The sequence below is a fragment of the Oncorhynchus clarkii genome, chromosome 5, assembly GCF_045791955.1.
Source record: "Oncorhynchus clarkii lewisi isolate Uvic-CL-2024 chromosome 5, UVic_Ocla_1.0, whole genome shotgun sequence".
NCBI lineage: Eukaryota > Metazoa > Chordata > Actinopteri > Salmoniformes > Salmonidae > Oncorhynchus > Oncorhynchus clarkii.
This window is the reverse complement of record NC_092151.1, coordinates 14646652-14869730: the sequence shown is the minus strand read 5'-3', so window position 1 is coordinate 14869730 and position 223079 is coordinate 14646652. Positions and strand designations below refer to the sequence as shown.

The window sequence follows — 223079 nt, the reverse complement described above, 5'->3', positions numbered from 1 at the left end:
GTACTGTGAGATTAGGATATCAGGATTCAAGGTTGCTATGATATTAGGACATCGGGACCTGCTTAGACAAAGCAATTTCAACAGTAGAGGAAAGGGTTGCAATGTATGGGGAAATGAATGGCTGCAGTATTTCCGTTATAATAAGTACATGATAAATGGAACATTAAGGCATAAATGTATGAAAGACTATTCTTATTTTAAACTAATGTTGTTCTGTCCTTGTGGTGCACTGTCTATTCATGTCATGTAGTGTTTCATGGTGTGTGGAGCCCAGGAAGAGTAGCTGCTGCTTATGTAACAGTATAACTTTAGACCGTCCCCTCGCCCATACCCGGGCGCGAACCAGGGACCCTCTGCACACATCAACAACTGACACCCACGAAGCATCGTTACCCATCGCTCCACAAAAGCCACGGCCCTTGCAGAGCAAGGGGAACCACTACTTCAAGGTCTCAGAGCAAGTGGCGTCACCGATTGAAACGCTATTTAGCGCGCACCACCGCTAACTAAGCTAGCCGTTTCACATCCGTTACACTTAGGCAGTACCTAATAAAATATTAAATGTCAATAGTTAGTTATTCTGTACGGTCTTCAGACCACAAAAAGCTGAATCAGGTATGTTAGTGTTGGGCTAGTACTAAAGCCTACACACTGCAGCTCTTCAGGGGACAAATTGACCAGCCCTGCCCCTGATCCACATGTAATGCCAGTGAGGTGGTTTAGTATGTTGTGTTGGTGTGAGTAACCTGGGACCACGTTGTCCCACTGTATGGTGACGTATTGGTCACGGTCTGGCCGTGTGTGCTCGTGGTGCAGGCCCAGGGCATGCATCAGCTCATGGCACAGGTTCCCCACGTTACAGGCTCTACCGAAGTACAGAGACTGGGCCCCGCCTTGAAAACCTACATACGACGCACAGCAAGAGTTAAGTGAAGAAAGAGAAAGGTGAGAGAAGGAGGAGAAAGAGGGGATATGACAGGAAGAGAGAAAAATAAAGGATTGAACACAGGAAAAAGGAGAGGTTGTGAGTTAACTGTAAACTGCTGGGAAGGAGATAATGTGTTAATGTGCCCACTTTGGACTCACCCTGTCCCAGAGATGATGTCTATGTAGTTAATCTCATTGGTGTATCTTCTTGAACGCTGCTAGTATAGTTACCTTTCTGTCCACTGTGTGGATCAGAGACAATCTACCATTAGACGGTGCATATCATTCTCACTGTATTAGAAAACATCTAGTGTTAGTGTTCATCTCTCCTACTGTATTCGACACTCACCCAGATAATCGTTGACCTTGTAGGGGATAGAAGTGACGCCATCTTTCTCAGGCCAAAGTGACTTCACAGCTAATCGGTCTTCCTGTAGGACAAAACACCTCATCTTAAATCCAGCTGTCGCGAGACAGCATAGGCCTCCGATTAATTCAATTGTTATTTCTGCGTTTCCCCTATGAATGTTTTTAAATTCTAAAATGGTAAAACTATTTCAGTATTAACTTAAATGACTAAAACCAGACCAAGTATGTAGAAATAAAGGAGCAATATACAGTGTACTTTCCATGACAGACTGACCAGGTGAATGCTATGATCCTTACAGAGGTCACCTGTTCAGTGTATATGAAGAGACCGGTTAAAGGAGGATTGTTAAGCCTTGCGACATGGATCATGTATATATGCCATTCAGAGGGTGAATAGGCAGGACAAAATATTGAAGTACCTTTGATCAGGGTATGGTGGGTACAAGGCTCACCAGTTGAGTGTGTCAAGAACTGCAATGTTGCTGGGTATTTCACACTCAGTTTCCAGTGTGTGTGAAGAATGGTCCAGCACCCAAAGAACATCCAGCCAATGGCAGTCCAGTGGTCGAAAATGGGTGACACGAATTGTGCAGAACAACAGACGGGCTACAGTTATATTCAATTGACCGTCCAGTAAAACATTTGTGCCCAAAGAATGCTCAACTCGTAGAATCTTGACACAAATGGGGTATGGCAGCCGACAACCTTACAGAGTACCACTTCTTTCAGCAAAAAACATGTTGCAGTGGACTAAGGAAACACTGCACACAGGAGATTTGGAAAAACGTCTGGTCTGATGAATCCCGTTTTTTTTGTTGCAATTTCACGCTGATGGGAGGACTAGGGTATGAAGAAAACCACATGCAGCCATCATGATGTTTGTCAACATTGCAGGCTAGAGAGTGGCAGTGGTGGAGTGATGCTGTGGGGTGCCTTTTCATGGCACACGTTGGATAAAAGTTGCACAACGTTTGAATGTCTGAACATTATTGAAAATCAGGTGCATCCCTTCATGGCAGCAGTGTATCCATCTGAATTTATTTTTTCAGCAGGATAATGCCCCAAGCCACAAGGCTAGGATTGTCCAGGAATGGTTCCACAAAAATGACAGTGAATTCAGCTTAGTGCAGTGGCCTGCCCAGTCACCAGATCTCAATCCAATTAAGCATCTGTGGGATGAGATGGAACGAGCTATTTCGGATTAGAGATCCACTACCAGGCAACTGGGCACAATGGTGGGAAGCATTGAGGACATCATGGGGCCAGTATTCCTGTGGAATGCGTGACACCTTGTAGAGTCCATGCCCTGGCGAATTGAGGCTTTTCTGAGGGCAAAGGGGGGTGCAACTCAATATTAAGTGTTCCTAATGTTTTGTAAACTATATCTATTTTAAGATCTTTTAGAAGAAAATTCAAATCAACTAAAACCGTGCCACTACGATTTAAATTGAGATTGTCGTCACTGGCCGACACACAAATATTATTTGCATGACTTACTGTGCAATAGTATTTACACTAATTTTGAATGACTACCTGATCTCTGTAACCCACACATACAGATAATTGTAAGGTCTCAAACAAGCAGTGAGTTTCAAACAGATTTAACTACAACGTCCTGTTGGTTTCAAAAACTTGCATAGATGGGTAAAAAAAAGCAGACATTGAAGATCCCTTCGAACGTGGTGAAGTTAATTACACTTTGGATGGTGTTTCAATACACCCAGTCCATACAAAAGAAACAGGTGTCTTTCCTAAGTCAGTTGCCAGAGAAGGAAACCGCTCAGGGATTTCACCATGAACCCAATAGTGACTATAAAACAGTTAGACTTTAATGGCTGTGATAAGAGAACTGAGAATGGAACAACATTTTAGTTACTCTACAATACTAACCTGATTGACAGTGAAAAGGAAGCCTGTACAGAATCAAATTATTCCAAAACATGCATCCTGTTTGCATCAAGGCACTAAAGTAATACTGCAGAAAATGTTGTGGTTTGTGGTGGATGCATCATGTTATGGGTATGCTTGTAATCATAGCGGACTGGGGAGTTTCAGGATAAAAAAAGAAACGTTATGAGCTAAGCACAAGCAAGATCCTAGAGGAAATCCTGGTTTAGTCTGCTTTCTACCAGACACTGGGAGCACAATTCACCTTTCTGCAGGACAATAACCTAAAACACAAGGGAAAATCTGCACTGGAGTTTCTTACCAAGAAGACAGAATGTTCCCGAGTGGCCAAGTTACAGTTTTGACAAATCTACTGCAGGACCTGAACATGGTTGTTTAGTAGTGATCAACAACCAATTTGACAGCTTGAATAATTTTGATTAGATTTTGAGAAGTTACACAATCCAGATCTGGAAAGCTCTTAGACTTACCCAGAGAGCCTCACAGGTGTAACTCACAGGTGTAATCGCTGCCAAAGGTGCTTCTACAAAGTATTGACTCTGGGATGCGACTAGTTGAGATATTTCTGCATTTCATTTTCAATAAACTAGCAAACATTTCTAAAACATTTTCACTGTCATTATGGGTTATTTTGTGTAGACGGGTTAGAATTTGTATTTAATCCATTTTGAATTCAGGCTGTAACAACAAAATGTGAAATAAGTCAAGGGGTACGATGCTTTCAGAAGGCACTGTACCAGCTTCTACACAGACTGAAATTAATGACTGCAAAATCACTAAAGGTTTCTTTACAAGACAGAATGTTAAATAAAATGACATTGAAACTTACTCTACTGGTGGTCCGTGGTGTTGATCCTTCAGATGGTTAAAAATATCCACAGGAAAGTACTGTTAAAACAACTTTTTAGAGTGGCGGTACTGAAGTTGGAATTTCTATCACCTGGCACTTCAGTTATTATGCATGCATTGTATATTTTCCTGTGGATATATAGGCTCAAATTGCAACCATCTGAAGGACAAACACCATGGACAACCGGTAGAGCACGTTCAAATGTAATTCTGTTCAACAATCTGGCTTGAATGATTTTGGAGTCATTAGCTTCAGGCTGTGTATACCAGAAGGTGGTATCAATTGGCTTCAGCCTAAAAAAGAGGCAGCAACAGGACAGAAAGCAGGGATAACAGACTCACCGAAATCAGAATGTCTCCCTCCATGATAGCAAGGTCGAACTGTAAGTCCTCTGTAACAGAGAGAGATGGTCTGAAACACTGACATGACATGTACTAGTTACAAGTCACTACCTCCAGTGCCATTAAAGTCCAGACCTCATGGTAGAGGTCCAGGATTGTGCGCTTCATCTAATGAATGCGTTACCTTCTCTGGTTTCAGGTGTTTTAACCCAATCATTTTGTCTGTGGCGTGTCCCCATTGAGGCAGTAGAACCTAAAAGAAATTGTGAGCAAACTTATTTTGTACTATACTTTGTAATATCATGTCCATTGATAAACAAGACATAAACTTGAAGACAACAGATTGAATTGTTTCTTTAGGCCCCATCACCCCAAGAGATTACTGTGATTCTCAAGTCAGAGTTCTACCTGTGGCAGTGAAAGTCACATTTGTAGAATTGTTGGGGTTTGTAGAATTGTCCACTGAAATACAGAAAGCAAATATTATAAAGAGGAACAGAACAACAGTTTTGCAGTGGGGCTGGCCTACATTAAATATACATGGAAAACAGGCCTAGCTTTCAGCCTGTCACCTAACAAAATGACTGGTCCCAAATGCAGGCCTGCCTACCTGTGGCAGGGAAAGTAGCATTTGAAGTAGTAGCATTTGTGAAATTGGTGATGGGAACACTGCCCACTGAAATACACAAGGGAAACATAATACATGTTAGATAATTACATGATGAACCAATTGGCGTCCGCAGTGGGGCCGGCCTGGCCTACCTCAAATGGAAAACACTCAAGAACAGGATGTCACATAACCAAAATGACTGGTCCTACCTTGGACAAACCAGATGAGAATCAGAAACCAAACCATGTTGCAACAACAATTGTCCCCCAAGATTTGGAAAAAAAACAACCAAAGAAAAAGCATAAACAATTGTGTGGAATAGCTTTCCTTCCAGTTAAATAGTGGGCAGGGCAGCAATCACAAAAGAACAGGTGCATTCTTCTTCTTCTGCTTCTGTGAGGTTTAAAGACGGTTGGCATCCAATATGTTGCATTATCGCCCTCTACTGAACTATAGTATGAATCCATTACCTTTGTGAAACAAAATTGGAAAGGGGAAATGTGAAAAAATAAATATATATATATCTATTAAATGACCCTTCTAACTAACCCTACACTCGTTAAAACCCATCACCTTATTCCACTACTTTAACCCTATCTTATCCTACCCCAGGCCAACGACCCGAGAGGACGGGACACTACAACTCAACACACCCTGTAACTCTTCTGAAATCTAATCTCATACCCCCAAGTACTTCTCTGCAGCTGCCACCACAACATCTATTTTCTATGACTTATGTGTCATCTCTGCGGTACAGCAGATAACAATGGCTATGAATGCTAAGCCAAACTCACTGAAACATATATCACTCATTGGCCTATCCCTCTGTTCTGGCAAAGATCTACTATTCACAGGGATCCTCTCAGAATCCCTCACCCTTGATCCACCCTCCACTTCCTCTGCATACAACATCTTCTTCACTACAATGACCCTGGCCACCTCAACCTGCCTCTCTCGCACCAGACACCTCCACTCAGGGTTACCTTCACCGACACAATGGCACCCACCATCTTTTCCACCCAACTTGAAACCGACCATGGATCAGACAAAAGGCCTGGTTCCACCTTCTTCAAAAATCTTACTCCCACTGAACCAATCGTATCTTTATCATAGCCATGCCCATCAATGGAAGGCTTGGGCTCCAAGCTCCTCACAATACCTTCTGCCCCTTCCATTTCACCTCCAGAACTCAAACTGGTGTCCGGCCCACTTTGTTTCAACTTGATACCAATCTTCCTCGACATTCCCTCTCCCTTGTCATTGCTATCTTCAACAGATACAAACCCATCCTCTGCCTCCCTCAGTCTTTTCAACCTCCTCTCTCTTTCCCTCCAATCCTCCTCCCTTAAACAATTACCTGACTCCTGAAAATATTCAACTTTTCCAAGTCAAAATCTTTTTTTAGCCTCCTTGAGGGACATACTAAGCCCTGTATTCCCTCCACCTCAAACTCCTGTGTCACCAGAACAGATGCAGGTGGAGCACTTAGTAAGTAATCAACCTCAACAACAGATTGTGCATTATAGACAGTGTTAATGTGCATCCATAGTATATAGTGAACAGTACTGTGCATAATGTAGCAGGTGCAGGAATGCCCTCATGCAGGGACACCCCGAAATGTGGGCTGCAGTTGCACACTATTGACAGAAAGACACATCAACCGCAGATAAAGCATCTGAGAAGGCAGAACAACGCTCCCCTGTCTTAGTATGTGTAGGCCATGTATCTGATGCCGTCTGTTCAAAAAGAGTATGGCATGTCATACAGCCACAGTTGTAGAGCGGTCAGACTTTCTGGATGTTTAGTTCAATCCTGTGTGTTCTCTGGACCATCTCTGATATCTTGTTGTGGATCTTGGCTATGATGGTGGGCTCCCCATTGACATAAAATAAATATCTGCTGTGGGAAACCGTGTAGACAGTGTTAGTGTTCATGTATAGTGCAGTATAGACAGTGGTAATGTGCATCCATAGTATAGAGCAGTGAATAGTACTGTCCATAATGTAGCATAGAGCCCATGTCGTAAGTCCAAGGTGTTCCCAGAGTGGTATACCAAGAAGCAAGCTAGATCTACCCAGGGTCTTTTAAATCTCAGGCTTCATCCGTACTGCGATGGTGGATTTTGCTCATCAACCTTCCGTAAAAGGCTGTCACATGCTTCCCAGTCAAAACACTTTAAGCTTATACATTTTGTGAAGTTTTTGTTCATTTTGGTGTTCGGTAGGTTATTTTCAACTGTTCGCATGCACCAGTTTTTTTGTTGAGGCAAGTGGAAGTTTAGTAGTCAAAGTCTACACCCCTTCATCAGTGATTGGTTTACAGTAGGGGTGGGAACTATGGACGGGATTCTTCAATGAAGTGTTTGCTATCATTCACTTGAGAATTACTGCACTAAACTGATGTGTAATTGCACGACTAAGACCTCCTCTGCAAAAACGAAAATAATTCAATACAGATGTCTTGATGTATCTATTTTGAGGAAGTGTTTCTGGCTATATTGTTACTACGGTGGCTCAAGAGAGACAAACAGTAATATTGCCTCTTTCTTCTAGTTTTTCAAGCGAAGGTCTTTAGGGAGTGTGAGCACAGAAGTTTGCATCGCCTAGCCCAGTTCTGCTTGGAGCAAACTGAACCTATATATGGGGATGTTTTTACTCTAGAAAAGTTATTGTAAATTTCATCAGGCTATGGTGTAAAATAGTCCAAATTAGAGCCATCTTATGGGCAAAAGTGACATATTTTATTACCTATTGTTAACTTATTTTGAGGTGCTTATCAATGCACAAGCCCCCTTTTCCCCCACTCCTATCGATCTGATTTCATTGGTCCTTAACTCGCAAATCAGACAATTCATTCAGGATATATGAGAAAGCTCAGAGTTAGCCTACCCCAGAGAAGGCTAGTTTTAGAGGATGTGTTGCCTTGGAAATGTACACTGAACAAAAATATACACACAACATGTAAAGTGTTTGTCCCATGTTTCATGAGATGAAATAAAACATCTCAAAAATGTTTCATATGCAAAAAAAGCGTATTTTCTCATTTTGTGAACAAATTTGTCTACATCGCTGTTAGTGAGCATTTCTCCTTTGCCAAGGTAATCCATCCACCTGACAGGTGTGGCATATCAAGAAGCTGATTAAATAGCATGGTCATTACACAGGGGCACATTGTACTGGGGACAATAAAAAGCCCCTAAAATGCGCAGTTGTGTCACAATACAATGCCACAGATGCCTCAAGTTTTGAGGGAGTGTGCAATTGGCATAATGACTGCAGCAATGTCCACCAGAGCTGTTGCTAGATAATTGAATCTTAATTTTTCAACCATAAGGTGCCTCGAACATCCTTTTAGAGAATTTGTAGCCACGCTGGGAGGGAGGCTGACAAGTATTTGCATATAATAATGCCTTTTTGTGGGGACAAACTCATTCTGATTGGCTGGGCCTGGCTGCAAGTGGGTGAGCCCTCCAAGGCCCACCCAATGGATGCACCCCTGTACAGTCATGTGAAATCCATAGATTAGGGACTAATTAATTAATTTCAATTGACCTATATATGGACTGTAACTCAGTAAATTCTTTGAAGATGCGTTTATATTGGCCTTCCGAGTGGTGCAGCGGTCTAAAGCACTGGGAGTCCCATAGGGCGACGCACAATTGTAGAAATTCTGTAATGTTGCAATTATACATTCATGTAGGAGGAAATACAATGATTTCACTAGTGCATATGTGTGAAAGTGGTCTGCACACAGCATATTATCCCCAGAGATGCCAAACTCAGGCAAAATGTCCACAGTGATGTCATAATGAGTGGGAGAAAAAAACACCTGCATCAGAGACAGTGCAAAGGTTTTCATACTCTGCCACATCCTGAAGAGTTACAATGTAGGGAATAGGGTCCCATCAGAGGACAGCCACTCATGATGCATCATGAACAGTAGCTGTGAAGTGATACACATTGCTACAGTGTGGTTTTTACTATGTTTATGAGCTTACTAGTACTAAATATACTGTATTTCAAACATAGAAGTGGATTAATTGGTTAATAGGCCTATGTGGCTCTGGTGATTTGTTGTCTGTCATGGTGGGTGTGGCTTCCCATGGCACCACATTACATCACAATTGTGATGTCATAAATGATTGTATTCTGGTATGATGACAGCCTAAATGGCTTGCCATATTACAGCAACACTTACAAGTTCAATTCAGGATCAAAATCATTGCTATATTTTGGATGGTTATTTTGGTGGTAAGTAGTTGTGACCACTTGTGATTTAGTTTAAAAAGGCCTACTTTGTGGCACAATTTAATTTAGATGATTTGAATAATATAATCATATTTTTAAGCCATATTGTATCTTTTTCAGGATTACTGTAATTGAAGGAACTATGGGAAAGTTCTCCTTTCCAAGGCTCATCATAAGAATGGTTAGAATCTCTTTTCTCTCACCACCCCCATAGTCAAAACTCCAGTGATTTAAAATCATCACTTTGACATATAGGCCTATGAGCTTTCTAAGATTGAAAATAACAAGCTTGTATCATGATAACCTCATTTCTGACTGCATGTTTGTCATCATTCTCATTTCTAGCCATGGGCAAATCGGACTGCACAGGATGATTTCTGCACAGGAACTACTGAACTCCACAGGCCCAGAACACACCAGCCTCACAACTCCTCACAACTCCCCAGCCTTAATGTAAGTCCCATCTGCAGGCTAAATCTACGACCCACTAAAGTGGTCCAGACTAATCATGTATGGCCAATCAGTGTAAACTTTGTACAAACTACGGCTTGATCTAGTGTCAACATTATACCTTATTGATATTCTATAATAATGAAATACAATGGAAGGCACATAATAATCCAATGAGTAAAATAAAATATACCATGTTCTATTCTCAATATCCCTACTGCCCCAAAGGTGTGTAGGCAGGACAAGGAGAACACTGATTCAATCCAGAAGAAGAGGAAAAAGAAGAGGCTAAATGAGAAGGGAACCCAGGTTGAACTAGGCATGCGGGAGGATATCCATGACCTTGACCTCGCCCATTGGAGATTGGCTAGAGAGACATGGAGAACTGAGCGAGGAAACATGAGGGAGATTAAGGCGCTGTATGGAGAAATATTTAGGCTGCACCAACTCTTGGAGGAGGTAACAAGAGCCGTTTTTCTTTAATCAGACTTTCATATAAGTAGATATACTGTAGTTGCTTTAGATGTTCCCAATCCTGATACACAGAAATTAGATCTAAATAGATAGAATAGTGAAATAAGAAGGCAAGAAAAAGAACTGCACACTGGAAGTATTCTGAGGAAGGTCTGCATTCTGCACTGGTAGTATTCTCAGGAAGGTCTGAATTCTGCACTGGTAGTATTCTGAGGAAGGTCTGCATTCTTAGAATAAAGTTGAAAAGGAATGGAAGAATTTCTGAATTGGAATGATTCCAAAAGTGTGGACCTTCCCATTTTCCTAATAGGCTAATATACAGTAATAAAACGTGTTTTCTCTATGATATTTATTACCCATACACATGTAATTGTTTTAAGATAGTAATAACAATAACCATCAAGCTATTAAGTAATAAAAGTGTGTCTGTCATCATACAGATTGGGGTGGATAAAGGGGTGATCAAGCAGCGCTCCACCTCCTCCATTATTTGTCCCGTCTCCCCGACACTGCCAGCTTTCCCCTGGTACAACCACCACAGGTACCTCGCCAACAGCCAATCGGAGCCTGACCAGCATGCTGCCGGCACCCAGAAGGACCCACCTAAGAAACACTCAATCTTTCCCCCTCTGGACACACAGAGCTGCACCTCCCCTGATAAATGGCCTCATTCTCCGTCCAAGACGTCACACCCACACGCTTCACACCGATTTGCTGTCCCATCCCACCTCCTGGCTCCCGGCCATCCTGCCCGGATGAGACAGACCCATCCGCAGGTCCACCCCAGGTCCCCATTGACTGGCCAGGCAAAGGTCAAGGATGAGGTTAAGAGGCAAGAGACTGCATCGTCTGAGGAATTGTCTGAGGAAGTTCAACGGAGAGGAGCAGAAATTGCAAGCATGTATAAAGCACAGCTGAAAGAGAGGATGGCCCAAAAGAGAAAGGAAGAGATTCTGAAGAAAATGGCAAACAGCGATGACAAGAACGATGACAGTGAGGCCTCCTGCTCTTCTGCAGTAAAACAATCTAATATCCCTGCCACAGCCCCCGAGCGCCCGGACAGCCCAGAGGCCACGCCAGTGGCCGCCCGAGAGGACACTCAGGGGGATACCCAGCAGGACCTGGCAGAGGTTGTGAATGTGCTCAAGAGGCAATCATCTGATCTATACCTGCCTGACGATGTTTGTGAGGAGTCACTCACATGGAAATCCATTTACGAGGAGCTGTGCCCGCTCGCTCACAGAGTGAACACAGAAGCTGACTACATCAAGGCGCTTCGCGTCATCACTGAGAATGCTGTGACTCCCTCGTGCTCGTCTGAGGATGATGTGTCTCAGAGTGTGAGTGAGGACACAAGTCAGGAGGGGAGTAGTGAAAGTGAGGAGAGCATGAGTGGACAACAGCAGAGATGTCTACACAGGGATCCTTATGGTAAGAGGGACAGGAAGGAGATTGATAGTGGTAAAAGGGAAGGGAGATTTGCAACCGCCAATGCAATGTCTATGATGGCGAGCCGAGGGATAGAAGAACTTAATGCCATGAGCTACGCAGACAGGATCAAATATTTCAAGTATGAGGCTAAGAGAAATGAAGAGATGATGAAGATTGAAAGGAGGAAGGAAAAAGCCAGGGACGAAGAGCTCAAAAAGTGGGAAAAGATACAGAAGAAATTGAATGAGGAGGAAAGGAAAAGGACAGAAAATATGGAAAAAAACAAGTTAGAGGAGCAGAGGAAAAGGGAGAAGGCAGAGATGAAACTAAAGATCGAACATGAGAAAAAGAGACAAGAGCAAGAGAAAAAGAGAGAGAAAAAAGAAAGAAAGCAGCAGGAGATGCAACAGAAGGCCCGTGCAAAAGAAGAGAAAAAGAGGGCAGAGGAAGAGAAAAAGATGGAGAAACAGAGGATGGAGGAGGAGAGGAACAGGGAAAAGGAGAGAATGAAGGTGTTGGAGATGCAGCAAAAGGCACGAGAGAAAGAAGAGAAGAGGAGGAAAGAGGAACAGAAAAGGAGATTGAAGATACAGCAGGAACAAGAGAAGGAGGAACAGAAAAGGCAGACAAGGATACGGGACGAGGATAAGAAGAGAGCAGAGCTTCAAAGAATAAAAGATCACGAGGCCAGGTTCAAGATGGAGATGGAGAAACTGTATGAGAGAGAAGAGAGGAATGCACAGATTGAAAGAGAAAAGAGGCGTGCGCTGTGTCAGAAAAAAGGACAGACACAGAGAGCAAAACAGGTGGTGGCATACGAGGTCACAGCGTCTACATCTGACGCCTCTGTGCGGAGGGAAGAGAGGGAGCAGCGTCCAGAGACCGCTCACGCACAGTCTGCAAAGAGGAGAACAAGGAAGAAGCAGAAGAAAGCGGCGGACGAGGCATCGACAACTTTTCAGTAGATGACAAAAGAAAGGGAGCAGACAAAAGAAGAAATGTACAAGTCAATGCTCCTAGGTATGTTGATAGATGTAAATAAACAGTTTTTTTTAAGAGAAAAAACAAACAAAAAAAACGAGAAAATAAGTAAAAGGAGGAACAAATTATAAGGAAGCCAGGCATGAGGGTGAAGAGGAGGAAACATGAGAGAGGAGGAAGAGAGACCAGAGTGGTTTATCAGGAGGGAAGTAGGAGATATAGAATTCAAGTTCTGATGGACAGAATCAGGAAGGACCATGGGATAAAAGGTCAAGTTAAAGTTGCTTTGGCTTCCTTTTGTCCTCTTTCTAAGCCTGTTCAAGTCTGAGATAGATGAAAAGAGCAGCCAAAGAAACAGATCTGTTGAAGCATCAATTGGAAAGGATGGGAGGGTTGGAGGAGGAGCACAGCTGGATGACTTCATTAGGTAAGTGTTTACTATCAAAGCCTGTTCTCTGTAGACAACTGTATTAGTGTTGATAGAAGTGCATTTATGCAACGTCTTTCAACTACACTTCAACACTACAATTCCTGATCTCATGTGATTATTCACTTCAAGTGAGTGGGCTTTCAGATGTTTTTTTCCTGAAACAGATTGTGGCATATGAGGTCTCTTTATCTGTTGAAGCATCAATAGAAAAGGATAAAAGGGAGGGAGGCAGGAAGAGGAAAACACAGAAGAGCAGGTGAGGTAAGTGCTTGGGCTTGTGATGAGAGGATAGGATAGGGGCTCCAGAACTGGGGTTCATGATCAAACATTTTCAGACTAATGTATTACTGTGAATCCCATTCGTTCAATGACTGTTCGACTAATTCCTGACGGGATAATTGTTTTACAGGACCACTCTGTTCTGCTTCCATGTGGATTGACAGCATTGCTTTCATGTGCTGCTGGAGGACATCATGGAGGAAGAGGGTCTATGATAGGCAGTTTGTCATGGCCCTAAATGGGCCTTTGGATGTTAATTCTTCATGCTTTATATCATACAACTTTACAATAAAAATGAATTGCAAGCATCAGCCTCTTCTGTTGTGTGATCAGTGCAGTAGTAGTAAGATTGGTGTAAACCCAAGGAATATTCTGGCAGTAGTGTTCAGTTGGTATAAAATAGTGTGATAAGAAATTACCAACATCTTATGAAAACAATATGGAGATAGAAATATCAAAAGAAGTGTTACATTTACTTAGTAATAGCAATTTTTCCCCTCATAGAGAACGATGTCCTTGTTGTGCGCACACACACCCACACCCACAGAGAGTTAGTCATGATTTCCCTGAGTCATCAGACTCTGGTGAAGGTTTCTTTGCATCTTGAGCAGTCTGTGTTGTATCCTTGCCGGACTCATCTATAACAATCTCGAAGGCTGCCTCTTCTTCTACCCTCTTCACTTTCTCCCCTTTCGCTGCAAGGATTTCCTCAATGTTCCTGTAGGAAAAATAACCAACATGAATAATAAAAAAGAATGATTCAGGAATAATACTCATCTTAAGGAGGCTACACACTTCATGCAAACAGAGCAAAGGAGCATCGTATATAGTTTGTTCCAAATCTCAAGTACCTAGAACTATGTGAGAAAATGATGCTGCATTTGCGTGAAGTGTGTAGGGCCCTTTAGTCCACACAAACGTTACAACCTATTAATATGGGATTCACTTATGATTCACTATGACTGCAGTTCCATTTCTCTTCTGTGCATATCACTATCAATAGGGATAATACATATCCTTGTAACACAGTCGTGGCCAAAGGTTTTGAGAATGACACAAATATGAATTTCCACAAAGTTTGCTGCTTCAGTGTCTTTAGATATTTTTGTCAGATGTTACTATGGAATACTGAAGTATAATTACAAGCATTTCACAAGTGTCAAATACTTTTATTGACAATTACATGAAGTTGATGCAATGAGTCACATTTGCAGTGTTAACCCTTATTTTTCAAGACCTCTGCAATCCGCCCTGGCATGCTGTCAATTAACTTCTGGGCCACATCCTGACTGAAGTCAGCCCATTCTTGCATAATCAATGCTCAGAGTTTGTGGGTTTTTGTTTGTCCACCCGCCTATTGAGGATTGACCACAAGTTCTCAATGGGATTAAGGTCTGGGGAGTTTCCTGGCCATGGACCCAAAATATCGATGTTTTGTTCCCCGAGCCACTTAGTTATCAATTTTGCCTTATGGCAAGGTGCTCCATTATGCTGGAAAAGGCATTGGTCGTCAGCAAACTGTTCCTAGATGGTTGGGAGAAGTTGCTCTCGGAGGATGTGTTGGTACCATTCTTTATTCATGGCTATGCTCTTAAGCAAATTTGTGAGTGAGCCCACTCCCTTGGCTGAGAAGCAACCCCACAAATGAATGGTCTCAGGATGCTTTAGTGTTGGCATGACACAGGACTGATGGTAGCGCTCACCTTGTCTTCTCCGAACAAGCTTTTTTCCGTATTCCCCAAACAATCGGAACGGGGAGAGAAAATGACTTTACCCCAGTTCTCAGCAGTCCACTTCCTGTACCTTTTGAAGAATATTAGTCTGTCCCTGATGTTTTTCCTGGAGAGAAGTGGCTTCTTTGCTGCCCTCCTTGACACCAGGCCATCCTCCAAAAGTCTTTGCCTCACTGTGTGTGCAGATGCACTCACACCTGCCTGCTGCCATTCCTGAGCAAGCTCTGTACTGGTGGTGCCCCGATCCCACAGCTGAATCAACTTTAGGAGATGGTCCAGGGGCTTGCTGGACTTTCTTGGGCGCCCTGAAGCCTTCTTCACAACAATTGAACTGCTCTCCTTGAAGTTCTTGATGATCCGATAAATGGTTGATCTTACTGACAGCAATATCCTTGCCTGTGAAGCCCTTTTTGTGCAAAGCAATGACGACAGCACGTGTTTCCTTGCAGGTAACCATGGTCAACAAAGGAAGAACAATGATTCCAAGCACCACCCTCCTTTTGAAGCTTCCAGTCTGTTATTCGAACTCAATCAGCACGACAGAGTGATCGCCAGCCTTGTCCTCGTCAACACTCCCACCCGTGTTAACGAGAGAATCACTGACATGTCAACTGGTCCTTTTGTGGCAGGGCTGAAATGCAGTGGAAATGTTTTTTGGGGATTCAGTTCATTTGCATGGCAAAGAGGGACTTTGCAATTCATCTGATCACTCTTCATAACATTCTGGAGTATATGCAAATTGCCATCATACAAACTGAGGCAGCAGACTTGGTGAAAAATAATATGTGTCATTCTCAAAACCTTTGGCCACAACTGTAGAATGCATGCATGTAAAATGTTCAGACCTATATTAACTTGGCTACCAACCTCTTTCCCTTCAGATCAGAGAACCAACCCAAGTTGTCAGCAATAATGTGGTGTTTTTCACATCCTGGGCAGGTCACTAGGACAACACCTTTATGATAGGCTACCTTGGATATCCTCTTCGTTGACCTGGTTGAGCACACCTGCATACAGATCATTTACAGTCAAATAATGATACAGTTCATTAGAAGAGTCAGGGTGAACCTGAACTTTATAAAACTATCCATATAATCGTATTCATTATTATCTAAAAGGCAAAACTGATCTTTTCAGTTTGCTGCAGCAAGAGACAGAAACAAGCTGCAAATAAACACTCAACCTGGACAGTTTGATCTCAATCTCTTCATTCAAAGACTCAATCATGGACACTCTTACTGACAGGTGTGGCTGCTTTGCGTGATGTATTGTTATTGCGATGTGTGTTTTGTCCTATATATATATTGCAATGACACAGGCAGGGAGCAGGTCTCGAACAATTGACCTTCTAACCCGAAGTCCAGCACGCTATCGTCCAGCACGCTCGTGCGGCAGAGTCGATTTCCGCGCTTAAAAACCCAGGGTCGTTACAATATATATAAATAAATATAGGACAAAACCCACATCACAACGACAATACATGTACATTTTCATATATATATTATATATATATATATATATTTATCCCAGCAGAAGGTATATTGCCTTTTGGTAGGCTGTCATTGTAAATAAGAATGTGTTCTTAACTGACTTGCCTAGTTAAATAAAAATAAATACAAAATAAAAATCCATCACACTCCTACTCTGATGTTTTGTGGATACGGGCCCTGAGTACCAGTGTTTTGATCACCTCACCAACCAAATATTGATTGCCAAATCATGCTACGACTGTCACTGTAGAAACATGATGTAAAAAATAACTTATCTTCCATTTAAAATCTCATCCATTACCTTGCATGTGTAAACCAAGTGGTAATGCGTTGAATGAATCTTCCCAATAGAATCGCTGCAGACGTGTGTTGTGGTAGAGAATTGGTTATGTAGAGGTACGTCTCTTCGATAATGCCTGAAAGCAACTGGCAAAATCGAACCACTGCTGTGTCTTTGACTGTGAAGAGGACCCATTGACTGGTCCCTGATGCAAGCGGTTGTACGTGCAGTAGTCTTTGTCCTTGATAACTGAGTCCATGATCTCGACAAAGTATAACTTCTATGCCAAAATATACGATTCGTAACCCGGATTGTATTCTGTTGAAACATTGAGGAAAATTGCTACGAAAATATTTTACATTCGGTACCGTCAAGCGTGTTGTCCTCAACGTGATTGAGTCGCAATCTAATGACGCGTAAGAAATGGTTGATTGGTTTCGAATAGAAGCCAATTGTTTGTTTCCATTTTAGTGACGGAACTCGCGTTACACCAATGAGAAACCACAATTTTAAGAAGGCGGGTCTATTGATCCGCACGTGAACCAATTAAATAATCGCAAACATTACCGCTTTAGTTTAGCTAGCGACATTTTTTGAATGTTTATATGTATTGGTAGCAGATTATAAATAAAAATGAGCGACGAAGCTGTATTTGAAACAATTGAAGAGGTCAATAAGCATATCTCACACGTGGAAGAGTCAACCTGTGTGAAATATATTTCTTACCGTGTGGACAAGCGATTCAATGACCAAGGTAAACTAGCTCTCGACGTTAGCCAAAGAGTGGCTTGCTGCCTGTAGGAAACGTGCATTGATCAAGCTGCAGAATGTGCAAACAATCACCAGAGTAACATGGCTATCGTTCAGCAGTTCCATACTATTTAGCTACCTACATTGATTGATTAATATTCTTATGTAGTGATGTAACCTCCACAAACTACTGGTGTATTCATTAGTCGGATTCGATTGCAAACGTTTTTGTGTTGCATTTTGCAACGGAAACAGTTTACTCCAAACAAAACGCTTTGCAACGAAAACGTAGTTTTCTATTGGACACATTCAGGTAAGTCCCTCCCCGTTTTAGTTCTGTTTGTTTCCTAGAAAGTAAACGGCTTCCGTTGACAAAACGTTTTGCAACAGAAAATGTTTTGCTGCAAATCAGACTAACATAATACACCTCTGGACTCATGGCTCTTTCAATGTGTTCTGCTAAACAGGTTGGAAACCACAGGACCACAAGAACCGGTTATACTGGGAATGGAAGTACGGCAAGGGTACTCCCTCTATCCCCTTTGACAGAGTACCCTTCATGTTCATCGGACACAAACTGATGGGATGCCACAGGGGCCGGGCAAAGTGTGGATTCAAGAAGAGGCAGGAACTTGAGGATCAAAGGGTGCTACTATCTATGATATTCTGAAATGGTTTGAGTGTTCCATGTAGCTACATACAGATTGTTACACCAGATAATGTGATGAACAAAATATTTTTGGTACCCATTACTGGGAGTTACAGGTTAGATACCGTTTGGTGTAGCACAGAGAATTTTCCACCAACCTTATATTGGCAATGCTGTCTAGGTCCTTAAATCTTTGGTTAGATCACATTATCAGGTGTAACAATCTGTAGCTAGGATGTATTTTGCATCTAGACCTGAAACAAATTCATTGGGGCACTATGGGAAAGCGTTAAAAAACATTGTGCAACTGAAAATGTAATGGAGCTTTTCTTATTGGAGTAAAGGTTGTCCCTCCCTATTTAATTACATTTTCTTCCATATGGTCCCTAATGAATACGACCCTGGTTCCATCAATGCTTCTAGGTAGTTGAGGTTCACAACCAATCTCAACAATTCCATTCTTACCTACCACTAATTTTCTCAAATCCTCAAAAAGTTCTACAGCTGCACCATTGAGAGCATGCATGCATCACGGCTTGGTATGGCATCAGCTTTGTATCTGACCGCAAGGCGCTACAGAGGGTAGTGCGTACGGCCCAGTACATCACTGGAGCAGTGCTACCTGCCATCCAGGACCTCTATACCAGGCAGTGTCAGAAGAAGCCCCTAAAAATTATCAGACTCCAGCCACCCATGCCATAGACTGTTCTCTCTGTTACAGCACGGCAAGCGGTACCGATGCAACAAGTCTTGAACCAACAGGACCCTGAACCGCATCTACCCCCAAGCCTTAAGACTGCTAAATAGTTAATCAAATAGCTACCCGGACTATCTGCATTGACCCTTTTTGCACTAACTCCTTTGACTCATCACATACGCTGATGCTACTGTTTATTATCTATCCTGTTGCCTAGTCACTTTACCTCTACCTATATGTACATATCTACCTCAATAACCTCGTACCCTTGCACATCGACACAGTACAGGTACACCGTGTATATAGCAAAGTTATTGTTACTCATTGTGTATTCATTCCTTGTTATTGTTTTTCTGTTATTTTACTTTGTTGTTGGGAAGGACCTGTAAGCACCAGTTGTTTACATGTGACAATTAACATTTGATTTTGATATTTCAGGAAAAAGATGGCAAGGAAAAAAGAAACCTGTTGCTGAAAACCAAGAAAGTAGCATGCCCTGCTGTGTTCACAATCAGCCGCATTGTGAAGTTCCCTGGATTCAAGGTACGTGTGAAACTGTGTTTATGTTTATATATGTTTATTATGTAACTCCAGTGACCGTGCACCACAGTCAACATTAGAATGCACATCAGACTAATATACATAATTATATCTGTGTGTGTGTGTGTGCGCGCTCGCTCCATACTGCATCAGTTGGAGAAGGACACATCGCGGTTGAGGAGGGTCATGTCTATTTCCATCAAACAAGCTCTCCAGACAGACCCAGCCTCAGTGCAGTGGAAGATACAGTATTTCCTCAAAATACCCAGTGTCACTGACCACAAGGGCCATCCTATTGGAAAGGTATTACTATGTTATTACTATACTATGACCATGGGATCTATTGCATTGGACTCTCTTTAGGCTACATAACTAGTATGTCTGTTCGGTACACAGATGTAATAAAACCTTGATCTCTTGAAATTCCCTGGGGAATACAAGTATCTGACCCTGTAACAGTGGTTAGGGGTATTTTTTCCCTACTTAACAAAAGCCACTCTCTCCTCGTTCCCTCAGGGTGCAGATCAGATGGACGACAGGGTCAAAGGTTACATCCGAGCGTTGGTGCAGCAAGGGGTGAGGAAGGTGAAGGAGGTAAAGAACCAGATGGTCCAGTACGTGCGGACGGAGCTGTTCCAAGACACGACCCCGCCGCCGCTGAGGCGCTTCTTCCCCACAGAGAAAACCATCCACGCCGTTATGGCTCAGGTCATCGCGGAGGAACACTACAGCAAAATAGACCTGGTCAACCTGCTGGTGAGAAGGCTGTGCTGCACTATCATTCCCACCTATTCATCAGATATTTGGATTGTCTTCTGAGATAAGGCCATTGGGGCTTGTGGTGTTAGCTGTATGTTTTCACTGCAATTTATGAACAGTTTGTATGCATGTCACACACCCTCTTTGAAACACTTGTTTAAAGGGGCATTTTACTCACTATTGTTTCATTAGTCTTTTTGATATAGTCCCAACACAGTCTGCATGTCAACATTCATGCTTTCAGTATATATTGCTTTCAGTCTCCTGATGCACAAAATCAAGGATAAACCGACAGTTGTGCTGAGCACATGAGGCATTTATACGTTATATTCTTCTAGAATCAATGGGTAAAGAATTGAAGAATTTAAATGACAATTGAATAGCTTCCCAAACCCCAGTCTGTTTGGATGATTGTGTGTCAGTGCCTGTTTCTGTGCATGATAGAAAGAGACTTGACAAGCCTTTATTATACAATTCAGGAACACACATGCATGAGTTTTCCACGGATTCAAGAAAAATGAAAATTCATAACATCTTTGTGGTGCGTTATCCTTACATGGGAAGAGCAGAAAGCCACTGAAAATGTTTGTCATCAGCCCAGATCCTGGAGTCTTTCCAGAGACTCCTTTCTCCACCAACAAAGGTTGTGTTTACTAATTGATCTTTACACATCAGATCTTTTTCAGAACTGATCTGATTGGTCAAAACACCAATTAGTGAAAAAAAAGATCAGAACTGGGCTGCCTGTCTAAACGCAGTCACTGAATTGGATACATAGTCATTGCCTCCATTGCGATTGTATTTATATTTTAGTAATTTAGCAGACGTTCTCATCCAGAGTGACTTACATGAGCAATTAGGGTAAAGTGCATTGCTCAAAGGGCACAGACAGATTTTTCACCTAGTTGGCTGATTCTAACCGGCAACCTTTCTATTACTGGCCCAACGCTCTTAACCGCTAGGCTACCCGCCACCTTACTTGTTGACATTAGATGCTGGCCATTATTATGTAAATCTACAACAACAACTGGGTTGAGTGATGTCATTCTCTCGGACCCCACCACTCTCTCCCTGAGCCCATTCCCCAAACAGACAGAACAGCAACACCAGCAGAGCTAAAGCACCCCTCATTCTGGAACTGCTTTTTAGAACGTATGTAGTCTGAAACTTCTACACGCTTGGTGTGGTGAATTAATACATGTGTGTGTGATGTAACAGAGCACAGATAAATATTACTCCATGACACGTCATTGGGGTTATTTAAGTCCATTGGGAATATCACTGCTGTGGTTTAGAATAAGACAGACATGTTATAGAAAAAGTCGAGGTGCACAACCATTTATACAGCTCACGCTGGCGCAAAAAGGAGTTTGGTTAGCACTGAAATAATTGGAAGGACGCAAAAGTTTCACCTCAGCTATTAATCATAACGACCCGCCCCCCCCACCCCCTCTTAGACATTGGCAGAGAATTGGAAGGCAGAAGCTCCTAGAATCAACTTCCTGCTTAGGGTTCAATCAGAGAGCGAGAACCTGTTGCTCTGCTATCAGACGGACTGGCAGCGGCGGCTGCTTCGGCAGTATGGCAAGGAGGTGTGCTTCCTGGACGCGGCCTATAAGAGGACGCGCTTCCCCCTGCCACTCTTCTTCCTGTGCGTGCGCACCAATGTGAGCGTGGCGCCGGTGGGCCTGTTTGTCGTGCAGTCGAGGAGCGCCGAAGCCTTGGGGGAGGCGCTGGGGGTGTTCAGGCAGTGGAACCGGGGCTGGAGTCCAGCCTACATCCTCACTGAACACTGCCCTGTGGAGATGAAGGCAGTGGAGGCAGCATTCACAGGTGAACAGTGGTGAGGTTTTAATGTTAGCTATGAGGTGGGAAAAACAAGTTAGCTTCATAATGTGCTCTCAGCACTGTTGGCTGTGAGTTTCAGGATTTTCTTTTGAAAAGACCTGTTGGTCAAGAAAATGTTTAATCTGTTACAATCTCTAAATACTAGAAGATTAGGGGGTTAGAGTTTGCTAATTACGGACTGTTTCTCATTCCAATCTCAGGTGCTCAGGCAGTCTTCAGCGATCACCTGCGGGAGAGGACCTGGACCAAGTGGCTGAGCAACCGGTCCCGAGCCATCACCAACCAGGAGGGGATCTTTGATATGATGAAGGCCATTGCTGGTGCCCTTACCAGAGAGCAACACCAGGGGGCAGTAGAACTACTACAGCAGAGCCCCATCTGGTTGGAAAAGAGACAACTTTTCAAGAACTGGTTCACTAACAAGTGGCTGTCAGAGGAGAAGGTTTGTAGTGCACATGTCAATTACTGAAATCATAGGGGCAATGGGGTCAGGTCCTGGACCTGCTGTGTCATAACCTGCGTATTAATGAAGGTCAGGCTGGTTAGACAGAAAGCAGATCTCAGACCTGTGCTTAGAGGTGCTTTCATCCTGAAGCAGACAGCATGTTTAAACCACACCTACTGTATGTAGACAGTCTGTAGAAGTAACAGTAGCAAGTGTGTTATGTTTTTGCTAGCTGAATCCGTGATACAGTATCTAGCTATAGATCCATAATATGCTAGCTATAGGTCCATAATGTGCATCCTAGTCTAATGATGGCGCATACAGAGTTAGCTACATGCTCTTGTTTTTGTTCATTCAGAGATGGGCGAACGCTGTGAGGGTTGATGTTGTCAACTTTGTGTCTATGGTGAACGGAGGTCTGGAAATGCAGAGCGACTTTTTCACACATAATAACATGAAGGTCCATAAAAAAGACACCCTGAGCCAAATGCTGCAGTTTCTGGTTGATGACTACTTCCCACAGATGCACCAAAGGTAAGTTCGTTTTAGAATAGGATTCAATGTCATTTAGAATAGTATTCGCTGTCAAAAGTGGTCTTCTGTTGAGATATCTGCAAAATTTATGGAAGATAAACACCATATCATTTACAGTGCTTATCTTCTGCATTGGGGTTAAGATGTAGGCTGTGGACTCATCTTTACATTTGACTACCTTTGTAAACTTTTATTTTGGAGTGTAATTCCCCTTTAATGTCAGTGTTTTGATGTTTGGTCAGTCTAAACCTGCTACACTCCCTGAACCTCTAGGTACACAGACCTCAACAGCCAGTCCTCTGGCGAGTACAGCCTCAACCCCACTGTGCCTCCGTTCCTGTGGCATCGCCCTTGGAGTGTGGTGGCCCTGGTGATGGACAACATGTCTGCGGCCCTGCAAGACCCCGACATCGTGGTGGAGCAGGCCAGCGACGCCGCCGACGGCACCTTCCGGGTGAAGAGTCGGGCAGAGACCACGGCAGCGCGGTCCTACGCGGTCAGCTTCGGTTCAGAGTCCACCTGGCCCTCCTGTGAGTGTGAGGTGTGGAGGGACCAGCGCCTGCCCTGTGAACACTTCTGTCACGTCTTCAGGTCTGAGCCTAACTGGACCTGGGAGCACCTGTGTCCCAAATACAGGGACCACCCTCTGCTCACGCTGCATTCACAGACCACTCACACAACAGAGGAGATGGAGGAAGCCCTCAATGGTCTAATGCATCTCTCCCCAGCTTCCCCAGTCTCTCTTCAGTGGGATGGGCCTGAAGAAACAGTGCCACTGGTGCAAACTCCTCAGTTACAACTGTATAGCATACAAACACAGTGGGTGGCCCCACAGGCTTCACAGGGTCTGCGGGAGAGGGAGGAACTGCAAAAGGAGGAACTGCAGAGGGAGTGTGTGGCCAAACTCAAATCCATCATGGAGAATGTGAGTGGGATCAACGACATTGACCACCTACAGGAGCTCAGGCAGAAACTGGACGTTCTCCAGGCTCAGAGTGAGGCCATGCTGGTTCAGAAGGACGCTAGCGTCAAAACAGTTACCACCCCCATGGGGAAGAGAAAAAGGGCAGGGATGGAGATTATCGTGGCCATGCCCAAACGCATCAAAGTGCTCTCCCGGGTTGATGTAGAAAATGTTCAGAAATAGCTTTTTTCTAAAAAGGGAAAATAAAGAATGTTCAGTATTAAAATGCAACTCTGCCACTTTTAACTTGTGGGTTGTTTTTATGTAGTATTTAGTGTTGTCCTACACAATTTGTATACTTTTTTAAATTGAATGTCTATTGCCTCTTTGTGATGAGCAAAACTGGAAATTGCTTGTCTGACGTTAAGTAAGATCCCTGAGATGACTAATAAAATAATTATAGTCAATCATTTATTCGTCTATATAACCCCCATGTAGTGTTCTGATCATCAACTCCTTGCTATATGTAACTCTGGTTGTCTTCATCTAACAAAGGTCTCTTTGTTAGGATGTGGTGACATTGTACCCAGTTCTGGGTCAGCTTGATTTAAGGCACTGCGCAGGTTCACAAATCTTCCCATAACAAATTAATAAATCAGTTATTGCATAGTGGTTTGGAAGTTAAGGTTATTTATTTTGTGATCGGATAATACGCACATTAGCTTGCTTAACCTGATGAGTAATTGGCATCAATCAACGAATTTCCCTTAAGTGAATTAATTGCGTCATTATTTCAGCTTTCCAGGGGCTCAAGTGTGTACGATGAAGCAGAGCCGTCTCAGCTAGCACCGGATTTTGTGATGGGCATATACACTAATGCACGTGCACATCATTTCGACGTTACAAAATTGTATGGATTGACCTCAAACGCCTCTACTATATGGGCAGTGGTTCCCAATAGTTTAGCTAGCTAGCTAGCTGTGCGCTGAGACCGCACAGTGTGAATATAGCCAGACAATTATTCGCCAATCGAAATCCCGATCACACTTGTAGGCGATGTCATGGCAACGTTTGCAAGCTAAATTCGTAGAAACCAATACAAACCCTGGCTGATGCTATGTTGTGGTCATTGAGAGGCTTTGAAGCCACCGATCGGCCATATTGGCACTCCGTAGTAGGAGCAGTCCTCCATTGAAATGAATGGAATTCTACAGTATTTCAATGACATGTTTCAAGGACAAAATTACATGTATTTCGTTGTAATGGGGACCGTGACATTGGTAATCTCTAAAAGTTAAGAGTTTGGGGTCACTTAAATGTCCTTGTTTTTGAAAAAAGCACTTTTGTCCATTAAAATATCAAATTGATCAGAAATACAATGTCGACATTGTTAATGTTGTAAATGACTATTGTAGCTGGAAACTGCAGATTTATGGAATATCTATGTAGGCGTACAAAGGCCCATTATCAGCAACCATCACTCCTGTGTTCCAATGGTACGTTGTGTTAGCTAATCCAAGTTTCTAATTTTAAAAGGCTATTCTTGTTCTGAGAAATTAAGGCTATTCCACGTGAGAAATTGCCAAGAAACTGAAGATCTTGTAATACTCCCTAAACAGAATAGCGCAAACTGGCCCTAACCAGAATAGAAAGAGTGGGAGGCCCTGGTGCACAACTGAGCAAGAGGACAAGTATATTGTCTAGGTTGAGAAACAGATGCCTCACAAGTCCTCAACTGGCAGCTTCATTAAATAGTACCCGCAAAACACCAGTCTCAACAGTAAAGAGGCGACTCCGGGATGCTGGCCATCTAGGCAGAGTTGCAAAGAAAAATCCATATCTCAGACTGGCCAATAAAAAGAAAAGATTAAGATGGGCAAAAGAACACAGACACTGGACAGAGGAAGATTGGACAAAGGTGTTACGGAAAGACTAATCTAAGTTTGAGGTGTTTGGATGACAAAGAACATTTGTGAGACAATGAAAGGATGCTGGAAGAGTGCTTGACGCCATCTGTCAAGCATGGTGGAAGCAATGTGATGGTCTGGGGGTGCTTTGGTGGTGGAAAAGTGGGAGATTTGTACAGGGTACAAAGGATCTTGAAGATGGAGGGCTATCACTACATTTTGCAACTATTCGAATCCAGGCTGCATCACATCCAGCCATGATTGTGAGTCCCATAGGGCGGAGCATTGTAAATAAGAATTTGTTCTTAACCGACTTGCCTAGTTAAACAAAGGTGCCATTTACTACAACTTTTTATATAAATAAATATTTGGTGGAAAGCATAGAGATAAATAGGACTCAGCTCTATATCTGTGCCATTATAGCGACAGCATGCCCATGCTAAAATGGCTTGTTGGGACGCTAAAGGCGTCTCGCGCCGAACTGCGCATTGACGTCTCAAACCACAACCCCCGGCCTGATCGGTCTCGCAAACGTTACCAGAAGCCTCGCGATGTTGTACCTCTGGGTTTAGAAACTCTGTGCTGGTACTTAGCTAGCTAGCAACATTATTTGAATGTTTACATGACTGTTTCTCTGCGTTGGTAACAGATAATAATCAAAAATGAGCAACGAAGCGGTCTTTGAAACAATTGAAGAGGTCAATAAGCATATCTCACACGTCGAAGAGTCAACCTGTGTGAAATATATTTCTTACCGTGTGGACAAGCGCTTCAATGACCAAGGTAAGCTAGCTAGCAAGCTAAAGAGCGTCACATATATAACAATGAGACAGACATTTCACCGGATGTATACATGTGATGCATCCTGTTGGCGTTTACTCTCTACCAAATATGGTGATGAGAGGAATCCCAGTGGCCGGCAGTGAGAGAAGATGGAGCGAGATGGATTTTCGCCCAAATTCTGCACATTTTCTCATCGATGAAACATTTGATCTATATACAGTTCTTTCAGAAGTATAATCTGTAACAGAGTGGACTGTGTTTTGTAGACTTCACCCTTTGCCAACGTTTAAAAAATATACGTTGTTTAGAAGGAGTACAAGGGTACTTCACAGAGTAGTCGTTCCCTAAATGAGATATGCAAATCAATGCGCCAATAGGATCTCAGTAGCTCGGGCTTGGCTCTGCCCACCTCCTTGCTTCTTCTGCTCACTATGATTCATTTGCTCCTATTGGAAACGACAGGCTCTAGTCTATCTTGGGTTAGTTATAAAAAATCTTTGAGTGTTCTGGAGCAAACTTGCATTGATCAAGCTACTGCTATCTTTTAGCCCTTCTATACTATTTAGCCACTGATACTACTATACTAAGTAGCCATTGATTGATTATTATTCTTATGTAGCTAGTGATGTATATTATGCAAACTACGGGGGTGTATTCATTAGTAAGAAACCGTTTACTCCATACATAAAATGTTTTGCAAAATAAAACAAGTTTCTATATGACAAATTCAGGTAGGTCCCTCCCTGTTTTGTTCTGTTTGCTCTGTAAGCTCAGGTTGGTACCTAGACTGTAAACGATTTCCATTGCAAAACGGTTTGCAACAGAATCCGACTAATGAATACACCCCTGGACTCATGGCTCTTTCAATGTGTTCTGCTAAACAGGTTGGAAACCACAGGACCACAAGAACCGGTTATACTGGGAATGGAAGTACGGCAAGGGTACTCCCTGTATCCCCTTTGACGGTGTACCGTTTGTGTTCATCGGACACAAGCTAATGGGATGCCACAGGGGCCGGGCAAAGTGTGGAATCAAGAAGAGGCAGGAACTTCAGGATCAAAGGGTGCTAATATCTATGATATTCTGAAACGCCTTTTAAGTGTTCCATGTAAATGATTAGGACGTATTGTGCATCTGAACCTGGATCAAATTCATTAGGACACATAGCAAAACTTTTCAAAACATTGTGCAATGGAAAAAGGAAAGGAGCTTTTCTTATTGGAGTTGAGGTTGTCCCACCTTATTTCAGTAAATTTTCTTCCATATGGTGCCTAATCAAAAAACATTTTATTGGTCAAATACACATATTTAGCAGATGTTATTGCAGGTGTAGCGAAATGCTTGTGTTCCTAGCTCCAACAGTGCAGTAATATTTAACAACAATATGCACAAATCTAAAAGTAAAAGCATGGAATTAAGAAATATATAAATATTAGGACAAGCAATGTCGGAGTCCGGAGTGTGTGTGTGTGTGTATACACTTCCATTCAAAAGTTTGGGGTCACTTAGATATGTCCTTGGTTTTGAAAGACATTTTTTCTTTTTTGTCCATTAAAATAACATCAAATTGAGCAGAAATACAGTGTAGACATAGTCATTTACAGCATTAACAATTGTAGCTGGAAACGGCAGATTTTTTTAATGGAATATCTACGTAGGCGTACAGAGGCCAATTATCAGCAACCATCACACCTGTGTTCCAATGGGACGTTGTGTTAGCTAATCCAAGTGTATAATTTTAAAAGGCTAGTTGATCATTAGAAAACCCTTTTGCAATTATGTTAGCACAGCTGAAAACTGTTGTCCTGATTAAAGAAGCAATAAAACTGGCCTTTAGACTAGTTAGGTATCTGGAGCATCAGCATTTGTGGGTTCGGTTACAGGCTTAAAATGGCCAGAAACAAAGAACTTTCATCTGAAACTCGTCCGTCTATTCTTGTTCTGAGAAATGAAGGCTATTCCATGCAAGAAATTGCCAAGAAACTGAAGATCTCGTACAACGCTGTGTACTACTCCCTTCACAGAACAGAGCAAAGTGGCTCTAACCAGAATAGAAAGAGGAGTGGGAGGCCCCGGTGCACAAGTGAGCAAGAGGACAAGTACATTAGAGCGTTTAGTTTGAGAAACGGATGCCTCACAAGTCCTTAACTGGCTGCTTCATTAAATAGTACCCGCAAAACACCAGTCTCAACATCAACAGTGAAGAGGCGACTCCGGGATGCTGACCTTCTAGGCATAGTTCCTCTTTTCTTTTTATCGGCCTATTCTGAGATATGGCTTTTTCTTAGCAACTCTGCCTAGATGGCCAGCATCCCAGAGTCACCTCTTCACTGTTGACGTTGAGACTGGTGTTTTGCGTGTACTATTAAAAAATCTGCTGTTTCCAGCTACAATAGTCATTTACAACATTAACCATGTCTACACTATATCCTGATCAATTTGATGTTATTTTAATGGACAAAAAAATGTTTTTCCTCCAACAACAAGGACATTTCTAAGTGACACCAAACCTGTGTGTGTGTGTGTGTGTGTGTGTGTGTGTATATATACAGTGGGGCAAAAAAGTATTTAGTTATACACCAATTGTGCAAGTTCTCCCACTTAAAAAGATGAGAGGCCTGTAATTTTCATCATAAGTACACTTCAACTATGACAGACAAAATGAGAAAAAAAATCCAGAAAATCACAGTGTAGGATTTTTAATACATTTATTTACAAATTATGGTGGAAAATAAGTATTTGGTCAATAACAAAAGTTTATCTCTAATACTTTGTTATATACCCTTTGTTGGCAATGACAGAGGTCAAACGTTTTCTGTAAGTCTTCACAAGGTTTTCACACACTGTTGCTGGTATTTTGGCCCATTCCTCCATGCAGATCTCCTCTAGGGCAGTGATGTTTGGACTTTCAACTCCCTCCAAAGATGTTCTATGGGGTTGTTATGAGTTCTATGAATGGTGAGTGGAGGAGTAAAGCGCAAAGAGCAGGTAATTCCGTACGTGGATCTTTTATTCCAAAGACAGCGGAGACACGGACATGCAAAACACAAGGGCGCATGAAACAACCCGTCCTAAATACACAGGACTAAAACTGTCCGGAAAAATAGAGATCACACTAATACACCAACACCAATAAACAGAGAACAAGCCCGCACAATACCCAGTGGGCCTAGTGCCCTTAAATAGCCTACAAACAAAACTAACTCAAAACAGGTGTAACCAATTAGACCCAATTAACAGAAACAAAAGGAAAGGGAATCGATGGCAGCTAATAGGCCGGCGACGACGACCGCCGAGCGCCGCCCGAACAGGAAGAGGCACCATCTTCCTGGCTAGGCCACTCCAGGACCTTGAAATGCTTCTTACGAAGCCACTAGTTCGTTGCCCGGGCGGTGTGTTTGGGATCATTGTCATGCTGAAAGACCCAGCCACGTTTCATCTTCAATGCCCTTGCTGATGGAAGGAGGTTTTCACTCAAAATCTCACGATACATGGCACCATTCATTCTTTCCTTTACACGGATCAGTCATCCTGGTCCCTTTGCAGAAAAACAGCCCCAAAGCATGATGTTTCCACCCCCATGCTTCACAGTAGGTATGGTGTTCTTTGGATGCAACTCAGCATTCTTTATCCTCCAAACACGACGAGTTGAGTTTTTACCAAAAAAGTTCTGTTTTGGTTTCATCTGACCATATGACATTCTCCCAATCTTCTTCTGGATCATCCAAATGCTCTCTAGCAAACTTCAGACGGGCCTGGACATGTACTGGCTTAAGCAGGGGGACACGTCTGGCACTGCAGGATTTGAGTCCCTGGCGGCGTAGTGTGTAACTGATGGTAGGCTTTGTTACTTTGGTCCCAGCTCTCTGCAGGTCATTCACTAGGTCCCCCCGTGTGGTTCTGGAATTTTTGCTCACCGTTCTTGTGATCATTTTGACCCCACGGGTGATATCTTGCGTGGAGCCCCAGATCGAGGAAGATTATCAGTGGTCTTGTATGTCTTCCATTTCCTAATAATTGCTCCCACAGTTGATTTCTTCAAACCAAGCTGCTTACCTATTGCAGATTCAGCCTTCCCAGCCTGGTGCAGGTCTACAATTTTGTTTCTGGTGTCCTTTGACAGCTCTTTGGTCTTGGCCGTAGTGGAGTTTGGAGTGTGACTGTTTGAGGTTGTGGACAGGTGTCTTTTATACTGATAACAAGTTCAAACAGGTGCCATTAATACAGGCAACGAGTGGAGGACAGAGGAGCCTCTTAAAGAAGAAGTTACAGGTCTGTGAGAGCCAGAAATCTTGCTTGTTTGAAGGTGACCAAATACTTATTTTCCACCATAATTTGCAAATAAATTCATTAAAAATCCTACAATGTGATTTTCTGGATTTTTTTTCTCATTCTGTCTGTCATAGTTGAAGTGTACCTATGATGAAAATTACAGGCCTCTCTCATCTTTTTAAGTGGGAGAACTTGCACAATTGGTGGCTGACTAAATACTTTTTTGCCCCACTGTGTGTGTGTGTGTATATATATATATATATATATATATATATATATATATATATAGTACCAGTCAGAAGTTTGGAAACACCTACTCATTCAAGGGTTTTGCTTTAGTTTGCAGAATAATAGTGAAGACATCAAACCTATGAAATAACACGTTGAATCATGTAGTAACCAAAAAAGTGATAAACAAATCAAAATATATTTTATATTGGTAATTCTTCAAAGTAGCCACCCTTTCCCTTGATGACAGCTTTGCACACTCTTGGCATTCATGAGGACTGCCACAAGAAAGGAAGACCCAGAGTTACCTCTGCTGCAGAGGATAACATTTTCAGAGTTACCAGCCTCAAAAATTGCATCCCAAACAGAGATCAAAAGACACATCTCAACATCAACTGTTCAGAGGAGACTGCGTGAATCAGGCCTTCGTGGTCGAATTGCTTCAAAGAAACCACTACTAAAGGACACTAATTAGAAGAGACTTGCTTGGGCCAAGAAACACAAACAATGGACATTAGACCTGTGGAAATCTGTCCTTTGGTCTGATGAGTCCAAATTTGTGATTTTTGATTCCAACCGCCGTGACTTTGTGATACGCAGAGTAGGTGAACAGATGATCTCCACATGTGTGGTTCCCACTGTGAAGCATGGAGGAGGAGGTGTGATGGTGTGGTGGTGCTTTGGTGACACTGTCTGTGATTTATTTATCATTCAAGGCACACTTAACCAGCATGGCTACCACAGCATTCTTCAGCGATACGCCATCCCATCTGATTTGCCCTTAGTGGGACTATCATCTGTTTTTCAACTGGACAATGACCCAACACACCTCCAGGCTGTATAAGGGCTATTTGACCAAGAAGGAGAGTGATGGAGTGCTGCATCAGATGACTTGCCCTCCACAATCCCCCGACCTCAACCCAATTGAGATGGTTTGGGATGAGTTGGAACACAGAATGAAGGAAAATCAGCCAACAAGTGCTCAGCATATGTGGGAACTCCTTCAAGACTGTTAGAAAAGCATTCCAGGTGAAGTTGGTTGAGAGAATGCCAAGAGTGTGCAAAGCTATAATCAAGGCAATAGGTGACAACTTTGAAGAACCTCAAATATAAAATATATTTTGATTTATTTAACACCTTTTTGGTTACTACATGATTCCATATGTGTTATTTCATAGTTTTGAAGTCTTCACTATTGTTCTACATGGTAGAAAATAGCAAAAATAAAGAAAATCCCTGGAATGAGTAGGTGTGTCCAAACTTTTCACTGGTACTGTGTGTGTGTGTGTGTGTGTGTGTGTGTGTGTGTGTGTGTGTGTGTGTGTGTGTGTGTGTGTGTGTGTGTGTGATGTATAGACATTATGGACAGTATGTGGATAGAATATTTAGTGTATCTGTAGAATACATAGGATAGAATAGTGTATATATACAGCAAAAGTTGAATAGGATGGCATTGACTAGAATACAGTATATGAAAAGAAAAGAAACGTACTCTCACTGTCAACTGCGTTTATTTTCAGCAAACTTAACTTGTGTAAATATTTGTATGAGCATAACAAATAACAACTGAGACATAAACTGAACAAGTTCCACAGACATGTGACTAACAGAAATTGAATAATGTGTCCCTGAACAAAGGGGGTTCAAAATCAGAAGTAACAGTCAGTATCTGGTGTGGCCACCAGCTGAATTATGTACTACAGTGCATCTCCTCCTCAAGGACTGCACCAGATATGCCAGTTCTTGCTGATAGATGTTACCCCACTATTCCACCAAGGCACCTGCAAGTTCCCGGACATTTCTGGGGGGAATGGCCCTAGCCCTCACCCTCCGATCTAACAGGTCCCAGACGTGCTCAATGGGATTGAGATCCGGGCTCTTCGCTGGCCATGGCAGAACACTAACATTCCTGTCTTGCAGGAAATCATGCACAGAACGAGCAGTATGGCTGGTGGCTTTGTCATGCTGGAGGGTCATGTCAGGATGAGCCTGCAGGAAGAGTACCACATGAGGGAGGAGGATGTCTTCCCTGTAACACACAGCATTGAGATTGCCTGCAATGACAACAAGCTCAGTCCAATGATGCTGTGACACACAGCATGATGCTGTGAATCAATCCTGCTCCAGAGTACAGGCCTCGGTGTAACGCTCATTCCTTCGACGATAAACGCGAATCCGACTCTCACCCCTGGTGAGGCAAAACCGCGACTCGTCAGTGAAGAGCACTTTTTGCGATTCCTGTCTGGTCCAGCGACAGTGGTTTTGTGCCCATAGGCAACGTTGTTACCGGTGATGTCTGGTGAAGACCTGCCTTACAACAGGCCTAAAAGCCCTCAGTCCAGCCTCTCTCAGCCTATTGCGGACAGTCTGAGCACTGATGGAGGGATTGTGCGTTCCTGGTGTAACTCGGGCAGTTGTTGCAATCCTGTACCTGTCCCACAGGTGTGATGTTCGGATGTACCGATCCTGTGCAGGTGTTGTTACACGTGGTCTGCCACTGCGAGGATGATCAGCTGTCCGTCCTGTCTCCCTGTAGCGATGTCTTAGGCGCCTCACAGTACGGACATTCTAATTTATTGCCCTGGCCACATCTGCAGTCCTCATGCCTCCTTGCAGCATGCCTAAGCCACGTTCATGCACATGCGCAGGGACCCTGGGCATCTTTCTTTTAGTGTTTTTCAGAGTCAGTAGAAAGGCCTCTTTAGTGTCCTAAGTTTTCATAACTGTGACCTATCGTCTGTAAGCTGTTAGTGTCTTAATGACCGTTCCACAGGTGCATGTTCATTAATTGTTTATGTTTCATTGAACAAGCATGGGAAACAGTGTTTAAACCCTTTACAATGAAGATCTGTGAAGTTATTTGGATTTTTACGAATTATCTTTGAAAGACAGGGTCCTGAAAAAGGGATGTTTCTTTTTTTGCTGAGTTTACATATGAAATGAGTAAAACAGCATTTAAACATTATTAGTGACCAGTGTTCCATTATTAAAGTGACCAGTAAATCCATGTCTATGAACATAGGACAGCAGCCTAAGGTGCAGGGTTGAGTAACCGGGTGGTAGCTGGCTAGTGACAGTGACAGGTCAGGGTACTGGGTGGAGGCCGGCTAGTGATAGCTATTTAACAGTCTGATGGCCTTAAGATAGAAGCTGTTTTTCAGTCTCTCGGTACTGACCTCGCCTTCTGGATGATTGCGGGGTGAACATGCCGTGGCTCGGGTGGTTATGGTCCTTGATGATAATGAATATGACCCTGGTTTCATCAATGCTTCAAGGTAGTTGTGGGGTTCACAACCAATCTCAACAATTCCATTCTCACCTGCCACTCATTTTGGTCTTTCAGGCAAAGGATGGCAAGGAAAAAAGAAACCTGTTGCTGAAAACCAAGAAAGTAGCATGCCCTGCTGTGTTCACAATCAGCCGCATTGTGAAGTTCCCTGGATTCAAGGTACGTGTGAAACTGTGTTTATGTTTATATATGTTTATTATGTAACTCCAGTGACCGTGCTCCACAGTCAACATTAGAATGCACATCAGACTAATATACATAATTATATCTGTGTGTGTGTGTGCGCTCGCTCCATACTGCATCAGTTGGAGAAGGACACATCACGGTTGAGGAGGGTCATGTCTATTTCCATCAAACAAGCTCTCCAGACAGACCCAGCCTCAGTGCAGTGGAAGATACAATATTTCCTCAAAATACCCAATGTCACTGACCACAAGGGACATCCTATTGGAAAGGTATTACTATGTTATTACTATACTATGACCATGGGATCTATTGCATTGGACTCTCTTTAGGCTACATAACTAGTATCTGTATGCCTGTATGTCTGTTCGGTACACAGATGTAATAAAACCTTGACCTCTTAAAATTCCCTGGGGAATACAAGTATCTGACCCTGTAACAGTGGTTAGGGGTATTTTCTCCCTACTTAACAAAAGCCACTCTCTCCTCGTTCCCTCAGGGTGCAGATCAGATGGACGACAGGGTCAAAGGTTACATCCGAGCGTTGGTGCAGCAGGGGGTGAGGAAGGTGAAGGAGGTAAAGAACCAGATGGTCCAGTACGTGCAGACGGAGCTGTTCCAAGACACGACCCCGCCGCCGCTGAGGCGCTTCTTCCCCACAGAGAAAACCATCCACGCCGTTATGGCTCAGGTCATCGCGGAGGAACACTACAGCAAAATAGACCTGGTCAACCTGCTGGTGAGAAGGCTGTGCTGCACTATCATTCCCACCTATTCATCAGATATTTGGATAATGAGATAAGGCCATTGGGGCTTGTGGTGTTAGCTGTATGTTTTCACTGCAATTTATGAACAGTTTGTATGCATGTCACACACCCTCTTTGAAACACTTGTTTAAAGGGGCATTTTACTCACTATTGTTTCATTAGTCTTTTTGATATAGTCCCAACACAGTCTGCATGTCAACATTCATGCTTTCAGTATATATTGCTTTCAGTCTCCTGATGCACAAAATCAAGGATAAACCGACAGTTGTGCTGAGCACATGAGGCATTTATACGTTATATTCTTCTAGAATCAATGGGTAAAGAATTGAAGAATTTAAATGACAATTGAATAGCTTCCCAAACCCCAGTCTGTTTGGATGATTGTGTGTCAGTGCCTGTTTCTGTGCATGATAGAAAGAGACTTGACAAGCCTTTATTATACAATTCAGGAACACACATGCAGAGTTTTCCACGGATTCAAGAAAAATGAAAATTCATAACATCTTTGTGGTGTGTTATCCTTACATGGGAAGAGCAGAAAGCCACTGAAAATGTTTGTCATCAGCCAAGATCCTGGAGTCTTTCCAGAGACTCCTTTCTCCACCAACAAAGGTTGTGTTTACTAATTGATCTTTACACATCAGATCTTTTTCAGAACTGATCTGATTGGTCAAAACACCAATTAGTGAAAAAAAAGATCAGAACTGGGCTGCCTGTCTAAACGCAGTCACTGAATTGGATACATAGTCATTGCCTCCATTGCGATTGTATTTATATTTTAGTAATTTAGCAGACGTTCTCATCCAGAGTGACTTACATGAGCAATTAGGGTAAAGTGCCTTGCTCAAAGGGCACAGACAGATTTTTCACCTAGTTGGCTGATTCTAACCAGCAACCTTTCTATTACTGGCCCAACGCTCTTAACCGCTAGGCTACCTGCCACCCTACTTGACAGTAGATGCTGGCCATTATTATGTAAATCTACAACAACAACTGTGTTGAGTGGTGTCATTCTCTCGGACCCCACCACTCTCTCCCTGAGCCCATTCCCCAAACAGACAGAACAGCAACACCAGCAGAGCTAAAGCACCCCTCATTCTGGAACTGCTTTTTAGAAAGTATGTAGTCTGAAACTTCTACACACTTGGTGTGGTGAATTAATACATGTGTGTGTGATGTAACAGAGCACAGATAAATATTACTCCATGACACGTCATTGGGGTTATTTAAGTCGGGGAATATGGGAATATCACTGCTGTGGTTTAGAATAAGACAGACATGTTATAGCAAAAGTCAAGGTGCACAACCATTTATACAGCTCACGCTGGCGCAAAAAGGAGTTTGGTTAGCACTGAAATAATTGGAAGGATGCAAAAGTTTCACCTCAGCTATTAATCATAACAACCCCCCCCCTCCCTCTTAGACATTGGCAGAGAATTGGAAGGCAGAAGCTCCTAGAATCAACTTCCTGCTTAGGGTTCAATCAGAGAGCGAGAACCTGTTGCTCTGCTACCAGACGGACTGGCAGCGGCGGCTGCTTCGGCAGTATGGCAAGGAGGTGTGCTTCCTGGACGCGGCCTATAAGAGGACGCGCTTCCCCCTGCCACTCTTCTTCCTGTGCGTGCGCACCAATGTGAGCGTGGCGCCGGTGGGCCTGTTTGTCGTGCAGTCGAGGAGCGCCGAAGCCTTGGGGGAGGCGCTGGGGGTGTTCAGGCAATGGAACCGGGGCTGGAGTCCAGCCTACATCCTCACTGAACACTGCCCTGTGGAGATGAAGGCGGTGGAGGCAGCATTCACAGGTGAACAGTGGTGAGGTTTTAATGTTAGCTATGAGGTGGGAAAAGCAAGTTAGCTTCATAATGTGCTCTCAGCACTGTTGGCTGTGAGTTTCAGGATTTTCTTTTGAAAAGACCTGTTGGTCAAGAAAATGTTTAATCTGTTACAATCTCTAAATACTAGAAGATTAGGGGGTTAGAGTTTGCTAATTACGGACTGTTTCTCATTCCAATCTCAGGTGCTCAGGCAGTCTTCAGCGATCACCTGCGGGAGAGGACCTGGACCAAGTGGCTGAGCAACCGGTCCCGAGCCATCACCAACCAGGAGGGGATCTTTGATATGATGAAGGCCATTGCTGGTGCCCTTACCAGAGAGCAACACCAGGGGGCAGTAGAACTACTACAGCAGAGCCCCATCTGGTTGGAAAAGAGACAACTTTTCAAGAACTGGTTCACTAACAAGTGGCTGTCAGAGGAGAAGGTTTGTAGTGCACATGTCAATTACTGAAATCATAGGGGCAATGGGGTCAGGTCCTGGCCCTGCTGTGTCATAACCTGCGTATTAATGAAGGTCAGGCTGGTTAGACAGAAAGCAGATCTCAGACCTGTGCTTAAAAGGTGCTTTCATCCTGAAGCAGACAGCATGTTTAAACCACACCTACTGTATGTAGACAGTCTGTAGAAGTAACAGCAGCAAGTGTGTTATGTTTTTGCTAGCTGAATCTGTGATACAGTATCTAGCTATAGATCCATAATATGCTAGCTATAGGTCCATAATGTGCATCCTAGTCTAATGATGGCGCATACAGAGTTAGCTACATGCTCTTGTTTTTGTTCATTCAGAGATGGGCGAACGCTGTGAGGGTTGATGTTGTCAACTTTGTGTCTATGGTGAACGGAGGTCTGGAAATGCAGAGCGACTTTTTCACACATAATAACATGAAGGTCCATAAAAAAGACACCCTGAGCCAAATGCTGCAGTTTCTGGTTGACGACTACTTCCCACAGATGCACCAAAGGTAAGTTCGTTTTAGAATAGGATTCAATGTCATTTAGAATAGTATTCGCTGTCAAAAGTGGTCTTCTGTTGAGATATCTGCAAAATTTATGGAAGATAAACACCATATCATTTACAGTGCTTATCTTCTGCATTGGGGTTAAGATGTAGGCTGTGGACTCATCTTTACATTTGACTACCTTTGTAAACTTTTATTTTGGAGTGTAATTCCCCTTTAATGTCAGTGTTTTGATGTTTGGTCAGTCTAAACCTGCTACACTCCCTGAACCTCTAGGTACACAGACCTCAACAGCCAGTCCTCTGGCGAGTACAGCCTCAACCCCACTGTGCCTCCGTTCCTGTGGCATCGCCCTTGGAGTGTGGTGGCCCTGGTGATGGACAACATGTCTGCGGCCCTGCAAGACCCCGACATCGTGGTGGAGCAGGCCAGCGACGCCGCCGACGGCACCTTCCGGGTGAAGAGTCGGGCAGAGACCACGGCAGCGCGGTCCTACGCGGTCAGCTTCGGTTCAGAGTCCACCTGGCCCTCCTGTGAGTGTGAGGTGTGGAGGGACCAGCGCCTGCCCTGTGAACACTTCTGTCACGTCTTCAGGTCTGAGCCTAACTGGACCTGGGAGCACCTGTGTCCCAAATACAGGGACCACCCTCTGCTCACGCTGCATTCACAGACCACTCACACCACAACAGAGGAGATAGAGGAAGCCCTCAATGGTCTAATGCATCTCTCCCCAGCTTCCCCAGTCTCTCTTCAGTGGGATGGGCCTGAAGAAACAGTGCCACTGGTGCAAACTCCTCAAACTCCACAGTTACAACTGTATAGCATACAAACACAGTGGGTGGCCCCACAGGCTTCACAGGGTCTGCGGGAGAGGGAGGAACTGCAAAATGAGGAACTGCAGAGGGAGTGTGTGGCCAAACTCAAATCCATCATGGAGAATGTGAGTGGGATCAACGACATTGACCACCTACAGGAGCTCAGGCAGAAACTGGACGTTCTCCAGGCTCAGAGTGAGGCCATGCTGGTTCAGAAGGACGCTAGCGTCAAAACAGTTACCACCCCCATGGGGAAGAGAAAAAGGGCAGGGGTGGAGATTATCGTGGCCATGCCCAAACGCATCAAAGTGCTCTCCCGGGTTGATGTAGAAAATGTTCAGAAATAGCTTTCTTCTAAAGAGGGAAAATAAAGTATGGTATTAATCAGGTTGTAGCTCTTATTTCTTGGGTGATGTACAAATAACTCTTTGTTATGATGTTATCACGTATCCAGTTCTAGAAAGTGTTTGGCTGCTTGATCACAAGGGTCAGCTTGATGTAAGATGCTGCGCACGTTCACAAACCTTTCCATAACAAATTAATAAATTAGTTATATTGCACAGTCCAAACTATTTAGAAATTAGCAAGTATCTCAACTCCATGCTGATTTCTTCTGCGGAGTTGAGTGGAGCCTAGAGTTTTTGGACTAAACCTCCAACATTCTTCGAGTTGCTGTATAATCGATACTTCAAAATTGTAAATTCTTAAACCCTTACAGTGTATCTATTTTTTTTCCCTCTCTGGCTTTCTTTGTTTGCTGAAATCCATACCTTTTAAATAAAAAGTTAATCAAATACAACCACTGACTGTTTCCTCATTGAAATTAATTTGGCATATTTGCTATGTGAGTTGCTATGTTAGAGCCACAGCCAGTGGCATCATGCCCATAGGGGGCAAAAAAAGCACGTGCCCCCTCAGATTTTTCCATTTGATTTATTTTTATTAAAAACAAAACTTCAGTTTTAAGCCCACGTTTTATCCTAATTATTTATAAAAATATCTGTCAGTGGTATTTTGCATCGGGAGCACACTGAATGGACCAGGCAAAGAGTACCACCAATGTGTTGAAGGAAACAACGTACAACTGCCGACTGTGTCAGTGTGCATGTGCCCAGCTCGCCACAGAAGTTGCTAGAGCGCGATGGACAAGGACATCCCGGCCGGCCAAACCATCCCCGAACCCGGACAATGCTAGGTCAATTGTGCGTCGTCTCAGTCCGGGACACAGTCCGGGATGGAACCCGGATCTGTAGTGACGCCTCAAACACTGCAATGCCTTAGACCGCTGCACCACTCGGGAGGCCAATTTCCTGGTGGTTTCACAGCCTTTAATGTCCAACAACAAAATAAATATATATTTACTGTATATATATATATATATATGTACACAATAAGAGTCAAATAATAGTGAAGATGTCACCTCTCCAAGCGAAGGTGGCTCCCCTGCCTGTTCGGGCGGAGCTCGACAACTTTCCGTTTCGTTTTGTCTTATTGGTTGCACCTGTTCCCTGTTAAGTTTATTGATTTATGTCTATTTAAGCCTGTTAGGTCCGCCTAGGTTTGTGCGGGATTGTTACTCTGTTGGTTGTGGATGTGTTTTCGTGTTTGTTTTCTCCAGACTGTTTGGTCCTGTGTTTGGGCTGGTCTGTTTTATGCGCCCTGTATTTTGGCGTGACCATTTTGTGCCGGAGAATAACGATTTACCGAACCCTCTGCTCTCTGCACCTGACTCCAACCCACCACTCCTAGTAAACTCTGACAGAATCCCGCACCATTTGAATGGAGTCAGCAGGAGCAGCCGCACCTCCTCTCCCATCGATGGAGGAGCGAGTCCATCATACGGCCATTCTCCACCGGATTGGGTCGGCAATGGACCAGCTGATGGAGAGGATGGACCGATGGGAGAGGAGTGGCCTCCCTAACTCACCTCCAGCTCCTCTTCCACCAGCACCACCTACCCCTCCTCCTTATTTATTTCACCTTTATTTAACCAGGTAGGCTAGTTGAGAACAAGTTCTCATTTGCAACTGCGACCTGGCCAAGATAAAGCATAGCAGTGTGAACAGACAACACAGAGTTACACATGGAGTAAACAATTAACAAGTCAATAACACAGTAGAAAAAAAGGATAGTCTATATACATTGTGTGCAAAAGGCATAAGGAGGTAGGCGAATAATTAAAATTTTGCAGATTAACACTGGAGTGATAAATGATCAGATGGTCATGTACAGGTAGAGATATTGGTGTGCAAAAGAGCAGAAAAGTAAATAAATAAAAACAGTATGGGGATGAGGTAGGTAAAAATGGGTGGGCTATTTACCGATTATTTTTACATGTACAGCTGCAGCGATCGGTTAGCTGCTCAGATAGCAGATGTTTGAAGTTGGTGAGGGAGATAAAAGTCTCCAACTTCAGCGATTTTTGCAATTCGTTCCAGTCACAGGCAGCAGAGAACTGGAACGAAAGGCAGCCAAATGAGGTGTTGGCTTTAGGGATGATCAGTGAGATACACCTGCTGGAGCGCGTGTTACGGGTGGGTGTTGCCATCGTGACCAGTGAACTGAGATAAGGCGGAGCTTTACCTAGCATGGACTTGTAGATGACCTGGAGCCAGTGGGTCTGGCGATGAATATGTAGCGAGGGCCTGCCGACTAGAGCAGTGGTGGGTGGTATAAGGTGCTTTAGTGACAAAACCGATGGCACTGTGATAAACTGCATCCAGTTTGCTGAGTAGAGTGTTGGAAGCAATTTTGTAGATGACATCGCCAAAGTCGAGGATCGGTAGGATAGTCAATTTTACTAGGGTAAGTTTGGCGGCGTGAGTGAAGGAGGCTTTGTTGCGGAATAGAAAGCCAACTCTAGATTTGATTTTCGATTGGAGATGTTTGATATGAGTCTGGAAGGAGAGTTTACAGTCTAGCCAGACACCTAGGTACTTATAGATGTCCACATATTCAAGGTCGGAACCATCCAGGGTGGTGATGCTAGTCAGGCGTGCTGGTGCAGGCAGCGAACGGTTGAAAAGCATGCATTTGGTTTTACTAGCGTTTAAGAGCAGTTGGAGGCCACGGAAGGAGTGTTGTATGGCATTGAAGCTTGTTTGGAGGTTAGATAGCACAGTTACCACCGGAGGGCCGAGCGGCGGGTGAACGGCTGTTTCACCTGCGACAGGAGACGAGGAGCGCGCAGGACTTTTCGCTGGAGTTCCAGACCTTGGCCGTAGAGGCGGGGTGGAACGACAGGGCACTGATGGGCCTCTATCGCTGTAGCCTCCGGGAGGACGTCCGCAGGGAGCTAGCTTGTCGGGACACCACCCTCTCCCTCAACGAACTTATTGACATGTCCATCCGACTGGACAATCTGCTGGCTGCCCGCGGGCGTCCAGAACGGGCCCTGTTGGGTTCACCTCCCGGCCCTCCCGCGCCTATCCCCATGGAGTTAGGAGGGCCGCATCGAGGGGGACCGGAGGAGGAGGCTCCTCCTGCACCAGGTGTGGTCGGAGAGGACACACTGCTGATCGGTGCTGGAGAAGCTCGTCTGGGAGTCGGGATGGCAGGCAGAGCACACCTCGTTCACCCCAGGTGAGTCAGCACCAGACTCACCCAGAGCTCCCTGTTGGCCATATGTTCTTACTAATTTATTTTTCTGAGTTTTCTCCCTCTCTACAGCATAAGGCGCTAGTCGATTCAGGCGCAGCTGGGAACTTTATGGATCGTGGGCTCGCATTAAGGCTAGGGATTCCCCTGGTGTCGTTAGACCAACCTTTCTCCGTGCACTCCTTAGCCCGACCATTAGGGTCAGGGCTGGTCGGGGAGGCCACGGTGCCACTGGACATGGTAATGCAGGGGGATCATAAGGAGCGGATCAGTCTCTTCCTTATTCATTCGCCTGCGTTTCCAGTGGTGCTGGGAATTCCCTGGCTGGCTAATCACAATCCTGAGATTTCATGGAGACAGGGGGCTCTCAGAGGGTGGTCAGAGGAGTGTTCAGGCAGGTGCATAGGAGCTTCCATCGGTGTGAAGACGGTGGAGAGACCAGACCAGGTTTCCACTGTACGCATTCCCTCTGAATATGCCGATTTGGCTATCGCCTTCTGTAAAAAGAGGGCGACCCAATTACCACCTCATCGACGAGGGGATTGCACGATAAATCTCCTGGAAAACGCTGCACTTCCCAGGAGTCACGTGTATCCGTTGTCCCAGGAGGAGACAGTGGCTATGGAGACATACGTCACTGAATCTCTGGGACAGGGGTACATTCGGCCCTCCACGTCACCCGTCTCCTCAAGCTTCTTTTTTGTGAAGAAAAAGGAGGGAGGTCTGCGTCCGTGCATTGATTATAGAGGTCTAAATTCCATCACAGTGGGGTTTAGTTACCCACTACCTCTCATCGCCACAGCGGTGGAATCATTTCACGGGGCGCGTTTCTTCACAAAACTGGACCTTAGGAGTGCGTATAATTTGGTGCGTATCCGGGAGGGAGATGAGTGGAAGACCGCGTTTAGTACCACATCTGGCCATTATGAGTACCTCGTCATGCCGTATGAGTTGAAGAATGCTCCAGCCGTTTTCCAATCTTTCGTAGATGAGATTCTCAGAGACCTGCACGGGCAGGGGGTGGTAGTGTATATCGATAATATACTGATCTATTCTGCCACACGCGCCGCGCACTTGTCTCTGGTGCGTAGGGTACTTGGACGACTGCTGGAGCATGACCTGTACGTCAAGGCTGAGAAATGTGTGTTCTCCAAACAAGCCGTTTCCTTCCTGGGTTATCTTATTTCTACCTTTGGGGTGGTGATGGAGTGTGACCGCGTTACAGCCGTGCGTAATTGACCGACTCTAACCACGGTAAAGGAGGTGCAGTGGTTTTTAGGGTTTGCCAATTACTATCGGAGGTTTATCCGGGGTTTTGGTCAGGTGACTGCTCCCAGAGCTTTCAGTCGTCTGAAGGAGCTGTTCACCGACGCTCCCGTGCTGGCTCATCCAGACCCCTCTTTGGCGTTTATAGTGGAGGTGGACGCTTCCGAGGCTGTGGTGGGAGCTGTGCTATCACAGCGCTCAGGCTCGCCACCAAAGCTCCGCCCCTGCGCTTTCTTCTCGGGGAAGCTCGGTCCGGCGGAGCGGAACTATGACGTGGGGGACCGGGAGTTGTTAGCTGTAGTCCAGGTTCTGAAGGTGTGGAGACATTGGCTTGAGGGGGCCAAGCACCCTTTCCTCATCTGGCCTGACCGGGCAGCGAGGAGATTGAATCCGCGTCAGGCCAGGTGGGCCATGTTCTTTACCCGATTTTGTTTTACAATTTCCTATCGGCCAGGCTCCCTTAATATGCAGGCTGACGTGCTGTCCCACCTATATGACACCGAGGAGCGGACCATCGATCCGACTCCCATCCTCCCAGCTTCATGTCTGGTAGCACCGGTGGTATGGGAGGTGGACGTGGAGATCGAGCGGGCGTTACGGTTGGAACCTGCACCCCCTCAGTGTCCAGCAGGTGTTCAGTACGTGCCGCTTGGTGTCTGTGATCGGTTGATTCGATGGGCCCATACACTACCCTCTTCGGGTCATCCTGGGATCGAGAGGACAGTGGCCCACTTTGGTTAAGGTACTGGTGGCCCACTTTGGTTAAGGACGTGAGGTTTTATGTCTCCTCCTGTTCGGTGTGCACTCAAGGCTCCTCGACACCTGCCTAGAGGGAAGTTACAGCTCCTCCCCGTTCCACAACGGCCGTGGTCGCACTTGTCAGTGGACTTTCTCATCGACCTTCCCCCATCTCAGGGAAACACCACGATCCTGGTCGTTGTGGATCTGTTTTCTAAGTCCTGTTGTCTCATCCCGTTGCCCGGTCTCCCTACGGCCCTACAGACTGCGGAGGCCCTGTTTACCCATGTCTTCCGGCACTACGGGGTGCCTGAGGACATTGTTTCTGATCGGGGTCCCCAGTTCACGTCCAGAGTTTGGAGGGCGTTCATGGAACGGCTGTGGGTCTCGGTCAGCCTGACCTCGGGTTTCCACCCTGAGAGTAAGAGGCAGGTGGAGAGAGTGAGCCAGGATGTGGGTAGGTTTCTGTGGTCGTATTTCCGGGACCGGCCTGGTGAATGGGCAAGGTACGTCCCATGGGCGGAGGTGGCTCAGAACTCCCTCCGCCACTCCTCTACTAACATTTTGCCGTTCCAGTGCGTGTTGGGCTACCAGCCGGTCCTAGCTCCATGGCATCAGAGCCAGACCAAGGCTCCTGCGGTGGAGGAATGGGTGCAGCGCTCGAAGGACACCTGGAGAGCCGTCCAGGAATAATTAAAACAAGCTAGTGGACGGCAGAAGAGGAGCGCTGACCAGCACTGCAGTGAGGCCCCCGTGTTCGCACCGGGGCACCAGGTCTGGCTCTCGACCTGAAACCTGCCCCTCTGCCTGCCCTGCCGGAAGCTGGGGCCGCAGTGTGTGGGGCCATTTAAAGTCATGAGGAGGATAAACGAGGTGTGTTATAGGTTACAGCTTCCTCCTTACTATCGCGTTAACCCCTCGTTTCATGTGTCTCTCCTCAGGCCGGTGGTGGCTGGTCCCCTGCAGGAAGGTGAGGTGCCGGAGGTCCCTCCGCCCCCTCTAGACATCGAGGGGTCCCCGGCGTACACTGTACATGCTATTCTGGACTCTAGAAGCCGGGTGAGGGGCCTACAGTACCTCGTGGACTGGGAGGGGTACGGTCCGGAGGAGAGGTGCTGGGTACTGGTGGGGGACATTTTGGACCCTTCATTACTGAGAGACTTCCACCGCCTCTACCCAGATTGCCCTGCGCCTCGTTCCCCGGGTCGCCCTCGAGGCCGGTGGCGGCACGCTGCGGGAGCCACGCGTCGGGGGGGGTGCTGTCACGACTCCCACCGAAGGTGGCTCCCCTGCCTGTTCAGGCGGCGCTTGGCGGTCGTTGTCGCCGGTCTACTAGCCGCCACCGATCCCTTTTTCCTTTTCATTTCGTCTCATTGGTTGCACCTGTTTCGTTTCTTGATTGATGTCTATTTAAACCTGTTAGGTCCGCCTAGGTTTGTACGGGATTGTTACTTTGTTGGTTGTGGATGTGTTTTCGAGTTTGTTTTCTCCAGACTGTTTGGTCTTGTATTTGGGCTGGTCTGTTTTATGCGCCCTGTATTTTGGCGTGACCGACTCAACCCACCACTCCTAGTAAACTCTGACAGAATACATCAAAGCTATGAAATAACACACATGGTATCATGTAACCACAAAAGTGTTAAACAAAACAAAATATATTTTATATTTGACATTATTCAAAGTAGCCACCCTTTGCCTTGATGACAGCTTTGCACACTCTTGGCATTCTCTCAACTAGCTTCACCTGGAATGCTTTTCCAACAGTCTTGAAGGAGTTCCCACAGATGCTGAGCAGTTGTTGGCTGATTTTCCTTCACTCTGCGGTCCAACTCATCCCAAACCATCTCAATTGGGTTTAGGTCGGGGGATTGTGGAGGCCAAGTCATCTGATACAGCACAGGTAGTCACCTGGAATGCATTTCAATTAACAGGTGTGCCTTGTTAAAAGTTAATTTGTGGAATTTATTTCCTTCTTAATGCATTTGAGACAATCAGTTGTGTTGTGACAACGTAGGGGGGTATACAGAAGATAGCCCTATTTGGTAAAAGACCATGTCCATATTATGGTAAGAACAGCTCAAATAAGCAAAGAGAAACGACAGTCCATCATTACTTTAAGATATGGTCAGTCAATCCGGAAAGTGTAAAGAACTTTGAACGTTTCTTCAAGGGCAGTCGCAAAAACCATCAAGTGCTATGATGAAACTGGCTCTCATGAGGACCGCCACAGGAAAGAAAGACCCAGAGTTACCTCTGCTGCAGGAGATAAGTTCATTAGGGTTACCAGCCTCAGAAATTGCAGCGCAAATAAATGCTTCACAGAGTTCAAGTAACAGACACATCTCAACATCCACTGTTTAGAGGAGATTGCGTGAATCCGTCCTTCATGGTTGAATTGCTGCAAAGAAAACACTACTAAAGGACACCAATGAGAAAAAGAGACTTGATTGGGTCTATAAACATGAGCAATGGACATTAGACCGGTGGAAATCTGTCCTTTAGTCTGATGAGTCCAAATGTGAGATTTTTGGTTCCAACCCCTGTGTCCTTGTGAGAAGCAGAGCAGGTGAACGGATGATCTCTGCATGTGTGGTTCCCATTGTGAAGCATGAAGGTGGAGGTGTGATGGTGTGTGAGTGCTCTGCTGGTGACACTGTCATTGATTTATTTGGATTCCCAATCACGACCGGATGTGATACAGCCTGGATTCGAACAATGGACTGTAGTGACGCCTCTTGCACTGAGATGCAGTGCCTTAGACCATTGCGTCCGTGTGTGTTAACTATTTAACTGTACTTGAATGCTTGAAAGGCCGCAAAAATGTTTAATATCGGTTATCGATATCGCTTTCTTTGTCAAGGAAAATATTAGATATGAGTATCGGCCAAAAATGTCATATCGGTGCATCCCTAGTATGTACATATCCCAACCAGAAGCCATGGATTACAGGCAACATCTGCATCAAGCTAAAAGCTAGAGCTGCCGCTTTCAAGGAGCGGGAAACTATTCTGGACACTTATAAGAAATCCCACTACGAACCATCAAACAGGCAAAGCGTCAATACAGGATTAAGATTGAATCCTAAAGGGAAACCCAGCCGCCAGTTTTCCAGTGATGCAAGCCTACCAGATGAGCTAAATGCCTTTTATGCTCGCTTCGAGGCAAGCAACACTGACGCATGCATGAGAGCACCAGCTGTTCCAGACGACTGTGTGATAACGCTCTTGGTAGCCGATGTGAGCAAGACCTTTAAAACAGGTCAACATTCACAAAGTCGCAGGCCGTGACAGATTACCAGGATGTGTACTCAAAGCATGCGTGGACCAAGCATGCGTGGGCAAGTGTCTTCTGACATTTTCAACCTCTCCCTGACCGAGTCTGTAATACCTACATGTTTCAAGCAGACAACCATAGTCCCTGTGCCCAAGGAAGCGAAGGTAACCTGCCTAAATGATTACCGCGCCGTAGCACTCACGTCAGTAGCCATGAAGTGTTTTGAAACGCTGGTCATGGCTCACATCAACAACCTCATCCTGGATACCCTAGACCCACTCCAATTCGCATACCCCAACAGATCCACAGATGACGCAATCACACTCTACACTGTTCTTTCCCACCAGGACAAAAATTCAACCTATGTGAGAATACTGTTCATTAACTACAGCTCAGCGTTAAACACCATAATGCCCACAAAGCTCATCACTAAACTAAGGACGCTGGGACTAAACACCTCCCTCTGCAACTGGATTCTGGACTTCCTAACGGGCCGCCCCCAGGTGGTAAGGGTAGGCAACACCACATCTGCCACGGTGATCCTCAACACTGGGGCCCCTCAGGGGTGCATGCTTCACTGTTGGCGTTGAGACTGGTGTTTGTGGGTACTATTTAATGAAGCTGCCAGTTGAGGACTTGTGAGGCGTCTGTTTCAGAAACTAGACACTAATGTACTTGTCCTCTTGCTCAGTTGTGCACCGGGGCCTCCCACTTCTCTTTCTATTCTGGTTAAAGCTCATTTGCGCTGTTCTGTGAAGGGAGTTGTACACAGCGTTGTACGGTTATCTTGAGTTTTTTGGCAATTTCTCGCATGGAATAGCCTTAATTTCTCAGAACAGACTGATGAGTTTCAGAAGAAAGGGCTTTGTTTTTGGCCATTTTGAGCCTGTAATCCAACCCACAAATGCTGATGCTCCAGATACTCAACTAGTCTAAAGAAGGCCAGTTTTATTGCTTCTTTAATCAGAACAATTTTCAGCTGTGCTAACATAATTACAAAAGGATTTTCTAATGATCAGTTTTCCTTTTAAAATGAGAAACTTGGATTAGCTAACACAACGTACCATTGGAACACAGGAGCGATGGTTGCTGATAATGGGCCTTTGTACGCCTACGTAGATATTCCATTGAAACTCAGCCATTTCAAGCTACGAGAATAATTTACAACATTAACAATGTCTACACTGTATTTCTGATGATAAATTGTATGTTATTTTAATGGACAAAAATGTGCTTTTCTTTCAAAAACAAGGACATTCAAAGTGACCCCAAACTTTTGAACGGTATATATATATATATATAAACACACTACCGTTCAAAAGTTAACACCCAATTGCCTTGTAAAAAAAAAATATTGCCCGCTTTCACTCAATAACCTTTAGCTAGAATGACTGCAAACAAATGCTTCCTGTAGTTGTTGATCAGTCTCTCACATTGCTGTGGATTACTGTTTATATATATATATTTTTTTTACCTTTATTTTACTAGGCAAGTCAGTTAAGAACAAATTCTTATTTTCAATGACGGCCTAGGAACAGTGGGTTAACTGCCTGTTCAGGGGCAGAACGACAGATTTGTACCTTGTCAGCTCGGGGATTACGAACTTGCAACCTTTCGGTTACCAGTACAACGCTCTAACCACTAGGCTACCCTGCCGCCCCTATTGTCCCACTCTTGCATGCAGAACTGCTTTAACTCAGCGACATTTGTGAGTTTTCAATCATGAACTGCTCGTTTCACGTCCTGCCACAACATCTGTTGTTCAACTATTGTTCTACGCACAGATGATTCAAAAGTATAACTTTTTGGACGACATTTTGGACGCCTATTGGGGAACCCTGGTGTAGAGTGACACACATCGTCTGATTTTATTTTAGCTGCTGGTGATGGACAGGATGAGGTATGTATGTAAATTAATTTGATCAAGCTATGAGCCTAATAATTCCTTCTTGATAAATAAATAGAAAAAAGAAAAAACAATTATCTGTAATACTAGCCTCCAAGAAATGTAATGATGTTGGACATTCATAGATAGTGAATTCAAATTCACTGAATTCATTGATATTATCCACTGTGAAATTCATAGACATTTTCCACTGGGAAATTCATAGACAGAGCTATGCAAAGATTGACAGACTGGCAATAAATAGATCCACAATTGATTCAAATTTATTTAATTCTTGGGTTATGATACTACACTGAACAAAAATACAGGGGCGTAACTTTCACTGGGGACAGGGGGACATGACCCCCCCCCCCACCCCCACATTCTGAAATTGCATTTTTGCCCCCTTCAGTTATATTATAATACAAAATGCAGCCTCCGTGTGCTTTTGGACCAAGTGGATGCATCAGAGCTGTCGGGTAGGCTGTTTTACGGTTTCAGCAGGCTGGATTTAGGACCACACGGACACCACAGAGCGTGGGGACAGGCTGTGTTAAGGGAAAGCTTCTCAAAGCCTGGCGTATAGGACCAGCATGGGAGAGATGATCAGAGGCAGCTGCTGTCTGTCGCTCATTTTCTCAGAGTTGTAAGCAGAGCAGAAACTGTCAACTCTTTAGTTGACTGATCTAGCTGGCAAGGTAACTGTTGTTTGAAAGAAAACAAGTTTAAAGTATTTATTCCTAGTGCTGAGCTAGTAGTGTAACTGTCATGTTACGTTCGCTAATGTTTCATCCCCTCTCGACTGAATTGAATTAACTACTAGCCGCTAGGTAGCTAGCTAGTAGCTACCACGACCAGTTCAGTACTAGCTAGCCTCTAGCTCTCTGTCAGGTAGCAGTGTCTAACAGCTTTAGTGTGTATGGTAATGTTTTGTATCCTTTGTTTGTCCCGTTTCAACAGAAGTAAATTTGTTAATGTACCATTAGTTAGCTAGCTCACTAAATTTAGCTATTAGTTTTGTCTCAATTACCCTAGACATGAATCAAACGATGAAACCAGCGGCCAAACCATTGAAAATCAATATAATTTTTTTTTAGTCAGTATAGCAGCGTAATGTTATTGATCTGTCCTTTTCCCTAGCTAATTCCCTACTTTTCACACTGAGATTGTATAAACAGCTTTACATGCTTCACTGTCATGGTGCATAGTCAGTACACAACACTACTCTGACACATGCCAGATGGATCAGGTGGTGACAGAGGTACCTGCAGGGTCAGACAGCCAGAGAAGACCAGTCTATGGAGCTCAGGTGAATTTTGTAGTATGTTATAACAAACAGTGAATGGATACAAAGTTCCATCGTGAGTTGGTGGGTATACCTACAGTAGCTACAGTACAGCAGTTTAAAGCTACAGTCTGGGATCTGGGAATAATGGGCATTTCAATTATTGAACTATTTCTATTCTTGGATAATATAATGTATAAATAAATGTACACCAAGGTAATTCTTTGTCATGTCTCCTCTGAGCAGGATCAGATGGGGGGTCTCATCAGGGTCAGGCAGCCAGGGAAGAACCGTCTGTATCCCTTGATACATTTTGGAAATCAACTTAAGGTTAAAGGCTTTTCTCGATGGTACAAAACATGTAAAACAAAATTTTGAGGAAGACCTGGGAGACGTTATTGATGAAGAATGGATACAGATATGTATGTATGTTCATATAATCCATAATGCCATATAATCTCAGGCATAAATTACTGCAGTTTAAGACCATCCATAGAACATACTACAGTGGCTTACGAAGTGGCTTGCGAAAGTATTCACCCCCCTTGGAATTTTTCTATATTGTTGCCTTACATCCTGGAATTAAAATTAATTTTTGGGGGGTTTGTATCATTTGTTTACACAACATGCCTACCACTTTGAAAATTCTAAATATTTTTTTATTGTGAAACAAACAAGAAATAAGACAAAAAAAATAAACTTGAGCGTGCATTACTATTCAACCCCCCAAAGTCAATACTTTGTAGAGTCACCTTTTACATCTGCAAGTCTCTTGGGGTATGTTGCTATAAGCCTGGCTCATCTAGCCACTGGGATTTTTGCCCATTCTTCAATGCAAAACTGCTCCTGCTCCTTCAAGTTGGATGGGTTCCGCTGGTGTACAGCAATCTTTAAGTCATACCACATTCTCAATTGGATTGAGGTCTGGGCTTTGACTAGGCTATTCCAAGACATTTAAATGTCTCCCCTTAAACCACTCAAGTGTTGCTTTAGCAGTATGCTTAGGGTCATTGTTCTGCTGGAAGGTGAACCTCCGTCCCAGTCTCAAATCTCTTGAAGACTGAAACAGGTTTCCCTCAAGCATCTCACTGTATTTAGCGCCATCCATCATTCCTTCAATTCTGACTAGTTTCCCAGTCCCTGATGAGAAACATACCCACTGCATGATGCTGCCACCACCACCATGCTTCACTGTGTGGATGGTGTTCTCAGAGTGATGAGGTGTTGGGTTTGCGCCAGACATAGCGTTTTGGCCAAAAAGCTCAATTTTAGTATCTTCTTCCATATGTTTGGGGAGTCTCCCACATGCCTTTTGGAGAGCACCAAACACATTTGCTTATTTTTTTTATTTAAGTAATGGCTTTTTTCTGGCCACTCTTCCTTAAAAAGCCCAGCTCTGTGGAGTGTACGGCTTAAAGTGGTCCTATGGACAGATACTCCAATCTCCGCTGTGGAGCTTTGCAGCTCCTTCTGGGTTATCTTTGGTCTCTTTGTTGCATCTCTGATAAATGCCCTCCTTGCCTGATCCGTGAGTTTTGGTGGGCGGCCCTCTCTTGGCAGGTTTGTTGTGGTGCCATATTCTTTCCATTTTTTAATAATGGATTTAATGGTGCTCCGTGGGATGTTCAAAGTTTCTAATATTTTTTTATAATCCAACCTTGAGCTGTACTTCATCCCAACGTTGTCCCTGACCTGTTGAAAGAGCTCCTTGGTCTTCATGGTGCTGTTTGCTTGGTGGTGCCCCTTGCTTACTGGTGTTGCAGACTCGGGGGCCTTTCAGAACAGGTGTATATATACTGAGATCACATGACAGATCATGTAACACTTAGATTGCACACAGGTGAACTTTATTTAACTACTTATGTGATGACTTGATGACTGGGCATTTTTGTTTACTTTTTGTTGTTCTAAATAGAGACAGCTAGAAGGGCCATGGGTCATATTAGATTGTGTAGGAATGAAGGAAATAAGCTTTAGATGCCCCAAAAAATGAGAGAACCCCCTGCCAAATTAAGTCTCCCCATTTCTAAAAACCAAAGTTGCGCATCTGAAAAAATATAAATGCAACATATAAAGGGTTGGTCCCATGTTTCATGAGCTGAAATAAAAGATCCTCAATGTTCCATATTGTTCAGATGTCTCCAGTTTTGAGGGAGCACGCAACTGGCATGCTAACTGCAGGAATGTCCACAAGATCTGTTGCCAGATAATTGAGACAGTGTGTATGTCACCATGTGGGAGAGTGGTTTGCTGATGTCAACATTGTGAACAGAGTTCTCCATGGTGGCAGGGGGGTTATGGTATGGGCATGCATAAGCTAAAGATAAACACAATTGCATTTTATCGATGGCAATTTGAATGAACAGAGTTACCGTGATGATCCTGAGGCCCATTGTCATGTCATTAATTTACTGCCATCACATGTTTTCAGATTGCAATAAATAGCTGTCCTCGTCACCCCCCTCATCCATCCGCATGTACTTCGTGCCCCCTCTCGGAATAATGTGCATGACGCCCCTGGCAACAGCATGGAGGAAAAATGTGCTTGTATTGTTTTTGTGTGCTTGTGATTGTTTTATTAAAAATGATGGATTTCAGCTAACAAAGAAAGGCATGCAACAACAGAGGAGAAAAATAGGTAGGTCCACGGTAAGGTTTAAACAAGTATTGACTGCGCAGAGGAGGTTCACTCCAAATACTGTAGTCTCCACTCAGTTCAGATACGTGGTTATTTAGAAATCAGATAATAAGCACATTAGTTTGCTCAGCCTGATTGTCATGAATAATTTGCATCATCAATACTTTAATCAACGCATTTCCCTTCCAGTGAATTATAAGCTTTATTACTACAGCTTTTCAGGGAGCATGTGAATGGGCGCGTTCAAGCGGATAACTTTTGTCAAGTCGGTGACAATTGTTACATGCTGACCAGACCTGACACATCGCAAAATACATTTTGAAATCCATGTTATTCAATTATTGCACCCACACTGCTCGCGCGCGCCAATGAGCGTCTGCGATCCAAGGGCTAAAATAGAACACCCTTTCCATTTCTGACACAGAAATGTATTTGGTCCCTCTACACCAAACTCGATCACGACACGCAGGTTAAAATATCAAACAAACTCTGAACCAATGACATTAATTTGGGGACAGGTCGAAAAGCATTAAACATGTATGGCAATTTAGCTAGTAAGCTTGCACTTGCTAGCTAATTTGTCCTACTTAGCTAACTTGCTGTTGCTAGCTAATTTGTCCAGGGATATAAACATTGAGTTGTTATTTTAGCTGAAATGCACAAGGTCTTCTACTCCGCCAATGAATCCACACATAAAGCGGCCAACCGAATCGTTTCTAGTCATCTCTCCTCCTTCCAGGCTTTTTCATCTTTGAACTTATATGGTGATTGGCATCTACACTTTTACCACGACAACCGGCAAAACATTTTGTCTTTCAATCACCCACGTGGGTATAACCAATGAGGAGATGGCACGTGGGTACCTGCTTCTATAAACCAATGAGAAGATGGGAGAGGCAGGACTTTCAGCGCGATCTGCGTCAGAAATATAATATTTTAACCCTTGGCATCGCAGAAGGTCGTTGGCGCGCGCGAGCGAGCAGTGTGGGTGCAATATTTGAATAACATGGATTTCAAAATGTATTTTGCTACGATCGCGTGTCTGGTCTGGTCAGCATGTAACACGGAACCCAAACCGGCTGCGCACGTGCGCAATCGTGCATAAATGTATTTTGCCCCCCCACACCAAACGCGATCACGACACGCAGGTTAAAATATCAAAACAAACTGAACCAATGACATTAATTTGGGGACTGGTCGAAAAGCATTAAACATGTATGGCAATTGAGCTAGCTAGCTTGCACTTGCTAGCTAACGTTAATTTGTTCTATTTAGCTAGCTTGCTGTTGCTAGCTAATTTGTCCTGGGATATATGCACTGAGCTGTTATTTTACCTGAAATGCACAAGGACCTCTACTCCGACAATTAATCCACATATAAAACGACCAACCACATCGTTTCTAGTCATCTCTTCTCCTTCCAGGCTTTTCATCTTTGAACTTATATGGCGATCGCATCTAAACTTTCATTGTATTACCATGACAACCGGCAACAAAGTTCGTCTTTCAATCACCCACGTGGATATAACCAATGAGGAGATGCAAGTGGGTACCTGCTTCTATAAACCAATGAGGAGATGACTTTCAGCAGATCTGCGTCAGAAATAGGAACGACTTCTATTTTAGCCCTTGGCGTCGCAGACGCTCGTTGGCACACCGAGCAGTGTGGGTGCAATAATTGAATAACATGGATTTCTAAATGTATTTTGCGACGTATTTTGCGACGCTCGCGCACGCGACGTGTCCGGTCTGGTCAGCATGTAAGACTTACAACTCAAACGAGCCCAGTGGAAACCCTCTGGTACCATGTTATTATGATCCAACTTCCTGGGTGGAGACAGCTGCCTCTCCCGAGTATTTTCTGTTGCTGCGAATGGTGTGTGAACGTAAATATGTCCAATCTGTGAAACATTAAGAAATGTATCACTTATGTGCGGAAGAGGCGAAAGACCGTTATTGTAACAAATTAGGTGAGTACAAACTTTAAAATGCTACATTACGACAGTCCATATCGCAGCATGTTCATAGCGAAATGTCGACTTTTGTGTATATACATCGTTTCTGCCGTCCTAGGAGAGACAAAAAATGTGCCACCCTCCCCCGCAAAACTAGAATAGTGTAGCCTACGGTGTGGCCCGCAATGGAATTTTATGAATACACATCAATGTAGTAGGCCTATCGTTTAAGTCGGCAGCTTCATTGGCTTTATTAGTCCTGATTTCCGTGGCTAATAATTTTGGCTTTGAAAATTAACTACCCAACTTTATCAGGATTTATCCTGAGAAACCATGAAATCAATGTACACATCAATTTACACAACGAGACATGCATAAGTATTTTTTTCTCTCGCTATGATGCAGTTCCTCAAAAATTGATAAATAGGTCTACAAACCTGAAATCACTGATTAACATGACAATTTAGCACACGGGGCGAATTTCCTGGACAGTTTAGCCGTTGTGAGAGTCCTGATTTATTTATTATTATTTTTAATTCCAGATATTGTAAATTTTACTTTGATTTGTCCTGTTTTTTTTTAGGATAGGCCAATATTGTTTGGTAACATGTCATATTCACAACTAAGCGCATTTTTATTGATTGGGCGCCGTTTAGGTTAGGCTATTTGATCGGATTAACGTGCATGATGTAAAACGTGTATCTCATGATATTGTGATTTAAATGTAATTCTCCAGCCAGAAGGCTACAGAAAACGATACTCTTCTACCGTAGGCTAGTAGGGGTTTTCAAACTTTTTGGGGCCGGGGATCCCTTTTGTGTTGGCGAATTCATAAACCTCATAATCAGCACAACTCGAGTGAGAAAGAAATAGCATACAGGGAAGGGAGTGCATCGCCGGAAGAACCAAGTCTCTCGGGCCCTGGGAAAAACATTTTTAAAGGCCAGCTTCGAGGCATTGGAGAGAGAATGTTGGTTTTCAAGCAAATTTCCTGCAATTCTACACATTTTGCCACGAAGCAGAGAGAATTTTGCCGTTTCAAAGCCCAAAGTAACTGTCCAGTGTTCCATGAAATATGACCTATAATTAGTTATAATATGAGTGAAATAGTTTTCCGCACAAAAAAATGCAAATAAGTATGATAAAAAAATGATATTTTCTGTTTTGGAATGGTGTAGGTGTACCCCAACAACATAATGGTGTGAACATATCAGTCATTCAAAATATTCATGCAGGTAGACTGCTGATTGGCCAGCATCCTCCTCAGTTAGGAAATGGAAAGCATTTTTTAAAAAGTCTGTTTGAGATAAGTTAGAGATGTAAAAATAATAATTCTCCAATTTATGATTTGACCACTAGGTATAGGATGAGCCAACAACATTGTTTGAGTTAATAGAACATTAACTTTTAAGTGAGATTTTCACTGGACAGTTACCTTTTAATTACAGTGCATTATGTATATATCAAATAAAAATAAATACTTTTGGGAATACAGAAAGTATTGTGTTAAAATGTATAACTGGGGGAGTACTGTGGATTCCAATATCCCTGTGAGCCTCACATGCCCATGATTCCCATGGTTACGAACATAAATTGTAGATTAATAATATTGTATTACTAAACTTATTCCATGAATCCCTTGGCCTGAATTTGTTTAATCTGTTAGTAACCTTCATTTGCAATTATTATTTTTTATTTTTTTTATTTTGAGATCTGTCCGCAGACCCCCTGCAGTACCTTGTCCGCGGACCCCACTTTGAGAACCCCTGGGCTATTGGCTACATGATTTATGTTTGATCATTTTTTTAAACAGTGGTGGAGCACAGCAGAGGTGCTTCTCTCCAACAGCATCCTGGAGAGGCATGCAGGAATGGACAATATTTGACAAAGTTAGTACTGCTTATCATGGGGTGGCATCAGCGTTCACCTAAATAGCCCATATGCCACTGGGTGAGAAACTTGCTAGTATTCATGTGAATATTCTAAAATCTGCATTAAACAAATTAGCATTTTCCTACCAGAGTTTAGCCCTGCTGCTGTTATTCCTTACTTCGTTTGTCATTTGCTGCACAGCCGGTAATGCACTCGTGTACCATGGTGACCGGTTCATACATAAAAGATCCTCCAATCAGGCTGCAAAGGCGTCGGTTTCTTTCCTTAACTCGATTTAATGGCCATTTGGTTGGAAAAAAAATCTGAAAAATATGTGTACTGTCTTTATTAAAACAAAATGTTCCACCACCATGCTAGGGTGGCTAATGGTACTTCCTGATGTTGCCCTAGGTTGAAGATAACAAAATAATTACATGCAGAAGTGTTCGAAAATAAACAAATTCATTGGACCAGTGCCGGACTTAAAAACGAAGTGAATGTTAGCAGTACAGAAAGTTCACCATCAAAGTGGAAAATAAACACAATCATAGTGAATTTCAGCGAACTACTCAACAAACTCGTACCATACCTGTTTTATTCATTTAACATCTTTTCAAAATCATCTACAGCCACTTTATTACTTGCTTTTCCGACCGCCGGTCACTTTTTAAATGCTAATCCTGTAGAATTGTATTTTACCTTTATTTAACTAAGCAAGTCAGTTAAGAACAAATTCTTATTTTCAATGACGGCCTAGTGGGTTAACTGCCTTGTTCAGGGGCAGAACGACAGATTTGTACCTTGTCAGTGCGGGGATTCGAACTTGCAACCTTTCGGCTGCTAGTCCAACACTCTAACCACTAACCACTAGGCCAGCTTTATCAGGAAAGCCTTAACTAATACCTGCCGCCCCATTGTATTGAGGGAATCTGCAACGTTGCTGGTCCTATGAATGTTTATTTTCTTTATGCTCCGTATCGAATTGTCACATTGTCTTAACTTGTGTGTATCCCCCCCTCCCCCCAATTTCGTGATTACAATCTTGTCTCATCCCTGCAACTCCCCAACGGGCACGGGAGAGGCGAAGGTTGAGTCATGTGTCCTCCTCCAAACCCCGCTCCTTAAAACATCACCTGCTTAACCTGGAAAGCAGCCGCACCAATGTGTCGGAGGAATCACCGTTCAACTGGCGACTGGGGTCAGCCTGCAGGCACCCGGCTCGTCTCAAGGAGTCGCTAGAGCGCGATGAGCCAAGTAAACTTTTTTATTTGGCCAAGCGTAAATCGTCATGTCACCAGAATAAGATACTCTCTTTTATTGGAAAGGATCATCATGCTCATCACGTGCACTTTCACCACCTTGTTAAGTTTGACTCCAAGTTTACTTCAATATGATGTTATGTGAATGTTTGCTCAGTCATTTACACTTCTGTTTTTCGGTTAATTTATTTTACCAACACAAAAAGATCCCACCATGTCGAATGAACAAATTGTCTGTCTGCATATATAAAATTTTATCGGCATTTCCTGTTTCCATCAGCCCGGTCGTGGCATTTTTCCATAGACATTAAAACCAGTAGATAGTGATAGCGCTGATGTCATCCAGGTATTCCTATGGAAAACTCAAGATCGCGTATGAAGCCGGAAGTATTTGAATTTGAAGCGTTCCATATTGCTGAATGGGGCTTACTGGCATAAAAAAAATTGCTAAGGATCATGGTGAAAGTGGTCGTAACTAGCAAAGGATCATGGTAAATGTAGTCATTTTTATCCTGCCTGAGAGTGTCAACCGGGAGCTAATCTAATTTAACTTGTGAGAATTTTACTTCTGGTTATCACGTCCAGTTTATTAACCGGGAGCTGACTTGTAGCCTGCCGGCATGTAATTGGTCTGTGTCAGCACGTGGTCCTGTGTGACGACAAATGTAGTATTCAGAATGGATCACTATGGATCACTATAATTAAATATTTTAGATATTTAATAACTATCATCAGAGTGGAAAATTAAATGGAAACACATTCAACTCATGTTTTATATTCAGTACATGAAAACTTAAGCGCAAAAGTGTTTTATTTGCACTACGTCATCACGCACAACTAGATATTTAATTATATAGATTTGTAGCAAACTTTCAAATAATTCACTGTGGGGATGGAACTTGATCATAATAAACATATTTTTGAGCCCAAAACGTCAGTCTGCGTTTTTAGTTTGACCTTCCTGCCGATTTGTAATTTACATAGGCTTTCTAGGGCAGACCAGGGCTTTTGGCACTGATAGTTTGCTATGCAGTAACCCACCAGCAGAGCTCATGACTTCGCTCTCCAGACCAGACACTGGGGGCCAGCTTTTTGGATGCGTCCACAATAAATGGAAACCTGGTTGGTCCATTGAATTTACCCCAGATTTTCATGCAAATATGATAAAATCTGCTTTAAAACATATGTGGATTTCCACATCAGAGGTGTTTCCACCAGACTGACTTTGTTGCAGCTGTGCGTGATGACGTAGTGCAAATAAAACACTTTTGCGCTTAAGTTTTCATGTACTGAATATAAAACATGAGTTGAATGTGTTTCCATTTAATTTTCCACTCTGATGATAGTTTTCTCAGACAAACTGTTGCGATAAATGGCGAACTTGCCCAATCTGGTTTTCGCGCATTCTCGTTAGACAACAGTATGCTGATTAAGTGGACATTGGACAGATTATATGATGAGATGGATAAGTGGCAGTTTATCACCGATCATCTTGTCCCTAGCATACAAATTTAAGACCCTTGATAGTTATTGGAAAGGAGCATCAAGCTCATGACTGTGCACTTTCACCACCCTGTTGCCTTAACTGTGCATGCTTTTCCAAGTCACAGCAAGTAACCCAGGCTGCCGCACATGGAACGGGGCGGAGTTGCTATGGGGGGGCATGTTTTCATTGGTTGAGGTGCATTCACATTCCACCATGCTCAAGAGAACATATCCTGGGTGGTGATATGTCAGCACGTACATGTCAGCTAGCTAAGTTTGCCACTCTTGCTAGCTAGTTAGCTGGCTAACATGATTTAAAAAAAGTTTGTCACATCGACTAAAATCAGTGTTTTCTAATCTATTTTTGGGTTAATAATTTCTGTTGCCTGTAAATACTTTTTATGCGTGTTGGATCACTTTGTATCAAAGTGCCGTTAAAATTGTGTCCCGTGATTTATCCCCTGTACCCCCATTTTTACACAAGGGCCCTTCTGTTAGTTTGCTTTCAGCTTGCTGCAGACCAGAGGATCAGATTACCTTGCTCAATCCACCTGGGGAATAACTTTAGTTAAGATTAGAGGTTGACCGATTAATCGGAATGGCTGATTTTATTAGGGTTTTCATAACAATCGGAAATCAGTATTTTTGGACCACCGATTTGGCCGATTTAAAAAAATTAAATAAAAAAAAAAAAATATATATATATATATATATATATATATATAATTATTTTTTTACAACTTTATTTAATCTTTATTTAACTAGGCAAGTCAGTTAAGAACACATTCTTATTTTCAATGATGGCCTAGGAACGGTGGGTGCCTTGTTCAGGGGCAGAATGACAGATTTTTTACTTGTCAGCTCGGGGATTCATTCTTGCAACCTTACAGTTAACTAGTCGAACGCTCTAACCACCTGATTACATTGCACTCCACGAGGAGACTGCTTTTTACACGAATGCAGTAAGCCAAGGTAAGTTGCTAGCTAGCATTAAACTTATCTTATAAAAAACAATCAATCATTATCACTAGTTAACTACACATGGTTGATATTACTAGTTTATCTAGCGTGTCCTGCGTTGCATATAATCGATGCGGTGCGTATTGTTGCTCCAATGTATACCTAACCATAAACATCAATGCCTTTCTTAAAATCAATACACAGAAGTAAATATTTTTAAACCTGCATATTTAGCTAAAAGAAATCCAGGTTAGCAGGCAATATTAACCAGGTGAAATTGTGTCACTTCTCTTGCGTTCATTGCAGTGTCAGTGTAGTCTGTGTATATGCAACAGTTTGGGCCGCCTAATTTTCCAGAATTTTACGTAATTATGACATAACATTGAAGGTTGTGTAATGTAACCGGAATATTTAGACTTATGTATGCCACCTGTTAAATAAAATACGGAACGGTTCCGTATTTCACTGAAAGAATAAACGTCTTGTTTTCGAGATGATAGTTTACGGATTTGACCATATTAATGACTTAAGGCTCGCATTTCTGTGTGTTATGTTATAACTAAGTCTATGATTTGATAGAGCAGTCTCACTGAGCGGTGGTAGGCAGCAGCAGGCTCGTAAGCATTCATTCAAACAGCACTTTCGTGTGTTTGCCAGCAGCTGTTTATGACTTCAAGCCTATCAACTCCCGAGATTAGGCTGGTGTAACCGATGTGAAATGGCAAGCTAGTTAGCGGGGTGCGCGCTAATAGCATTTCAAACGTCACTCGCTCTGAGCATTCTAGTAGTTGTTCCTCTTGCACTGCATGGGTAACGCTGCTTCGAGGGTGGCTGTTGTCGTTGTGTTCCTGGTTCGAGCCCAGGTAGGAGCGAGGAGAGGGACGGAAGCTATACTGTTACACTGGCAATACTAAAGTGCCTATAAGAACATCCAATAGTCAAAGGTATATGAAACACAAATGGTATAGAGATAAATAGTCCTATAATTCCTATAATAACTACAACCTAAAACTTCTTACCTGGGAATATTGAAGACTCATGTTAAAAGGAACCACCAGCTTTCATATGTTCTCATGTTCTGAGTAAAGAACTGAAACGTTAGCTTACTTACATAGCACATATTGCACTTTTACTTTCTTCTCCAACACTTTGTTTTTGCATTATTTAAACCAAATTGAACATGTTTCATTATTTATTTGAGGCTAAATTGATTTTATTGATGTATTATAGTAAGTTAAAATAAGTGTCCATTCAGTATTGTTGTACTTGTCATTATTACAAATGTTAAAAATTGGCCGATTTTTTTTTATTTTATTTTTTTTAATTTTTTTTAATTTTATTTTTTTTAATTTTTTTTTTTATAATCGGTATCGGCTTTTTTTGGTCCTCCAACTATCGGTATCGGTGTTGAAAACTAGAGGTCGACCGATTATGATTTAAGATTCTACAGTACCTTCCTAAACTTGAATACTAACCCAATTCCATGTCAGGCAACTGTCAGGGAAACTTTGAAATGCAGTTGCAGTTCTATCAGACATTCTTGGAGTTTAATTAAGTAGGTGTGCCAGGGGACCAGACAGATGGACAGAGAGGAGGGATATTGGGTGTACTGTTGTTGGTCAGATTTCCATATCTTTTATACTGTCTGAACCTGAACAGACAGGACACGTCTAGTTTACTCTGACCCACACGGGCAAACAGAAATTATTTATCAAGCTGCTATATAATGATCTGAGTGACGTACCTTTTAAAGTGTAAGAGCTGTCTGATAGTGCTCACTGTGAAGCTACTGTATGTGAACTGAAAGGGGTGTTTGAGTCACCCGGGCTTGCACACAGTATCGGTAATTTATGCGCTCTGACGCAAACGTGGAAGTCTATGACTGGAAATATGAGAACTAAAACGTCACTTTCTAGGCAACTTGATTCTGAGATTTAAAAAAATAAGAGTAGAGTGAAACAGACTAGTTTTTGTTCGGTCTCAGTGTTTTAACTAGATTTACTTCTGACAAACTGGCAGTTGCTGCATGAGAGGGCAGTGATCCAAAGAGAGAGAGAGGCAGACTTAAGATGGCTACATGGCTCATGCTCCTGCCTGGCATACTGATTTGGACTGGATGAGCCTCTGTTAGCGTCCATCAACCACATTGCATGGGGAGGGGCAGATGGAGAGTGGGAGAGACAGAACTGAAGAAGTTATAAACTAATATCTACACCACCCACTCCACCACATCTGACCTCAAGCATACAAAGAGGAAACAGGAAATGTTTTATTGCGAGGGTTATCTAATCAGCAGTATTACGGCCTCTGCTGAGGGTGGGCACTCTAAGCTTCAGTATATTCAGTTTTGGGATATTTTCATGAAGTAGTGTGTCTGGGTTAAACAGCAGTGTTTCCCCTATATGCATTTATGCCGCTGCTAAATCGTGGCAGCCACATATTTTGTTGTGTATACAGTTTTTATACAGTACCAGTCAAAAGTTTGGACACCTACTCATTCAAGGGTTTTTATTTTATTTGTACTATTTTCTAAAATGTAGAATAATAGTGAAGACATCAAAACTATGAAATAACACATGGAATCACATAGTAACCAAAAAAGTGTTAAACAATGTCTAATATAAAATATATTTTGAATTCTTCAAAGTAGCCACCCTTTGCCTTGATGACAGCTTTGCACACTCTTTGCATTCTCTCAGCCAGCTTCATGAGGTAGTCACCTGGAATGGATTTCAATTAACAGGTGTGCCTTGTTCAAAGTTCATTTGTAGAATTTCTTTCCTTAATGTATTTGAGCCAATCAGTTGTGTTGTAACAAGGTAAGGGGGTTTATAGAAGATAGCCCTATTTGCTAAAAGACCAAGTCCGTATTATGGCAAGAACAGCTCAAATAAACAGAGAAGCAACAGTCCATCATTACTTTAATACATGAAGGTCAGTCAATCCGGAAAATTAAGAACTTTCGAAAGCTTCTTTTAAGTGTAGTCGCAAAAACCTTCAAGCACTATGATGAAACTGGCTCTCATGAGGACTGCCACAGGAAAGGAAGACCTAGAGTTACCTCTGCTGCAGAGGATAAGTTCATTAGAGCTACCAGCCTCAGAAATTGCAGTCCAAATAAATGCTTCACAGAGTTCAAGTATCAGACACGTCTCAACATCAACTGTTCAGAAGAGACTGCGTGAATCAGTCCTTCATGGTTGAATTGCTGCAAAGAAACCAGTACTAAAGGACACCAATAATAAGAAGACTTGCTTGGGCCAAGAAACACGAGCAACAGACATTAAACCGGTGGAAATCTGTCCTTTGCTCTGAGTCCAAATGTGAGATTTTGTGTGTTTGTGATACGCAGAGTAGGTAAACGGATGATCTCCACATGTGTGGTTCCCACCGTGAAGCATGGAGGAGGTGTGGGGTTGCTTTGCTGGTGACACTGTCTGATTATTATTTAGTGTTCAAGGCATGCTAAACCAGCGTGGCTACCACAGTATTCCAACAAGTGCTCAGCACTTGAGCATGAAGCTCATGAAGTGTGCAAAGGGTGGCTACTTTGAAGAATCTCAAATATAAAATATACACTGCTCAAAAAAATAAAGGGAACACTTAAACAACACAATGTAATTCCAAGTCAATCACACTTCTGTGAAATCAAACTGTCCACTTAGGAAGCAACACTGATTGACAATAAATTTCACATGCTGTTGTGCAAATGGAATAGACAACCGTTGGAAATTATAGGCAATTAGCAAGACACCCCCAATAAAGGAGTGCTTCTGCAGGTGGGGACCACAGACCACTTCTCAGTTCCTATGCTTCCTGGCTGTTTTTTTGGTCACTTTTAAATGCTGGCGGTGCTTTCACTCTAGCGGTAGCATGAGACGGAGTCTACAACCCACACAAGTGGCTCAGGTAGTGCAGCTCATCCAGGATGGGACATCAATGCGAGCTGTGACAAGAAGGTTTGCTGTGTCTGTCAGCGTAGTGTCCAGAGCATGGAGGCGCTACCAGGAGACAGGCCAGTACATCAGGAGACGTGGAGGAGGCCGTAGGAGGGCAACAACCCAGCAGCAGGACCGCTACCTCCGCCTTTGTGCAAGGAGGAGCAGGAGGAGCACTGCCAGTGCCCTGCAAAATGACCTCCAGCAGGCCACAAATGTGCATGTGTCTGCTCAAATGGTCAGAAACAGACTCCATGAGGGTGGTACGAGGGCCTGACGTCCACAGGTGGGGGTTGTGCTTACAGCCCAACACCGTGCAGGACGTTTGGCATTTGCCAGAGAACACCAAGATTGACAAATTCGCCACTGGCGCCCTGTGCTCTTCACAGATGAAAGCAGGTTCACACTGAACACATGTGACAGTCTGGAGATGCCGTGGAGAACATTCTGCTGCCTGCAACATCCTCCAGCTTGACTGGTTTGGCGGTGGGTCAGTCATGGTGTGGGGCGGCATTTCTTTGGGGGGCCGCACAGCCCTCCATGTGCTCGCCAGAGGTAGCCTGACTGCCATTAGGTACCGAGATGAGATCCTCAGACCCCTTGTGAGACCATATGCTGGTGCGGTTGGCCCTGGGTTCCTCCTAATGCAAGACAATACTAGACCTCATGTGGCTGGAGTGTGTCAGCAGTTCCTGCAAGAGGAAGGCATTGATGCTATGGACTGGCCTGCCCGTTCCCCAGACCTGAATCCAATTGAGCACATCTGGGATATCGTGTCTCGCTCCATGCACCACAGACTGTCCAGGAGTTGGCGGATGCTTTAGTCCAGGTCTGGGAGGAGATCCCTCAGGAGACCATCCACCACCTCATCAGGAGCATGCCCAGGCATTGTAGGGAGGTCATACAGGCACGTGGAGGCCACACACACTACTGAGCCTCATTTTGACTTGTTTTAAGGACATTACATCAAAGTTGGATCAGCCTGTAGTGTGGTTTTCCACTTTAATTTTGAGTGTGACTCCAAATCCAGACCTCCATGGATTGATAAATTTGATTTCCATTGATGATTTTTGTGTGATTTTGTCAGCACATTCAACTATGTAAAGAAAAAAGTATTTAATAAGAATATTTTATTCATTCAGATCTAGGATGTTATTTTAGTGTTCCCTTTATTTTTTTGAGCAGTGCATTTAGATTTTTTTTATATATATATTTTTATATATATATTGTTTTTTAATGAGTAGGTGTGTCCAAACTTTTGACTGGTACTGTACATCTTGTTGAGTGCGGTCTTAGTGATAGCATCGGGTTGTGGTGGTAAATAGTAGAGGTTGACCGATTTTTTTTAATTTTTAATTTTTTAAATTAGGGCCGATTTCAAGGTTTCATAACAATCGGTAATCTGCATTTTTGGATGCCGATTATGGCTGATTACATTGCATTCCGCGAGAACTGTGTGGCAGGCTGACCACCTGTTACGCGAGTGCAGCAAGGAGCTCAGGTAAGTTGCTAGCTAGCTACGTTGCGTTGCATATAATCAATGTGGTCGCTGCCTGTTAATTTATCATCGAATCGCAGCCTTCTTCGCCAAACGGGGGATGATTTAACAAAAGCACATTTGCGGAAAAAGCACGAACGTACCTAACCTTAAACATCAATGCCCTTCTTAAAATCAATACACAGAAGTATCTTTTTAAAAAAAAACTGCATATTTAGTTAAAATAAATTAATGTTAGCAGGCAATATTAACTAGGGAAATTGTGTCACTTCTCTTGAGTTCATTGCACGCAGAGTCAGGGTATATGCAACAGTTTGGGCCGCTTGGCTCATTGCGAACTATTTTGCCAGAATTTTATGACATAACATTGAAGGTTGTGCAATGTAACAGCAATATTTAGACTTAGGGTTGCCACCCGTTCGATAAAATACGTAATGGTTACGTATTTCACTGAAAGAATAAACGTTTTGTTTTCGAAATTATAGTTTCCGGATTCGACCATATTAATTACCAAAGGCTCAGTGTTTCTGTGTTTATTATAATTAAGTCTATTATTTGATAGAGCAGTCTGACTGAGCGGTGGTAGGCAGCAGCAGGCTCATAAGCATTCCTTCAAACTTTACTGCATTTGCCAGCAGCTCTTAGCAATGCTTGAATCGCAGCGCTGTTTATGACTTCAAGCCTATCAACTCCTAAAATTAGGCTGGCAATACTAAAGTTAGAACATCCAATGGGCAAAGGTATATGAAATACAAATGGTATTGTGAGAAATGGTCAACGTGTGATAATTCCTGTAATAACTACAACCTAAAACTTCTTAACTGGGAATATTGAACCACCAGATTTCATATGTTCTGAGCAAGGAACTTAAATGTTGGCTTTTTAACATGGCACATATTGCATTTTTAGTTTCTTCTCCAACACTGTTTTTGCATTATTTAAACCAAATTGAACATTTCATTATTTATTTGAGGCTAAATTGATTTTATTTATGTATTATATTAAGTTAAAATAAGTGTTCATTTTTCATTCAGTATTGTTGTAATTGTCATTATTACAAATATATATTTGTAATAACCAAATATGATTTTTCAACACCGATACCGATTACTGGAGGACCAAAAAAAAACAATACCGATTTTTAATCGGCCGATCGATTAATCAGTATCGTTTTTTTTTGGTTCTCCAGTAATCGGTATCGGTGTTAAAAAATCCTAATCGGTCGACCTCCTAGACATCTTCTAAAAATATAGAAACTCTCTTGGTGAATAGTGTGGTCTACAGCTTATCATGAGATGCTCTACCTCAGGCGTGCAAAACCTTGAGACTTCCTTAATATTAGATTTCGTGCACCAGCTGTTATTAACAAAGACACAGACCGCTGCCACTTGTCTTATCGGAAGCAGCTGTTTTATCTTGCCGATGCACAGAGAACCTAGCCAGCTGTATGTTATCCATGTCGTTGTTCAGCAACGATTCTGTGAAACATAAGATATTACCGTTTTTATGTCCCTTTGGTAGGATAGTCTTGATCGGCGCTCATCTAGTTTATTAGCCAATGATTGCACGTTGGCTAATAGTACGGAAGGTAGAGACGGGTTACCCACTCGCAGTCGGATTCTTACAAGGCACCCTGACTTAGGTCCCCTATATATCCTTCTCTTCACTTGACCTTGTCAAGTGTGTAAATACTTAATGTCCGACTCGTTAAAGGAAAAAATCTTTGTCCAGTATGAGGAGACTAGTGATTGTTCTGATATCCAGAAACATGTACAAAACAAGTTACAAATAACGTGAAAAAACACAATTTCACAATTGGTTATGAGCTCGTAAAACAGCATCCATCTCCTCCGGCGCCATTAGATGGCATAAGAACAAGGCTAAGATTTATTCCCTCAAATGTTTTCAGTCACTGAGCAAATTTCAGGTCTGCTGAGTGCAAACTTGAACATTGTGAAATTTCTGTGCAACATCCGGCGCATGTTTACTGTGAACACTGAGGCTGTATCCGCTTTAAGTTAGTTTTAAGTGGTCAAGTAAGCTACCGTGGCTATTTGATCATAATGTAGGCCTGCCAGTGTGGCCTACCATCAAAAACGATGGAGAACTCCTGAGTGGCGCAGTGGTCTAAGGCACTGCGGTGCTGTGCCTCTAGAGATCCTGGTTCGAGTTCAGGCTCTGTTGCAGCTGGCCGTGACCGGGAGATTGGCCCAGCGTCGTTCGGGGAGGGTTTGGTTGGCAGCGATGTTCTTGTCCCATCACGCACTAGCGACTCCAACTCCTGTGGTGGGCAGGTGCACAGTGTTTCCTCCGACACATTGGTGCGGCTGGCTCCGGGTTAAGCGGGCATTGTATCAAGAAGCAGTGCGGCTTGTTTGGGTTGTGTTTCGGAGGACGCACGGCTCTCGACCTTTGCCTCTCCTGAGTCCTTACGGGAGTTGCAGCGATGGGACAAGACTTTAACTACCACTTGGATACCACGAAATTGAGGAGAAAAATTTAAACTATGGAGAAAATGCATCCCATTTTAACATTGAAATAGGTGTTGTATGGGTCAGCCTACAGTAGCGGCCAATGTGTGGTGTTCGATGTAGGCCTACGAGTCTTAACTAAAAAAACATGCAGGGCTTGACATTAACCTGTTTATCCACTTGCCCTTCAGACAAGGAAGTGACTGAAATTGTTGTTTGATGCAAGAAACCACTTTACAAAATAAAATGCGTCATTATTACCATACCCTTGTTCCAGCGAATCAAACCAATTATTCTACCCTCTGCCAACTGGTTACTTGGCTTATTCAAGCCTGGCTCAAAATACTGCCCCTTTAAGACAAAAAAAGCTATTTTACCTGACTTGCATTTCAAAGATGTCTAGAAATATACATGTTTTGTGCTCTTGTAGGAAGCAATTACTCCCCCGTTGCTGACTACAAATAATCTAAAGTTGGGTTAATAACTCACTAACTTGCAAAGGATATGAACAGAATTACACATGTGCACACGTCGCTACATGTAGCTCTCACTTTGATCTCAAAACAAGCACATTGACTCACGACCAGTCATGCTGTAAAAGCAGTCTAGTTCAAAGTGAATGGCACATCCATATGGCAATGGTCAATTTGCATATACAGTGCATTCAGAAAGTATTCAGACCCCTTGACTTTTTCCACATTTTTTTTACGTTACAACCTTATTCTAAAATTGATTCAATTGTTTTATTTTCTCAATCTACACACAATACCCCATAATGACAAAGTGAAAACAGTATTTTTTGATTTTTTTTGCAAATGTAATACCTTTTCATAAGTATTCAGACCCTTTGCTATGAGACTTGAAATTGAGCTCAGGTTCATTCTGTTTCCATTGATCATCCTTGATGTTTCTACAACTTGTTTGGAGTCCACCTGTGGTAAATTCAATTGCTTGGACATGATTTGGAAAGGCACACACCTGTCTATATAAGGTCCCACAGTTGACAGCGCATGTCAGAGCAAAAACCAACCTATGAGGATGAAGGAATTGTCTGTAGAGCTCCGAGACAGGATTGTGTCAAGGCACAGATCTTTGGAAGGGTACCAAAACATTTCTGCAGCATTGAAGGTCCCCAAGAACACAGTGGCCTCCATTATTCTTTAATTGAAGAAGTTTGGAACCACCAAGACTCTTCCTAGAGCTGGCCGCCCGGCCAAACTAAGCAATCGGGGGAGAAGGGCCTTGTTCAGGGAGGTGACCAAGAATCCGATGGTCTCTCTGACAGAGCTCCAGACTTCCTCTGTGGAGATGGTTGTCCTTCTGGTTCTCCAATCTCTGCAGCACACCACCAATCAGGCCTTTTTATGGCAGAGTGGCCAGACGTAAGCCACTTCTCAGTAAAAGGCACATGACAACCCGCATGGAGTTTACCAAAAAGCACCTAAAGCGCACTCAGACCATGAGAAACAACCTGACACAATCCTTACAGTGAAGCATAGTGTTGACAGCATCATGCTGTGGGGATGTTTTTCAGCGATCGGGACTGGGAGACTCAGGATCGAGGGAAAGATAAATGAAACGAAGTACAGAGATCCTTGAAAACCTGCCCCAGGGCGCTGAGGACCTCAGACTGGGGCGACAGTTCACCTTTCAACAGGACAATGACCCTAAGCACACAGCCAAGACAATGCAGGAGTGGCTTTGGGACACGTCTCAATGTCCTTGAGTAGCCCAGCCAGAGCCTGGACTTGAACCCGTTCGAACATCTCTAGAGAGACCTGAAAATTGCTGTGCAGTGACGCTCCCCATCCAACCTGACAGAGCTTGAGGGATCTGCAGAGAAGAATGGGGGAAACTCCCCAAATACAGGTGTGCCAAGCTTGTAGCGTCATACCCTAGAAAACTTGAAGCTGTAATCGCTGCCAAAGGTTCTTCAACAAAGTACTGAGTAAAGGGTCTGAATACTTACGTGAATGTAATATTTCAGTTTTTTACATTTGCAAACACTTCTCAACTTGTTTTTCCTTTGTCATTATTGGGTATTGTGTATAGATTTTTTTTGGGGGGGGGGACTATTTAATACATTTTAGAATAAGGCTGTAACGTATCAAAATATGGAAAAAGTCAAGGGGTCTGAACACTTTCCGAATGCACTGTAGGCCTAATGCAGCTCTGATTTGGTTATGGTGCACCGGTCTGTTTAGAGTACAGGCCTGAGTCGTGCCTGTCAATGCAATAGAATCCTACCCCGACGTGTTCTGCCTACCACAAAATCTCTTGCATAGTTATTTTTTGTTTTGGTATGTTGCCTTGGAAGAGGTTAAATATTGCGTTGATTCGATCACAATTCCCTCAGTAAAGAAACGTTGATGGTTAAACTAACGGGGAAAACTCTGAAGTTGAGTGAAGTTCAATCTTGTGCTTTTCTGCACGGGCTGATATTTCTTCTGTGCGGCAGTCCCAGGAGAGATGCATGCACAGCTTAGAGGGAGCATTGAACACTGGTCATAAGCCTTGGCAAAATGTGTGTAATTGCAGGAAATTTGCTTTAAAACACCAAAATGTCATCTGCGGCCGAGAGGCGGGCCCCTAAAACTGTGTCATTGGCCACGCCCCTAACGCTGCCTAAAAAAATACTAGGGGAAACACTGAAACGGTACAAATGCAGAGGACTTTGTGTACTTGACTGGTTCATCTCCCATTAAATGGGTGGTTTTCCCCATACACTGTAGTAGTAGGGCAATTCCACAGTCACAGAATTTGTTAAACTTTTTAAATCAATGGTCTCAACGTAAATCTGTTACCTTGGAATTGGCAAGTAGTAGTAAATTCTCAGGCCTGAAAGTTTTCCTGACCAGAAACAAATGCAAGTCCTTAGTAATAGGCTATAACTACAGCCAATCGTTTTTCCTGGTCAAATCACTTGATCAGAAAAAACTCCTGGCCCCAACAATGTCCTAATAAATGGGTTGTTTTCCTGTTACTCAGAGATCACTGGTGGTGATAGACTAATGCTGAGCTAGACATAACAAGTTAAACACCATGCCTTTTCTGGCAAAACAACTTTGCAGCCATGATCATGGATTCCTCTTTGGTTTTATTATTATTTGTGACATTTTGCTGTTGCCCCATTGAATACCATAATTAAACCTCGCTCATTGAGTAATGTTTCTTCAGAACGTAAACAAGAAGAAACATGTTCACTCTTGCAGCGAGTCACTGTTTTCATAATGGACTTTTAAATGTCAAAGTCCAGGAAAGCTCTCTTTCCTTACAATGTCAAGTCCTCCTACATGATGGGTTGTCCTTTTTTATTACTTTGATTTCACATTGTGAGGTGTCTTCACAGAACATTGATTCAGAGATGTTACTAACTTTAGTGTGTTGATGCGTGCTGTGTCAGGTTCTGTGCCCCTCTGTATCCAGCTTGCTCTGCATTCTCTGAACCACATGGTGTTCTGTCTGCTCACAGGATGTCCGGGTTGTCCCTGACGAGTAGCAGACTCTCCATAGCTGGGAAACATAACTGCTTTCCCTGCACCAACCTGGCAACCCACAGACATAATGCCCCTAGTCATCTGGGAATGGGTACAGAGTTCTGATCATATTTCCCATAATAAGCTTCCTAGGGTTTTGCATTCTGATATAAATAAGATGTTGGGTTACAGATGAGAATATATAATAATTTAAGCAATTGTGGAGTTGTTGTATTAGATATAGTTTAATGTAAAGAATGGTCTGTGTTTGAGGCACAGGTAACTGATTTGGTTCTGGGTGCTGAGATTAGCTGACTCACAACATTGCAAAGGAAGTCACATTTAATATACATAGGAGGTCTGTGGTTTAGTTCACTGGAACTGGAATAAAGTAACCACACACAGGCAGTCGGGTTTGTTTAGCTGTCTGCACTTGTGCTGAAAAATCAGTGTTTGAAGAAAGCTTATAAGTTCATTGAACGCACGCTGACATGACGTGTCTCCCCACGAGTATCTGATGAGCAGTGTCTGTGGTTCGATGAGCTATGTTTGTAGTTCAAGATAAAGCATGTTGGAGAAAACCTGTAAATATTTTGCTCTATTGAACTTTGAAATATACTTGTGACAATGTGAATGTCTTGTATTACATTTAGTCTCTGTCTTTCCCTCTCCATAGGTAAACCATCATGATCCCCATCACAGAGCTCCGGTACTTTGTTGACACCCAGCCAGCGTACCGCATCCTGAAGCCATGGTGGGACGTCTTCACAGACTACATCTCCATCGTCATGCTCATGATCGCCGTGTTTGGGGGCACGCTGCAGGTCACCCAGGACAAGATGATTTGCCTGCCCTGCAAGTGGGTGGTCAACAAGTCCTGTGAGTACCTCAATGTGAGCTTCCCAGACCCATTTGCCTCTGAGCCCAAAGGCATCAAGTATGAACTCGATCGGCACCAGTACAACTACATTGACGCGGTCTGCTACGAGAACAAGCTGCACTGGTTCGCCAAGTACTTCCCCTACCTGGTGCTGCTGCACACCCTCATCTTCCTGGCCTGCAGTAATTTCTGGTTCAAGTTCCCCCGGACTAGCTCCAAATTAGAGCACTTTGTGTCCATCCTGCTCAAGTGTTTTGACTCGCCCTGGACCACCAGGGCTCTGTCCGAGACGGTAGTGGAGGAAAGCGACCCCAAGCCCCTGGGGAAGATGAACGGTTTGGTGGACAAGAAGGCATCTTGTGTCAGCGAGGACGTGGAGGCCAGCATTCCTATGCTCCAAAGGACTAGGTCCCGCATCGAACAGGGCATAGTGGACCGCTCCGACACCGGTGTCCTGGACAAGAAGGAAGGCGAGCAGGCCAAAGCTCTGTTTGAGAAGGTGAAGAAGTTCCGGATGCACGTTGAAGAAGGGGACATCGTTTACCGGCTCTACATCCGCCAGACCATCATCAAAGTCGTCAAGTTCATCCTGATCATCTGCTACACGGCCTACTATGTGCATTACATCAAGTTCAGTGTGATCTGCAAGGTGGACATTGAGAAGCTGACAGGCTATAGGATGTACCACTGTGCTCACCCCCTGGCCACCCTCTTCAAGATCCTGGCCTGTTTCTATATCAGCCTGGTGGGGATTTACGGTCTCATCTGCATGTACACCCTCTGCTGGATGCTCAGCCGTTCCCTCAAGCGCTACTCTTTTGAGTCGATCCGTGAGGAGAGCCATTACAGCGACATACCCGATGTGAAGAATGACTTTGCCTTCATGCTGCACATGATTGACCAGTATGACCCGCTCTACTCCAAACGGTTTGCCGTTTTCCTATCGGAGGTGAGTGAGAACAAACTGCGTCAGCTGAACCTCAACAACGAGTGGACGCTGGACAAGCTGAGGCAACGCATCACCAAGAACTCCCAGGAGAAACTGGAGCTGCACCTGTTCATGCTTAGCGGAATCCCTGACACAGTGTTTGACCTCCTAGAACTGGAGGTGCTCAAGCTGGAGCTCATCCCTGATGTCACTATCCCCCCCATCATTGCCCAGCTGGTCAGCCTGAGAGAGATGTGGCTCTACCACACACCAGCCAAAATTGAGGCCCCAGCTTTGGCCTTCCTGAGGGAGAACTTGAAGTCCCTCCACATCAAGTTCACAGACATCAAGGAGATCCCTCTGTGGATCTACAGCCTGAAGAACCTGAGTGAGCTGCACCTCACAGGGAACCTGAGCGCAGAGAACAACCGCTTCATCGTAATCGACGGGCTACGGGAGCTCAAGAGGCTCAAAGTGCTCCGTCTGAAGAGCAACCTGACCAAGCTGCCTCAGGTGGTAACGGACGTCGGGGTTCACCTCCAAAAGCTGTCCATTAACAACGAGGGCACCAAGCTAATGGTGCTCAACAGCCTGAAGAAGATGATGAACCTTACAGAGCTGGAGCTGTTGCGCTGTGACCTGGAACGAATCCCGCACTCAATCTTCAGCCTGCACAACCTGCAGGAGATCGACCTGAAGGACAACAATCTCAAGACCATCGAGGAGATCATCAGCTTCCAGCACTTGCACCGGCTAGTAAGCCTGAAGCTGTGGTACAACCAGATCGCCTACATCCCCATCCAGATCGGCACCTTGACAAACATGGAGAGGCTCTACCTAAACCGCAACAAGATTGAGAAGATCCCGGGCCAGCTCTTCTACTGCCGCAAACTGCGCTTCCTGGATCTGAGTCACAACAACCTGACCAGTATACATGCCGATGTGGGCTTCCTCCAGAACCTGCAGTACTTTGCTGTGACTGCCAACAGGGTGAGTAGAGATCTAGTATTTGAGTGTACCTGAGAAAATGTTAGCTACACACCAGTGGCTGCTGCGGAGGAGTGAACGGCTCGTAATAATGGCTGAAATGGAGCGAATGGCATTAAACACATTGGAACCACGTTTGATGTAATTAATACCATTTCACGTATTGCGCTTCAGCCATTACCACAAGCACTTTCTCCCCAATGAAGGCGCCACCTGCCTCCTGTGCTATACACCTAGAACTAACACACTTTATCTTTCCTCTATCTAGCTATTTCATGGTCAGGTCAAATGGTCACCAAACACTTGTTAATAAGGCCTTTATCTGTGTGTCACAGGAACATTTTAGACATTTTTTTTGAAACACCCTTCTTTCTTCCTTCTTCTTTCACATGTGAATGGGGTCAAAAGGTCACACTGGGTAACAGGAAGGTAGGGGTTAGCATTATGAAGACAGTTATGTTGGGGTTAATGGCCCTAGGGTTGTTCCACCTCAAAGCACAAGAAAGAGGATTTTGAAACCCACCATCTGAGATTGAGCTGAAATTGTCTGTAGTTAAACAGATAAGATCAGCATTCCTGAAACATTGTGTTGAAATATAATTTGATCTATGTGAAATTAAGCTAATTGATTGCACCCAAATTGTCTAATTTAATTTATTGGATTCATATAATCGTCAATAAATATAGTACCTAACATCTGATTTGGACCATAATTCTTTCTAACAATGAGTGAGACCAATAAAAATAACATGGTGAAAAGCCACCCATGGACCCCAATAGCTTTTGCTTATGTGGTCACAATTCAAGCCAGTCAGTCATCCATCAAAGCAATTCAGTTTGTCCTTCTCTTATCCTTAATCTGTGTCCAGGAAACAGCTCCTCTGTGTGTGGTTTATCCCCTTCAAAAAAAAGGTCTGTATTAGTTAGACCATTCCTGGTAAATCCAGCAGTTCTAATGACTTCAATGTTATGGTCTCTAATGGTCTTTAATGGTAAACGACCCAAACACACAGTGGCAGTGTCCCATACTAGCCACTAAATATTATGCCATTTTTAAAAATAGTATGTCCAATTTCTCTATTGCGTTGACTCCTGCCATTCGTTCATTTTGGTACAGTGCATCAATTTATCAGCTCTTGTAAAACACTGTCGGAAAAGACGAGTGATTTCCACTAGATCAAACCCTGAAATTAGTATATGCAGTTTAAGTATGTAGTACGCTACTATGGGTGTTCATTCAATCAATCAAATGTATTTATAAAGCCCTTTTTACCTCAGCCGATGTCACAGTGCTATACAGAAACCCAGCCTAAAACCCCAAATAGGAAGCAATGCAAATCTACAAGCACGGTGGCTAGGAAAAACTCCCTAGAAAGGCTGGAACCTAGGAAGAATCCTAGAGAGGAACCAGGCTCTGAGGGGTGGCCAGTCCTCTTCTGGCTGTGCCGGGATGAGATTATGACAGTACATGGCCAAGATGTTCAAACGTTCATAATGACCAGCAGGGTCAAATTATTATCATCATCACAGTGGTTGTAGAGGGTGCAACAGGTCAGCACCTCAGGAGTAAATGTCAGTTGGCTTGTCATAGCCGAGCATTCAGGGGTCGAGGGGTTGAGTCAAAAATGGCATGTCCGGTGAACAGGTCAGGGCTCCATAGCCGCAGGCAGAACAGTTGAAACTGGAGCAACAGCACGACCCAGCTGGACTGGGGACAGCAATGAGTCATCAGGCCAGGTAGTCCTGGGGCATGGTCCCAAGGTTCAGGACCTCTGGGGGAAAGAGGGAGAATTAGAGGGAGCATACTTAAATTCACACAGGACACCGGATAGGACGGGAGAAATACTCCAGACATAAGACTGACCCTACCCCCCCCCCCCCCCCCCCCCAACACAAACTATTGCAGCATCAATACTGGAGGCTGAGATAGGAGGGGTCGGGAGACACTGTGGCCCCATCTGCTGATACCTCCGGACCGGGCCTATCAGGCAGGATATAACCCCACCCACTTTTCCAAAGCACAGCCCCCACACCACTAGAAGGATATCTTCAACCACCAACTTATTACCCTGAAACCAGGCTGAGTATAGCTCACAAAGATCGTTCCCACGGCATGAACCTGAGTAGCGCGCCAAACCCGGACAGGAAGATCACGTCAGTGACTCAACCCACTCAAGTGACTCACCCCTCCTAGGGACGGCATGGAAGAGCACCAGTAAGCCAGTGACTCAGCCCCCGTAATAGGGTCCGAGGCAGAGAATCCCAGTGAAGAGAAGAGAACTGGCCAGGCAGAGACCGCAAGGGAGGTTCGTTGCTCCAGTGCCTTTCCGTTCACCTTCACACCCCTGGGCCAGACTACACTCAATCATAGGACCTACTGAAGAGATGAGTCTTCAGTAAAGACTTAAAGGTTGAGACTGAGACTGCGTCTCTCGCATGGATAGGCAGACCATTCCATAAAAATTGAGCTCCTTAGGAGAAAGCCCTGCCTCCAGCTGTTTGCTTAGAAATTCTAGGGACAATAAGGAGGCCTGCGTCTTGTGAACGTAGCATATGTGTAGGTATGTATGGCTGGACCAAATCCGAGAGGATAGGTAGGAGCAAGCATTTAATGCTTTGTAGGTTAGCAGTAAACCTTTAAATCAGCCCTAGCCATTACAGGAAGCCAGTATAGAGGTTAGCACTGGAGTAAAATGATCAGTTTTTGGTTCTAGTTAAGATTCTAGCAGCCGTGTTTAGCACTAACTAAAGTTTATTTAGTGCTTTATCCGGGTAGGTGCAAAGTAGAGCATTGCAGTTGTCTAGAAGTGACAAAAGCATGGATGAACTTTTCTGCATCATTTTTGGACAGAAAGTTTCTGATTTTTGCAATGTCACATAAATGGAAAAAAGCTGTCCTTGAAACAGTCTTGATATGTTCGTCAAAAGAGAGATCAGGGTCCAGAGTAACGCGGAGGTCCTTCAGTTTTATTTGAGACGACTGTACAACCATCAAGATTAATAGTCAGATCCAACAGAAGATCTCTTCTTCTTGGGACCTAGAACGAGCATCTCTGTTTTGTCTGAGTTTTTAAAAGTAAAACATTTGCCGCCATCAACCTTATGTCTGTAACACAGGCTTTCAGGGAGGGCCATTTTGGGGCTTCACCATGTTTCATTGAAATGTTCAGCTGTGTATCATCCGCATAGTAGTGAAAGTTAACATTGTTTCGAATGACATCACCAAGAGGTAAAATGTATTGTGAAAACAATAGTGTTCCTAAAACGGAAGCTTGAGGAAGACCGAAACTTAGTTGATTTGTCAGAGGATAAACCATCCACAGAGACACTGATTTCTTTCCGACAGATAAGATCTAAACCAGCCCAGAACTTGTCCTTGTAGACCAATTTGGGTTTCCAATCTCTCCAAAAGAATGTCATGGTCGATTGGTGTCAAAAGCAGCACTACATTCTAGGAGCATGAGGACATGGCCACAGTTTTTTTGTAATGGTGTTGTATTTAATGGTAAATGTCACTAATCACTGCCTTGCAGTGCCTTGCCGTGGTTCATAATTGTATTATTTTATTAGGTTTGTCGCAACAGTTTTAGTCACTAGCCCATTCCTCCATCACAGTTTTGGGCTTGTAGGAAAAGTCTTCATATGGAATTTGCACCGTTGGGATAGCCATCTCATAAAGCTGCCATTTGTTAAACTGTTCAAGGAGAGTTGGCTTGAAGCATTAGGTTGCTAGAAGGACAAACTGAATTGCTTTCATGGAGGACTGTCTTGACTTGGGAGTGATCACACAATGTATTTTCATCATGAGCAAAAGCTATTGGTTTTCTACCCAAGGTTGCAAATTATTTTTTTTGTAGTCGATGCATTTAAAAACTCAAGAGCCCATCAAAATTGATAAAATGATGTAGCAGGAACAGCAGCATCTATTGGGCAAAACATGGTACTTTCAGAGTAATATATGGTAAATATTGACTAAGTGACTTTTAATGGCAAATTTTCCATAAAGGCCGGAAAAACATCAGATTCACAGGGAATATATTACATAGGATGAAGAAACAATACTCCAAGCCGCAGCTCCATACTACTTATCAGACATAGAGACCTAAGGACCTTGTGTACCTATTGTAGAGTTGTGTAGTAGACTGGAATGTCTACATAGTCGGTGCCATTGAGATAAACTGGTCACTTGAATAGTTCAATATTCTGAAAAGTAACCGCCTATCCTGCTAATAATGTTTCAAATTAGTTAAAATAGGGGAAACTGCTGGACCTACTGGTTAACTGAGACAATGTGCCAGAGTTCTAAAAGTACAGACAAGCAGTTATATTATGCTAATGAGTTTGTCACACTTCTGGCTTCAGATCAAGCGGTCCTGTCCCTGGGGTGATTTTTATGGCAAACTGTTTTCATTCTGTATTTTTTTGGTTTTATATGTACTATTCCCCACCCTGTTAGATGCAATTCATCTTCGCTAAGCAGATGGCTGGAAAAGGTTTAGTGTGTTCTGTACAGAATACCTCCGGGAGATGCAATCTTACAAACAATTCACAAAACTCCCGACTGAGTCTGAGATCATTTACATGAACTTTGACTTATGTGAATTCTTGTCTGAGTGCTGACTTCTAGACTTTTGAGAATAATGTAAGTGTAGGCTAACTCTTGTAAGTGTAAAGCTTGTAAATGAAAGTGTAACACTTTTGTGGAATGTATCATGTAAAATATAGTTTGTGTAATATCATATGTAAATGCATTATAGGATTTCATATATTTTAATCATGTACATGTGAAGTGACTCCGCTATAGCAATGGCCATTTTGTGTTTTTGCATTGGCCGATTTGTGCATTTTGCATCAACGACACTCTGACCATTGTGACTTCCTGTACATTCCTGACAGGCTGACTTCAGTCTCCTTACAACGAATGTGCTTGATTTTGGTGGACATTGTCTAATGCTGAGCCAGTTCATTAACTGAACACACCATTCATCCAATACATTTTTTAAGAATCAAGTTTAGTGTGAAAAATAAGGACTTACAGGGAATTCTAGGAGGTTATACAACATTTTCCCTATTGCGTACTGGTGGTCATCTGCTGTGTGAGGAATCAGATGGTTTGAGTAAACGATACTATTATGTTTTTTTGTTTTACTGCACTCACTCACCCATATACGTAGTTCCATACTGAGAATAGGCCACAAACAGGGTGGTATGCTGCTCAAAATAGCACCGTTTACAAGGAACCCCTCTGGTGTGTTCTGTGTTTTTACACCCTTCTCCAGAGTCTTCTCTTTGCCATTAGTACATTATCGACCCAAATGAGTTGTGAAATTTGTAAAACGTTATTCCCAGGTGGGCCCCTAACGAGGACCCGACGCTCACCACTGTACTCCAATGTTCTAAAGTGTTCTAGGTTTTTGTTTTTCTCTTGAAGAACAATGCCTGGATAGCTCCAGCTGCCTTACATCTTCACTGTTTTGAAGCTAAGAAAAGCATTTGTAATTTGATAAGGCTATTTTAAGCTTGGTGAATTAGCTTACTCTGATCATATTTTGGCTTAAATTAACAGCATTATGTAAAATGCACTCATTGTGCTGTTGCCTCAACAGATGGCTGAACTATTAATAACAGGTGTTGGTGTGAGCATAAGTAATTATACAAATATGTATGGTACTCTAAGACTGACTGTATGTCTGTACCTCTGGCTCGATTGGCTCCCTTCTTTCCTTCTTTAGGGCAGAGTGCCTAGGTTTGTTTCTGATTGGCTTAAAGTCCTGTGGGCTGGTGTGACTGTGTTTCGATTGGGTAGCTACGGTCGGAACAGTATGTACTGAACTCTCCTTTCTTCCCTCTTTTGCCAAGTCTGTTCTTGAGAACATAGCTGTTCACTGGGGAGGAGTTCAACTTTAAGCACCTTTCACAGCCTAAAGCAAGAAACAGTATGCCTGTTTAAACCATACACTATAGTATGCATAACCTATGCACAAATACAATTCAATTATATTTTATGAAGTCAAAAACAGACAAAATAAAAATGTATCCTATTTCAACATTCATCCTCACTCTGATCTCCCTCCTTGTCACTGTCAGATCGAGTCGCTCCCGCCGGAGCTGTTCCAGTGCAAGAAGCTGCGCACCCTGAACCTGGGCAACAACTGCCTGCATACTCTACCATCGCGCTTCGGCGAGCTGACGGGCCTGACCCAGCTGGAGCTGCGGGGTAACCGTCTGGAGTGCCTGCCCGTGGAGCTGGGGGAGTGCAGGCAGTTGAAGAGGAGCGGCCTGGTGGTGGAGGAGGACCTGTTCAAGACACTGCCCACAGAGGTCAAAGAACAGCTGTGGAGGGCCGACAAGGAGCTGGTCTGAGGAGAGAGTCCAGAGAGAGGGAGCCTAAGGAGAGGAGGAAAGCGGGAGAGAGGATTGGGCAGTGGAGGCTGATGTCACTTTCAATTGGAGGCCATTCTCAAATTTCTCCCTCCTTCCAGCCTCCACTAGTATGGGGTAGGAGAAAGGGGGGAGATGTGTCTGTATTGTTGGACACGCATCCAGAGAAGGATGGTTGGTTGGTTGTTGTCTTGGCTCTCCTGGCTAAATTTGTATTTTTTAGGGTAACTGGTAGGACTGCCACAATTACAGTATAACCGTGTAACCGATGAAGACAGTCATAACCATTTAAAAAAAATAATAATAAAAAAAAAAAAAAACATTTGGATGAATAACCACAATGCATCAGCACACAGAAATAGAACAGTCTAGGAAAATCTAATCTTGGTAATTTGACTGGTAAATTTGTAGATACACTTGCAATGGCTGCCTGATATTGTGATGTAATAATTTCCATGGTAATGTAGAATGTTCACTCAAATTATGTTAACTAATGTAGCTCATGCAATGTATTTTTTTGTAATGTGAGTTGATTGAATCAAATCGCAGCACAAATTACTTCCTGCTTTTAAACTATGGGTACACTGTCAATAGCTGCCACTCCACCCATTATGCCATAATTTACTTGAATTGGGTTGCCTGTTCTATTCATTATATTTCTATGGCAGCACATGCAGTCTGGAGGAGAGGAGAAAATGTAAATCTACCAAAAAAATTATACATTTTTTGCTATACAAACATTTTAATACGGTGACCGCAGTAATTTGGTTGCCCAATTACCATTATCCAAAATTCCATGACCATCACATCCCTAGTCACAGGGTCACAAGATGTTTATTAACAGACTAACCAGATGGAGACCTCTCCTCTCCAACTTTGTGGTTCTTTTCCCCCTTTTTCTTTTATGAAATGATGTGCAAAGTTGATCGTTGTCGAATGCTGATTAGGAGAGGATGAGAGACAGAAATGAAATGCTTGTGAGATTGAGGATTTTGTTTGTTTGTACGGAGTCATCTCAGTATGGGTCAAGGTTGTCAAACTCATTTTGCTCTGGGGGCTGCATTTGGTCTTTGAGGTCAATCCTCCCGGACTGTCTAGCTTCCATTATCATTTCTACACCGTTTCCATTTGGTTTTAGTCATTTTAAACTATATTGAGTATGTTTCCCCACAAAAGAAAAACAATATTTATATATATATTTTTTTCTCAAACAACTGACAGGTATGTTTTGACATTTCTGGTATAGACAGTGGCCACAGAAGGACTACATAAAAGAGTTGGTGTGGATGGTTCATGTAGCCTACAAAGCAATATATGTGTGTGTGCTCTGTTTTCCATCTTCACTTGGAAGTATACAGTCCACTAGGCTGTTTATCCAAACGCCAGTGAGAGGACGCAGGATCTGACTGGTGAATGAAACACTATGGCCGATGGAACCAAAGCAGGGCCCTGTTTTATTAGGCACCAAATAGTGGGAAATGGACTGAAACTACCTGGACTTGTCCAAAAATAACACCAATTTTTGTTTTCTGCAACACATTTAAAAATGTTCGTTACCGTGTGCCCTAATGAAAACAACCCACATATTTGCACTCCAAAACAGTGACCGTGGATACATCATTGGCTTATACAGAACACATTTGTGAGGTATATTCTGCATGAATATCGAAGAGATACTTTTTTATTGAATGGACTTGGAGTAGACAACATTAGAGGTCAATTGCCACCAAAGGTGATTCCTTTAAGACCAGCCAGGCAACTCTTGTTACTAATATGGCCTTCCCTTTCTGGTGCTGTAATGTATGTCCCACGCTGTGTCATTACAACCATCATGTTCATGATTTTGCTAAATATGCAGACAAATGTATAGCTTATAATGTTGTACATTTATGTTTCAAGAATTTACATGGTATTATTATTTTTACCAGCTGTTCCAAGTTATTTTCAAAGGAGAGGGAAGCCTCACTTTGGAGGAAAGTGAGCTGAATTAATCTTTAAAATGTAATAACTACATACATAACTGCCCTTTTTGCAAGGTTACCAATGGGTGTTTTGAGTCCAGCTCTGTTCTGAAAAGGCCTCAGTCTTGGATTTGTTAGTAAAGGCTAGTCCCCAGCTCTAAAAGGCTGGAGCAACGCTCACAGAGTAAGAGTGCATCAGAGAAGAACAAGCAATCCCAGAGCAGAGGCTCGCTGGTCGAGACTTGGGTGGTTGAATACAGACCTACTTTAATGTTGAAGTATTATTCTCTGACATGTTCCAAACTTTTTGAAACATTTGAAAACTGCAAACAGGTACCCCCCAGGTCATTCCTTAAACGGGCTGTTATGATTGATGTGGTTGAGCTATCTTAACACACTGTTTTGAGAGTACCATAGGACTATCTCAGGGCTTCACTGGAGAGCTCATTGATTCACAGCTTTAATGTGGCACAGATTTGAAGGGGTAAATATGGAAACAGTTAGTGCTGACTGAATCGGAGAAGAAAATTGAGATTCTGATAATAGAACAGGATAATATATTTCAGAATATATTGTTGTGTATATAATTGCTGTCACTCTTTAAAAGCCATATAGCGTCATAAAGAATAATGTAAGCCTCTTTCAGTTCAGCTGAGGTAGTGATTACATGCTATTCTTCTGTATCACGTCTAACTCTATAAATGTATTGTTTTTACACTGAACTATTTGTATCTATCCAGATCTAATGCTCCAGCTTTTTATCCTTTTCCATAGTCCTCCCCAACAAATTAAATATCTGTTTTTATCCTGACCTGTACTTGTACTGACCTTCAACACAGTGGGAACACTGTCACTTCCCTTAATCACAAGATTAGGCATTCCCCCCTAAAAAGCACATAGAGATTTCAAACTTCTATTTCACAACCCCCCCCCCCCCCCCCCCCCCCCCCCCCCCCTCCAGTATGTCGCCATGGAGGAAACCGGTGGAGGGTGAGGTCAGCAAAGTGTTTACAGAGCAGTGGAACTAGGAAGTGTGAACATTTTATTTGGATAGTCAATCTGTATATGTTCTACAGACTAAGTTACATTTCAGCTAACTATCTGCTAGCCCTAACCAATTACATTATATTTTAGTCATTTAGCAGAGGCTCTTATCCAGATCTACATACAGGAGCAAATAGGGTTAATAGCCTTACTCAAGGGCACATCAACAGATTTTTCACCTAGTCTGCTTGGGGATTCAAACCAGCGACTGGTCCAACGCTCTTAACTGCTAGGCTACCTGCCGCCCTAACCTTAACCCTTAACTTAGACCTAACTGTAACCTTCGCAAGCAGTTGCTTATCAACAAAGTGTGACCGGAAGTGTGTTTGACCCACAGAAAAGGCTTCCCCCGATCAAGTCACTGTAGGAACGGTTTCTGTTCGGCTCATGGTACATGTTGCATGGTCTAGGGTCAGATTGCAGTACCCTCATTATGAGCTTAGTCATTAGGAAATTAAATAATATCTGATCCTGTGGTTGGAGACAACTTCTATTGTACATCTGTATAGGACTGTGCCAGTATGTTCGGTACTGTAGGTAGTCATGCCATGGTCACAACAGTTGACAGCAAGGGTAGCAGGTAGCCAAGCGATTGAGCATTGGGCCAGTAACTGGAAGGTCACTGGTTTGAAGACCTGAGCCGACAAGGTGAAAAATCTGTCTGTGCCCTTGAGCGAGGCACTTAACCCTACAGTGCTCCAGAGGCACCATATTACTATGGCTGACCCTGTAAAACAACACCTTTCACTGCACACATCCTATCTTTATTTTATCATCCCATCAGCAATGTGACTGTTGTGAATGTTATTTTCCATGTATGCATCCCAACATTCCTTTTATTTAATGTGTTTTTTGCAGAGTTACTGAATGTTTGTTTTCATAAGCAACATTCAAGTTCTCAGACTGGTCAGAAATGGTGTTCAGTGCTCGAGCTATGCAAAGCTTGCCTTATTTCAACAGTCCTCCTGTGCATCCAGTGTGGGTGGAGCGCCCTCCTGCGGGAGGTCTGAGTAACAGAGGAAAGTGTTCACTGTCCTTTTCTCCATTTGTTTTGTAATGTAAAATAAAAAATGCTGTAAGGTTGTGTGTATTACCATCAAAATATTCGAATTTTCTGACTCTTAATGGCCAGTCATTTAACCACATTGTGTATCATTTGGGTAGCATACCAAAACTTTCGAAGCAGCATTGATGCTTCTCATTATGTATTTGACCTGTTTTGGGGAATCGTTTCTAGGTTAACTCTTATTGCATATGCATAAATAGGCAAGCCTGTATCTATCTATCTTTCTTTGATGTTTTGCTGGCTGGCATTGTAAGGGCCCTGATGTGTGCTGGCTTTTGTTCCTGTCAGGTTTTGGTTCCTTTCCATCTGCTTGGACAGTCTGGTCAACATCTCAACCCACACATTTTATGCCAGGTTCACATACTGTACGCCACCCACATTGGGTGGCACTATAATGTTGCTCTTGTTTCATTTAAGTGTAAAAACATGGACCTGTCAAAAGTTAATGGGCAAATGACAATCTGTATCTCTTCTACATCAGTGTTGCCCATGAAATGATAGGTTTTCACTTCGTTGCCAAAATGAGTAAACACTGGCTTTCTTAGTGGAGAAATGATGAATGCCCCAGACTCTTGTAACAATGGAATAATAGAGCCTTGACAACACCACAACAGTTGCTTTACTGTGCCTATTTTTTATTTTATTTTATTTTTTACCATTCTGATATAAATGATAAAGTAAGACACTTATCACTGTCTCCATGTATTTATTTCCATTAATGACTTGCCTGCTGATATCGACCCCAATTCTAAACAATTGTCAATGGAGAATCTCCATTCAAAGTACCTTTAAAATCTCAGCAACAGCCGATGTACAACAGTTTTAAAGAATGCCCACTATCCAGTTCAAGCGTTTGGATGGGATGGCTGTTTGAATGTTAAATAACGAGAGAGAGGCATTGATGCGAGTAACCAGTCTTGTTCAGTACATCACAACACATCCGGGTATCTCAAGCACCCCGGTAAAACCCAAGAGTTGCAGTAATGAACATTTACCAACAGATTGCATCACTGTGAAATCTTACACCCATAACAATGGCGTTTGGGGATGAATTGCAGATACAGTTAGGCCTAGGTCCTGAGCAGCAGCATCGAAATGGTTAACATCGAAAATCCTATTACTTCACTACTGTTACATTTTAATCGAGTTAGACGTCTACATCACGTGGTACTTCTAAGCAGTTTAGACCAGGAGAACCCGGTTAAATTGGATACGGAGCTTAATTTTGAGTTTTCAGCATGGACTTTCTAACAGATCAAGATGCGAAAAAGGTCAGCCTAAAATGTAGACCTAAGCGTATATATTTATAATAATTTTGTATTGTATTTAATGTCAATCCTGCGTAGTCATGGCTCTCATAGCGATGGCTATCGTCATTTATATAATTTCAGTAAATCCGTTACTTATCCTGTAGGCTGCACAGATATGAGAAGCATTTAATTTGTAGGCTACATTTTGTGCAACAATGTGACATTTTTGTCCATACAGTGAAAATGCAACTTGCATGCCCGTGATTCAAGTGATTTACAACGTAGCACATGCAGCCTACTCCCTGAATTAATTGTAGACCATCAGCAACCTTTACATAACTTCAGCTGCTGCCAAGACCTCGGCTACAATTCTAATTAAAAAACGAAACTAACGTAAACACATTTTGTGAAAATCCAAGTAACAGCCAAAAAATGTATTTCTATAGAACTCTAGTGTGCATATACTGTGGTGGTGAATACTTTCTGGACCTTTTCAACAGTACCAGGAGGACGGGTACCTGATCCTGGACGGGCTCCTCAGCCCGGCGGAGTGTGATGAGCTCCGGCTGAGGATGGGAGAGATCGTGGACCGGATGGACGTTCCAGAACATTGTCGGATCCAGTTCTCCACTAATCACGACGAGCAGTTGAAAACACAGGTTAACATCCCACTGGGCAAAACTGGTTGATTCAACGTCACTTCCACGTTATTTCAAGAAAAACATTAAATGTGTTGACATTGAATCAACTTGGAAAACTGATTTCGATTTGCAAAAAGTAATCAATGTAAGGGACGTTTTTTCTCATCCAACTTTTAACCTAAATCCAGTGAAAGGGTAAACAAAAAAATGGTGGTGGTGGGGGGTCGTGTTGAATTCACATTAGTTGACAACTCAACCAAATGTAAATCAAAACGAGATGTTGAGCCGACATCTGTGCCTGGTGGGATTGCACAGGAATTGATTATGTCTGCTGAAGCCTACATTGAGTGAACTGGTTTGCTTTCTGCACCATTTGACCCAACCATGTGTCTTCTCCATTCCTACCTATTAAAATGATAAAGATGCAGGTAAGGTTCTTTATTCCCTCCTATGCATTTCCTCCCTCTAGAATTATCTTTATAATAATTCCTTTGCCAATGCTCATGTGTGACCCTGGCTGTCACCTGTGTAACATTATCGCACTCCACACTGCCCTTCCCCACCTGGACAAAATGAGCACCTATGTGAGAATGCTGTTCATTGACTTCAGCGTTCAACAACACATTTGCCACGCGGATCCTCAACACGGGGCCCCCTCAGGGGTGTGTGCTTAGTCCCCTCCTGTAATCCATGTTCACCCACGACTGCATGGCCAAGCACGACTCCAACATCATTAAGTTTGCTGACGACACAACAGTGGTTGGCCTGATCACCGACAACGATGAGACAGCCTATAGGAAAGAGGCCAGAGACCTGGCAGTGTGGTACCAGGACAACAACCTTTCCCTCAACGTGAGCAAGACAAAGGAGCTGATCGTGGACTACAGGAAAAGGAGGGCTGAATACGCCCCCATTCACATCGGCGGTGCTGTAGTGGAGTGGGTTGAGAGTTTCAAGTTCCTTGGTGTCCACATCACCAAGAAACTATCATGGTCCAAACACACCAAGACAGTCGTGAAGAGGGCACGACAACACATTTTCCCCCTCAGAAGGCTGAAAAGATTTGGCATGGGTCCCCAGATCCTCAAAAGGTTCTAGAGCTGCCCCATCGAGCATCCTGATTGGTTGCATGACCGCCTGGTATAGCAACTGCTCGGCAGCAGACCGTAAGGCGCTGCAGAGGGTAGTGCGTACGGCCCAGTACATCATTGGGGCGAAGCTTCCTGCCATCCAGGACCTATATACTAGGGGGTGTCAGAGGAAGGGCCAAAAAACTGTCAGTGACTCCAGTCACCCTAGTCACAGACTGTCTTCTCTGCTACCGCACGACAAGCGGTACCGGAGTGCCAAGTCTAGGTCCAGAAGGCTCCTTAACAGTTTCTACCCCCAAGCCATAAGACTGCTGAACAATTAATCAAAAGGCCACCTGGACTATTTACATTGACACCCTCCCCCTTTGTTTTTACACTGCTGCTATTTGCTGTTTTACCCCTACCTACATGTACAAATGACCTCGACTAACCTATACCCCCGCACATTGACTCGGTACCCCCTGTATATAGCCTCGTTATTTTGTTACTTTTTATTTTATTGTTTACTTTAGTTTATTTAGTAAATATTATTTAGTAAATCTTGAACTGCATCGTTGGTTAAAGGCTTGTAAGTAAGCATTTCATGGTAAGGTCTACTACACCTGTTGTATTCTGCACAAAAAAAATGTGATTTGATCTTATAGCTGGAATACCTTATCCTTATCTATCTGCAGGGAAACGCTGACTACTTCATCACCAGTGGAGATAAGATCCGCTTCTTCTTTGAGAAAGGAGTTTTTGATGATAAAGGTGAGGCCTTATTATGAATCAAGGTTAATCTCTCATCTCACTGAAATGTGAAGCAATATAGAATGTGTTGGATTTATTTGACATTGATTGACAGCTAAGTGTCACTTGCTTTATAGGAGATTTCATCGTGCCAAAAGAACGCTCTCTCAACAAAGTTGGACATGGTGAGTTTCAAATCTTTGATTAGATGTGGTGCTTATCTTTCAAAAGTTTTGAAAATCATTTTTTTGCCAAGACTATCAGATAGAGTTAGTATCCAGTAATCTACAGTATTCATGATCCATTTTCATCTTCAATAGCACTCCATGCCTATGAGCCTTTATACAAAACTGCCACTCATTCACCCAAGATTCAGGTGAGAATTCCTTCAGCAGCTAGTCAGTAAAGGACACAACAGAAACTGTTACAGTTAGACTAACACTGAATAATACAGACTTAACTCTTATCTGTATTTTTTTTAAACTGCACTGTCGGTTAGGGGCTCATAAGTAAGCATTTCACTGTAATACCTGTTGTATTCGGCGCATGTGACTTATAAAATTTGATTTGATTGCTCTGTTTGTCTCCCAGGGTATAGCCAAGAAGCTTGGTCTGAAGAGTCCTGTGATTTTGCAAAGCATGTACATTTTCAAGGTAGAGTGCACACCAGCTTTTTACCTTTCACTAGTCTGACTGCTTCTTTAGAAAGTGTGGTAACTGGTCCTGACATTACTCGGTTGTGTTTTTCAGCAACCAGGGATCGGTGGAGAAGGTAAGAAAATGACTGAAACAACTGTTTACGAATACTGTAGAGTTTCTGTGTCTGTGATTTTGTGTGTGTGTGTGTATTTTGAACCCCATATGGCACTTTACCTGCTTGTTTGTCAGTGACGCCCCACCAAGATGCTACATTCCTCCACACGGAGCCCCTGGGCAGGGTGATGGGCGTGTGGATCGCCCTGGAGGATGCCACCCTGGACAATGGCTGCTTGTGGTTCATCCCCGGCTCACACAACAGTAAGGCACTAATGATGACCTTTGACCCATATTAAAAGTCCATTCATTATTCATTGGTGCCGAGACACGGGACTGGTTATTTATCTCAGCTCCTCCTTTGAGATTTCAAAACAAGTTCAAGTAAATTGAGAACCACTGCCTTCATCAGTCTCAACCAGGTTTTGAATAACAGGGGTGCCCCCCTAAGGAGTCAGCATGTAATTCAAACCATGATCTCCCCCTTCCCTCTAGATGGTATCACCCGACGTATGGTTCGGACCCCTGAAGGCACCTATCCCCTGACAGACTTTGTTGGGAGAGAGGCAACCTATGACGATAAGCTGTTCATACCTGCACCTGTCAAAAAAGGTATGTGGCTCATTTCTACTGCTAACTGTCAACTGGCCTGTAATGGTGGGTCGCATAATATTTACATAAAATAAACCAAAGTGTGCCTCGCTCTTGACATCAGGGACACTGACCTCAAAAGGGTTGGTTAATAACTGCAAAACAGACCTCAGTTTGTAGTGTCTGCACTGTTGTCTTTTCCACTGTGTGAGAGGGAGCAGGGTGGAGTGGGGGTCAAAGGGTACTGAGTGGTACAGACCGAAGCACACAGCCAGTTAACACTTCATTGACTTTTGAGTCTTTAGTAACCGTTAAAGCTGAGTTACAATCAGAAAGTATCAACATGCACAGTTGACTTGAAAACTGGTCTGTCAGGTTCATGACTGTTCCGTAGAGAAACATTGATAGCAGGTTAGTAAGTAACTGTCTATCTATTTTGTCTCTGCTCAGGTGGGGTGGTGCTGATCGAGGGAAAGGTTGTCCATAAAAGTGAGCAGAACGCGTCAGAAAAATCGCGCCATGTCTACACTTTCCACATCATGGAGTCTCAGGAGACAAAATGGAACCCTGAGAACTGGTGAGTGTATGACAATGTTCTCTTCCTATGAAGTCAAACACACATAATCCAGGAAAATAGGTAATAGTCAATGCTCAATTAGGAACTGGGTGGTTCGAACCCTGAATTTCTTATTGGCTGACAGCCGTGGTATATCAGCCCATATACAATGCATTCGGAAAATATTCAGACCCCTTGACTTTTTCCACATTTTTCTACGTTACAGCCTTATTCTAAAATGGATTCAATTGTTTTTTCCCCCTCATCAATTTACACACACTACCACATAATGATACATCAAAAACAGGTTTTTACAAGTGTATTAAAAATAAACTTAAATATTACATTTCCATAAGTATTCAGACCCTTTACTCAGTACTTTGTTGAAGCACCTTTGACAGCGATTACAGCCTTGAGTCTTCTTGGATAAGATGCTACAAGCTTGGTACACCAGTATTTGGGGAGTTTCTCCCATTCTTCTCTGCAGATCCTCTCAAGGTCTGTCAGGTTGGATGGGTAGTGTCACTGCACAGCTATTTTCAGGTCTCTCCAGAGATGTTCGATCAGGTTCAAGTCCGAGCTCTGGATGGGCCACTCAAGGACATTCACAGAATTGTCCCGAAGCCACTCTTGCGTTGTCTGGGCTGTGTGCTTTGGGCTGTTGTCCTGTTGGAAGGTGAACTGTCGTCCCAGTCTGAGAACCTGCTCCAGAGCACTCAGGACTTCATCAAGGATCTCTCTGTACTTTGTCCCAGTCATCTTTCCCTTGATCCTGAGTCTCCCAGTCCCTGCCGCTGAAAAACATCCCCACAGCATGATGCTGCCACCACCATGCTTCACCTTAGGGATGGTGCCAGGTTTCTTCCAGACGTGATGCTTGGCATTCAGGCCAAATAGTTCAATCTTGGTTTCATCAGACAAGATCATCTTGTTTCTAATGGTCTGAGAGTCCTTTAGGTGCCTTTTGGCAAACTCCATGCAGGCTGTCATGTGCCTTTTACTGTCGAGTGGCTTACTTCTGACCACTCTACCATAAAAGCCTGATTGGTGGAGTGCTGCAGAGATGTTGTCCTTCTGGAAGGTTCTCCCATCTCCACAGAGGAACTCTGGAGCTCTGTCAGAGTGACCATCGGGTTCTTGGACACCTCCCTGACCAAGGCCATTTCTCCCTATTGCTCAGTTTGACCAGGCGGCCAGCTCTAGGAAGAGTCTTGGTGGTTCCAAACTTCTTCAATTGAAGAATAACGGAGGCCACTTTGTTCTTGGGGACCTTCAATGCTGCAGACATTTTTTGGTCCCCTTCCCCAGATCTGTGCCTCGACACAATCCTGTCTTGGAGCTCTACTGACAATTCCTTCGACCTCATGGCTTGGTTTTTGCTCTGACACGCCCTGTCAACTGTGGGACCTTATATAGACAGGTGTGTGCCTTTCCAAATCATGTCCAATCAATTTAATTTACCACAGGTGGACTCCAATCAAGTTGTAGAAACATCTCAAGGATGATATATTCCATTTTAGAATAAGGCTGTAATGTGGAAAAAGTGAAGGGGTCTGAATACTTTCCAAATGCACTGTATACCACAGGTAGGACAAAGCATTTATTTTTACTGTTCTAATTACATTGGTAACCAGTTTATAATAGCAATAAGGCACCTCGGGGGTTTGTGGTATGTGACCAGGCACTCCGCGTTGCATCGTACATAAGAACAGCCCTTAGCCGGGGTATATTGGCCATAGACCACACCCCCTCGGCCCTTATTGCTTAATTATAAACTGGGTGGTTTGAGCCCTGAATTCTGAATGGCTGAAGGCTACGGCACATCATAACGTATACCACAGGTATGACAAAATATTTAGTTTTACTGCTCTAATTACATTTGTAGCCAGTTTATAATAGCAATAGGGCTCCTCTGTGGATTGTAATATGGCCAATATACCACGGCTAAGGGCTGTGTCCAGGCACTCTGCGTTGCGTGTAAGAACAGCCCTTAGCCGTGGTATACTGGCCATATACCACATCACCTCGGACCTTATTATTTAAATGTACACCTTTTTTATTGGTTAGTGAGTGTTCCAAATGGATCTTCGTCAGGTCTTTCACAGAATAGCACACATATGAGGCATTGGCGTCACGCTGTACACTTCTGATGCATTGAAATAAATACAGTAAGAGATTAGGGGGGATATAAGAAGGTGTTGAGGTAAAGGTGTTCCTCACTCTTTTTTGACAGGTTACAGCCCACAGAGGACCTTCCTTTCCCTGCCCTGTACACCAAGTAATCCTGGTTCACTCTGTCTGCCACTACACTGAATGGATGGACAGAGGAAGACACCTTCACTTGTCCCTAGAGAAGATTAGTGAAAACAATTATCAGAATTGGGCTGCCTGTGTGTGTGCACGTGCTTCAGGGTATTAGTCAGAAGACATGTAGTTAGGCTTTATAAGATTAGTGAACATTTAGTAGTAGCACACTGAAGTGAGCAATGAACCAATGTGTTTGTGTGTAGAACAGTTAATTCAAATCACGTGTTTTAGCAGTTAATCTCATTCAGATTCCCTTAAGTATCCAACATATCTTCTCTCTGATCAGAAACAGGTTTGCCTCATCAAGGTATGTCTTCCTGATAGATCAATGTGAGACATTATGCCCACAAATATACCCTGCTATCTCTGGATGAAAAACAGACAAACATGTAGCATAAAAGGCCTTTAATGATGCAACAATCTGCCATGCAATACAAGTGCTTCCTGTCAAAGGCAAGAACAAGCTCATAAATTATCATTACGGATTATTGGAAAAGGCAACAAACAAAATACTACTTATTTATTACAGATTCATCAAATACTGTCAGTTCCATGCTGAGAAAACAAGTAAACAAACATTATAAAAAGAGAAGGTCTCTCCAGAATGCACAGTAAACTGGAGGAAGGGGAATTGGAGCCTGGCTGTACCAGACTCAATGTGCACTGTATGGTTTGAGTGCCAATTTCGGTCTAGTTTAACTAGGCTATGGGAACGCAGAGGCTCCTATGGACCACAGGAGGTTGGTGGTACCTTATTTGGGGAGGGTGGGCTTCTGGTAATGGCTGGAGCGGATTGGTATCATATACATGGTCTCCATGTGTTTGATGCCATTACATTCACTCCATTCCAGACATTGAGTCATCCTCCCCTCAGAAGCCTCCACTGCTATGGACAGTTGTAGTTTAACGTGACATGTCTGACTCAGAGGCGTTTACACAGGCAGATCAATTCTGATATTTTGCCCAATTATTGGCAAACAAGCTGATCTGATTGGTCAAGACTAATTAGTGGAAAAAGATCAGAAGAATTGGGCTGCCTGTCTAAACACAGCCAGATTGCGAAAGATACATCTACAGATAACTAGTATAGCATCTCAATGTTAGCTGATTTAATTTTAAAAAAAGGTACATGTAGTTACTTTCATTACACCATAAATACATACCTTCCTGCAGCTTATAAACACTATCAGGAAATGAATTTAATCACTTCAAAATTGAACAAAACATGAATTCAATATGTTCATGACATGTGGCCCTGTTATATCATCCCTACAATTTATTTCCAATATACAAATCAGATTTTGGGGGGGGTGAACGTTAAGGAAATTCATGTATATTTTGGAGAGGGTCCTATCAAAACACCCGGATAAAAGACAAAGGATTCATACAAAACTGAAAAGACACTGTAGGGTCATTTCTGTATACAAGTTACAGTAAAGGATTTCATAATGTTTAATGTCATGCTAGTGTATAAACTGCTGCCATATTGAAGAATCAACCAGTCTACTTCAACACAAACCATGCTGTCAGCTAGAGTACCTACAGTACTAGGTAATGTGTGATACAAAATATACTTCTTTAAGGCAAATATGTCCCGCAATCAGTCCGTAATATTGCCACAACAAGAAATGCAAATAAATTGTAGTCAGATGAAATTATAACAACAAAAAAATGCTCTGAAAAACAAATGATCAAATTATGTTCTTCAAAAGGCTGTACAAAAGGTAGCTTTCCTTTAGCAAAAAGAAGCCCATCACAATTTGTTAAAACGTGCCATTAACCAGTGTCTGCCATGACTGCTGATCAGGGCAGGGAAACTTAATTCCGGCTAAAATACATTTTGTCCAATGTACTGAACTCCATCTCCTGTTGTATAATTCAGTAGTTTGGGATTTCAGCGTGTTACAGTGACTCAGGGACATTCATCCTCTGTCCCTCGGGAATCCCCCACCAAGACAGAGCTGGGTCATATTCACTAATAATAATAATAATAATAATAATAATAATAATAATAATAATGTGGGTGCTTCCATTTGTCCTATTTTACACATGTACACGTGTGTTAATACGCATGTGTGAATTGGAAATGTATTATTTTCTTGCATATCCCAACTCTGAGACACCTTTGCAGAGTGGGGTCATGGCCAGGGTCAGCCATTATCAACAGTGGTTAGGCACCAAACAGAAGAAAACAGACTGAAACAAGGCGGGACTACCCCAAACTTGTCCAATGAGGAATGCTCGTTTTCATTTTCCGTAGCCAAACATTTTGCTACGGTGTGCCCTAATGAATACGACCCTGCTCTCAAACAAAATAATTTAACCTCCCTTATCCTCACCAAGCAACTGATATGAAAAAAAAACAGTAGTGTGTATTTTGAACCAACTTGTTGTATTCTAGCTGAACATCACTGATTCTATTGTCATGCTGTTGTCCCACAAAATGAAGAGCAAAATCTAGAGTGTATGTTCCGTCTTCATGTATTTCTCATAATGTATGCAAGCTCATTCCCTAGCTAGCAGTGCTATCAGATTGTACTTCATCCTTCTTTGTGCCAGCCATATTGATTTTCCCACACACGGTCATGTTAGTGGAGAGATTATCAATGCAACATCAATATAACAGATCAGAACTTTTACTCTCACAAAGCAACAAAACAAAACAATCCTCAGTCATCCAATGAGGATTTCCATACATTCCCTTAGACTTTAAAATTCAGAAATTACATTGGTTAGCCTTTCCACTCTGACCTCTGGTCAAGAGGTCACCGTGTGGCTGTGTTTAAGTGCATCTGCTCAGCTGCTGATCACAGACTGAGGAGACCAACTGATCTACAAATCGCCTTGCATCCTAAACGGATACTCACTATGATTTGCAGATCTGTCAGTCTGCCGCCGCCGACTGCAAGGTAGTCGATCTCAAACATGACCTGTGTGCGGTGCTCCACGGGGGCCATCAGAGCAGCAGCAGGATGAAGAGGTAAAGCGGGAGCAGCAGGTTGTCTATCTGCGAGGTGTAGGCCTCCAGCATGGCTACCATGGTGATGGAGCCCACGATCCATGAGTAGGTGGAGTTCAGATTGATGGTGGGGTCGAATATGAGGAAGATAGCCACAGCGATGATCTGGGCAAATACCGACGTGGCTGTGCCCTCCACTGTCTTCTTGGTGCCCGGCCAGCGGATCTCGCCCATGCTGCTGCCGAACACCGACGCCACTGTGTCCCCCACACCCACCGCCAGCACCCCGGCGTAGGGCACCAGGCCCCCTGCCCCGGGCAGGATGCCTTTGGGGGCGCAGGGCCCCGGGAACAGCCAGATAGGCAGGGACATGCCCAGGAGGAGGTAGATGTGGGTGAGGATGAGAGGTCCAGAGTCACGCTCGTCCAGGAACAGGGTGAGTAACTGACGGAGGAGTTGACCCAGCGGGCGGATGCGGAAGTAGCGCACATACTCCAGGAGCAGGAAGGCCCCCAGGCAGCCCACGGACGCCACGTGTAGGAGCTGGCGGTCATACACCAGGCCTGGGACGAAGGTGGCTACTACAATGAGGTGGAAGTACTTTCTGACTACCGTAGAGGCCTGGTGCTTCTTGGAGCCTGACTGGCGCTGGTAGTTCTGGTGCAGCACAACCAGGGTGGCCAGTGTGGCCAACAGCACCCAGTACCCCAGCAGGCACAGACGCTTGTCGTTCAGAGTCACAAAGTCCAGCAGCCACATGATGGGGTGGCGGCGGATGAGGAGGGAGAGCCAGGGCATGAGGATCCCCAGGCCCAGCACAGCCGTCATCATGTGGAAGAAGAGTGACGACACCCAGGTCTCAGACTCCATGAAGCAGAAGAGCAGGGCGAAAAACACCCCTAGGAGAAGAGATCCTACCACCACCACGGGCAGGAAGTAGTGGACAGGCTCCCCTTTGACCTCAGCCATGTTGAGTGAGCGCTTTATGAGCTGGTTGACGATGAAGCTGATGCCCCCGACGATGAGGAGGGCCTCGCCGGGCGTGAAGCAGCGCGGTAGCAGGTAGAGCACGATCAGACTCAGGTAGACGAATATCAGCAGCACCTCCAGAACCTCAATCACCTCCGACACCGTTAGGGTCTGCTTCACTGTGTACAGGATGGCACTGCTCGCCACACCCGCAATCACGCATGTGTTGGTGGGCACGGGCCTTGTGATGCCCAGCGCGAGGAGCGACAGGAACAGTGCCAGCATCATGCCTGTCACTGTGACCACCATGGAGAAACGCTCAAAGTAGACGTTCCCCGAGGCGGCGCACTTCTCCCGCAGCGCCACACCCAGCAGGGGCATCACCATGACGGCTGGGACGATGCCGCTGTTGGCTGACAGGCGCCACTGAAAGACGGCGTTGCCATTACGGAGCAGGCGGTCCCACTTGTGCTGCACGTAGAAGGCCTGGATGACCAGGGCCACGCAGCACCAGGAGTGCTGGTTCCACACGGCCATGTGGACACACATCACCACAGAGAAGACCACTGCAGACTCCACTAGTACCGGGTTGGTCTGCATGGTTGCAATCGGGGGAGAAGACAGGGAGGGGGGGCGGTTCACGGCAGAGGACTCCAGCTCGAACACAAATCTCTTATTTAAAAAGGTCTGTCAATTCCTTTCTGCGGCACACATCATGGTTAGTTCTTATTTTAGTCCACAATCTTAGGCCTGTCCTGTATCTGTGAAGACAAAGTATCAAAATGGCTGAAGCAAAATACAGTGAAAAACAATTTAATGAGAATCAAAACGTTGAATATATTAGAAAAATTAAACCATTGTTTTCCCATTACACTCACACTTATTTCAAAAGATCCACACCCCATATCGACTGTTGAAATAGCACTGAACCTTGGCCCACTGACTAACGCCGCGTTCAGTCGCCAGTCGAATTAGGAAACTCGGAAATGTCCGACATGCTAACTGGTTAAACATCACACGTGTATAACTGGAAATTTTCTAGATTCGACTAGTATGTGAACGCGGCATAATGCCCATGACCGATTGCCACACTTAGCATTCACTCCCAAATGAACTGTCATGTAGCTAAAAGTGATCATGACTAATAATTGCTATGGATGAATTATTTACCAGAAATTGTACTAGACAGTAAAGTCTAGAGATGACAATACAAAAGGGCAAGTCTAGACAAGTAGAAATGCCTTAACTCCAACCTTTTTCTCATACAAGAGGTGGTGAGGGTTACAATTATTTATACGGTATCTTTAAAACGAACGATTTATGGTAACAAGCGTTAATTCATGATCATTCGAGATATCAAATAGCTTTTCGGCTTTATGCATTTGAAATGCTACATAACGTGGCCTTGCTACAGATCCCTCTCACTGTAGTGAGAAATGCTTGAATGCAATTTCAGCCGATGCAGCGACCCCGCATCCTAGTTAACGTTAGCAAAAAATAATCTGACAAATGTACTGAGTTGAGTTCTCGTTCAGATAACCGTTTAATGGTCGAATACCGGCTATTTAAAATGAATTGAAAGCATCACAAATAGACTTACCCGGTAAATACTGCACATATCAGGATAAATGAGTAAAGCGATATCTGATCTTTCGACTATTATATTCTGCCCAATCAGCTGGCGTTCCTCATACCCAGTAGGAGGTGGCCATATTGACAGCCATGTCACGTGGTACATGAAACCTTTATTTATGGTGCACGATGTGCGATATTTTCTTATTATATATTTAATTTCATGGGAATGGTAAATGTTTGGTATTTATATACATTTAAAATCATAACTATAACCATAACATCTACAGGTCACGTGATGGGGTCCATGTCGCAGACAAGTTACGTCACGTTGCAGGGAGAAGATGGCGGACTCGGAGATGTATGTGAGGTAACTAAATGAAATACAATTTATGTATACTTTGACCATTATAGCTTTCGAATTCATGAGTAAAGTTTAACATATGCTTTAATTTAGAAATTGTACTTAAATTTGTACAGCAATGTGAAAGCTTCCTTTGGAGGGAACTAGTTGCTAGTAGTAGCAAGTTGCTAGCTCCTTAACATGCTTGCTAAATACATTTGAATGGCATGATAGCGCGGTCTGTTACACAGTTCCAAACGCATGACGACAGCAGCATGCATCAACGAGACGTGAACTAGCAAGCTTAGTTAGCGTACAACTGGCATTTGTCTGGGAATACACTTTCAGACATGTATTCGTCATAAAAACATTTACCTGATAATTTAGCTAGCTAGCTAACTAACTAAACATAACGTTAATGCTGAATATGCGTATTAAACTGGTACAGCTAATTAGCTACCTAGTCAGCTTGAGGGAGTTGACAGCTGGTTCACAATAACAAACATCATAGCACACTTGTTATTAGTTAGCTTTGTTCTAACTGTGGCCACTCACTGCACTTTTATGAAGTTACGTTTTAATAGCTATATGTCTAACTTAAACCATATTTGCCGTTATGCCACTAAAGCCATAACTCTGATTTGAACAGTTAACTATGAGTTTAACCACCTGAAAAATACTATCTAGGGAACTATGGAATTGTTTTGCTTTGGCAGGAGCAGCCGAGAGTTATGGACTATCTTACTGGGGAGATCTGCATTGAGGGAACCGGTAGGTAGCCTTTATTTCCTCACCTATCATATATTTTATATTTAAAAAAAGTCTGACAATGTCTGCCACTGTGCTTTTTTCCCTTCAATATTACATCCATCCTTGATGGATGAAGGCTCAAATAGAGGAAGAACTAGATCGAAATTGGGAACGATTACTTCAAGGGCTGTGTTACTACAAAACACCCAGGTATGCTGTGCAATCTAACTATTTAAATGATCCAATACGAAATAGTTAAGCTTGTCGGGGCGGCAGGGTAGCCTAGTGGTTAGAGTGTTGGGCTAGTAACCGAAAGGTTGCAAGTTCAAATCCCCAAGCTGACAAGGTACAAATCTGTCGTTCTGACCCTGAACAGGCAGTTAACCTACTGTTCCTAGTCCGTCATTGAAAATAAGAATTTGTTCTTAACTGACTTGCCTATTTAAATAAAGGTAAAATAAATAAAAATTGTCGATAGACCAAATTATGTTTGACATTTTTTCCTTGTTTTAGTTCATCAGCGGCCGAAAAACTGAAAGCGGACAAAGATGTGGCCCAACCATTGAAGGATTTTGGTCTGAGGATCAGTAAACTGTTGGTAAGGAATGCTGAAATTATCTGACGGGATAGTGAATGAAGTCAGATATACTGATACTGTATAGTGTAATGATGCATTTCAAAAACAGGTATTATTTTGGCATTTTTCTAATGTTGTTGCCTTACACCCTGGAATTAAAATTCATTTTTGGGGGGTTTGTATCGTTTGATTTACACATGTTTACCACTTTGAAGATGCAAATTATTTTCTGTGCAACAAAACAATAATTAAGACAAAAACAGAACTTGAGCATGCATAACTATTCACCCCCCCAAAGTCAATACTTTGTAGAGCCACCTTTTACAGCTGCAAATCTCCTGGGGTATGTCTCGATATGCTTGGCACATCTAGCCACTGGGATGTTTGCCCATTCTTCAATGCAAAACTGCTCCAGCTCCTTCAAGTTGGATGGGTTCCGCTAGTGTACAGCAATCTTTAAGTCATACCACATTCTCAATTGGATTGAGGTCTGGGCTTTGACTAGGCCATTCCAAGACATTTAAATGTTTCCTCTTAAACCACTTGAGTGTTGCTTTAGCAGTATGCTCAGAGTCATTGTCGTGCTGTAAGGTGAACCTCCGTTCCAGTCTCAAATCTCGTGAAGACTGAAACGGGTTTCCCTCAAGAATCTCACTGTATTTAGCGCCATCCATCATTCCTTCAATTCTGACTAGTTTCCCAGTCCCTGATGGAAAAACATACCCACAGCATGATGCTGCCACCACCATGCTTCACTGTGGGGATGGTGTTCTCAGGGTGATGAGGTGTTGGGTTTGCGCCAGACAGTGTTTTCATTGATGGCCAAAAAGCTCAATTTGTCTCATCTGACCAGAGTACCTTCTTCCATATGTTTGGGGAGTCTCCCACATGCCTTTTGGCAAACACCAAATGTGTTTTCTTATTTTTTCTGGCCACTCTTCCTTGAAGCCCAGCTCTGTGGAGTGTACGGCTTAAAGTGGTCCTATGGACAGATACTCCATTAGCCGCTGTGGAACTTTGCAGCTCCTTCAGGGTTATCTTTGGTCTCTTTGTTGCCTCTGATTAATGTCGTCCTTGCCTGGTCTTTGAGTTTGTGGGCAGCCCTCTCTTGGCAGGTTTGTGGTGCCATATTCTTTCAATTTTTTAACAAAGGATTTAATGGGATCTTCAAAGTTTCTGATATTTTTTTATAACCCAACCTTGATCTGTACTTCTCCACAACTTTGTCCCTGACCTGTTTGGAGACCTCCTTGGTCTTCATAGTGGTATTGCAGACTCTGGGGCCTTTCAGAACTGGTGTGTGTATATACTGAGATCATGTGACACTTAGATTGCACACAGGAGGACTTTATTTAACTAATTATGTGTCTTCTGAAGGCAATTGGTTGCACCAGATCTTATTTAGGGGCTTCATAGCAAAGAGGGCGAATACATATGCACGCACCACTTTAACTTAATAAAAATAAAATTGAAACAAGTACATTTTTACACTTCACCAATTTGGACTATTCTGTCTTTCTGTCTATGTCTATTACATGAAATCCAAATAAAAATCTATTTCAATTACAGGTTCTAATGCAACAAAATAGGAAAAATGCCACAGGGGGTGAATACTTTTGCAAGGCACTGTATGTAGTGTGATGATGCATGGAGACACAACACCAATTAACTTGAATACAGTATATGAACAGGGTATGATTAACAGTTGTAATTCCTTTCCTTTGTGGAATTTATTAACACGCTTCTTTTTTTCCAGGGTCTGGATCAACAGCAGAGTGTACAGATTTTACAATGTTACCTTCAAGAAGATTACAGAGGGACCCGCAACACACTGAAGGTAGTCTCGCTACCTCGCTCTCTCTTGCTCTGTGTGTAGTGATACTAGATTCAGAAAAAATATCAGATAACTGACAATATTTACTACTAAATATTGTCAGTCTAGACATGTTTGTTTATTTATTTTTTACCTTTATTTAACTAGGCAAGTCAGTTAAGAACAAATTCTTATTTTCATTGATGGCCTAGGAACACTGCCTTATTCAGGGGCAGAACGACAGATTTTTACCTTGTCAGCTATGGGATTCGACCTTGCAACCTTTCGGTTACTAGTCCAATGCTGCCCCATGAACCTTGACTAGAGAACCTGCCCCATGAACCTTGACTAGAGATATCTTATCTGCCCCCTCGTAGGATGTTCTGCAGGATGAGAGACCGAGCCAAGCCCTACTTCTGAAGGTTAGTACAAGCTCCCAAAAGCTACCTAAGTTTGCTGGAATTCTATTTCACCAGCTCATAAAGCATAATCAGGTCAATTGATAGGCTTATACACTGATTCTTTGAGTGTGTGTCTGTGTGTTCAGATCGCTGACTATTACTATGAGGAGCGTGTGTGTCATCTGCGATGCGTCCTCCTCCTGCTGACGTACTTTCAGGATGAGAGACACCCTTACAGGGTAAGGAGCTCCCTTCTGTCTGCTAGGACTTACACTGTGGTCCAATGTTACACTAGACCCATCTGTATGTATGTGTAAGCTCATTTGCTGGTAAGCTCATTTGATGCTAATACAGTACAGGCCAATGTTCCTGATTGGCTATTTGTAGTAGCTATGATCTTTTACAGTATATCTAACACATTGTAACCTGTGTTTACATTTATTGATACCAATTATGGGAAATAACAGTGAAGCATACAATGGTACAGGTTACAAATAGTACAGTTTAGACATGGAAGTGTGTAAACATTTTAAAAAAGGTATGACAACTTTGAATCAATTGTTGTTTTTTTGCTTTGGGTGCAGGTGGAGTACTCCAACTGTGTGAACAAGCTGGAGAAGGACCTGGTCAATAACTACCAGAAGCAGTTTGAGACCCTGTTCAAAGCTGAATCCCCGACATGGGAGACGCATGGCAACCTCATGGTTAGAACTACATTCTTTACTACCCTATTCCAAGTTAGACATTGAGTTTAGGATTTGATTGACTCCTCAGTGCTTGAAGTAAATATGGGTATCTCAAACTCTCCATAAGTTCTTATCGTAATGTTTTCAACATTATCTTGTGGAAATGTTTTCCACCATCAGTACCAATCAAAAGTTTGGACACCTACTGATTCCAGGGTTTTTCTTTGTTTTTACTATTTTCTACATTGTAGAATAATAGTGAAGACAATCAAAACAACGAAATAACATGTGGAATCATGTAGTAACCAAAAAAGTGTTAAACAAATCCAAATATATTTTATATTTGAGATTCTTCAAAGTAGGCACCCTTTGCCTTGATTACAGCTTTGCACACTCTTGGCATTCTCTCAACCAGCAGCACCTGGAATGCTTTTCCAACAGTCTTGAAGGAGTTTCTACATATGCTGAGCACTTGTTGGCAGCTTTTCCTTCGCTCTGCGGTTTAACTCATCTCAAACCATCTCAATTGGTTTGAGGTCAGGTGATTCTGGAGGCCAGGTCATCTGATGCAGCACTGTATCACTCAGCTTCTTGGTCAAATAGCCCTTACACAGCCTGGAGGTGTGTTGGGTCATTGTCCTGTTGAAAAACAAATGATTGTCCTATTAAGCGCAAACCAGATGGGATGGTGTATCGCTGCAGAATGCTGAGGTAGCCATGCTGGTTAAGTGTACCTTTTTGAATTCTTATTAAATAACCGACAGTGTCACCTCCAACGCACCATCACAGCTCCTCCATGCTTCATGGAGATCATCCGTTCACCTGCTCTGCGTCTCACATAGGCACGGCGGTTTGAACCAAAAATCTCAAATTTGGAGTCATCAGACCAAAGGACAGATTTCCACCGGTTTAATGTCTATTGCTCGTGTTTCTTGGCCCAAGCAAGTCTGTTCTTCTTATTGGTGTCCTTTAGTAGTGGTTTCTTTGCAGCAATTCAACCATGAAGGCCTGCTTTACGCGGTCTCCTGAACAGTTGATGTTGATGGGTCTGTTACTTGAATTCTGAAGCATTTATTTGGGCTGCAATCTGAGGTGCAGTTAACTCTAATGAACTTATCTCCTGCAGCAGAGGTAACTCTGGGTCTTCCTTTCCTGTGGCGGTCATCATGAGTGCGAGTTTCATCATAGCCCTTGATGGTTTTTGCGACTGCACTTGAAGAAATTTTCAAGTTATTGAAGTTATCCAGGTATACTTTAAGACATGAAGTTCAGTGATGTCGGACTGTCGTTTCTCTTTGCTTATTTTAGCTGTTCTTGCCATAATATGGACTATATATTTTACACCTACCTTGTCACAACACAACTCATTAAGAAGGAAAGAAATTCCACAAATTAACCTTTAACAAGGCACACCTGTTAATTGAAATGCATTCCAGGTGACTACCTCATGAAGCTGGTTGAGAGAATGCCAAACCTCTGCCATTTGTTTAACCCTTGTTTGGTTACTATATGATTCCATATGTGTTATTTCATAGTTTTGATGTTTTCACTATTATTCTACAATGTAGAAAATAGTAAAATTAAAGAAAAACCCTGGAATCAGTCGGTGTGTCCAAACTTTTGATTGGTGTTGTATTTAAACCAGGTGCTGTGACTTTAATCCAGGAAATCAAAGGTTTTTATCAGTTATATATTGTATCTTATTTCTATTATGTGCATCTTTCTTAATCAATCATGTTTCTCTCTGGTCAGACGGAGAGGCAGGTGTCCCGCTGGTTCCTGCAGTGTCTGAGGGAGCAGTCCCTGCTGCTGGAGATCCTGTTCCTGTACTATGCCTACTTTGAGATGGGTCCCGGAGACCTGCTCAGCTTCACCAAGATGTTCAAGGAGCAGGGCTTCGGCCTTCGCCAGACCAACAGACACCTGGTAGACAAGAGCATGGATGCCCTGGTTGATCGCATCGGGTCAGTCACAGCACTAATACACTGGAGTGGATGGAAATATTCATATAGCTAGCTACTTCTTGTTGGCCTCTATATTGATCTGGGGTTAGGGACATGGCCTACATTTTAGAAGATTGCAAGCTACATTTGTTTCCTTTAGCAATTCATTTGTAAACAGAATGGCAGAGCATTAGCGAATACACTGTACTGGATGTAAATCTACATAGCCAGCTAGCTACTTCCTAATGGCATCTTTATTGGTCAGACAGATTTAAGTAGGTTACATTTTCAGGATAATTGCTACATTTGTTGCTTTGGCTTGGGCAAGGGATTCAGCTTAATTAAAGAACAATAATATTTTCTTAAGATATTCCCTCTTGTTAATGTATCTCTCCTTCTGTCTTGCAGGTACTTCAGCTGTCTGATCCTGGTGGAAGGCATGGACATAGACTTCCTCCACAAGTGTGCCCTAGAGGACCGCACGGAGCAGCACCAGTTCTCCAACACCCCTGCCATCAGCAAGGTAAACACTGAACACCTTTACATGTACTGTTGGAATTGACGTGTATACACCAGTTTTGTTATCAGAATGAGCTAGTTCAGATTGAAATGTTCTGGAAGTAGTAGTTTTGACGATCAGTTCGATGGGGGAATACTTTGCAATTGATCAATAAGTGACTCTCATTATTGTCAACTTTGTCACCCACCAGGAGATGGACCAGATGCTGCTGACGTTTGGTGACATCCCTCACCACGGGCCAGTGCTGCTGGCCTGGGTCCTGCTGAGACACACCCTGAGCCCAGATGAGTCCAGCCCTGTCATCAGACGCATCGGGAACACCTCCCTACAACTGGGGGTGTTTCAGTACCTCACCACCATGCTGCAGGGTCTGGGAGGCACTGGGAATAATGTAAGAACACACACATGATAATAAAAATACACACACAACAAAACGCTCACCTAGCACAGGACAGCACACACAGACACATTTTACATACGCATACAGCACAACACGCACAACCTGCAAGAATTATTCACACAATGTTTCAGAAATATTCTGCTTTCATTTTTTTGTATTTATTGAACATTTATTTAACTAGGTTAAGTCAGTTAAGAAAAAAATATTATTTTCAATGATGGCCTAGGAACAGTTGGTTTAACTGCCTTGTTCAGAGGCAAAATAACGGATTTTTACCTTCTCAGCTCGGGGATTCAATCCAGCAACCTTTCGGTTACTGGCCCAATGCTCTAACCACACCTGCCGTTATGTTTCCTCCTCCCACAGTGCACAGCCAGTACAGCCAGGATGTGTATCTACGGCCTCCTCTCCTTTGTCATTACCTCCTTTGAAGAGGAGACGCTGGGCAGCCAACAGGTACCAGGCCTTGCTATCGCACATTGAGGCTCAGACAAGTAACGATAATGTTGAGTTGTAGCACAGCCTGTTCAGTGATATCACAGATTCATGACTTAAGAATTCTGCATAGTTTCACATTCCTAATGATACTGATAAATAATATCACAGATTAATGATTGAATGGTCCCCCCCCCCCATAGCATCTAATAAATGCAGCGTGTGAAGTCCTCTCTGCGCCCAGTCTGGCTGAGCTCTTCTGGGAAACGGTGAGGAGAAATTAATTAAACCGATTCTGCTTCGTGACGGATGTGAAATCACTCCAAGAATATGTCTCTAGCTAAATTTCCTAATAATGACTTTTTGAATGCTTTTCCCAGAAGCCCACTATGGGATTGGGAATGATCCTGGATAGCGCAATGGGAATGTTCCCACACAAGACTGGTATGCTGTTGCAGCTCCTTACTGCGCTCCTGTCAGATAAGTCCACTGCAAAGAAGGTATTGATTACACAAACCGTTCTGCTGGTCTGTGGTTACACTTGATTAATGTGTCTGTGGTTACACTTGATTCATGTGTCTGTGTGTTAGGTGTACATTTTCCTGGACAAGATGTCGTTCTACACCGAGGTCTACAAAACAAAGCCCAATGACGTCATCTCTAGAGACGACGAGACACTGTGGAGGAGACAAGCACCAAAACTCCTCTACCCTCTCGGTGTGTTTAGGCTGCTTGTTAGAATAAAAAAAAATTAAAAAAAATAAATATAAATATTTTTGTGATGTTATAGTCTTTAAGTAATTGTCTTTCATTACATTTCTTCAAATATTTATGATTGAGATCTCTCCCTCTGTCCGTCAGGCCTGGGCCAGACTAACCTGCGGATGCCTCAGGGTGTGCTCGGTCAGGTGGCTGTGGGGGAGCAGGGCTACGTGGTGCGCTGGGACTACTCCTACAGTGCCTGGATCCTGTTCACCTGTGAGATAGAGATGCTGCTCCACGTTGTCTCTACTGCAGGTAACTAGATAAATACAGGCACATTTACAGACCCACACATATACTTACACAGGTCAAGTCATACTATATACCCAAATGCAACCTCAAACATACAGTACACACACACTCAAATAATTTCTCTATCAGCAGAGATCCTTCAATACAAGAGTTTTTGTTTCAGTGTATGTGAATATGTGTGTGTGATTCTCTCCCTGGTCCAGATGTGATCTTGCACTGTGAGCGTGTGAAGCCCATCCTGGACCTGGTCCATAAGATGATCAGCACAGACTGGACCGTGTCTGACTGTCTGCTGCCCCTCACCTCACGCATCTACATGTTACTGCAGAGGTGAGATGCAACACACACATCTCTTTATCACTCTGTCATGGACAGTAATCATATATTTCACATGGAATAATGATAAGCTTGTTTGGGCTCCCTTCAAAGTTGATTTGTAAGTATTTTGTATTTGTTGGTACTTTGTATTCATGGATTATTTGAGAATATTGTGTTGTCTTTGAGTTAGGTTGACGTCAGTCATCAACCCTCCAGTGGATGTGATAGCGTCCTGTGCGAACTGCCTCATCGTCCTGGCTGCTAGGATGCCTGGCAAGGTGGGTTACAGATGGTCTGGTAGAGCAGGTTTTCCCAAACGCAGTCCTGAGGCTACCCCTGGGTGCACATTTTGGTTTTTGCCCTAGAACGACACAGCTGATTTTAAATAATCAAAGCTTGATGGCGAGTTGGTTATTTGAGTCCGTTGTGTAGGGGGGCCCAGGACCGAGTTTGGGAAACCCTGCTCTACGCGGCTCTGAGGGGCCTCATAGCCTCCAACAGACTTAAAGGACATGTGCAGTCAAAAACATGATTTCCTGTGTGTTTTATATATATTTCCACACTGAGGTTGGAGTAATACTGTGAAAATTGCCTTTTTTATTGTAAGATCTGTTTGAAAAGACCACCTGAAATGTCATCCTGTTTTGGTGGGATGGAGTTTTGGCCTGCCTGGTGATATCACTAGGTGGTACATTTTGTTAATAGACCAATAGGAAAGAGTTCCAAACCTCTCTGCCAATAAAAGCTGTTTTCAGTTATCCCCTCCTAACCACTCCCAGATAATAAAATACAATTATTGCTTGAGAAAGTGCTCTTTGATAAGAAGCTATTTTTGATCATTTAATTGAAAACAATCACAGGTATTTAATTGTTAACAAGAAATTATTTGATATTGAGATAAAAATTGACCTTTACCATTCCTTAATGTGTGTATTGTTATGCCCCCTCTACTTTCTGAGTAGGTTTGGTCCAGCTTGCACCACACTGGTTTTCTGCCCTTCGCCTCCTCCCCTCTGACCAATATGGCACAGTCCATCAGGTAGGTTGTGTCACACCATATCATATTCACAGGGGGGGGGAAGTCTTTGAGGGGTCTTGTTTGGTCATAGTTAATATTATGTATTTGTATATATCCAGTGCTGAGGGGATGAAGGCGGGTAACTACGGCAACTTGCTGGTCCTGATTGAGCAGCCCAGAGGGGAGTACGCTGTGACCATCGCCTTCCTGCGCCTCGTCACCACCCTGGTCAAGGTATCTCGCTCTCTCTATTCTATTAACAGTCTAGTAATGGCTCATCAACCCCCCAAAAAATAGCTTACATCTATCCCATCTCAATGTCTTTCTTTTATATGGGGCATTATATAGCCGTTTCAAGTAAATCTGTTTTTAAAGGGGGAAAATAAAATAAGCGTACAGACAAGACAAAAACAGACAATACATTATCATAACACTTCTCCACTCCTCAATCTCCACAAAGGTCTTGTGTTTAGGGGCTTGGAGTTTATTTGGCATTGAGCGGCTGGCTGACTATCAGTAGTTGTAATGACTGTGTGTCCTTCCTGCCCTCAGGGCCAGCTGGGCAGCACCCAGGACAAGGGCCTCATCCCCTGTGTGCTGCTGGTGCTGAAGGAGATGCTGCCCACCTACCACAAGTGGCGCTACAACACCCATGGAGTCAGAGAGAGGATTGGTGAGTACCTTCACAAGTCTATGGTGGTCAACTACATCAGTGATATCCCTTTTAGAATATGTGCAATGTTTGTCTGAAATTGGACTCTGTTCTCGTTTTATAGTGCACTACTTTTGACCAGGGCCCACAGTTGAGGGTGGCCTTAGCCCTATTGAAAGGGCTGGCTGTAAAACTACTGTCAGACTGAAAAACATTCTGAATCCTCTAGGTTGTCTGATCCTGGAGTTGGTCCATGCCATCCTGAACCTCAGTCCAGAGGGAGAGGCTAGTGGCAGGTAGGGCTGCTGTGCATATCAAAACAACATTCCTTATTCTACCTAAACAGACATTACATCACTAAGAAACTAAATGCTTCTTGTCCGTCTGAATTGCTGGTTATTGAATTTGGGACTGAGTAAAACGCACATCTGAATAGTGCGTTGCAGACTGACAGGACTCTGTAGACCCAGATGGAGCCTAACCCCATAGTATTACTATCAAACAGAAAAGGATTGGTGTCATATTTTAACCTTTCTCTATCTCTCCCCCAGCACGCCAACCCTCCAGTCTCTGTGTATCTACAGTCTGGCTAACACCGAGGCTGGCCAGGCGGTGGTTAATATCATGGGGGTGGGAGTGGACACCATAGACGTGGTCCTGGCTGCTCAGCCCAGCAGGTAACGTGTCACTCTACACCATGGCGTGTCTACAGCTGACCACTCTGCTACAGTGGTCTTTGTATCATAGTGTCTCAGGAGGGGGAGACCGGTTCAGAACATTGCATGTAGATAGAAAAGCAGTGGATATAGAGTTGCCACAGCTTTCTTTTTTTTTAAGAGTGGGGCAGTCCCACTCAAGTATTTTTTTATTGGAGAGGACAGAAGTACAGAGGAAAGATGGAGCGTTTTCTGAAATGCAGTGGGACGGATTGAAATCCATGCTGCAGCGGTAATTTGTGCTTCAGAGGCAGCAGCTTAGACCGTTTGACTACCCTAGACCACTTACAATGAATTCTGTTTATATAACTGAATAAGTACGTTGGCCCCATTGTATGTTCTATTGTTTGTGAATTGGAAACTGATTTCCATGTTAATTTAAACTTGTCTGTGTCTCCCTCTAGTGGTGGCTCGGAGGGCCCAGGTCAGATCCTTATCCAGACGGTCAAGCTGGCCTTCTCCGTCACCAACAACGTGATCCGCCTCAAGCCACCGTCGAGCGCCGTTTCGCCCCTGGAGCAGGCGCTGACGCAGCACGGTGGCCACGGCAGCAACCTAATTGCCGTGCTTGCCAAGTACATCTACCACAAACACGACCCGGCCCTACCGCGCCTCGCCATCCAGCTGCTCAAGAGGCTCGCCACGGTAACTCAACACACATTGCACATATGATGATCAGAGCGATCAACTAAGGTAGTGAAAATCCCAACGTAGTTCGAGCAGCATCATAAGTTACACTTGCCACATTCTCTGTTGGGTAGTGTTTGGAGGTTAGCGAGCAAAAACATGAATCAATCAAATGTATTGAGTCTTTTTTTACATCACCAGTTGTTACAGGGCTTAAAAGTAGAGAGCAAGAGAACGCAGTGAGACACTGTTGAGGTAGATGTTCCCATTTCTGTTGACAAGACTACAGTACTACAGTTTCTCAAGATCTAGTGTAATATTTACGTAACCTTCTGGTTTCCAGGTGGCTCCCATGTCGGTGTACGCCTGCCTGGGCGGTGACGCGGCTGCCATCAGGGATGCCTTTCTGACTCGGCTACAGAGCAGGACGGAGGACATGAGGATCAAGGTGATGATCCTGGAGTTCCTCACCGTGGCCGTGGAGACCCAGCCGGGCCTCATCGAGCTCTTCCTCAACCTGGAGGTCAAGGATGGCGCAGAGGGGTCAAAGGTAAGAGCTGGGCGAAGCAGGCAGTCTAAGCGTAGGACAGGAACATATTAGGACTTAGACTTGTGTGTTGATGTTTAATACGTATAGTTAAGTTTTATTTGAGTTTCTGAATCTTTATACCAGACTCAGTTCAGTAATTTAATAGACAAGTCTTTCTTCTTTTCTCTCTCTCCCTCCCAGGAGTTTCTGCTGGGTGAGTGGAGCTGTCTGCAGGTTGTGTTGGACCTGATTGACTCCAGGCAGCAGGGGAAGTATTGGTGTCCCCCCCTGCTGCACCGCGCCGCCCTGGCCTTCCTCCACGCCCTGTGGCAGGACCGACGGGATAGCGCAATCTCTGTCCTACGCACCAAGTGAGTGAGCTGACGCTGCCTGGGCACACTAACACAGCCAGAGATACACGGTTGAACATGCATGCACAAACACACCAACATGAGAGATTATGCCATAACATTGTTTTTGTTGTGTGTTTCAAGTGATTTAAATAAAGGTGAAATAAAATAAAATAAAAAATGTCATGTAACACCTCATGGCACAACGTCTCTCCCCCTTGTTACCTACTTTTGGTGTGCATGTATTGACATGTATGTGTAACTGACAGATGCACACACATTACATGTTTTTGTTTTTATATGTATGTAAATTATGTCTCATGTCCTTTTACATTATCTGTCAGACCCCAGTAAGTGGCGCCATCGGTGTTGGCTGATGGGCATCTTAATAAATGTATGTATTAAATCTATGACGTTTCCTCCCACAGAGAGAGGTTTTGGGAAAACCTGACCACGCCTTTGTTTGGAACCCTTCCCGCCCCCTCAGACATCACTGAGCCTTGTGTTCTGGAGACCTGTGCCTTCGTCATGAAAATCATCGGCCTTGAGATCTACTATGTAGTCAGGTAACTAGGCTACATGTTTCTATAGCTACATACAGCAATGCAAGCCAGTATATTTGGTGGATTGAGTTGTTACTGGTATCAAGGGCTTTATCTACCGAACTGCATATGATTCTGCATTATGTATTATTCTGTGTGTAAATCCGGGACACTCCATTTAATTGTTATGTATTAATTTGTGGATGTCCATCATCCATTTTGCATGACATGTTACAAATTACAATTCGTACACTGTGCTACGAATTTGCTAAACTTACAATTTGTTGCTAATGTAAGCTAGCTGGCTAACGTTAGGGCTTTATTTTTATTTAACTATTTATTTAAGTAGGAAAGTCAGTTAAGAACAAATTCTTATTTACAATGACTGCCAACACCGGCCAAACCCGGACGACGCTGGGCCAATTGTGCGCCGCCCTATGGGACTCCCAATAACGGCCGGTTGTGATACAGCCAGGATTCGAACCAGGGTGTCGGTAGTGACGCCTCTAGCACTGAGATGCAGTGCCTTAGACATCTGCGCCACTCGGAAGCCAACTGGATATATTGGGTTAATGTTTGGCGTTAAGTTAAAGGGTTAGGGGAAGGGTTAGCCAACATGCTAAGTAGTTGCAAAGTAGCTAAAAAGTATTTGAAACGTTGTTAATTAGCTAAAATGCTGACGTTGTCCTTGATGAGATTCTGGGATACAACCTTTTGGGATGCTAGACATTCGCGTTATTTACCACCCCGACCAACCACTCTCCTTTCGGTTTTGTCTTATGTAACCATGACAAACGTAACATATCATACTAATTTGAGTGTCCCGGATTTCCATTTATTATGTTATGTCTAGTCTGAGACCAGGCTGGTGCGAAATTCTAAACAAATACCTGTGACAATAAATGAATAAAATATACATTGAGATATGAGATTGACTTGAGTTGAAATGTTTTAAATGTAATGGATAGATCAGACACGATTCCCTATTCTACCTGACAGACATTCATATCTGTTCCACACAGTATACTTCTATCTGAATGGCCCTCTCTTTTCCCCAGTGGCTCTCTGGAGCGCTCTCTGAAGGATGCACTGCAGAAGTTCTCCAGCGGGCGGCGCTACGAGTACTGGTCCCAGTATGTTAAGTCCCTGGTGGTCCACGTGGCAGAGACGGAGGAGGAAGAGGGCGTGCACTCGTTCTCCGAGACCCAGATGGTCATCTCAGCCTGGCGGATGCTGCTCATCCTCTCCACCAGTCATGTATGTCACACACCACTCCATTCACCACTGTGGAGTTTTTAAAAATTCACTGGAATTCTGTCAAACATGGCATAGGAATTCCATGATGAATACATGCATAAGCGATAAACAATACCCCATAAATATATGGGAGGTAAAAAGAAAGATACTATGCCGATCAGTGTGGTTGGTTGGTTCATTGATGTGTTCTGATGGTTGCAGTCGGATGTGATGCAGTTAAAGGAGGACTCTGCCAGACTTAAGCTCTTCATGGACGTGCTGGATGGGACCAAAGCTGCTGTGAGTTAGTCACCATGACAACTGCTCTCATCTCTCATCTCTGTTGTCTTCTCACTCATTAGCTATCACTTCCCCCCTCTCTCTCTCTAGTTGCTGGTGCCCATGTCTGTGCCCTGTCTACGTCTGGGATCCATGATGGCTACTCTTCTGCTGATCCTGCTTAAACAGTGGAGAAGGTTTGCGTGTGTGCCCACATGTGTGAATTGATGTACATTGTGTCCACACATGTTGAAATATCAGGATAATGAAAATCATCTCAAAGCTGTTCTAATTCAGTGAGGTAGTACATTGGTTGTTAATAATCAATCTCTTTCTGCACGTCTTAGCACTAACAACTGTTGTCTGTCCTCCTGTCCTGTTTACCCCTGCAGTGTGGTGGCCACGGCCCCTGACGTACTGGCCCCCCTTTCTCTGATCCTGGAGAGTGTCCTGCAGGGCGACCAGCAGCTGATGGAGAGTACCAAGGCCAAGGTGTTCTCTGCCCTCATCTCTGCACTTCAGATACAGGGACTCAACGGTGAGGGGGACTAATCGCTGTGTATGCAACTCAATATTAGGAAGGTGTTCTTACTGTTTTGTACACTCATTGTACATGATTTGTCGAGTACTCTTAACAGTATTGCTCATTACATTGATCAGGTGGGGAGATCTCCCAACTGCCCCAGCTGCTGCTCTGTGTGTGTGAGACGGTGCAGGACGAGGCGCTGGCACTGATTGACAGCACTCGTCACGCGGCTCAGGTGAGGGACATCCCGGATGACAAAGACAGCATGGAGACTGACGCCGTCCGCAGCTTCCAGAAGGACCAGAGAGACGGGGTGAGTCACACAGCGCCGGCAATTTAGAATGAGATTAACTTTATTATTCACGTAATGTGGACATTTCTCTTCAGCTTAACCGCATAAAAACAGACCTTAAGCAACACTAGAATAATTGTACTCTTCTAAACACACACAGTGCATAACTGTTGCTCCAAGTGTTTTGAAAAAGGGCACATCCAACCAAATAGTAAGCTGCAATGAATTACCTCTGCATGTGCTGAATAAATTCTAATCTTTGATCATGGTCAGGGCAGGTCAGCATGTCTGTTGTGGATCATCTCTAGCTTTGGTTTATGTAAAGCAAGAGTGGAATCAGAAGTTTTGATTTAAAGAGATTTGCATGATTTCTTGGTAATTCATTGAGTGATGAGGCGATTCATATTCACACCCCTCTTTCGCTCTCCCTCTTCTTTTCTCTGTCTCAGGTGTGTGTGCTGGCCTTACACCTGGCCAAGGAGCTGTGTCGTGCCGACGAGGACGGGGAACACTGGGTTCTAGTGATGAGGAAGATTCCTGCTCTCCACTCTATTCTCAGCGCTCTAGAACTCAGCCTGCGCTCCAAACAGAACCTCTACTTTACCGAGGCTGCCCTGCACCTGCTGCTCACGCTAGCCCGCACACCACAGGTCCACACACACACTACTACATTGCCAAATAATTTACTAAGACAGATATATTAGACATGATTTCTAATGCAAAAACCAAAATAACTAAATGCTTTATCAACCACATTAGTAATAAAGGATATTTCATCCCTCCTGTCCTCCAGGGTGCAGCAGCAGTAGCCGGGGCCGGCGTCATCCAGAGTATCTGTCTCCCTCTGCTCAGTGTCTACGAAGTGCCCTCTAACGGAGCCTCACAGGTAACACACAAGCACAACATTGTACGCCCCAAAGGGCACCCTATTCCCTGAAAAGTACACTACGTTTGACCAGGGCTTATATGTCTGGTCGAGAATAGGGTGCCATTTGGAACACATGCTAAACCGATCATTAATTGACACTGCATTGAAGAATTGTTGTAGTGTTATTTTAACGTTAGGCGCTTGTGCTCTCTGTGGTATTATAACGTTAGTTTCTCTTCCTGATCTCCCTGGTCAGGGTTTCTCCCGTAAGTCCCAGGATGCTCCCTGCTGGCCGGGGGTGTACCGCCTCTCTATGTCCCTCATGGAGATCTTGCTCAAGACGCTGCGCTACAACTTCATCAACGAGGCCCTCGACTTTGTCGGAGTGCACCAGGAACGCATACTGCAGGTGTGTGTGTGTTCCTGTCTGTGAATTGTCATCTGTGTGTACACCATCTCTCTTCTTTTCTGTATATGGATCCTAAAGCCTCTTTCTTTGTTTCTGTCAGTGCCTGAATGCGGTGCGGACGGTCCAGAGTCTGGTGTGTCTGGATGAGGCTGACCACACAGTGGGCTTCCTGCTGCAGCTGTCCAGCTTCTGTAAGGAGTGGCAGTTCCATCTGCCCCATCTGCTCCGAGATGTACAGGTCAGTCAGCACTGAGCATCACCAAATTTACACTTCAACTCTAATAATGAATGAAATGCCCTGTTTGTGATTGTTTTATTTTTCCCCAAAGTATATATTTTTGGCTTACAACAATAAAAACTTGGGTTTTTACTTTTTGTCAACCTGCAGATCAATCTGTGTTACCTGTGCCAGACGTGCACCTACCTCCTCCACAGCAGGAACATGCTTCATCACTACCTCCAGGTCAGACAGACATTACCATGTTGTTACTGGGATTATGAAGTCAAATTTGTTATACCAGGTTGAATTAATGTCTAGAGAACTCTCCTTATTTCCATTTATTTTACCGGACGTCTTGTCCCCCAGGCTAAGAATGGGGAGGCGCTGCCCTCCGGCCCCCGTGCCCAGAGAGATCCTCAGACGCCCTCCAAAGCTGCAGCCGAAGGAGGGGGCGGGGAGAGGGAGGAGGCGGAGCAGAAGGCCCTGCTGGCAGTGCAATGCAGCCTGCTGAAGATCCTCAGTAAGACTCTGGCCACGCTGCAGCACTTCACCCCTGACTGCTGTCAGATAATACTGGACCAGGTGAGAATAACACTGTCTCTAAAAACTCTATCTGCACTGTTTGAACCGTGACTCCTATCATACCCACGACTCCATTAGCTCAATCTTCTAACAACTTACCAAACACTCACATCCTGCACCATCAGCTTCTACATAAAGAATGTGTTTGAACTGCCTTTTAAAGTTGAAACGTGTTAGCATATGTTCACTGACTGAGATTGTCACACACAGTGTATGGACCTGGCAGAGTACAGGACCTTGTTTGTGCTGAGCTTCACCACCTCGGCCTTTGACGCTGACGTGGCGCCCTCTTTTGGAACCCTACTGGCAACCATCAACGTGGCCCTAAGCATGCTGGGAGAGGTGGTTCCCCGACAATAATTTCAAATCCATTCAGTTCGATCCAAGTCAAACTATGATGTCATTGAAATTATTTTATTTCTTGCAAATTAGGAAATATAAATTGTACTGTACATTTGACTTTCTGTGTTCTGTCCGTATTTAGGTAGAGAAGAAGGAGCCAGCCTCTCTGAGTGTAGCCTCCCTGGCCTCGTCAGAGGAAACCCAAGCCCTCAAGTAAGGAGACAGAGAGAAAGTTGTTCGCACTGGTGGTAATATTGGTCATTTCTAACTGGTATGTGTGACTATCCTTCCAGGTCTCTGCTGATGTTCACCATGGAGAACTGTTTCTACGTGCTCATCTCCCAGGCCGTCCGCTGTCTGAAGGACCCCAGCATCGCCCCCAGAGACAAACAGAGACTCAAACAGGAGCTTGGCTCTGAACTGGTAAGTGACTCATTCAAACTCAAAGCATCATTAAAGTACCACCAGACTAGTTCTTTGCCATTCCAGTCCCATATGTTCTCATCAGCTCAGTGTCTTGTTTCTAGTAGCCTGCAATTCATATAACATTTAAAAAAAAAAAAGCTATTTTAATATATTATGTGATGCCTGTCTCCCCTCCAGAGCACCCTCCTCTCCAGCCTGTCCCGTCACTTCCGCCGTGGCGCCCCCTCGTCCCCGGCCAGCAGCCTGCTGCCATCTCCCCAGCCCCCAGGCGCTAAGGCCAGCCACGAGGGTCAGGAGCCTTTCATCCAGCTGGTGCAGGCCTTCGTACGCCACATACAGAGGTAGATCCACCACGTGGAGTGTACGACTAGGGCCAGGAGGTTTTCCTGTTAAGAAGTTATGGGCCTGAAAAACTCTTGTCACACATGGCTATCGTATTCTCTTCTGAATTATACTTTTCACGGTGCAACAGTGTCGGTTCATTCTTTTCAGTTGAAGTGATATTTGTCAAGCCAGTCACCTTTCAAATCTGCTGTACAAAGTCCTGACGTGCCAGATTCTAACAATCGGGCTTTGGGTGTTCAGAAAATGTCCCATACACATGGGTCATATCTCCAATTTGTCATGCTTATAGCCTACTAGACCTCAGTGGGAATGTCAAAACAGAGGATACAGCTGCTTACAAGGGCTAGCTAAAAGAAAGTCCATTGAGACTAGACATTTACCTCTAAAAGAATCAGTAGTAACAGATCTTGGTGCTATTGAACATCTGTCTTGTTGACAGTGTCCAGTCTTTCCACCGGCCTAGTTTTATAGGCCATTTCTGACAACAGACCTTTTGGTATCAAAAAATCAAACCCATATCAAATTGTGACGCCACATTTAATCAATTTATACATTTGTAATGAGCTGCCTAGTTACTTTATCTGCTGTTTTCTATATCATTTTGACTTTTCTAACGCTTGGACAGGGATTTTTTCTCCTTTTAAAAATGTTGCTTGGATTTTCTGACTTATTTGTGCATCACGTACTGCTACATTAAAACAGGTTTGCTAATAAAATACCTAGTAGAACATGACATTTTGATTGTGTATTCATGTATAGTTAATGTGTTGACTTGTTTATCATGTTTTGAGGACATTACATTGAGACATTACACTCCGAAGCCCAGGACAATATACAAACAAGAACCCACAATTGACAGGGAAAGACATCCATTGTATAAAAAGGATATTACAATCTTAAGAAATTACATTTACAAGAGGGATAGAATGTTACATTTCCTTTTACAACTTTTGTACCGAACATAGGCAAGTGTGCAAGTACAGTCCTATTTGCATAGCTCAGGGTAAGGTTACTCAACAAGCAGACAGTATTAGAGCAGGGGAGGGGCCTGAAGGCAGTGTCCCTGACAGTTGGGGTACATCTCAATAGTGAGAAGTAAAGTGCCTACCTCTCCTTGTCCCTTTTCCTTAATTTGAACAGATTAGGGGAAAACCAGTAATGCTTTTGCTAAACTGTATAACACATCAGTGCAGACAAAGGAAGGTGACGAGAGGCAGGCACCGCAGACTTATTGGATCGGCAGCTCTAGTAGCTGCAGTGGGATGAGGAGTCACTGTTCCTCTCCTCTGGGGATTCAGTGTATCTGCTGGCAGGGCTGAGGACACTCACTCCCTTGGAGGATCCTGAAGGACCGATGGTCACTGACCATTGACCGGGACCTCCTGTAGAGGCAAGGATAGGTCAGTTAACCAACCATACACATGCAATGTCCTAACAATAGCTGATCAATGTCTCTTTTCATTATGATCCATGCAGAGAGCTTTCAAATTGAGGTCTGAAAATCCAGTGGAATGCCCCTATAATTCCAACTGATCAAAATTTGTGGTAAATCTTAGACAACAGAACATGCAATATATGAATCCAAAAGACCAACCAGAGAAACAACCGAGCCCAGCATGGGCCTGTGAGAATGACCAGCATGCATTTGGGCCAGGTGGGTCCGGTGCTTCTTTTCATGCAACACTAAGGCTGCACACCTGATTAAGGCAGTTCACGGAGATTGCAGCAATGTCAGCTCAAGCATCATTAATTTTAACAGTAAAGTACAGTGCAGGCAAACCAAGTCATAAAAGCTATGGAACAAATCAAGTCATGCATCAGAACACTCAAACTCTGTCCCCTTACACACTTACCTTCCTCTGGTCCTCCAGACAGGCCTTTCAGCCCAAAGACGGTATAATAATTTGTCTTTTGCCCACATTTTTAGACAGAGTGAGAAGAAAGACCGATAAGAGATGGCACATTAGAGAGAGAAGGCTAAGGAGTTGGTCTGACAGACAATACTGGTTGGTGTCTGTCTAAACTGATTCTTTGACTCACCTCTAGATTCCCTCTGGCCTTCTTCAGCACTCCATGGGTTAACGACACTGGTTTGAAAGAATAACAAATCATGTCAATTCAAATGTTTGGATCTGCTTCCACACCTGCATTGCTTGCTGTTTGGAATTTCTGTATAAGAAGGGCTTTATAAATTAATTTGATTGATCTCAATCAAATGCATTCATTCTCAGAATAGGATCTGAAGAAGTTACTGAACTAACATAAACGCTACATGTAAAGTGTTGGTCCCATGTTTCATGAGCTGAAATAAAATATCCTAGACATTTTCCATATGCACAAAAAGCTTATTCACATCCCTGTTAGTTGAGCATTTCTCATTTGCTAAGATATTCCATCCACCTGACAGGTGTGGCATATTAAACATGATCATTACACAGGTGCACCTTGTGCTGGGGACCATAAAAGGCCACTAAAATGTGCATTTGTGTCACAATTGTCTCAAGTTGAGGGAGTGTACAGTTGGCATGCTGACTGCAGGAATGTTCACCAGTGCTGTTGCCAGAGAACTGAATGTTCATTTATCTACCATAAGCCACCTCCAACGTCATTTTAGAGAATTTGGCAGTACGTCCAACCGGCCTCACTACCGCAGACCACGTGTAACCACACCAGTCCAGGACCTCCACATCCGGCTTCTTCACCTGCGGGATAGTCTGAGACCAGTCACCTGGATAGCTGATGAAACTGGGTTTGCACAACTGAAGAGCTTCTCAGGGAAGCTCATCTGCGTGCTCGTCGTCCTAACCAACTTCAGTGGGCAAATGCTCACCTTTGATGGCCACTGGCACGCAGGAGAAGTGTGCTTTTCATTGATGAATCCTGGTTTCAACTACTGGGCAGATGGCATGTGTGGGCGAACGGTTTGCTGACGTGAACGTTGTAAACAGAATGCCCCATGGTGGCAGTGGGGTTATGGTATGGGCAGGCATAAGCTACAGACAACAAACACAATTGCATTTCAATGCAGAGATACCGTGATGAGATCCTGAGGCCCATTGTCGTGCCATTCATCCGCCGTCAGCACCTCATGTTTCAGCATGATAATGCACGGCACCATGTCGCAAGGATCTGTACACAATTCCTGGAAGCTGAAAATGTCCCAGTTCTTCCATGGTCTGCATATTCACCAGACATGTCACCACTGAGCATGTTTGGGATGCTCTCAATTGACGTGTAAGACAGCGTTTTCCAGTTCCAGCCAATATCCAGCAACTTCGCACAGCCATTGAAGAGAAGTGGGACAACATTCCACAGGCCACAATAAACAGCCTGATTAACTTTATGCGAAGGAGATGTCGCACTGAATGAGGCAAATGGTGGTCACACCAGATACTGACTGGTTTTCTGATCCACTACATTTTTTTCCCTTTTAAGGTATCTGACCCACAGATGCACATCTGTACTCCCAGTCATGTGAATCCATAGATGAGGGCCTTTAATACATTTATTTCAATTGACTGATTTCCTTATATGAACTGTAACTCAGTAAAATCTTTGCTTAAGTATAATATGAAAGCGTTGCATTGATTCTCAAGCATGTGAGGTGAAGTGATTTCTTACGCTGGTCAATAATGACCCTCTCCATGCCCTCTTTAAGCTGGTTGGTGGTCCGCAGCCGTTTGACTGCACCGCTCAGCATCCGCTCCTGCTGGGACAGACGGCTCTTCAGACTCACTATCTCATTCTTCAACAGCTCATCCTGGGAGAGGGAAGGGTGGAGGGAGGAATAATTGTTACTTCATGACTGAGTCACCCACAACATTTACACTGGTCTTATCAGTACCCCAATTAGTATGGAAAGTTGATGACGTCACAATCAGTCAAACGTAAACACGACTGAGACACCCTGGAGACACAATAGTTAGCAAAAGTGTAGCGCGAGCAAACATTATGCATGCAGTCTCCTTAACTGATAAGGTGTCTCCACTAATGTTTACTTTTTAACCTTTGACCATCTCCCCTTTCCACACACATTGTCCAATTTATTCCAATTGCATCATTCTAATTACATGTTTGTGTGTATAGACTTTGTGTGGACAGTATTAATATATCTATTTATAATTTGTGGGAAAAATGTGTGTACTTATGTAGTCTTGTTTGTGTGTGCACTGAAGACTGAGTTGCGAGGGTGTGTGTATAACTGGTGTGTGATTGTGTGTGAGAGAGAGTGAGCAATTGTGTGTGTGTGCGTGCGTGAGTGTGTGTACCTGCTGGTTGCTGGTTGCGGTCACAGTGCCAGAGGGCAGGGATACCCTCCAGACCAGTTTGAGCAGCTGGCCAGCCTCCTCCAGGACCTGCTGCATAGTGTTCACACTGCTGGACAGAGCCTTCAGGTGACCCTGCTCCACCACCTGGACAATAACACAGAACACTGGCTCAACATTCAATATAAACATTCGAACACTCATAATGAACACATAGGAAATGCAATGAATTATTACAGTAATTTATTGTATGAATGATTTTCAAATACTACATGCACATTATAAATACTAAAGGTAGTTGTCTGGACTTCACCTGAGCAGGAAACAGGAAAGTCTGACATGTATTAAACAAGGGAATGTGCTCATAAGAGACGGTTGTATTTACCCTGTTGTCAGTCCCCTGCTGGCTGAGTGTGCAGACACACTCCTGCAGGTGTGTGTCCATGGTGCGGGTGAGCCTCTTTCCCTCTGAGATCTGCTTCCGCAGGGCATTGTGGTCCTCGATAAGACCCAGGATGTGGCGCCCTTGGCGGTTGGCCCACAGGCGGTGGCCGGGCACCAAGCGGGATGGAGGGGGAGCCGAGCCAGAGATACTGTCCCCAGAACTGTTACTACACTGTGACACAGCGTCCATCTCCGACTGGGCTTGACGCTTCAGATCTGGCAGAGAGAACACACAAATAAATATACATACATATGCACAGTGGGGCAAAAAAGTATTTAGTCAGCCACCAATTGTGCAAGTTCTCCCACTTAAAAAGATGAGGCCTGTAATTTTCATCATAGGTACACTTCAACTATGACAGACAAAATGAGAAAATAAAATCACATTGTGGGATTTTTTAATGAATTTATGGTGGAAAATAAGTATTTGGTCACCTACAAACAAGCAAGATTTCTGGCTCTCACAGACCTGTAACTTCATTAAGAGGCTCCTCTGTCCTCCACTCGTTACCTGTATTAATGGCACCTGTTTGAACGTGTTATCAGTATAAAAGACACCTGTCCACAACCTCAAACAGTCACACTCCAAACTCCACTATAGCCAAGACCAAAGAGCTGTCAAAGGACACCAGAAACAAAATTGTAGACCTGCACCAGGCTGGGAAGACTGAATCTGCAATAGGTAAGCAGCTTGGTTTGAAGAAATCAACTGTGGGAGCAATTATTAGGAAATGGAAGACATAAGGACCACTGATAATCTCCCTCGATCTGGGGCTCCACGCAAGATCTCACCCCGTGGGGTCAAAATGATCACAAGAGCGGTGAGCAAAAATCCCAGAACCACACGGGGGGACCTAGTGAATGACCTGCAGAGAGCTGGGACCAAAGTAACAAAGCCTACCATCAGTAACACACTACGCCGCCAGGGACTCACATCCTGCAGTGCCAGACGTGTCCCCCTGCTTAATCCAGTACATGTCCAGGCCCGTCTGAAGTTTGCTAGAGAGCATTTGGATGATCCAGAAGAAGATTGGGAGAATGTCATATGGTCAGATGAAACCAAAATATAACTTTTTGGTAAAAACTTGTCGTGTTTGGAGGACAAAGAATGCTGAGTTGCATTCAAAGAACACCATACCTACTGTGAAGCATGGGGGTGGAAACATCATGCTTTGGGGCTGTTTTTCTGCAAAGGGACCAGGACGACTGATCCGTGTAAAGGAAAGAATGAATGGGGCCATGTATCGTGAGATTTTGAATGAAAACCTTCATCAGCAAGGGCATTGAAGATGAAACGTGACTGGGTCTTTCAGCATGGCAGTGATCCCAAACACACCGCCCGGGCAACGAAGGAGTGGCTTTGTAAGAAGCATGTCAAGGTCCTGGAGTGGCCTAGCCAGTCTCCAGATCTCAACCCCTTAGAAAATCTTTGGAGGGAGTTGAAAGTCCGTGTTGCCCAGCAACAGCCCCAAAACATCACTGCTCTAGAGGAGATCTGCATGGAGGAATGGGCCAAAATACCAGCAACAGTGTGTGAAAACCTTGTGAAGACTTACAGAAAACGTTTGACCTTTGTCATTGCCAACAAAGGGTATATAACAAAGTATTGAGAAACTTTTGTTATTGACCAAATACTTATTTTCCATCATAATTTGCAAATAAATTCATAAAAAATCCAACAATGTGATTTTCTGGATTTTTTTTCTCATTTTGTCTGTCATAGTTGAAGTGTACCTATGATGAAAATTACAGGCCTCTCATCTTTTTAAGTGGGAGAACTTGCTCAATTGGTGGCTGACTAAATACTTTTTTGCCCCACTGTACAGTGGGGAGAACAAGTATTTGATACACTGCCGATTTTGCAGGTTTTCCCACTTACAAAGCATGTAGAGGTCTGTAATTTTTATCATAGGTACACTTCAACTGTGAGAGACGGAATCTAAGAAAATCCAGAAAATCACATTGTATGATTTTTAAGTAATTAATTAGCATTTTATTGCATGACATAAGTTTTTGATCACCTACCAACCAGTAAGAATTCCGTCTCTCACAGACCTGTTAGTTTTTCTTTAAGAATCCCTCCTGTTCTCTACTCATTACCTGTTTGAACTTGTTACCTGTATAAAAGACACCTGTCCCCACACTCAAACAGACTCCAACCTCTCCACAATGGCCAAGACCAGAGAGGGTGTAAGGACATCAGGGATACAATTGTAGACCTGCACAAGGCTGGGATGGGCTACAGGACAATAGGCAAGCAGCTTGGTGAGAAGGAAACAACTGTTGGCGCAATTATTAGAAAATGGAAGAAGTTCAAGATGACGGTCAATCACCCTCGGTCTGGGGCTCCATGCAAGATCTCACATCGTGGGGCATCAATGATCATGAAGAAGGTGAGGGATCAGCCCAGAACTACACGGCAGGACCTGGTCAATGACCTGAAGAGAGCTGGGACCACAGTCTCAAAGAAAACCATTAGTAACACACTACGCCGTCATGGATTAAAATCCTGCAGTGCACGCAAGGTCCCCCTGCTCAAGCCAGCGCATGTCCATGCCCGTCTGAAGTTTGCCAATGACCATCTGGATGATCCAGAGGAGGAATGGGAGAAGGTCATGTGGTCTGATGAGACAAAAATAGGACTTTTTGGTCTAAACTCCACTCGCTGTGTTTGGAGGAAGAAGAAGGATGAGTACAACCCCAAGAACACCATCCTTACCATGAAGCATAGAGGTGGAAACATCCTTTGGGGATGCTTTTCTGCAAAGGGGACAGGACGACTGCACCGTATTGAGGGGAGGATGGATGGGGCCATGTATCGCGAGATCTTGGCCAACAACCTCCTCTCAGTTAGAGCATTGAAGAAGGGTTGTGGCTGGGTCTTCCAGCATGACAATGACCCGAAACACACAGCCAGGGCAACTAAGGAGTGGCTCTGTAAGAAGCATCTCAAGGTCCTGGAGTGGCCTAGCCAGTCTCCAGACCTGATCCCAATAGAAAATCTTTGGAGGGAGCTGAAAGTCCGTATTGCCCAGCGACAGCCCCGAAACCTGAAGGATCTGGAGAAGGTCTGTATGGAGGAGTGGGCCAAAATCCCTGCTGCAGTGTGTGCAAACCTGGTCAAGAACTACAGGAAACGTACGATCTCTGTAATTGCAAACAAAGGTTTCTATACCAAATATAAAGTTCTGCTTTTCTGATGTATCAAATACTTATGTCATGCAATAAAATGCAAATTAATTACTTAAAAATCATACAATATGATTTTCTGGATTTTTGGATTCTGTCTCTCACAGTTGAAGTGTACCTATAATAAAAATTACAGACCTCTACATGCTTTGTAAGTAGGAAAACTTGCAAAATCGGCAGTGTATCAAATACTTGTTCTCCCCAGTGTGTGTGTGTGTGTGTGTGTGTGTGTGTGTGTGTGTGTGTGTGTGTGTGTGTATATATATATATATATATATATATATATATATTACACACACACATACACCGTTAATGACTGACAACTGACACAGACGTACATTGATGTTGTACACAGTTACTCACCTCTAACTTATTGACATACAAATGTGACATTTGTTGTGGTGAACCTACAGGCCAGTAACATACAGTACATTGTGGATTGGGTGTGCTGTGGGTTCTCACCGTGAGAGGAGGAGTGGCAGGGAGGATCACAGCCTTCACAACCAGGAGACCTGCCTGTAACCTCTGGAACACACAACATAGGACAAATGTTTATGCCACGGGACTTTATGGTTGAATATGGGTGTGCATGCATTCAGTGAGAGAGCGAGTACATATATATCCTACCTGACGTGGGTAGCACATGATAGTGTATGGATTTCTACCTCTATATTACATACACTACATGACCAAAAGTATGTGGACACCTGCCCGTCGAACATCTCATTCCAAAATCATTGGCATTAATATGGAGTTGGTCCCCCCAATGCTGCCATAACAGCCTCCACTGTTCTGGGAAGGCTTTCCACTAGATGTTGGAACATTGCTACTGGGACATTAGTGAGATCAGGCACTGATGTTGACCGATTAGGCCTGGCTCGCAGTTGTTGTTCCAATTCATCCCATAGGTGTTTGATGGGGTTGAGGTCAGGGCTGTGTGCAGGCCATTCAAGTTCTTCCACACCGATTGCGACAAACCATTTCTGTATGGACCTCGCTTTGTGCAGGGGGCATTGTCCTGTTGAAACAAGAAAGGGCCTTCCCAAACTGTTGCTACAAAGTTGGAAGCACCGAATCATCTAGAATGTCATTAAGATTTCCCTTCACTGGAACTAAGGGGCCTAGCCCGAACCATTAAAAACAGCCCCAGACCATTATTCCTCCCACCAATCTTTACAGTTGGCACTATGCATTGGTGCAGGTAGCATTCTCCTGGCATACGCCAAACCCAGATTTGTCCGCGGGACTGCCAGATGGCGAAGCGCGATTCATCACTCCAGAGTGTTTCCACTGCTCCAGAGTCCAATGGCGGCGAGCTTTACACCACTCCAGCCGACACTTGGCATTGAGCATGGTGATCTTAGGCTTGTGTGCAGCTGCTCGGCCATGGAAACCCATTTCATGAAGCTCCCGACTAACAGTTATTGTGCGGACGTTGCTTCCAGAGGCAGTTTGGAACGCTGTAATGAGTGTTGCATCCGAGGACATACAATTTTTACGCACTACAGTACTCGGGGGCCCTGTTCTGTGAGCTTGTGTGGCCTACCACTTCGTGGCTGAGCCGTTGTTGCTGCTAGATGTTTTCACTTCACAATAACATCACTTCCAGTTGACCGGGGCAGCTCTAGCAGGGCAGCAATTTGACGAACTGACTTGTTGAAAAGGTGGAATCCTATGACGGTGCCTCATTGAAAGTGACTGAGCACTTCAGTAAGGCCATTCTACTGCCAATGCTTGAATGGAGATTGCATGGCTGTGTCCTAGATTTTATACACCTGTCAGCAACGGGTGTGGCTGAAATAGCCAAATTCACTCATTTGAAGGGGTGTCCACATACTTATGTGTTTAGCTCCAAAAGTATTGGGACAGTGACATGTTTTGGCTCTTGTACTCCAGTACTTTGGATTTGAAATGAAACAATGACTATGAGGTTAAAGTGCAGACTGTCAGAGGGTATTTGCATCCATATCGGGTGAACTGTTTAGAAATGACAGCACTTTTTGGACATACACATTAGGAACTCTGCTTTTTCCATGACAGACTGACGAGGTGAATGCTATGATCCCTTATTTATGGTACTTGTTAAAGAAGGACTTTTAAGCCTTTCAGACAATTGAAACATGGTATGTGTATGTGTGCCAATCAGAGGGTGAGTACAGTTGAAGTCGGAAGTTTACATACATTTAGGTTGGAGTCATTAAAACTCGTTTTTCAACCACTCCACACATTTCTTGTTAACAAACTATAGTTGTGGCAAGTCGGTTAGGACATTACTTTGTGCATAACACAAGTAATTTTTCCAACAAATGTTTACAGACCGATTATTTCACTTATGATTCACTATCACAATTTCAAAGGACCTTGTGAAGATGCTGGAGGACACAGGTACAAAAGTATCTATATCCACAGTAAAACGAGTCCTAAATTGACATAACCTGAAAGGCTGCTCAGCAAGGAAGAAGCCACTGCTCCATAACCGCCATAAAAAAACAGACTACGGTTTGCAACTGCACATGGGGACAAAGATCGTACTTTTTGGAGAAATGTCCTCTGGTCTGATGAAACAAAAATAGAACTGCTTGGCCATAATGACCATCTTTATGTTTGGAGGAAAAAGGGGGAGGCTTGCAAGCTGAAGAATACCATCTCCACAGTAAAGCACAGGGGTGGCAGCATCACGTTGTGGGGGTGCTTTGCTGCAGGAAGGACTGGTGCACTTCACAAAATAGATGGCATCATGAGGGAGGAAAATTACATGGATATATTGAAGCAACATCTCAATCTGTCAGGAAGTTAAAGCTTGGTCGCAAATGGGTCTTCCAAATGGACAATGACCCCAAGCATACTTCCAAAGTTGTGGCAAAATGGCTTAAGGACAAAAAAGTCAAGGTATTGCAGTGGCCATCACAAGGCCCTGACTTCAAACCTATAGACAATTTGTGGGCGGAACTGAAAAAGTGCAAGGAGGCCTACAAACCTGACTCAGTTACAACAGTTCTGTCAGGAGGAATGGGCCAAAATTCACCCAACTTATTGTGGGAAGCTTGTGGAAGGCTACCCAAAATGTTTGACCCAACTTAAACAATTTAAAGGCAATGCTACCAAACACTAATCGAGTGTATGTAAACTTCTGACCCACTGGAAATGTGATGAAAGGAATTAAGCCTAAATAAATCACTCAACTATTATTCTGACATTTCACATTCTTAAAATAAAGTGGTGATCCTAACTGACCTAAAACAGGGATTAAATTACTAGGATTAAATGTCAGGAATTGTGAAAAATTTAGTTTAAATGTATTTGGCTAAGGTGTATGTAAACTTCCGACTTCAACTGTAGGTGCCAGGCGCACCGGTTTGTGTCAAGAACTGCAAAGAGGCTGGATTTTCCACTCAACAGTTTCCTGTGTGCATCAAGAATGGTCCGACATCCAGTCAACTTGACACAACTGTGGGAATGCCTCCAACTAATTGAGGCTGTTCTGAGGGCAAAAGGGGGTGCAACTCAAGTGTTCCTGATATTTTGTACACTCAGTGTCGTCCCTCCATTTTAGGGGACCAAAAGTATTGGGACAAATTCACTTATGTGTTTTAAAAAGTCAGAAGTTTAGTATTTGGTCCCATAGCATACAAGCTTGTGACTCTACAAACTTGTTGGATGCATTTGCTGTTTGTTATGGTTGTGTTTCATTTAATTTTGTGCCCAATATAAATTAATGGTAAATTATATATGGTGTCATTTTGGAGTCACTTGTATTGTAAATAAGAATATAATATATAATAAGTATCCTTAATCATGGTAGCATTCATATTAATGTAGAAGTGTTATATTCTTATTTACAATACAAGTGAATCCAAAATGACAATACATAATTTACCATTCATTTCTCTGACAAAACATTTATTTTGGGCACATCTACAAAAAGTGCTGTTCTTTCTTAGAGTTCCCTTGATATGGATAAAAATTACCCTCAAATTAAAGCTGACAGTCTGCACTTTAACCTCAGTCATTGTTTCATTTCAAATCCAAAGTGCTGGAGTACAGAGCCAAGACAACCAAAAATAATGTCACTGTCCCAATACTTCTGGAGCTCACTGTACCTGAAGTAGCCAGTAGATAGTTGATATTGATGGTATCTGGGCGGTTGGGACCTCTGAGCAGCTGTTCCTCCAGTTTCTGCCTCAGGGACGTGTTGGTCTGGATGCTCCTCTCCAGCTGCAGCCTCAGGTGGCGGATCTCTGACAGCAGCTCCCCCAGGTCCACTTGGTTCGACCCAGACCCTGAACCAGACTGTTGGGCTGTACCACTGGACTCTAGAGAGGGAATGTCAGAAACAACTAAGCGACAGGTGTGTGTGTGCGCTCGCTTGTAGGACACTACCTGTGTGGTTGTAGGACACTACCTGTGTGCTTGTGTGTCCCAGTTTTGATCTGTTCGTAGACCTGCAGCTCCACGCGTAGAGACTGGAGGAGGTGTTGACTGTCTGACAGCTGCTGTCTCTGCATCTTCACCTCACACTGCAACCTAGAGGAACACACGCTTAGGACGGGTATACAAGCAAGTTGCACACACACGCACACACCCTGACACACAGTATAGTGAATTGGGGATACCTAGTCAGTTGTACAACTGAAATGTGTCTTCCGTATTTAACCCAACCTCTCCGAATCAGAGCTGCGGGGGGCTGCCATAATCGACATCCACGTCTTCAACGCCTGGGGAACAGTGAGTTAACTACTTTGCTCAGAGGCAGAAAGATAGATTTTTACCTTGTCAGCTCGGGGATTCGATCCAGCAACGGTTCGGTTACTGGCCCAACGCTCTAACCACTAGGCTATCTGCCACCCCAGTAGCAACCCAACGAAACAACCACATTTACCATCACATCTACACTGCACCAGTGACTAACACGTCACATCTACACTAGAGGTCGATCGATTAATCGGAATGGCCGATTAATTAGGGCCGATTTAAAGTTTTCATAAAAATCGTAAATCGGTATTTTTAGACACCGATTTGGACAAAAAAATGTTTATAATTTTTTTTTTTTTTTACACCTTTATTTAACTAGGCAAGTCAGTTAAGAACACATTCTTATTTTCAATTATGTTTTCCTAGGAACGGTGGGTTAACTGCCTTGTTCAGGGGCAGAACGACAGATTTTTACCTTGTCAGCTCGGGGATTCAATTTTGCAACCTTACGGTTAACTAGTCCAACACTCTAACCACCTGCCTTACATTGCACTCCACGAGAAGCCTGCCTGTTACGCGAATGCAGTAAGAAGCCAAGGTAAGTTGCTAGCTAGCATTAAACGTATCTTATAAAAAAAACTATCAATCAATCATAATCACTAGTTAACTACACATGGTTGATGATATTACTAGTTTATCTAACGTGTCCTGCGTTGCATATAATCGATGCGGTGCGCATTCGCGAAAAAGGACTGTCGTTGCTCCAACGTGTACCTAACCATAAACATCAATGCCTTTCTTAAAATCAATACACAAGTATATATTTTTAAACCTGCATATTTAGTTAATATTGCCTGCTAACATGAATTTCTTTTAACTAGGAAAATTATGTCACTTCTCTTGCAATAGAGTCAGGGTATATGCAGCAGTTTGGGCCGCCTGGCTCGTTGCGTGAAGACCATTTCTTTCTAACAAAGACAGCTAAACGGGAGATGATTTAACAAAAGCGCATTTGCAAAAAAGTACAATCGTTGCACGACTGTACCTAACCATAAACATCAATGCCTTTCTTAAAATCAATACACAGAAGTATATATTTTTAAACATGCATATTTAGCTAAAAGAAATCCAGGTTTGCAGGCAATATTAACCAGGTGAAATTGTGTCACTTTTCTTGCGTTCATTGCACGCAGAGTCAGGGTATATGCAACAGTTTGGGCCGCCTGGCTCGTTGCCAACTAATTTGCCAGAATTTTACGACATAACATTGACATAACATTGAAGGTTGTGCAATGTAACTGGAATATTTAGACTTAATGGATGCCACCCGTTAGATAAAATACGGAACGTTTCCATATTTCACTGAAAGAATAAACGTTTTGTTTTCGAGATGATAGTTTCCGGATTCTACCATATTAATGACCTAAGACTCGCATTTCTGTGTGTTATTATATTATAATTAAGTCTATGATTTGATATTTGATAGAGCAGTCTGACTGAGCAATGGTAGGCAGCAGCAGGCTCCTAAGCATTCATTCAAACAGCACTTTCGTGCGTTTTCCAGCAGCTCTTCGCTGTGCTTCAAGCATTGCGCTGTTTATGACTTCAAGCCTATCAACTCCCGAGATTAGGCTGGTGTAACCGATGTGAAATGGCTGGCTAGTTAGTGGGTGCGAGCTAACAGCGTTTCAAACGTCACTCGCTCTGAGACTTGGAGTAGTTGTTCCCCTTGCTCTGTATGGGTAACGCTGCTTCGAGGGTGGCTGTTGTCGATGTGTTGTTCCTGGTTCGAGCCCAGGTAGGAGCGAGGAGAGGGACGGAAGCTATACTGTTACACTGGCAATACTAAAGTGCCTATAAGAACATCCAATAGTCAAAGGTATATGAAATACAAATCGTATAGAGAGAAATAGTCCTGTAATTCCTATAATAACTACAACCTAAAACTTCTTACCCTGGGAATATTGAAGACTCGTGTTAAAAGGAACCACCAGCTTTCATATGTTCTCATGTTCTGAGCAAGGAACTAAAACATTAGCTTTCTTACATGGCACATATTGCACTTTTACTTTCTTCAACACTTTGTTTTTGCATTATTTAACCAAATTGAACATGTTTCATTATTTACTTGGAGGCTAAATTGATTTTATTGATGTATTATATTAAGTTCAAATAAGTGTCCATTCAGTATTGTTGTAATTGTCATTATTACAAAAAAAATTAAAAAGAAAGAAAGAAAATAAATAAAAATTTAATAGGCCGATTAATCGGTATTGGCTTTTTATGGTCCTTCAATAAATCGGTATCGGCGTTGAAAAATCATAATCGGTCGACCTCTAATCTACACTGCATTAGCGGACACAGAGACCAGTCACAGTATACACTCACAAAATCAGCACTTCAATCATGCCATGCAACTTGAAAGTACACAAATTAACCAATCATATAACCAGTCATATCATTGTACGTTCATCATTACCATAACCAACACATTACACATCATCATTACTGACAACATCATTATACTCTGCAACCTGAGAACACAAACACACTAATGTGGAATCCCTTACATCTGTGGTTCCCAAACTTTTTATAGTCCCGTACCCCTTCAAACATTTAACCTCCAGCTACGTACCCCCTCTAGATAATTTTGTGCCCAATAGAAATGAACAGAAATGCCCCAGGGTCAGCACACTCAAATATTGTTTTTGCCATCATCAAATCAAATCAAATTTTATTTGTCACATACACATGGTTAGCAGATGTTAATGCGAGTGTAGCGAAATGCTTGTGCTTCTAGTTCCGACAATGCAGTAATAACAAGTAATCTAACTAACAATTCCAAACTACTGTCTTGTACACAGTGTAAGGGGATAAAGAATATGTACATAAGGATATATGAATGAGTGATGGTACAGAGCAGCATAGGCAAGATACAGTAGATGGTATCGGGTACAGTATGTACAAATGAGATGAGTATGTAAACAAAGTGGCATAGTATAGTATAAAGTGGCTAGTGATACATGTATTACATAAGGATACCGTCGATGATATAGAGTACAAAGTGGCATAGTATAGTATAAAGTGGCTAGTGATACATGTATTACATAAGGATACCGTCGATGATATAGAGTACAGTATATACGTATGCGTATGAGATGAATAATGTAGGGTAAGTAACATTTATATAAGGTAGCATTGTTTAAAGTGGCTAGTGATATATTTACATCATTTCCCATCAATTCCCATTATTAAAGTGGCTGGAGTTGAGTCAGTGTCAGTGTGTTGGCAGCAGCCACTCAGTGTTAGTGGTGGCTGTTTAACAGTCTGATGGCCTTGAGATAGAAGCTGTTTTTCAGTCTCTCGGTCCCAGCTTTGATGCACCTGTACTGACCTCGCCTTCTGGATGATAGCGGGGTGAACAGGCAGTGGCTCGGGTGGTTGATGTCCTTGATGATCTTTATGGCCTTCCTGTGACATCGGGTGGTGTAGGTGTCCTGGAGGGCAGGTAGTTTGCCCCCGGTGATGCGTTGTGCAGACCTCACTACCCTCTGGAGAGCCTTACGGTTGAGGGCGGTGCAGTTGCCATACCAGGCGGTGATACAGCCCGCCAGGATGCTCTCGATTGTGCATCTGTAGAAGTTTGTGAGTGCTTTTGGTGACAAGCCGAATTTCTTCAGCCTCCTGAGGTTGAAGAGGCGCTGCTGCGCCTTCTTCACGATGCTGTCTGTGTGAGTGGACCAATTCAGTTTGTCTGTGATGTGTATGCCGAGGAACTTAAAACTTGCTACCCTCTCCACTACTGTTCCATCGATGTGGATAGGGGGGTGTTCCCTCTGCTGTTTCCTGAAGTCCACAATCATCTCCTTAGTTTTGTTGACGTTGAGTGTGAGGTTGTTTTCCTGACACCACACTCCGAGGGCCCTCACCTCCTCCCTGTAGGCCGTCTCATCGTTGTTGGTAATCAAGCCTACCACTGTTGTGTCGTCCGCAAACTTGATGATTGAGTTGGAGGCGTGCGTGGCCACGCAGTCGTGGGTGAACAGGGAGTACAGGAGAGGGCTCAGAACGCAACCTTGTGGGGCCCCAGTGTTGAGGATCAGCGGGGAGGAGATGTTGTTGCCTACCCTCACCACCTGGGGGCGGCCCGTCAGGAAGTCCAGTACCCAGTTGCACAGGGCGGGGTCGAGACCCAGGGTCTCGAGCTTGATGACGAGCTTGGAGGGTACTATGGTGTTGAATGCCGAGCTGTAGTCGATGAACAGCATTCTCACATAGGTATTCCTCTTGTCCAGATGGGTTAGGGCAGTGTGCAGTGTGGTTGAGATTGCATCGTCTGTGGACCTATTTGGGCGGTAAGCAAATTGGAGTGGGTCTAGGGTGTCAGGTAGGGTGGAGGTGATATGGTCCTTGACTAGTCTCTCAAAGCACTTCATGATGACGGATGTGAGTGCTACGGGGCGGTAGTCATTTAGCTCAGTTACCTTAGCTTTCTTGGGAACAGGAACAATGGTGGCCCTCTTGAAGCATGTGGGAACAGCAGACTGGTATAGGGATTGATTGAATATGTCCGTAAACACACCGGCCAGCTGGTCTGCGCATGCTCTGAGGGCGCGGCTGGGGATGCCATCTGGGCCTGCAGCCTTGCGAGGGTTAACACGTTTAAATGTCTTACTCACCTCGGCTGCAGTGAAGGAGAGACCGCATGTTTTCGTTGCAGGCCGTGTCAGTGGCACTGTATTGTCCTCAAAGCGGGCAAAAAAGTTATTTAGTCTGCCTGGGAGCAAGACATCCTGGTCCGTGACTGGGCTGGGTTTCTTCCTGTAGTCCGTGATTGACTGTAGACCCTGCCACATGCCTCTTGTGTCTGAGCCGTTGAATTGAGATTCTACTTTGTCTCTGTACTGGCGCTTAGCTTGTTTGATAGCCTTGCGGAGGGAATAGCTGCACTGTTTGTATTCGGTCATGTTACCAGACACCTTGCCCTGATTAAAAGCAGTGGTTCGCGCTTTCAGTTTCACACGAATGCTGCCATCAATCCACGGTTTCTGGTTAGGGAATGTTTTAATCGTTGCTATGGGAACGACATCTTCAACGCACGTTCTAATGAACTCGCACACCGAATCAGCGTATTCGTCAATGTTGTTATCTGACGCAATACGAAACATCTCCCAGTCCACGTGATGGAAGCAGTCTTGGAGTGTGGAGTCAGCTTGGTCGGACCAGCGTTGGACAGACCTCAGCGTGGGAGCCTCTTGTTTTAGTTTCTGTCTGTAGGCAGGGATCAACAAAATGGAGTCGTGGTCAGCTTTTCCGAAAGGGGGGCGGGGCAGGGCCTTATATGCGTCGCGGAAGTTAGAGTAACAATGGTCCAAGGTCTTTCCTCCCCTGGTTGCGCAATCGATATGCTGATAAAATTTGGGGAGTCTTGTTTTCAGATTAGCCTTGTTAAAATCCCCAGCTACAATGAATGCAGCCTCCGTTGTAAGCCTGCCACACGCACACTATACAATACATTTATTAAACACAAGAATGAGTTTTTGTTACCAACCGGCTCGTGGGAAGTGACAAAGAGCTCTTATAGGACCAGGGCACAAATAATAATCAATAATCTTGCTCTTTATTTAGCCATCTTACATTTAAAACCTTATTTGTTCATCAATAATTGTGCTTGAAAGGATGCACATAACTCTGCAATGTTGGGTTGTATTGGAGAGTCGCAATCAAATCATTTTCCACACAGTCTGTGCCGATTTGTTTCATGCTAGTGAGGGCCGAGAATCCACTCTGACATAGGTACGTGGTTGCAAATGGTATCAGTGTCTTAACAGTGTGATTTGCCAAGGCAAGAAACTATGAGCGCAGCCCTATCCAGAAATCTGGTAGTGGCTTTGATTAAATACAATTTTCACAGAACCGCTTGTTGCAATTTCGATGAGGCTCTCTTGTTCAGATATCGGTAAGTGGACTGGAGGCAGGGCATGAAAGGGATAACGAATCCAGTTGTTTGTTTCGGAAATTACCTGCGTAATTGCGCACCCAGCTCACTCAGGTGCTTTGCTATATCACAAGATTTAGTTAATTTGTACACAAAATAATCATACAATGATGGAAAGACCTGTGTGTTGTCTTATTAATGCAGACAGAAAAAAGCTCCAACTTCTTTAATCATAGCCTCAATTTTGTCCTGCACATTGAATATAGTTGGAGAGTCCCTGTAATCCTAGATTCAGATCATTCAGGCAAGAAAATAGGCCAGTCGTGTGAGAAACCCGTCATCATGCAAGTGGTCAGACAAGTGAAAATGATGGTCAGTAAAGAAAACTTTAAGCTAGTCTCTCAATTAAAAAAAAAACGTGTCAATAATTTCCCCCTTGACAACCAGCGCACTTCTGTATGTTGTAAAAGCGTTACATGGTCGCTGCCCATATCATTGCATAATACAGAAAATACACAAGAGTTCAGGGGCCTTGCATTAAAAAAGTTAACCATTTTCATTGTAGTGTCCAAAACGTTTTTCAAGATGTCAGGCATTCCCTTGGCAGCAAGAGCCTCTCGGTGAATGCTGCCGTGTACCCAAGTGTCGTCGGGAGCAACTGCTTGCACGCACGTTACCACTTCACGATGTCTCCCTGTCATGGCTTTTGCGCCATCAGTACAGATACCAACACATCTTGACCACCAAAGTCCATTTGATGTCACAAAGCTGTCCAGTGCTTTAAAAAAGATCCTCTCATGTTGTCCTGGTTTCCAGAAGAGGATGTCTTCCTTAATTGACCCTCCATAAATATAACAGACATATACCAGGAGCTGTGCCAGGCCCGCCACGTCTGTTGACTCGTCCAGCTGTAACGCATATAATTCACTGGCTTGTATGCGAAGCAGTAATTGTTTCAAAACATCTCCTTATATGTCACCGATGCGTCGTGAAAGTGTTTGATGAAGATATTGTCTGTATAGTTTTTTTTGGCCTTTTCCCCCAGCATTGTCCCAGCCATATCCGCGGCAGCAGGAAGAATTAGGTCCTCCACATGCCTGTCCTAGCCACTCGGTAACTCACCATAAGACGCTTCTAGCCCTTGTTATTAATGGTATCTGTTGCTTTCATACATATCTTTATTCTCGCTCAAAAAACTTCCGTGGCTTATTTTTTTAAAATGGTCATGTTTAGTTTCTAAATGTCTGCGCAAGATCGAAAGTTTCCCGCGAGAGAGTAACAGTTAATGTGATTGGATGTTAATTATTTGACTAGGGTACCTGTATTAGAATTTGTTTTGTTATTTAGCTGAACTGTAGATGGTAAAAAAAAAAATTGGCAGTGAAACGAGGGTACACAGGCGAAGAAAAAACAAAAACAAATGTATAGCCCTGTTGGAAAATATAAATGTACTGTTTGAAAAATGTGAAGAAAAAATGCGTACCTCAGTTTGGGAATACCTGGCTTACTGGTCTCCCAGTGACACAGTTGAGTGAGGATGACACCCAATACCAGGAGTCTACTTCTCCACAGCAGTATCACCTCTCCTCTCCCTTTCCACCTGGGGTTTGTGTGTGTGTTTAGTATAGTGTACCCTGTGTGAGTGTGTGTTTATGCATCCTGTGTGTATGTATTTAGGAGTTTGTATTTGTATTTAATATGGATACCCATTAGCGGCTGCCAAAGCAGCAGCTACTCTTCCTGGGTTCTAGCAAAACTAAGGCAGCTTATACAATTTTAAAAACATTACAATACATTCACAGATTTCACAACATACTGTGTGCCCTCAGGCCCTACTCCACCACTACAGTAAATCCGTGTGTATGTGTGTATATAGTGCGTATGTTATCGTGTGTGTGTATGCATGCGTCTGTGCCTATATTTGTGTTGCTTCACAGTCCCCGCTGTTCCATCAGGTGTTTTTTAAAATATTTTTATTTCTATTTTTTTTTTAAATCAAATTTTACTACTTGCGTCAGTTACTTGATGTGCCTCCCATAGTCCCATAGTCTGTTCTGGACTTTGGGACTGTGAAGAGACCTCGTGGCATGTCTTCTGGGGTATGCATGGGTGTCCGAGCTGTGTGCCAGTAGTTTAGACAGACAGCTCGATGCATTCAACATGCAATACCTCTCATAAATACAAGTAGTGATGAAGTCACTCTCCTCCACTTTGAGCCAAGAGAGATTGACATGCATATTATTAATATTAGCTCTCTGTGTATATCCAATTGCAATTTTCCTAAGTTATTTTTTGTGGCACCTGACCACACGACTGAACAGTAGTCAAGGTGCGACAAAACTAGGGCCTGTAGGACGTGCCTTGTTGATAGTGTTGTTAAGGCAGAGCATCGCTTTATTATGGACAGACTTTTCCTGAACTTAGCTACAACTGAATGAATATGTTTTGACCATTGCAGATTACAATCTAGGGTTACTCCAAGCAGTTTAGTCATCTCAACTTGCTCAATTTCCACATTATTTATTTATTATAAGTTTTAGTTGAGGTTTAGTGAGTGTTTTGTTCCAAATACAATGCTTTTAGTTTTAGAAATATTTAGAGCGAACTCCTTGGCACCCACTCTGAAACTAACTGCAGCTCTTTAAGCTGACGTGTATAGTGTTGAGTCATCCGCATACATAGACACTCTAGCTTTACTGAAAGTCAGTGGCATGTTGTTTGTAAAAATTGAAAAAGCAAAGGGGCCTAAACAGCTACCCTGGGGAATTCCTGATTCTAACTGGATTATATTTGATAGGCTTCCATTAAACAACACCCTCGGTGTTCTGTTAGACCAGTAACTCTTTATCCACATTATAGCAGGGGGGGTAAAGCCATAACACCTACGTTTTTCCAACAGCAGACTATGATCGATAATGTCAAAAGCTGCACTGAAATCTAACAGCCCTCACAATAATTTTATCAGCAATTTCTCTTAGCCAATCATTAGTCATTTGTGTAAGTGCTGTGCTTGTTGAGTGTCCTTCCCTATAAGCGTGCTGAACGTCTGTTGTCAATTTGTTTACTGTGAAATAGCATTGTATCTGGTCCCAAAAATAATCCAGAAGTTTACTAAGGTTTGGTAACAGGCTGATTGGTTGGCTATTTGAGCCAGTAAATGTGGCTTACCATTCTTGGGTAGCGGAATGACTAACTTCCCTCCAGGCCTGAGGGCATACACTTTCTAGTAGGCTTAAATTGGAGATGTGGCAAATAGGAGTGGCAATATCGTCTGTTGTTATCCTCAGTAATTTTCCATTCAGATTGTCAGACCCTGGTGGCTTGTCATTGTTGATAGACAATAATTTTTTCACCTCTTCCACACTGACTTTACAGAATTCAAAAGTACAATTCTTGTCTTTCATAATTTGGTCTGATATACTTGGATGTGTAGTGTCTGTTACTGGCATGTCATCCCTAAGTTTGCTTATCTTGCCAATGAAAAAAATCATTAAAGTAGTTGGCAATATCAGTGGGCTTTGATGAATGAGCTGATTCAATGAACGATGGAGCCGAGTTGGATTTTTCCCCCAAGATTTCATTTAAGGTACCCGTAGCTTTTTACTATCATTCTTTATATAATTGGTCTTTGTTTCATAGTATAGTTTATATTTATTTAGTTTAGTCACGCTATTTCTTAATCTGCAGTACGTTTTACAATCAGTTGGGCTGCCAGACTTATTTGCCATACCTTTTACCTCATCCCTCTCAACCTTACAATCTTTCAATTCCTCATCAATCCAATGGGATTTATCAGTCATGTTCTTAATGGGTGTTTGCTTATTAGTAACGGGAATAAGCAATTTCATAAATGTGTCAAGTGCTGCTTCTGGTTGCTCCTCATTGTGTTATGTATTGTTGTCTCTACCTTCTTGCCCTTTGTGCTGTTGTCTGTACCATGTTTTGTGCTACTACCATGTTGTGTTGCTACAAAGTTGTTGTTATGTTGCTACCATGCTGTGTTGTCATATGCTGCTGCCTTGCTATGTTGTGGTCTTAGGTCTCTCTTTATGTAGTGTTGTGTTGTCTCTCTTGTTGTGATGTGTGTTTTGTCCTACATTTATATTGCATGTATTTATTTATTTTAATTCCAGACCCCGTCCCTGCAGAAAGCTTTTTGGTAGGCCGTCATTGTAATTAAGAATTTGTTCTTAACTGACTTGCCTGATTAAATTAAGGTTAAATAAAATTACACCACAGACCAGGAAACATTCTTTACATCATCAACATATGAATCACTACAAACATGCGTGTCCTGTGTGTGTGTTTCTGTATATTACCTGTGGATCTCCTGGCGGCTGTAGTGCAGTGTGTCCTGGAGGTGTGTGTGTTCCAGGATGCTCCTGTCCAGGCGGTCCTGAAGACGTGTGTGTTCCTGTCTCAGGACCTCACACTCCTTCCTGCTCTGCTCCAGCTTGGCCGTCCGTCTGGCCAGCGCCTCACGCAGCTTCTCGTTCTCCTTCTGCTTGTCTGGAGAGATCATAATAATATTTAAATCAAATATTAATAGGATAGACAACATATATCTACTATATTGGGGACATTTTGTGGCTCAGTTGGTAAGAGCATGAGGCTAGCAATGCCCAGGTTGTGGGATCAATCAATTCAGGAATCACAAACACACTAGTATGTGGGGAAAGCGGCTACTCATTTTGTTTTACCTCTGGAGCCCAGGTTGAGCTGCTCCTTCAGGGCCTGGTTCTGTCCCCAGAGGAACCGCAGCTCACTGGTCAGCTGGCCCTGCTCCTCCGTACCGTGGATGAAGATGTTGGTGGCTGCTAAGTTCATTATTGAGGAGGAAGTCAAACACAATATACTCTGTGTGTATCCATTGTATATCCATCTCAGCCAGTCAGTGTGACTCTATGCAAATATGAACATAGAGAGAGCGAGGTAGAGGTGTGTGTACCTGGGTCTCTCTCCACCTCACCCAGTCTTCTCTCCAGCTGTTCTCTGAGCCGGTCGTTGTTGTAGATGGTCTCCTCCAGACGCTGTCTCAGGGCTCTGATCTCCAACAGGTGTTCTGTTAACAGGTCTGACAACAATGTCAGTCAAAATACACACACAGTTTTCTAACCTTGTGAGGACAAGATCCAATGAGCATACCATTAGAAACAACTATAGGCCTATAATCCCCATTCAGACGTGACGATCACCACCCACTCCCAGCTCTGTACCTGGGTTCATGCTGCATAGCTGGGCAGTGTCCTGCTGTGAAGCTGGGTGTCCCTCTCCCCTCTGGTCCTCCCTGTTCTGTGGTGACCCCCCAGCCTGTCCCTGGCTCTGCCCCAGCCCCTCTCCCTGGGTGTGTAGTGGTGTGGAGATCCCCTGGACCAGGATAGAGCGGTGGAGGTCCAGCTCGCAGCGCAGCGTGGCGTTAAGCTCCTCGCTGCTCCTCAGCTGCTCCACCAGGCGCCCATTCTCCCTCTGCAGGCCCTGGAGCTGTCTGGCTCTCCATTTATGTCCAGAAACTACCCCAGGGCCAGACACACCCCCATCCTTAGCCACGCCCCCATCCTGCTGGGCTGCAGACTCTGGAGCCGACGTTGAGCTCCCGTTGGACTCCTTCATTCCTTGATGGATGAAGTATAGGATTAGAGGAAATTTGAACAAGTTGTTTACAACATTTTTCTTTGTGCGATGTAGCCTAAACATTTCTCAAACAAAATCCTAGAGAGAAAAAGTATAATGTCAGTCCACACAATATCCCTATGTACCCATGCATTCATCTTTGGTAGCATCAAGTGCCATTTTCCACCGTCCTCGAATTATGTCATTTGGATCTACTTTCTCCTCCTTTACATCCATGGTATCAGAGTTGGCCTTGCTACCTACACTGACTGGCTGAATGACAGCTCTGATGGTTAGCCTTGCTACCTACACTGACTGGCTGAATGACAGCTCTGATGGTTAGCCTTGCTACCTACACTGACTGGCTAAATGACAGCTCTGATGGTTAGCCTTGCTACCTACACTGACTGGCTGAATGACAGCTCTGATGGTTAGCCTTGCTACCTACACTGACTGGCTGAATGACAGCTCTGATGGTTAGCCTTGCTACCTACACTGACTGGCTGAATGACAGCTCTGATGGTTAGCCTTGCTACCTACACTGACTGGCTAAATGACAGCTCTGATGGTTAGCCTTGCTACCTACACTGACTGGCTAAATGACAGCTCTGATGGTTAGCCTTGCTACCTACACTGACTGGCTGAATGACAGCTCTGATGGTTAGCCTTGCTACCTACACTGACTGGCTAAATGACAGCTCTGATGGTTAGCCTTGCTACCTACACTGACTGGCTGAATGACAGCTCTGATGGTTAGCCTTGCTACCTACACTGACTGGCTGAATGACAGCTCTGATGGTTAGCCTTGCTACCTACACTGACTGGCTGAATGACAGCGCTGATGGTTAGCCTAGCCCCTTCAAACTAATACTATAGAATGCTCCCCGTTAGCTTAGTCTCCATGCACAGCAAACTCGTCACCAAATGAGCCTCCGCTAAGTTAGCCTAGCCTATGAACACTTCGCCCAACACTCAGGAGCCCTATGAGTAAAAAACTGCAACACGCTAGCATCTGCAGTGCCGCAGGACTAAGCTAAAATAGAGTTCTTCTTCAGTAGCACTCCTCTCCTCTGTCCTCCCACAACCCATCATCTATCTTTGTAATATCCCTCGTTGTCCACACTCAAAGCGAAACACAATTTGAAGATTAAACCAGATAGGTGGTACTACTAAATAATGCAGTTTTAAGTGGAGAGAGAGGGGAGGGGATGGAGGCGGGTGAAAACAGTAATGGGTGTAACCAGACACCCGTACTGCCCTTGGCTGGCCCTCTTTGTCCTTTTGAAATCCCTGACTGGTCCACAATGGGCCTGAGTGGAAAATAAGTACCATTAGACTGACTGGGATTCAAAGGCAATCTCAACGCCACGGACCCGGCTGGGCCGCCAGAGGGGAACAATATCCATATTTAATGGAGAGCTAAAAGTTAACCCGGCACCAGCCCAGAATAGCTTAACACTGCACTACTCACATACCACACCTGGTTCGTATTCATTAGGCACCGAATGGAAGAGAACAATCTGAAACTGGAGGGACTAGTAGTGCTCATTTTCATTTTCCATTGCAACAAAGTTTTTAAATGTTTTCCATTGTGTACTGAATGCGACCCTGGCAAAAAAACTTAAGAGGAAGAAGGAGAGACTCGGGGACAGTGACCGGACCTGGGTGACATTCAAAGAGTGGCTTCTCTTTAGCATGGACCTTTCTCTGCTTCCCTGCACCCGATAGCAAGTCTGGGGACATCGGTTGAACTCATTCTGAACAACTGACAACTCTTGAAATTATCAATTTCATACAACCTTGATGACAAACTGAAAACTGTCTGGGTTTTCAGCTACACGTGGCAACAGCATTAAGTTATTTTGTCTGTTCAGCATGTTATAACTAGTAGCTTGATGATCTCTTACCATGATAGGCCTGGTTGCCATGGAGTTTGCTACAGGCTGGCAGGGTGGGGCTGTTGTGGTAGGAGGCTGTGGCCTGGTTAGAGACCCTGTCCGACAGGTCTGAGTCTGAGCTGTGGTGGCTGCTAGGAGTTTGGCCTCGCAGCTGAATCTGTAGACTCTGGACCAGACGGGTCTTCTCCTGTAACTCTTTAGACAGCCTGACAGAGGAAATAAGAGAGAGAGCGGGCGAGAGAGAGAGAGAGGGAGAGTTACAGCAGGTTATAAGGCCACGGGGGGAGGCCGCTTCCACAGTGTGAAACAAAGTCCAAAATAGTGAAAAAAACACTTAAAAATCAGTCGGAAAGAGGGGGGTGAATGCCGCAGAGAAAAGTGTTTATTTCACATGACTGTAGATGTCTGTCGAGAGAACAGCTACAAGAACAGCAAACTCAGAAAAACACACACAGAGGACCCAAAACACAACATACCAAGAGCAAAATGCCTACCATCTAGAAAGGGTCTATTTTGACAGGTTTCGAAACATTCCAAAAGAAATTACCAGCTGAAGGAAGACATTTCGAAAGAGTCATAAGTCAAGAAGAGTTCACAGCAAACTCATGCTTCCAACCTCGCAGAATCCCTCTTGGTGACCGGCCACTCACAAATCTAGCTGCTCCCTGGCACACTCGGCCAAACTCTGGTTCTGTTGGCCCAGAAAGCAGACCTGCTGCTGCAGCAGCTCCCTCTCGCCCTCTAGCTGCAGCCGCAAGTAGTCTATCCCCTGCTGCAGCAGCTCCCTCTCGCCCTCTAGCTGCAGCCGCAAGTACTCTATCCCCTGCTGCTGCAGCAGCTCCCTCTCGCCCTCTAGCTGCAGCCGCAAGTACTATATCCCCTGCTGCAGCAGCTCCCTCTCGCCCTCTAGCTGCAGCCGCAAGTACTCTATCCCCTGCTGCTGCAGCAGCTCCCTCTCGCCCTCTAGCTGCAGCCGCAAGTACTCTATCCCCTGCTGCTGCAGCAGCTCCCTCTCGCCCTCTAGCTGCAGCCGCAAGTAGTCTATCCCCTGCTGCAGCAGCAGCTCCCTCTCGCCCTCTAGCTGCAGCCGCAAGTACTCTATCCCCTGCTGCAGCAGCTCCCTCTCGCCCTCTAGCTGCAGCCGCAAGTAGTCTATCCCCTGCTGCAGCAGCAGCTCCCTCTCGCCCTCTAGCTGCAGCCGCAAGTACTCTATCCCCTGCTGCAGCAGCAGCTCCCTCTCGCCCTCTAGCTGCAGCCGCAAGTACTCTATCCCCTGCTGCAGCAGCTCCCTCTCGCCCTCTAGCTGCAGCCGCAAGTAGTCTATCCCCTGCTGCTGCAGCAGCTCCCTCTCGCCCTCTAGCTGCAGCCGCAAGTACTCTATCCCCTGCTGCAGCAGCAGCTCCCTCTCGCCCTCTAGCTGCAGCCGCAAGTAGTCTATCCCCTGCTGCAGCCTGGTAGCGGCCGGGCGGTCTGGCTGCTGTAGCTCCCTGTCACTTTCGCCCTGGGTGCGCAGGTACTGCAACTCCTGATTGAGCACGGTGTGGCTGTCCAGTAATAATGTTAAGAAACAATATTCCTCTAAATGTTGACACAACCACACAGTGTTGAGTAAGACAGCTGTAAGCCTATGGATGTCCGTGAAATGTGAGTGTTTTAAGCAGCTGAGGTAGAAGAAACGTTGGACTCTCTTGGGGCGGCAGGTAGCCTAGTGGTTAGAGCGTTGGACTAGTAACTGAAAGGTTGCAAGATCGAATCCCCGAGCTGAAGGTAAAAATCTGTCGTTCTGCCCCTGAACAGGCAGTTAACCCACTGTTCCTAGGCCGTTATTGAAAATAAGAATTTGTTCTTAACTGACTTGCCTAGTTAAATAATGGTCAAATTAAAAAAATTAACAGATCAGTGACAGTCAGGGCTGTCTAAGAAGGTCAATAGAACTTGGTTGGCTGGAAAACATACATCTCACATAAAAAGGCTCCATTAGTGATGGAGGGTGTTTGTGTGGTATAGGAGGAAGAGAGACACACACACACACACACACACACACACACACACACCTTTGCGCCAGCTCCAGTGCTGCCCCGTCCTCGTTATCCAGTTGAGCGTCTCCTAGAGACAGGGAGAGGAATGGTGAAAGGCTTGTCTCTTTCAGTCTATCACACCTCACTCTCTTCTATTTCAGTCCCCTCTTTTCCCTCCTAACCTCTTCAGGTAGACTATGTGCTGTGTCCTTATGGTGATTACACCCCCCCATGATATCTAAATTATAGTTTTAGCTAAATAGTGTTCATTTACAACAATGGGAGTAAAACAATCTCATATTTTTGGTTCTGATGGGGTACGACAGTTTAAACTAAGCTCATGAGCCAGTTCTAAGTTATATTCTTCAACAATCAATGTGTACATATAATTACATTTTTAAAAATGTATGTAGCACTAGCAATTGCAGATTGCTTCTTTAAAATAGCTTTGTTTATTTAACAGCTGCTATTCAGAAGCCACCTTACACTTGACAACATTTTGGACCGTCTGTTAGGGCTGGGCGGTTTGGGTTTTTACTTTACCTTCTATACTGGTATTTGAATGTTTGGTTTGTTAAACGTGATATGCCAAGTGTAATGTCCAATTTTATAGTTTACTTGGCTACTGGAGTCATCTTGCGCCACTCCTTCTCTCCGTGCCACTTTCCACACAGACCTAGCCATGCCCCCTTTCAAACTTGCGTTCAGTCTGCATGGTCAATGCAGCACATGCAACAATGCTGTTTTCACTTTGTTTCTTAATATAAATCCACTAGCGTTCTATAATGACACTATCAGTTTGTTTCTTACATCAGCAAACAGCTAGTTTGTCTTTTCTTAACAAGTTGCCCTAAATCTTGTTAGCCTCTAATGCTAACAGCTAGCTAATAAATGTACTGAGTAAGAGCAAACGTAGCTAGCTAATACAGCCTGATAATACTAGTGATAGTGTAGACCATATAAGGAATTTGAAATTATTTATACTTTTACTTTTAATACTTAAGCATATTTAAAACCAAATACTTTATATTTTACTCTAGTATTTTACTGGGTGACTTTCACTTGAGTCATTTTCTATTAACGTATCTTAACTTTTACTCAAGTACCGTAAAATATCAGCATAACGTTTTTTAGTTGTTGTTTGTTTTTAAATACTGTGATATACAGTGCCTTGCGAAAGTATTCGGCCCCCTTGAACTTTGCGACCTTTTGCCACATTTTAGGCTTCAAACATAAAGATATAAAACTGTATTTTTTTGTGAAGAATCAACAACAAGTGGGACACAATCATGAAGTGGAACGACATTTATTGGATATTTCAAACTTTTTTAACAAATCAAAAACTGATAAATTGGGCGTGCAAAATTATTTAGCCCCTTTACTTTCAGTGCAGCAAACTCTCTCCAGAAGTTCAGTGAGGATCTCTGAATGATCCAATGTTGACCTAAATGACTAATGATGATAAATACAATCCACCTGTGTGTAATCAAGTCTCCGTATAAATGCACCTGCACTGTGATAGTCTCAGAGGTCCGTTAAAAGCGCAGAGCATCATGAAGAACAAGGAACACACCAGGCAGGTCCGAGATACTGTTGTGAAGAAGTTTAAAGCCGGATTTGGATACAAAAAGATTTCCCAAGCTTTAAACATCCCAAGGAGCACTGTGCAAGCGATAATATTGAAATGGAAGGAGTATCAGACCACTGCAAATCTACCAAGACCTGGCCGTCCCTCTAAACTTTCAGCTCATACAAGGAGAAGACTGATCAGAGATGCAGCCAAGAGGCCCATGATCACTCTGGATGAACTGCAGAGATCTACAGCTGAGGTGGAAGACTCTGTCCATAGGACAACAATCAGTCGTATATTGCACAAATCTGGCCTTTATGGAAGAGTGGCAAGAAGAAAGCCATTTCTTAAAGATATCCATAAAAAGTGTCGTTTAAAGTTTGCCACAAGCCACCTGAGAGACACACCAAACATGTGGAAGAAGGTGCTCTGGTCAGATGAAACCAAAAGTGAACTTTTTGGCAACAATGCAAAATGTTATGTTTGGCGTAAAAGCAACACAGCTGAACACACCATCCCCACTGTCAAACATGGTGGTGGCAGCATCATGGTTTGGGCCTGCTTTTCTTCAGCAGGGACAGGGAAGATGGTTAAAATTGATGGGAAGATGGATGGAGCCAAATACAGGACCATTCTGGAAGAAAACCTGATGGAGTCTGCAAAAGACCTGAGACTGGGACGGAGATTTGTCTTCCAACAAGACAATGATCCAAAACATAAAGCAAAATCTACAATGGAATGGTTCAAAAATAAACATATCCAGGTGTTAGAATGGCCAAGTCAAAGTCCAGACCTGAATCCAATCGAGAATCTGTGGAAAGAACTGAAAACTGCTGTTCACAAATGCTCTCCATCCAACCTCACTGAGCTCGAGCTGTTTTGCAAGGAGGAATGGGAAAAAATGTCAGTCTCTCGATGTGCAAAACTGATAGAGACATACCCCAAGCGACTTACAGCTGTAATCGCAGCAAAAGGTGGCGCTACAAAGTATTAACTTAAGGGGGCTGAATAATTTTGCACGCCCAATTTTTCTGTTTTTGATTTGTTAAAAAAGTTTGAAATATCCAATAAATGTCGTTCCACTTCATGATTGTGTCCCACTTGTTGTTGATTCTTCACAAAAAAATACAGTTTTATATCTTTATGTTTGAAGCCTGAAATGTGGCAAAAGGTCGAAAAGTTCAAGGGGGCCGAATACTTTCGCAAGGCACTGTATTTTGCCCATATCGCCCAGCCCTAACCTGTATTCTCGTGCTTGCCAAGTGGTGAGAGGCCTGTATTCTCGTGCTTGCCAAGTGGTGAGGCCTGTATTCTCGTCCTTGCCAAGTGGTGAGAGGCCTGTGTGTGGGGTTTCTGGTATTGGATGATGTGTGGTTTGGCTAGAACGTTTATTACACTACAAAAGTAGTGCAACTTTGATCTTTCATTTTAGGAAAATGAGACCTTCACAGATGTTCGCAATCCCAACATCGCATCTCTGCATTGGTGAGTAAGTTATGAAAGTATATACAATTTCAGAATGGGTAGGTGAATGGAGCATCTCAGAACAGTCTCAATAGACTCCATTCTGTAGAGGCCATATGCTCTTTAAGAGTCCTTAGTACATGTTTGTATAGCTGCTTTTAAAATCCATTTACTATCATCAATGTCTACATACAATGTTTGTTGTGCTTACCTTTCTCCAGCCGGCCCTCAAGCCTCTCCAGGACGCCCAGGCTCTTGTCCAGCTGCTCTCGGAACACCTCTCCCACGTAGTAGTCCACGTCGCTGGCCTGTAGCAGCTCCTCGAAGGCCTGCGACAGCTCCTCCAGCTGCATCCGATGCAGTGCCCCCAGGCCCCGGCTCTCCTGGATCTGACGACGCAGCTGGGACAGTTCCCTCGCCTGCGACTGCACCAGGGAGTCAATCCTATAGGGAACAGATGAGATTATTAAAAATACTTTTTAACCAAACAGAGAGGTTTAGTGGTGATGACAATAGCTAGATTACTAGACAGATTTATCGGAAATTTCTAAACAAATACACTGCAGAGAGCTGACCCCACAAATTAGACCCCAGGGCTCTCTGGTTAAATGAAGGTGAAAAAAAAAAAAAAAAAAAAAAAAAAAAAACTAAACAAACATTAATTTGGGTCCATAATAATACAATGAAATAGAAACTGAAGAGTCATTCAGAGTTCAACTTTTTACCCTGTAAAAAAAACATCCGTAGTACTTTATAATGAAGAAAGTTAAGAAACAACTACTTAGCAACCTGGCAGGTGAGGCTGATCGACTCCGCTGCTGGGCCTGCAACAGCTGCTCGCTCATACTCCTGTTCACGCTCCTCTCCCTCTCCAGCTCCATGCTCATACTCTTCATCTTCTCCTTCGTCACCTCCCCCTCTCCCTCCAGGCTCCTCTCCTCCTTCCCACCCTCCTCCCCCCTCTCGGAGCCCGTGTGACCTCCCGTGGCAGTGTGGGAGTCAGATGTGGCGGTCAACAGTTCGCTGGACAGGGAGGCGCGGCGGCGTAGCATGGTCTGCAGGTGGAGGATGACCTGGTGTTGGCTCTCTAGCTGGGTCTTCAGCTCCCTCACCTGGGCCTGGAGCTGGGCTGGGTCTTCACACAGACCGTAGGAGTCAAACGTCTGGAGGCTCTTCAGACTCACCTAGTGAGAGATGAGGGATGGGGAGGAGAAAGAGAGATAGAACAAGAAAGCACAAAAGTGAGGGAGGATAAAGAGAATGAAAGAGAAAGCACATAAAGGTGAGGGATTAAGAGAGACAATACAATCAAACCAAAACACAGGACGAGGACAATGTCCAATAAAAATGTGAAAAGCAGTAACTAGGGCGGCAGTACCTTGGGGGAGCTGAGAGTGGGGGAGCTGGGGTAGGAGGCACTGGAGGCCGTGTCAAGGTTCTCTGTGGAGGAGAACGAGGGCTCCTCCTGGTCCTGCTTCAGCAGGCAGGGTAGGCTGCTGTTAGCACTGCCAGGGACAAGCTGCATATCTGGAGGGATCATCGCCAACCACACACACAAAAGGATCAAACAGGGGTCTACAGTATATACCTAAAACAAGCAAGTCTGACGAAGATGGTACAATGTGAAAGGAGAGAGGATCGGTTTTGTGCTGATGTTTTACAGTTGACCGTGGTCAAATAAGGAGGAGTTAGTATCCCATTGAGCAAACCATTCCAGAGTACAACAACCAGAGTGCACACATGCAGGAGAGACAGGCAGCGAGAGACAGACAGGCAGAGACACAGGTGTGCTGTACAAGTCAGTGCCCTGGTTAAACCACATAGGAGAAGGTGTGACTATCAGACCCATACAACACAGTGGTGTTATCACCACAATGTTCCAGCCCAGTGTTCATTCCCCATGCAGTCTTTAGGGCTGAGTCTCAATAGTCTAAAGTCGCTTCCTCTCCTTTTCTCCTCCTCTATCTGCACTGACCTGAAAACACAGGCTAGAGAAAAATGGTGGATGCCCGGGAGCTGCTTTCACCTGTCCAGTCCTTTTTATGTCAGAGCAGATGAAGGAGAGGAAAGGAAGCCACTTTAGACTACCGAGAACACACCCGGACGATGTGTGACTATCAGACCAGAAAAGCACAGTGGTGTTATTATCAAACAGTCTTACAGCCCAGTGTTTTCATTCCTCATGCAGCAGACGCCACTCCACCACTGTGATTATTAGTGTCCACTCGACAGACAGACATGGTCGTCTACCTGTGCTACTGCTCTCCTCCCTATCCACCTCGGCCTCACTCTTGCCACTGGTTTCGTAACCCAGGTCTTGCAGGTCCACCTGCACGCCCTTGTCTTCCTGCTCCAGAGGGGGCGCTAGAGGCAACACCCAGGCAGGCAGGGATTAACAAGAGAAGGTTCAGATTCTCTCTCTTTCGGCTTGATCAGATGCCGAGGGTGTGATGTCATCATTGCATTTGGATTGTATCGTCAAACGTTAACATTTGATGTAACAATTGAATCACACAGGCAGTAGTTTAATTCTACACAGAGCCAGTCACTGTCATTCGTTGTCATGCTATGCGAAGCTCCCTTTAGTGCATCAAAAACAGTAACCGAAAGGCTTGGCTGTCATGCTCGACACACCAGTACATGCACTTCTTGCAATAGAGGTCTATGCGCATTTATAAAAACACAGCTCAGCAAAGTTGCACACATTCCTCTAAGAACGTATGTCAAGACAAACATTTTCAAACAAAAAGCTGATTCCAAATTCCTGACGTTGTGTTGTTCTGGCAATCTGTGCTTTAAATTAATCTTGAAAAACAAAGTGACCAACAGATCCGGCTCAAAGGGCAATATAAGAAATAGTAAGAAGGTATGTCATTTTTAAATGTATGAATGAATCTTATCAACAATTTGACCTCAATTATTGTTCCCTTACCTCTCTGTGTTGCTACATGACTGGTCTTCTTGGAGGAGTTCTGCAGAGCTATGATGGACTGAGCCGTGGCCAGCTTCTCCTCCAGGCTCTTACAGGCCCTCTTCCTCTCCTTCAAAGCCTTCTGAAGGCTTTCCAGCTGGGCCTGGACATCTTGTGGTGGTACCCAAGCTCCAGGCTCCATCGTCTTGGCTTCCCTCTCCCTGCGTCCCCTCTCCTCCTGCAGGTCGTAGAAGGCCTTCTGGAGGAGGCAGATGTTATGGTGGAGCTCTAGGGGAGAGGGGGTTTCAGCCCCAGGGGTGGTGTGTCGTGTGGGGTTCTCACTGGTCTGTTGGTGGGTGGGTCCAGTGGAGCCCAGGTCGTCCAATGCTTCTCTCTCCTGTAGAGTTCTCTGTAGTCTGTCTAGGTGATGTTGTAAGTCAGAGCTGGTTTGAGCTGCTCTGGTCGTGGTAGAGGTGCTAGTGCTCGTGTTGGTACAGTGAGCTGTGAGTGAGCCTATGGCCGACTCGGCTGCTCTGAGACACTCGGAGAGATGCTTGGCAACCTGCTCAGATCCTAGGCTGCTCTTCACATCGGACGCAAACTTGCTTCTTCCATGATGTTTTCCCCAACCTATCTGTTCCTTTGTTTCATTCCCTCTCGGAATCTCATTCAGGTCTTCTTCTGGCTGCCTGCCGTAATTGCCTTCCAGGCCAGTGTTGGCAGTGCCCTGCTGTGCTGCGACAGCCTCCTCAGCTAACCTCAGCCTCTCCTGCAGCTCGACATTCAGGCGGCTCTGCTCCCACAGCGCCTCCTGCAGGGAGTCCGCTTGCTGCTGCAGCTCCGCGTTGAGGCTCAGGGGGTACCCCGAAGGCCCTGGAACCAAGGTTTTCAGGACCAGAGGGTCAAGAGAAGCACTGACCTGCCGTAAGGCCGCCTCCAGCCTCGCGCACAGCTCCTGGGGGTCCAAATGACCGTCCAGGGCGTTGGCGGATGACGAGGTGCCGGGGAGCGAGGCAATGGCCACCTCGACCATGTTGAGGCACTCCACCAGCTGGGTGTTGAGTCTCTCTTTCTCCTCAAGGGCGTTCTGGAGCTCAATGCACTGTCTCTGGAGTTTGTACTCAGAGCCTGGTACTCCACCCTGGCTGTTTCTGTCCAGGTTGCACGCTGTAAGATAAGTGATGGTGGACTCGGCGGCCTGCAGGGCTTCCATATAATGACAGTTGAGCCGGTCTTTCTCCCGGAGCTGGGCCTGAAGTTCGTCCCACTCAGCCATCTGCTCCTCCAGACGGTCTATCAGCTGCTCCTTGTCCTGGCACTCCTGGTGGAGGAGCTCCAACTGGGATAGGAGTTCGGCGTCGGTGGGGGCCTGAGCTCGGAGGAACTCCGTTTCCAGGCCCTGTCTGGTAGTCCCCCTAGAGGTGCTGCTATGGTTAGAGCCTGGGCTGCAGTGCTGGGCGGCTCTAGGAGAGCTGTGGGAGTCAGAGTCTGACGTTTGCTGGTCATGGTGGTGGTCCGGGCCTAGTTGATGTAGTACGTCTCCTCTCAGATGTTCAGAGAACTCGTCTGACGCCTGGTTTACCGACTCCCTGCTGCCAGCAGTGTCTGTTTTGTTGTGTCTCACGGGGACGGGCAGGCGAGATTTCACACCAGCCTGCAATACAGAAACAAATAGCAGAGCAGGAATATTAAAATGTGTGAAAGTCTCCTCTTTACTTCATGTTTCTTTCTCATTTCAATGACAGTACTTACCCCATGTCTTGCGATGCGATATGAATGTCCCTTGGCAGGCTGTGTGTGGCTGTTCCCCTGTGTGGCATGACCATCTCCCTGTGCTTTCCCTCTCTCTTCTCCTTCAAGCAGTTTCTCTCTACCATGAGCTCCTCCCTCCTGCTCCAAACGCAGCCTCTCCATCTCCTGGGTCATCGTCACCATCATGTCTGGCTGACTATCCGACAGGGTTTCTACGTCCACCACCGCTTCAGTCCTCTCCAGCTGCTCCTTCAGCAACTGGATAATCTTGCAGTGACCTTTTGCCTCTGACCTCAGCCTCTCCAATGTCTTGCGGAGGTCGCCCTGTGCGTCGCCGATGTCGCCCAAGGTGTCGGCGCTCTCCTTGGACTCTCTGGATTTCTCTTCCTTTAATTGACCCCTCAGGTCCACATTCTCTGACTGCAATCTCTGTAGCTCCTCCCTAAACACACATAATTATTAGTGGAAAAGCACAATCGCTTTCCTCCTCCTCCTTATGAAAATGTACCCACTCCCCTTAAAACACAGTAATTAGATAGAAGATGAAGGTGACTCACCTGAGGTGGTTGACTGATAAGGCCCCACAGTCGGACAGAAGAGAACAAAGCTGCTCCCAGTTTCTGTCCCTCTCCACCTCTCCCTGCTGGCTGCTCTGTGACTGGCTCTCACTGGTGGCTTTGGAAGACCAGGGAGGCCATATCCCTCTCTGGATCTGGGCCAGGGTACTGCTCACAGTCACATCAGCAGATTGGTGGCCGTCATTCAGCCTTCCATCTACCACCTGAAAGGGGAATTTTTCAGAGTGTATGAGAAGTACTGTACGTGGTATGGTGCATAATGCTCAATGTATACTTTCTCACGTCAAAATTCCAAGGAACACCTCAGATTAGGAAAAAAATACCCACAACACATATTTAATGTGCTCTAATTGCTATGGTTCTTTAGGATGCATAAAATAACTAAACATGTTTTTCCTTATCACCCATCAGCCCTGCCTACCTGTCCAAGGCCGCTGTCCGTCTGGCTCCCTCTGTCCTGGCCAGAGTCACTGTGGACTCTGTCACTGTGCGGTGACTTTTTCTCCTGTCTCCGCTCTAGATGCTGCTATAGTAATGGGATGGGAGGCGTATGTGACACATGGCTTTGTAACGGAAAAAAAAATGCAATGAGGGAACAGAATTCATAAGACAACACGGCACCACAGCAAAGGCAGAATGGCGTGACAGCGACGTGTCTAATGTGGCATGGGGTAAGAAAAGACTGTTTCATGGGACACATAAGAAAGAACAGGGACGGAGTTAGGAGGGGTGGAAAGAGATGGTAAATGCTGTATACTACAGAGACATAATGCATTAGTTAAGAGGTAAAACAGATATAGTACACAGTACTGCAGATGTAAAAGTGTTTGGTAAGGAGACAGAACAAACTAACATACATCAATCAGTGAGGGTTCAGGGTCAAAGGTTAGATCAGTAAGAGGTTAGGGGGGAGGATTAGAATGAAGCTGTGCCCAGGGCTCTAAATTAAAATGTGCCACATGAAATGTAGGAGCACCAGAATAGTTGTATTGATTGAGATACAGCCTGTATTGGGCCTGGATGCATTCTAGCTACTTTTAAAGCACATATTGCCCTAGAAACTAATATGTAATGCTGTAAATATGTTTATTATGAAAGCTAAAATGTTGATCCGAATACCGGTCATTGAATTTAGTCATTTGTGGAATATTAGATTTCTACAAAGCACTATTTTCCCATTGAGATGCATGTCAGGTTTGTGATGAAGACATGCAAGAGATCTGTAGTTCATTCATTGCTGTGATCATTGATCTCCTGAAGAAGATATCCCCGTTCCTTTCCTTCTGTGCCACCAGATGTTTGGATATACTGCTGAAGTTACCTGGTTGTTAGCTAGTTAGTCAAAGGGCTAACATGCTTGAACAAAGTGTAAACAAATGGTAGAGTGGCTCAACGCGCAAGTACTTTTTGAACGGCCCACGACATGGTTTTTGACTGTAAAATGTGATCCCAGCGTCCCACTGAAATGTGGGTGAGTAATTTTGACCTGGTTGGGCTAGAAGCCAGACGTTTTCGCTGTAGTAATGGTACAACCATGACGCTAATGAATCTGCACTCGTGTGTATCTCTTAGATTTTTTTCATAGTCGCACAGTGCTCCTAAAATGAAACTCATGGTCTAACAGCAAAATATTTATTTGTTTCTCGCAATTTAAAGCTGTGTCCAGAGCATCAGGAAGCACTACTTCTGGTCTGCATTCAGTAGGTTTTTACATTCTGGAACGTTCCATTGAATGGAAACGGTGCTGTACTGAACAACCAGTAAAAAAAATGGGTAGGGTTTGGGGAACACTGTCAGTATGGCTAATGCCCTTTAAATAGGTCACTCATTTCTTCAAGCCACACCTCGCCACACCCAGCAAATAGGAGCAAACATACGGGTCTGTTCAAGAACATTTGTGAAATATGTTGTTCAGTATAAACCGTTCCGCAACGTAGCAAACATTCAAGCAAACTGAACACACCCCCGAATTCTAAATTGACCACTAGCACTAAGCACAAGAGCCTACATATACAGTGGGGCAAAAAAGTATTTAGTCAGCCACCAATTGTGCAAGTTCTCACACTTAAAAATATGAGAGAGGCCTGTAATTTTTATCATAGGTACATGATAAACTATGACAGACAAAATGAGAAAAAAATCCAGAAAATCACATTGTAGGATTTTTAATGAATTTATTTGGAAATTATGGTGGAAAATAAGTATTTGGTCAAAAACAAAAATGTATCTCAATACTTTGTTATATACCCTTTGTTGGCAATGACAGAGGTCAAACGTTTTCTGTAAGTCTTCACACACTGTTGCTGGTATTTTGGCCCATTGCTCCATGCAGATCTCCTCTAGAGCAGTGATGTTTTGGGGCTGTTGCTGGGCAACATGGACTTTCAACTTTCTCCAAAGATTTTCTATGGGGTTGAGATCTGGAGACTGGCTAGGCCACTCCAGGACCTTGACATGCTTCTTACGAAGCCACTCCTTCGTTGCCCGGGCGGTGTGTTTGGGATCATTGTCATGCTGAAAGACCCAGCCACGTTTCATCTTCAATGCCCTTGCTGATGGAAGGAGGTTTTCACTCAAAATCTCATGATACATGGCCCCATTCATTCTTTCCTTTACACGGATCAGTGGTCCTGGTCCCTTTGCAGAAAAACAGCCCCAAAGAATGATGTTTCCACCCCCATGCTTCACAGTAGGTATGGTGTTCTTTGGATGCAACTCAGCATTCTTTGTCCTCCAAACACGACGAGTTGAGTTTTTACCAAAAAGTAATATTTTGGTTTCATCTGACCATATGACATTCTCCCAATCTTCTTCTGGATCATCCAAATGCTCTCTAGCAAACTTCAGACGGGCCTGGACATGTACTGGCTTAAGCAGGGGGACACGTCTGGCACTACAGGAGTCCCTGGCGGCGTAGTGTGTTACTGATGGTAGGCTTTGTTACTTTGGTCCCAGCTCTCTGCAGGTCATTCACTAGGTCTCCCCGTGTGGTTCTGGGATTTTTGCTCACCGTTCTTGTGATCATTTTGACCCCACGGGGTGAGATCTTGCGTGGAGCCCCAGATCGAGGGAGATTATCAGTGGTCTTGTATGTCTTCCATTTCCTAATAATTGCTCCCACAGTTGATTTCTTCAAACCAAGCTGCTTACCTATTGCAGATTCAGTCTTCCCAGCCTGGTGCAGGTCTACAATTTTGTTTCTGGTGTCCTTTGACAGCTCTTTGGTCTTGGCCATAGTGGAGTTTGAAGTGTGACTGTTTGAGGTTGTGGACAGGTGTCTTTTATACTGATAACAAGTTCAAACAGGTGCCATTAATATAGGTAACAGGTGGAGAGCCAGAAATCTTGCTTGTTTGTAGGTGACCAAATACTTATTTTCCACCATAATTTGCAAATAAATTCATTAAAAATCCTACAATGTGATTTTTCTCATTTTGTCTGTCATAGTTTATCATGTACCTATGATAAAAATTACAGGCATCTCATCTTTTTAAGTGGGAGAACTTGCACAATTGGTGGCTGACTAAATACTTTTTTGCCCCACTGTAGATCTACATGGATCTGTCAGCTAGAAACAATACAGTAATAACTTAACCTTCCTCTCTGATAGAATTTCCACCATATTAAATGCACTTTTCCAATCATTTATGATCGACAGAAGTGCCAAGGTGAATGCCAAATGGGTCGATTTGAAATTGGACATACCTCTTTCCCAGAGCTGCTTTGTGATAGGTTGTGGTCTGAGCCCTCAGTCAATGAGAGCGTCCTCTGCAGGTCCTCATTCACAGCCAGCAGTCTACTGACATAGTCCTGCAGCTCCATCACCTACAGGAGATACAATGACGTTAGCAACTCATCAGTAGTGATGTACACCTTGCATTAACCACTAGCATTGGATACTTAGAAACAATAAAAAATATGTTTCCCTCCAGTTTAGCTCGTCGGCTCGATGCCAGAATAAACCTACATTATTTAAAGGAAAGAGGTATGATAATGTATAAATAAAATAACATTAAGTATGATCATGTATGAATCAAATATGACATATGAAGTATAATGCAGTAGAGTAAACGCTGACCTTCTGTCGGAGCTCCTCTACAGACAGATGGTCCAGGCCCTCCCCCTCTCCTACACAGATACTCATGTAGGACGTCTGGTCGGCCATGAAACTACCCAGGGTGTCAGCTGGAACAGAGGAGTTACTTACTACCAATATACAGACTGCACTTTAACTTCAGGTATGCGGCACTTTATATTTAAAGGAACACTCCTTTAAGTCTCTGACTGACTAACACCAAGGAACCCAGGGTTGTGCACTCTAAAGAGACCCTGCAGTTCAAGCGTCTCCTCGAGTTTCCCATCCCGGCTCTACTGTCCTTGTCAATGTGCTGAGACATCATCAGGGTTTGTGATGATGCGATAGCACAGTATTCTGGTTCTCACCGGTGTCATTGATGGCACCCACCCCTCCCCCGCGGTTCTTGATGACTCCGAGGCGGGCCTGCAGGGAGGCGTTCCAGCGCTGGGTGTCCTCCAGCTGATGCCTGACACTCTGCAGCTCCCTGGGGTCAACGTGGCCCTGGCCCTCGCGCCCTGCAGAGACATGATTGGGTTAGAGAGAGACGGAGGACCAGGGTGTTCTTTAGGCACTAACGTAGCAGGCGTAAAAGAAAACGACTGAGCAGAGTTCCCACACCCAGTTTTAGGTGGAAAAGGAAGCTAGGTTGAATTAGCTGTATTCATGTAAACCGGATACATCCGGTAGTTGGCAACTCTGCTAAGGGTGTTTAGGCACCAAACGGAAGACTAAAACAGGCAGGGACTGCCTGGACTTTACAACATCTTAAAATGTTTTTCTACGATGTGTGCTAATGAATACACCGCAGATGTTTTTACAATGTGTCCCATCTTAAAGCAATGTGAATGTCCTTGGTCCACTAAAAGTCCTATTTAACCATAACCAAGTCTTTATTTATGATTCCTAGTTCGAGAGACCAAGACAAGATGAATAAAACACTATCTACTGAATCTACTCTCAGAAAGGTGGGGTGAAACACTTGAAAAAGTAAGAAATATGCTCACTGTTTGCTACTCCAAAATGTGATCTTTAGTAAAGCTTCTGTTCTTCTTGTATGTTGGGTCACCACACTTCATTTAAGATCACCTCTGGGAGCAACACACATTAGCTTCTGCCCTTTCCAGTTCCTATGTTACGTTTGGAAGTGTATATTTAGTTTGTGTTTATCAAGATCACATAATCGAGCATGAATAGAAACCTTATGCACAGGTGAACTATGCATTGAACAGAAATATCAACACTCAACAGGCAGGGGTTTGGGTCACTGCATGTAGTTACATAAGGAAAGAGTCCATGGAATAACGCGTCAAGCGCACCCATGTTGTTTACATTCTATTATACACACAGGTTCATTCAAATCATTCTACATGCGGTACTGAATTCAACCACCTAGATTGGAATACTAACATTAGGAACACCTTCCTAATATTGAGTTGCACCCCTCCCTTTTGCCCTCAGAACATAGACTCTACAAGATGTCGGAGCGTTCCACAGGGATGCTGGCCCATGTTGACTCTACAAGATGTCGGAGCGTTCCACAGGGATGCTGGCCCATGTTGACTCTACAAGATGTCGGAGCGTTCCACAGGGATGCTGGCCCATGTTGACTCTACAAGATGTCGGAGCATTCCACAGGGATGCTGGCCCATGTTGACTCTACAAGATGTCGGAGCGTTCCACAGGGATGCTGGTCCATGTTGACTCTACAAGATGTCGGAGCGTTCCACAGGGATGCTGGCCCATGTTGACTCTAACGCTTCCCACATTTGTGTCAAGTTGCCTGGACGTCCTTTGGGTGGTGGACCATTCTTGATACACACGGAAAACTGTTGAGCGTGAAAAGCACAGCAGCGTTGCAGTTCTTGACACAAATCGGTCAACTGGCACCTACTAACATACCCTGTTCAAAGGCACTTTAATATTTGGTCTTGCCCACTCACCCTCTGAATGGCACACACACAATCCATGTCTAAAGGCTTGAACACCCTTCTTTAACCCGTCTCCTCCCCTTCGTCTACACCGACTTAAAGTGGATTTAACAAGTGACATCAAGAAAAGGATCATCCAGGTGAAAAAGCTGGATTTATCTGTTCAGTCTCATGGACAGAGCAGGTGTTCTTAATGTTTTGTACATTCAGTGTACGTACAAGTCACTCTTACAATGTATCCAATTTCAGTTTGTGTAGTTGTTGCTTTAGCTTTCTGTAACTTTATAGCAAGTACGGTCTGCATGTGTAGGTGCCTATCATGTCATGATTGCAAGGTGTCCCAATATCATTTCCATTCTAGAATGCCCTTCTAGCCAATAAGAAATTATTCAACAATGCTGTGGTATAAAATATAAATAATGGACAAAATAAAATGTATCGTATACTGAACAAAAATATAAACGCAATAAGTAAAATGTTGGTCCCTTGTTTCATAAGCTGAAATAAAAGATCCCAGAAATGTTCCATATACACAAAAAACGTATTTATCTCAAATTGAGCACAAATTTGTTTACATTGCTGTTAGTGAGCATTTCTCCTTTGCCAAGATAATCCATCCATCTGACAGGTGTGGCATATCAAGAAGCTGATTAAACAGCATGACCATTGCACAGGTGCACCTTGTGCTGGGGACAATAAAAGCCCACTAAAACATGCAGGTTTGTCACAACACAAGGTCACAGATTTGAGTTGAGGGAGTGTGCAATTGGCATGCTTACTACAGGAATGTCCCCCCAGAGCTGTTGCCAGATAAGTGAATGTTCATTTCTCTACCATAAGCCACGTGTTGTTTTAGAGAATTTGGCAGTACGTCCAACTGGCCTCACAACCACAGACCAAGTGTAGAGCGTCGTGTGGGCAGTTTGATGATTTCAACGGTGTGTACAGAGTGCCCCATGGTGGCGGTGGGGTTACGGTATGGGCAGGCATAAGCTACGGACAACGAAAACAATTGTATTTTATCGATGGCAATGTGAATGCACCATGACAAGATCCTGAGGCCCATTTTTTGTGACCAACATATTGCATATCTGTATCCCAGTCATGTGAAATCCATAGATTAGGGCCTAATTAATTAATTTAAATTGACTGATTCCCTAATTTGAACTGTAACCCCATAAAATCAATGAAATTGTATTTTTTTGCTGTATTTTATATTTAACTAGGCATGTCAGTTAAGAACAAATTATTATTTACAATAACGCCTAGGAACAGTGAGTTAACTGCCTTGTTCATGGGTAGAATGACAGATTTTTACCTTGTCAGCTTGGGGATTCGATCTAGCAGCCTTTCGGTTACTGAGCCAACGCTCTAACCACTAGGCTACCTGCCACCCCGTATAAATATAAAGCCACTATAAAGAGCAATTCCCTCTACTGAGCAGCATTGAATACGAGCCCAAGGCATCTTACCTATATTTATATAGCTGACTCTCTTTATAGGGGAGGAATGGTATGAACTGGAAGGCAGATGGGTACATGCACACACACAGGCTGCACCATAGATGAATAAATCATCAGGTTCAGACGGTCACACCTATACAGAGCTCTCTCACTGGCACCTGGCCTCATCAATCAAGGTTCTATGTTGGTACGTGTCCTAACACTGCATCCACTGAAGCCTTGCACTACTAAACAGTGACATTCCATCACTCTTTGTCGTTGAATTCAGTTCAGCATGTAGGATGATTTTATCGACCTGTTTATGTTTTGTAAACAACTTGGGTAATATGCTTGAAACGAATGCACGCTTCACAAGCAAGTGCACACTTTGGAAGAAGGGTAGAGAACAGGGAAGCAGCCACAGAGAGGTTTGCTCTGTAACTGCCCCAACTCTGTAGGCTGTAATTGAAACAGCTTACAGATGGCTTGATAAGAGTGTGTGGGTACTAACTGCTATGTTTCTAATAGAGCAGACATTGGATAAGTGACAATGATTTCATGTGATATGCGAGTGAAGTAATGCAACGAGACAGACATAGATTTTTAATGGATAAACAAAAACAAAAGTAGAAGATAAGCAAATGAGTAAAGGTAAGCTGTAAGTGAGGAAGACAGACCGACAGAAACACATGCATTATGTTTTATTGTGCAGAGTAGCTCAACCAGGACAAAGGAAATGACTTTCCAGGTGAGAGGATGAGTTTATAGGAGGTGCCAGTGGGGACATTAACAGAGTAGAAAAAAAAATGTAGGCTATTGCAGTCTTGTTTTAAGACATGCAGATGGGGAGGATGCTAATGATGAAGATGACAGCGAACAGAAGACAGCAAACAGATGAAAAAATAACCAGGTGGACAGCAGGCGTGGCAACACCAGGCAGTGTTAGAACATGTAGCGACCAAACTGACCATGGTTGATAGCATGCATGCATGTGTGTGCCTCTCTCTTTCTAAGATAGTATAACTTCCTATTAAAGTACCATGAATAAAATGTTAGTGTTGGACATTTTAAATAATATAGTGGGTCTCTACTTCCTCAACTCAATATAGACATTGTTCATTCAGCTTCAGCCAGCGGTCTAGTTCAGGAAACAAAGGATCAGAACCCCTCCTCCCTCTCATTCTTTCCTCCCTTGTCTCCCCCTCCTCTGTGACTTCCTGGTTCCATCTCTCTAGTCTCCCCCTCCTCTGTGCCCTTCCTAGTTCCATCTCTCTAGTCTCCCCCTCCTCTGTGCCCTTCCTAGTTCCATCTCTCTAGTCTCCCCCTCCTCTGTGCCCTTCCTAGTTCCATCTCTCTAGTCTCCCCCTCCTCTGTGCCCTTCCTAGTTCCATCTCTCTAGTCTCCCCCTCCTCTGTGCCCTTCCTAGTTCCATCTCTCTAGTCTCCCCCTCCTCTGTGCCCTTCCTAGTTCCATCTCTCTAGTCTCCCCCTCCTCTGTGCCCTTCCTAGTTCCATCTCTCTAGTCTCCCCCTCCTCTGTGCCCTTCCTAGTTCCATCTCTCTAGTCTCCCCCTCCTCTTCTGTGTACTACTACTGCACCTTCTTTTGAGAGCTTGGTTCTGGCGATCTCTCTTTCCAGGTCTTCTCTGAGCTCCTCGTTGCTCCGGATCCCTTCTTCCAGCTGCTGTCTGAGGAGCGTCACCGCTGTCAGCTCCATCTGGAGGGCGTGAAGACGCTGGGCACTGCAAAACACACAATGTATGAATTACTATTCCACATATACACACACAAGTAGACAAATCTAATTGTATGTGTCACATGCTTCGTAAACAGGTGTAGACTAACAGTGAAATGCTTACTTGTGGACCCTTCTCAACGATACAGAAAATTATTTTTAAATAATAGAAAAATAACAACATGAGGAATAAATGAGTGACACAATGAGTAACGATAACGTGGCTATGTACACGGTGTACCAGTAGACAATATCTGTCTATGGAGACACTGGGTATTGCAACAACAAAAATAAACCCTTTTGAATGCCACACCAACCAAAGCATATAAAAAAGGACTTTGGTAAGACTATTTCAATTACATGGCAATATGTGGAATTAATCCAATCTGTGATAATCGTCCAGATACCTGTCCTGTTCTTTGACAGTGCGAACCAAGCTGGAGTAGAGCTGCTGCTCGGCCCTCAGGGCTCGGTTCAAAGAGCGGTGCTCCACCTGCAGGTCAGCCAACAAGGGCAGGACCTGGGGAGGGAGGGGGGCACAGGTCAAAGGTCAGATGCCACTCAATCAGTTGCTATACAAGGGTCATATTCATTGTGCATGCAATGGGAGTTGTTTTAAAACGTTTGGAAAATGAGTGATCGTTATTGGACAGGTCCAGGTAGTCCCGCCATATGTCAGTCAGTTTTGGTGCCTAATGAACAGGACCCAAGTCACGGTGGGTTTATTCTCATGCTGGACTGTTTTTGACATGCAGACCAAAGAGTGAGCCTTTTCAAATTGTGACTGTGTTGTTGAACACTTTATTTTCACACAATTAAACCAGACATCACAAAAGGTTGTGACTTTATTGATTTTTGATGTAACACTCGACTATGGTACATTCAGACATGGCCATTCTTCTGAAGATAGATGGCACACTACAGCTCATAAATACGTTTCAGGCAGGGCTTGCTTTTGCGTGGTGCTACCTCTTGTTGGCTGTCACCACCGATGATGGTCCTCTCCCGCTGAGGGAGGCCAGGGAGCGAGTGCGCCACCCCGGCTTCAGCAGCCTGATCCTGGGGCTCCTTGGTCTGACTGTCCCCTCTCTGGCCCAGACGCTGGTGGAGGTCCTGTCAGCATATACACAGCAGAGAGACTCTGACATCAAACTAGTTATAGCAAATGGAAAAAGTGCCATTGAAGGGGTTTTAAAAAATTTATGTATTGAAGTGAAAGTATCGCTCAGATGTGTTAATTTCCTTTTGGAAATAGATTATTTATAACTGAGCCAAGCTCAAGAGGTAGCACAGGTGGTGATGGCCAAAATCAGTTCAAGGTCAGCCAGGTTAACCCTGTGCAAGCTACCTATGAAACCAGATGGCACCAGGTAACCTCCTGAGCCTGCTTGAGTGTGTGTATATGAGTGTCTGTGTAGATTAGTAGCCGTGTGTGAGGAGACCACTGGCCATCCACTCACGTTTATAATCTCGTCCTTGGTCTCCAGGGTGGTGGTGAGGGAGTCTATGCTGGCCGCCTGGCCCTCGATACGCCCCTCCAGCTCAGACAACACTGACTGGAGATCAGCCAGGGACATCTGGATCACAGGAGAACAATGGGATAGAATGAAGACATTGACCCAAGGTCCATTTTCTATTATCCACCTAATAGTCAGGATTTAGACTTGTGGAGGGTAATCTAATGATTCTGATCTGTACCCAGAGGTAATTTTTTTACCAAGAGCAAAGAAAAGAAACTATGTTAACGCAATGACAAACCAACAAAGGATCAAGAAAGTTAAAGTGAAGCACTTTCTTATTCATCAGTCAAAAATAGTGTATTCTTTGACCAGAGTAAATGGGAAAGGGGGATACCTAGTCAGTTGCACAACTCAATGCAATCAACCGAAATGTGTCTTCCGCATTTAACCCGACTCCTCTGAATCAGAGGTCGTGCGGGGGTGCTTTAAATCGACACCCATGTCATCGGTGCCCGGGAAGCAGTTGTTGTTGGGGGTTAACTGCCTTGCTCAAGGAAGGAACGGCAGATTTTTTTCCCACCTTGCCGGCTCAGGGATTTGAATCAGCTGCAGTATGACTGTTCTCACCTTGAGCTCATTCTCCCTCTTCAGAGACTTGTTGAGAGCCTCAGTCTTCTGAGCCAACTCCTTCTTCAGGATGACCACTGTCTTCTTGATGAGAGGGACCTTCTCCATGCTGTCTTCGTTGTTGTTCCTCTTGGAGCAGTCACCTACAGAGGGAACAAAACCAGTAGAGGACATTAGTGGGGTCAGGGTGTTGGTGGACAAAGACAGTTTGACAGTTTGTACTTCAGCCAACTGCTGTTTTGTTCATTGGTATGTCAAACTGTTCAGCACAGCTTGCAGCTTTAAGAGGTAAAGCCTCTCACCTTCCCTCTCCTCCAGTCTCTCCTGCAGCAACTGGATGGTCTGTCTGAGCTCCAGCACCTGGGACGGTGCAGGTTCCTTCTGCCTCAACTCAGCCAGGAACTGGTCCCTCTCCCGGCCGCGCTCCAGAAGTTTCTGGCAGAGGAAATCAAAAGCTAAACACACCGGCTCTCATAACCTTGCCATTAACTTTATTCAACGTTGTTCTACCAAGACAAATCAAGGATGGCCAATGTGCAGGTTTTGTTCAAGCCCAACATTAACAAAACAATCTGGGCAGGAGCAAAATGCTGCACATATTGTAGCCAGCCATGATTTAAATCCTAAACTATCAAAAACACTAAATAGTAGTGTACTCTGCACCTATCCAAATAACTCTGTTCAAACTCACAATGATAATGGATTCCTTCTCGGTCAGCAGGGCCCTGAGCTTGGCCATCTCTAGGTAACCCTCCTGTGTTGCAGCGGAACTAAGTTTCTCAGCGGAGGCCAGCTGCTGCTGCCGGGTACACAGCTGTCGCCTCAGCTCCTCGATCTCCTGGATGCGCTCAGACAGTGTCCTGTTATAGTGCTCCGCTGACTCCTGGAGGGAGCGAAAAAATGAGAGGTCATAAACACTAACCCTCCTGTAAAAATATTACAAGGTTAAGACAAATAGAATGTGAGTGTGGATGTTGTTAGACAGAGACTTTCTCATCACAATAAATCAACCAGTAAAAGTGCCTCCAGTGTGCATGTGTGTACCTTGAGAAGCTGGTCTTTGCTGCCGATTGTGGCCAGCAGGCCCTCCACAGCGCTCTCGTTGTCCGCCACCAGCCTCTCACGGGCCTTGGCCGCGTCCACCAGCATGGTCTCTGCCTCCTTTAACCTCTGACCTATCTGTTCTGCAAGGTCACGGGCCTGAGACTGGGACTGGCTCAGCAGGGCACTTGCCATCGCCTACACACACAGACAGAGGCAGAGGAAGACCGAACAAAAGAAGAAGAGATTTGTTATTTGTCAATCTTTACTTATCCAACTTTATCCTTCTGGGATTAACCTCTTTTGCAAGATATACTAGGTCAATATTATATCAAATCAATATATCATTGAACGACAGCGTGTTTGGTGAATGATGTCAATGTTTTGTGAGTATTGATGCCTGTGTTAAAAGAGTCTTTATGTTCAGGTAATATTATGTGAGTGTCAGCTAGTAATACATGGGATTTACTTTCTCCTTATGTGTCTTCCTACCTCCATGTCCTTGGTCTTGCCCTCCAGGGACAGCTGCAGCTGACTGATGATGGAGTCTTTCTCCCTGCAGGCTCGGTTCAGGTTGTCCTCCACATCCTGCTTGGCACGCTGCAAGTTCTTCATAGTGTTGGCAAGGTGCTGCAGCTCCACGTCCTTCTCCTTGATCAACGCGTCAAAACTCTGCAGGGAGCAATGGAGAGTGAGAGACCAGTGTTGTAGACTCTCCATTCAACAGGATGTTTACCCTAGCAGTCCTTGCAACAACTCCATATAGGAGGTAGTGTGTGACTTAATTAAATATGATATGCAGGGTTGGTGTCAATTCCATTTCAATTCAGTCAATTCAGTAAGTAAATTGAAAATCCAATTCTCCTCAATGAAAAGAAATGAGGGAAATTGGAGGAGTTGACATTTTTGTTGACTAACTAAACTGACTGAATTGAAATGGAATTGACTCCAATGATGGTGGGGTGATCATGGTCCCTTACGTTGATGGTGTCCTCATTGTGAGACAGCAGGTTGTTGAGTCTCTCCAGGTCCCTCTCCTTCTCCCTGAGTGACAGACGCAGCTGGTGGATCTCGTTGTCTTTCTCTTCTAGCGCTGAAAACTTCTCATCCAGCGCTTGCTGTGGAGGAGCCATACGGAATATTGAAATTAAAAGACCAAAGGCATACAATGATCATCAGATCAGAGCGAGAGAGAAAGATCGACATCCTGTTCGTGACAATCTTCATTTTTAATGACGTTGTTCATTAAATCATTTCATTTCCAAAGTATACTTTGGCAATATGTACATTTTTACATCATGCCAATAAAGCAATTGAACAGAGAGAGCGAGAGAAATATTTTACATTTCAAACATTGATAGAAAGCCAACCTCCAGAGCCTTTTCTTTTTCTTTCAGTCGTTCTCGCAGCTTTGACAGCATGGTGTCGCTTTCCTCAGGACTTCTGCTCTGCTCCATGTCTCTCATCATGTTCATGTATTCCTGATAGAGGGAGAATAGAGAAGAGGCAGACAGAGAAAAGAGGGAAAAAAGCAACAGCAAGAGAAAGAACAAGATCGAATAGAGGGACAGAAAAAAAAAAAAAAGAGGGTAAGAACAAAGTTTTTCCCAGTTCCCATGCTACATTTTAGTCATTTAGCAGACACCTCTTATCCAGTGACTTATAGTAGAGCGCATACATTTTCATATATACACACTACCGTTCAGAAGTTTGGGGTCACTTAAAAATGTCCTTGTTTTGAAAGAAAAGCACAAAAAAATTACCATTAAAATATCATCAACTTGATCAGAAATACAGTGTAGAGATTGTTAATGTTGTAAATGATTCTTGTAGCAAAAAACGGCAGATTTTTTTAGGAAATATGTACATAGGCCCATTATCAGCAACTATCACTTCTGTGTTCCAATGGTACATTGTGTTAGCTAATCCAAGTTTAGCATTTTAAAAGGATAATTGATCATTAGAAAACCCTTTTGCATTATGTTAGCACAGCTGAAAACTGCTGTGCTGATTAAAATAAGTAATAAAACTGGCATTTTTTAGACTAGTTGAGTATCTGAAGCATCAGCGTTTCTGGGTTCGATTACAGGCTCAAAATGGCCAGAAACAAAATCTTTCGTCAGTCTGTTCTTGTTCTGAGAAATGAAGACTATTCCATGCGAGAAAATGCCAAGAAACTGAAGATCTCATACAACGCTGTGTACTACTCCCTTCACAGAATTACTAGTATGGTGCTAGTACACCATATTTACCTAGTTCCATAGAAAAGGAATATATAGAACAGGCCTCAATAATTGCTAGTGTTTGATACTCTAAGCCCCCTTCTATAGATTATATTTCTATGTTTTCACTTTTAGTTTCTCGAGCTCTCAGACTATCTACCTGTAGCTGCTGCTCCTTGTCGGCCAGGCAGGTGGTAAGGCGCTGGATGGTGACCTCGTGACTCTGCAGCCTCCTCTTTGTCTGCTCCAGCTGCTCCTGGTACTGCTGCTCCAGACTGCTTTCCCTCTCGCCCAGCTCCCCGTTAAGCTTCTTTAGCTGGTTCTGCATCTCCTGCATGGCGTAGATAGTTTACCCAGTAAGCACAATACATTGAAAATACGTCTTTTCAACGTCTTCTCAACCAAAAAGGGTCAAGAGTTCATTCCTGGTTGGGTCATGTGGTTTAACAAAAGCCCAGAAAATAAGTTGCCCTCAACTTTAGGGAAAATGGATGGCTTTGGGGAATATATTCTGCATTCTATTATGCGCGGGTAAAACAACGTAGTTACATGGTAGTAAAACAAGCAGCCGTAGTAAACCTACAGAATGGGTTAAATAGGACAGCTTTTATACCTGCTCCCAGCTTGCCCATTGCCAATATCAAAGCTTTCCACACAACGAAGTAGAACTGGGCAATATGGCCAAAATATCATATCACAGTATTTTCTCATTTTTGACACTTCTGAATAACAAAAGTTCTAAATATGCTTCATGGGTAGTGCATGACCCTAGGATGGCAACAAATGAATCCTAAGTGGTTTTATTAAATGGGCTTTCTCCATTCTGATTGCATTGCTTTATACTGTTCAACCAAACTTCAACCAAAAATAATAGGACAAAACTGACAGTGGTCTTATTTGTAGAACATTGCATAGGAATCAAAATCCTATTTTGTAGCCTCTAACTCTGGTACTTGTAATTCCAACACTCACTTCCAGCATTCTAATACATTTCTTAATTTCCTTCATTCATTTGTTATTATTTACCCACTGCTACAAATCACAATAAAATCTCAGTTTCGAATCGCAAAACGGATAGAATCTTGAGAAACACAATAGATATATTATCAGCACCTAAGTATCGTGATAATACCATATCGTTAGGTCCCTGGCAATTCCCAGGAAAACAATAGATATTCCTCCTGTGGCCTTACATTGAGAGCTTTGTCCCCCTTCTTCCTCTGCTGCTGCAGCTCCTCTAGCTCCTGCTCCAGCTGCTCCTTGGCCTGCTGCAGATCAGCCAGCTCCTGCTCCCTCTTGCCCAGGGAGCGCTGCAGCTTCTGCGCCTCCAGCCGCTTGGTGTGGTGCTCGCCCTGGAGCTGGGACAGCTCCGCCTGCTTCTCCATCAGCAGAGACTGGTGCTCTTCCGCACCCTGGAGGGAAAGCATGAATATGGATAGAGTTAGAGAAGCAGGAGACTTATTTTTGTATTTTGAGTGCATGTGTGTGCAACCCAGAAGTCTGTATTGATGTGACCTCTGGCAAACACGCACAGATAGACATTACAGCCCTAAAGCAGAGTAGATACACACACTGCAGCTGCCTGCCAGATCTCACAATACCTTAATTTTATTTTTACCTTTATTTAACCAGGCAAGTCAGTTAAGAACAAATTCTTATTTTCAATGACGGCCTGGGAACAGTAGGTTAACTGCCTGTTCAGGGGCAGAACGACAGATTTGTACCTTGTCAGCTCGGGGGTTTGAACTCGCAACCTTCCGATTACTAGTCCAACGCTCTAACCACTAGGCTACCCTGCCGCCCCGGTGTTTAGCGAATAATATCACATGACATAGCACTTCCATGCCCGACTGCGCAGTGAATGACGTAGCACACAGCCATTGGTTGATGCATGCAGCGTGACTGATGTATTGGGCCTGGAACGCAGCCAATGCTGTGTCTGATCTGACTTGCCTGGTATTTCTGGAGCTGGGCTTTGTGCGCTGCCTCCCTGGCTTTGGCTAATGCCTCGTCCCTGTCCTCAATCTCATGGCACAGCTCTTCAATCTGGAACACACAGACAGAGACAGACGTGTTGGTGTGACAATGTTACATAAGCCCTCAGTCTGCGCAGCATATGAGGCGATATATTTTTTAGTTGGCAACAATAGTTGGTTACATCAGTATTTTATCAAATGAGGTTATCATCAACATTTATTACAGTGTGAATATTATCTAATCAACTGCACCTCTTTTTCCTTTTCTTTGAGCACAAGACTGAGTCCCTGGATGGTTTTGTCTCGTTTCAGAGCGTTCTTCTTCTCCGAGCCCAGCTCGTTCTCAGTCTCCTCCAACTTACCAGACAGTACCTGTTAAAAAAATAAAATAACAAGTGGTCACTTGTGGTCCTCTATAGCTAAGGTCGTGAGAGAATGGCACTTGTGGTCCTCTATAGCTAAGGTCGTGAGAGAATGGCACTTGTGGTCCTCTATAGCTAAGGTCGTGAGAGAATGGCACTTGCTTCGTCAAGATTCTGGGTTTGATTCCCAGGGCCACTCATATGTAAAATGTATGCACACATGACTGACAGTCCCTTTAGATAAAAGCATCTGCTAAACTGCATATAATTAAGTAGCCAAAACAAGAGACAGTAAATTAATCTTCCTCCAACATGTTCGATTAATCACAATGATACATTTTGAATCTACCCTAAAAATGTGCTCCTACCCCATAGCCATTTCTGTAGAACATGAAAGGATAGCCTAGCTGTATTCATTTCAAAATAGTGAAAATTCCATGATGAAAACATTTACCGGTATGTATGTATGTATGTATATTTTCACTATTATTCTACACTGTAGAAAATATTTTAAAAATTAAGAAAAACCATGGGATGCGTAGGGGGGTCCAAGCATTTGACTAGTACTGTGTGTGTGTGTGGAGATATATACAGTGCCTTGCGAAAGTATTCGGCCCCCTTGAACTTTGCGACCTTTTGCCACATTTCAGGCTTCAAACATAAAGATATAAAACTGTATTTTTTTGTGAAGAATCAACAACAAGTGGGACACAATCATGAAGTGGAACGACATTTATTGGATATTTCAAACTTTTTTAACAAATCAAAAACTGAAAAATTGGGCGTGCAAAATTATTCAGCCCCTTTACTTTCAGTGCAGCAAACTCTCTCCAGAAGTTCAGTGAGGATCTCTGAATGATCCAATGTTGACCTAAATGACTAATGATGATAAATACAATCCACCTGTGTGTAATCAAGTCTCCGTATAAATGCACCTGCACTGTGATAGTCTCAGAGGTCCGTTAAAAGCGCAGAGAGAATCATGAAGAACAAGGAACACACCAGGCAGGTCCGCGATACTGTTGTGAAGAAGTTTAAAGCCGGATTTGGATACAAAAAGATTTCCCAAGCTTTAAACATCCCAAGGAGCACTGTGCAAGCGATAATATGGAAATGGAAGGAGTATCAGACCACTGCAAATCTACCAAGACCTGGCCGTCCCTCTAAACTTTCAGCTCATACAAGGAGAAGACTGATCAGAGATGCAGCCAAGAGGCCCATGATCACTCTGGATGAACTGCAGAGATCTACAGCTGAGGTGGGAGACTCTGTCCATAGGACAACAATCAGTCGTATATTGCACAAATCTGGCCTTTATGGAAGAGTGGCAAGAAGAAAGCCATTTCTTAAAGATATCCATAAAAAGTGTCGTTTAAAGTTTGCCACAAGCCACCTGGGAGACACACCAAACATGTGGAAGAAGGTGCTTTGGTCAGATGAAACCAAAATTGAACTTTTTGGCAACAATGCAAAACGTTATGTTTGGCGTAAAAGCAACACAGCTGAACACACCATCCCCACTGTCAAACATGGTGGTGGCAGCATCATGGTTTGGGCCTGCTTTTCTTCAGGGAAGATGGTTAAAATTGATGGGAAGATGGATGGAGCCAAATACAGGACCATTCTGGAAGAAAACCTGATGGAGTCTGCAAAAGACCTGAGACTGGGACGGAGATTTGTCTTCCAACAAGACAATGATCCAAAACATAAAGCAAAATCTACAATGGAATGGTTCAAAAATAAACATATCCAGGTGTTAGAATGGCCAAGTCAAAGTCCAGACCTGAATCCAATCGAGAATCTGTGGAAAGAACTGAAAACTGCTGTTCACAAATGCTTTCCATCCAACCTCACTGAGCTCGAGCTGTTTTGCAAGGAGGAATGGGAAAAAATGTCAGTCTCTCGATGTGCAAAACTGATAGAGACATACCCCAAGCGACTTACAGCTGTAATCGCAGCAAAAGGTGGCGCTACAAAGTATTAACTTAAGGGGGCTGAATAATTTTGCACGCCCAATTTTTCAGATTTTGATTTGTTAAAAAAGTTTGAAATATCCAATAAATGTCGTTCCACTTCATGATTGTGTCCCACTTGTTGTTGATTCTTCACAAAAAAATTCAGTTTTTTATCTTTATGTTTGAAGCCTGAAATGTGGCAAAAGGTCGCAAAGTTCAGGGGGGCCGAATACTTTCGCAAGGCACTATATATATATATACACATATATACATACACACACACACACACACACAAATACATACATACATACATACATACACACACACTGCTCAAAAAAATAAAGGGAACACTTAAACAACACAATGTAACTCCAAGTCAATCACACTTCTGTGAAATCAAACTGTCCACTTAGGAAGCAACACTGATTGACTATACATTTCACATGCTGTTGTGCAAATGGAATAGACAGCAGGTGGAAATTATAGGCAATTAGCAAGACACCCCCAATAAAGGAGTGGTTCTGCAGGTGGTAACCACAGACCACTTCTCAGTTCCTATGCTTCCTGGCTGATGTTTTGGTCACTTTTGAATGCTGGCGGTGCTTTCACTCTAGTGGTAGCATGAGACTGAGTCTACAACCCACACAAGTGGCTCAGGTAGTGCAGCTCATCCAGGATGGCACATCAATGCAAGCTGTGGCAAGAAGGTTTGCTGTGTCTGTCAGCGTAGTGTCCAGAGCATGGAGGCGCTACCAGGAGACAGGCCAGTACATCAGGAGACGTGGAGGAGGCCGTAGGAGGGCAACAACCCAGCAGACGCTACCTCCGCTTTTGTGCAAGGAGGAGCACTGCCAGAGCCCTGCAAAATGACAACCAGCAGGCCACAAATGTGCCTGCTCAAACGGTCAGAAACAGACTCCATGAGGGTGGTATGAGGATCTGACGTCCACAGGTGGGGGTTGTGCTTACAGCCCAACACCGTGCAGGACGTTTGGCATTTGCCAGAGAACACCAAGATTGGCAAATTCGCCACTGGCGCCCTGTGCTCTTCACAGATGAAAGCAGGTTCACACTGAGCACATGTGACAGACGTGACAGAGTCTGGAGACGCCGTGGAGAACGTTCTGCTACCTGCAACATCCTCCAGCATGACCGGTTTGGCAGTGAGTCAGTCATGGTGTGGGGTGGCATTTCTTTGGGGGGCCTCCATGTGCTGCCATTAGGTACCGAGATGAGATCCTCAGACCCCTTGTGAGACCATATGCTGGTGCGGTTGGCCCTGGGTTCCGCCTAATGCAAGACAATGCTAGACCTCATGTGGCTGGAGTGTGTCAGCAGTTCCTGCAAGAGGAAGGCATTGATGCTATGGACTGGCCCGCCCGTTCCCCAGACCTGAATCCAATTGAGCACATCTGGGACATCATGTCTCGCTCCATCCACCAACGCCACGTTGCACCACAGACTGTCCAGGAGTTGGCGGATGCTTTAGTCCAGGTCTGGGAGGAGATCCCTCAGGAGACCATCCGCCACCTCATCATGAGCATGCCCAGGCGTTGTAGGGAGGTCATACAGGCAGGCACGTGGAGGCCACACACACTACTGAGCCTCATTTTGACTTCTTTTAAGGACATTACATCAAAGTTGGATCAACCTGTAGTGTGGTTTTCCACTTTAATTTTGAGTGTCACTCCAAATCCAGACCTCCATGGGTTGATAAAATTTGATTTCCATTGATTTTTTGTGTGATTTTGTTGTCAGCACATTCAACTATATATATATATATATATTAGAGGTCGACCGATTATGATTTCAACGCCGATATAGATACTGATTATTGGAGGACCAAAAAAAGCCGATACCGATTAAATCGGACAATTTGATTTATTTATTTGTAATAATGACAATTACAGCAATACTGAATTAACACTTATTTTAACTTAATATAATACATCAATAAAATCAATTTAGCCTCAAATAAATAATGAAACATGTTCAATTAAACATGTTCAATTTGGTTTAAATAATGCAAAAACAAAGTGTTGGAGAAGAAAGTAAAAGTGCAATATGTGCCATGTAAGAAAGCTAACGTTTCAGTTCCTTGCTCAGAACATGAGAACATATGAAAGCTGGTGGTTCCTTTTAACATGAGTCTTCAATATTCCCAGGTAAGAAGTTTAAGGTTGTAGTTATTATAGGAATTATAGGACTATTTCTCTCTACACCATTTGTATTTCATTAACCTTTGACTATTGGATGTTTTTATAGGCACTTGAGTATTGCCAGTGTAACAGTATAGCTTCCGTCCCTCCTCGCCCCTACCTGGGCTCGAACCAGGAACAACACATCGACAACAGCCACCCTCAAAGCAGCGTTACCCATGCAGAGCAAGGGGAACAATTACTCCAAGTCTCAGAGCGAATGACGTTTGAAACGCTATTAGCGCGCACACCGCTAACTAGCTAGCCATTTCACATCGGTTACACAAGCCTAATCTCGGGAGTTGATCGGCTTGAAGTCATAAACAGCGCAATGCTTGAAGCACAGGGAAGAGCTGCTGGAAAACGCACAAAAGTGCTGTTTGAATGAATGCTTACAAGCCTGCTGCTGCCTACCACCGCTCAGACAGATATCAAATCATAGACTTAGTTATAATTATAATAACACACAGAAATACGAGCCTTTGGTCATTAATACGAGCCAGGCGGCCCAAACTGCTGCATATACCATGACTCTATTGCAAGAGAAGTGACACAATTGACCTAGTTAAAAGAATTTCATGTTATCAGGCAATATTAACTAAATATGCAGGTTTAAAAATATATACTTGTGTATTGATTTTAAGAAAGGCATTGATGTTTATGGTTAGGTACACATTGGAGCAAGACCGTCCATTTTCGTGAATACGCACCGCATCGATTATATGCAACGCAGGACACGCTAGATAAACTAGTAATATCATTAACCATGTGTAGTTAACTAGTGATTATGATTGATTGTTTTTTATAAGATAAGTTTAATGCTAGCTAGCAACTTACCTTGGCTTCTTACTGCAGTCGTGGAGTGCAATGTAAGGCAGGTGGTTAGAGCGTTGGACTAGTTAACCGTAAGTTTGCAAGATCGAATCCCCGAACTGACAAGGTAAAAATCTGTCGTTCTGCCCCTGAACAACGCAGTTAAACCACTGTTCCTAGGCCCTCATTGAAAATAATAATGTGTTCTTAAAACCTCTTACTTCTACCCCCTCCTTTTTCGAACATTCTGTTAAAAATCGTGCAACTTTTCAGCGTCCTGCTACTCATGCCAGGAATATAGTATATGCATATGATTAGTATGTGTGGATAGAAAACACTCTGAAGTTTCTAAAACTGGTTAAATCACGGCTGTGACTATAACAGATCGTGTGTTTCATTGAAAAACGCAAGAAAAACTGCTCTCTGAAAGCTAAAAATAATTTCCATAAGTCACTTTCATGGGTTGTTAAAAGAGGACAAAATTTAATATCGACCTGCATGCAATTCATACATATTCCACACGATGTCGCCATTGTCGTCATTTTCAATTGAATTTTTTGTTGGAAAATCCAAGTATCTGGCATCCGTTTCTTCCAGTCTCCACCAGGACGCTGTAAATGTGGACAATGGCAGCCATTGATTTGCAGACGAGGAGCTATTGAATATACATCGCCCTGTAATCATTATAAACGTTTACTAATACCTAAAGTTGGATTACAAAAGGATTTCGAAGTGTTTTGTGAAAGTTTATCGTCGACTTTTTTAATTTAAAAAAATGATGCAGCGTTAAAAAACGATGTTTTTTTCTGAATGACACAGCTTCCATAGAAAGCTATTTTGGGTATATATGGACCGATTTAAACGAAAAAAAGACCCAATAGTGATGTTTATGGGGCATATAGGAGTGCCAAGAAAGAAGCTCGTCAAAGGTAATGAATGTTTTATATTTTATTTCTGCGTTTTGTGCTGCGTCGGATAAGCAGAGTCTTTGTTTACGTCGCATTCAGGCATTTTCAGGTGGTGCATGCTATCAGATAATACCTTCTCATGCTTTCGCCGAAAAGCATTTTAAAAATCTGACTTGTTGGCTAGGTTCACAACGAGTGTAGCTTTAATTCAATACCCTGCTTGTGAATTTTGATCAAGGTTTGAGTTTTAACGAGTACATTTAGCATTTAGCGTAGCGCATTTGCATTTCCAGGTGCCTACTTGAGACATATGCGTCTCAAGTAGAATCAAGAAGTTAACTGACTTGCCTAGTTAAATAAAGGTGTAGTAAAAAAAAAAATTTAAATATAAAAAAAAACGGCAAAATCGGTTTGTTATGAAAACTTGAAATCGGCCCTAATTAAAATCGCCTATTCCGATTAATTGATCGACCTCTAATAAATATAATATATATATATATCAAATAACAAAAACTATTTGCTACCCATTTTCTTCCCTCCCCCCCAAATCACCTTGTTGTTATTCTGGATGTCCTCCAGGGTCTTGGAGAGGTTCTGGTTCATTGCTCTGAACTGGTTCATCTCCTCATTCAGCTGCCTCTGGGCTGTCTCCAGCCTGCTCACCTCATTCAGCTGCTCAGTGAAACCCTGGGGAAGGGAAACAGAATTCTGGGAAATTAGTCAAAGAGAATGAGTTGGCTAAGAAAGGAAAATAGGACATCAAAGGGGAAGTAAAAACTGCCACAGGGGCAGAGAACACCTGTGAATCCCTTTTATTGATACATTTATTCACGTATACTTTATTTCCCATTATCAACAAAAATTGATCCTTTTACTGCGACGATATCCAACCTCACAACTGGTAGATCCTTTATAGTCAAATAATTATCCAAATTCAGTCTAAAGCTACATTTCCATGGCCTTCCAAGTTCTCTACAGAGGATCGGTCTGAGGTGAGAGGACTGGACTACCTCAGCTCTGAGAGGAATGTAACCATCATTAAACTCCTCTGTGAGGTCCTGGAGCGACTTCCACTCAGCCTCTCTCCGTCTGCGTCGGGCACCAGGGGTGATGCTGCATCCTGGGGGGAGTGGCTGTCCCACCCTGGGCTTCCTACGCAGGACGGGGATGCGGCTCCCGGGGGTCCCTGGGATTGGTCGTCTGGGGATGGAGCGCAGCAGCTGCAGCAGGTCGGAGATGGGAGGCTGGGCTGGGGAATGCCCTCTCTGGTTTCTGGTGGTAGTATGGCCCACTGAAGGAGAGCATTCCCTCACTGATATCTTTGACTCTCTGCACGGTCTCTGTGACAGGGGGCCCAGGGGTTCTGTCTGATGAGGGTGGTCAGGGTTCAGGGACTGAAGCGAGGCTGAGCGGAACCTGGAACTGGGGGAGGAGAGGGTGCCTTTGCGGTAGACCAGGTCCTGGTACATCATGCTCCGGGAGCGGAGCCCAGAGTTCTTCTCCGGGCAGGGATCCCCACCAGACTGCACCCTCCTGTGGGCTGAGCTTGACCGACCTGAGGCTCCCACTGGACCACCCAGGAGGTCCATACTCACAGAGCGCCTCACCCGCACATCCCCTCCATCTTCCTTCCTCTGCCCTTCTGACGTAAACTGATCTCCCCCGCACTCATCGGGACTTCCACCTTCAGAGGACCTCCAGAGGGGGGTCATAATGGTGCTCACCTCCCCCACGTCAGGCCTCTCCGGCAGGGGGTTGTGGCGTCCATAGACGTGGGCTACACACTGCTTCAGATTCTCTCTTTCCTGCTGCAACCGCTGCACTTGGGCAGCATGCTCCTCCTGCAGCCTGCCGATCTGTACGTCGCACTGCACTATGCGCTCCAGCGTGAACACGCACTTGCCGCACAGGAACTCGGATGCTTGGCCGCCGGGGTCGCGGTCGACCTGGCGCCCCAGCACGTGGGACAGGATGACCTGAAGCTGCCGTTTGCCTGACGGGTTGAAGATCCAGCGGCACTGGCTGCCAATGAGGCGTAATCTGCATACGCGGCATGGGTCCTTCATGGTGATGACTAGAGATGATGGTTCGGTCCAACAGAGAAACACACTCAGATAGGCTCTGTGTATAAACACTCCAATCTTCCGCAGTCGTCAGCTTGCCAGCCATGGCACAGAGAAAACGCTCTCTCCATTTCTGTGACAGGAACAGTGCAGTAAACTCACAGTTCAGTCCAACACTCAAAAATGCTCCTTACAGACCCTAAACACAAAAAACTCTCCGCTTTCCCATGGTCGTCAGTCTGCCAGCCATGGCATACAGCAGACTCTCCCGCTCTGATTGAAGAGGAGAGACTGACAAAGCTCTTCCTGGTGAGAGCAGCGTAAGCGTTAAGCCCCATCTTCTAATCCCTCCTCCGCTGTCCCACACATTCAATCAGACCAAATCCCCTGGACTGGACCCGCGGTGATCTCCTGTGTTACGGCTGACTGCTGGCCTCGTAATCCAGCCCCATCTGAACCCAGGACTATCTACTCATCCTTGCTGCCCCAACAAGGACAGCAGGGCCTGGGCGGGCCCTAAGTCTACACAGGTGAGGTGACATTGACCAGGGGCTGGTTAAGGTCTGTTGGTCTCCTTGGCAAGGCTAAGGTAAATCTGATTTAAGATTAAGAGATGGCCTCACCTGGTCCTCAATGCCACCACCTGCCTCACCTCAGAAAACATGATAGAGCTACAGTGATGAACTGCCTGGCCCCTTAGAACTCTACGTGTGTGGCTCTCTGATACACACTACTGACCTAATAACCCAGAGACTGGACTCTTTTTACCCAGCTTTACCCCTTTTACACCATGTAATCTGACAGACAGCCCAGACAGAATCCAATAGAAAGCAATAGGGGTTGTGGTTTTTAATATAAAGTTAGTCCATAAATAACCCTAAGGGCAACTCTCTCCTGCCGGGATGCTAATCCTGTATTAACACAGAAACCTGGGCCAAGAGAGCGGAGGAAAAATGGGCACTGACAGCTTCCCCTACTGTCTGACAGGACAAAATAATAATACTATATTTGTCCATCTTGCAGATGAAATCCATTTTTTGATCTGCTATCAACAGTGCTTAATTTGAGCCGGATCCTGACGGAAATTTTGGACTGTTTCGTTCCGCAACCCATTTGCCAGGAGGCGGTACCTCTCGTGGCACGAAAAAGTATTCACCATATGCAATGTAAAAATTCTAATCACAGTTCATTCAATTTAGCCTCCTCTATAATTCTCCTGCTCCCTAAAAAAATGTAATGTGAAAATAATTGATATTCTAACACCTGATTAGTGTTGGGCTGACCTGGGTTTATGGTTTGCACAACATTGTAGTCTAGAATGATATTAACTTCCTAGGATCTCTCTCTGCTCTAATAGACATGAGCCCGCAATTGATCTCTCCAGCGTTGCACTTCATCTATTTCCTTATAGAATCATAGCCGCGGGAAGAGTGCTGCAGGTGCCGCAACTCCTCTGATAAATTGAAATACAATTGTCAAAAGTTATAGAATTACTGCTTTCCGTTCAGGAAAATAAATGTAATAATTTGGAATACTACATCAGGAGTAGTCCTATAATTTAGCCACAGAGGATCAATAGCTTTTTCTTCTTCTTAGCCTAGCTGTGGATGGTGTGTAGTCCAATCACAAGGCATGCCTACAGCTGGGAACGCAAGGCAAATCTGTCAGCGAACGGCATGCAGCCAAAACAGGCCTTTCACAATATTTCATATGCAATCGTGGGAAAACACCGGTTGGAAAGCAAATGGAAAGAAGAAGACTAATCTGTCTGTAGGCTACCAAATATGTTATCAACTTGCAAATAGGCCTATTGATCAAACAGTATTGTTTACAAAGTAAAAAATAATAAGAGAGAGAGAGGCTCCTGGCACGAGCGCATCAGCCATCACCGTTGAGTGAGCTGTGCATCATTGGGTGAGTCAGTGAAACAGGAAAGCTTTATCAGGACTAATTTCCTCCTCATAAATGTACAATATCAGTCTTTCCACACACCTAGGCTAATGATGGGGGAAAAATTCATTCAGATGCCACGCGGTTACTCATCCCTGCACCTTAGAGGTCCCATGTACATAGATGTGGAACACTGGTCACTTTAACAACGTTCACATACTGTTTTACCCAGCAGTAGTCAAGTCCATACTATTCAACTATTGCTGTACATACACTATCCACGTATTCTTCAGATATAGTATATATTCTATCCCCATACTGACAATACATCACACTTAATCTCCGGATTCCAACATTGCGCATCCTAATATATTTCTTAATTCCATTATTTTACTTTGGATTTGTGCGTATTATGTATTGTTAGATATTACTGCACTGTTGGAGCTAGGAACACAAGCATCTAATTACACTCGCAATAACATCTGCTAAACATGCGTATGCAACAAATAACATTTGATTTAGGTAATTTAGCAGACGCTCTTATCCAGCGCGACTCACAGTCAGTGCATTTAACTTATTGGAGCTAGTTAAGACAACCATACATCCCAATCATTTTACATCATTTAGGTTAATAAAGTAGACAGATTCTAGCAGTAGATTATAGTGTTAGCTTGCAGATGGTTGAGAAGAATAGAACAGACATCTTCTCTCCCTGGGGAACCAATGACGTCAGCTTCCTCTGTTGATGGCAACTTCTATAAACTACAAAGCTCTTGCCTGCCACAACAAAGCAGAACAGACACAGAGAAACCAACAGAAACCAACAGCACTGTAAAGAACATAAGAGGAGGTATACGGACGTAAAAAGGGCAACACAATAGACAATTTCAGAATGCATTTCCTCTCATGGAGCAGATTGAGTCAAACCGCCTGACAGATTGTGTCTGTTCCATGTCGCACACAGAGAGATATATGGCCAGAGGACATATGTGTGAGTGTGCGTACACTTTAATTACATGAATGCAGGAGACAGCTAAGAGAGGGTAGCTAATGCCTGGTGGGCACACCGTGACCTGTCACTAAATAAAAGAGCCGCCACAGAATTGCCCAACAAAACAGACAATCACAAGCAAGTACACTCTAGTTGGACACTCAGAGGTCAGAGAAGTCTAATACGCATTAGTGTATGCACTGTCAGACACTATGGGAAGATGTCCCCACGTCCTGTCTCCTCTCTCCCCCTTCTCAAAACCCATTGGAGGAAAAGGTCAGAGGGGAGGGACCACTGGCTTTCTCATCCAATGGGTTTTGAGAAGGAGATGAGGAAGAAGATGCGAGGGGTATGCATTATTTAGATCTTCCCCATGGCCCCATCCAGAAACTACCTCAACCGGCTCCTACCCCCTTAGGCACTCGTTCTGAGAGTCTGGCTCCTTCTCAATACATATTTTCTTGATTCCTGGCACTCTCCCTCTCCTCACTTTGTTCTCAAAATGCACGGGAGCAGGAGGGAATGGACCTTGGGCTTTTTCCTCCAATACGGTCAAGAAGGAGCCTAGGCAATACTGGATGGGAAGGAATCATAGATTCCGGGGTGGTCTGTCATCACATGATGTAAGAGGGTAAAGTTGGTAGATTGAGATATTAAGCTGATACGCGATAGGCAATATGGTGACAGAAATCAAGAAAAAAAAACACCTGATGGTCCTTCTCCGTCCTGCCCTTCTCGCAACCCAGCTCAGCCCTCAGAGTCTGCAGTTCCTGATCTTTCTGGCCAATGAGAGCAGAGAGTTGTAGGGTGTGCTCTGTGGTTGGTGTGTCCGTCCCGTGGTCTCTGCCAGTACTTTGTAGCTGTTGGATCACAGCTTCCTGGTTCATCACAGATATCCTCAGTTGATCTATGACACTGGAGGGACAAAAAGTAGGCTACGTTGTGTTTACATTATCAAAAACATTTATCCCCATTATAAACAAAATACATATTGTCCTTACATTTAGGTGCCATAACACAAAACATAACACAAAAGTATTAGGTTTCATACTCAAGGCAGGTGAAATGGAAGAGACAGAGGAAATCAGAGCTACATAATCATCTAATTTCTCCATGATCAACATGTTGGTGTCAGTGTAGAATATCACAGCAGATATTAAATTAAAAGTACATGGGCTGCAATTGAAATGGAACCCTATTCCCTATATAGTAAACTACTTTTGAACGGCACCGTATAGGGAATAGGGAGCCATTTTGGACACAGCCGAGGTTTTACACTTTGTTGAAAAAAACCTTTGTATCGGTCCTTACCCGTTTTTCTCCTGTAGAGCCTGCTGCAGGTCGTGGCTGGGAACATGGATGGGGGTGAAGGTTCCCGACCGGCCCAGGGCCAAGAGCTGCTTCTCCATATCAATGCTTCTCACCTTCTCCTGCTCAGCAATGGCGGCCATCTTGTCGACTTCCTTCTCGGCCGCTCTCAGACCCTGACATGGAAGAGAAAATTGATGGGAATGTTCCAAGACTAGTCACTGACCTTTTCCAATAATGTGCCTTTTCATTATCACCTAACTTTGACTAAAGTATCTTAGACACATGGTAAGACCAGTGGAGGCTGCTGAGGGGAGGACGGCTCATAATAATGGCTGGAACGGAGCAAATGGAAACCATGTGTTTGATATATTTGATACCATTCCGCTGATTCCGCCATTACCACAAGCCCGTCCTCCCCAATTAAGGTGCTCTGTATACAGTGTTCATATTAGTGCAGTAATACCATAGCCCAGTGCTCACCTGCTCCAGCTCAGCGATGCGCTTGTTGAGAGTGTCTCGGAGTGCATCCATCTCTCTGTGGGCTCGCTCTCTCACACGCAGGGAGTCACCAGACTCTCTACCTGCCAGGCTCTCCAACGCTTTCCTGATAACAAGACAGGAGTGATCAAAGTTTATTTATTTATTTATTATTTGGATTTTCAATATTTGACAGAATAAACTAAAGTTATTTGACAAGTAAATGGCAAAAATACACAACTGGCCCCCTAACACACACTTGGATCAATGACAGTCAATGTTTACCAACTAATGAACTAGTGATTAATCAAAGAGTGAAAAGTGAGTCAGGACTATTGATGACTGAAATGACAGTCAGTAGTCTGTACTCGCAGACCGATGGCGTCGGCCGCAGTCTGTACTCGCAGACCGATGGCGTCGGCCGCAGTCTGTACTCGCAGACCGATGGCGTCGGCCGCAGTCTGTACTCGCAGACCGATGGCGTCGGCCGCAGTCTGTACTCGCAGACCGATGGCGTCGGCCGCAGTCTGTACTCGCAGACCGATGGCGTCAGCCGCAGTCTGTACTCGCAGACCGATGGCGTCAGTAGTCGGTACTCAAACAGTATCAGTAGGCTGTACTCACGATGCAGACACCAGTAGCTCATGCTTCTCTGCCAGATCTCTCTTCATAGACTCCACCTCCACCTTCAGCTCAATGTTCTGAGGAGGACAATCATTCAGTCAAATTCCATTCACTTTAACAGATATTTTACATGGAGAAACCTGGCACACCGTAGCTTAGCTCCAATAGTTCATTCCTGCATTGTATTTTGTTTGGAGTGGTTCCTAAAGCACTCCAAGTATGGTCTGAGAATAAGTTGAGTATGGTCCTCAACTGCATACTTCAACAATGTAATTCGCTTTGGCACTGGAAGCTATGTGTTCATATCATAACAATGAGTAGGTGTGTACTCAATTGCAGGCGGATCATCGTAAAATAGAATACAGAAATAAAATAAGACAATATTTTTCTATGACGAAGACAACAGACTTGTCTCTAAGATCAGTAGACTGAGTTTAGTAGATCAGTGAGATATGTCAGTTGTGCATTTAGTAAAGTAGTGAAACTGGTCTGAGATCAGTGGGCTAAATGTAAGACACCAGGTTCTCCAAAGGATTTTTAAACAAGGTGGTGCTGCTGCTGCGTACGGCAGTGGGAGACCCACAAGGTGGAGCAGCGCCACTCTTACATTCTTTGGAGAGAACCCTAAGACATGGTAGATGAGTATTTAGTCAAGTAGTGAGACTGGTCTGAGATCAGTGGGATAAACTCTGGTGGGGGTTAGCTGTGTTTTTGGGTGGAACTAGGGCTGGAAGATATGGACAAAATATCATATAAATATTTTTCAAATTTTTGACAGTATTTGATGACATTTTGTGTTTTGGAATAATAATAAAGTTCTAAAATATGCTTTCCAAGAAGTTGATGACCCCAGGGTGGCAACACACACATTATAGGCTTTCTCCATTTATACTGTTCAATCCAACTCCAAACAAAAGTAATGGCCAGCATTTACCTGTACTTTTATTATCATTTCGACACTGTGCCACGCAGTATGATGAGGCAAAAAAATCTAGGCCTAGTGTGAACTGTTGGAGTCATGATATATAATGACTATTCTAATTCTATAGATGGAATATAGTGGGCAGCACAGGAGGTTGGTGGCACTTTAATTGGAGAGGGCAGCCTTTTGGTAAGTGGAATGAAGGGAGTAAGTGGAATGGTATCAAATATGTCAAAACATGGTTTCCTTGTGTTTGATGCCATTCCATTTGCTCCGTTCCAGCAATTATTCATGACTCTATTCATATCCCCGGAGAAAAAGCAGCCATCCTTCCCTCAGCAGCCTCCACTGGTGGGCAGCACCTTGAATGCATTGTTGTTCGACACGACAACAAATGAATATATCACGGAGGAATTATTGACAGGGTAGGAACCAGTGTTGATCAGAGAGCGTGAATCTAGCTGCACATTTGAATTCACGGGCAATAAAGATAAAACACCATGTTAAAAACTTATTACACATTAGGAATGTGACCAAAATAGCTTTTTACCACCTGAAACACTGCCATGCTTTGATTACAAACAGGCTTGACTACTGTAATGCTCTCCTGACTGGTCTACCCAAGAAAGCCATTGGTCAACTGCAAAACATTCAGAATGCTTAAGCACAGGTACTGACCAGGACCAGACAAAGAGCACACATTACACCGATTTTAAGGTCTCCGCACGGGCTGCCTATGAGTTTAAGAATTCATTTGGAGATTATTCTATAGTTTTTTAAAACAATCCACAATTGTGCACACCAATACATGTCAGACATGCTTTTAAGTGATGGACCCAGTAGGTCCCTCAAGTCCCCTGGCACAAAGTCTAGGACCAAGAGGCATGGCAAGGCAGCCTTTATGCCCCAGCCTCTGGAATAGCCTGTCAGAGAACCTGAGGGGGGCAGACACCGTGGATATATTAAAGAGAGATAAAAAAAATATGTTTTAAGATCTTTGCTTTTCCTTAGGGTACTTTTTAGTTGTTTAGTTTGTATTGTTCTTTAGTTGTTTTATCTTATGTTTGTTGTGTAGTAAATATTTCAGCTTTTATTTTTTTTATTGTTTATTAGTTTTTCCTGTAAAGCACATTCCATGTTTGAAATGTGCTGTAGAAATAAAGCTCGATTTGATTTGAGTCAGTGTTTCCATGGGGCCCTAATTAGACGTTACATTACATGTTTTCTTACTTCATGTAGCTAGCTAGCCAAAATATTCATGCTTCACCTATTCCTCTCTGATAAGATACCATTGCACAAACATGCTTATCTAGGCCTATGCCAGCATTGGTACCAGGCACTATTAGCTAGCTAGGTTTGCTGACTCGTAATACATTTATCAAGCTAAATAGCCAGCTAACTAGTGATTAGCATTAGCGGCTAACACAAATTATTTTAGCAACAACTTGCTAAGACTAACAAGCAGACAGTAGTTTGCAGACAGTAAAATAAAATAATAGTGTAATTCTAGAATGCTTGTGGAAAGCAGCATGTCACCAACATCTTGTTGCATCCATCTGACCATGCAGAGTGAACAGGAAGAAAGTGCTTGTAACTCCGTGGTCGAGCAACTAATCTCTCCTTGAGTGACAGGGGGCATGGCTTGGTGTGTTTAGTGGCATGCAGGAGTAGAGGGAGAGAGAGATGACTAAAGTATCAAACAGAGTAAACAAAAAAAATTGACCAAATAAGCGGATTTGTTAAGTTCCGGATCACATTTAACAAACCAAACATTGAAATACCATTATAGAGGGTAAAGCAAAAACTCAAACTGGTCCATACATCAATACCGGTATATAATAAAATACAGTATACCGCCCAGCCCTAGGTGGAACAATGGCCTGTTGTATTCATGGCTGCTGGGGCCATGTGGTCATCGTTCCTAATTATGGCCCTCGCTACATATTCGTTGCCAGACCCACTGGCTCCAGGTCATCTACAAGTCCATGCTAGGTAAAGCTCCGCCTTATCTCAGTTCACTGGTCACGATGGCAACACCCACCCGTAGCACGCGCTCCAGCAGGTGTATCTCACTGATCATCCCTAAAGCCAAAACCTCATCTGGCCGCCTTTCGTTCCAGTTCTCTGCTGCCTGTGACTGGAACGAATTGCAAAAATCGCTGAAGTTGGAGACTTTTATCTCCCTCACCAACTTCAAACATCTGCTATCTGAGCAGCTAACCGATCGCTGCAGCTGTACATAGTCTATCGGTAAATAGCCCACCCAATTTTACCTACCTCATCCCCATACTGTTTATATTTATTTACTTTTCTGCTCTTTTGCACACCAGTATCTCTACCTGTACATGACCATCTGATCATTTATCACTCCAGTGTTAATCTGCAAAATTGTAATTATTCGCCTACCTCCTCATGCCTTTTGCACACAATGTATATAGACTTTTTCTACTGTGTTATTGACTTGTTAATTGTTTACTCCATGTGTAACTCTGTGTTGTCTGCTCACACTGCTATGCTTTATCTTGGCCAGGTCGCAGTTGTAAATGAGAACTTGTTCTCAACTAGCCTACCTGGTTAAATAAAGGTGAAAAAAAATAAATAAATGAATGACTGAGTCACATATTACATTATCATGGCACTGACGGGTGTGAATGACGTAACACATGACCACACACCCCTCTACACACACACACCGTTTTGTATATGTCCTCTGTGGAGTCGTCGCATTTCTGCTGCATGCGCTCCTCCATGAAGTAAATACGCAGCTTCAGGTTGAAGTTCTCCTTCTTCAGAGTCATGATTTGCTGAGAATAGAAGGAGAAGAAAAGAAATACAGACTTATGTAACCTCAGACTTCATTTGATTAGAAAAGGAGACACTGACGGACAATGAAAACTAAAAGTTATGACCATTAAAGCTACTACCTTCTTGAAAATCAGACCATTCTATAACCATCCTATGTATAACTGCCTATACAGTCTATAACAAGGCTACTACAAATACAGTAAATGAGGTCAAAATAACATAGCAGCTGAGCAATTTATCCCCGGAGAAAAAGCAGTCATTTCACATGGTCCAGTAGAGAAGCACACACACAGAGAGACATAGAAAGAGAGAAAGAGGACGGGGGATGGGGGTAGTGTAATAAGCCATGTTTGAGAGAGTTTTTGTGGTCTGGGAAAGGGGAGAGGTATTCAGCTTCGGCAGACTGTGCTACAGGGCCTTTAACTGCACACATCTGGAGCAGGAGATGGAGTCCAGATGACCACTCTACCAACATCTAATCATCAAGCATAGGGAGAAAAGAGAAATCTGAGTAAACCACTGAAATTCAGCAGGCTTCCCCTACTGTAGGCTCTCCCCCCCATGCTTGGAACAAGGCTAAGTGGTTGTCGTCTTCTCCTTGGTTTGGCTAGACACTGGATCAGGCTTATTAAAAACCATAATATCCGACATGTCTGTCGCTGATACATGCATGCTGCAGTGGTCTGTATTTCCATTCAATGGTTTACCATGAAATGATTACCATTTTAAATGGAACATATTAGGATAAATAACTAGTTTGAGACAGACAATGCTCGTTAGAGTCTCAGAGGATCCTTTTTATTTAACCTTTATTTAACTTGGTAAGTCAGTTAAGAGCAAATTCTTATTTACAATGACGGCCTACACCGGCCAAACCTTAAAGATGCTGGGCCAATTGTGCCCAGCCACCCTTTGGGACTCCCAATTACGGCCAGTTGTGATACAGCCTGGAATTGAACCAGGGTCTGTAGTGACGCCACTAGCACTTAGATGCAGTGCCTTAGACCGCTGAGCCATTTGGGATCCTGACACATGAACAGCCCTCTTGAAATTGTATCTACAATGGTTGGAGACCTTGTCAGGTAAGGCAGAAAACATCTCCTTAATAGGGATTGAAGTGATGAAAATTCCTCACATTCTCGTAGTCTTTTAGGGTGAGAGCGGTCTTGACAGGGGACATCTTATCTGGAAATGTAGGGGCTGTAAAAGAACAAGAGGGAGAATTTACATTAGTTCAGTTCACATACAGTAATGACCATAGAAATAAGAATGAATAGAAAGGTTGTCTACATTCAAGTCAATGATGGCATAATGGGTGAACTGGCAGCCATTTTGAGTGTACTCATGCCATGAAGTAAAAGGAGGAAGGAAGTGCACCCTGTGCTGTAATTTGTTGAGTCAGCTTAACTTACATTACAAAAAATACATTCCACTGCATGAGCGATATCAGTTAGCATCATTTGAATTAATATTCTACATTAACAATCAGTTGACAGAACATTCCAAAATACCCTGGAAATGATTGAGTCACAATACCAGGCAGCCATTGCAAGTGTACCCATGAATTTGCCAGTCAATTGCCAGGGTTAGAGCTTTCAAGCCCATTCTATTCATTCTTATTTATATGATAATGACATAGTTCATCTTAAAACCTTTGGTACAGTACCAAGCTTTTATTCTGAAAAACACCAGGGTAAATCATAGTGATGATAAGCACACACAGATCAGAGGTGAAATAGACTGAGTGTTATCTTGGAAAGCTGCACCGTTTATCACCCCAGTGAGCCAAGCCAACCACAGACTGACTGACTCCACCACTGCTCATATAACACTAAATAAATCAACAGCACATTTGTATACTACACTAATAACCTGATCACAGCCCCACTGCTTAACATGGGAACTATCACTCTTCAGTTTTACAGTTTATTTTGCTTCTCAAAAATGACCAGCGGACATGTTCAATCTCATATTCAGTTGGGTAGTTAAGCGTCCCCAGTCCCAGAGGAGAGTCCAGTCTGCAGCTTGGAGTCACGGTGGCGTGTCAGCTACAGGCTGCAAAGAGACGCTATAATTGTCTCAGGTGTCTGGTTACCTAGAAGTTTAGCACAGCTGAGCCTGACGGAAAGCCCTGCTAAAAAGGTGTCTGGATCAGCTGGCAAAAAAGAAATAAAAAAATAAAATGCAGATTCGTACCTGGAGTCAGTAAATCAATTGATTGTACAAAGCAGTTGCTCTGCACATACTCTGTGATTGTTTGTTCAACAGAAAATAATAGTATAGTATTCTCACACTCTCAAAGTCACAACACTCAAGGGTAGGTAACCTAGGTAGTGGTACCCTAGAGGAGCACACGGAAGCACGTACTGTACCTGTCATGTTGTCCATGGAGAAATCCCCGACATCTATGGAGTCTGGGAGTTTGGACATGCTACAGCTGGGGACAAAAATGAATCCATTAGGGAAAGAAACAAACAGCCAATCTGAGTCTGGATCCAACATGTGAACTCAACATTGTAGGTAATAGGCTGTAACACACAGCCAAAGTATCAGTCAATACCACAATCAAAACTACAGAAAACCTCCTCTCTAGCACAGCCAATGCAAAATTGTGCAATCAAATGCACTGCAAAAAGATAAAAAATACAAATACAAAAAAATGTCCTGATGTAGTTTAGGCATTACTCATGCTTGGCTCGCCTGTTCCCTAGCCCCTAAGGAAGCTCCATAAATAGCAGGAGAATTAGTCTCTGGTTCTTGTGATTCATTATGACAGTGCAATGCTTTTCTCTACCAGGTCACTGTTTAGGTTATTCCTCAGTGTGCAATGCAGAGTAGACTGGACTGGAGAAGACCATGTGCCAATGGCAGGCTGACTCTCAGGTCCAGAGCACAGGGTACAGACTTAAGAGGGCTTTCATTGCTAAACAAGCAGCTACTGTGGACCTGCTCAGCCAAACATCACTCAGACAAGAAGGGAACACAGTGGAGTCACACAGTCAGACACACAACACAATGCACACATCTGGACAAGGCTGATGACATTGGGGAAATAATAAGATTGCGATGAAAACAGTGCTGTCAAAGCCAGTGATGGGGAAGCTTTGCTACCACTAAGCTAAGCTCACAACTAACCAATATTAGATAGCTGCCCCTACAATCGGCACCAACATCTCTCAGGCCTTCCTAACCCAAGTGAATATTACCCAACCATTTGGAGAGAGAAACCATGTCTAACCCACTGTTAACGTGTCTACACTCTCTCAGCCATTTAAGCTGCCCTGACTTTTGGCTCTAACAATATGACCAGCTCTGTACGACTTCCTTCCCTCTCTTCCCCTGGCAGTGGCGCTGATCCCAGAGCCCAGCAAACACTCATGTCCACAGCAGTGGTATGGTCTACTCATATTGGGTGCCTACTGCCCAGGAGCAAGATTGTATAATACTTGTCAACAGGTTTGAATAAGACAGACCAATTACAAGTGTTAACCACAGGGCACTCACAAACTCAGTCACAGCAGCAATGACGCAAACAACTCAGGGACAACACCACAGCAGAGAACAGACCCAGATATTAACAGGATGGTTCAGTTTTGACAACTGATTTGACAACACTGGCAGGAATCACCACACAGACAGACCCACCCACAGACAGACACCCTTTGCGTGTCACTAAGCACTATTTAACCACAAAGTCAGTGCTTACCAAAAGTAGGAGGACTAACGGGCTGGCATAGGATATAGCTATGATGTCGTCTTGTTCACTGTGTGATAGGTGTGTGTGACATGTACACAGTTATAGCTCAGTGTCTATGAAAATAAAGCATTGTAGAGTAACAGTACCAATGACTTGACACATGCCAACTCTTTTACTCAGCGTACTATGAGCCGGAATGAGGTGGCCAGTAAACATCGACTTCCTCTTTGTACATTTTCATTTTCCTGTTTAGCATTCCAATACCAGTTACAAAGCCTAATATTACATAACGAGTAAGAATAGTTGTAGAGATCTTTGCTCTGGAGTAACCAAATTGCACTTTTTAATGGCTGATTTAAGTGAGTCAGGTTTCAGAATGAAGTCATTTACACCACACCTGTTGCTTATGTCTTGAACTACTGTGGAGACTTACCACCTGGATGATCCCATTCAACACACGCACCCACCTTATTTATTGGTGGGATACATAGTTAAACAATTCTCTGGAACACATCGACGCTCACGCAGCTACTATTTTAACCTTGGCCAGGAGTCTAAGGATAGCAATATGTCCAACAAATTACAACTAAAACAAAACAAGTAGGTTAATCTACAACTAGACTCTCTCTAGCTTACAATGGGGTAAAATGAGAGGCTCACCTACCAATATTAGATGGTGACTCACTTCATGGCAAGCATACAGGAAGAAAAAAATATCCGTATTGGCTAGCCTAAACATTACATAGTTGCAAGGAAGAAACAAACACATGCGTGGTTTCCGCTTTTCACGTGGACTCTCCGAAAATTATTAGAGGGGAGGACTTTGCTGATTTGTTGTGACAGGGAACGACTGAGCCACATGTGAAGTCATCATCCGTAGTGTTTAAAAATAGACTAGTATCACAAGCGCAGACAGCAATAAACCACATGACCTTGCCAGTAAATCCATGACCAACTGTACTCAATAGAGCTAGCTAGTGTAGCTAAATATGAAAGAACAAATGGGCTAGTTTGCCTGACAGACTTGACAGACTGCTTGTAACAGTCGGAGGTTAATGTCATACATTTGTTTGGAAATGTTCTCTACCCATGCCAGAATGTTGACTATAATATAATAGCTCTGGTGTAGAATTCTGCAGTCAGCATGCCAATTGCACACTCCCTCAAAACTTGAAACTAGAGGTCGACCGATTAAATCGAAACGGCCGATTATTTAGGGCCGATTTCAAGTTTTCATAACAATAGGTAATCAGCATTTTTGGACACCGATTGCGGGCGATTACATTGCACTCCACGAGGAGGCTGTATGGCAGGCTGACTGCCTGTTACCGAGTGCAGCAAGAAACCAAGGTAAGTTACTAGTTAGCATTAAACTTATCTTGTAAAAAACAATCAATCTTAACATAATCACTAGTTTAATACACATGGTTGATAATATTACTAGTTCATCTAGCTTGTCCTGCGTTGTATAATCGATGAGGTGCCATTTAATTTTGCATCGAATCACAGCCTACTTCGCCAAACTAGGGATGATTTAACAAGCGCATTCGCAAAAAAAAGGCACTGTCGTTGCACCAATGTGTTCCTAACCATAAACATCAATACCTTTCTTTAAAATCAATACACAAGTATATATTTTTAAACCTGCATATTTAGTAAATATTGCCTGCTAACATGAATTTCTTATAACTAGGGAAATTGTGTCACTTCTCTTGCGTTCCGTGCAAGCAGTCAGGGTATATGCAGCAGTTTGGGCCGCCTGGCTCGTTGCGAACTGTGTGAAGACCATTTATTCCTAACAAAGACCGTAATTAATTTGCCAGAATTGTACATAATTATGACATAACATTGATGGTTGTGCAATGTAACAGAAAAATTTAGACTTAGGGATGCCACCCGTTAGATAAAATACGGAACGGTTCCGTATTTTACTGAAAGAATAAACGTTTTGTTTTCAAAATTATACTTTCCGGATTTGACCATATTAATGACCTATGGCTTGTATTTCTGTGTGTAATTATGTTATAACTAAGTCTATGATTTGATATATGATAGAGCAGTCTGAGCGATGGTAGGCAGCAGCAGGCTCGTAAGCATTCATTCAAACAGCACTTTTGTGCGTTTGCCAGCAGCTCTTCGCTGTGCTTCAAGCATTGCACTGTTTATGACTTCAAGCCTATCAACTCCCGAGATTAGGCTGGTGTAACCGATGTGAAATGGCTAGCTAGTTAGCGGGGTGCACGCTAATAGCGTTTCAATCGGTGACGTCACTCGCTCTGAGACCTTGAAGTAGTTGTTCCCCTTGCAGAGGCTTTTGTGGAGCGATAGGTAACAATGCTTCGAGGGTGGCTGTTGTCGACGTGTTCCTGGTTCGAGCCCAGGTAGGAGCGAGGACAGGGACGGAAGCTATACTGTTACACTGGCAATACTAAAGTGCCTATAAGAACATTCAATAGTCAAAGGTATATGAAATACAAATGGTAGAGAGAGAAATAGTCCTATAATAACTACAACTTAAAACTTCTTACCGGGGAATATTGAAGACTCATGTTAAAAGGAACCACCAGCTTTTTTACATGGCACATATTGCACTTTTACTTTCTTCTCCAACACTTTGTTTTTGCATTATTTAAATCAAATTGAACATGTTTCATTATTTATTTGAGGCTAAATTGATTTTATTGATGTATTATATTAAGTTAAAATAAGTGTTCACGGGGCCTCCCGGGTGGCGCAGTGGTTAAGGGCGCTGTACTGCAGCGCCAGCTGTGCCACCAGAGGCTCTGTCTCAACCGGCCGCGACCTGGAGGTCCGTGGGGCGACACACAATTGGCCTAGCATCGTCCGGGTTAGGGAGGGCTTGGCCGGTAGGGATATCCTTGTCTCATCGCGCACCAGCGACTCCTGTGGCGGGCCGGGTGCAGTGCATGCTAACCAAGGTTGCCAGGTGCACGGTGTTTCCCGACACATTGGTGCGGCTGGCTTCTGGGTTGGATGCGCGCTGTGTTAAGAAGCAGTTGCTTATCGGAGGGTTAAAATTCAACAACATTTTTTTTTTTTTTTATTACAAAATAAAAAAAGTCATTATTACAAATAAATAAAAATAAAAAATAAATCTGCTTTTTTGGTCCTCCAAAACTCGGTATCGGCGTTGAAAAATCATCTGCGGCATTGTGTTGTGTGACACAACTGCACATTTTTGTGGCCTTTTATTGTCCTCAGCACAAGGTGCACTTGTGTGATGATCATGCTGTTTAATCAGCTTCTTGACAGGTGGATGCACTATCTTGGCAAAGGAGAAATGCACACTAACAGGGATGTAAACACAATTGACATGCTGACTGCAGGAATGTCCACCAAAGCTGTTGCCAGAGAATACAGTGTTTTTCTACCATAAGCTGCCTCCAAAGTCATTTTAGAGAATTTGTCAATATGTCCAACCGGCCTCACAACCACAGACCACATGTAACCACACCAGCCCAGGACCTCCACATCTGGCTTCTTCACCTGCCGGATAATCTGATAATCTAATATTTCTGTCTGTAATAAAGCCCTTTTGTGGGGAAAAACGAATTCTGATTGGCTCGGCCAGGCTCCCAAGTGTAGGCTTATGCCCTCCCAGGCATGGCTGCGACCCTGCCCAGTCCAGTGAAATCCATAGACTAGAGCCTAATACATTTATTTCATTTATTTTTTATTTAAGTATAGTTATCCTAGAGATAAACTTTATGTCCCAAAAACCATGCATAAACACAGTGAATATAATGTATGTATAATGCCTACATGTTAAGAGTAACTCGCCAACCAGGGTAATACGCCTTTACTTCTCACAGAAACCACTTCATGACACCCCCCCCCCCAACACTTTCCCTGGTTGCCACTACTCATGATCAACTAAAAATATTATGTTTCATACAAGTTATTTTGAGGTAGAGTGGCATTGTACCCCAAGTTACCCAACAATTGACATGTGTTACATTTAGCCCCACTCTCCCCTATGCACTTACTGCTAATTGCAAAGCTGTAAAGTGCATAACCATGCCACTGCTAAAAACTCAGTTTAAAATGGTGCAGGTCGTGCAGATTTAGGAGTTGAAAAATAAAGTAAGAATCGAAAGCTGGAATCCCTTTTTTTAACAAAGGCCATTAAAACTGCTGTTCTGGCGATTGCAAGAACTGTTGTGCATTGACTGTGTGTCAGAATCCATTTTTTCCTCCCTATGGCTCACATAACTAGAATAGCCAACGAGAGGAATATTTATCTTGCATAGAACACACACGCCGATTCGGGTAAATAGATAATCTATTCTACTATGGGGTTTTCCGATTTTTCTATGAATTAGTCGTTTTGTTTGACCAGGAAAAGTAAACGTGGACTGTTCTACCATCTTCAAAGTGCGCCTAAGCAGAAATATTTTTTAATGTTCCATTTTTTTTAAATTATTGTTGCGTGGCGGCAATTATTTTTGCCTTGGCGGTGCGCCACAGCACATGGAACGGGAAAACACTGGTTAGTGCGCGTGCATGTTCTTCCGTCTTGTGCACGTGCTTCAGGTGATTAGCAAACAAATCGTGATAGCCACACAGAGACCAGTGTTTAACTCGTTTTAAAAATACTTTCCTGTGGATATGTTGTCTAATTTAAACTCACAAAAAGTCCAAATTAGCGGACAACAGGTAGAGTAAGTTCTAATTGAATTTAATTCTACATTCGCGTCAGAGGAGACGTATTGGATCTCATCACTACAAATGAACGTGACTTGTCAAGGGACAGCATAGGAACGTCGGGGTTAGTTAGTTATGCGAATTCACAATAATCAACTGCCTTGTTGGTTGTTAAGTTAGTTAACATTAACTAGCTATTAATATTTGACCACATCCGAGTGCATGAGTTGCGCAACTGTGGTGGCTTAAATCAAAATGTATGTCACCTGCTTCGCAGACAACAGGTGTAGCCCATTAGTGAAATGCTTACTTGCGGGTCCATTTCCAACAATGCAGTTAAAAATAAATGACACGAGGAATAACGAAGTAAAAATTGAGGTAGCTAGCTATGTAAAGTGACAAGATAACAGGAAAGATAAGACCGTAGCAGCATCGTATGTTGTGAGTCGTCAGTATGCACATGTTGGGGTGTCAGATTCCTCTGTGCATAGTCAGCAGGCTCAGGTAGTCATTTGACTAGCTATTTAGTAGTATTGTTTAGAATATTTGGTTTGAATGGATGTTAATGACAACAGTGGCAGCAAACGAGGCTAACTAGCGTTACTAGCCAGAACCAGTTGGCAACCAGCTACCATAAGATTTGTAACAACTAAGTTAACGGAAACACGATAACTAGCTTGTGCAAAGTCAAGTGAGGAGTTCAAATACAGGGGAAACTAACGCTAGCTATTAGTTGCAGCCCTATTGTCTTACCAGTCAAACAAATACCACAGACCACTTGAGCTAGCTAGCTTTAACCATAGTAAGCTAATAACGTTTTATTAACACCAATTTTGAACTTTAGTTGAGACGTTAGCTAGAAATGCTAGCGAGGTAAATTTAACATTATTGGCAGGCAAATCGCGTACCTTCCATTGATGTCAAAGGGAAGCGTCTGATCATCTCCAACGACGGAATCCATCCTGAAATGGTATTCCCTTTTAATTAATATCAATATTTACGCGTAAACCTCAACATGAAGCGGGTATAAAATTCAAAGCAGTCGTTACTACCGCCATTTTGATTTAACGTCATTATGGGTGTATTAATTATGTCTTGCAACGGAAGCCGTTTAACATTTTAAATAACCAAACGAACTGATGAGGGACGTACTTGAATTTGTCCAATAGAAACTCTGGTTTTCGTTGGAAAACGTTTTCGTTTGGAGTAAACGTTTTCTGTTGCAGAACTTTTGCAACAGAATAGGTGTAATGAATACACCCCAATGCCACCTCGTGTGCAACCTTGGAAATTCTAGGGTGGAGCCCAAAAGCAGGCGCGCAGTGTCCGATTGGTCAAAATAAATACACTTTTCCTAATGATTGGTGGGGAGGCTCATGGAAAAATGTAGTGTGTGTGTATGAAGCTGGCCTAGTTGTTAGGTACGCAAATACTCGGAAAATGAAACCATTGTTTTTATTTTAAAACTAAGAAAAATAATGAGTTAACAATTATTGCTTACATTATTTGACCATGGATGGACACTTTTTCATAATGACAACCAGTGATGTTATACAATTGAAATAACGCTTATGGCTTTGTCGTCTGCTCCCTTACAAAACATGTCATGTGGTAGTGTTATCACAAACAGTTTTAAAATATTGATCTATTTCCCTTGTGGTAGCTAAATTTACTCAAAATGTTCACATTTTAGGTTTACTAATCTCATATTCTAATGTTGTGACATTTGATGCCTCCACAGATTATAGCTGACTATGGTGGTTGCCTGGCATGAGTGGGGGAGTTTGGTCATTATGGTTTTACCTGGGTTCATAGCACCCTCTGCTGACCATCTATGGCAGTGGTTTTCAATCCTGGTCCTGGGGACCCAAAGGGGTGTACATTTTTGTTTTTGCCCTCGCACTACACACCTCATCAGGATTTGGATGATTTGAATCAGGTGTGTAGTGCGAGGGCAAACACAAACATGCGCACCCCTTTGGGTCCCCAGGACCCGGATTGAGAACCACTGATGGGAATGCTTGCTTCTTTAATTACAGATACAAAGCAAACCTGATACTAATGATCACCAAATCGTCAAATCCATTAGTTCTGGAATACATGAAACAAAATGTGGACTGCTAGGTTACTGGTACTTCAGCAGTGATCTTAGTGGACTTGGTCAATCAGGTCACTTTAGGGCAGGGGTGTCCAACATCCTGCCTGTGTAAAATGACTAAAACCAAATTGAAACTCTAGAAATTGTACTAGATATTCAGGGAGCTTTTAAAAAATCCCCAAACTATGGATAGAGGACTATTTTTGATGGAGTGGATATAAAGTGCATTCGGAAAGACCCCTTTACTTTTTCCACATTTTGTTACAGCATTATTCCAAAATGTATGAAATTGTTTTTTCCCCCTCAATCTACACACATCAATCTACACACAATACCCCATAATGACAAAGCAAAAACAGGTTTAGACATTTTTGCAAATGTATTGAACATTTTAAAAACTTTGCACATTTACATAAGTATTCAGACCCGATAGTCAGGATTTTGTTGAAGCACCTTTGAAAGTGATTATAGCCTCAAGTCTTATTGGGTATGACGCTACAAGCTTGGCACACCTATATTATTTGGGGAGTTTCTCCCATTCTTCTCTGCAGATCTTCTCAAGCTCTGTCAGGTTGGAGGGGGAGTGTCGCTACACAGCAATTTGAGGTCTCTCCAGAGATGTTCCGGGCTCTGGCTGGGCCCCTCAAGGACATTCAGAGACTTGTCCCGAAGCCACTCCTGCGTTGTCTTGGCTGTGTGCTTAGGGTCATTGTCCTGCAGTCTAAGGCACTGCATCTCAGTGGTAGAGGCGTCACTACAGACCCTGGTTAGATTCCAGGCTGTATCACAACAGTCTGTGATTGGGAGTCCCATAGGGCGGAGCACAATTGTCCCAGCGTCGTCCAGGTTAGGGTTTGGCCGGGGTAGGCCGTCATTGTAAATAAGTATTTGTTCTTAACTGACTTGCCTAGTTAAATAAAGGTTAAATAAAATAAAACATCTATTTACAGTTGAAGACAGAAGTTTACATACACTTAGGTTGGAGTCAATAAAACTCATTTTTCAACCACTCCACAAATGTCTTGTTAGCAAACTACAGTTTTGGCAAGTCTGTTAGGACATCTACTTTGTGCATGACACAAGTAGTTTTTCCAACTATTGTTTACAGACAGATTGTTTCACAAAAAAATCACTCTATCACAATTCCAGTGGGTCAGAAGTTTACATACACTAAGTTGACTGCCTTTAAACAGCTTGGAAAATTCCAGAAAATTATGTCATGGCTTTAGAAGCTTCTGATAGGCTAATTGACATCATTTGAGTCAATTGGAGGTGTACCTGTGGATGTATTTCAAAGCCTACCTTCAAACTCAGTACCCCTTTGCTTGACATCATGGGAAAATACAAATAAATCAGCCAAGACCTCGGAAAAAATTGTAGACCTCCACAAGTCTGGATCATCCTTGGGAGCAATTTCCAAACACCTGAAGGTACCACGTTCATCTGTACAAACAATAGTACGCAAGTATAAACACCATGGGACCACACAGCCGTCATACCTCTCAGGAAGGAGTCGTGTTCGGTCTCCTAGAGATTAGCGTACTTTGGTGCGAAAAGAGCAAATTAATCCCAGAATGACCGCAAAGGACCTTGTGAAGATGCTGGAGGAGACAGGTACAAAATTATCTATATCCACAGTAAAACAAGTCTTATATTGACATAACCTGAAAGGCCGTTCAGCAAGGAAGAAGCCTCTGCACCAAAACCGCCATAAAAAACAGACTACGGTTTGCAACTGCACATGGGGACAAAGATCGTACTTTTTGGAGAAATGTCCTCTGGTCTGATGAAACAAAAATATAACTGTTTGGCCATAATGACCATCATTATGTTTGGAGGAAAAAGGGGGACGCTTGCAAGAACACCATCCCAACCGTGAAGCACGGGTGTGGCAGCATCATGTTGTGGGGGTGCTTTGCTGCAGGAGGGACTGGTGCACATCACAAAATGGATGGCATCAAGAGGAAGGAAAATTATGTGGATATATTGAAGCAACATCTCAAGACATCAGTCAGGAAGTTAAAGCTTGATCGCAAATGGGTCTTCCAAATGGACAATGACCCCAAGCATACTTCCGAAGTTGTGGCAAAATGGCTTAAGGACAAAAAAGTCAAGATATTGGAGTGGCCATCACAAAGCCTTAACCTCAATCCTATAGAACATTTGTGGCAGAACTGAAAAAGTGTGTGCAGAGCAAGGAGGCCTACAAACCTGACTCAGTTACACCAGCTCTGTCTGGAGGAATGGGCCAAAATTCACCCAACTTATTGGAAGCTTGTGGAAGGCTACCCAAAACATTTGACCCAAGTTAAACTATTTAAAGGCAATGCTCCCAAATACTAATTGAGTGTATGTAAATTTCTGACCCACTGGGAATGTGATGAAAGAAATAAAAGCTGAAATAAATCACTCTATTATTCTGACATTTCACATTCTTAAAATAAAGTGGTGATCCTAACTGACCTAGAACAGGGAATTTTTACTAGGATTAAATGTCAGGAATTGTGAAAAACTGAGTTTAAATGTATTTGGCTAAGATGTATGTAAACTTCTGACTTCAACTGTAAGTATATGATTTTCCCTCCCTCTTCCTAGCCTGGGTACCAGTCTGTTTCTGCTATTAAGGAGTGGATTGATAATTCAAAACAGACGGGTACCCAGGCTACCCCTCACCCTCTGTTACCAACTTAATGCACACTGTGTTCACCATGCTCCTCTCTCCTTGCTCAGTTCAGCACAAGCCACTTTTCCATCTAATTAAAGTTAGTGGGCCGCCATTGCTTGTAGGCTGACAGACAGAACATGACAAACTCGATCAGGCACTTCTCAGTGTTTTGCGTGTGCGCTGAGCGAAGAATGCTTACAGACGTTCATTATGGATGGCAATGTTGTCCAAGTAGACGGCCAGTCCAGGGTCCCCTCCAAGGATGATGGATATTATTTTCTGGAAATATCTGGGAACCGAACTGAGACCAAAAGGCGTTTTCGTGTAGTGGAATGGATTATTCCCCGGATGAGTCACAAACGCTCGTAGGTTCCTCCCTACTCTCTGGGTGTAGGGGATCTTGACGAAGGTCCAGCTTTGGAAACTCAACGTAGCCGACTATCTGCTCTGTTAATTCTGTTTTAGGGTAAGTGTTATCATTCCATCTACAACAGCCAGTGACTGAGAAATTCAGAGGAAGTGAGTCAGAGGAAAAAGCAGGAGACAGGGCGCAAGATTCCGCAGAAGGGAGAGAAGTGGGACATGTATGACATTTTTTATCCTTAGGTTGTAGATCACCTTTAATATTGCAGATACTGTAGATTGTGGCTTCTAACAATGTAATTATCTGCATAATTTCCAATCCCCCATATATCTTTTGGTAAATATATACAGTACCAGTCAAAAGTTTGGACACACCTACTCATCCAAGGGTTTTTCTTTATTTTTACTATTTTCTACATTGTAGAATAATAGTGAAGACATCAAAACTATGAAATAACACATGGAATCAGGTACTGGGAACAGGCACTTCTATTAACCAAAAAAGTGTTAAACAAATCAAAATATATTTTAGATTCTTCAAAGTACTGTCGTGGAGAATCGTCTCAGAAATATAACACTCTTACAAGAACTTGTGAATTCAATATACATTTTAATACAAAGTAGCAAAACTGAGCCCTTCCATGGAAGGACCTTATCACAAACATAACAGGGCCGAGCCCCTCCATGGAAGGACCTTATCACAAACATAACAGGGCCGAGCCCCTCCATGGACAGAGACTAAATTCTCATTTTACAGAGTCCTGCCTTTATAGGATTCTGTCTTTGCATTACGTATAGAGTCCCAGTCCCCTCCCTCTATATATGAAAATAGCTTCCCTTGACCTTTCTCCATTATTTTCTTCTCATCCCAGAGCTTGCTCGTTCACTCCCACTAACGCCCATATCTGCTTTTGGTTAGGTTATAATGATGGTAGAACTCTTTCCATGTTCTAAAAATAATGTATGCACTGCATGCTTATGTTTTACGTGTTCGTCATCAGTTATCTTGCTTCCATCTTTCTTCCTGTATCCTGCTGACCATAGTACGTCCAGCTGTCATAAATGTACGTATGGTCTTGGTTAATGTACTCTTTCAAAAATAGAGTATAGCCTGGGTGTCATATGGCCTGGGTGTCATCTTCTCTTAATGTGCATGTCCTTGCTACTTCAGCCTGGCAACTAGACCTAATTATATTTAATGCTTTTGTTCCTACAGTACAAAATTCAAAAGGCACTCGCACATCTGAGCAATCTTATTTGCAGGTGCATGGCAACAATTGAACAGGATGAGAAAGGAAAACACACACTGTTCTTGATAGTATCACTGATCTTTAATAAGCTTACGTATAGGCCTCACGGCCTTGGTCAGAGCTCTACGATACGGCCGATACGTAAGCTTATTAAATATCAGTGATACTATCAAGAGCAGTGTGCGGTTTCCTTTTTCCATCATCAGATTCTTCAAAGTAGCCACCCTTTGCCTTGATGACAACTTTGCACACTCTTGGCATCACCCTGGACCTATCTTTCTCTACTACTCTCTTCACTGCCTCAGCATACGACACCTTCTGCACTACTCTGATCCTGGCAACCTCAACCTGCCTTTCTTTCACCAGACACCTCTGATCTCAAGCACCATGGGTACCCCTACAGTTTACAACACAACCTTTTCCACCGATACTACACATTCATTTGTCTCATGTACTCCTGCATACTTCTCACATATAGGAATCTCTACTACACACTGCTGCCACATGACCCTAAGCTTGACACCTAAAACACCATAATGGTTCAGGACAAAAGCTCTCAGGATACCTGACACATCCTAACTTTACTTTATCTGGTCAAAATTCTGCATCAAAACCCACTAGTACAGACAGTGTTTCACCACGCTCTCCACCGGGTCTGCGTTGCACCAAACAGCGACTGTCACAGACACCGAGAATCTTCAACTTCCGTTGACCCATCTCAACAGATAACACCACTTCAGTTATCACTGAAGATAACTCTGGATGGCAGAAACTGGCAGAAACTGAAAAAATCCACACAATTCCACTCCGAGTCACTGACCCAACATTCCCCAACCTCTTTTCCATCTAACCTGACACAACAATTTGATTAGCCAGAAGGCAAGGATCTATTCTCTCAAAAAAATTGCACTCCCACTGGGCAAAAAAAAATCTTCATCACTATAGGGACAAGGCTCAAACTCTGCATTCTTCAAATTCTTATTTTCAATGACAGCCTAGGAACAGTGCCTGTTCAGGGGCAGAACAACAGATTTGTACCTTGTCAGCTCAGGGGTTTGAACTTGCAACCTTCCAGTTACTAGTCCAACACTCTAACCACTAGGCTACCCAGCCGCCACCTTCTTCCTTTTTTCCCTGTCCGCTTCCTTACCAACCTGAATGGCTTTCCCTGACTCCATCTCCAAGTCTGACAACCATTCTGGTGGACACGCCATCTTGTCTTAAACTATAGACTTAAGAAGAAAGTTAAGCAAAGTTGCTATTCCTCAAAACGGTTCTTGGACATTTTTTTGCGCTATTTCTTATCTTGCTTCTTAAGCAAAAAGTGTTATTGACAATAATCGAATTATTAATCTTAATTATAATAATAATAATAATCTTAATTATTATTGACAATTGGAAATTTCCTTAAGATAATAGCTAAACCCTTTTCTTAAACTCAGCGCAGTGAGAGAGAAAAGATATTGAAAGCAACTGAACATGTTTAATTCACTCACAAACTTCATCTTAAAGTTTCAGTATTGATTAATTTTATTTTAAATCAGTAAGAAATATGCTAACATGATTGCAATTGCTAGCTAGATAGCTAGCTAAAATGGTTGCCTAGCAACATACATTTTAAAAAGATATGTAAGAAGATATTTGAGAAGTTCGTAAGAAAATCATTCAATCTTAAGATATTGTTGAGGGATTGGATTTACGAACCATCTTTTTTTATTAAGAAGCTTCTTAAGTTTTTGCGTAAGAGATGTTTTGTGTCTATGAACATTTGAACATCTTGGCCATGTTCTGTTATAATCTCTGTTATAATCTCCATAATCTCCACCCGGCACAGCCAGAAGAGGACTGGCCACCCCTCATAGCCTGGTTCCTCTCTAGGTTTCTTCCTAGGTTCTGGCCTTTCTAGGGAGTTTTTCCTAGCCACCGTGCTTCTACACCTGCATTGCTTGTAAACTCGTCTGAGAGATTGCCAGTAGAATAAGGGAGTTATCATGGAAGGTGACGTCAGAATGCTTTAATGCATGGGAGAGATATTTTTATCACAACAAGTGTGTGTGAAGCTCAAACGCACCCTACTGGCTGAAGAGTGAGGGATAACTGTGTCTGATGACCTGTGAACTATATCTGAAATAGACATGCTGGAATGATGTGTGTTGAATTAAGAAGGTTACATTTGAGTTAAAGTAAGCACAAGAACTTATTCTGAATTTGGGTTGGAAAATTCATACAACTTTTTAGTTATGATTTGGATATAGAACGGTTTAAATTTACTAGGCCTAGGGAAGCTCTGGAAACTAATCCTGAGACAGGGAGGTTGACAGAATTTACAGAATATTAGATTAAAGGTTTTGTTTCTTTTGTTTTATTATGTCATTAGAATTTTAATGTTAAATTGTATTGATATAATTAATTGAATAAAGGGTTATAGTCTGTTTTGCGATAGCACCCAAGGATGGAAAAGAAAGAGACCAACATAACATGGGCATAGAACGAAACGGATGGACGTTTTCCCCAGGTTTAGTTACATTACAAGTAGTGGTAATTTATTGCGAATATGCAGTTATTATAATTTATTTTTCCCTTTTCTTGTTTGGTCAATTTATTTTTGTTTTGAAGAACATAAGTGTGTATATTGTTCCTGAGGAGGGACTGTTATAAATTGACTAAAATTGATTTGAGAATGTGGGATTTCCCCACAATTGACTTTTCAGCTCTTGAATGGTCCCCTAAAACAGACAATTGAAGTTAGAACGACAAAAGAAGACTTTCGGCCTCCCGGGTGGCGCAGTGGTTAAGGGCGCTGTACTGCAGCGCTAGCTGTGTAACCAGAGCCCAGTGGGGCGACGCACAATTGGCCTAGCGTCGTCCGGGTTACGGAGGGTTTGGCCGGTAGGGATATCCTTGTCTCATCGCGCGACTGCGTGCTAAACAAGGTTGCCAGGTGCACGGTGTTTCCTCCGACACATTGGTGCGGCTGGCTTCCGGGTTGGATGCGCGCTGTGTTAAGAAGCAGTGCGGCTTGGTTGGGTTGTGTATCGGAGGACGGGTTGTGTATTTGTCTCTCCCGAGCCCGTACAGGAGTTGTAGCGATGAGACAAGATAGTAGCTACTAACAACAATTGGATACCATGAAATTGGGGAGAAAAAGGGGTAAAATTCAACAACAACAAAAAAGAACAATGACTTTGACATAGCAAAAGTAACAGTGAACACTAGTACAGAAACAACAGCCTCACACATAATCAAGAAGTATGGTGGAAGCAGGAAGAGAAGAGAGGAACCAGCCGGACTGACTAGGTTAGAATCTCTGTTCCACCTCAACTCATAACAGAAACAGGAGAACAGAAGTCAATCTCAATCAAAAGGATCAAGCCTCTATCTGAGATTGTATTCTGTGGCTGGACACACCATCAAACGAAGGGAGAAGTCATTTGGGACCCGAAAGGATGTGACCTGACGTTAACCAAAGAAGTAGACGAGTGGGTGCTCACCATGAATAAGATTGAACCTGTTGAAGATGAATAATTAATAGTTGAAATAGCAAGAACAAGATTGACTGAAGGGAGTTTCACCACAGTCATTAGAATTGGCCCGACGCCGATACCTGAACAGGCAGGAGCCAGGAAGAAGCCGAAGAAGAGGAAGAGCAACTTCCAACAGCCAACTGGCACTCTCTCCTGAATATCCAGAGTCCGGGGATGGGGAGGAGTGACATGCCTGTTGCTCCTGATGACAAGGGAATGGAGAAACGATGAAAGGAGACTTTCTTGTCATCAACTTCTCTGTCCTCACATGGTCTTTCTAACAGACAGTGAACCAGGACCGATGAAGAATGATAGAATGGCCTTGACAGCAACAGCAACAAACCTAGAAGAAATTGTAAAATCACCTCCCACTAGCGACTAGTACACCAACTAAGACAGTAGCAAGACCACAAGAAAGAGGGTTGATGCAGAAAAACTGGACATCTGTTAACTGGGGTAGCCATAATGAAAAAACTACCCCAGAATCAAACATTGACCCAAAATGTAGAAAAGCAGTAAAGAATGACTTGTACACAACAGCTAAACATAGGATGGACAATTGTATTTTGTGTAGAAAATCACCTTTGTCTGATCTTTTAATAGTACCTGAACTTACATCATTTGAAGAATGTGTTTAATGGAAAATGTTCAATGTATTCAGAAAAAATACTACATTCCTTTGTGTAACATATAATGCAGGTTGGCATTAGGTAACACTAAAGGCAGAAGTGAATTAAATACAAATATGTTGGGAGAACATTAATGTGCAACATATGACATAAGAACTGAATTGAATGATCCTCATAATGATAGGTTTACAATTGTAAAAAGTAAATATGAATGTTTCTACAGCTATGGAGATAATGGGATGGATGTGGGAAACACTATAGTTAATTGTTAAACTATTTGGGTGTTAGGAACTGCAGGAGGTAGTACATTTGATAAAGAAATGATTGTGAATCACAAAGGTAAATGTGGTAATATAACTCAAGAATACATTATCTGTTGAAATGTTAAAGTATCAGGATTAAGGTATAGCTGATAGATTCTGGATGTGTGGGCATACTACATGCTCATTGCTTCTTCACAGTATATTGGTTTATTGTAAGAGTTTTATTTTTGTTTCTGACTGGATCTTTTACTCCATGTTATTGATTGGAGATGTTTGGTTCGGTTGGGTTGTTATTCACATTCATTTCATCTTCTATTTGTATGTATATAGTTGATGTTCATTTTCCTACATCCTTCTTGGTGTTCTTTAAGTGTTTTTGTGTGAGACAGTTTTGTCTCAGAGGGATTATTATGTAGGAGCAAAAGCAGTAAATATAAATAGGTCTAGTTGCCAGGCTGAAGTAGCAAGGACATGCACATTAAGAGAAGATGACACCCAGGCTATACTCTATTTTTGAAAGAGTACATTAACCAAGACCATACGTACATTTATGACAGCTGGACGTACTATGGTCAGCAGGATACAGGAAGAAAGATGGAAGCAAGATAACTGATGACTAACACGTAAAACATAAGCATGCAGTGCATACATTATTTTTAGAACATGGAAAGAGTTCTACCATCATTATAACCTAACCAAAAGCAGATATGGGCGTTAGTGGGAGTGAACGAGCAAGCTCTGGGATGAGAAGAAAATAATGGAGAAAGGTCAAGGGAAGCTATTTTCATATATAGAGGGAGGGGACTGGGACTCTATACGTAATGCAAAGACAGAATCCTATAAAGGCAGGACTCTGTAAAATGAGAATTTAGTCTCTGTCCATGGAGGGGCTCGGCCCTGTTATGTTTGTGATAAGGTCCTTCCATGGAGGGGCTCGGCCCTGTTATGTTTGTGATAAGGTCCTTCCATGGAGGGGCTCGGCCCTGTTATGTTTGTGATAAGGTCCTTCCATGGAGGGGCTCGGCCATGTTATGTTTGTGTTAAGGTCCTTCCATGGAAGGGCTCAGTTTTGCTACTTTGTATTAAAATGTATATTGAATTCACAAGTTCTTGTAAGAGTGTTATATTTCTGAGACGATTCTCCACAACATATTTGGCAAGCTTAGTCAGGAGCTGCAGGGACCTTGGACAGTGGTGTTCCTGGCTGATGACAGTTTCTCCGGACAATCTCACAAACAGGTGGCCACCCAACTATAGCAGGTAAGCTCGTGCTTGCATAGTTGAAATGTTTGTGTAAATTGCTTCAGGGATTCTGTCTCAGCGGGGGAAAGGCGTCACATAGGTCTCTCTTTAAATTCCTAAAAATCCAAGAGCTTTTGAATTCAGTAAATTCAGTAAATTGCATTCATGCTTGACTTTTGGGGGTTGTTAAATGTAAATGTATAGGTGCATTTGTAAGGACTAAGTATGAAGAGGCAGGTAGACCTTGCTGGAGTCGGGTGTTTAGCGGAGGGGGCTTGCATTTGCTCTGGTCGGACCGTTTGAACGGACCCACGTGTGGGGCCCGATTGGTGCGTTTGTTTGCTCTCTCTGGCTGAACTGCCTGGCCTGGTGTGGGGCTGCTGCTGCCTGCCCATATGGTCAGAAACAAATCAATAAGTAGGTAGAAAAGTCCACGAATACCGCCCTGTCACGTTCTGACCTTAGTTCCTTTGTTTTGTCTTTGTTTATATGGTCAGGGCGTGAGTTGGGTGGGCAGTCTGTTTGTTTTTCTATGTTGTTTTTTGAGTTCGGCCTAGTATGATTCTCAATCAGAGGCAGCTGTCAGTTGTTGTCCCTGATTGAGAATCATACTTAGGTAGCCTGGGTTTCAGTTTTTGGTTGTGGGTGTTTGTCTTCCATGTCAGTGTTTGTCACCACACAGGTCTGTTTCGTTTCTTCACGTTTATTATTTTGTTCCAGTGTTCCGTTGTGTTTTTTGAATAAATCAATATGGACACTTACCACGCTGCGTTTTGGTCCTCCGATCCTTCTCGCTTCTCCTCCTCAGAAGAGGAGGACGAGGTTTGTTACAGAAACACCCACCACTAAAGGACCAAGCAGCGTGGTAACGGGCAGCAGCAGCGATCACAGGACTCATGGACTTGGGAGGAGATTCTGGAAGGCAAGGGACCATGGGCACAGGCTGGAGAATATCGCCGCCCCAAGGCTGAGCTGGAGGCAGCGAAAGCCGAGAGCGCCGGACAGGTGGGAGACTCCGGCAGCTCCGGAGTGAAGGGCAATTCTGGCATCGCCGGCGTGACAGGCAGCTCTGGCAGCTCCTGGCTGAGTGACGGCTCTGGCAGCTCCTGGCTGACTGACGGCTCTGGCAGCTCCTGGCTGACTGACGGTTCTGGCAGCTCAGGACAGACTGGTGGCTCTGGCAGCTCAGGACAGACGGGGAGACTCTGGCAGCTCAGGACAGACGGGGAGACTCTGGCAGCTCAGGACAGACGGGGAGACTCTGGCAGCGCTGGAGAGGAGGAAGGCTCTGACAGCACTAGACAGGTGGGAGCACCTGTAGGGAGAAGACGGAGAGACAGCCTGGTGCGGGGGGCTGCCACCGGAGGGCTGGTACATGGAGGTGGCACCGGACAGACCGGACCGTGAAGGCGCACTGGAGCTCTTGAGCACCGAGCCTGCCCAACCTTACCTGGTTGAATGCTCCCCGTAGCCAGGCCATATGCACACGCTCCGGAGACACCGTGCGCTCCACCGCATAACACGTGCCTGCCCGGTCCCTCTCTCTCTCCGGTAAGCACGGGAAGTTGGCGCAGGTCTCCTACCTGACTTCGCCACACTCCCCGTGTGCCTCCCCCACAATACATTTTTGGGGCTGCCTCTCGGGCTTCCTTCCGCGCCGCCGTGCTGACTCCATTCGCCGGTATCCCTCCTCACACTGCTCCAGAGAATCCCAGGCGGGCTCCGGCACTCTCCCTGGGTCGACCGACCATCTGTCTATCTCCTCCCATCTATCTCCTCCCAAGTAGTGACATAGTCCAGATCTCGCTCCCATGTCCAGGAGTCCTGCGATCGCTGCTGCTGCCCGTTACCACGCTGCTTGGTCTTTTTGTGGTGGGTGGTTCTGCAACGCTTGTTGTCTGGGGAAGGAGAGGAGGACCAATGCGCAGCGTGGTAAGTGTTCATATTTTAAATATTTTAATGAACAATGAAAACAAAACAATAAACAACCAACGAACAGTCCTGTAAGGTACAACACTAAACAGAAAATAACCACCCACAAAACACAATGGAAAACAGGCTACCTAAATATGGTTCTCAATCAGGGACAACGATTGACAGCTGCCTCTGATTGAGAACCATACCAGGCCAAACACAGAAATTGAAAATCATAGACAAACTAATGTAGACAACCCACCCAACTCACGCCCTGACCATACTAAAACAAAAGACAAAACAAAGGAACTAAGGTCAGAACGTGACACTATTTTCCAAGGTAGCGCTACCCACTTCCCCAGAGAATGGTTATGGTATTTGTGCCTATTAATTGGTCACGGCACTTAATACCTTGTATTAGAACCTATACTATAGTGTCTGCAAAATTATTACTGGAGAATACGGTTGACTTAATGTCTTATTCCAGTACTGCACCTCATATCACTGTTGTTGATAACCCACATTACCAAAATTATTCACACTTGTCTTCCTATTTTCACATAATCTTTCATGGTTCCCCCTCCCCATAGGGCATAAACCAACCTCTCTCCGTATTGCTACTACACGTAACTCAAACAGTGTTTGAATATGACATTTTTCCTTATTTTTAATAGATTTTTTTAACTCACTAGCTTCTAGAACTCCCGTCTTCCTAAAACTCACTAGCTTCTAGAACTCTCGTCTTCCTAAAACTCACTAGCTTCTAGAACTCTCGTTTTACAAAACTCACTGCAGCTGGGATTTTTGTCCCTTTTATAGATCTCGCAGGGGAATACCCCCACTAGGGACCTATCCTAATACGGAACCTACCCTGCACTGCATTGTCACTCCTGGATCTCGCAGAGGAAAACCTCCACTCAGAATCTATCCTTGAAGGAACCCACCCTACACCTGTTTTTTACCTGGATCTCGCAGAGGAAAACCTCCACTCGGGACCTATCTTTATGAAACCTACCCTACACCAGATATTTACAAACGGTCGTTACAAAATGGGCCTACCGAATAAACTCAGGCTCTGTAGGTCAGTATCCTATAATTGTTCAGCCTACGATTCTCATCTCCCCAAGATGTCAAAATGAGTGGAAACATGTGTAGGAACTGTGCCTACCTTGTATGTTGCCAGCTCCTGCTCCACTGATCTGGACTCTCTGGTTTGACTACAAATCGTGGTGAGCCCTGCTCGCAGCTCCAACTGTTAGGTTCTTATTCTCAGAGTAAAACACTCAACGGACATTATGAAAGCTTAACCAAGTGTATTCTTCCCAGAGGATCAATACAGCTGCATTAGACAAAACATGTTTCCACCACCACAAGTATATATACTTCAATTTAGGAACTCCTCCTTCTCTCCAATCCTTACATCTATTATGGTTCAACAGGAAGACGAAGTAATTGGGTAATAAACCATAATTTCTCCATTAAGGGGATCTGACAACAAACTCTCATTTTCCTAATCCACAGATGTCCACCCGTATCCCCTACAGCAATCCTGTGACTTCCTCCCATCCACCCAGCACATTCCAAAGCCATCTGGCTCCTACAGATAACCATTAACTTCCGATGTAAATACCAGTCTCTAGGATAGCAATGTTCCAAGTTTAACTCAGAATCCAACAGAGTTATCAGCATACTTATGATGGTGGGTGTGGGTGTGACTAATTGCCCTCATTGTCAAGACAGTATCCTCTTGGGTAATTGAACTGATCATGTGACTTTGATGTGCGTATTTAAATCCCCCTCTTTATGTGTTCTAGGCAGCAGCCCACAGGAAAATATGCAGTCCAGAGACATGGTGGAGTCACGTTGGTAGAGAGCATGTGGCAGTATTTAGGGGAGAGTACGTGGCTACTGAGGATTGTGAAACAGTTAAAAGAAAATGGTTGTCTGCTAGCTGGGCCACACCACATCCTGTTCCTCAATGGCTGCATTCCAAACATGTAAAAGACACATCCTCAGCCTTCAAGTTAAGTACTTCTAATGACATATCATGACGTTTGATGAGTTGACACCTACAGGGCGAGGGAAGAATGAATTCATTTGAAATGGATCACTCTTGCCTGGAAATTTGGCACTCGTTCATCCCACGGTTGTGTTTTCAGTCATCATGGAACCACCGGTAGCTGTTTTGTGTGCATTATATGCGCTCATCTGGTGCAGTCCATGAGGAGGAGATGCACTGCAGTACTTAATGCAGCAGGTGGCCACACCAGATATTGACTGTTACTTTAGATTTTGACCCCTCCTTTGTTCAGGGACACATTGTTCCATTTCTGTTAGTCACATGTCTGTGGAACTTGTTCAGTTTTTGTCTCAGTTGTTGAATCTTGTGTTCATACAAATATTTACACATGTTAAGTTTGCTGAAAATAAACCCAGTTGACAGTGAGAGGACGTTTCTTTTTGGCTGAGTTTATGTATGTATATATATATATATATATATATATACAGTGCCTTGCGAAAGTATTCGGCCCCCTTGAACTTTGCGATCTTTTGCCACATTTCAGGCTTCAAACATAAAGATATAAAACTGTATTTTTTTGTGAAGAATCAACAACAAGTGGGACACAATCATGAAGTGGAACGACATTTATTGGATATTTCAAACTTTTTTAACAAATCAAAAACAGAAAAATTGGGCGTGCAAAATTATTCAGCCCCCTTAAGTTAATACTTTGTAGCGCCACCTTTTGCTGCGATTACAGCTGTAAGTCGCTTGGGGTATGTCTCTATCAGTTTTGCACATCGAGAGACTGAAATTTTTTCCCATTCCTCCTTGCAAAACAGCTCGAGCTCAGTGAGGTTGGATGGAGAGCATTTGTGAACAGCAGTTTTCAGTTCTTTCCACAGATTCTCGATTGGATTCAGGTCTGGACTTTGACTTGGCCATTCTAACACCTGGATATGTTTATTTTTGAACCATTCCATTGTAGATTTTGCTTTATGTTTTGGATCATTGTCTTGTTGGAAGACAAATCTCTGTGCCGGTCTCAGGTCTTTTGCAGACTCCATCAGGTTTTCTTCCAGAATGGTCCTGTATTTGGCTCCATCCATCTTCCCATCAATTTTAACCATCTTCCCTGTCCCTGCTGAAGAAAAGCAGGCCCAAACCATGATGCTGCCACCACCATGTTTGACAGTGGGGATGGTGTGTTTAGCTGTGTTGCTTTTACGCCAAACGTTATGTTTTGCATTGTTGCCAAAAAGTTCAATTTTGGTTTCATCTGACCAGAGCACCTTCTTCCACATGTTTGTTGTGTCTCCCAGGTGGCTTGTGGCAAACTTTAAACAACACTTTTTATGGATATCTTTAAGAAATGGCTTTCTTCTTGCCACTCTTCCATAAAGGCCAGATTTGTGCAATATACGACTGATTGTTGTCCTATGGACAGAGTCTCCCACCTCAGCTGTAGATCTCTGCAGTTCATCCAGAGTGATCATGGGCCTCTTGGCTGCATCTCTGATCAGTCTTCTCCTTGTATGAGCTGAAAGTTTAGAGGGACGGCCAGGTCTTGGTAGATTTGCAGTGGTCTGATACTCCTTCCATTTCCATATTATCGCTTGCACAGTGCTCCTTGGGATGTTTAAAGCTTGGGAAATCTTTTTGTATCCAAATCCGGCTTTAAACTTCTTCACAACAGTATCTCGGACCTGCCTGGTGTGTTCCTTGTTCTTCATGATGCTCTCTGCGCTTTTAACGGACCTCTGAGACTATCACAGTGCAGGTGCATTTATACGTAGACTTGATTACACACAGGTGGATTGTATTTATCATCATTAGTCATTTAGGTCAACATTGGATCATTCAGAGATCCTCACTGAACTTCTGGAGAGAGTTTGCTGCACTGAAAGTAAAGGGGCTGAATAATTTTGCACGCCCAATTTTGCAGTTTTTGATTTGTTAAAAAAGTTTGAACTATCCAATAAATGTCGTTCCACTTCATGATTGTGTCCCACTTGTTGTTGATTCTTCACAAAAAAAATACAGTTTTATATCTTTATGTTTGAAGCCTGAATTGTGGCAAAAGGTCGCAAAGTTCAAGGGGGCCGAATACTTTCGCAAGGCACTGTAAGTCAGAACCGTCCAGAGTAGTGATGCTAGTCGGGTGGGTGGGTGTGGGTGGGTGCGGGCAGCGATTGGTTGAAAAGCATGCATTTAGTTTTACTAGCGTTTAAGAGCAGTTGGAGGCCACTGAAGGAGTATTGTATGGCATTGAAGCTCGTTTGGAGGTTTGTTATTAACACAGTGTCCAAAGAAGGGCCAGATGTATACAGAATGGTGTCGTCTGAGTAGAGGTGGATCAATGAATCACCCGCAGCAAGAGCAACATCATTGATATATACAGAGAAAAGAGTCATCCCGAGAATTGAACCCTGTGGTACCCCCATAGAGACTGCCAGAGGTCCGGACAACAGGCCCTCCGATTTGACACACTGAACTCTATCTGAGAAGTAGTTGGTGAACCAGGCGAGGCAGTCATTTGAGAAACCAAGGCTGTTGAGTCTGCCGATAAGAATACGGTGATTGACAGAGTCGAAAGCCTTGGCCAGGTCAATGAAGACGGCTGCACAGTACTGTCTTTTATCGATGGTGGTTATGATATCGTTTAGCACCTTGAGCATGGCTGAGGTGCACACATGACCAGCTCGGAAACCGAATTGAACAGCGGAGAAGGTATGGTGGGATTCGAAATGGTCAGTGATCTGTTTATTAACATGGCTTTCGAAGACTTTAGAAAGGCAGGGCAGGAAGGATATAGGTTTGTAACAGTTTGGGTTTAGAGTGTCACCCCCCTTGAAGAGGGGGATGAGCGCGGCAGCTTTCCACTCTTTAGGAATCTCGGACGATATGAAAGAGAGGTTGAACAGACTAGTAATAGGGGTTGCAAAAATGGCGGCGGATAATTTTAGAAAGAGAGGGTCCAGATTGTCTTGCCCAGCTGATTTGTACGTGTCCAGGTTTTGCAGCTCTTTCAGAACATCTGCTATTATGATTTGGGTGAAGGAGAAGCTGGGGAGGCTTGGGAAAATAGCTGCAGGGGTTGCGGAGCTGTTGGCCGGGGTTGGGGTAACCAGGAGGAAAGCATGGCCAGTTGTAGAAATGCTTATTGAAATTCTCGATTATCATGGATTTATCGGTAGTGACAGTGTTTCCTAGCCTCAGTGCAGTGGGCAGCTGGGAGGAGGTGCTCCTATTCTCCATGGACTTTACTGTGTCTCAAAACTTTTTGGAGTGAGAGCTTCAGGATGCAAATTTCTGTTTGAAAAAGCTAGCCTTTGCTTTCCTAACTGACTGTGAGTTAGTGTATTGGTTCCTGACTTCCCTGAAAAGTTGCATATCGTGGGGACTATTCCATGCTAGTGCAGTACGCCACAGGATGTTTTTGTGCTGGTTGAGGTCAGACAGGTCTGGAGTGAACCAAGGGCTATATCTGTTCTTAGTTCTACATTTTTTGAAAGGGGCATGCTTATTTAAGATGGTGAGGAAATTATTTTTGAAGAACAACCAGGCATCCTCTACTGACGGGATGAGGTCAATATCCTTCCAGGATACCCGGGCCAGGTCAATTAGAAAGGCCTGCTCGCAGAAGTGTTTTGGGGAGCGTTTGACAGTGATGAGGGCTGGTCATTTGACCGCGGACCCATAACGGATGCAGGGAATGAGGCAGTGACCGCTGAGATCCTGATTGAAAACAGCAGAGGTGTATTTGGAGGGCAAGTTGGTCAGGATAATATCTATGAGGGTGCCCATGTTTGCGGATTTAGGGTTGTACCTGGTGGGTTCCTTGATAATTTGTGTGAGATTGAGGGCATCTAGCTTAGTTTAGGTCACCAAACAGAACGAACTCTGAAGATAGATGGGGGGCAATCAATTCACATATGGTGTCCAGGGCACAGCTGGGAGCTGAGTGTGGTCTATAAAAGGCAGCAACAGTGAGAGACTTATTTCTGGAGAGATACATTTTTTTAATTAGAAGCTCGAACTGTTTGGGCATAGACCTGGAAAGTATGACAGAACTGCAGTAGATTGCAACTCCTCCCCCTTTGGCAGTTCTATCTTGACGGAAAATGTAGTTGGGGATGGAAATCTCCAAATTTTTGGTTGCCTTCCTAAGCCAGGATTCAGACATGGCAAAGGACATCAAGGTTGGCGGAGTGTGCTAAAGCAGTGAGTAAAACAAACTTAGGGTGGAGGCTTCTGATATTAACATGCATGAAACCAAGGCTTTTACGGTTACAGAAGTCAACAAATGAGAGCGCCTGGGGACACACAGGGCCTGGGTTAACCTCTCCATCACCTGAGGAGTAGGATGAGGGTACGGCTAAAGGCTATCAAAACTGGTCATCTAGTGCATTGGGGACAGAGAATAAAAGGATGAATTCCATTACCTTGGCTTTAATGGATTTCGCCTCTGAGTTGTCTCGCTGAAATGTTGTTACTCTTTTAAATGACTGCTTGACTTGTTGACTGCTTGATCCACACAGCAGACATTGTGGGCTAGTTTAGGAATGCTGTATAGCACAAAGTTTTATGTGGCGTCATTACGTCATGTACAGTGGGGCAAAAAAGTATTTAGTCAGTGTCGTGGAAATTTCCTTAATTACCAAATGATGAGAGAGCAAATCACACACCAGTCAGAGTTATGCTTAATCTTCACCTTTAATAATAATTAAGCTTTTGCAATCGCATTTTGACTTTCAACAGTTCAGTATCTCTAATGAAAAGTTGAGAGTGGTCAACATAATGGCAAATGGGATCCTTTATAGCAAAGATCCACCCCCTCCCTAGACGACATGACAAACCACAGGTCTTAGGAACTTACACAAAGAAAGACTTTACTTCAGAGAGGAATATCCCCTAGCCAGACAGAGTTGGCTATAAATTATCGTTCAGTTTGGTCTCCTAAACAAAGCTCTTATCTCGTCCTTGGGACAAAATGGTACCAAGACATTACCCCCACCCAATGATATATATCAAATTGTCATTTAGATTCAACCAATTCTAAATACAACCAATTCTGGACAAGCTCACGGAAAGGAAAGTGAGGCTCTAGGTCAAGATAGGGGCAACAAAAGAGGGAGCATAGAATGATTCCAGACACTGCCATCCTCCTCTCCCCGATGGGAAAAGTAGGGAGTGTCTGGCACACAGACACAGTGGAGCCAAGAGATAATTGGTTCCCCATTAATCATCCCTTCAAATGGTTTAAAAGATATGTTTACACATGATGACACCTTGACCTCTCCCCTCTCTGCGGACCAAGCAACTTAGTCTTGACAGAGAACAGATAATTGCAAATGCCACCACTATAGTACAACAAAATACATTCTTATGAGAAATAACTCATAAGCATATCATGAAAATAAAACATCTTATCTATGTTACCCAACTAATTCTGATTAATCCCCAACATGCCCCTCTCAAGGGACTAAGTCCCTTCTGAAGAATCAGAATAGTAACATGGCACCTTACTAACAGTAGTTGCAGAGTATATAATACAATTAAAAAATCCATAATCAAAATTGAAAGATAATAAAGAATCAAATCCCTTCAATGTAAGTATTCACCCTTCAGAAACTGAGTTTACAATGTTTATACCATAATACAGACTTGCACCTGTTTAATCATACAGAATAATACATTTGTTGAGTAAAAAATAAAAATAACAAAACATTAAATGCTCCCAAAATTACAAGAGAACCAGTGTCTAAACACAGGCATCATTACAACCTATAGGACAGTCATCCTTCTAAGTCCTCATGCTTAGAATTGGGTTCCCCACTATCAGAGATATAGTCAGGAAGAGGGAATAGGTCAGGGAAATCATTCATATACAGTGAACCCTCTCTATCTACACTGTCCAGTGAGAATATTTCACTGTGTTCACCTGATTGTTGTCCATTAATCTCCGATTCCTCATCTACACCTACTTAATTTGCAAGCAAGGGCATAGTAAGAACAACATCAACCACTTTATTAAACAATTTCTTCACACAAATGATAATTAGCAACAGAGCAATCAGTAATATTAGACCATAGATGAACCAGTGGAAAATTGTCGCAGCCCAAGCACCAAACACTGACTGAACCCATCCTAACGGATTCCAGTTGATGTCAGGCTGGTGTTCCCTTTCGAGAACACCTCTAAGCTCTTTCAAATGTTCCACTACAATAGTCAAATTGTCATCTCCCTGGGGTATAAATGTACAACAGTGATCTCCTATAATTTGACACACCCCTCCTTCATGTGCTTGAAACATGTCAAGTGCCACCCTATTTTGTGTTGCCATGAGTTGAGTGGCTTGTAATTCTGGTCTTATCATAGAAAACTGCAGTGGTCAAATTTACCAGGGATTCCAAATGATATCCTAGCCTATCCAACTCATGTGCATTCTCCGATGCCCCATACCAGGGGATTAAACCACGCCAGAACTTTTCAAATTTCGAGGATCGTCGAGAGTCACTAGGGACATTATTGTATTGCGAGATGTCCCTCTTAATTAGTCTTAACCTGCTTGGAATAGAGGAATTAGTTTTATGCATTACCACAAGGGTGTTGTTTAGTTTACCAAAAATACAGCACCCTGTCCAATTTGTGGGTAGGTAGAGATAAGCTTTATCACCACAAATTCAATAATGATCAGTAAATGTTGCCGAGCTAAATTGATGAGGAGAACGATTGTCAGTTTCAGCATCAATAATGGTGTGTCCCACCCTCAGTCTAATGGGGTATCCAGAGCTGCATGTTCCCTTCTTCCAGCTACATCCTATTGGGAAAACACTATAATTGACACATGTTGAAATTCCCAGATAGGATTCATTCAATTGTGGTATGGAAATATTGCTTGGATTGTGACAATGACAGGTCCTAAATGGGGTTCGCCGGGGTTGGACTTGAATAGGTTCTGGTACACGGGATCTAGGTTCTAAGATGATTCTACTACACCAATGTGAACAATCAAATCCCCCCCGTAAATCTTTTGTTGATGACAAATTACCATTAATGCATTTATCCCTCAGTGTTCTACCTAGTGAAGGTTGACCCCCTGTGTTCTCATTGGACAAGAGCACCTCTAGTGCACATAGAGTGTCTTTAATGCTGACCTCTACTGAATACTGTAAGAATGGGGAGATCGCTGAATGTGGAAACAAGCTACATACATAACAGGAGGTATTTCCTAACATCAGTTCAGTCTTTACTGTATAGTTAAGCAGTGACCACCAAGTGTTTCCCTCGTGATTCCTACTGTGATGCTCATCCAGTGGATGCATGGACCTTCTTCTTTTGATATGGGAGCGGCTATTGTTTACTGGACTCCTGTCCTGAGCCTGCCGTTGGTTCGAGCTGGAGTGGCTGTTATTTAAGTCCCGCAGTGGGACTGAATGGTTATCAGTCGAGTCCGTACCATGTTGTCTTTCCAGGACCGGTTGTCCTTGAGTCACTGTCCATATGGCAACTGTAATGAGAAGGCTCAAGACCAGAGCAAGAAACATTATGCGTAGAGTCTGGGCGTAGAGTCTGGGCCTGATCCTCCCATCTAGTCGGTGACTTCCGGTGTCTCTGGTCCTCCATCCTCAGGGTCTGGTGGGCAGTATGGCACCAGATCCTGCAGTGATTGGCGTGGATCCAAGTAGACCTCTCAGTAGACCTCTCAGCTACGCGAACAGCAGTGGGGGTAATCAGCATCACCTGGTATGGTCCAGTCCACCTTTGCTGGTTCCAATGCGTTCGTCTCAGGTCTTTCACCACCACCCAGTCACCTGGTTGCAGTTTGTGCAGGATCCCCACCAGTGGCTGGGGTAGAGCCGCTTTCACCCTGGGGAAAATAGCCTTCAGAACATTGTTTTGAGCAGTACAATAACTTACCATGTCATTGTCACAGCCCATCAGTGTCAGCTTGTTCTGTGGGAAGGGAGAATTAATCATCCTCATTGGTCTACCTGTCAGAACCTCATTAGGAGCCAATCCAGTGGTTCTGTGGGGCCTCCCTCGCATGTACATCAGAGCCAGGGGGATCACAGTGACCCAAGAAAGCCCCGTCTCTGCCATAAGCTTCACCATCTTAGATTTCAGCGTTTGATTAGCGCGTTCAATTAAACCACCGGATTGCGGCCTATAGCTACAATGGGTCCTGAGGTCTATCTGCAGACTCTCAGACAAGTTCTGTATCACCAGGTTTACAAAATGGGAGCCATTGTCACTGGTTAATTTAGATGGTAACCCCTACCTTGGGATGATCTCCCTAAGGAGATTCTTGGCTACTGCCATAGCAGTGGAATGTCGACATGGGAATGCCTCTACCCACTTGGAGAAGGCATCCACTATCACCAGACAATATTTGTAACCTTGACAAGGAGAGAGTTCAATAAAATCCATCATTATGTGTTCAAATGGTCCTTCAGGGGTCGGATGAGCCGACAGTGGCATGGGAATACCTCTTCCCATGTTGTTAGTCATACAAATCACACATTTTGCACAAAATTGTTCAGCAAACACAGAAAACCCAGGTGCAAACCAAAATGTATTTACAAAATCAACAACTCCCCCCTTTGACACATGATCCCTTCCATGTGACAACTTAGCTAAGTAGGGGAAACATGAACGTGGTAAGACTGGTAGGCCAGCCGGGCCCAGCCAGAGTTTCTGCACCTGGTCATATGTACATAGTCGTTTCCACTTCCTCAACTCAACAGGACCTACAGAGGATTGCAAGTCAGAGATATCAGGAAGTAAAACCATCTGTAAAACAGGGGCCTCCAAGGAGACAGCTGCTGCCTTAGCTGCCAAGTCAGCCATAGCATTACCTTTGGAGACCGGGTCGGAAGAGTTAGCATGAGCAAGGCACTTACAAACAGCAATTTCAGAAGGGAGCAAAATAGTTTTTAGCAAGTTATCAACAAGTTTTGAATGAGAGATCGCCTTACCAGAGGAGGTCAGGAAGCCGCGCTGTTTCCATAGAGTACCAAAATCATGTACCACACCAAAGGCATATCTGCTATCTGTATAGATTGTAGCAGACTGGCCTTTAGCTAATATGCAAGCTCTAGTGAGTGCAAAGAGTTCTGCTGCTTGAGCAGAAAGGTGGGAGGGTAATTTAGCACTTTCCAGTGTGGTTGAGGCAGTAGTAACCGCATACGCAACCAATGGTTCTCCTTTCTCAGAATGCTGAGCAGAGCCATCTACAAACAGTTCCAAATGTGCATTTTGCAAAGGGACATCAGTTAAATCCGAACTTGGTTTAGAGACAAGCTCCAACAGTTCAGCACAGTCGTGCGGCTCTCCATCATCCTCGGTGGGCAACAAAGTAGCAGGATTTAACACAGTGCACCTCTTCAGGGTCACATGACACATTGTCAGAAGAACATTCTGATAATGGAGCAGTCGAGCTGGTGTTAGATGGGCCGTCTTTGCCTGTGAAATAAGAGCATGTACAGCATGAGGAACGTGTACAGTGAGTTCACACATGGCAACAATGTCTGCACAAACCAACACAGCTTCAGGATCAGCAGCCACAGCTCTCAAACAACAAACCAGACCTCTGGCCACACTGTCCAGCTGTTTGGAATAATACCCAACTGGGCGCTGCTTTCCTCCATGTTCCTGTGTTAAAACAGATGACATAAAACCATTTTTCTCACAAACATAAAGGTTAAAAGGTTTAGAATGGTCAGGGAGCCCCAAACAGGGAGAAGTAGTCATGAGTTGTTTCAGTCTGGTCAGAGCAGTCAGTCCCTCTGGTGTCCACTTAATTTTGTCACTCATAGCCATTTTGTGGCCATAAATAAGGTCAGCAAGCGGCTGCACCACCTCAGCATAGTCAGGTAACCACGCCCTACAATGCCCTGCCATACCAGTCAATGACATCATGTGTCGTTTAGTAACCGGCTGTGGGACAGAGAGAATAGCCTGTATCCTCTCTTTACCCAGCTGCCTGCCATTGGGAGAGATGTCATGACCCAAATACCTCACTGCCTGTGAAACCAACTGTAACTTCTTCTTTGAAACTTTGTGGCCATTCTCAGCGAGAAATATCAACAGAGCCCGAGTATCAGTTTCACAAGTTTCCATTGAGCTGGAGCACAACAACAAATCATCCACATACTGAATCAGAGTGCTGCCCTCAGGGGGTATAAAACCCTCCAGATTTTGTGCTAAAGCCGCTGAAAAAAATGCG

At 43.7% G+C, this 223079-nt stretch overlaps 8 protein-coding genes, 1 long non-coding RNA gene and 1 pseudogene across 10 annotated transcripts; 6 read left to right on the top strand and 4 right to left on the bottom strand.

Annotated features, from left to right (window-relative positions):
* Positions 1–591: 591 nt before the first annotated feature.
* On the bottom strand, positions 592–5708 carry LOC139409639 (astacin-like metalloprotease toxin 1; annotated as a pseudogene).
* A 4275-nt stretch (positions 5709–9983) lies between these two features.
* Positions 9984–12572, top strand: LOC139409862 (golgin subfamily A member 6-like protein 26). The gene is made up of 2 exons (XM_071155249.1): positions 9984–10161; positions 10617–12572. The coding sequence occupies exons 1-2, from the start codon at positions 10024–10026 to the stop codon at positions 12570–12572; spliced, it is 2094 nt and encodes a 697-aa protein (XP_071011350.1). The 5' UTR covers positions 9984–10023.
* A 4606-nt stretch (positions 12573–17178) lies between these two features.
* LOC139408415 (uncharacterized) lies at positions 17179–24593 on the top strand. The gene is made up of 9 exons (XM_071152262.1): positions 17179–17554; positions 18018–18196; positions 19335–19439; positions 19590–19739; positions 19953–20192; positions 21653–22028; positions 22244–22485; positions 22847–23022; positions 23296–24593. Exons 1-9 carry the CDS (start codon positions 17434–17436, stop codon positions 24167–24169), a joined length of 2463 nt encoding a protein of 820 aa, XP_071008363.1. The 5' UTR covers positions 17179–17433; the 3' UTR covers positions 24170–24593.
* A 1783-nt stretch (positions 24594–26376) lies between these two features.
* LOC139408414 (uncharacterized) lies at positions 26377–39760 on the top strand. Its single transcript, XM_071152261.1, has 9 exons — positions 26377–26616; positions 27501–27679; positions 34460–34564; positions 34711–34860; positions 35088–35327; positions 36779–37154; positions 37370–37611; positions 37974–38149; positions 38423–39760. The coding sequence occupies exons 1-9, from the start codon at positions 26496–26498 to the stop codon at positions 39306–39308; spliced, it is 2475 nt and encodes an 824-aa protein (XP_071008362.1). The 5' UTR covers positions 26377–26495; the 3' UTR covers positions 39309–39760.
* A 15688-nt stretch (positions 39761–55448) lies between these two features.
* LOC139408411 (volume-regulated anion channel subunit LRRC8A-like) lies at positions 55449–86492 on the top strand. Its single transcript, XM_071152260.1, has 3 exons — positions 55449–55612; positions 73233–75354; positions 81439–86492. Exons 2-3 carry the CDS (start codon positions 73243–73245, stop codon positions 81712–81714), a joined length of 2388 nt encoding a protein of 795 aa, XP_071008361.1. The 5' UTR covers positions 55449–55612; positions 73233–73242; the 3' UTR covers positions 81715–86492.
* On the bottom strand, positions 72784–81532 carry LOC139408413 (uncharacterized). Its single transcript, XR_011634286.1, has 2 exons — positions 81412–81532; positions 72784–77123 (listed from the first exon to the last, which is right to left on the bottom strand). It is a non-coding gene; the product is annotated as an uncharacterized lncRNA (long non-coding RNA).
* Positions 86493–86836: 344 nt separating the features above from the next.
* Positions 86837–96185, top strand: LOC139408410 (phytanoyl-CoA dioxygenase domain containing 1). Its single transcript, XM_071152259.1, has 11 exons — positions 86837–87074; positions 87554–87712; positions 89460–89535; positions 89652–89699; positions 89835–89890; positions 90106–90168; positions 90265–90286; positions 90403–90531; positions 90763–90879; positions 91309–91435; positions 93648–96185. Exons 1-11 carry the CDS (start codon positions 87042–87044, stop codon positions 93694–93696), a joined length of 879 nt encoding a protein of 292 aa, XP_071008360.1. The 5' UTR covers positions 86837–87041; the 3' UTR covers positions 93697–96185.
* Positions 96186–96454: 269 nt separating this feature from the next.
* Positions 96455–99303, bottom strand: LOC139408409 (dolichol kinase). The gene is made up of 2 exons (XM_071152258.1): positions 99250–99303; positions 96455–98410 (listed from the first exon to the last, which is right to left on the bottom strand). The coding sequence occupies exon 2, from the start codon at positions 98247–98249 to the stop codon at positions 96678–96680; it is 1572 nt and encodes a 523-aa protein (XP_071008359.1). The 5' UTR covers positions 98250–98410; positions 99250–99303; the 3' UTR covers positions 96455–96677.
* On the top strand, positions 98189–119113 carry LOC139408408 (nucleoporin 188). The gene is made up of 43 exons (XM_071152257.1): positions 98189–98237; positions 99512–99591; positions 100281–100335; positions 100451–100524; positions 100828–100912; positions 102648–102728; positions 103082–103126; positions 103252–103344; positions 103690–103809; positions 105544–105755; positions 106143–106257; positions 106445–106645; positions 107021–107110; positions 107293–107358; positions 107470–107589; positions 107680–107806; positions 107951–108106; positions 108307–108433; positions 108612–108699; positions 109384–109460; positions 109559–109673; positions 109992–110112; positions 110321–110387; positions 110643–110768; positions 111212–111452; positions 111778–111984; positions 112165–112334; positions 112742–112879; positions 113914–114112; positions 114314–114391; positions 114482–114567; positions 114763–114908; positions 115031–115209; positions 115638–115838; positions 115982–116074; positions 116313–116465; positions 116566–116703; positions 116854–116928; positions 117052–117267; positions 117478–117609; positions 117752–117822; positions 117903–118032; positions 118213–119113. Exons 2-43 carry the CDS (start codon positions 99566–99568, stop codon positions 118378–118380), a joined length of 5208 nt encoding a protein of 1735 aa, XP_071008358.1. The 5' UTR covers positions 98189–98237; positions 99512–99565; the 3' UTR covers positions 118381–119113.
* Positions 118899–197978, bottom strand: LOC139408407 (CDK5 regulatory subunit associated protein 2). Of its 2 annotated transcripts, XM_071152255.1 has the most exons (50): positions 197806–197978; positions 190908–190972; positions 189671–189735; positions 188424–188534; positions 184809–184885; positions 184188–184311; positions 183708–183880; positions 183104–183311; positions 178005–178139; positions 171469–171588; positions 171194–171286; positions 170434–170652; positions 169401–169571; positions 168389–168499; positions 167999–168136; positions 167511–167690; positions 167022–167216; positions 166669–166860; positions 166280–166412; positions 165978–166120; positions 165351–165467; positions 164860–165003; positions 164298–164410; positions 163755–163897; positions 159153–159302; positions 158788–158894; positions 158415–158534; positions 155131–155235; positions 154689–154912; positions 154132–154573; positions 152401–154033; positions 151719–151832; positions 150847–150995; positions 150258–150652; positions 149680–149912; positions 146471–146522; positions 144426–144622; positions 142125–142520; positions 141857–141982; positions 141609–141725; positions 141228–141417; positions 130681–130802; positions 130379–130591; positions 126741–126803; positions 123031–123305; positions 122649–122792; positions 122002–122140; positions 120421–120467; positions 120234–120288; positions 118899–119762 (listed from the first exon to the last, which is right to left on the bottom strand). In XM_071152255.1, the coding sequence occupies exons 1-50, from the start codon at positions 197856–197858 to the stop codon at positions 119626–119628; spliced, it is 9168 nt and encodes a 3055-aa protein (XP_071008356.1). In that variant the 5' UTR covers positions 197859–197978; the 3' UTR covers positions 118899–119625. The 2 variants fall into 2 exon arrangements, with proteins under 2 accessions (XP_071008356.1, XP_071008357.1); XM_071152256.1 differs by lacking the exon at positions 151719–151832 and having other exon boundaries at positions 141609–141722.
* Positions 197979–223079: the final 25101 nt, after the last annotated feature.

Coding starts and splice junctions, on each gene's coding strand:
- LOC139409862 (XM_071155249.1), top strand. CDS start 10,024: ATGCGGGAGGATATCCATGACCTTGACCTCGCCCATTGGAGATTGGCT. Junction 10,162..10,616: donor TGCACCAACTCTTGGAGGAG/GTAACAAGAGCC, acceptor GTCATCATACAG/ATTGGGGTGGATAAAGGGGT.
- LOC139408415 (XM_071152262.1), top strand. CDS start 17,434: ATGAGCGACGAAGCTGTATTTGAAACAATTGAAGAGGTCAATAAGCAT. Junction 19,440..19,589: donor TGAAGTTCCCTGGATTCAAG/GTACGTGTGAAA, acceptor ATACTGCATCAG/TTGGAGAAGGACACATCGCG. Junction 20,193..21,652: donor TAGACCTGGTCAACCTGCTG/GTGAGAAGGCTG, acceptor ACCCCCTCTTAG/ACATTGGCAGAGAATTGGAA.
- LOC139408414 (XM_071152261.1), top strand. CDS start 26,496: ATGAGCAACGAAGCGGTCTTTGAAACAATTGAAGAGGTCAATAAGCAT. Junction 27,680..34,459: donor AGGAACTTCAGGATCAAAGG/GTGCTAATATCT, acceptor TTGGTCTTTCAG/GCAAAGGATGGCAAGGAAAA. Junction 37,155..37,369: donor GGTGGAGGCAGCATTCACAG/GTGAACAGTGGT, acceptor TTCCAATCTCAG/GTGCTCAGGCAGTCTTCAGC.
- LOC139408411 (XM_071152260.1), top strand. CDS start 73,243: ATGATCCCCATCACAGAGCTCCGGTACTTTGTTGACACCCAGCCAGCG. Junction 75,355..81,438: donor TTGCTGTGACTGCCAACAGG/GTGAGTAGAGAT, acceptor TGTCACTGTCAG/ATCGAGTCGCTCCCGCCGGA.
- LOC139408410 (XM_071152259.1), top strand. CDS start 87,042: ATGGACTTTCTAACAGATCAAGATGCGAAAAAG. Junction 90,169..90,264: donor AAAGCATGTACATTTTCAAG/GTAGAGTGCACA, acceptor TGTGTTTTTCAG/CAACCAGGGATCGGTGGAGA. Junction 90,880..91,308: donor ACCTGCACCTGTCAAAAAAG/GTATGTGGCTCA, acceptor GTCTCTGCTCAG/GTGGGGTGGTGCTGATCGAG.
- LOC139408409 (XM_071152258.1), bottom strand. CDS start 98,249: ATGCAGACCAACCCGGTACTAGTGGAGTCTGCAGTGGTCTTCTCTGTG.
- LOC139408408 (XM_071152257.1), top strand. CDS start 99,566: ATGGCGGACTCGGAGATGTATGTGAG. Junction 110,113..110,320: donor TGGAGTCAGAGAGAGGATTG/GTGAGTACCTTC, acceptor TGAATCCTCTAG/GTTGTCTGATCCTGGAGTTG. Junction 117,268..117,477: donor GTCAGATAATACTGGACCAG/GTGAGAATAACA, acceptor TGTCACACACAG/TGTATGGACCTGGCAGAGTA.
- LOC139408407 (XM_071152255.1), bottom strand. CDS start 197,858: ATGGATTCCGTCGTTGGAGATGATCAGACGCTTCCCTTTGACATCAAT. Junction 159,303..163,754: donor AACCAAGCTCTCAAAAGAAG/GTGCAGTAGTAG, acceptor ATGTCTCTGCAG/GGCGCGAGGGCCAGGGCCAC. Junction 130,803..141,227: donor AGCCGCCAGGAGATCCACAG/GTAATATACAGA, acceptor GTGTTCCTCTAG/GTTGCAGTGTGAGGTGAAGA.